The sequence below is a fragment of the Bos grunniens genome, chromosome 9 (assembly GCF_055505025.1).
Source record: "Bos grunniens cultivar Pamir isolate PY7600 chromosome 9, Bosgru_T2T1.0, whole genome shotgun sequence".
Lineage (NCBI taxonomy): Eukaryota > Metazoa > Chordata > Mammalia > Artiodactyla > Bovidae > Bos > Bos grunniens.
This window is the reverse complement of record NC_141173.1, coordinates 32,833,348-33,121,705: the sequence shown is the minus strand read 5'-3', so window position 1 is coordinate 33,121,705 and position 288,358 is coordinate 32,833,348. Positions and strand designations below refer to the sequence as shown.

Genomic DNA, 288,358 nt, shown 5'->3' with positions numbered 1-288,358 from the left:
TCTCCGACTATTAGAAAGATTGGAGGTTTTCTAAGCTCACAGTTCCTCAGCTTTGACATAGATCTGTGTGCACGGCAGCCACCTGTGCCCACATCAGCATCACTCCCATGGGTCTTGGGGCTCCAGAGGAAGCCATAAGAAGGTGAAGCTCAACGCTGCCTGCTGTGCTGTAACAATGTCCTCTGTCTCTGAAAAAGGGCTCTGTGTCTCCCACCTGGATCCCTGAAGCTGTGACCGGCAAACTTGTTAGCCAACAAGCAGGGTAAAAATTTCAGCCTCCTCACAATTATTGACATTATTTTGTCATCTCTTTGGGTCATCATTTCATTTGAAGTTGGGGGAAATGCTGTGAGGATGTGATAAGGACAAGAAAGGTAAATCGAGTAGCTAGTGTGAGTGTACTGATGCTCTCACCAGGGGCCTGTCAGCTCCCCGGCTCTCTTTACTCTTTCCTTGTCCCCATCAAAGCTAGCAACAGGCCAGGGTATGGTGCGGCACACCCTGAGTTCTGCAGGGCAGTGACTGCCTTTGTATACTAATCACTCTGCAATCCATGAATCTCTGTTTCTTACAATAGTTTTGAAAGTTAGGAACTATTCCTGAACTGAAGCTGAGAAGGGTTAAGAAACTTGCCCAGGTGGCATTAGTGGTAAAGAACCCGCCTGCCAGTGCAAGAAATGCAGGAGATGCATGTTCAAGCCCTGGGTTGGAAAGATCCCCTGGAGGAGGAAATGGCAGCCCACTCCAGAATTCTTGCCTGGAGAATCCCATGGATAGAGGAGCCTGGCGGGCTAAAGTCCAGATCAGATCAGATCAGTCGCTCAGTCATGTCCGACTCTTTGCGACCCCATGAATCACAGCACGCCAGGCCCCCCTGTCCATCACCAACTCCCGGAGTTCACTCAGACTCACGTCCGTCGAGTCAGTGATGCCATCCAGCCATCTCATCCTCTGTCATCCCCTTCTCCTCCTGCTCACAATCCCTCCAGCATCAGAGTCTTTTCCAATGAGTCAACTCTTCGCGTGAGGTGACCAAAGTACTGGAGTTTCAGCTTCAGCATCATTCCTTCCAAAGAAATCCCAGGGCTGATCTCCTTCAGAACGGACTGGTTGGATCTCCTTGTAGTCCAAGGGACTCTCAAGAGTCTTCTCCAACACCACAGTTCAAAAGCATCAATTCTTCAGTGCTCAGCCTTTTTCACAGTCCAACTCTCACATCCATACATGACCACAGGAAAAACCATAGCCTTGACTAGACGAATCTTTGTTGGCAAAGTAATGTCTCTACTTTTCAATATGCTATCTAGGTTGGGCATAATCTTCTTTCCAAGGAGAAAGCGTCTTTTAATTTCATGGCTGCAGTCACCATCTGTAGTGATTTTGGAGCCCAGAAAAATAAAGTCTGACACTGTTTCCACTGTTTTCCCATCTATTTCCCATGAAGTGGTGGGACCAGATGCCATGATCTTCATTTTCTGAATGTTGAGCTTTAAGCCAACTTTTACACTCTCCACTTTCACCTTCATCAAGAGGCTTTTGAGTTCCTCTTCACTTTCTGCCATAAGGGTGGTGTCATCTGCATATCTGAGGTTATTGATATTTCTCCCGGCAATCTTGATTCCAGCTTGTGTTTCTTCCAGTCCAGCGTTTCTCATGATGTACTCTGCATATAAGTTAAATAAACAGGGTGACAATATCCAGCCTTGACGTACTCCTTTTCCTATTTGGAACCAGTCTGTTGTTCCATGTCCAGTTCTAACTGTTGCTTCCTGACCTGCATACAAATTTCTCAAGAGGCAGATCAGGTGGTCTGGTATTCCCATCTCTTTCAGAATTTTCCACAGTTTATTGTGATCCACACAGTCAAAGGCTTTAGCATAGTCAATAAAGCAGAAATAGATGTTTTTCTGGAACTTTCTTGCCTTTTCCATGATCCAGCAGATGTTGGCAATTTGATCTCTGGTTCCTCTGCCTTTTCTAAAACCAGCTTGAACATCAGGAAGTTCACGGTTCACATATTGCTGAAGCCTGGTTTGGAGAATTTTGAGCATTACTTTACTAGCGTGTGAGATGAGTGCAATTGTGCAGTAGTTTGAGCATTCTTTGGCATTGCCTTTCTTTGGGATTGGAATGAAAATTGACCTTTTCCAGTCCTGTGGCCACTGCTGAGTTTTCCAAATTTGCTGGCATATTGAGTGCAGCACTTTCACAGCATCATCTTTCAGGATTTGGAATAGCTCAGCTGGAATTCCATCACCTCCACTAGCTTTGTTCGCAGTGATGCTTTCTAAGGCCCACTTGACTTCACATTCCAGGATGTCTGGCTCTATGTCAGTGATCACACCATTGTGATTATCTGGGTCGTGAAGATCTTTTTTGTACAGTTCTTCTGTGTATTCTTGCCATCTCTTCTTATTATCTTCTGCTTCTGTTAGGTCCATACCATTTCTGTCCTTTATCGAGCTCATCTTTGCATGAAATGTTCCTTTGGTATCTCTGATTTTCTTGAAGAGATCCCTAGTCTTTCCCATTCTGTTGTTTTCCTCTATTTCTTTGCATTGATCGCTGAAGAAGGCTTTCTTATCTCTTCTTGCTATTCTTTGGAACTCTGCATTCAGATGTTTATATCTTTCCTTTTCTCCTTTGCTTTTTGCTTCTCTTCTTTTCACAGCTATTTGTAAGCCCTCCCCAGACAGCCATTTTGCTTTTCTGCATTTCTTTTCCATGGGGATGGTCTTGATCCCTGTCTCCTGTACAATGTCACAAACCTCGTTCCATAGCTCATCAGGCACTCTATCTATCAGATCTAGGCCCTTAAATCTATTTCTCACTTCCACTGTATAATCATAAGGGATTTGATTTAGGTCATACCTGAATGGTCTAATGGTTTTCCCTACTTTCTTCAATTTAAGTCTGAATTTGGCAATAAGGAGTTCATGGTCTGAGCCACAGTCAGCTCCTGGTCTTGTTTTTGCTGACTGTATAGAGCTTCTCCATCTTTGGCTGCAAAGAATATAATCAATCTGATTTTGGTGTTGCCCATCTGATGATGTCCATGTATAGAGTCTTCTCTTGTGTTGTTGGAAGAGGGTGTTTGTTATGACCAGTGCGTTTTCTCGGCAAAACTCTATTAGTCTTTGCCCTGCTTCATTCTGTATTCCAAGGCCAAATTTGCCTATCACTCCAGGTGTTTCTTGACTTCCTACTTTTGCATTCCAGGGGGAGCCTGGTGGGCTGCTGTCTATGGGGTCACACAGAGTCAGACACGACTAAAGTGACTTAGCAGCAGCAGCAGCCCCTATAATGAAAAGGACATCTTTTTTGGGTGTTAGTTCTGAAAGGTCTTGTAGGTCTTCATAGAACTGTTCAACTTCAGCTTCTTCAGTGTTACTGGTTGGGGCATAGACTTGGATTACTGTGGTATTTGAATGGTTTGCCTTGGAAACGAACAGAGATCATTCTGTCATTTTTGAGATTGCATCCAAGTACTGCATTTCAGACTCTTTTGTTGACCATGATGCTTACTCCATTTCTTCTGAGAGATTCCTGCCCGCAGTAGTAGATATAATGGTCATCTGAGTTAAATTCACCCATTCCAGTCCATTTGAGTTCACTGATTCCTAGAATGTCAACATTCACTCTTGCCATCTCTTGTTTGACCACTTCCAATTTGCCTTGATTCATGGACCTGACATTTCAAGTTCCTATGCAATATTGCTCTTTACAGCATTGGACCTTGCTTCTATCACCAGTCACATCCACAGCTGGGTATTCTTTTTGCTTTGGCTCCATCCCTTCATTCTTTCTGGAGTTATGTCTCCACTGATCTCCAGTAGCATATTGGGCACCTAGTGACCTGGGGAGTTCCTCTTTCAGTATCCTATCATTTTGCCTTTTCATACTGTTCATGGGGTTCTCAAGGCAAGTATACTCAAGTGGTTTGCCATTCCCTTCTCCAGTGCACCACATTCTGTCAGATCTCTCCACCATGACCCGCCCGTCTTGGGTTGCCCCACGGGCATGGCTTAGTTTCATTGAGTTAGACAAGGCTGTGGTCCTAGTGTGATTAGATTGACTAGTTTTCTGTGAGTATGGTTTCAGTGTGCCTGCCCTCTGATGCCCTCTTGCAACACCTACCGTCTTACTTGGGTTTCTCTTACCTTGGACTTGAGGTATCTCTTCACGACTGCTCCAGCAAAGTGCAGCCATTGCTCCTTACCTTGGCTACAGTCCATGGGGTTACAAAGAGTTGGGCATGACTGAAGTGACTTAGCACAGCCCAGTGATAGAGGCAGGATGCTCACCTGTATTCCTACCCTTATATTCCTGATGCTGTGATGGACTCTCTGAGTGTAGGATATTACAGATGATAATTATCTTCCAACAGGTGTTTTTAGTCTACTTAGAGAGAAGAGATTATGTAAGTTGAAAGGTAAAGGGACCCTCTCAGAGTAAGAATTAAACAGCAGCAGAGCCAGGCAGGGAAGTTGCCCACTGCTAGGTGCAGTGAACCATGCTGTGAGAGGCACGTGGACAGAGGGGTTTAGGCTGGAGGAGCCCCGTGTGAGCTGGGACTGGAGTCTGTGGCTTCCAGTACCTCACACAGGTACTGAATGATATCTCCACATCACCACCTCCACTCACTTCCTCTTGACATTCCCCCTCCTTCTGTTGTCACTTTGTTGTCTTCAGCAAGGCTGGTAGCAAAGTTCACGTCCTCCCACCACAACACCTGCTGCCTCCGTTATGCAAATGAAATTTCCAGGGAAAACAGAAAATGTTGCAGCTGTGCTGTCGGCCAGTCTGCTTAACTTCCTCTCAAGTGACTGCTGCTACCCCATTTCCTGATTTGCTGCCCTATTTTATTTGACCTGTATTACTGCCAATCCACGGGCTTCCCGGATGGTGCAATGGTAAAGAATTTGCCTGCCAATGCAGGAGACACAGGAGATGCAGGTTTGATCCCTGGGTCAAGAATCCCCTGGAGTAGGACATGGCAACCCACTCCAGTATCCTTGCCTGGGAAAATCCACAGACAGAGGAGCCTGGTGGGCTACAGTCCATGGGGTCAAAAAGAGTTGGACACGAGTTAGCGCGCTGTGCGCGCGCGTGCGCGCGCACACACACACACACACATTGCCAATCCACAGCAGTTCCCTCACCTTTTCCCATTAGCATCTCTTCTTGAATGTAGAGTTATTGACAGTATTTCTTTACGACTGACTTAGAAATCTCTGCATGGAAATGGGCTGAGAAGGACTGAGTCATGCATGATCTAAGACAACAATGACAGGAAGTATAAGTTGAGCTGACCTTTGACAGCAATGAGAAAGTAATCCATGACCTCAGCTTTCAGTCCAAGGTGTTTAATACGCATCCACCGGAAGCCCCAGCTCACGTCTCCAAGTCTTCTCCATGGGGGCTCATTTGAGGGATGGCTGCAGTCCAGTCCTGCGTTTCCAGGAAATGAGACTTCAGTTCCTTATGGTGTTAATTTAAAAGAAAGGCATGTTGATGGTTCTTGAAAGGGGAAGAGCATTTGAAAACAAGATGCTGAATGAAAAGATAGAAAAATCCATAACCCATTTTCATTTTTAGTCCTCTGGTACCCGCCACTGCAAAACTGAAGCTGTGAAATTGTATTCTTTGAGTAGGTGGCAGAACATCTATATTTCCAAGCTCCTCTGTTTTTCTTGAGTTCACCAAACTCTTTGGCTCTGGGAATGCCTTCAGGGCACAGATTTGAAAACAAAAGTGTGTTTACAAATTCACCCTCACCACCAGTTGTAATATTACTATATTTTCCCAGGAGAATTTTTATTTATCGCTGCCTTTGGGATAGTGCCAGGGACAAACACACTCTAAAATATATCAGGGTTCAGTAGTTTCCTGTTAATTTGAACTATCATCAGAGTAGAGTTGGAGAAAATTATATAGTTAAGAAGCCATCTGGAGAGACAAGAGATGCAAAAGACCAAAGAATATAAAAGGAATAGAGAGATGGTTCTGAACGTTAGGAGAATGACCAGCATTGCTACCTGGGAATAACTGGATTGATTCTAAGCATGGAGGCTAACCGGGAAGTCCCAGTGCTGGACAAGAAACTTGAAAATTCTTTTCTTTCTGCTCAGATGTTTCTTTCAGCTGTCCTCCTTCTGTTCAGGCCGTGTAGCCTGGGTCTTTTGAACAGTGAAGGAGTAAAACAAAGAGCAATGATGAGACGAAAGACAGGGGACAGGCTTGGCCAGGGAGGGGGCACCTGCAGCCAGCTCCTAAAACGAGAGAAGGAAAGTCAAGAATGAAGACATCTTTGAGTCTGTTTACCAACAGCCTTTGACTAATTCTACAAACAGTCAAACCAACCACAGTGTGCAGCTGGTCAGCCCAGCCCGCTGCTGGCCATGGTTTGGACTGATGTTAATCACTACGACTGCACACCTCCTCTCTCTGAGTGACTCGTCTGAGTTGTACCCTTGGCACAGTAGGAGATGCTTTCAATATCCAAAATCATCAGGTTTGTGGCATGTGTGTATGTGTGTGTATATGTGTGTGTGCACATGCACAGGCTCACAGGGGCCACAAATTGTAGGAGAGAGAAATTTTCAGCCCAGTCAGATTTGGCCTTCGGTATTATTCTATTTTGGCTTGTGGAACAAGCTTTATTTCTAGTTTATGTTTTAAATTCTTAAAAAATTTTTTTTCTTCCATTTTAATGTGAAAAATGTGACACACTCTTAAAGTAATAGAATCTTAAGATGAAGGAGGAGATGTCATGAAAGTTGCGTATGACTCCAGTGGGATTCTGTGTAGTAAGTAGTAGTCGTGTTAGTCGCTCAGTTCTGTCTGACTCTTTGCAATCCCAGGGACTGTAGCCTGCCAGGCTCCTCTATCCATGGGATTCTTCAGGCAACAATACTGGAGTGGGTAGCCATTTCCTTCTCCAGGGGCTCTTCCTGACCCAGGGACTGAACCTAGGTCTCCAGCACTGTAGGCAGATTCTTTATGTCTGAGTCACCAGGGAAGCCCATGACTCTATGTATTAACCCTAGTATGTGTATTTCTGCCTGTGTCTCGGGCCCGGGCACAACTTTGTCTGCTTTTGTCCCTACATCACTTCTTTTAAACTGTCTATTTGTCTATTTCCATGTCTCCTCCGTTTTTGCCTGCTTTCCCCACACTTTCCTCTTTTCCCATTTTTTTTTTCAAAGTTAGACTGAACATCAACCACTGTATTGTATTGTTTCTAAGAATTATAAAATTCTTCCTTCTCCCTGAATCCAGTAGTTTTTCATGCAGGCACTTCAGTTGAACTTTGAAATTTCAGTGCCCTTGAGAAAAAAAAAATTTTTGGCTTGAATATTTCCCTGATCCAGATGAGTTTCCCAGAAATGTCCATCAGGTCACCCCTCCATTCATCTACAGAAAATATTGATGCCTTTCAATGTTCAAGGCTAGAAAGAAAAAGTCAGTAAAAGGAGACTCTAGACTCTCAGGTACATAGAGAAATGAGACAATACTTAACATAAAAATGAAACATTTCATTAAACTACTTGATTTTAAACTTTTCAAAACAAGAAAAATATGGCTCTATAAAGTATGAATGGCTCAGCTGGCAAAGAATCTGCCTGCAGTGTGGGAGACCTGCGTTCAATCCATGGGGTGGGAAGATCCCCTGGAGAAGGGAAAGGCTACCCGCTCCAGTATTCTGGCCTGGAGAATTCCATGGACTGTGTAGTCCATGGGGTCGCAAAGAGTCAGACACTACTGAGCGACTTTCACTTACTTACATGAAGTAGCAATGGGAAATGTGACAACTTGGTCAAAGTTTGAAAATTTTTCGAATCTACAAACAGAGTTTTTCAGTCTTAAAACAATTTGGACCTATGACTAGATGCTCCCTAATTTATTTCTCAGAAAACAGACCTTCGAAGAGCCTCAGGCTATACATTTTCCGGAATCCTGGACACAGTGAAACCACCAGAGCCGCTGGCACCAGCTCACAGGTAGTCAGTACTAAAAACATGTGGGTTGAAATTCATTAGAGAAAAAGTAAGTATGCTGGAAATTAGTTTTCCCCTGGAATGTACTATTACACTTTCTAAGAATCTCTCAATTGCCTATAATTGCTGGAAGGCCTCATGTTTCACACCAATAATTCCGGTATTAGTGGGAAACTCAGAAGACATGAGGAAAGACGGAATTCATTATTAATGAAGTACTGTCGCCCTCTAAGGAAATGCTGTGCACTTAACGCCCCGCTTACCTCATCGTCCATCAATAAATCCATGCTCTCTAATTGTTTATGGCTCCCCTCGGTAGGCTCACTGGAGGGGATGACAGCCAATTAGCAAGCATGCTTTGGCCTTAATTACGCTGCCCTTTCCTGTCTATGACACTACCTAATACGAATGGAGGCTGTGGCTGCTTTATTTTACTCCCATTATGAGAATGCCCACTTATTAACTTAATAAAATTAATTACTTTAAAACATGATCCAATTAAAGCTTTTCTTATCTAATAAAATGCATATTTTTTTTAAAGGATGAGGGGAATTCACTTAGAAGATTTCTATTTTGCCTCCCCCTTCTCTCACTTCTTTTTTAAAAAAAATATAATTTTATTTACTTATTTTTGGCTGGGATGGGTCTTTGTTGCTGCTCACGGGCTTTTCTCTAGCTGTGGTGAGCGGGGACTACTCCTTGTCTCAGTGTGTGAGCTTCTCCATGTGGTGGCTGCTCTAGTTGGAAGCATGAGCTCCAGGGCACGCGGGCTTCAGTGGCTGTGGCTCCCGGGCCCCAGAGCACAGGCTCAATAGTTGTGGTGCACGGGCTCGCTTGCTCTGTGGAGTGTGGGATCTTCCTGGATCAGGGGTCGAATTCATGTCTCCTGCATTGGCAGGCCAATTCTTTACCACTGAGCCACCAGGGAAGCCCCTGAGCGTCTTCTCACTCATGGGTCTATGAGGGTATTATTTTGCCAGGGCTGCTGTAAAGAAGTGCCACCGACTGGGTGGCTGAAACCACAGAAATGCATTTTCTTGAAATTCTGGAGACTAGAAATTTGAGATCAAAGTGCTGGTAGGATTGGTTTCTTCTAAGGGCTCTGTGACCTGTGACCTCCGCATTGGTGTCAGATTGCCCCCTTCTTAGGAGGACACCTGTCAGACTGGATTAGGGCCCACCCTAATGGACTCCTCTGAGCATAATCACCTCTTATAAGGCCCTTTTCCCAAATACAGTCACATTCCGAGGTACTCGGGGTTAGGACTTCGACATATAAAATTTGAGGGGATGCAATTCAGTCCCTGACTATGAGGATGTTGTGACATTTGTGGGGAGAGGCATTGAGTGTATGGCTAAAGACTGCTTCCAGAGCCAGACCATCTGGGTTCAGATTTCAGCTTTTCCACTTTCCTCTGTGTGACTTTGGGCAAGTCACTGAAATTCTCTGGCCTTTAGTTCCTCTGTCTATAAAATGGACTAATAATGATACCTACCTCAGGGGGCTTTCTGTGAAGAGTAAATAAGTACTTTATAAATAAAAACCCTTTATAAATGTTTGTTACAATTATTTCAAGCCTTTTCCTTAAAATGCTTAAAGACTGCTTATACATTTTCCTCATAAGGGAAATGAATGCTGGATAAACGTATATAAAGATGTGAAGAACATCTTGATCCCCTCGGTGTCATGAATGGAGATGATTTTTTTTTTAAAAAAATCACTCCTTGCTTCCAAGGTAGCCCAGCTTGGAGATGGAAGAGGCCAGGAATCCCTCCACAGGGGGACCAGGAGAGTGATGAGCGAGCACCTGGCTATCCCAGCTGTGCTGGATGCTGCTAAAGAAACAATCTCTCCAGAGCAGCACCCTGAGTCCTGAAGCAAGAGTGCCATGATCGGGGGTGGAGGGGGGAAGACTGGGAAAGAGACAGATAAGAATATCAGAGGGCGTTAAAGGGGCACAGTTCCTACTATGTTCTAGACTCTAGTAGGAAGCCTGCTCATGAGCTACCTTACCAGAGGACCCCCCAACTGGTCTGCAAGCACTCCTAATACCCTGAGTGCTAAACCCATACCAACGTAAAACTCCTACAAGAAAAGATTGGGCTTGGGCTTCCCAGGTGGCTCAGTGGTAAAGGATATCCCTACTAATACAGGAGATGCAAGAGATGCAAGTTCGATCCCTGGGTGGGGAAGATCCCCTGGAGGAGGAAATGGCAACCCATTCCAGTATTTTTGCTTGCAGAATTCCATGGACAGAAGAAACTGATGGGCTAGTCTGTGGGGTCACAAAGAGTTGGACATGACTGAGTGAGCAAGTTTCTTGACTTAGGCCTCTGCAATGATTATTTTTGGATTTGACACCAAAAGCAATAGCAACAAAAGCAAAAATAAGCAAGCAGGACCACATCAAACTAAAGAGCTTCCACACAGCAAAAGAAACCATCAACAAAATGAAAAGGCCACCTACCAAATGGGTAAAAATATTTGTAAATCATATTCCTGATAAGGGATTAATATCCAAAATATATAAAGAATTCATACAACTCAGTAGAAAAAAACAAACAATCTGATTTAAAAATCGAGAAGCTGACCAAACATTTCTCCAAAGAAGACACACAGATGGCCAGTAGGTACATGAACAGGTGCTCAACATCACTACTCATTAGGAAAATGCAAATCAAAACCACAATGAGAGATCACTTCACATCTATTCGAATGGTTATCATAAATTAAAACAAGAGATTAACAAGTGTTAATAGGGATTGGGAGAAAAAGGAACCAACTGCTGTGCACCATTGGTGGGAATGTAAATTGGTGCTGTAACAATGGAAAACAGAGGAGGTTCCTCAAAACACTAAAAATGGAACTACTGTATGACCCAGCAATTCCATTTCTGGGTATATATTCAAGGGAAATAAAAATAGGACCTGTACCACCATGTTCAAAACAGCACTATTCACAGTGACTAAGATATGGAAGTAACTAACATTTATCAATGGAAGAATAAAGATGTACACATATACAATGGAATATTATTCATCCAAGAGAAAAGACATCCTGCTGTTTTTGATTAACATGGATGAAACTCAAGGGCCTTATGCTAAGTGAAATAAGCCAGAACGAGAAAGACGAACATTGTAATGATATCACTTACATGTGGAATCTAAAAAAGCTGAACTCATAAAAACAAAGAGTAGAAAGGTGGTTACCAGGGGCTGGGGAGTGCAGGAAATGGGGAGAGATTGGAGAAAGGCTACAGACTTACAGATAGAAGATGAATAAGTTCTGGAGAAGGCACAGCATGGTGACTACAATCAATAATATTATAGTATGATCTACACAATGCCATACTGAGTGAAGTAAGACAAAGAAAGACAAATATCATATGATATCACTTATATGAGAGATCTAAAAACAGGGTATGAAGGAACTTATCTATAGAACAGAGTTACAGATGTAGAAAACAAACTTATGGTTACAGGGGATAAGTTGAGGGAGGGAGAAATTGGGAGACTGGAATTGACATATACGTACTATTGTATATAAAATAGATAACTAATAACGACCTACTATATAGTGCAGGGAACTCTACTCAGTACTCTGTAATGACCTATATGGGAAAAGAATCTAAAAAAAAAAAGCAGATGTATGTTTCACTTCGCTGCACACTTGAAACTAACACAACACTGTAAATCGATACTCCAATAAAAATATAGTTTTATATACTTGACAGTTGCTAAGAGATTAGATTTTAATTGTTCTCACCACAAAAATAAAATGATAATTATGTGGCCAGCGTAATGGTGGTAATCACACACTACATAAATGTATCAAGGCAACATGCTATACACCTTAAACTTACCAGTATGCTATATGTTAATTATACCTCAACAACAACAAAAAAATAATGCAGACGATTGCTTGGGAGATTCTAGGCATTTTTTTTTTAAAGCTTCTGATTAACAAAAATCTGAGAACCTCTTGGATTAGAATCTGCCTGCCTGTCCCCATCTCCCAAAGGAAGCATATTACCAAACGTATATTCTTTCAGAGTATGTACTTCTATAACATGAGCTCTGACCTCATGGCTCAGAGGGTTTCAAAGGCCTGCTGCACCTCTTCAGGTTCACATTTTCAGAAGATGGAGCCTGTTCCATATGATTGAATGGGGTGCCCCCTGAAGCGCCCCCGTCCACTCTGGCCCACCTTTCAGCTGGGCTGTGTGTCGGCTGGAAGTGCCCGAGAAGGCTGATTTTGGAAGAAACGTTTTCATCATGAGAGTGAAATGCAGGCAGGTATCTGGCTTCTGCAGTTGAATTTAGGATTCCAGCCTTTTTAGTTCCTCCGTCAGAGATCCTTCATGCCCCCTAGTGGTGTGAGCAGGAGAGAGAACCAACTTTCCAGGGGACGAGCCCTTGTCAGGGGCTTCCCTCTTCGCTCAGTGAGAGCTAAGAGGGAAGCTAAAGAAGTGGGAGCTAAAGAATCTGCCTGAAATGCAGGAGACCTGGGTTCGATCCCTGGGTCAGAAAGATCCCATGGAGAAGGGAATGGCAATCCACTCCAGTATTCTTGCCTGGAGAAGCCCATGGACAGAGGAGCCTGGTGGGCTACAGTCCATGGGATCGCAAGAGTTGGACACAAGTTAGCAACTAAATCATCATCATCATCGGGCCTTGTCAGGGAACTAGGGCTTCCCTGGTGGTAAAGATGGTAAACAACCTGCATACAATGCAGGAAGATCCCCTGGAGAAGGAAATGGCAACCCACTCCAGTATTCTTGCCTGGAGAATTCCAAGGACAGAGGAGCCCGGCAGGCTACAGGTAGCAAAGAGTCAGACATGGCTGAAGTCACTAACACACAGCGCTTGTCACCTTTGTTCAAAGCAAATAAGCACAGGAAACAGACAAACAGTAACCCCTTGTGGAAGGTTATCTAGGGTTGGGTGACTGGATTTGATGGAAAACGAAAAGGGACCTGTGGCCAGGCTGCACCTAACTGTCCTTCATGGCAGCCTTCTCGGTGCGTTCTACGCGGCCCAGAGCCCAGCAAGTGATGGCCCCCTGGCTGTGCAGCTGCCTGCAGTGTTCCTGCACTGACTTAGGTGCTGAACCGGGGTTGAGGCATGGAGGAGTCCCCTGCCTTGGACATGGAGCAGCTGCCCAGGTCTGCTGGTTGAGGAAAGGGACCTGCCCTCAGCCCAGCACTGCAGCCCTGGATCACCGCCCATTTAGAACAGGGCTGCTGCTGCTGCTAAGTCACTTTGGTTGTGTCCAACTCTGTTCGACCCCACAGATAGCAGCCCATCAGGCTCCCCCGTCCCTGGGATTCTCCAGGCAAGAACACTGGAGTGGGTTGCCATTTCCTTCTCCAGTGCATGAAAGTGAAAAGTAAAAGTGAAGTCGCTTAGTCCTGTCCGACTCCCAGTGACCCCATGGACTGCAGCCCGCCAGGCTCCTCCGTCCATGGGATTTTCCAGGCAAGAGTACTGGAGTGGGGTGCCATTGCCTTCTCCAAGAAGAGGGCTGCCCACACTCTTTTTTCTGAAAGCACGCGATGACTAAATGGGAAATGAACTAGACCCTTATGACTTTGGCCTTGCCCTGACACAGTCACATTTCTTTTGGGAGCAGTCATGATACAGTTGATGCGGCACAGATTTTGAAATCCAACAGTTACTCCTCCAGAAGCCATTTGTTGGCTGTGTGACCCTGAAAAATTAACACAGTCCCTCTGATCGTGCCCATCTATAAACAGGGTTAATGATAGGGTCTACCCTCATTGGAATGTAAGCTGCATGAAGGCAGGGGTTTGTGTTTGTTTTACTTACTGATGTACCCTCAGTTCCTAGAAGAGTTCCTGGCACATAGTTGATGCTCAATAAATATTTGTTGAATGAGACACTTAAGACATCTGAGGGAAGGATGGCCATTTGTCTATACTCCCCCATCTCTCTCTCTCTTCCTTTCCCAGCGCTTCTCAGTTACTGTTGACCAAACACAAAAGGCTACTTCTCCTCCGAGCCAAGAGACTTGGAGGGAGCTATGTGCCATGTGGGGAAAGCCCAGAACTCCTGGCAGCATTGACTACATCCTGTTTCAGCATCATGTGCAAACACACTGCCATCTGGGCCACACCTGGAAGGCGGTCCCTCCATGTGCTAACATCAACCTTAGCGCTCCCCTCGGGATAATCATCCGTCTCAAGGACACAAAAAAAAAGGGGAGGAGAGCAGCCTGCTGACCTTTACACTCTCCACTTGGCATCAAGGTTTGCCATTTCCCTTTTGGCCCTGGAATAATTGAAATAGATAATACTTGGAAGTTGCCAGAATATCCACATATCCATGTTGGTTCCTTGGCCTGTGAATAAAAAGTGGGGAAGAGGGCTTCCCTGGAGGTCTAGTGGTGAAGAATCCCTCTTGCAATGCAGGGGCCACAGGTTTGATCCCTGATCAGGGAAGATCTCACGTGCCACAGAGCAACTAAGCCTGCGTGCCACAACTACTGAGCCTCCAGAGCCCATGCTGCTGCTGCTGCTGCTGCTGCTGCTGCTGCTGCTGCTGCTGCTGCTGCGTCGCTTCAGTCGTGTCCGACTCTGTGCGACCCCAGAGACGGCAGCCCACCAGGCTCCCCCGCCCCTGGGATTCTCCAGGCAAGAACTCTGGAGTGGGTTGCCATTTCCTTCTCCAATGCATGAAAGTGAAAAGTCAAAGGGAAGTCGCTCACTCGTGTCCGACTCTTAGCGACCCCATGGACTGCAGCCTACCAGGCTCCTCCGTTCATGGGATTTTCCAGGCAAGAGTACTGGAGTGGAGTGCCATTGCCTTCTCCGCCAGAGCTCATAAACCACAGCTATTTAAGCCCGGGTGCCTAGAGCCAGTGCTCTGCAACAAGAGAAGCCACCACATCGAGAGAGTAGCCCCCGTTCACTGCAACTAGAGAAAAGCCTGCACGCGGCAACAAAGACTCAGCACGGCCAAAAATAAAAAATATTTTTTTTAGAAGTGGGGAAGGGTAAGTGCGAGTCTCTGGCGCTGCACCTCTACTTTCCCTCTAAGCCAGACTGCAAATTACAACCATCCTGAGGCAACAGCAGAAACTAGAAGGAAATGGCAACCCACTCCAGTGTTCTTGCCTGGAGAATCCCAGGGACGGGGGAGCCTGGTGGGCTGCCATCTATGGGGTCGCACAGAGTCAGACACGACTGAAGCGACTTAGCAGCAGCAGCAGCAACAACCCTGAAGACCTAAAGGAAGCAGAGTGGCGATCCCTATTAATTTCCATCTCATTCATCAGTCTGGCCTCTACAAAAAATGAGGTCTGGGAAGATGTCAGCAGAGTCCCCCAAGTCCATCAACCTTGGGGTAGCTGTTGTGCCAGCTGTAGTACAAGCCACAGACGCCCCCCGACTCCCCACCCGCCCAACAGCTGGTCTGGAGGTAACAAATGATACTCACGGTCTTTCTCCTCTACTCTCCACTCTTGATTTCCCTCCCCTGAGGTTAGCACCTGTGGACAGTAAACGAAATGAGTAAATGTTACGCTGTGTTAGAGGATAAAAATGCTATGGAAAAATTAAGGGGAAGAATGTTTTTGCCATGTGAACAGGTAGGCTTCACTGAAGTGGCATTTGAGCAGAATCCTGAACGAAGTGAGGAGTTCCTTCAGAAAAAAGCACTCTACAGATAGAGGAGCAAGTGAAAAAGCCCCGGGGCCGCTTCAGGTCTGGAAAATTATAGGAACCAGCAAGGTCAATGTTTGCATGTCAAAAAGGCAGCAAGTCGCCAGGTGTGCAGGGCCTTAGAGATTATTATTCTATTATAAAGAGTTTGGCTTTTATTCGGGATGAAATGGGAGCTGCTGGAGGGTTTGAGGTAAGAAATAATAGTATCTGACAGGTTCAGTCTGGTTGCTGCGCTGAGAATAGCCTGTAGGGAGGCACAGCAGCAGAGAAAGTGACTTGGACTGGTGTGACAGCAGCAATGTGGTGAGAAGTGTAGATTTTGATATATATATTTTCAGTAGATTGCATAGGATTTGCTAACAGATGAGGCATGAGGTGCAAGAGAAAGTAAATTGTCAAGGATGACTCAAGTTTTTGGCTTAAGCAACTGGAAGGATGGAATCTCTAGTTTACCAAGATGGATAAATCTGGGAAATGACCAAATATGACGGGGACAAGATCAGCAGTATTATTTGAACTATGTTGAGGTGGAGATACACTGACCAGGAGCTGGATAGAGGAGTCTGGAGTTCAGGGAAGGAATCACTGGCTAATCGATAGGCTTGGGGAGCCCTAAGATTCAATGAGGATAACAAGGGGTGGGGTGCAGATAGAAAAGAGCATTAAAAGTCTGAGTGAGAAGGAGAAACTAGGTAAGGAGCAGAAATCTGAGGAGACCGGAAGAGGTTAGCAAGGAAAACCACAGGCATGTGATGTCCTGGAGGCCAAGGGACAAAGGATTTCATGGAGGGGAGAGTCAGCTATGCCAAATCAAGTGAGATACTTCTGCTTAGTGACCATTCAGTCCAAGAACCCAGTTCACCAGATTCCCAATTTTGCTGTGCAACCAGTCTCCTTGATGTATCAGCGGGCACTGAAAAGTTAGATCTGAAATACTAAGCAGGCTTTCAACACAGGTTTATTACGGAAGTCTTAAAACAAGTTTGTCCTCATACAAAAGTGTGCCTGATGCAAATACTTGCTTTCTGGTGGTTCAATTCAGTTGACTTAAGGTGCCAACCAAACATAAAGTTGTTGTTGTTCAGTAGCTCAGTTGCGTACAATTCTTTGCAACCCAATGGGCCACAGACCTCCAGGCTCCTCTGTCCATGGGATTCTCCAGGCGAGGATATTGGAGTGGTAATATTGCCCAATATTGCTAGGATATTGGAGTGGGATATTGCTATGCTCTCCTCCAGGGGATCTTCCCGACCCAGGGATTGAACCTGCAACTCTTATGTCTCCTGCATTGGCAGATGGGTTCTTCATGATTAGCACCATCAGGTAAGAACAACACATTAAAAAGAGTGGCCTAAAAAGCGTTCACATTCACAAGATAAATGACTTACACCCTACTCCTTGTGAGATCAGGCCGAGTATGTATATCCTATTTTTCTTCTTGGTGGATATCGTGCATCTGGGTATTCACATAGACACATGAACTATTTATTAATACTTGAGTTTTTCTGTCAAGTTCACTTTTACAAACATTACTTTTAGATGCATTTTTAAGCCTTTAAGAGGGAAGAACGACAGTGGAACTGATGTAAGAACAAGAGAAGAATGTGTCATGGGGGACAGTTATCACAGTTTCCTGTGTGTGTCCCCCGAGCACAGTGAAGGGAATGAATTGGGGTAATGCTCCCCAGTACACCTGGTGGGGGGGGTCTTCACCACTTGCAAGATGGGACCTAGACAGTGAGACCTCTACCAGAGAGACAGCACCAATGTGAGCCAGTGGTCATCTTTCACCCTTCTTGAATGTTAACAATATGGAAAGCAGACACAGAAAACGTAATTTCAACTCTGAGGAGTACGCACTGGCCTTGCCTTCCACATTTGGAGTTTTTTACATTTGAAAGGAGGGTGTCTGACAGGCTGCATCTGACAGGTCAGCCTGGTCCCAGGTAGTCCCTATAGACTTAGACCTCTGGGGTCGGTAGGTTTTGAACACCCGAATGCTGTGTGTGGATTGGCTAAAAGTGAGCTCTAGGGATCTTCCTTGCGGCTGACCTGACTTTTCTCTAGAATTGGTCTTCCAGAAATTCCACCTGCAGCTTGGCACTAGAAGGCAGAGAAATCAAATACAGTAAACACAAAGATGTGTGTGTGGCTCAATTGCTCCAGTAGTGTCTGACTCTTTGTGACCCTACGGACTGTAGCCTTCCAGGCTCCTCTGTCCATGGGATTTCCCAGGCAAGAAATACTGGAGTGGGTTGCCATGTCTTTCTCCAGATCATCCCAATCCAGGGAATGAACTGGTGTCTCTTGCATCTCCTGTACTGCAGGCAGGTTCTTTACCTCTGAGCCACCTGAGAAGACCCAAAGAATATGTAGGTTTGTCAGAATTAACATTTGACAATCAAGAGTACATCTCTATTATTAAAGTTTTGCTATGTCTTCAAAAAAGTGTAATGTTTGGTTGAATTAAGCCAAAGAATTAAAGATATCAGAATAATATGCTTGTTTTGTCTGTATTTCTAAGAAATGCTAAAAATTATAATAATGAAGTCCCTGTTATAAATCTTAGAATACCACATATACACTGAAAAGTGAATCTTTAATATGTCAGAAAACTCATTCCTTTTATATAGTTATAATAGAATTAAGATTCTGGGTTAGTCCTCTGATAAAGAAAATTAGGTACAACTTTTATTATGTTTAAATAATTTTATATTATTAAAAATCTTTCTAAAGAGTCCACTGGCCTGAAAAAAAAATACAGCCTGACATGCTGATCAGAAATAAAGGTTATTTTTACACTTTCCTTTATTTCCTTTATTGAATACAAATATGATTTTTGAGACTGTACATATTTCCCCGGAGACACCTGTTTTTCCTTGGTACACACATTAAATACCATATAAGAAAAAATACCATAGTTGTCGTGAAATCATACAGTATAAAAGAAGGAGGACACAGCAGGATAAAACACGGCCCCGGGACGCTAAACATTTTTAGCTCTGAAACTAAAGGACCGCAGAGCAGGGGTAGTGCTGACCTCCCCACGCAGCCCTGAAGCCCGGGGTTCCGCATTTAATATCACTGGTCTCTAAGGAACAGTGCCTCGGGGCAACGGATTCTATGAGCTGAGGTAGGAAAAGAACTCAAATGGGTCTGGAACATGCTGTTCTTTTCAAATAGCATAGATGCTTTTAGGAAAGTCAGAGTCCTAAAAGGACCTCAGTGTCAACATACAGGGACTTCCCACTGACCAAGCTGTGAAGGTCATAACACAAAAGTCAGCTGTGACAGAGGCCGATTTTTTAATAAGTAGGGGAGCATTCATATTGAGTAGTTTATTCTTTAATAATTGTATCGGTTTGTAATATTTACATACATAGTTCCTACTTGCTGCCTAAGCACTGAAGAATAAACAATGGAACTTGTAACTTGAGCAAATGATCCCGGCAGAGGAAGGTGCTGAAAAGAAGTAGGGTGGATTTATTAGCACAATTAGAGGACATATGGTGAGTACAGATAATAATCAGCAGAAGATGGCATAGATGGTCATGTACAGTAGCTAAGGAAGACAGACAATTCCACACTGCCTTTTAAAATAAGAATTACTGTGTCCTGAAGAGACAAGTTAACTATATGAAACTAAGTGCTCTAGAATCAAGACAGAAATGAAGGCTTTAGCATACAACCACATTAAATGACAAAAACAGATCAAAATACCCTAACGGCAAATCAATAGGTTAGGTACTATCAGTCATGTCCAGCTTAATACATCATTACTGCAAGAGATACCTAGTCTCAAAGACAAAAATTTATAAGAAAGGGACTTAAAAGTCTACCAAGAAAAAAACAAGTCAGCTCATCAGTCTGGCTCGGGTTTGAATTGCCCTGTTTTCACAATCAGACCATGTCCTGGCTAATCAACCGCTTAACAACCCAGATCCTTTCTTTTTCCTTTAGTTCTAGTAAGAATGCTAAAGCCCACAGAAGTACTAATAGAGAGAGATGAGGAAGATATCACATTAAGAATCATACTACACTAGGAAGTCAATAAAAGTACAGAAATAAGAAATTACCTAAACGATAGTCTTGATGTTTTAGGATAGGTTTAAGTGAATGTACAACAACAACTTTTATAATTACTGCTTAGGTATGTCTTTAAGCTGCTTAACTTGTCTGATGATCTCAAAAGACTCACCCATACTAAATTTGTAGTCATTGTTTAAAATCTTTCAGAAAATTTAATTAGTCTATTGTGGAATTAATATTTAAATGCTCAAGAAAAATTGAGATTCTTAAATTTTTTTCTGTAGGAATTCAATGAAATGATCATTAAACTAAGTACATACAGCTTTCAGTATTCCTCATGCCGAAAGTCCCTCAGACAATGAAAAGAATCTATTACCATTTTCCAAATTCAAACTCCAGGACAGAAAGTTTGTAATTATGGAATCCTTGCTAGAATCTAAAGGAAGAAGTTATTCTAAAAGCATTTAAGACAAAGCTTGAGTTGTCTGTTCCTACCAGTCGTTGTTTGGGTTTAAAGACAAATGAATCATAACTTAGTAGGAATCACATTTCCATATTAACCACTTGGATGGGTGCCATGATATATGACTGAGATTACCATACACCCTCTTCTTCCAACCACAGGATTTAAATTGTATTGAAGGTAAGTCCCCAAGACATAAAAAAGAATCTGAAGCATAAATTATTGGCTCAAGAGAGAAAGGAAAACTCAGGTCAATATCCCAAGAAAGCATCTCTTTGACCAGCTGCCAGATCTTTAAGTCTACCATGGAATTGTGAGAAGGCCTCTTGGAGAAACAAAAGCTTCAATAATATTTAATATGACACATGAGAATAAACATAAAAAAATTCAGAAAAATCACATGATTCTGGCAAATCATAATAATATTTACCATACTCAGCACATCTTGGGTGAAAAACAAAAAAAACAACAGAAAAAGAGTTCATCTGACTTGTTAGCTTTATGAGCGTTACCTTCGTGGCCTTTGTTCCTGAGGGAATGAAAGAAGGGGTCTCAGGAAAACCCACCCCCTTAAAAAATACATCAAACCCAAACAAAACACAACGAAACATTTTAGGAATACAAGTACAATGTTTGCAAAATCAAGGCACAGTTGTTAATTAATGCAATTCATGTGCTGGTGTCACAGTGACCTACAACGACTGTACAGCTTTTCACGACATGAGGATAAACCTGAATTTACAAAACCTGATGGCAGGGGCTGGGTGGGGGCATTCAGAATGGTGCCCCCATCTGTAAATGGCACACTGATGTCCTGGAGGGGGTGGCTTTGGTGGGGGAGGGTGAAACTTGACCAGAAAGCTTTTCATGATTATGGCTTTTTTCTCATTTCCTCATCCCAATCAAAATCTAATGGTTCATCATCTAGTTCTGGTAAAGTGAAGAGAGATGTTTTGGAAAGACTTAGTTTCTCGGTGGATGTGTCCAGCTGAAAAGTCTTCCTCTTCCTGCCAAGCGCTGTAGCTGTGGCCACACAGCTGGGGCCACCCTCACTCGGGTTCTTACTTTGAGGAGGAGGAGGGGATTCTGATTTGGATTCAGAGGGGGAAGTAAAGGAGAAGTTTGCCAATTTGGCTAACGTGCAAGCATGAACCTTGCTGCTTTTATTACTGCACGAAACCTCTTCCTTTCTGACTCTTTCACTAGCAAGACAGAAACGCCCCGTGTCGTTACCAAGCTCTAACTCAGGCTGGACAGTTCCCTTTGCAGGGGCGCGTTCCCTCTTCTCTTCTGGTCTGTCTTTGTAGGGTGGCTGCGGTGATACCCCCCTTGTCTCATCCTGCTGCTGAGCCGAGCTTCTAATTCTGGAGGCCAGCTTTTCTGGGCCCTTCCCAGGCAGAGCTGCTCCTCTTTTTGCTCTGCGCTGGGGATTTTCAGGACTCTGAACTACTGGTTTACTGGTGCCAGGAGATACAGGGCCACAGTCTTCAGGGGAATGGGTCAGTTTTGACTTTTGTTTGAAAGTGAATTTTGCCAGTTTGGCCACAGGGGCACCCAGACTCTCAACACTTTCCTGGTGGGGCTCTTGTGCCTGAGCGTGTGACTTCTGTCTCTTTCTTTTGGGAGTTTCCAGCACTCTCTCCGGGCTCTGGATAGGAGTGGGCTGAGGATGAGAAGGGCTTGTGGGTTGCAAGGGCGGCCTGGTGGTATTCCTGCACAACTCCTGGGCCCTAGCCTTGTGCAGCTTGTGCAGTTTCCTGGGGACGTGATGAGTCAGCACCGAGTCGGGTTCATCAGCAGATACGGCCGCTTCAGAAACCGTGGCGGCCTTTCTTGGCCTTTCACCCTCACGGTTGCCTGGCCTCAGTGGAGTTTCTGTCTCTCCTGCTGCTGGAAGTGGTTCAGTCTCCAATTTGCTCCTTTGGCCTGCCTCCCTATCCTCCTTACCCTGAGATCTGTTGTTGCAGATTTTCAAAGCCATTGCCCCCCTACTTGTTTTGGGACTAGGAGACACAGGAGCAGTGTTTTTAGGTTCAATCGGATGAGTTGCCACGGAATCAAACCAGTCCAAACTGCCATCCTGGCTATTTCTGTGCTCCTCTGAATGCTTTCCACTTGTTGGTCCTTTAGGCCCCAGATGGGAAGAGGGACCGAGAAGTGGGCTTCCCCCGAAACTGCCTCCAATAGAGAACTGATGCGCGCTACAGTTTACTTCCTGCTGCGTCGATGTTCTGAAGTTTGATTCTTTCCGGGCATCACCTCCCAGGGATCCTGGAATCGTCTCTGCTTCCACGGCCTGCGGCTGAGATTGGTCCACACTCCAATTCTGTAACCTGAAGCATACAAGGAAAATATGTATTGCTTTAATCTTTTCCTTTCTTTATTCTCTGAGATGCCATCTAAGGGTTTAAGTCCAACATAATTCCAGGCTAATACCACACACCATCTCTTAGAGCAGCAGGAGGAAATTATCCTTTTTCACCAGGATAGAATACAAGGGTTCTGATAATCATACTAATTTAACCTACAAGTGTAGTAAAATAAAGAAAATCAAAGGGCAGGTTTGTCTATATTTTCAGATCTCTCTGAAAGTCTGTTTCATTCATCAGATTGTTGGAAGGTCAGTCTTTTCTCCTGTGTTAAATGTTCACCTACAAGACAACCTGGTGGCTATGTGCACAGTAGCTGACTACTGACCAAGAGAAGTGGCTCGAGCTATTTTGCAGCCAGTCTGCAGAGCTGAACCAAAGGGAAAGACTAGAGATTATGACCGCCTCAAACCTCTTTAATTAAATGAGGTACTGAATTTTAGTGCATCTAAAAAATGACCTTCCTCAAGAGTAAAGAGACTATGATTCCTCTGTGCTTGGCACCCCCTGCCCCCTCCAGCAGTCACCCTCGTGGCAGGCCTCCCCCAGGCAGCCATGACCTCTTTCCTGCCAAGCCCACACGTTTCAGCATCTGTTCTGGGCAGCCACTCTTCATCAGATTGATACAGAGTTGAAACCTACTGACCTGCTGAGAATGACGGAGTTGACCTTGTGACATTCGTCTTAAACCTTGGGCACATTAGAAACTGAAATAGTACCAGAGGACCAATTTTTAACAGGGATTACAGCAGCTTTTCAAAGAGAGGTCCCTTAGAAAGCCCTTCCTAACAACCTAGAAACGCCTTTTCAGTATAAGGAGCAATGTGACTCTGCTTCCATGCACTAAATCTGAAAAGAAACTACACCAAAAAGCTGATAAGTAAATTTTTCTAAAAATCATGGGTTATCATAGAAAAAGGAACAGAAGACATCAAAATTAAATGGATTTAAATTTCAATGTATTTAAATACATTAACACATTAATGATAGCTCTCTCTGGGAAATAAGATTGTGTGTGATTTTTTTACCTTATTAATTCATTATTGTTACTTTCAAAACATTTTATAAAGAATGTGTATTGGAACTTCCCTGGTGGTCCAGTGGCTAAGACTCTGTGCTCCCAAAGCAGGGAAGCTGGGTTCAATCCTTGGTCAGGGAACTAGATCTAATATGTCACAAGCAACTAAAAATCCTATATGCGGCAACTAAGACCTGGCACAGCCAAAAAAAAAAAAAAAAACATTAAAAAAAGAAAAAAAGAATGTATTATTGTTTACAGCCAGGAAAAAAAACACTAAAAAATTATTTTTTAAATTTGGGTTACAGTCACTCATAGTAGACTTGGGAACAACAATACAGAAAATCTGAATTCACTGTAATCACAGTCAGACCAAAAAAGATAAAAACAAAAACAAACCCAAATAGCTTTCAAAATTACTACTATCTAGTATACTTTCAGTATCAAATTGAGGTCAGGGATGCTCATAATTATTAACACTCCACAACTTGAATAATTTATGGGAATTTTAAAGGTACTGCTACTTAAACTCTATACTTTACTATACCACCTAAAAGACATCTCCACACTCTGTTTTAAGATGGGTAAGGCAGCTGTCATTTGCGGCTGGCTGTCACTAGCAGAGGGGCTTCCCCAGTGGCTTGGTGGTAAAGAATCTGCCTGCAACGCAGGAGGCACAGGAGATGCCCCTCTTTGCAGGCCACCTGGTTTTATTGCTGTGAGGATCAGCTCAGGAATTCTTGCATTACAAGGAAATATCAGAAGGGAAAAAAAAATTTTTTTAAGGCAGAATCCTATCTTTCAGACCATCACTTACTCTTTCTGTTTTCCTTCCTTCCCTCCAGGAGGGTCATCTTGAATCTGATAAGTCTAACTGCCCTTTTTCTATCATACAACACTGCTCTGAGACTCACAGTCCTTCCTTTCCTGAATCTGACATGTGTCAGGGGTACTCAAATGAGTTTTTGCTCACTCAAAATGTAAGAATCCTCTCCAAATGCAAAGCCAGGCCCAGGACAGGACTGAAAAGGATCGGCTACCTCAAACCATAAAAGAAGCAAAGGAGGAGTACTGACCTTAACACTACGCTCTGGATCATGAAAAGGCCAGGAGACCAGAAGATAAAGAGGCTGATTTTAGACAAAGTGCAAGTTTACTGGGTATCAGCAGGACAAAACCATCTCCCATTTTTCCCCAGAAAGCTGTGCTGGGGTTTTATAAATAGAGAATACTGCTGGATGAAGGGAGTGAGCAAAATAGGAGAGAAGTGCCAGGAAAAGAGTTCTCAAGGTTTTGCTTCAACAGCTAATCATCCCAATGTGCTCCCCAAATTCTCCCTGTGTAGCCGCTAGGCTCTCACATGCTCTCTATTCCCCAGTGCCCAGCTTTGAGATCAACACTGGTATGATTAACCCACTGGCTCGGGTCAATGATTAACCCACTCAGGTCAATGATTAACCCACTTGCACCAGCAGGAAGAGGCCTGATGGACACACTTGCCATCCTTCACTCCCTCGACACAGGCACAGACTCAAAGTCAAGCTCTGTAATAGAAGCTCACGTATTTAGGGAGCACGCAGGGCTCAGATGATAAAGAATCTGCCCGCAATGCGGGAGACCTGGGTTCCATCCCTGGCTCGGGAAGATCCCCTGGAGGAGGGCATGGCAACCCACTTCAGTATTCTTGCCTGGAGAATCCCAGGGACAGAGGAGCCTGGCGGGTTGCAAAGAATTGGACATGACTGAGCGGCTCTTTCTTTCAAGCGTAAAAGTTCAGGCAAAAATTCTTGAGGTGATGCATGTGACATGTTCCTTCCCACATGTCCACAGTAACAAGTCACTAGAAAAGGGGGTTTTGAAACACTGCTCCTGTCATTCCTGCGTTGTTCCCCTGTAGGATGAAAAACAGATTTACCTCTTTAACATAAAATGTCATTCTTACTGAGGAATTTTTTCAGTCTGGCTGTTGAATTGTAAATTTTTAAAAGTCACAGATTTGGGAGTGTAGTAGGGAAGGAATCATGATGCTGAGGGAGGGTCAGAGCAGCTGCTAACAGACCAGAAGGGCCTTTTCTGGGTGAAGCCAGTGCTGTACTCTTATCTCCACTTCCGGAACCTTCCCGGCATTCTGGCACAGGCTGGCCTGAAAGCAATTTGTGCCTCGGTCTCTACCTGCAATTTTCTTTCACCTGGGTTATATAAAGACTGTGTGTGTTCTTAGTCACTTAGTTCTCAGCCTGTGGAATTCTCCAGGCAAGAATATTGGAGTGGGTTGCCATTCCCTTCTCTAGGGGATCTTCCTGACCCATTGTAGGCAAATTGTTTACCATCTAAGCTACTAGGGAAGCTGCCATATAAAGACTAATGATCAAATTTTTATTATGCTTGCAGAAAAGCTTTAGACAATAAGTGAATTAAAATATTAATAAGCATGAAGACTCTTTATGCAAATACCCTTGCACATGTCCTCCCCTGGTGAGGACACATGATACAGCCAGCTTATAAAGTACTTTGTGTCTGGGTCTGGCCTGGGATGAGAGAGACCACTCTCCTGGCGGCCAATTTCCTCTTCCTCAACATTAGTCCCAGCCACCTCTGGACAGCACTACCTCTTACACTGAGCCAAAGAAACAGAAGAGGGGAAAAGCGGTGGTAGTAAACAGGATGCAGCCATTCACCAAGGTTTCTCGATGGAAACTGCATCATATTGGGTGCAAACTGTAGGTGGCATACCTTGGTCCTTCTCGTTAATCAGGACCCAGTTGATTATACACAGTAAAGGACCAGTCCATGTTCTCCATAAGGCTCACTAGACCAGCCAGCCAAGGAAACACAGCTGTGGAAGGTGGTCCCCATAGAGGCTGCCATCAGTCCCCTCCTTTCCATATGTCTACACCACTTCTCCCATCAAGAGGTGGTGTCATGTCCCTTCACCTGGTATGCGGGCTGACCCTGTGACTTGCTCTGACCTGTAAAATGTGGCAGAAGTGATGCCATGTCCGCTCTGGCCCAGCTCATGAAAGGCTAGCGGCTTCCACTTTTGCTCAGCTACTTGTGTCCTAAGCTACCATCTCAGAATTCCTACTACCTTACAGTAGAGAGCTCCTGGCCAAGTAAGCCGCCCCAGCAAAGGCACCACATACGTGACAGAAGCTCCCTTCGAAGTTCCGATCCCAGCTGAGCTCCCAGCTAAATGCAGGTGTACGAGTGACCCCAGCTGGTACTATGTGGACCAGAAATAAACATCCCCTCTAAACGCCCCTGAATTTCTGACTCTCAGAAAGTAAGCACTAAAAGGGTACGGTGGGGTTTTTTTTTTTTTAAGCCACTGAGCTTTGATGGAGTAGATTATGTAGCACCAAGTAACTGAAATCTCCTACATAGATTTTCCACTTACTTTACACTTCTTTCATTTCACTAAATGCCAAACAAGCATGTTCCATTACATGCCTTTCTTGGTTTTCTTTTCTCACCTTTCAAGTCTTCTCAGTTCTTCACTCAAGAGGTTGGGCAGCTCCAGCTTTTCCAGAATGAGTTCACACTGCGTCTGGTACTGCTGCAGAGGGTTTTCGGGAAAGGAAGTGTGGAGTGCATTCACACCTCCTAGCAGCGCACCTCCCTGACAGGATGAGAAAATGGAAAATACCAGGGAGAGTCACCAGGCCTCCACGCTAGGGACCACTGATCCCAGGTGCTTAAGACCAACCCCTATACCCCTGTCACGGCTCTCAGAGTCATCTGGGAGCCTGATTCAAATTTCAGTAGTCCTCTTCCCCAATTTCCAGTGGCATGCATTGCTCTGGGAAGCCACACTGTCTTGAGTGGAACCATGAGCATCTCTCAGGTGTGTTGAGGAGAAGAAGGATTAAGACCCACTACTTTACACCAGTGGGTAAAACAATGCAGACTGTTTCCATGACAATTTTTTTCGCTTCTTTTAAATGGGTCCCTTTGGATAAATTTCCAGGAATGAATAGGTCTAAAATATGGCCATTTTTATAACTCCAGATATGTTATAAATTGTCTTTTTTAAACAATGTTTGCAATTACGGTTCAAATGTTAGGTACAAGCTATGCTCACCTGCATGGAGGACTCCATTACCGACACCACTGTAACAGCATCTTCCAGAGTCACTGTATCACGAAACATCAGGCGAGCATGAGCTATGAAAGGTGCGTTTGAAATGATGAGGAAATTATTTTTATGAATATCTGAGGTGACAAATGTCATTGGTGCCCCCTACTCCAAAACTGTATATTATTAATGTGCTTCTAATAACAAATACATTTTACTAGAACAAGCACAGATGTCTAAGTTCAATAGCTTTAAGGTTCTTTCTCTAATAAAGGGCCTAATTCTTCTGCACAGCCCATGACAATTCTGTGTATTCACATGAAAAAGTACTCTGGGCTCCAGCAAACAAAGGGGCTATATAAGCATATAATTGATATTCAGTAACTGTTAATTCTTACTCTCTAATTAATTCTTAATTCTTCTTAATTCTAATCTATTATAATCTAAACAAGACTAAAATTGATTTCTCATCTCTGGTACATCTCTTTATCTGTCAGCTTTTCAAAAGTATCAAACTTGCAAGCCTAAATCTTAGGTATTTCTTGCCTTAATATTAATTATAAATCCTTGAAAAAGTGAAGCAGTTTTGTTTTATGGAACTTTTTAGTTAAGCATATATCACATCATTATATCATACAGTTAACTCATGTGAAAAAAATTTTTAGGATTATTTAAGTAAGTGCTAAATGTAAAAGCCAGTATTAAGGGAAAAAAAGTCTGAGGGTGCATATTAGCTGCGAGTATGCACGCAAGTCTCACACGTTAGGGATGGGACAGAGGACGGCATTGCTAATTCAACGTTACTGTGTTAGTGGCGGCTGTGAGTAGCAACTGGTGAGAAATCACCCAGGATGCCATACAGAAAACAGTTCCCAACAAAGGCATATTCAGATAGAGGCCATCGAGAAGGAAAACATACAGCAAGCAAGACTTTTTAAATGGATGATGTCTGAAGTTACAGGAAGTTATGAAATGTCACAAAGATTCCTTTTCCTTAATGCCACTACATTCCACTCAACATCTATAATCCGTGTAGGTTTCATAGCTTCAAGCTTTTACTTTTTAACCAACTGTGAGCAAGCATCTCAGAGATCATCCTTACTCATTGCCAAGTCCCAAGCCTTCCTCACTTTGTGTGTTTAGTCTTAGTCGTGTGAGACTCTGTGACTCCGTGGACCGTAGACCGCCAGGCTCCTCTGTCCATGGAATTCTCCAGGCAAGAATACTGGAGTGAGTTTTCATTCCCTTCTCCAGGGGATTTTCCCAACCCAGGAATCGAACCCAGGTTTCCTGCATTGCAGGCGGATTCTTTACAGTTGGAGCCACCAGGAAAGCCCTAGCTCACAGTGAGCACCCAATAAAAGTATATGTGGAGTGAAATTAACCTTCTGCTAATCGTATCAAGCTCTCCAGCAGGCGGATGGTGGTCCGGGCAGCGTTCCGGGAGTCACTCTGCCTTTGCATCTGGTAGTACCGGAGCAGAACTTGATTACCCTCATCAGACAGTGTGGGCTGTAGTTTCCTAATGAGGCAGAAGTAGGATTTCATCTTTTCCATGCTCCAGAGCTTCTCTGATTTGCTTGGGTAACCTGTATATATCAAGTATTGGGTCAGTAATTTCTAAGAACAGGCAAATATCTCATTTTGAGGGTTTTGACAAAGTTCCTGTACTCATTTTTAAAAGGATAACCTTCTGGTTTTCTGGCCACTGAAATCTAGACCTATCTCTGCATATAGCTCTATAATAAATAGTCTTAGGCTCTAAGCTTAATAAAGGTAAGCTTCCTACAAAGGTTTAAATTATTCAGAATAATTCTGTTCTGCCATATACAATAATAAATAGTACTTGGTAAGCCTAATTTTTTGACAAAAGATCCACATTTAGGATTCTGCTTTATAAATTCAGTCCAGTTTTCTTTGTGTATAGGACGTGAACCACGTGGTCATTATATATCATAAAGTTGCCCTTTTCACCACAAAGGACATACGGTAAGCAAAGGAAGACCCTTTTCCTTCTGTGCATTGTTCTAGGCTCGCTAACTAGGTTCACTGCTTTCTGTCTAAGCATCTCTCTATAGACTCGTAGTTGGGTATTTATTTGATTTTCCTCAAGGAAAATTTCATTTATGTCTACTCTGTCAATTTGAATGATTTGATCGCTTCCACATACCTTTGTTTTCTAAGATAAAAGAGGAAATGATACGGTCCCAGTCTTCATTCTTGGTATCAAGCAAAACGAGGATCAGGTCGAATCGACTTAAGAGTGGGCTGCTAAGGGCAATGTTCACTGATACAGACTCACGGGGGTCGTACTGGCCTTTGGGGTTAGTTGCTGCAAGGATGGTGGTCCTTGTGTTCAGTTTGCACACGAGGCTACCAAAAGAGAAGGTATAGTTCACTGACTGTTGAGATTCAAATGAAAAACAAGATTAAACTTATTAATAGAAAGGGGCTGCTCCGGTACCTTAAAAATTTAGAGACGAACATGTCAAAGAGAACGTGGAATGATACAAACACCAAGTTAAAATGAAGGACATATTTATACGAGCCTATCTTGAAAAGAAGTAAGTGCTCAACACACATTTCTTATGCCCTGACTCTGAGTAGACCCCTCTAAGAGGTACACAAAGTTAAACCGTACATGGATACTGGTCTTAAGGAGCTTGCAATCCATTTTCTATAATGGTGAGACACGGCAGAATACAGTAAGTTCTAGAAGCATAAACTTCCCAGGGGAAATAAAGATGACGTGTATTCATCTATGTATATGGAAGAGACACTCAGAGAAACATTATGAAGTGGTTTCTGGGCAAGGCCTTTTGTGACACACGGACTTGTTCTGTGTGTTCACTTACTTGTTTTGGTTCTTCTAAAAGTGAAAGAAACAGGCAGAAGGGAAAGGAAAGGAAGGAGCAAGGGATGGAGGGGAGGAGGGATAGAAAAAGAAGAAATCAGGAAAACTGAAGGTTGATTAGCGTAGTGTTTTTGAGGAGCAACAGTGAAGGGAAGGCTAAAAAGGTTGGGGCATGGTGGGCTGGTTAGACAGGGAAGGACCACAGATGGGACACGCTGGGGAGACAAGGCAGTGGCCGAGGAAGACGCACGCAAGTCAGGGCAGTGGCGGGGCAGATATGGAGATGACATAACTCAGATGTTGTTTTTAAACTTGTTTATGATGGGCACGTCCTCAAAATAATAGGGCACATTCACTGACAGTAACAAGTATAGAATTCCTGCTCTGTAAACGTTGTCTGCTCTCTAGCGATGGTGGTTTTCAGTTGCAGCGCATAGCCTTGGGACTTCGGCAAACATGTGCTACATGTGTTAATCCTTGATCTATTTCCAGTTGGCTCCAGCAATGACCTCATGCCTGAGGACTGAAAAGTCTGAGAATCTGTATTTGTGGTAAGTGGCACAAGCAGACACGGAGGAGAACAACAAACAAGGCACTTCACTGAAAACTAACTCCTCTTTTAAAAAAATCACTGATAGGGGAAAATTCTGAACATAGAGTCTACATCTTATTCATATACCAAAATGACTTTGTAAAGGCAGCTGTTTAGAACTCAGAATCAGTTTGCCATAAAACCAATGTAGTAAATGGTTCCTAACTAATCCCACAAAAAGCACATTTAATCTAATACCGAAGAGGCTATTTGCACTTATCAGAAAAAAAGGAACACTGCTTCAATACTTCAATACAATACCAAACAAAATACAACTGTTTATGAAATAATTGCTTACAAATGATTTTCTGAGAGATAAACTTGGCTGTTCTTCCTCTCTCTGATCAAGAGCTATTTACAAGTCATTTCCTGTGGGCAAAGGGCTGTACTGAGAATTGAGAAAGGTACAGAGCTGGTCCCCGCCTTCGATTAGTTCACAACAGAACTGCTAGAGGACAGGGAGGCTCAACACGGTGCCCACCAGACAGGACATGTGCAACGGACGCTGGTGGCAGTTACCTGCGTTCGTGTCTGCAAAGACAGAAGGACAATGGACAAGCAGAGACAGAAAGAAGGGGGTGAGTTATTCCCGAGGTAACTGGGAAAACATGCAAAGCAGCAGCTTTGGGAAGAAAGCTAAGGAAGATTTATATGTGAAGGAACAGTCTTCCTGGGGGGTGAGCAGCTTGTGGAGATTCGAGCAATGAAGGTAGAGGAGCAGGCAGGGGAAGAGGAGATGGTGTGGGACAGTAAGTCAGGCTGTGACCAGCAGCAAAGAGGAAGGTGGGGCAGCGCCAGGAGGGACAGAGTGGCCTTGGTCACTTGAAAGAGGGGAAGACAGCATGTAAGCCTGGTGGCTGCAAACCTGTGATACAAACGTGACCCACATTACCACCTGAATGGGGCTTTAGAGAATAAAGATACTCACACAGCCTCATCCTAAGTGTCACGTGCACAGCAGCAGCTCACTACATTCTACTGAACGAGGACGCATGAATGAGTGTAAGGTAAGGTCATTTCACCAACCCAGTATGAGCTCTACTCTCCTAGTAACAAAAAGATAACTATCATATATGTAATGCAAAGCCCTGTGCCAGGCTTTATGTATACATGTTACCCCTGATCTTCACAACCACCTGAAAGGTAGATATTATCACCAACTTGGAAATAAGGAAACTAGATGGTTTCAGACGGTAATAACGACGGTTAAGGTCACAAGCAGAGCAACAGGACTGCGATTCAAACCCAGGTCAGCTTCACTTCAAAACCCAAACTCCTGTACCTCCAAACTGTTACCCTGATGCTGAAATGTTTTAAGCACTTCCTGTGGTTTAAAGATTGGGCCTGAGGTTTTAGGTATGCATTTCCTTGCCTTACTTCTTTCCTACTTAATTTGATTCCCCTTGAGGGCCCATGACCACTGTTACAGTGCTCATGCTGCCGGTCACATATTTAAATGCTCAATGAACATGTGCTGAATAAGGGATAAATCAAAAATCTTTATTTAGTTCAGTATTTCTCAAACTCAGAGTCATTTTATACTTGCAGGCTTCACCAGATATAAAATAGTCATGCTAAAGATTTTTTTTTCCTGCACTAACTTCAAAGAGTGACAACATTCCAGTTTCTGAAAAACCTGCCTTTCCATTGTTTAATCCACATGCTTAAACTTTCCTACATAAATTACATAAGTGATTTTTACCCTGGCAGGCCCTCCAGAAAGCACCCTTGTTTTGTGGCGGTCTTAATAGTCTCATCACATCTGTATGGTGATCCCCATCTTTGCTGACGGCTTTAATCACTACCTACAGGCTGGCACTTCCAAATTTAGCTCTGGCCGGTGGCAGTGGCTGCTCTGTGTGCAAACGTGGTTTTCCTTTCTCCCTGGGGGCAGGGCAAGACTAAATTTCCCATCTTCCTTTACAGTTAAGTAGGGCTTCCCTGGTAGCTCAGTTGGTAAAGAACCTGCCTGCAATGCGGGAGACCTGGGTTCAGTCCCTGGGCTGGGAAGACCTCCTGGAGGAGGTCATGGCAACCCACTCCAGTATTCTTGACTGGAGAATCCCCATGGACAGAGGAGCCTGGTGAGCTACAGTCCATGGGGTCACTAAGAGTCATGACTAAGCACAGCACAGCAGAGCAGCACAGAGCTGTAAAAATAAGTCCTGCCGGTGGAGTGGGGAGACAGCATATCTACTTCCAGGTCAGGCGCCTAAGAACCTTCCTGGACAACCTTCCCTGCTTTTCTCCCTCTCTGCTGGTACAGGTGAGGATAAAAGGCCCTGGAGTCAGACAGCCACCCGAGGGACTACACGGAGCAGAGCACCCCACCTTTCACTCACATCACACTGTGACTAAAATAAGAAACACTCCCTCTGGCGAAACACTGCAGGAAAGACATGAGCACAGGACAGAAGTGACCAGTTTTCAAGGAGTGATGAAAGAGAGCAGACGGCTCAGAAATCTGAGGCTTTGAAGGGCTGGAGAAAACAACTGCCTCTAGACCTCAGAGAGTAAAGGGGAAGACTGAAACAGGCTCTGAATGACAAAGGCCCAGTCAACTTTCTCAGCTGTAAAATGTGACCCAGATGAAGGGTGACGCCTTCAGCTTAGATGGCCTTTCTATCAAGTTGAATAAAAGTGGTACGGACACCCTCCAATGTTCACAGCATGCTATTCATAACAGCCAAGAGGAGGAAGCAATACAAGTGTCCACGGGTGACTAAATGGATGAAGAATACACACACTCATACAATGAAATATTATTTAGCCTAAAATAAAGGAAATCAAGGGCTTCCCTTGCGGCTCAGCTAGTAAAGAATCTGCCTGCAATGCGGGAGACCTGGGTTCGATCCCTGGGTTCGATCCCTGGGTTCGATCCCTGGGTTGGGAAGATGCCCTGGAGAAGGGAAAGGCTACCCACACCAGTATTCCAGCCTGGTTTATACACCAGACTGTATAGTCCATGGTGTCGCAAAGAGTTGGACACAACTGAGCAACTTTCACTTCACTTTACTCCAAAGGAAATCCTGCCACATAATACAATATGGATGAACCTTGAGGACATTATGCTAATTAATGTCACAAAAGACAGGTGTGGAGCAGTCTTATCCTGGAGATGTGGTTCCCAAGCCTGGCTAGTCAGTGAGAATGCAGGTGGGTTCTAATAATACAGATTCCCAGGTCCAACCTCTGAGATTCTGACTGAGGACAGATATGGGCTAGAAGACTGAAAATTAGCTCAGTGTGGACTGCTGCCATGGCTCTTCTATGACTGTTAGAATCACAGTGTACAATAAATGTCTACTTGTCTGTCTTGCTGCAAGGCTGTGAGCATCTTGAGAACAAAAGCCTTGTCTTTTCCTTTTCCTGGTATTAGTAGCAATCAGAGACCATATAACGCTCCTGAGCGGTCAAGACATGTTTACTGAGCAGAACAGTAAACTGTCATCTTGTTTTTAAATTTCAGACTGCACTTCTACCCAGGTATGTGAGTATAATTTAGTAGCAGCAAATATATAATTGCAATGTCAAATTTTTTCCCAAAATGTGTCCTCAGCCAATAGTGAGGGCATCTTCTATTATTTAAGAATCAGATACCCTGCCCTTGAGGAGACTGAAAAGAACCTAGAAGATACATGAAATGCTATCTTTATCAAGTAATTATTTCGTTTAGCATCTACAGACTTAAAGACCATCGCATGTGAAGCGCTCGCATGCCTTCACCCCGCCGTACGGCCCTCTACCGCCATTTGCAGGTGCAGAGCCGACGGGCACATTCCAAAGGGCGGATTAAAGTCCTGACGCCCCTTTATCTCACACTGCACCCTCTTCTTCCTGGTCTCCTCTTCGACTTCATTTAGCAGCCAGGACAAAATGTAAGATGTTAAACTCCCAGACTTTAACAATGTTCTCAGATTTAAGTAACATAAGCAGAGCACAATAAAGCGACTGGTCTTTTCAACCACATATGGATTCAATCAAACTGATATTTTGGTTACTGACGCTGTAAGTTACATCCTTAGTAGACATCCTGAGGGCCTGAGCATTTTTTTTCTATTCTGACTGCCCCTAACAAGCTTTTGTACTGAAAAATCATACTGACTGGTTCTCTCCCAGCCCCCTGTGCAGATGAATAGTGGGTGAGTGGCTTATGATACACCTTTGTAGGTATATGCCCACCACATGGAGAAACGTCAACCTCAACTCAAAAAACAGTTTGTGGAATTGGCACAGTTACATGGAACAATTAAGAATGTGATTCTTATTTTTTAGAAGAACTCTCCACCTCTGTGCAGTGTATATAAAGTCACACACACACACACACACACAACACATACATTTGCGAGATTCCCTGTAGCCTTGGCAGGGAGCTAGACATTCTGATTCTGAGGTTCAAAATACCCTTAAGAGAGATTAAAATTTGAATAGAAATTCCTTCACAAGTCAATCAGACTTTAGTCACTTAAGACATGAGAGAGACAATGACAGAGAGAAAACAAAAGCAGACCCATCCAAGAGTTCCCAAAAAGGATGTAGCAAAGTATCAAATATCTCAGAGAACATCTTGGCCTGGTCCCAGAGAATGGGCCCAGAACATCTGGATGATGATGGCTCAGTGAGGACTCCTACACTAGGGGACAAAAACCAGAGGATGAAAAGTCTTTGAGCTGGAGAGTAGTAAGGTGTTTCAAGAGTAATATTCAGAGTATTCTTATTTTATTTTAGTTGAATACATGATTAAGTACTTCCTTTTCATACTTAACTCATCTTACCTGCTTACTGATGAATAACTGGACATGCTTTATGTGTGTAGACACATTTTCTGAAAAGGTTCACACTTGGCAATTAACTGTATACCTTCTATCAGGAAGATTAATGGGCTTCTGATGAGGGAGAGTGAACTTAAGGCTCTGAAAACTTCTGGCCAAAAAATTAGATGAGCTACTATTGGAGGATGATCCAACTTTTTTTTTTTTAGTGTCAGTTTTTATTTATTTATTTGTCATCTTGATTTTATTTTTTAACTTTACAATATTGTATTGGTTTTGCCATATATCAAAATGAATCTGCCACAGGTATACATGTGTTCCCCATCCTGAACCCCCCTCCCTCCTCCCTCCCCATACCCTCCCTCTGGGTTGTCCCAGTGCACCAGCCTCAAGCATCCAGTATCGTGCATCAAACCTGGACTGGCGACTCATTTCATATATGATATTATACATACTTCAATGCTATTCTCCCAAATCATCCTACCCTCTCCCTCTCCCACAGAGTCCAAAAGACTGTTCTATACATCAGTGTCTCTTTTGCTGTCTCGTATACAGGGTTATTGTTACCATCTTTCTAAATTCCATATATATGCATTAGTATACTGTCTTGGTGTTTTTCTTTCTGGCTTACTTCACTCTGTATAATAGGCTCCAGTTTCATCCACCTCATTAGAACTGATTCAAATGTATTCTTTTTAATGGCTGAGTAATACTCCATTGTATATATGTACCACAGCTTTCTTATCCATTCATCTGCTGATGGACATCTAGGTTGCTTTCATGTCCTGGCTATTGCAAACAGTGCTGCGATGAACACTGGGGTACACGTGTCTCTTTCAGTTCTGGTTTCCTCAGTGTGGATGCCCAGCAGTGGGATTGCTGGATCATAAGGCAGTTCTATTTCCAGTTTTTTAAGGAATCTCCAACTTTTTCATAAGTCATTGAGTGACCCAGAGCCAGTGCTATGAAAAATGAACACAAATGCTAAAGTGGAACTTGAAGAGTGTTTTCCTTTATTCCTACCACCAAGGAGATGACAGATGGACCGTGGTGACAGAGGGCACACTTAACCACCAGCCCAAGAGCAAAGCCAACATGTGGCATATTCTTACACTTGTCCGTTAAGTGATATAACAGCTATTACAGTGATGTCAAAATAAAAGTTGAAAAAAAAAAAAAACAACTACAAGGACAACTTGAATAAGGAAGAAAGATCACATAATTGGTGGTAACTATGATCTGGGGAGAAATTGTAAGAACTTCTACAAAATACATCCGGGCTTCCCTGGTGGCCCAGAGGTTAAAGCGTCTGCCTCCAATGCAGGAGACCTGGGTTCAATCCCTGGGTCGGGAAGATCCCCTGGAGAAGGAAACGGTAACCCACTCCAGAATTCTTGCCTGGAGAATCCCATGGATGGAGAAGCCTGGTAGGCTACAGTCCACAGAGTCGCAAAGAGTTGGACAAAACTGAGTGACTTCACTCACTCACTCTACAAAATACAGAGTTTGACCAAGAGTTTACAACTCACTAGGTACTTGTGACTAAGTAATGTCTTTTAAAACCCTGCTATTCTTTTTGTCCATCTCTTTGAAATCCTCTGAGTTCAAGACTTTTCTCAAGAAAAGCCACCTCCTATTTAGATCTATACAAAAAAGATGACCTGGATAACCATAATGGTGTGATCACCCAGACATCCTGGAGTGCAAAGTCAAATGGGTCTTAGGAAGCATCACTATGAACAAAGCTAGTAGAGATGATAGAATTCCAGGTGAGTTATTTCAAACCCTAAAAGATGAAGCTGTGAAAGTGCTGCACTTAATATGCCAGCAAATTTAGAAAACTCAGCAGTGGCCACAGGACTTGAAAAGGTCAGTTTTCATTCCAATCCCAAAGAAGGGCAATGCCAAAGAATGTTCAAACTACTGTACAACTGTACTCATTTCACATGCTAGAAGGTAACACTCAAAATCCTTCAGGCTAGGCTTAAACAGTACATGAACCAAGAACTTCCAGATGTATAAGCTGGATTTAGAAAAGGCAGAGGAACCAGAGATCAAATTGCCAACATCCACTGAATCACAGAAAAAAACAAGAGAATTCCAGAAAAACATCTACTTCTGCTTCATTGACTACACTAAAGCCTTTGACTTTGTGGATCACAACAAACTGTGGAAAATTCTGAAAGAGATGGGAATATCAGACCACCTTACCTGCCTCCTGAGAGACCAGTATGCAGGTCAAAAAGCAACAGAACCAGGCATGGAACGAGAGACTTATTCAAAATTGGGAAAGGAATACGTCAAGGGTGTATATTGTCACCCTGCTTATTTAACTTGTTTACAGAATACATCATGTGAAATGCCAGGTTGGATGAAGCACAAATCAGGACTGGAATCAAGATTGCCAGGAGACATATCAATAACCTCAGATATGCAGATGACACCACCTTTGTGGCAGAAAACAAAAAGGAACTAAAAAGTTCTTGATGAAGGTGAAAGAGGAGAGTAAAAAAGCTCACATAAAACTCAGCATTCAAAAACCTAAGATTGTGGCATCTGGTCCCATCACTTCATGGCAAATAGATGGGGAAACAATGGAAACAGTGAGAGATTATTTTCTTGGGCTCCATAATCACCGCAGACGGTGACTGCAGCCATGAAATTAAAAGATCCTTGCTCCTTGGAAGAAAAGCTATGACAAACTTATACAGTGTATTAAAAAGCAGAGACATTACTTTGCCAAAATAAACTTTGGTCCATATAGTCAAAACTATGGTCTTTCCAGTAGTCATGTACAGATGTGAGAGCTGGACCATAAAGAAGGCTGAGTGCCTAAGAATTGATGCTTAAAACTGTGGTGTTGGAGAAGACTCTTGAGACTCCCTGAAATCAAACCAGTCCGTCCTAAAGGAAATCAGTCCTGAATATTCAATGGAAGGACTGATGCTGAAGCTGAAGCTCCAATATTTGGGCCACCTGATGTGAAGAGCCAACTCATTGAAAAAGACTCTGATGGTAGGAAAGATTGAAGGCAGGAGAAGTGGATGACAGTGGATGAGATGGTTGAATGGCATCAGTGACTCAATGGACATGTGTTTGAGCAAACTCTGGGAGATGGTGAAAGACAGGGAAACCTGGTGTGCTACACTCCATGGGGTCACAAAGAGTTGGACACAACTGAACAGCTGAGCGACAACCTATTTAGATTGATTCACCAGGCTACTCTGGCTGCCTGTCTAAGCTATTGTTTCCTAGCACCACCAAATCTACTAGTACTTACAACTGATGCATGACTTGTTTTTTGGTATCTTTCTTAAGTGATTCTTCTGTCCTCATTACAGTCCTGGACAGGCTAAGCACTGGAATGCCCACCAAGCACATAACTCCACAATCCCTTCTACAGAAATGGCCATACATGGACCACTGGCTGGACCAGATATTGAGACCTGACCCAACAGTAGTCAAGCAATAAACTGGCCAGAGGCCTCTGAGCTGGTCTTGCCCAAAGCTTCTGATAGGGATGATAACTGAGCCTAACTGAGCCTCTCTTGAGGTCCGTTTGAAATGGACATAAGAGGGAAAGCCAAACTACTAGAGAGGTGGAGAAGCCTAAAAAATGCACAAACACACAAATAAATCAAAGACAGAGAAAGTAGACCTTATTGATAAATAATTAGCAAATAAGATACACAAAACCCAAAAGCCCTGAAAGCTACCTAAGGGAGAGAATACTACAAACTTCAAGCTCCACGTACACGGACATTATTTATGAATTTATGAAGTCGCTCAGTCATGTCCAACTCTTTGCGACCCCATGGACTGTAGCCTACCAGGCTCTTCCATCCATGGGATTTTCCAGGCAAGAATACTGGAGTGGGTAGCCATTTCGTTCTCCAGGGGAACTTCTTGACCCAGGGATCGAACCCGGGTTTCCCACATTGTAGGCAGATGCTTTACCGTCTGAGCCACAAGGGAGGCCCGAACAGACGTTAGAAACCAGCAAAGCTAATCCAGAGCCCACAATGAAGTAGGAAGATCAGTGGAGACTGAATGAAAAGGGGGAGAGGGCAGTGGGTTCCTCATGATGGACGAACACAGATAAAACCATCCTCACAAAAAGGGAGCCCCATGAGTGGGGAATACTGAGAACAGGGCTTCAGGCGTCATCAAAGCAGTGGCTCCTAGGGAACAGACAGAGGACCCTGAAAGTTCCTGGGACCAGAGGAAGCAGGCCTGGAGGAGATGTGAGGGACAGGAATCCCTTGGAGTCTTGAAGGAGACAAGCTATAGATATTAAAGATCCTACAACACAAATGAGAAACAAAATCAGAAGACACATCAACCTACACATATCGCCCCTTGTAAACCTTAGGGAAAAAACTCCATTAAGTAAAATGGACTGAACTGAGGTTACTCTGAACTAAAAACTAGTATACCATCCAAATCTCTGACTACCACCTTAATAGAGTAACTACTACAAATGATTCAGGAAAAGATGAGACATTTTTTAGTGAATTGGAGTAATATTTATATCAGATTAGATCAGATCAGTTGCTCAGTCGTGTCTAACTCTTTGCAACCCCATGAATCGCAGCACGCCAGGACTCCCTGTCCATCACCATCTCCCGGAGTTCACCCAGACCCACATCCATTGAGTCCGTGATGCCATCCAGCCATCTCATCCTCTGTCGTCCCCTTCTCCTCCTGCCCCCAATCCCTCCCAGCATCAGAGTCTTTTCCAATGAGTCAACTCTTCGCATGAGGTGGCCAAGGTACTGGAGTTTCAGCTTTAGCATCATTCCTTCCAAAGAAATCCCAGGGCTGATCTCCTTCAGAATGGACTGGTTGGATCTCCTTGCAGAAGTCTCAAGAGTCTTCTCCAACACCACAGTTCAAAAGCATCAATTCTTCGGCACTCAGCCTTCTTCACAGTCCAACTCTCACATCCATACATGACCACAGGAAAAACCATAGCCTTGACTAGACGAACCTTTGTTGGCAAAGTAATGTCTCTGCTTTTCAATATGCTATCTAGGTTGGTCATAACTTTCCTTCCAAGGAGTAAGCGTCTTTTAATTTCATGGCTGCAGTCACCATCTGCAGTGATTTTGGAGCCCAGAAAAATAATGTCTGACACTGTTTCCACCGTTAACCCATCTATTTCCCATGAAGTGGTGGGACCGGATGCCATGATCTTCGTTTTCTGAATGTTGAGCTTTAAGCCAACTTTTTCACTCTCCACTTTCACTTTCATCAAGAGGCTTTTGAGTTCCTCTTCACTTGCTGCCATAAGGGTGGTGTCATCTGCATATCTGAGGTTATTGATATTTCTCCTGGCAATCTTGATTCCAGCTTGTGTTTCTTCCAGTCCAGCGTTTCTCACGATGTGCTCTGCATATAGGTTAAATAAGCAGGGTAACAATATACAGCCTTGACGAACTCCTTTTCCTATTTGGAACCACTCTGTTGTTCCATGTCCAGTTCTAACTGTTGCTTCCTGACTTGCATACAAATTTCTCAAGAGGCAGATCAGGTGGTCTAGTATTCCCATCTCTTTCAGAATTTTCCACAGTTGATTGTGATCCACACAGTCAAAGGCTTTGGCATAGTCAATAAAGCAGAAATAGATGTTTTTCTGGAACTCTCTTGCTTTTTCCATGATCCAGCAGATGTTGGCAATTTGGTCTCTGGTTCCTCTGCCTTTTCTAAAACCAACTTGAACATCAGGAAGTTCACGGTTCACATATTGCTGAAGCCTGGCTTGGAGAATTTTAAGCATTACTTTACTAGCGTGTGAGATGAGTGCAACTGTGCGGTAGTTTGAGCATTCTTTGGCATTGCCTTTCTTTGGGATTGGAATGAAAACTGACCTTTTCCAGTCCTGTGGCCACTGCTGAGTTTTCCAAATTTGCTGGCATTTTGAGTGCAGCACTTTTACAGCATCATCTTTCAGGATTTGGAATAGCTCAACTGGAATTCCATCACCTCCACTAGCTTTGTTCATAGTGATGCTTTCTAAGGCCCATTTGACTTCACATTCCAGGATGTCTGGCTCTAGGTTAGTGATCACACCCTCGTGATTATCTGGGTCGTGAAGATCTTTTTTGTACAGCTCTTCTGTGTATTCTTGCCATCTCTTCTTAATATCTTCTGCTTCTGTTAGGTCCATACCATTTCTGTCCTTTATCGAGCTCATCTTTGCATGAAATGTTCCTTTGGTATCTCTGATTTTCTTGAAGAGATCCCTAGTCTTTCCCATTCTGTTGTTTTCCTCTATTTCTTTGCATTGATCGCTGAAGAAGGCTTTCTTATCTCTTCTTGCTATTCTTTGGAACTCTGCATTCAGATGTTTATATCTTTCCTTTTCTCCTTTGCTTTTCACTTCTTTTCTTTTCACAGCTATATGTAAGGCCTCCCCAGACAGCCATTTTGCTTTTTTGCATTTCTTTTCTATGGGAATGGTCTTGATCCCTGTCTCCTGCACAATGTCACGAACCTCATTCCACAGTTCATCAGGCACTCTATCAGATCTAGGCCCTTAAATCTATTTCTCACTTCCACTGTATAATCATAAGGGATTTGATTTAGGTCATACCTGAATGCTCTAGTGGTTTTCCCTACTTTCTTCAATTTAAGTCTGAATTTGGCAATAAGGAGTTCATGGTCTGAGCCACAGTCAGCTCCTGGTCTTGTTTTTGCTGACTGTATAGAGCTTCTCCATCTTTGGCTGCAAAGAATATAATCAATCTGATTTTGGTGTTGACCATCTGGTGATGTCCATGTATAGAGTCTTCTCTTGTGTTGTTGGAAAAGGGTGTTTGCTATGACCAGTGTGTTTTCTTGGCAAAAGTCTATCAGTCTTTGCCCTGCTTCATTCTGTATTCCAAGGCCAAATTTGCCTGTTACTCCAGGTGTTTCTTGACTTCCTACTTTTGCATTCCACTCCCCTATAATGAAAAGGACATCTTTTTTGGGTGTTAGTTCTGAAAGGTCTTGTAGGTCTTCATAGAACCATTCAACTTCAGCTTCTTCAGCATTACTGGTTGGGGCATAGACTTGGATTACTGTGATACTGAATGGTTTGCCTTGGAAATGAACAGAGATCATTCTGTTGTTTTTGAGATTGCATCCAAGTCCTGCATTTCGGACTCTTTTGTTGACCATGATGGCCACTCCATTTCTTCTGAGGGATTCCTGCCCGCAGTAGTAGATATAATGGTCATCTGAGTTAAATTCACCCATTCCGGTCCATTTCAGTTCGCTGATTCCTAGAATGTCGACATTCACTCTTGCTATCTCTTGTTTGACCACTTCCAATTTGCCTTGATTCATGGACCTGACATTCCAGATTCCTATGCAATATTGCTCTTTATAGCATCGGACCTTGCTTCTATCACCAGTCACATCCACAGCTGGGTACTGTTTTTGCTTTGGCTCCATCCCTTCATTCTTTCTGGAGTTATGTCTCCACTGATCTCCAGTAGCATATTGGGCACCTACTGACCTGGGGAGTTTCTCTTTCAGTATCCTATCATTTTGCCTTTTCATACTGTTCATGGGGTTCTCAAGGCAAGAATACTGAAGTGGTTTGGCATTCCCTTCTCCAGTGGACCACATTCTGTCAAATCTCTCCACCATGACCCACCTGTCTTGGGTTGCCCCACGGGCATGGCTTAGTTTCATTGAGTTAGACAAGGCTGTGGTCCTAGTGTTATTTATATAAGAGTATCACAAAAATCAAAATACCTTAGTTGATAAAAGTCCATCCCACCATTCCCTTGAAAAATCCACAGAACAGAAATCTGTATTTAATATCCTCACTTAAACGTTCCTAAACAAACATTTGTACATATGAAAAATCATTCCAAATCAGAAATCAAAAACTCAGAACAGAAAAATATAAGAAAGAGGAAGATGACTATCCAGAGTGACTCAGGGAAGAAAATGGGTGAAGAGAGGGAGACAGTAATTTTAGAAACAAACATTTAAATCTAGGGTGCCAAAGAGAGGACAGACAGGAATGAAAGTATAAAAACGGGTGCTAAGGGGAGGAATAAAAATGCCAAGGCAATAAAAATGAAATACAAAAGAGCTAAAAAGTCTAAGAAAAACACTGGTTGCTATAGAATCTAGGCAAAAAAGACCTAACACACGTAATTAAGATTTCTGAAAAATAAAAAACAAAGAACAGAATATGTGAGACCTTAATTCAAGAAAAATTTCCAAAAAGAAATGAAGCCTTTTACATTTCAAAGAGCCTTTACATTTCACTAACATCTAAAAAAAATGACCAAGAATAATCAACTGAGATATAGCCTAGTAAAAGTATTATGCTTAAACCACAAAGACGAAAAATCCTTCTGGGCCTTCAGGCAAGAATATCAAATTGCCTACAAAGTAAAGGATATCAGAATGGCACTCGACTTGTCAATACAACATGCAAAGCAAGACTATAGGAAAGAAAGTGTAAGGCTACATTTTTATATCCAGTCATGTTGTTTTTCAAGTATCAAACCTATGAAAAATAGTTTTAAATATGCACAAAGTCAGTATAGAACTCAGGAACTCTTCCCAAGGAATCTGTTTGAGGAGAGCTTCATTTAACCAAGAGACGATGGTGCTACTCTGGCAAAAGGACTGATGGTGAGTCTTCAATATATTTAATTTTAGGTCTAAGAGAAAAATGAAGGCATAAAAATAGAAGAGTATATAAATACAAGTGTTATTTGTCCTGACAAAGTATAAAGAATATAATCATTTTGTAATAGTAAAGAGAAGGGGGAAAAGGGATAGTAGAACACACTCAGTGGTTATCACATGGGTAATGAAGTACAGTTACAGGATATTATTTAAAGCTCCCAAGGGAAGACAAAGGGGATGCAGGTATTATGAAAAGTATTTAAGGTAAGTCCTACAATAGGTGTTGTCAACTACACGTGGTGTCAAATTACAGCGAGCAGGTCAAATCTAGGTCTCCATTTATTTTTGTAAGTAAAATTTCACTGGAAAACAGCTATTCCCATTCATATACATACTGTCTATGGCTTCTTTATTCTGTACACATTATAGACATATTGATGCAGTCATATTGTCTGCATTAGCAGAGGTGAGTAAGAGAGACCAGAGACAATATAGCCCACAAAAGCCTAAAATAGGTATCTGGACCTTTACACAAAAAATTTGCCAACCCCTAATGTATAACAAAATACAAACCTTCCTAAATGTCAAACAAATAAAAAAAGAGAAACATAGCAAGTTTTTTAAAAAAATGAAGTACTTGACATCAAGAATATTGCTAATACCAATAAATGTAAATGTACTTAACTCATATATTAAAAGAAAAAGACTTCCAGGTTACTTGTAAAACAAAGCAAAACAAAATAAAGTGAAACCAACTTTATGGTGTATACAAGAGAACAAATTACAATCAAAAGGCTAAACATAAAGGAAGAAGCAAAGATATATTAGGCAAATGTAAATAATATGAAATCAGGAGTTGCGATCTTGATATAAAGCAAGGTAAAATTCAGACCACATAGTATTAACACAAAGTGCAAAGCTAAAGCAACTACCTTGATAAAGCAGAATGTTATTCAAAGTTTCTGATGTGAGAAATGCAAAGAGAAAACAACAGACATACAGTTATAGCAAGAGACTTTAACAAACCACTTTCAGCCTAAGACACATCAAGCAGACAAAAGATTAAGTAAAGATATAGGAGATCTTATAAGGTACAGTTTAAATGTGTGTTTCTGTGTATTATATCCTGATAATAGAGAATACAACTTCTCAAGCACAGATGGGCCAGTCATGAAACTCTCCTAGTGTCAGGCCACACAGAGAAAAGCCTCAGGAAGTTCCTTAAAGTTGAAATAACACAAATAGCACTCTCTGACCAGAATGCAATGAAACCAGAAATTAATAGCACCATCAAAACACCAGTAATTTTCCAAAGATCCTTCTACCTGGAGGTTAAAAACTGTTTAAAACAAATCTTGCGAGAAAGGGGATGTATAAAATAAAATTGCAGAATTTCTTAAAAAATATGAAAGAGATAATAAGGACACTACATGTAATAATTATCACTAAAGCAGTGCCAAAGAGCATTTATATTATGACATGTTTTGCATAAGAAGAAGGGAGATGTGCATGTGTACAGAGACATGTCTTTGCTTAGTTTTGCAAAAAAAAAAATATGTTAAATCAGAAATCAGTGAAAAAGGTTTATTGCCAGGAGAAATATCAATAACCTCAGATATGCAGATGACACCACCCTTATGGCAGAAAGTGAAGAGGAACTCAAAAGCCTCTTGATGAAAGTGAAAGAGGAGAGTGAAAAAGTTGGCTTAAAGCTCAACATTCAGAAAACGAAGATCATGGCATCAGGTCCCACCACTTCATGGGAAATAGATGGGGAAACAGTGTCAGACTTTATTTTTCTGGGCTCCAAAATCACTACAGATGGTGACTGCAGCTATGAAATTAAAAGACGCTTACTCCTTGGAAGGAAAGTTATGACCAATCTAGATAGCATATTGAAAAGCAGAGACATTACTTTGCCAACAAAGGTTCGTCTAGTCAAGGCTATGGTTTTTCCTGTGGTCATGTATGGATGTGAGAGTTGGACTGTGAAGAAGGCTGAGCGCCAAAGAATTGATGCTTTTGAACTGTGGTGTTGGAGAAGACTCTTGAGACTTCTGCAAGGAGATCCAACCAGTCCATTCTGAAGGAGATCAGCCCTGGGATTTCTTTGGAAGGAGTGATGCTAAAGCTGAAACTCCAGTACTTTGGCCACCTCATGCGAAGAGTTGACTCATTGGAAAAGACTCTGATGCTGGGAGGGATTGGGGGCAGGAGGAGAAGGGGACGACAGAGGATGAGATGGCTGGATGGCATCACTGACTCAATGGACATGAGTCTCAGTGAACTCCGGGAGTTTGTGATGGACAGGGAGTCCTGGCGTGCTGCGATTCATGGGGTTGCAAAGAGTCAGACACGACTGAGCGACTGATCTGATCTGATCTGAAGGGACAGGAGAAAACAGAATGGAAGAGGTAGGGATATGAGTGTAACCTCTTTGATATAAAAGTTTTGCTTTTGACTGCATCTCAAGGCATGTTGGGTCTTAGTTCCCTGACCAGGGATTGAATCCATTCCTCATGTTATGGAAGCGCCGAGTTCTAGCCACTGGACCACCAGGGAGTTCCCTGATATAATAGTTTTGATTTTTGAAATATATTTTACAAATTCAGAAAACAAAATTAAACCGAAAAGAATGACAGGCAAACTCTAAAAGTGAACGCAAACATAGGTTTAAAAACATGTTTCCTAACTGTATATCAAATCAGTAATATGACCACACAAAGAAAAGAACTCTGCTAACTTTTGAACATGTACCCTGATCATATATAACTATAGTGGAATATATTCTAAACTCAAAAAGACCACAAAGAAGGCCTGAATATTACTTACTTTCTTTGTGGTTGGTGTTATTGACAATGGAGTTGGTGTAATAATTCTGAAACTATTTTGGAGACTCAACTGAGCTCATAAACACAAGGTGCTCTGTGAGCACCTTTATATACAAACGAAGGAAAGTAATTTTGGACAGTTTCAGGTGTCTTCTCACCCTGACCTTGACGATATTGGCTAGAAAACTCTTTTTTAAAAGTACATAAAGGGTAGTATAACAATGTGAATGGGTTACGCTTTTTCAAATTTGTATATTACATTTTATTGTGGTAAAAAATGCATATCATAAAATTCACCATCTTAACCATTTCTAAGAGTACATTCAATAGTGTTAAATACATTCACACTGTTGTGTGACCAGTCTCTGGAATTTTACCTTGCAAAATTGAAAATGAATCACAAAACCATTTTCCATAGTAGCTACACCATTCTGTATTTCATATTTCCATAATCTACAAGGGTTCCAATTGCTCCCCACCCTCACTAACACTTGCTCTTTCTGTGTTTTTGTGTTTTTATGATCACCATGCGAACATTTGTACAGTGATATTTCATTGTGTTTGACTTGCATTTTCCTAATGATTAGTGGTGCTGAGCATCTTTTCATGTGCTTGCTGGCCATGTATAAATCATCTTTGGATAAATGTGTATTCAAGTCCTTTGTCCAGTTTTTAACTTGATTGGTTTGTGCTGCTGAGTTGTAGGAATTCTTTATATATTCTGGTTATTAACTCCTTTTCAGATTTGCAAATATTTTCTCCAACTCAACATGTTAACTTTTCACTCTGTTGCATCCTTTCATACTCAGAAGTTAAAAATTTTGGTGCAATCCAAGTAAACAAATAAATAAATCTATCATCTTGCTAATTCACTTTGTCTCATCTATTCTTGGTTCCCTTTTTCTTCTCCCCCTGTCTTCTGTTGAATTATTTATGTCATTTCATCTCTACAACTCACTTACTAGTTTTAGTTTTTATCTCTTTTACTTTCTAGTGGTTGCTCCAGTGTTTATGTCTTTAATTGATTATGGTCCACGCTTGAATAATACCACACCACTTCATGTATAGTGTAAGGCTGGCACAGCTGGTCTGAGCACTGGCACTGCAGTTACGATCTTTACCCTCAGTGCACCACAGACTTTCAATTCTTTTGGTGTTGAATTACTGCAGTAATTACTCCGCTTACTGTGGAGGTTGTGGTGCAAAGCTGGAAGATTATTCTCTGAGTTTCTGCTCTGCTTTCAGCTTCCAGGAGTCACTGCACATCTGCACCAGAGGGGTCTCTTTCCTCACTTCCTCACTGAGGACGAGCACCTTCCCAGTGGCAGACTGCTATTGCTCGTTACTGGTGTTAGACTTATTTGGAGACCAGGCTGCTTCTTGGCCTCCTGGTCTTTGGCAGGCGCTGTGTACCTGCTCTCGGAGGAGACAGGCGGAAGAGTGGTAAGGCCTCCTGCCTGTCCCACCGGTGGCAGCTGAACCCTGACCTGTATCTGTGATGCTTCTTGGGTAGAAGGGGTCTTTCTCTCCTTTCCCAGTGGTCAGACCTCTCTGCTTTGTACTGGGTGAGAATCCTCCAGGTGGCGCAGACCTCTCTGCTTTGTACCGGGTGAGAATCCTCCGAGTGGTACACACCTCTGCTTTGTACCGGGTAAGAATCCTGGACCCAAGAGATCTGCCTGCCCTCCCCTTAGGAGAAGATGGCTTATGCTTCTGCCCTTCTCCCCAAAGCAGCATCTTTTTGCCTGGTTCTTTTGAGAGCAAAGGAAGGAAGACTCTCTAAACTCCTCCTGAGGCAGAAGGAGTTTCTGCTTCTAGCCCTCCTCCAGGGGCCCTGGCGATGAGGGTTTGTTGCCCTAGCCTCAGTGAGTTAAAGGCTTTGGTTTGTATGAGAGGTGTGCCTGGGTAAGCAGCAGGACTTCGTGCCTAGTCCCCAGGAACAAGCAGGCCTGCATGAGTGATGAGCAAAGCAGGGGGTCTCTCCAGTCTCCGCCCTGTTCAGTTTTTCCTGTGAGCATCTGTGGAGTCCTGCGGAGAAGAGCTTACATGTGAGAACTCCCCTTGGGCTTGGGGTCCAGAGTTATTCTAAACTGATACGTTATCCCACACCTGGACTTCAGGAAATTTAAAATTTTGTAGCTATTTCTTATTTGCTTCTACGGCCGCCACCGGTTTCTCTCATGCTCTGTCAAAGGTGAACAGTCTGCGTGCCTCAGCTCTCCTAGGAGGGGCTTGTCCCATTTTGGAATTGAATTCCTGTGATTTCCTTATAAATCAGCTTTCAGATATGGTTGGAAAGTCACGAGTTTTGTGGGCTATCTGGATTTTTCTCATTAGGAGCAGAGAGGTACAGCTTTCTATAGGCCAAGTGCAAGAAGAATTTAGGCTTACGTTTTATATGTCTCTGCTTTTTCATTTCATTAAAAAATAATTTTATTGATTTTATAAAAATATTGCTCTGTGACAGACTGAAATATAAACAATAAAACCAGTCTATCACCACAAATAGTGTGACAAGCACTCTTCTGGTACATGAAGTAGTTCTGCTTATGACAATACTGTCCAATCTGTGGGGGCACTGTTGAGTTATAAGAACTTACAACATACTTGTGGAGACAGCACAAAAAGTTCATACTAATTCACACTTGGTAGAGGGTAAGGCAGTAGCAGTTAATAAAGCATTTTCTCTTCCACAGATTTTTTTCTGTGGCTTATCCTAGAGCACTGCTAATTTTCTCCCTTTCAAAAACATGTTCATAGCACTTGTTCCAATTTTCCCTGATGGTTAAGGGTTAATTGGGGCTTCCCTGGTGGCTCAGATGGTAAAGAATCTGCCTGTTATGCACGACACCTGGGTTCAAACCCTGAGTTGGGAAGATCCCCTGGAGAAGGGAATGGCCACCCACTCCAGTATTCTTGCCTGAAGAATTCCATGAACAGAGGAGCCTGGCAGGCCACAGGAATCTTTCAAAATGTCCCAGACTGCCTCTGGAAAAGGCATATCAAAACAAACCACAGATTCTATCAACCAGCAAACATGCTAACTAAAGAGAGACATAATGAGAAGAGAAAGTAGACTTGAAGACACTTAGTAAACTGTATCTCTAATTTCTCTGATAAAGAGTTTAGAAACAATAATTCTTCTAAAGTATCTTCTAACACTTTCATTATGGACTTATCCCTTTGCTGCTCTTCCATCTTTTCCAACAAAACAGTGAACACCTCAAGGATGGTGTTGTATTCATCTCTGTACTTCTCAGTGTCTAGCCCAGTTCCTGGCAAATGGCAGGCTCTGAATGATCATTCACTGAATGAAGCGAATAGATCCGATAACGGTTCTGCCTAGCTTTTTCTTGCGGAGAAGGCAATGGCAACCCACTCCAGTACTCTTGCCTGGAAAACTCGATGGGTGGAGGAGCCTGGCAGGCTGCAGTCCATGGGGTCATGAAGAGTCAGACACGACTGAGCGACTTCACTTTCATGCATTGGAGAAGGAAATGGCAACCCACTCCAGTGTTCTTGCCTGGAGAATCCCACGGATGGGGGAGCCTGGTGGGCTGCCGTCTCTGGGGTCGCACAGAGTCGGACACAACTAAAGCGACTTAGTGGCAGGAGCAGCAGCAGCTTTTTCTTGAATCTTTTTCTTCTGGGCATATCTTTCTCTTACCATCCTTCCCCTTTCCTTTTTTGTGAGTGTATATGAATCAGTTCCTGGAGAAGGCAATGGCACCCCACTCCAGTACTCTCGCTTGGAAAATCCCATGGACGGAGGAGCCTGGTAGGCTGTAGTCCATGGGGTCGCTAAGAGTCGGACACGACTGAGCAACTTCACTTTCACCTTTCACTTTCATGCATTGGAGAAGGAAATGGCAACCCACTCCAGTGTTCTTGCCTGGAGAATCCCAGGGACGGGGGAGCCTGGTGGGCTGCCCTCTATGGGGTCACACAGAGTCGGACACAACTGAAGCGACGCAGCAGCAGCAGCAGCAGCATGAATCAGTTCCACAGAATCCCTACCCACCAGCGTCTGCTCGACTCCCAAGTAGTCACTACTGTTTGAAGACTGTTCCGCCAGCCCTATCTGCCTGGTCAGTTGGCCTCACATTTCTAACAGGGCTGAGATGGTTCTGGCTCTGTTCTTTGCTTGGATGACCTGGCAGTCTGCTTGATGGTCAGCCTTTGTAGCCAGATGTGTTTCTTACAACAACCTCAGGGCCTGGGCAAATGGATTCCTATCTGAACCTACCTATTTTCCTCCTCATTGGTCACGTGCAGTCAGGGGCTTACATACCTCAGCCTCTGAGCCTCCTTGAGTCACAGTAGGTATTTCATCTTATGCTAATATACATTATTAGTTTTCCATACACTGTGATAAATCTTCCATTTGGATATATAAGGAGAATGCCATCAAAAGCAGAAATTACAGTTTCTTCCCCTTCTTTTGAACCTTTCAAAATTCCTAACATAGTATGTGCCCAGAGTAGACAGATACACAATTATTGAATGAGAGAATGAGTTGAATGCTGCATTGAAAGTTCTTCATAGGTTCCCTCCAAGAATTAAGTCAATTTACATTTATAGTGGTCCTTTTCTTTTTGTCAACAGCTCGTCTTTACTTCTTCACATATCTCCATGGGAAAACTAAAGTGGCAGTTAACTGATAAATCTCTTAGAGGACCAAACAAACATCTTGCAGTTCAATGTGGTTCACGTTTCCCCATAATCATATATGAACGAATCTCACTATTCCCATAAATTCTAGAGAAAAGAAACACTTACCCAGCCTTAGCAACACTGATGGTTTGCTGCTCCATTGCTTCGTGGATACTAGTTCTGTCATGCTCTTTGAGGCTATTAAATTCATCGATACAGCAGAGGCCAGCATCTGCGAGGACTAATGCTCCCGCCTCCAAATTCCATTCTCCTGAGTCTTTTACAGCAGTTACCGTCAGACCTAAGGAAATGAGCAAGCTGTGTTAGCTTTTATTTGGAAAGCATGTCTTATAACTATGAAGCTTATATCCTATAAACTTTTTCATGATTATTACATTTCTTATAGTAATGTGTGATCAGTGATCTTTGCTGTTACTATTGTAACTGAAGATGTGGTAGAAATAGTAAGAAAACTAGAACTAGAAGTGGAGCCTGGAGATGTGCCTGAATTGCTACAATCTCATGATAAAACTTTATGAAGAGTTGCTTCTTATGATGAGCATAAGGGATGGAATCTACTGCTGAAGATGCTATGAAGATGCTATGAAGATTACTGAAAGAACAACAAAGGATTTAGAATATTACATAGATTTAGTTGATAAAACAGCAGCAGGATTTGAGAGATTGACTCCAATTTAAACAAAGCTCTACTGTGGGCAGATATTATTGCCTGCTACAGAAAAATCACTGGTGAAAGGAAGAGCCAACTGGTGTGGCAAACTTCGTTACTGTCTTATTTAAGACATTGGCACAGCTGCCCCAGCCTTCAGCAACCATCAATCTGATCAGTCAGCAGCTATCAACATCAAGACAAGAACCTCCACCAGCAAAAAGATCATGACTTACTCAAGATTATGACTTTCTCAGATGACGATTTGCATGTTTTAGCAATAAAGTACTTTTTAATTAAATATGTATGGGTTTTTTAGATGTAATGCTACTGTATATCTAATAGACTACATTATAGTATAAATATAACTTTTATATGAATTGGGAACCCAAAAAACTTCCTGTAGACTTGCTTTACTGCAGTGGTCTAGAACTTGCAGTATCTCTGAGGTCTCAGTTTACTTATCTACAAAAAAAAAAAGGATATATTATTTATCCAGGCCTCAGTTTACTTATCAATAAAAAAAAGGATAATGACAGAAAATTTTACTTAAAGATTCTTGGATATTCAAATAGAATATAAATAAAGATTTTTAAAAGGTGTAAGATACACAGTGAGTGAGTAATTATAATAATTATTGTTGATAAAAATTGATAAACCTCTGGCTAGACTGATGGAGGAAAAAGAAGAAAAGTTATAAATAGAAGACACAGTTAAAAATATCAGAAATGAAAGAGGGGACATCACTATAGACTAAGGACATTAATAATAAGAAAATACAATGAACAACTCTATGTTCTAACTTAGAGAAAATAGTCACATTCTCTAAAATATATAAAATGACAAAGTTTATCTAAAAAGGAATAGATATCTTGCAAAATCCTGTATCTACTTTGAAAATTGACTCTGTAGTTAAAAATGATGCAACATACAGGCTGAGATGACTTCAGGGTGAATCCTACCAGACATTTATGGAAGAAATAATACCGATTCTACACAAAACTTTCAAAAATATAGAGAAACAAGGAACACTTCCTAACTCGTTTAATGAAGCCAGTATTATTGTGATTACTAAAAGCAGATCAAGATACACTAAAACTATGCATCAGTATCCCTCATTAACACAGATACAAAAAACCCTTAAAAAATAAAAGCAAATAAAAGGATATATAAAATGATAACAAATCATAACTAAGTGAAGTTTATCTAGAGAATGCAAGGCTAACTCAACATTCAACTATTAATCACTGCAATTTACTGACAAACTAAGGAAGAAAAAGCAAACAACCACCTCAATGATACAGAAAAAAAAATTTGATAAAACTCAACAATCGTTCATGATTTAAAAAAAAAAAAGAAGTGTTCAGAAGCAAAGGAACAGAGGCAATTTCTTCAGTCTGATAAAGAGTATTTATAAAAAATCTTACAGCTAACATACTGAATGTTTACCTCCAGCCCAACCCTTGCCCCCAAGATCAGAACGTGGCATGGATATCCACTCTCATCACTTATTTAAAATCATACTGGAGGTTCTTGCCAGTGAAGTAAAGCAAATGTCCCCTCCCTCCTGAACCTCCCTTCCACCCCAAATATGGTTTTCTCAGGGTGTATGCCCAGTAGTGGGTTGTTGGGTGTTATGGTAGTTTTAGTTCTAGTTTTTTAAAGAAATCTCCATACTGTTCTTTACGGTGGCTATATCAATTTACATTCCCACCAACAGTGCAAGAGGGTTCCCTTTTCTCCTCATCCTAGCCAGCATTTATTGTTTGTAGATTTTTTGATGATGGCCATTCTGACCGGTGTGAGGTGATACCTCATTGTAGTTTTTATTTGCATTTCTCTAATAAGTGATGTTGTGCATTTTTTCAAGTGTTTGTTGGCCATCTGTATGTCTTCTTTGGAGAAATGCCTGTTTAAGTCTTCTGTCCAGCATTTGATTGGGTTGTTTGTTTTTCTGATATTGAGCTGCATGAGCTGCTTATATATTTTGGAGATTAAGCCTTTGTCAGTTGCTTCATTTGCAATTCATTTCTCCCATTCTGAGAGCTGTCTTTTCATCTTGTTTATGATTTCCTTTGCCGTGCAAAAGCTTTTAATTTTAATTAGGTCCCATTTATTTTTGTTTTTGTTTCCACTACTCTAGGAGATGGGTCATAAATCTTGCTGTGATTTATGTCAGTGTTCTGCCTATGCTTTCCTCTAAAAGGAGTTTTGCAGTTTCTGGTCTTACACTTAGGTCTTTAATCCATTTTGAGGTTATCTTTATGTTGGTGTTAGCAAGTGTTTTTAATTTCACTCTTTTACATGGAGCTGTCCAGTTTTTCCAGCACTACTTATTGAAGAGGCTGTCTTTCTCCATTGTATATCGTTGGCTCCTTTTTCAAAGATAAGGTGCCCATAGGTGTGTAGGTTTATCTCTGGGCTTTCTATCTTGTTCCATTGGTCAATATTTCTGTTTTTGTGCCAGTACTATTACTGTCTTAATGACTGTGGTTTTGTGGTGTAGTCTGAGCTCAGGAAGGTTGATTCCTCTAGCTCCATTCTTCTTTCTCAAGTTCTTTGGCTATTTGGGGTCTTTTGTGTTTCCATAGAAATTTTTTGTACTAGTTCTGTGAAAAATGCCACTGATAATTTGATAGGGGTTGCACTGAATCTATAAATGGCTTTGGGTAGTGGTGTGACTCCAATATGGAATCATTTTCACAACACTGATTCTTCTGATCCAAGAACATGGTATAATCTATCTGTTTATATTGTTTTTGGTTTCTTTCACCAGCATCTTATAGTTTTCTTACAGTGTCTTACAGTTTTTTGTATATATCTCTCATTTCTTTTTTGTATATAGTTCTCTTTTGTCTCCTTTAGATTTATTCCTAGGTATTTTACTCTTTTTGTTGCAATGGTGAATGTGATTAATTTCTTAATTTCTCTTTGTGATTTTTCATTGTTAATGCATATGAATGCAAGGGATTTCTGTGTATTTATTTTGTATCCTCTGTCTTTACTAAACTCACTGATTAGCTCTAGTAACTTTCTGATAGAATCTTTAGGGCTTTTTTCTGTATAGTATCATGTAAGTTACAAACAGTGAGAGTTTTACTTCTTTTCCAATATGGGTTCCTTTCATTTCTTTTTCTTCTCTAATTGCCGTGGCTAGAACTTCCAAAACTATGTTGAACAATAGTGCCAAGAGTCGGCACTCTTGTTTCTGATCTTACAGGAAATGCTTTCAATTTTTCACCGTTGAGAATAATGTTTGCTGTGGGTTTACCATATATGGGCTTTATTATGTTGAGGTAGGTTCCTTCTATGCCAATTTTCTGGAGAGTTTGTATCATAAATGGGTCTTGAATTTTGTCTAAAGTTTTTTCTACATCTATTGAGTTTATCATGATATTTATTTTTTGTTAATATGGTGTATCACATTGATTAATTTGCATATATTGAAGAATCTTTGCATTCCTTAGATAAACCTGACTTGATCATGGTGTATGATCCTTTCAATGTGTTGTTGGATTCCATTTGTTAGAATTTTGTTGAGGATTTTTGTGTCTATATTCATCAGTAACACTGGCCCATAATTTTCTTTTTATGTGATGTCTTGGCCTGGCTTTGGAATCAGGGTGATGACGGCCCTGTAGAATGAAAAACTCAATACTTCTAAGATGTTTCTCCAAACTGCTCTATAGATTCAATGCAAGTCCAAACAAAATTTCAGTGGGATTTTTCTTGTTATGGACATTGAAAAGGTGATTCTAAAATTTATATAGAGAAGAAAATAGAAGACTCAAACAAGAAACTAAGTAGGAAGTCTCACATGACTCAATTTCCAGATTTATTACAAAGCTGCAGTAATCAATTCTGTGTGGTACTGGACAAAAGATATAAACAGACAGAACAATGGAATAGAGTCCAAAAATAGTCCCACAAATGTATGGTCAAGTAATTTTTGATAAAAATGCAAAAGCAATTCTATGGAGGAAGGATAATCTGATATCCTTGTGTTATAGCAAAACAGAAAAACACTAAATGAAACTCCCTGGTGGCCCAGACAGTAAAGAATCTGCCTGCAATGCAGTTCAATCTCTGGGCTGGGAAGATCCCCTGGAGGAGGAAATGGCAACCCACTCCAGTATTCTTGCCTGGAGAATACCATGAACAGAGGAGCCTGGTGGGCTACAGTCCATGGGATTGCAAAGAGTCAGACACAACTAAGCTACTAACACTTTGTGCTACAGAAAAGCAGGAAAACACTAAATGAACCTATACCCAGGCATACAATTTAAACTTTAGAAAATCAAAAGTAAAGAAAAAAAAATCTTGAAAAAAGCCATAGGTGAAATAAACCACCTTACCTACAGTGCTGTAACAACTGGATATCCACATGAAAAAAGAAAAAAAAAATCAGTATTTCTCCATACTTCATATTTAATACAAAAATTAACTCACAATGAATGAAAGACCTAAATGAAAAATATAAAACTTATGGAAGAAAACATAGGGAAAAAAGCTATGTGAGCTCCTCTGATTTCTGGCCCAGCACTTAAGGGGCTTTGAAATTGCTAATCTACTCTAATAAGTGAAAATCTAAGCAACTGAAAAATCAACACCTGTTCTATGATCCATCAAAGGAATGAGGTCACAGGGCAAACTGCTGTCCCTGAAATTGGAAAGATGGAGAATTATAACTTACCAGAGCAGAGGCCTCCACAGGCACCAGTGCTGGAATAGAAAACCCTGAACTCTAACTGGCAAACTTCTGGAGGCTCAATGAGGACAATTCTGAAAATTAAAAATTCCTTAGGAACCCAGTTACGGAGGGCATGGGTACACATACTTTTGTGAATTTTACCTCCAGGAGCTCTACCAGGCTCTCACACTGAACATCAAGTTTGTCTCTGACATTGTAAACAGAAAGGTTAAAAGTCTAAGAAAAAATGAAAGAGAAATTTTAGAGATCAAAATCACTACAGATGATGAATGCCTTTGATGGGCTCATTTGTAGAAGGGACATGGCTAAGGAAAGAATCTCTGAGAACAAGGAGGACCTTATGTATGTGTGTGTGTGTGTGTGTGTGTGTGTGCGCGCGCGTGCGCACGCTCAGTCGTGTCTGACTCTTTGCAACCTCATGGACTGTAGCCTGCCAGGCTCCTATGTTCATGAAAACTGGAGTGGGTTGCCATTTCCTACTTCAGGGGATCTTCTTGACCCAGAGATAGTCAACAGAAATTTCTAAAACTGAAAAGTAAAGGAAAAAATTTGGAAAATAACAAAACAGAATATCCAAGAAGTATGGAACAACTACAGAATGTGTAACATACATATAATGGGTATAATGGGAATACTAGAAGAAATAGAGAAATTACAGAAGCAACATTTGAAGCAATAATGAAAATTCTCTAAATTAATGTCAGACACCAAACCATGGATCCAAAAAACTTAGCAACTATAAAGCAGGAAAAACACAAAACAAAACTATACCTAGGCATATGACTTAAACTTTAGAAAATCAAAGGTAAAGAAAAAAACTGGTGAAAAAAGTAGAGGAAACAAACCACCTTACCTATGTGTGTGTGCGCATGTGCTAAGTCACTTCAGTTGTGTCCGACTCTCTGCCACCCCACGGACTGTAGCCAACCAGGTTCCTCTGTCCATAGAAATCTCCAGGCAAAAATACTGGAGTGGGTTGCCATTCCCTTCTCCAGGGGATCTTCCCAACCCAGGGATCAAACTCAGGTCTCCCGCATTGTGGACAGATTCTTTACTATCTGAGCTACTAGAGAAGTCCTCACCTTACCTTAGAGGAGCATAAATGAAGATTATATCCAACTTTCCCTCAGAATATTTCAATATGGTCTAAAACATGCATTAAGGCAAGACTAGCATTCAAAAGGAGAAGGCAATGGCACCCCACTCCAGTACCTTGTCTGGAAAATCCCATGGACGGAGGACCCTGGTGGGCCGCAGTCCGTGGGGTCGCTAAGAGTCGGACACGAGTGAGCGACTTCACTTTCACTTTTCACTTTTATGCACTGAAGAAGGCAATGGCAACCCACTCCAGTGTTCTTGCCTGGAGAATCCCAGGGACGGGGGAGCCTGGTGGGCTGCCGTCTCTGGGGTCGCACAGAGTCGGACACGACTGAAGCGACTTAGCAGCAGTAGCAGCAGCAGCATTCAAAAATGAAGATAAAATCACACCAAGTTCTGCACTGGTTAGATAATATCCAGAGAGGGGTCAGCAAACTATGATCTGTGGGCAAGATTTGGCCCAACCACCTGTTTTTGCAAAAATAGTTTTTTGGAACACAGTCACGTTCATCATTTACATACTGTCTATGGCTGTTTTCACACTACAATGGCAGAGTCAAGTAATTATGACAGACACGGAAAGGCCTTCAAAAATCTAAAATATTTATACCTAGTCCTTTAGAGAAAAAAAGTTGCTGACTCCTGAGTATTAATATCTACTTTGAGATATCAAATCTTAAAAGAAATACTAATAAAAAAAAGTAAAATAATGAAGGACATGGAAAATAATGCCACTGAAAGAATAGTTTATAGCATGGGTTTGTTGGTTAGCCAGAAACAAAGATTTAGAGAAGAGAAAGCAATTATTAAGTATTTAAAGAACTATCCTATGGAAGATCAATTAGACTAATTTAGGGTGGCTTCAAAAGAATTAACAGACCAATATGTAGAATTTTACAGGGAAGTGCTGGAAATCTCAAGGTGTTTAAAAAGGAATGTGCTACCTTGTGAAGTAAGAAATCAAAGTAATCTTTAAGCAAAAGTGGAAAGTCCACTTGTCACAAATAACATAGAAAGGTATTCATGCAACAAATAGGTGGCTGGACAACAGGAAATCAGAAAAAACTGAGATGAAGGAAAATGAAGACACAACATACCATAATTAATGGGATGCAGCTAAAGCAGTGTTTACAAAGTAACTTACAGATATAAATGTCTATATTAAAAAAGAAGAAAGATCTCAAGTCAAAAATCTATGCTGCCACCTTAAGACACTGGAAAAAAGGAAGAGCAAACTAAACCCAAATTAGCAGAAGGAAGGAGGTAATGTATACTGTAACAGAAATCACTGACACAGAACATAAAAACGGAGAAAATTCATGAATCCAAAAGTTGATACATTTTAGCTACACTGACCAAGCCAAAACCAGAGGAATAAAATTACACTAAAATCAGGAATCAAAGACGGGACATTATCAATGACTTTACAGAAACAAAAAGGATTACAAAGGGAAACAACAAATAACTTTATGTTAACCAATTAGATAATTCAGGTGAAATTAACAAATTTCTAAATAGACACTACCAAAACTGACTCAAGAAGAAAAAGAAAATCTGAACAGATGTATAGTAAGTTGGGACTGAATTAGTAATTTAAAAACTACCCACAAAGAAAAACCCACACACAGATGGCTTCAACACTAGAAGAATTGAGTATGAATTCTTCACAAACTCTTTACAAGTAGAAAAGGAGGAAACACTTCCTAACTTGTTCTATGAGAACAGTATTACCTATACACCAAAAATCAAAGGCATCACAAGACTACTAAAGACCAATATTTCTTATGAATACATATATATGAAAATCCTCAATACTACTGAACCGAATCCAGCAATATATAAAAAGGACTATATAACCATGATCCAGTGAGATAAATCTCTGGAATTCAAGATTGGTGGTATAACATCTAGAAATCAATTAATGTAATATCCTCACATTAACAGAATAAGGGACAAAAAGCATATGATCACGTCAATAGAGACAGAAAAAGTGTTTGACAAAATTCAACAACACTTCATGAAAAAATGCTCAAACCAGGAACAGAAGAGAACTTCATTCTGATAAGGACGTCTACAAAAAACCCAGAACTATCATCATTCTTGATGTAAGACTGAACGTATTCGTGTTAAGATCAGAAACAAGACAGGGATGTTCACTCTCATTACTTCTGTATAGCAGAGTACTGGAGGTTTTAGGAAGGGCAATGAAACAAAAAATGAAATAACAGGCATCTAGAAGGGAAAGGAAACAGTAAAAATATCCCTGCATGCAGATAGCATGATCTTACAGATAGAAAATCCAAAGAATTACAATTAAATCACAGCTAACAAATGAGTTCATCAAGGTTGAAGGATACAAAATCAATTTTTAAAATTAAATTGTGTCTATATACTTGCAAGGTGAAGAATATGAAAATATAACTAATAAAGTAATTCCATTTATAATAGCATTAAAAAGAATAAATACTTAGAAATGAATTTAACAAAAGAAGTATATAAAACTTATACTGTGAAAAGTACAGAATGTTGTTAAAAGAAATTAAAGATGTCTTAAATATATGAAAAAATACCTCACATACATCCACTGACTTTTTCTGCTTGTATTTTTTTTATCATTTCTCAAAAAACACTGCCTAATTATAGGCCTGAAGATTGATGCCTTTGATGTGTTTTCTTCTAAGAGTTTTATACTTTCAGCACCTTACATTTGAGTCTTTGATTCAGTTTAAATTATTTTTTGCATATTGTGTGAATAGGGGTCCAAACTTGTATTTTTGCATTTGGATGTCCAATTTCCTAGCAGTGAGTTTTGAAAAGACAATTTCTTTCCCCAGTGAATTGTTCTGGAACCCTTATCAAAAATGGATTGACCGGAGAAGGAAATGGCAACCCACTCCAGTATTCTTGCTTGGAGAATCCCATGGACGGAGGAGACTGGTGGGCTACAGTCCATGGGGTTGCAAAGAGTTGGACACGACTGAGTGACTTCACTCACTCACTCACTTTCTGCCATAAAGTTGAGCTATTTCAAATCCTGAAAGATGATGCTGTGAAAGTGCTGCACTCAATATGCCAGCAAATTTGGGAAACTCAGCAGTGGCCACAGGACTGGAAAAGGTTAGTTTTCATTCCAATCCCAAAGAAAGGCAATGCCAAAGAATGCTCAAACTACCACACAATTGCACTCATCTCACACGCTAGTAAAGTAATGCTCAAAATGCTCCAAGCCAGGCTTCAGCAATATGTGAACTGTGAACTTCCTGATGTTCAAGCTGGTTTTAGAAAAGGCAGAGGAACCAGAGATCAAATTGCCAACATCTGCTGGATCATGGAAAAAGCAAGAGAGTTCCAGAAAAACATCCATTTCTGCTTTATTGACTATGCCAAAGCCTTTGACTATGTGGATCACAATAAACTGGAAAATTCTTCAAGAGATGGGAATACCAGACCACCTGACCTGCCTCTTGAGAAATCTGTATGCAGGTAAGCAACAGTTAGAACTGGACATGGAACAACAGACTGGTTCCAAATAGGAAAAGGAGTATGTCAAGGCTATATATTCTCACCCTGCTTATTTAACTTCTATGCAGAGTACATCATGAGAAACGCTGGGCTGGAAGAAGCACAAGCTGGAATCAAGATTTCTGGGAGAAATATCGATAACCTCAGAGTTAGATTAAGCTACAACAAAAACTTTAGAGATTTTAGAGACTATATAATGCAGATTTTAGAGACTGTATAGTATGAAGTGGATTTGCTTTCCAGAAGACTGCTACATTGATAATTTGGATTCAACAGGACATTTGACCAGGAAAATGTTAAGATGGTTGGAAGTAAAGCTAAATCAAAAAGAACAGGTTTGGTGAAGAAACAAAAAATACATAGTCTCTTACCTATGGCTGATTCATGTTGATGTTTGGTAGTAACTAACAAAATTCTGTAAACCAATTATTCTTCAATTAAAAATAAATTGAAAAAAAAATGGATTGACCATAAATGTATGGATTTATTTCTGGACAATCAATTCTGTTCTATTGGATTATATCTTTATGCCATTACCACATTGGACTTTATCAAAAAGCTTTTGTGGTGCAAAAGACACCCACAAGAAAATGGGTGTCTTGTGAAAAGAAGAAAATGAAAAGATAATCCACACTATGGGAAAAAATTTTTCCAAACCTGGTGAGTACAAGTCTCTGATAAGTCTCAGATAAGAGACTTGTATTTAGAATATACAAAGAACTCACAACCCAATAATAAAGACAATCCAATTTTTTTAATGGCCAAAAGAGCTGAACAGACATTTCTCTTCAGCAGATATACAAATGGCCAACAAGCAAATGAAAAATGTTCAACTCTTCTTTAGCCATCAGAGAAATGTAAATCAAAACCACAATGAGATACCACTTCGCACACCACCCACAGCTATAATCAGAAAGACATAACAGAAAAAAAAAAAAAGATAGACAGACATGATAATAAGTGTTAGTGGGGATGTGGAGAAATTGGGAAGCTTATACATTGCTGGTGGGAACATAAAACAGTGCAGATACTTTGGAAAACAGTCTAGTAGTCCCTCATAAGGAGTTACCACATGACTCAACAACTTCATAGACCCAGAAAAATGAAAATTTGTATATAAATGTTGATAGCAATATAGTTGTTATTAAAACAATCACTGGGGCTACCCTGGTGGTCCGGTGGAAGGACTGTGTTGTCAATGTAGGGGGTGGGGGTAGTGAATGGGGGCAGTGAGGGCAGAAATTCGATCCTCGGTCAGAGAACTGGATCTCACGTATCACAAACAAAGATTCCGCGTGCTGCAATGAAGACCCGGTGCAGCAAAATAAATACGTAAATAGTTTTTAAAAAGTCACCGTATAATCATACTGGGGCTGCATGGAGATACATTCTATGTATGCTGGATGCAAGGTCTTAACAAGCACAAATTCTCCCAACAAAATGTACCAATTAATCACCTATTAGTTCATTTGGGAAACCTTTCCCCTTCCTATCCTTTTTAGTCTTCTGCCTTTTCTAAGCAACCCTGTGTATAAGATCTCCCTCCAATCTCAGGAAGATTACTTGCCTAGCTTCTGTCAAGCGTTGACTCCATCTTATGTCATTTGTCTCTATAGTAACCAACTAAAAAAGCTGCTATGCTGAGCGGTGGCTTTGTGCAAACAGTGGTCTAGTGTGAAGATGTTTTAAAGATTTGAGTCCTCTCTTTACTTATCACTGAATTCTTTCTGGTACCAGGAAAAGGAGAAAGCCTCTAACAAACGGGACAGGTGGAGAGTGAAAGAGAAAAGGATGGAATGTAAAACATGAAGGACAGTGGACTCCAAGTAGAGACTAAGTTTAGAAGGAAATGAGTTAAGAGCTTCATTTACAAGAAGACTAAGAACACAAGGTTAAAAACTAGATACAAGAAACAAGATAATTATCAAGCATTTCCATCCCTATTCTTCTGGTCAGAAATAATACCATGATGTTAACATCAACAGATTGCCCACAAGAAACGTAACCATGGTGCTTCAGAAAGCTGACTAATATGGATGAGATCCAAAAGGTATTTAACGGTTTAGTCCAGCTTGGTTAAGGGGCCAGACACAGCTTCTCTCTTCAACAAACTTGTAACCTAATGGTGGGTAGCACCGAAATCAAAACAGGGAAACTGTTGTTAATGAGGTGGGGCAGAGAATGGAGGAGGGGAATGTACTTTAGGTAACGAACATGAAAACCTTATTAAAAGCATAAGGATGCGTTCCGGGATCCATCGTCCCCCACCTCCCAGTCACTCCTGCAACAGGAAGCCTGGCGTCTGCAGCTTCAATGGGGAGCTCCCACAGCTTTGCCTTGGCCGCAGCCTCCTCTCACTCCCAGTATCTACCTGGGCAAACCTCATTCATGGAGCTTTGTTCCTCAAGAGTTCATTAATCAAGTCATTACTACAGTGTCAGCCAGCCTGTGGGTTCTTCCAGGAAATTATACCAATTGCTTTTCTACCCATAAAGTCCACTTTAAATATTATCTGACACAGTAGAGAGAAAATAGAGAAACACTAAGTCAGCAATTAAGGGAGCAGGATCCTGAGCAGCAGTGTCCTCATTTGTTATATGGGGCTAATCTTACCTTGCTACCATACCAAAGTGTTGCATGAATCAAAAACAGGTTATTTAAAAGCTTTTTATAAATAGTAAAGAAAACATCATACCATATGTATATGCATAGGTACCATGTATCTATATACATACCACACACACGGCCTTTCTTGTGACATCAAAATTTGGTTCTCATAGTTTTCATTCCATCCTCAAAGAAAGGCAATGCCAAACAATGCTCAAACTACTGCACAACTGCACTCATCTCACACGCTAGTAAAGTGATGCTTAAAATTCTAGAAGCAAGGCTTCAGCAATACGTGAACCGTCAATTTCCAGATGTTCAAGCTGGTTTTAGAAAAGGTAGAGGAACCAGGGATCAAATTGCCAACATCCACTGGATCATGGAAAAAGCAAGAGAGTTCCAGAAAAACATCTATTTCTGCTTTATTGACTATGCCAAAGCCTTTGACTGTGTGGATCACAATAAACTGTGGAAAATTCTGAAAGAGATGGGAACACCAGACCACCTGACCTGTCTCCTGAGAAATCTATATACAGGTCAGGAAGCAACAGTTAGAACTGGACATGGAACAACAGACTGATTCCAAATAGGAAAAGGAGTATGTCAAGGCTGTATATTGTCACCCTGCTTATTTAACTTATATGCAGAGTACATCATGAGAAATGCTGGGCTGGAGGAAACACAAGCTGGAATCAAGATTGCTAGGAGAAATATCAATAACCTCAAACACGCAGATGACACCACCCTTATGGCAGAAAGTGAAGAGGAATGAAAAAGCCTCTTGATGAAAGTGTAAGAGGAGAGTGAAAAAGTTGGCTTAAAGCTCAACATTCAGAAAACGAAGATCATGGCATTTGGTCCTATGGCAAATAGATGGGGAAACAGTGGAAACAGTGGCTGACTTTATTTTTTTGGGCTCCAAAATCACTGCAGATGGTGACTGCAGCCATGAAATTAAAATATGCTTACTCCTTGGAAGAAAAGTTATAACCAACCTAGACAGCATATTAAAAAGCAGAGACATTACTTTGTCAACAAAGGTCCATCTAGTCAAGGCTATGGTTTTTCCAGTAGTCGTGTATGGATGTGAGAGTTGGAGTATAAAGAAAGCTGAGCACCGAAGAATTGATGCTTTTGAACTGTGGTGTTGGAGAAGACTCTTGAGAGTCCCTTGGACTGCAAGGAGATCCAACCAGTCCTTCCTAAAGGAGATCAGTCCTGGATATTCATTGGAAGGACTGATTTTGAAGCTGAAACTCCAATACTTTGGCTACCTGATGCAAAGAGCTGACTCTTTGGAAAAGACCCTGATGCTGGGAAAGATTGAGGGCAGGAGAAGGGGATGACAGAGGTTGAGATGGTTGGATGGCATGACCGACTCAATGGACATGGGTTTGGGTAGACTCCGGGAGTTGGTGATGGACAGGGAGGCCTGGCGTGCTGCGGTTCATGGGGTCGCAAAGAGTCGGACATGACTGAACTGAACTGATACAACTTTAACCATTACTGTTCAAGGTGCATCTAACACTTTCTATTCTGTACCATACTGATGTGATTACATAGTCACCTTTCCTACTGGACCAAACGATCTTTGAGGATAATATCCACGTATATTTTTGTCTTTGAATATTCCACAGAGTCTAGCACAACAATTTCACATAATAAATGGTCTCTCTCTCTACATGTATAATGAGTTACTATTATTAAAATCATTACTGTAGGAGCTATTCCTTCTAGAAACATCTGTAAACTACAGAAAATCTCTACATTCTACATTCATAGAGAAATTTTTCTTTAAAACTATCATTAGGGCTTCCTTGGTGGCCTAGGATTCTTAAGGTGACACGGTTTTGATCCCTGGTCCAGAAGATCCCACATGTCTCAGAGCAACTAAGTCAGTGAGCCATAACTACTAAGTCAGCACTCTAGAGTCCGATAGCCACAACTACTGAAGCCCGTGCGCCCAAGAGGCCATGTTCCACAACACGAGAAGGCACTACAGTGAGAAACCTGTGTGCCACAGCTGGAGAGGAGCCCCACTGACCGCAACTAGAGAAAGCCTGCACATAGCAATGATGACCCAGTGCTGCCAAAGTGAATAAACCTTAAAAAAAACTATCATTAAATTCTGACATCCTATAACTAATAATAGGGAGCTCCTTTAACTAAAGATCATATTACAACCAGCCTTACATGAGAATTTTTTTTTTAAAGATGGGGACAATAACATAAATGTGTTCTGAAAGAGAATTCAGTATAGTGACAAATAATTACCATTTATATTAATTGGTATTACTATACCAATATATAGAGAAAAACCATTTATTATGACAAATCATTGTGCCAGGTAAAATTTAGGAATTAAACAAAGGCAAGAGGTCAACATTTCCACACCTATGATAACTTCTGCAGCAGGCAGCGTCTGAGATTTGACTTAATTCTCAGTTGCAATACATTTTAATTCAGTGTATTTTAACTTTGTGGATCATAACAAACTGTGGAAAGCTGTTAAAGAGATGGGAATACCAGACCACCTTATCTGTCTCCTGGGAATCCAGTATGCAGGTCAAGAAGTAACAGTTACAACCCTGGTTGACTGGTTCAAGATTGAGAAACGAGTGTGACAGGGCTGTCTGCTGTCACGTTGTTTGTTTAGTCTATACTCTGAGCACATCATGAGAAATGCTGGGCTGGATGAGTTACAAGCTGGAATCAAGACAGGCAGAAGAAACACCAACAACTGAGATATGTGGATGATCCCACTCTAATGGCAGAAAGCAAACAGAAACTAAAGAGCCTCTTGATGAGGGTGAAGGAGGAGAGTGAAAGAGCTGGCTTAAAGCTAAATATTAAAAAAATTTAAGATGATGGCATCCAGCCCCATTACCGCATGGCAAATAGAAGAGAAAAGGTGGAAGTAGTGACAGATTTCCTCTTCTTGGGCTTCAAAATCACTATAGATGGTGCCTGCAGCCATGAAATCAGATGTTTGCTTCTTCACAGGAAAGCTATGACAAACCTAGACAGTGTGTTGAAAAGCAAAGACATGACTCTGGCAACAAAGGTCCACATTGTCAAGGCTATGGTCTTCCCAGTGGTCACATATGGTTGTGAGAGCTGGACCATAAAGAAGGCAGAACACCGAAGAATTGGTGTCTTTAAACTGTGGTGCTGGAGAAGACTCCTGAAAGTCCCTTGGACAGCAAGGAGATCAAATCAGTCAATCTTAAGGGAGATCAACCCTGAATACCTTTTGGAAGGACTGATGCTGAAGCTCCAGTATTTTGGTCATCTGATGTGAACAGCCAATTCACTGGAAAAATCCCTGATGCTGGGAAAGATTGAGGGCAGAAGGAGAAGAGGGCATCAGAGGATGAGATGGCTGAATGGCATCACCGATGCAAGGTACATGAACTTGGCAAACTTCAGGAGATAGTGAGGGACAGGGAGTCCTGGTATGTTGCAATCCATGGGGTCTCAAGAGTTGGACGCGACTGAGTGAACAACAATCGTAATTTAGTTTAATTCTAGTACATTTAACTCACTCTTTCATCTAGCTTTGTGTGTGACCTCAATTTAACTTCAACTTTAAGATTCTGAAAAGCCCTCTGTAGATGAGCTTTGGAACTCACAAGCAAGCTGCATCTAGTCTGTTCAGAATTTAAGGTGTGTATGCACAATAGCAGGTACTTCCTCTGAGAAATGTCTGCAGCACACGACCCCACACTACAACCTACAACTTATATGACCACATCGTTTCACTCCATAGAACACCCTTGATAAATGAACAACAAGTGGATTATATACATAGATTGCTAGGGCTGCCATAACAAAATGCAAGACTGGGTGGCTTAAACAATAGAAACCTGTTTTTTCACAGTTCTGTTCTGAAGGTTCAAAGATCAGATGTCAGCAAAGTTGGTTTCATTTGACCTACAAATGGCTACTTTCTTGTGTCCTCAAGCGGTCTTTCTTCTGTGCATGAGTACCCTTAGTGTCTCTTTTTATGTCCAAACTTCCTCCTCATATAAAGAAGCCAGTTAGAATGGATTAGGGCCCACTCTAAGAGGCTCACTTTAACTTAAAACCTCTTTTAAGGCCCTGTCAGCAACTACAGTCAGTCTGAAATACTGGGGGCATATATATGAATTTGGGGGCAGGGAGAACAGCACAATTCAGCCCATAACAATAGCTAACTAGGTTCATTTATCTCTGTCCTAGGCATTAACTTAGTCTTTGTTTGTTTCAGAGCCAAAGCAACCTTTTTCAGCCACACTTCCCCCAAGCAGGCTACACAGAGAAAAGTTATTTGAGGATTATATTCCACGTAGCCCTCTAAGCTGGAGAACGCAATGGCACCCCACTCCAGTACTTTTGCCTAGAAAATCCCATGGATGGAAGAGCCTGGTAGGCTGCAGTCCATGGGGTCGATAGAGTCGGACACGACTAAGCAACTTCACTTTGACTTTTCACTTTCATGCATTGGAGAAAGAAATGGCAACCCACTCCAGTGTTCTTGCCTGGAGAATCCCAGGGATGCGGAAGCCTGGTGGGCTGCCGTCTATGGGGTCGCACAGAGTCGGACATGACTGAAGCGACACAGCAGTAGCAGCAGCAGCCCTCTAAGCAGTCCATGGGGTCGCTAAGAGTCGGACACGACTGAGCAACTTCACTTTCACTTTTCACTTTCACGCATTGGAGAATGAAATGGCAACCCACTCCAGTGTTCTTGCCTGGAGAATCCTAGGGACGGGGAAACCTGGTGGGCTGCTGTCTATGGGGTTGCACAGAGTTGGACACAACTGAAGCGACACAGCAGCAGCCCTCTAAGTGTCATGTGGGTCCCCTTGGGTACTTCACATATGACAACATTCATGGCAACCCATCTGCTGCAATGTGGTTAACTGAGAGTCACCAAGAAGTTGTTCAGCAACAAATCTTACAGACTGTCTCTGAAACCAGAATAATGCTTTTACAATCTTTCCCCCTTAAGGCATGCCATTTAATTAGAAGTACACAAGGGCACATCTGGAAATCCCTGTGGTCTTCTGGAAGGTATTATCGTTGGTGAGGAACCTACTGGAGCGAATACCCAAAGGTTCTTTAATACTTTTGAGGAGGAGTAACAATAAGAGTTAAGACAGGAAGTTCAGTTCAGTTCAGCCGCTCAGTCGTGTCCGACTCTTTGCGACCCCATGAATCACAGCACGCCAGGCCTCCCTGTCCATCACCAACTCCCGGAGTTCACTCAGACTCACGTCCATCGAGTCAGTGATGCCATCCAGCCATCTCATCCTCTGTCGTCCCCTTCTCCTCCTGCCCCCAATCCCTCCCAGCATCAGAGTCTTTTCCAATGAGTCAACTCTTCGAATGAGGTGGCCAAAGTACTTGAGTTTCAGTTTTAGCATCATTCCTTCCAAAGAACACCCAGGGCTGATCTCCTTCAGAATGGACTGGTTGGATCTCCTTGCAGTCCAAGGGACTCTCAAGAGTCTTCTCCAACACCACAGTTCAAAAGCATCAATTCTTCGGCACTCAGCCTTCTTCACAGTCCAACTCTCACATCCATACATGACCACAGGAAAAACCATAGCCTTGACTAGACGAACCTTTGTTGGCAAAGTAATGTCTCTGCTTTTCAATATGCTATCTAGGTTGGTCATAACTTTCCTTCCAAGGAGTAAGCGTCTTTTAATTTCATGGCTGCAGTCACCATCTGTAGTGATTTTGGAGCCCAGAAAAATAAAGTCTGACACTGTTTCCACTGTTTCCCCACCTATTTCCCATGAAGTGATGGGACCAGATGCCATGATCTTTGTTTTCTGAATGTTGAGCTTTAAGCCAACTTTTTCACTCTCCACTTTCACTTTCATCAAGAGGCTTTTGAGTTCCTCTTCACTTTCTGCCATAAGGGTGGTGTCATCTGCATATCTGAGATTATTGATATTTCTCCCGGCAATCTTGATTCCACCTTGTGTTTCTTCCAGTCCAGCATTTCTCATGATGTACTCTGCATAGAGTTAAATAAACAGGGTGACAATATACAGCCTTGACATACTCCTTTTCCTATTTGGAACCAGTCTGTTGTTCCATGTCCAGTTCTAACTGTTGCTTCCTGACCTGCATACAAATTTCTCAAGAGTTAGATCAGGTGGTCTGGTATTCCCATGTCTTTCAGAATTTTCCACAGTTTATTGTGATCCACACAGTCAAAGGCTTTGGCATAGTCAATAAAGCAGAAATGGATGTTTTTCTGGAACTCCCTTGCTTTTTCCATGATCCAGCGGATGTTGGCAATTTGATCTCTGGTTCCTCTGCCTTTTCTAAAAACCAGCTTGAACATCAGGAAGTTCACGGTTCACATATTGCTGAAGCCTGGCTTGGAGAATTTTGAGCATTACTTTACTAGTGTGTGAGATGAGTGCAATTGTGTGGTAGTTTGAGCATTCTTTGGCATTGCCTTTCTTTGGGATTGGAATGAAAACTGACCTTTTCCAGTCCTGTGGCCACTGCTGAGTTTTCCAAATTTGCTGGCATATTGAGTGCAGCACTTTCACAGCATCAAAGGCAACAGTAAAGGCCTGGAGCCAATTCTTGAGGCTTCCAGTGAGCTATTAGGGAGGGCTTCCCCCGCCCCTTAAATACTCATATATGACATGTTAAATAAAAGAGTTTAAAGAAAATAAGCCAAAAATATTGGGTTGGCCAAAAGGTTTTTGGGTTTTTCCATAACACTTTACAGAAAAACTCCAACAAACTTCTCGGCCAACCCAGTAGTAATATCCAGGTAAATCTCATTCTTGATGCTGAGAACAAATCTTACACACTTTATAATGACACACCTATGAGCAGTGGACATAGGAGCCTGGCAGGCTACAATCCATAGGGTCCAAAGAGTCAGACATGATGAAAGTGACTTAGAACATGAGCAGATTAAAAATGCACTTGATTTTTACCAAACTTATAAAGTCATTTTTATAAAGCAAATGGATTTCAATCTCCTCATAACAATGCCTGCAATAATGAGGAAACTGCATATATACCAGTCTCAAGAGAATCTTGTTTTATACTTCAAATGGTTATCTTCTATGTCCTGTGTGTCTTACAATTTACATTTCATCTGAGGTAGCCTCAGGCCCAGCACTAATAACAATGAACAGAGAATACAGTTTATCAGTCAATGTAATTTGCACCTGTCACCACAGTATGACTCTTATACTCTAATTTGTACAAATAACTGGGCTTGAGGAAACCCTTTCCAGTAGATCGTGGTATTTGCTAATCCATCGATGATAAAATGTGATCCTCACTCTAAGTAGTTTCCCTAAGTGTGGGAGGCCTGGGATTAACTGTTCCGTTGTTGTTCTACGGCTAAATTGTGTCTGACTGTTTGTGACTTCATGGACTGCAGCATGCCAGGCCTCCCTAGCTGTCTCTTATTAACTTTCAAAACACCATCAAATGCAGAAGTCTCATTAAATGCAACCTGCAATGAACAGTGTCCAAAGAATGTTAACTGAAAAATTCTCAGCACCATACTAAGAGAAAACTTTCAGCATAGATGACACTTAAATCATTTTCTCTCTGAATTAGCCAAGTTTAGTGGTTTCATTCAAAATACTTCAAAAATGATGGTTTATGCACCAGGAAAAAAAAATCCCTTTATATTGCTCTTATTTAGAAAATAGAAACAGCTCAACAACCTTACACAAATGTGTTACAAGCTCTCCCTTTCCTACAAAGGTAGTCAAGAACAAATAAATTGACGCTGAATGTGCAATAATCAAGTAAAGATTCCTCTGAACTTGTTCGTGGTGCCATACATTTTTACTTACTAACGGTTCAGGTCATGAATTTTTGGAAAATTGCACGTCTTGGTAAGCTTTCGTGGTCTCTACTCGCTTTTTCCCTTCTCTGCTTGTTATCTGTTGCCTTTCGGTCTTCTGATACTTCCATTTCCTCCTTTTTATGTTCCTGCTGTGTCCACCGAACAGGAGAAACCTGGTGTAAGTGATCCAACCTCAAGTCATCTTTTTATTCTAGACTTTCCAGATTGGAACGTGAGAAAGACGACCCGGGTGCAGCCCAAATATTACCTATTCCACAAAGTGTGGGTGGAAAAATGTGTCCTTGCCCTTCATTTTGTATCTATTTAACTAACGGCACTGTCGTGCCCAAACGTAGATATTGGCCAAGAACTAGATTTCCAAAATGGCTTTGCTCCTTTTGAGCTGACATCAGTCTATAAAATGCAATTTACTTCCACTGCAACCAATCCTTCCTTCTAACCCAAATATTACCCAATATACAGACAACTGAACCTAACCTAGTGCAGACAACAGATTCGCATCTCCTAAATTCAGTAAAGAGCCGACACAGCCGTCGACTGATGTGAAGGAAAGAGTCAGAAGGGAAAAAAAAAAAAAGACACAAACCCACTACACAAACCCCAGAGGCGGGTGTCGCCAGGATCGCGCCCTCCCGCCGCCGTGCCCACAGCGAGCACGCCTTCCCGCCGTGGCCACGCCTCCTGCCGCCTCGCCGTGGCCACGCCTCCCTCGACCCCGCCCCGTTGCGGCCACGCCCGACGTGAGGCGCGGGAGCCGCCGGGCCGGGGGCGGGGCCTGCGCCGCCCCTCCCCCCGCCGCCGCCGCCGCCGCCGCCGGCGGCCTCCGCGCGGGCCTCCCAGCCCGTATTCCACTCACTTTGTTCTCCGCCTTTGTCCTAATCCACACCAGCAGGTGGAGCCGCAGTTAAAGTTTCCGAGTCCATTCCGGGAGCGGGAGCCCATCTTGCTCGCCGCGGAGGCCCTCGCTGGAGGAGGAGGGTCAGAGCTCGGGTACAGCCAATCGCGGGCAACGCTGCTAGTTATCAGAGCAGAATGGGCTGTAGTTTAGTGAAATAGGAAAGCTGCAAAACACTGTGGAGTGTTCCCGTGTAAATAAAAAGAGGAAAAAAAAGTTTCTCAAGTCGCCGCTGCACGACGTCGGGCCGGCGCCGGGGCGGGGGTCTGCGCTCTCCCGAGCGGCCGCGCGCTGGACTTTATTGTGCCGCAACGAGCCCCCCGTCCCCATTGTTTGTGTTTTTTTCAAAATATGGCAAAGGTTCAGGTGAACAATGTAGTGGTGCTGGATAACCCTTCTCCTTTCTACAACCCATTCCAGTTCGAGATCACCTTCGAGTGCATCGAGGACCTGTCTGAAGGTGAGTCGGGCGCCCGCCCGCCGCCGGGCTGTCAGTTGCGGGCTGCAGACGTTGAAAGTTTCCCGGGCCCGGCCTCGCGCGGGCGGCCGGGGCTCGGCGCCGAGCGGGCTGCGGGCTCGGCTCTGCGGAGGGAAACTTGAAGTTGATGGACGACGGCCGGCCAGGCGCGCGCAGCGTTCGGCCGCCGCTGGGGCGCCTGCCGCGGCTCAACTTGCGAGGAACTTGTTCGAGCGGAGGTAGCCATGTTGTCAGCTTTGTCTGGCGGGCGGGCGCTTCGCGAGACCCGCACTAGCGCCCGCGGCGCCGGCCGGGGGTCGCGCCGGGCTGGCCCCGAGCACCCAACGGCCTCCGCGGCCCCGGCGAGGAGGTGGGAAGGCAGAGGCATGTGTGTGGTCGGCGCCGGCGAGTTCGCAGCGGAGCCATCTTACCGAGAGTAGAGAATTGGGCCACCGACCCCGGCGTCACGACGCCTCCTCTCCGCGGGTGACGAGCGCGGCGCCCCGCCTGCCCACCTTCCTGCCCCCCAGCAAGAGGCACATCCATTTTTAGCGCTCACGCTGGAGTTACCGGACTCTCCGGGGTGGCCATGCCCGGCCGCTTCGGGGAGGGGAGCGAGGCTGTCCTCGCGCTGATTTCTGGCTCCCTGGACCAACCAGTGGGGGAGGCGGGCGCAGGCTCGCCCCTCGGCGCCACGGGCCGGCGCTCTCCGGGGGCCGCGGGTGCTCCCGGGCCGGCGCTCCCCAGCCGGCACCCAGGATGCTCGGGGCGCCCGGGGATGCTGGCGCGCAGGCTCGCCCCGAGCAACGTGGGCTCCTCATCCTTAGTGACTGAAATCTTCTCTCCTCTCTCTCAGGAAGAAACGTATTGCTAAGCTAGCAAGTTACATTTAACGTGAGAGCAGAAATACGTAAAATATTTAAATAATTTCCAGGACTTAATCACTGGCTTCTAGGTAGTTTGAAAGACTTCCTTCAAGAACGTGTTGAAATCTAATTACAGCAACTCCACATCCAAATACCCTGAACATAACACACAAAAGTGGGCTAGGAAATAAAGTCCTGATGGCAATGCAAAATTTAGTATTTTTTTCTAAGTTCGTTTTAAGGTCCTCAGAAAGACATATAGCATGTGCAGTAAGAAATTTAGAAAGCTAAAATTTGCCAAGATCTTTCCGATTTTATTAAAACCATCCAGTGCTCCATTTTCAAAATTTCAAGGGGAAAAAAAAGTTTAACTTCATCGATGATAATTTTACAGCTAAATAGGGGACAGACTTTGTTTGAACTTACAATTATGTTTAGCAAAATGCATTTTAAATTATATGCTAATCAAGGCATGTAAAGCATTTTCACTTAAAAAATTATCCTTTAATCCCTGTATAATGTATTTTAGGTAGCGTGTAAACTATTTCAATTACGAAAACCAACATATGCTCACTGTAATAAACTTTTTAAAAGTTGTTCATACATATATAAAGTAACAGTCCTCTGTACCTTCCGCCTCCCTGTCACTCAAAAGTAACCATAATTACCACTTTAGTGTGTGCTGTTCCGTACATTGTAGTTCTACTACAAATATAAAGCACATATGCACATACAATAGTAGGCACATTTTGAAAGACAATTCATTTATTAAACTAATTCTTAAATGGGCCGTTGCTAATAAAAATTAAAGGGGATTTTCCTTATTACCAACTTTGAAGCTATTTGGTTACTAAAGAACTGCCATAAGCATTTCGGCCACTAGGCCCATTTTCATGCCCACTAGACTAATTTTTTTGGTTTTACAATCAATCGCATATAAAAGTTGACAAATGCAAGAGAAATACAATAAATGAGTCCCTCCCAATTTATAGTACAGTGTTTTAGGCATTAGAACTTCTTGAAATTACTGGTATTTCTCAAGTGATATCTTCCATTTTAGGAGCCAGTTCTCAACAAGGAAGTTAGATGATTCAGGATGTTGTTACAGGGTTTTGACAATGGATGGTTGAAACCTGCCATTGATGTGTTCCATTTGTAATGGGATCTTTTCAGAACCAAGCTGAATCCTATCAGAATTTTTACAGTACTGATGTCAGGAATACACCTTACTTTGACTTGTCTACCTCACTTCCCAGGCATTTATACTGGGCATTTATTTAGTACTTTTTAAGAGTTCAAGCTGAGTCATACCGAAGCTGCAAAGGAATCTTTCAAAAAGGTGCCATGCTTATGTTCGCCACCTAGAGGCTGTGTGGATTAAGGAAATAGAGTTTACTTAGCAAAGACTTCTTATAGTCCCATCTTTTATGCTACAGTTTTTTAAAATATTTGTTCTTGAAAGTGAACTATAGAATAGTCCAATGAGAAATTTTTACTGTATAATTTTGTTTCAAGTTCCAAAGCTTGGCCGCCATTTTTCATACTTTAAATTGTCAATAGCCCTCACGTATTTTTACTTTCCTTTAAAAGCTGCCCTGTAGCTTTGTTTCAGAAAGTCTTTGAGTACTTTGCTTCAGAAAAAGTCTGAGTACTTAAGAGAATTTAGTTGAAATCTACTATAAGACCTCTACAGGGGTAGGACAGCAATCCACAGATACAAGGAGAGGCTCTCCTGTAAAGTCCGGGAGATAGGAGACCTTGGGTGTGTTTGATCTGATGGTCACCAAGCCTGTACACATTTTCATTGACTTTACTGCTGACTTTCTTATACCTTCTGTGGATTGCTGATTTCTCTTCTTTACTGAATGGAGCCTTTTTAAAAAATGTTGACCAATATCAATACTTTGAGCTGTCAGTTGAATACATACTTAAAACATAACTGAATGAAGCTTCATACTTTAAAACCTCAGGTTTGTACTAATTCACAAAGACTACATATGTCCCCCTATATCACAGGTGTTCCCAAATAGAGTAATTAGTTTGAAATTTACATGGTGACTTCCCTCACTCCCACCTCAAATGGAGACACTTGGGAGACTGACATTACCATGATTAAATGAAACAGTTAACTTTTTAAATAAGTGAGTAAACTCCTTCAAACTATCACCTGTGTAAAGCATTTCATCCTGTCCCTTCTTGTTTCAAATACAGGGGGCAAGGGAATGAAGCTAGGTTCAAAGAAAAGATTAAGAACAAAACAACGGATGCTAATTTATAAATTAAGTATTGTGCGTTTTAAACTCGGTAGCTATAGCAAGCATCCATAGCATAAAAGTTAAGGTACCCTGAGTTACAGCCTATACTCCTTAAGGCTAGATTATCTATCCCCCTGGCCTCTGCCCTCAGCCATGCCTTCCCACCTCCCGCAGTTAAATTCCTTTATTTCACTGTTGATTTGAGAGCTAAAAAGGGAAGAATCTATCTTCCTTAGATTTTTGGAAAGAGTCCAGGCTTTGGAGTCACAGAGACATAGCTTGGATTCTGATTCTTCCATTTACTAGCTGTGTGAATTTGGGTATATTACTTAACCTATCAAGAGTCTCAACTTTGTGTAACAGGTATAACTAAACCCATGTGATACCTACAAAGCTGTTGAGGTTTTGAATAACAGGTGTGAGGTGGCAAAGCCAATGCCCAGGTATTTTATAAAGGGAGGTTTTTAAGTCATAACCACGTTCTTGCACCAGACCACAAATGCCAGCTTATAACAATTAAGGCAAGAGCACGATCCATAGTAGTACAAATACTTATGGAATGAACAAAGAATTATGGAAACCTCTGTGTGACAATTCCCAGTCTTTTTACTTAGCTAGTTGAGTAGTTTCCATACCCCTTTCTTCTTAAAACCATTTCTCCACTTGACTTTTGGGTTACCTGCTTCACTGGCCACTAATTGGGTAACTTTAATTGATCCTATCTCCCTGACTTCTTAACTTTGGAGAGCCCCCTGGGCTCACTCCCTTGGAATCCCACCTATTTTCAAGGTTTCACATATGGACAGTTTCTAAATTTTTACCAGATATATGATCTCCACTTATTCATTACCTTCTTTATCCCTGGAACTCCTGATGGTTTCCCTTCCCTGCCCCCAGAAAAATAAGTGGCTCTTGCTGGCTCCACCTTCAGGATATATCCACAATGTTACTACTTCTCCCCTCTATGGCTACATGTGGTCCAAGACACCATAATTTCTTGCCTCAATTGAACTATCCTCCTGTTTTGTCCCTTGCCATCTTACAGTCTCTACTAAACACAGCAACTAAAATGATCCTCCTAAGATGAAAGTCACCCACTCCAGTATTCTTGCCTGGAAAATTCCATGGACAGAGGAGCCTGGTGGGCTACAGTCCATGGGGTCAAAAAAAAGTTAGACATGACTGAGCGACTAATGCAAACACACAAAATGAAAATCAGACCATGTCGCTCCTCTCAACATTCAACATTCCAGTGGCTTCCCATGCCACTTCATGAAAAAGCCAAAAATCCTTACGATGACTTCCAAACCCTGCATCCTCTAGCTACACCTTTCACCTCCAGATCTCACAGTCAGCTGCTTTCTCTCCTGCTCATTCTGCTCTTGCCCCCGTGGCTTTGCTTTTTCTCAAGCCTGTGCCTGCTGTCTCGCCTTAGTACTTGCTGTTCCTTCTGACTAGACACTCATACTGCTTGTTCCCTCTCTTAATCTTCATCAGCAAATAGATAATCTCACGAGATGTCAGACGTAGGACCCTGCATCTAGAAATGTACTAGAAATTGAAGATAAAGTGGCCGAGGTCTGGGACAGAACCGTGACACAGTAAGAGAAAGAAGAAACCTAAAGGATCTCTTACTTCAATAAACTGCAGTTTATGATACATTATGAATAAGTAATGCCTAGCCTATTCCTGGTACCTATTTAAGGAACAAAAAGAGCTACAACGTTATACAAGAATGACAACACATGAAGGCATTAGATTCTCCATAGGTGACCCAGAAACATCACCGCCCCCATCCCCGAGTGCTGGTGTAGACTTTGTGGAGTGGATCCAAGAGGCAGGCCACACAGTGCCAAACATCCTCAGAGGACCAGGAGGTCTGAGAGAGAATTTGTATTTGTGGAATGGTGTCCCTCCCCCTACTAATGAGGAGGCTGCTTGCAAAGAGCAGTCATTGTACTCATCTCTGGGTTCTTCTCGCAGAGCACACTGTCAAGGGTGCTCAGTAAAGACTGAATTACATATAATGACTGAACTACATGGAGTGACTTGGCTTGTACTTTATTCTTTCTTGTTCTCATGCCTGTTCCCACAGTGTATACTCTGACACATCAAGTGGTATAAGAAACCTTTGTTTCCTCTTCCCAATGTAAAGAATGGATGACAGGAAGGGGTGCCATGAGGGAGAAACCCACTGTGAACCTTTAACAGTTGAGTTGAAGCCCTAAGGGGCTTCTGAGCCATAGGAGCAGTTGGCAAATAGTGATTTTTCCACTTTGGAGCTCTTTGATCTGGATCTATGCATAATATGGGGTAGCCCTTCCAAAGTGGGTTTAGCAGGTTAAATGATGACATACAGAAAAGGCAGAGGGATTCCTTAGCCAAATAAATTTAGGAAACACCGGATTAATAGTACTGGTATTCTTTACTGAAGGATTTCTCAGACCCCTTGTTCTGCCAGTGTGCTTTATAAATCCTCAAGAGCATTTCCCAAGCTTTTGGCCATGTTGTTTCATTCGCGAGATGCCCTGACCAGGAACCAGTATTTCACATAACAGCACTGTGAGAAACTGGTATGAAATGTACAAATTTTATAAGGAGCACTTACGTGTGTTTCTGGATTTTCTGCTATGAAAAGCCAATTTTAGCAGCCAATAAATGGTGTAAGTGGACATTCAAAGGGTCTTTGATGTCATCTTGTAATTACTGAATATGAAATAATATTTTGGTTTTTAACCCTAGACCTGGAATGGAAAATTATCTATGTGGGCTCTGCAGAAAGTGAAGAATACGATCAAGTTTTAGACTCTGTTTTAGTGGGCCCTGTTCCTGCAGGACGGCATATGTTTGTATTTCAGGTAAGATTATTCTTGGTATATCTGTATGCCAAATACATTTCTAAATGGTCCTCAGCCCTTTCCTTTTGGGCTACATCATTCTGGTTCTACTGCATTCACTTTTTATCTGCTTCTTTCATGTTTTAATAAGTTTATGTGTCATGAAGGAATGCCACCTCCTGGTTACACGTGCTGAGAGTGTTCCTGTGATTTTTACTTCGGGGTTTGAACAGCACGCAGTTAACCTTTCACTGTGGCAGCACACATGTGATGGTTAATTTTGCACTCTTCCTGTGAATAGCCTCTAAGTATGAAACCTTTAGGGTGGCTGGCTGTCCAGCAGCCCAAAACAGGGGTTCAAAATGCTTACTACTAACTGGGATCATCAGTAATATGCATTTTCAGATTATAGTTTCAGACACTAGGAATGATATAACAAAACAACTTTATTTTAGCATTACTGAATCAGTAATTCAGCTAGGTTACCAGGTATGTTAGAAGATAAGAGATCTGTGAGATCTGAGGTCACTGGAAGTCCAGTGGTCTACTAAAGCATCTCCCCTACACTTCTTATAGAGGGTTACTATTACAAATCCACAGCTCTGTCATTTATAAGGAGAAACTCTACTAATAGATAATTATGTTCTCCGATCCCACTGACAGTATTTAGGTCTGTGCCAAGGCTTCAGACATTGTCTTCTGTGTTGAAAAATACTACTCCTTTCAGTGCACATCAAATTGTTGTATACAACTATCCAGTCACTTCTCAGTTATCCATGTTTATTAGAGGAAGATGTTTATAATAGTCCAAAGAGTAACTAGCCATAGTTTTTTAAAAAACTATTATTAATTTTTTTTTTTTTACAAGTTTTGCCACCCAACAGAATTCCATTATTTAAGTAGAACCCACTGAGAAGACTTAACCAGAAAAAAAAAGCTAAATCTTCTATCCCTGAGCACTCACTTGGTTCACTTCACAGATGAGGCCAATTTAAATGAATACTGTTGGTTAAATAATCCCAGAAGATATGGGCTAAGAATCACTCAAACCTATCTCTCAAGCTACCACTGCTCCCTCCTCTTTCCTAAATTTGAATTCAAAATCTTAGTCTCCTAGCCTTAGTGCTTTTTATTAAAAAGCAACAAGTATTATATGTAAATAAATGGTTAAGGAAAGCTTACATATACTGACTGAAAGGCTCAAATATATTAGTTACAAGTTCTGTTAGAGACTTCCCTGGTGGTCCCGTGGTTAGGACTCTGCCTTCCAATGCAGGGAGTACAAGTTCGATCCCTGGTCGGGGAACTACATGCCCACAAGCCTCCTGGCCAAAAAAAAAACCAAAACATAAAACAAGCAGTTTTATAACAAATTCACTAAAGACTTTAAAAATGGTCCACATTAAAAAAAACAAAAAAAACCTTTTAAAAAAGATAAGTGCTGTTAAGCTGAGTTGTGTGACTGACTGACATCTTAGCGGAGGACGAGGGTATCAGAGATGCCTGTATAGGGAAGCCCTGCACTTGAAAACTAGGTTTAGTCCCACTCTGCTGCTTAGAGACATGTGACTTCAGTCAGGCTCCTAGCCACGCCAGTCATCTCTGAACTGTGAATAATAGCCTACCTCATAAGAATGTCATGAGGAATAAAGCAGTTAAGTATAATCAGTGACAGACAGCTCCCTATTTCTATAATGAGAACTAAGTTTTTATTCTCTTAGCTTCTTGAAATTGTTATATAAAGAAGCACTATTTGCTCTGATCCACAAGCCTAGAGAACCTATACTTCAGATGTGTGCTGTGCTTAGTCATGTCTGACTCTTTTGTGACCCCATGGACTGTAGCCTGCCAGGCCCTCTGTCCATGGAATTTCTCAGGCCAGAATACTGGAGTGGGTTGCCATGACCTTCTCCAGGGGATCTTCCCAACCCAGGGATCGAACCCAGGTCTTGTTCATTGCAGGCAGATTCTTTACCATCTGAGCCACCAGGGAGGCCCACTTCAAAGATGATAATTCGTAATTCAAATCAAGAAACTTGAGGTGTAGTGATATACCTTTCAATGCTGATTTAAAAAAAAACTTGCAAATACATGCCGTATTTTTTAAACAAACTTTTAAAAATTTATCTTTTCTATGTGTTTATGTTGGTTAAGAATATTCCTCAACTTTGGGCTTTAAGTGCTATGGGAAAAGTTCTTAAAAAGTATTTCCCTGTAGTGATTTTCACTTTGGTATGTGTGCACATGTTGCCACAAGTACAGAGGAAGTACAATGTGACCTAGATCACGTGTTCAGCCTATGCGTTTTTTTGAATTCACTCTTATCAGCAGAAAGGTACTAAAATAGTTTTGTGTTTTATGTTTGAAACAAATTACCATAGTGTTCTCCTGGTCTGCCATGATTTTGCCTCTCCAAATAAAATGCCTTCCTCTTAATTAAGTGTGTCAAAGGCTAGCAGGAAGGTGCCCAGACATCTACCTCGTATTGCTTGTTGGAGTCAAAGATCTCTGCTTATCACTTCTCCATCCTAAATCATCTGAGAGGCCTGCAGGCTTCTCTCCTTGATTTCGCTCAGGCTGAATCCTTTAGCAAACAAATTTTAAAACACAAACATGCTTAGAACCAATCTGCTGAGGGGATGGGAAGCAATAGTGGGAGAGGTTCCCATAGCACTAAACCACCTGTTTCCCATCTCTACCCAAAGGCAAACAGCATATTCTCAGGCCCCCTGTTCTATTCTGGTATTTCTCCAAAGAGATCATAAACCACGTAAGGGCAGGAACTGAGTTATGAATAAATTTCAAAATACTCAGTATATACTGTGCCTAGAACCATGCCAGACTTGAGATCACAGAGTTGGATGGGACTCCTGCCCAAGATAAAGCTTAGAATTTTAGGGAAGCTTGAAGGGTAAACATATTTAGATTGTTGGAATACATTAATAGAGACATTGTGTCAAATAATATGAGTGCATAAAGAGTGCTATTAATTATATGTTTGGATTAGAAAGTGCCTTACTAAGAAGGATACATTTGACACAAGCTTCAAAGATGAATTTTTCAGCAAGTTAGGGAAGGAATATATGCAAGACACAAAGGCATGAAGAATTATTACTACTTTTTAAAGAACTTACATTTCTAGACCAAGAGGTGGAGTTAAAGAGACTGTAATGTTGATTGAGACCAAATGTGAAGGGCCTTATAAATGAAGCTAAAAACTGAGGGTTTTTATGTCAGAAATTAGGGTAATCACCTGAGGTTTTTAAAACCCAGTGAAGGGATAGGAATAGATTTGCACTTAGATAGCATTAGCATGTTGGCCATGGTGCAATTAGGCTAACACTGGGGGAGACCAGCAGGGAAGTTTTAGCAATATTCCAGATGAGAGATGAAGACCTGAATTCTGCTTTCAGAGATGGTGGACACTGAGACCCACTAGATGTGGGAGGTAGGGAAGCTGAGGTGACAGGCTTCTAGTCTAGGTGACTAGGTGGGTGTCCGGTGCCTTTCTGTGTCACCTCCCTGTGGTAGGTAGATAGTAATCACGAGTCTTTAATGATAATGGCCTGAGAACACCAGTCAGAAGTGCTCCCAAGCTGAGGCATGAGCTGAAGCGCTCACCCAGGCCCAAGGATGGCCCTTCGTGTCGCAGCAAGAGTAGCCAGTCTGTGGGACTTCATATGCTTCGTGCCATCAGAGTGGCTGCTCTCGGCCATGCTCAGTGCTACCACTGCCTGTCCCCAGCCTGTGACGCCTTCCAACTAAGTCCTTCCTGTCTTCCACGTGGCTGTGGACAGGGCCTGAGCTCTCAGCCACCTCTAGCTCACCTGCCTTAAGTTTCAGCTTAGAGCAGTTTGATTCAAAACAAGATCTGCCTCAAACAATCTCTACCTTCACTGAATTTCCATAGTATGTGGGACTATTTGTATTTTTTGAAATTCTGCTATAAAACTATTTCCACTCCACTTTGAGTTTTATATTAATTTCCTATTAGAATATCTGTGAGGGGTGGGGGGTGTTGACTGGATATGAGAATATGGGTCCTAGGAAACTGGATAATAAACATGTGCTGCCAAAAGGCTGTATGGGATAATTAAATGTTTACTAATTTTTAAGGTCTGAAATTATGACTGGGAAGGTTGGACTCAATAAGACTATTGATTTGTTTACTATATTTTATAAAAGGTTTTATAATTGAATATTGCATAATCCGTCATGAACCAGCACACACAGTAGCCGCACACACGGTAGCCACATGTATTTTCCTCTAGACATGGTGATGTTTTCAGGTACTTAGGCATATTGTGGAGAAATGTATGAGCTATATTTTCTAGCTATAAGTCAGTTTCAAAAATGAGCATTTGCCTTCCCAGTATGATTTCCAAGTTTTGGTTGCTGTGCCCTTGACTGAAGGTGCTCAGTGTAACCAAAACTCCAGTTTTGCTTATGGTTAACAACACTTTGTGCCGTGTGTTTTTTTTTTTTTTACATGATTCTAGGCTGACGCACCTAACCCGGGACTCATTCCAGATGCAGATGCTGTAGGTGTAACAGTTGTGCTAATAACGTGCACCTATCGAGGTCAAGAGTTTATTAGAGTTGGTTATTATGTAAATAATGAATATACCGAGACAGAATTAAGGGAAAATCCGCCAGTAAAACCAGACTTTTCTAAGGTAATACTCCTTTTCATTATTCCTTTTTCATTCATTTTACTGTACAGTTTTTTAAGCAGTTGCCATTTCATAGTACACTATGAAAGTGGCTTTGAGACAAAATAAATTTGAGGTCCTTGTGCCAACTAAGCAAGCCAATCATTGTTCCCTTACCATGGATGACTTCAAAGCTACCTCCAGGTTAGCTATTAGCAGTTAATGTTGGTCAGGCACCTTGAGAGTCTGATGATTTAGAAAACGGAAAGTGCCTCCAGCAGGTCTCTGTTAATGGCTCCCTGTATGGCATTCCCCATACATCATGATTCTATCTATTTCCGTCTTTAGGATGTTCAAATTCCTGTGTGTTGTACTGATTATTCCATAATATTTTGGTCTGTAACATCTCAAAATTGTAGGGGGACGTTTTGTTTTTCATAGGAACATTGTTATCTCAAAACTCCCATATGCCTTGCTTCATCAGCTATTCTCAAAGGTTAAACTACAGGTCTTAAATATTATCTGGTGGTGAAAACAGCTAAGTTTCTGAGTGTGAACCTGAAGTCTGTGACTTGATATTCTCAGAAATACCAAGTACTTTATGATTTTCCATTGGGAACTATAATATTTAGTAACTGGTGATTTTTGTGATATTGAACATAACACTATCTACCAGACCATGTAAGAAACATTACATGGGAGTGGAATGGAATGTTCTTCTTTCTGATAATAAGGCGAGAATGTTTTTTATTCTGATGTGGAACCTTCCCTTTCTAATTTATTAGTTACCTGTATGGCTACTTGTATAGCAAAATGAGAAGGAACTAGAATATTCTGTCTAAGAATGAGCAATAATAATTAAAAGATAGGAAACCATTAATAATGAAAGGTCCTATTTGGGGATACTTTGCATTTTACTTGAAAATATTACTGAAGAAGGACCACATCAAAATCTAGAAAGCACGTTAATTTGTTAAATGAAGCATCCTCTGATGCATTCAAGAGATTCTCTCCCTTTTAAGAAATAAGGATAGAGTTAGATGTTTTGTTGGATAGTAAAAGATCTGAATGATTCCTTCAGGGTCCCCACATCTTGTTTCCATTAGGCTAAAATAATTTCTTTACTGCAGCCCTGTCATTTATTAGTTATGTTTAGTGTATTTTATTTGACTTATACCTTTGTATATGAAGACTTCCCTGGTGGCTCAGATGGTAAAGTGTCTGCTTGCAATGTAGGAGGACCTGGGTTCGACCCCTGGGTTGGGAAGATCCCCTGGAGAAGGAAATGGCAACCCATTCTAGTACTCGCACCTGGAAAATCCCATGGACAGAGGAGCCTGGTAGGCTATAGTCCATGGGGTCGCAAACAGTCAGACACGACTGAGCGACTTCACTCACTCAGTTTGTATATGAATTAGTGCTTTAGGAGTACAAATATAAAGAACCATTCTATTAAGGTCTATCTGTATACAGTGATCTAACTTTCTTAGTGTTTACCATTTATATATTTCCTTTATCCTCTAGCTTCAAAGGAATATTTTGGCATCCAATCCCAGAGTCACAAGATTCCACATTAATTGGGAAGATAACACAGAAAAACTGGAAGATGCAGAGAGCAGTAATCCAAATCTACCGTCACTTCTTTCAACAGATGCATTACCTTCGGCATCAAAGGGATGGTCCACATCAGAAAACTCACTAAATGTCATGTTAGAATCCCACATGGACTGCATGTGACCACCTGCCATCCCTTTAGTACAAATTAAGCTATAAAAACACACAGAACTATTTCCCTGAAATTCCGTAAGTACATAGTCAAGATGCAATGTGAAGAATTTGTTTAAAAAACATCCTGTAGAAAGTTTATAAGAAAACCAGTATTTGAGCAAATTGTGGAATATAAATACAACTATTTTTAAGTAAGTTTTTCTCTAATGTGTTATTTTATTTGTTCTGAAACTAATCTGATTAAAACATATATATTATTTTCTTCTCCTCTATATGTAATTAAAGCACTTAAAAAGAAAAATGAATCATTAGACCAGGTTGTAAAGATGTCTTAGCCTCTTGGATAATAATCTTTGGGCCACTATCTTAACTAACCTTTGAAAGAACAAAGTGCACTTCAACTAAATGTGTCTTCCTGTGATAACACATAATTTGGTTTGATTTAAGGGGCAAATTTCCGTTCTTTTCCCGGCATACCCTTAAAGAAGGGATTTGAAGTAAACTATATGTGACCAAGAACTTCAAGATCTAGTTTTCCAGGCCACTTTGAAGCCTCTTATGTCTACTATTCATATAATGTTAGACAGCATTCAGTTTGGTTCTAAGGTAACAAATGTGGTTAATTGTTTATAAGGTCCTCTGCCTATGATTTTTGTTTTTATAACAGTTTAGGACATCACAACAGTTCTTGAATCATACATCATCATTACCCAGTGAATTCAACATGTCAGAAGCAGATACAAACTCCCTAACTTTAAGAATAGAAGAGTATAATGACTTTGGTTCATTAGATTTATAAAAAATACTATGAACATAACCCTTTAAAACTGTTTTGACAAGTCATCTGTTGTTGGCAGCATTTATATAAAAACAGTAGATTTGGAAATATATATTTAGCTTTATCATATGAAACTATATATATTTCCACATAAAGTACTTTTCTCCGAATCTCCCGACACTCATGTACAATATTTGTGGTAGACAATTTCTAGATAGCTTTTTCAGATGAGGTTTTTTAAAAGCAATCTTGAAAAGGAATGCATTAACTAAACGGGACAAAAGGTTCTTTTTCTTTGATGAGAGCTAAGTCCTTCCTCAAAAAGTTTCTTATGTTCCAGTAAATTAAGTGTAGAATATTCTCATCACTCTTGCTGCTAATCAAGACATTAGCCATATAATACAGAATTATGCAGTGCCTTCATAGCTAAAACTTTTATACTGCACTTTTTAAAAGCATTTATTTTGAGGAAGGGAAAGGGGCATATGTCTGAATATGGATTTGAAGCTGTATATATTTCCTGTCATTCTACAAAGTGACTTTGTGAAGCAAAATTTTGCTAAATGTTAAACTCTGAAGTTTAGTATACCAGATAATTAAAATACTGTCCACTAACTAGTTCATAGACTTTAAAAGTAAAATACGTACGACTGTTAAAACAACATGAAGAAAATTTCATTTTTGTCTAATTGCAATTAAAAGAAAATGTTAAAATATTAAAATGAAAATAAAACTAATACTTTCCAACCAAGAGCTCAGTGATTAATATAACAGGAACACAATACATGCTTATTAGAAATAAAGCATATATAAGCCAAATTACCAAATCAGTTCACAGCTGAGTTTTTATCCTGATTAATTATGATTGATTTGTACTGACATCAAACAGTTAGGTTTTTAAATCAATTTGTAAACTGACAGCCAATTTTCACAGAAGTTTGAAGCTTAAAAACTATTCTCTCTTATTTAACATTTTGATGGTTCTATAATTTTAAAAAATAAAGAGTATTCAAACATTAGGAACTAAGAAACTAGAATGCATAGGTTGTTTTTTATTTTTTCTTTTTAGCTAGACACTGCCTGAAATAACAGCTAGAAAGTTTGGAAATGTTTTTTCCCTTTCTGATCATAGTGAATAGCTGTGTCCTGAGAAGATAAACATGAACAAGTTACTTATGCCACAAAGGAAATAGGCGAGTAGGCCAGAGGGAATGTGGCTATCATTGGAGCTGAGAGAACAAGCTGAAGTCTGAGAAACATGCGTGCATTCGTTCATTTATAATCTTATATAGCCTTAGGCTTTCATGTGGTCTTAACCCTCAGGTTTGAGGTTTTCTAGTTAACAAGAAAGTCAATGGCAACAGTTTTCAAAACATTTTACTGTAATCTATGGTAAAAAAAGAAGTTTAAGTATGACCCCCATAACACAAGTATGTATATTAACAATTTGCACATAATACACCCGTAATAGTGCACCTTCTCTGTGCACTAGTATACTGTAGTATCTGTTACTGTATTTTGTTTTGAAAGTGCTGGTTCTGACCGATGAATAGACCCTCTAATGGGTTGTGATACAGTTTAAATAAAGGGTAGTCTGGCCCTTTGGGTGGATTAGAAGTAGCAATAACTTATCTCCAGTTCTAAAATTTATATTCCTTCTACCTGCCATTTCTTTCATATTTGGATTATAACCTTGGCAATAAGACAGAAAGTGCTAATTCAGTGAATTCAGCAGCCATTCAGTTTAAAACTGTCCAAATACTCTGAAATACTAGTAGTCCACAAATTAGCCTGGTCTTATTTCTTGACACTCCATATAATAATTAGGAAACATTCCATGTCATTACTGGGGAAACTCTTTTATTCGTTCATTGTTAATATCATTTAATACAGAACTCTAAAATACTGAGTCATAAAATTTTGAAATGCACATGAAGTCTTCTTCATATATTCCTGTCTTTTCCCCTTCCAGTACCCTAAAGCTTGTCTACTCTTCTCAGTCCACAAATCCCTTCCTGTCAGTGCTTAATATACTGTTTAGTTATATTTCAAAGCTGAGACCCCTTAAAACAGAGATCTTATTACTAAGGACCATAATGGAGCACTTCCTGCTTTATAAGTTTTCAAATATAAGCTTCTCATAAGAAATCTGAGTACAGGCCATGGACAGTAGACATCCCTAACCAGTAACATTTGTAAAATGTATGAAACCAAAGGCCTACTATAGGAGAACAGGAGAAATATTTTCCCAGTCAAAACAGTGTAGAAATTTTAAATGGCATCAAAACATGTCCTTTAAAATAATTTTTTCCTAAAGTCACTTTATAATCAAATCTTAACATTCTATCAGCAAAGGCTTTAAATATACTGTACTTGTTGAAGAATCATTACAGTGTATGAATGAAGCTCCATGTTGCAGTGATAAAAGTACACTTTCCACATCTAAGACACATTTTCTACCTAAGAATTTTTAGCAGGAATCACTGTTGTCTGTGAGATCCACGAGTATGAAAATGCCTTAAGCTTTATGCCATCTATTTGTAAAGTGAGATCTTACCCCTATTTAGTTAGTTTCAGCACTGTTTGCTGGGTCTTCACAGAATTACAGATGCTGCTTAAGCATGTACAAAAGTAATCACTAGAGAATGAGAACGTTGAACACAATCATTCAAAACTAAGATACAAAAAAGACACATGGAAAAAGCTTTTGAAAAATAAGTGAAGGTGGAGCTTTTGAAATATTTTCTTAGAGCGACAAAAGTAATGCTGAATATTAGGTTTTTGGCAGTAACACAAAAATCTTGAAATATATCCTATTACAGGTACTTTTTCACAAGAAAATAACCATTGTGTTAGCTTCTGAAGTAACATTAAATAACTGAAATCATCACATAAAATACCTGCACTAGTAGATCCAATTCCTGTGGTGAGCACAGATCTTGGTGTAATCTTTGCTGCATATTTGAGGAATTGAGATTTCCCTGTGCCAGGATCCCCAACCAATAAAAGATGAGATTCACCTAGAAAAGCATAAATAAAGTTTCTAACTGCTATGAAAAGACTCATAATTAGTCAAAAATGGTCCATTTGGAATGCTCACACAATTTTTATTTTATATAGTATTTTAGTTTAAGGTCATTCAAGGAAGACTTTATCCAGAATGTCCTTAGAAAAGTTAACTTTCAAAATAAATAATAGTCTTTGGATTTCTGAGTGCAGCATTTAAAATTAAAAACTTTTAAGAGATTTTTGTTCTAGTTCCAGATGTTTAGGGACTGTGTTTAACATTTAAAAAACTTCTGGCTTATAAAGTTTCTGATTTTATTTAATTTATTTTAAATATCAAACTACTGTGATTAATTCTTTCCATCCATCCATACAAGTATACTTATAAGTGTTTGCGACTTTGTACGTGCTTTATAAACACCAAATCACTTATGATTCTAACAGTTAAGTGAAAACCTTTTCATTCTATGAAAATTTTAGTAGTTTCATGAAACATCTCTCTTATAAGTTCTTACTTTTTGAATGTAACATAGAAAAACATGTGAATATCCTGTGGCAGATGTTATCTCACTGACCAAGCAAATTTATTCAGTCATATTCAAGTATTTTCTGAAAATATTAATAGGGAAATACTATTAAAGTTCAACATTTAGCAGAATGCCTTGTAACAGTAGGTAATCAAGAAATACAATATGCATAAACCTTATTATACTTAGTATTCTATACTGTACAGTATGGTTTTTGAGTCCTTACCAACACCTGGTTTACAATAATGTCCTTTTAGTCTTTTGGTTAAGCCTTTGGTTATTATGGCCCTTATACTACCTATATGAGGGCCATAATAAACCTAATTTATGCCCTTCAGGTCAGTTAAGTGTTTTAACCACACAAGAGCTCCCTGCCATTTGGAAATGACTTAAGAGTCATTTTGGCTTGAATGCGTGACCTACAGTAGCACCTCTCAGCAGATGGCATATTTGCTGCCCACCAGCAGAAGGCGAACCAGCAGGCAGTGACTGAGAGCAACAGTCTAAGAGACACACACTGACAGGCACAGATGGAGAGACACTGACTTGGAGACAGGAGAAAGACTGGAAATCCAATGAAAAACACAGACAGTAAAAGAAACAAAGATTTTATATTGTGGCTCCCTTATAGGCAAAAGTCTTTGGAAAGACTGGAATTCTACAAAGTAGTTCCTGATGTTGGACTGAGTGTTAGACAGTGAACAACTGTCAGTTTTTAAAAGACTGCATTTGGAAAATAAAGCTCAACAAGCAATTTTTCATTCAGCAAAGGGAAATCGTAGCTTCTCTTCTTACTGTATGTGTTAGTATTTCTCAGAAATCTTAATGGGTACCAACCTCTGACCCGTGTTCCTGTAGCATCGGTTCTTTGAATCCCACCAGCCAGCACCATGGCCACAGCAAGCTTTACTAGGTACATTCCAAAAACTTGAGGGCACAAGCTGGCCAATATTTCATTCCTTCCTAGGAAAAGCAGAAAGATGAGTTATCATAATTTTTCAAGAAATACTAACTGAAATTTCCCTTTCTGTCCTATCTTCTTATAAACACTCTAAAATGATCTGACTAAAAGGAGTGAATAATGTTGTTTTGTTCCTAAAAGTCCTTTTCTTATCAATGCCTTGAGATGAAAAGTTCTGGCTGCCACCTGTTTTAAGTTTCTATAAATTTAGCATATTTATAAGGGACAGAAAGAAATCTCTTTTCTCCCTCATCAGGCTAGCATTATCCCTTAATACCAGCTGCACTTCCTGTGCAATAATTTCAGTAAAATTACTCCACTCCTAAATAAAAGGAAGGTGTTCTCAGAAACAATGAGTCAGACTGTAGAAAACTATGTAAGGTACTTGGAGGTTCTTCAGAGGTATAAAGGAGGTAAAATCAACCCATCCTGTGAGTCAATTCAGCATTTGCTCTGAGCAGTTTGGTAAATTCTGTTTTATCTAGACTCAGTATCTGTGTTATCAGGATATTCAGAAGATCATTATAAACAACTCTAGGAGTCCAAGCTGGAGTTCTTAAGATTCTTCTGATCACATGCTTTAAGTAAGAGGTTATCATTGTCTTAGGTTCTGTTTCTAGAAATGTCAGACACTAAATCCAAAAATCTGCCTATCCCATCCATGAATAATTTAGATATTTCGTTCTGTCATTGACCAGTCAACCAATGAGGTCATAGATTCTAACCAGCCTTTCCTGAGTTTGTCTTATTTGGAACTCACTACTGTGATGGCACTCTGTGTGTCTACATTCACGTTACCAGAAATTAATGTCTTTATGTTGTGTGTCTAGTCGCTCAGTCATGTCCGACTTTTTGTGACCCCATGGACTGCAGCCTGCCAGGCTCCTCTGTTCGTGGGATTCTCCAGGCAAGAATACTGGAGTGGGTTGCCATGCCCTCTTCCAGGGTATCCTTTCAACCCAGGGATTGAACCCAGGTCTCCGGCATTGCAGGCAGATTCTTTATCATCTGAGCCACCAGGGAAACCCAATGTCCTCATGCTGGTAACTAATTTGCACATCTGAGGGCTTTTATATTTAACTTTGAGTTTGTACGTTTCAGTGATAGCTCTTTTGAGGAGGAAGATAATCATACAAGTACTACTTTAGTTGATGACACCAGTTCCAGAAGTTTTTTCACCAAGATAAAGGAAAGGGGTTCCTCCATAATTTATGGCCCTATGCACAAAGGCTACTTTTGTAATGAATCAAAATTGACTCAGTGGCAATTAAGCTCTGGTGATGTAACCTGGGATGGCAGAAGTAGTGAAGAGAGAAAACATTCTAGTGTAAATAAAACAGGAACCAAAAAAAGAATTAGTCAACCCTGGAAGGAATTTCATTAACTGCTAAAGGGATTCCTTCCCTTTTCCAAGGTAGAAAGCCCAGAGAAAAAGACGAAATGTCTGAGATCTACATAGTTAAGACCTGACAGCAGGTACATAAATTCTGACCAGAATCTAGAAATTACACATAGAAAGAAACGATAGCTTCAGTAAGCAGGGGACAAGTGGACAGACTGGCCTGGGAGACACTCAAGCCAAAGCTGTCAGAGAGCCAGCTTTCTGAGTAAAGGTGGATTCCCTGACTAATGTGCTGACAGGAAGCACTTCCTATGGGCTTTCAGGTCAGAGCCCAGTGTTACTTACTAGCTGCCTGACCTCGGGCAAGGTTCTGACTCTCTCCGCCTCCATCTCCTTATCTGTGAGATGGAGATGATAATGGTATTGCAGATAGAGCTGTTCAGGAGTTAATTATTGCACAGCACACAGAATAGTGCCTGGCACATAGGAGCTACTGAAACTATTATACCTGTATTACTTGTACCTATTTCTTATCTCACCATTTCCTCACACTGTGGTCATCATAAAAGAGAAACTGAAGTCAGATATGAGGTACCAGAGAAAGGCAAAGGGGAAGGTCCATTCCCTAAATTTGTTATCTAAAGTTGAAGAACTTAATTCCTTGGGTCATGGCAATAGAAGCTCTCATGACTCTATCACGGAAGATAATTCATTAGGGGGAATGATACACCAACACTTTCCTTCCTCTCCTCCTCGGGGCAAATTTCTGGTTCTAGACTGTGTTAATAGTGTGCCCATGTAATCCACTCTTGTGGCATGGCCATTATTTACCCCAATGAAGAGAACTTAGGTCTAAGATGATAAGTCACCCTGGAGTGGGTTCAGATGGCCCAACAGAACCCAACCCCTTTGGGTTTCTAGCCGTCCTCTAAGCATCAGGGTCAGGGGATCCCTGAGATCACAAGAAAATCTTCAGCTCCTTGTCGGCACTCACAGTATCAGATCTTAATGAAGCAAGCCAACCTCCCAGAGCTGAGCAATGTAGTAATGTCTGTCTTTAGACAAGCAAAATGAAGACACACTTTGGATACAGCTCCCCACCTTCACCACCCTCCCTCCGCCCCCAACACACACACACACACACACACACACACTTTGAAATGCTAAGATATGGCTGATAATAGGTACTCAGGAAACTAACAAAGCAGAATCTTCATACTAAAAAGAAAAATGTTGCCTCATTTTCTCCCTGTCTTCCTACTTATATTTCCCACAGGTTATTATATTTATTTCTTCCTTTCATCTGGTAAATAAGATGTATAGCTATAGCCTTCTAATTAAACAAGATAGACTCTTTGATCAACAGCACAAAGCACTTCTGATAGCCCTGTATGATGCCCTTCCTAACACTGTTACAGATTTTTGTAGGGAACTGATTGGGAGAAACAATGTTTTTTTGTTTTTTTTTTTTTTACTTATTATTTAATTAGTATACATGTGTTCCCCATCCTGAACCCTCCAAGTAAAAAAACTTATTTAAAAATACATATGGTTCATAGAGTCAAAGCACTGAAGAATTGATGCTTTCTAATTGTGCTGGACAAGACTCTTGAATGTCCCCTGGACAGCAAGAAGATCAAATCAGTCAATCCTAAAGGAAATCAACCCTGAATATTCACTGGAAGGACTGATGTTGAAGCTCCAATACTTTGGCCACCTGATGCAAAGAGCCGACTCACTGGAAAAGACCCTGATGCTGGGAAAGATGGAGGGAAGGAGGAGAAGGGGGCAACAGTGGATGAGATGGTTGGATGGCATCACTGACTTAATGGACATGACTTTGAGCAAACTCTGGGAGATGGTGAAGGACAGGGAAGCCAGGTGTACTGCAGTCCATGGGGTCGTAAAATCAGAGACGACTTAGGCGAATGAACAACATGATTTGTAAAAGATTTGCTTAATGAAGCTATAATACAGAGACCTTTGGTTCTTTCTGTATGGATCAGATAAAAGAATGATTGATAACCACTGTATATGTGTTACACACATAAGCAAAAGAAAAAAAAAATCCCACAAAATAAAAGCCAACTGCTTGTATTTAAAGCAAATGAAAGTCTTATTTTATGGAATGATACCTGTCCAATTCAATACATGATTTAAGATACATAATCACTGTGTATTAGATCTGAGGTGAAGCTTCTCAGAAATAGTCTATTATTGGCTTCCATTTATTTTTCTCAGAAGATGCCTCCAAGAAAGAATGAAAACAGACACTTGAAGATTTAATTGGTGTTTTATATAGTTGGGATTTTTTAATAAAAAATACTCTAGAAACCCAAAGGCTATAATGTTTTCATCTGTGTAATTACATCTTAAGTGTAATTTCTGACTATGAAGTCAGAAATTTTTGCTGTGATGACAAAGATTTTTTGCATCTCTCTTATCATCTTTTTTACCATTCCATATTTTTAAATCTTTTAGGTAAAAGAGTGAAGCTGTCTTAATGATACAAGATGAATCGGAAGAGAAATGATTTTAACAGAATAAAGTTTCAGAACAGAATGAGTTTTGCCTGTTTAAGGAGGAACTATAATTGGTAAAGAAGGTAGAAAACTCTGAAACTATTTTGGCCAGATAAGAGATATTAAAATAATAGTTGGAAATGGAAAATCTCTTGGGATTTCCAGTAAGATCACTAAACAGAGAGGATTATGCCAGAAAAGGGCTTTAAAGGGAGATTATAGCTAGAGGCACTGGTAAAGCTACTCCCTCAGAACACAGCCACTGATGCACAGCATGTAAATCACCAACATCATGAATGAAATGCCATTAATAAATATCAGCTCCATACCCTTAATCACAAACCTGCAAAAGGATCGCTCTTATAGTGTTCCCAAAAGTCTTCAAATTCCTTTCGGACCTCCTCATCCATGTTGACCCCTGCAGACTCTTCGTTATTTACTTGGATATAATTGGCCTTCAGGACTATCTCCACTTCACAGCGCACATCTTGCTTAAAGGGCTTCCACCGCTGCATTACAACTCCATAAATAGTGATGTCATCACCTGGAAAAAAGCACTGAGTGAATCCAGCAGTAGCATCCTGCCTGCTTGGGCACAAACTCGACAAAGGACCAGAACCAAGAAATCAACCACTACCCCACCAGGGTTTTAGAGTGGTGCACATTCCTCTAGAAACCATTTGGGGCAAAAGAACACAGTGTCCTGATTTATTTATTTATTTTTAATCAGGCACTTGTATTTGCACAGCTAAAAGCTAAAGCCAGCATTTTAATTTTTCTTAATCTGCCATATGACAATCACACCAAATTCTAACCTGTCCTTGGGAGAATACTGGATGATATATTCACTGTGATTCTATTGTGTGAAATGTTCATCTTCTCAGAACAGTAACCATGTCGTTCTCATTTAATCAAGAGGTGGGGACTGAGCCAGAAGGATAAAGTGCAGTCTGTCCTTCAATATTCCCAGGGGATTGGTTCCAGAATCAACCTCAGATATCAAAATCCGGGGATGCTCAAGTCCAAATCTGCTGTTCCACATCCATGGATTCAACCAACCGTGCATCATGTAGTACTCTAGTATATTTACTGTTGAAAAAAACCTGTGTATATGTGGACCCATGCTGTTCAAAGCACTGTTGTTCAAGGGTCAACTGCACAATCAACCGGTGTCAGGAAAGCAGACAATATTGTGATGATGGGTACAATGATACTACTTCTAGTTCCCAGTGTATTCATTTTTACTCAAGTACACTTATTAACGTTCACTCACCTTTTTTGTTTTTTAAAGGACAAAAGAATGAGTGCACCAAGAAATGAATGAATACTTATTCTATTTCAAAGCTCCTCTCCACAAGCTATGAAAGCAAAAATCCCACTTGATTCTTCTTGATTGGTTCCTTCCCACTTATGGACACTCTCCCATTCTTTTTGTTTTTTTTAATATATATTTATTTTAATTGGAGGCTTATTACTTTACAATATTGTAGTGGTTTTGCCATATATCAACATGAATCCACCATGGGTGTACATGTGTTCCCCATCCTAAACCCCCCTCCCACCTCCCTCCCTCCCTATACCATGCCTCTGGGTCATCCCAGTGCACTAGCTCCGAGCACCCTGTCTCATGCAACGAACCTGGACTGGCGATTCGTTTCACATATGATAATATACATGTTTCAATGTGATTCCCCCAAATCATCCCACCCTCGCCCTCTCCCACAGAGTCCAAAAGACTGTTCTATACATCTGTGTCTCTTTTCTGTCTCGCATATAGGGTCATCATTACCATCTTTCTAAATTCCATATATATGCGTTAGTATACTATATTGGTGTTTTTCTTCCTGGCTTACTTCATTCTGTATAATAGGCTCCAGTTTCATCCACCTCATTAGAACTGATTCAAATGAATTCTTTTTAATGGCTGAGTAATATTCCATTGTGTATACGTACCACATTTTCTTATCCATTTGTCTGCTGATGGACATCTAGGTTGCTTCCATGTCCTGGCTATTATAAACAGTGCTCCGATGAACATTGGGGTACACGTGTCTCTTTCAATTCTGGTTTCCTCGGTGTGTATGCCCAGCAGTGGGATTGCTGGGTCATATGGCAGTTCTATTTCCAGTTTTTTAAGGAATCTCCACACTGTTCTCCATAGTGGCTGTACTAGTTTGCATTCCCACCAACAGTGTAAGAGGGTTCCCTTTTCTCCACACCCTCTCCAGCACTTATTGTTTGTAGACTTTTGGATCGCAGCCATTCTAACTGGTGTGAAATGGTACCTCACTGTGGTTTTGATTTGCATTTCTCTGACAGTGATGTTGAGCATCTTTTCATCTGTATGTTAGCCATCTGTATGTCTTCTTTAGAGAAATGTCTGTTTAGTTCTTTGGCCCATTTTTTGATTGCGTTGTTCATTTTTCTGGAATTGATCTGCAGGAGTTGCTTATATATTTTTGAGATTAATTATTTGTCATTTGCTTCATTTGCTATTACTTTCTCCCATTCTGAAGGCTGTCTTTTCACCTTGTTTATAGTTTCCTTTGTTGTGCAAAAGCTTTTAAGTTTAATTAGGTCCCATTTTTGCTTTAATTTCCAATACTCTGGGAGGTGGGTCATAGAGGATCCTGCTGTGATTTATGTCGGAGAGTGTTTTGCCTATGTTCTCCTCTAGGAGTTTTATAGTTTCTGGTCTTACGTTTAGATCTTTAATCCATTTTGAGTTTGTTTTTGTGCATGGTGTTAGAAAGTGTTCTAGTTTCATTCTTTTACAAGTGGTTGACCAGTTTTCCCAGCACCATTTGTTAAAGAGATTTTCTTTTCTCCACTGTATATTCTTGTCTCCTTTGTCGAAGACAAGGTGTCCATAGGTGCGTGGATTTATCTCTGGGCTTTCTAATTTGTTCCATTGATATATATTTCTGTCTTTGTGCCAGTACCATACTGTCTTGATGACTGTGGCTTTGTAGTACAGCCTGAAGTCAGGCAGGTTGATTCCACCAGTTCCATTCTTCTTTCTCAAGATAGCTTTGGCTATTTGAGGTTTTTTGTATTTCCATACAAGTTGTGAAATTATTTGTTCCAGTTCTGTGAAAAATACCATTGGTAGCTTGATAGGGATTGCACTGAATCGATAGACTGCTTTGGGTAGTATACTCATTTTCACTATATTGATTCTTCCAATCCATGAACATGGTATATTTCTCCATCTATTAGTATCCTCTTTGATTTCTTTCATCAGTGTTTTATAGTTTTCTATATATAGGTCTTTTGTTTCTTTAGGTAGATATATTCCTAAGTATTTAATTATTTTCGTTGCAATGGTGAATGGAATTGTTTCCTTAATTTCTCTTTCTGTTTTCTCATTATTAGTGTATAGGAATGCAAGGGATTTCTGTGTGTTAAATTTTATATCCTGCAACTTTACTATATTCATTGATTAGCTCTAGTCATTTTCTGGTGGAGTCTTTAGGGTTTTCTATGTAGAGGATCATGTCATCTGCAAACAGTGAGAGTTTTACTTCCTCTTTTCCAATCTGGATTCCTTTTATTTCTTTTTCTGCTCTGATTGCTATGTTGAATAGCAGTGGTGAGAGTGGGCACTGTTGTCTTGTTCCTGACTTTAGGGGAAATGCTTTCAGTTTTTCACCATTGAGGATAATGTTTGCTGTGGGTTTGTCATATATAGCTTTTACTATGTTGAGGTATGTTCCTTCTATTCCTGCTTTCTGTAGGGTTTTTATCATAAATGGATGTTGAATTTTGCCAAAGGCTTTCTCTGCATCTATTGAGATAATCATATGGTTTTTATCTTTCAATTTGTTAATGTGGTGTATTACGTTGATTGATTTGCAGATATTGAAGAATCCTTGCATCCCTGGGATAAAGCCCACTTGGTCATGATGTATGATCTTTTTAATATGTTGTTGGATTCTGTTTGCTAGAATTTTGTTAAGGATTTTTGCATCTATGTTCATCAGTGATATTGGCCTGTAGTTTTCTTTTTCTGTGGCATCTTTGTCAGGTTTTGGTATTAGGGTGATGGTGGCCTCATAGAATGAGTTTGGAAGTTTACCTTCCTCTGCAATTTTCTGGAAGAGTTTGAGTAGGACAGGTGTTAGCTCTTCTCTAAATTTTTGGTAGAATTCAGCTGTGAAGCCGTCTGGACCTGGGCTTTTTTTTGCTGGAAGATTTGATTACAGTTTCAATTTCCGTGCTTGTGCCTGGTCTGCTAAGATTTTCTGTTTCTTCCTGGTTCAGTTTTGGAAAGTTGTACTTTTCTAAGAATTTGTCCATTTCTTCCAGGTTGTCCATTTTATTGGCATATAATTGCTGATAATAGTCTCTTATGATCCTTTGTATTTCTGTGTTGTCTGTTGTGGTCTCTCCATTTTCATTTCTAATTTTGTTGATCTGATTCTTCTCCCTTTGTTTCTTGATGAGTCTGGCTAATGGTTTGTCAATTTTATTTATCTTCTCAAAGAACCAGCTTTTGGCTTTGTTGATTTTTGCTATGGTCTCTTTTGTTTCTTTTGCATTTATTTCTGCCCTGATTTTTAAGATTTCTCCCCTATTAACCCTGGGGTTCTTCATTTCTTCCTTTTCTAGTTGCTTTAGGTGTAGAGTTGGGTTATTTATTTGACTTTTTTCTTGTTTCTTGAGGTAAGCCTGTATTGCTATGAACCTTCCCCTTAGCACTGCTTTTACAGTGTCCCAGACATGGAACAACAGACTGGTTCCAAATAGGAAAAGGAGTAGGTCAAGGCTGTATATTGTCACCCTGCTTATTGAACTTATATGCAGAGTACATCATGAGAAACACTGGGCTGGAGGAAGCACAGGCTGGAATCAAGATTGCCAGGAGAAAGATCAATAACCTCAGATACGCAGATGACACTACCCTTATGGCAGAAAGTGAAGAACTAGAGAGCCTCTTGATGAAAGTGAAAGAGGAGAGTAAAAAAGTTGACTTAAAACTCAATATTCAGAAAACTAAGATCATGGCATCTGGTCCCATCACTTCATGGCAAATAGATGGGGAAACAGTGGAAACAGTAGCTGATTTTAATTTTCTGGGCTCCAAAATCACTGCAGATGGTGACTGCAGCCATGAAATTAAAAGACGCTTATTCCTTGGAAGGAAAGTTATGACCAACCTAGACAGCATATTCAAAAGCAGAGACATTACTTTGCCAACAAAGGTCCGTCTAGTCAAGGCTATGGTTTTTCCAGTGTCATGTATGGATGTGAGAGTTGGACTATAAAGAAAGCTGAGCGCTGAAGAATTGATTATTTTGAACTGTGGGGTTGGAGAAGACTCTTGAGAGTCCCTTGGACTGTAAGGGGATCCAACCAGTCCATCCTAAAGGAGATCAGTCCTGGGAATTCATTGGAAGGACTGATGTTGAAGCTGAAACTCCAATACTTTGGCCACCTGATGCGGAGAGCTGACTCATTTGAAATGACCCTGATGCTGGGAAAGATTGAGGGCAGGAGGAGAAGGGGACGATGGAGGATGAGATGGTTGGATGGCATCACAGACTCAATGGATATGGGTTTGGGTGAACTCCAGGAGTTGGTGACGGACAGGGAGGCCTGGTGTGCTGTGGTTCATGGGGTCTCAAAGAGTTGGACACGACTGAGCAACTGAACTGAATAGGTTTTGGGTTGTTGTGTTTTCATTTTCATTCATTTCTACGCATATTTTGATTTCTTTTTTGATTTCTTCTGTGATTTGTTGGTTATTCAGCAGTGTGTTGTTCACCCATTCTTGATTAATGAGTAGAATATTAAACTTTTACAGGTTTTTCCTAAGAGGCCTTGGATAGTTTATAGGAATATTCTCCAAATACCGACATATTTTTTATCATTACATACAATTCAGTAAACCAATTAAGAAGTATAGGTGATTGTTTGGCATTCAATATTTTGGTGCTAGAGAAAAGGGGGCCAAAAGAAAAAAAAAGATATAATCCTAGTCCCCAAGATTTCAATCTTGTTGCACATAGGATGCTGGAAATACCTTAAACCAATACTGGAATTTATACTTTGCACTATAAACTTAACTGGCAAGTCTTCATTTCCAAGCCTGTATCAAACATTAATTTTTGATACTTGTTGATGCAAAATGCCTTTCACTCTCTAAACATAAATGTGTGATGTGTAACCTGGAATGCTTTGCTTTCTTAAGGAGAAGTCTTCTGTGAATGCTGTTAATGGAACTGGTGGTAGCAATTCACCGAATAGAAGGCATATTTCTAGCCTCAGGCAACTTGATAGTAAATGGTGACAAAGACATTAAATAAGTTCTTCATACACTTTCAAGATCCTTCCTAAACCACTGCTGGATGGTTTTCAAATCCCATCAGGAAGAGTGATCATTTCCTATATTGACTGTGCCCAATTTTTTTTTAGATGAACATAACCAGGGCAACATTATATGAACACTTTGATGAGTTCTCTACTATGGTCATTTAAATGGGTCATTTTATAGATGCTGTTTCTCTATTAAGTTAAATGAGAAACTTATGTTTCAGATATTGTACCCACTAGAAATACCATGACTCCACTAAGCGGCAACAATGTGTAAAATGTGGAGTACTCCAACTGTGAGGTTTATGAGATAGTCCAAGGCAATAAATACTCATTTGAAACTTATGTGATTTTCTACAGTAAATGTTATTGGAAACAATAATACTTTCAGGAAACTACAATTCTCGCTTTACACAATCCCATCTGTCTGTGCCCCTCTCTCTTCTGCAGCATATTTAGCACTGCAACCACCCATGGTCAGACCTATCTGATCTGCCTCACTGACAGTTATCAGTATATAACCTCCAACTTCACGACTCTGCAATGTCAGACTGGGGTTCCTAACTAGACTGTGAATTCCCAAAGGGCAACGATTATGCTACTTATGTCTTCTGATTCTCAAAAAGGTTTGTAGCAGTGGATAAATGAAAAAATAGCTGTTGACAGACTGCTGCCAGCCATTCTTTATTGTAAGTGACATGTGAAAGAAAAATACCTTAAGATTTTTTTTTTAAGTGCAGAAAGAATTCAGTTCAGACCAACTGGATGAAAACATCTTAATCTCTATCAAAGGACATTTTCATGTTCTAGCTAAGCTCATACAAGCACTGCTTTGCTGATCCAGATATTAAAAATTCTGGTTAAAATCAAGAGTCTTCTTTGAACAAGGTACTCTGACATAGCCTTGTCCATTTAGTAGGCAATCCCTGATCAAACCTATTATTTACTTAAAATATTGTTTGGAGAACTATAAATTGTTACTATATTTGATATAAATATCAAAGTATGAGTTGGTGATTCTTGGTGGAAGGGGAAAGCCTTTTGACAAGGAATTATTCTTCACTGTAGATACTAAACTCTTTGTTTTCATAGAGCCTTTGCCTCATCATTTTAATGAAATGCCAGCTCAGTAAATATTTTTTAAATAAGGCATTTGGAGAAGTCAAGGGTTAATAAAAGGGAAATGATGGAATTTAGAGGAATGAAACATTCTTGATTTGTCCAAGTAGGGGAGCACTGGGATACGAAATAAGAGATCAAACATACCTGTTACGCCTCAGGGGACACACAGGTACTATTTGTCTTTTATAGAGATTAAGGTCTTTTATGTGAGGGCAGGAATATTTAAAGCAGGACATGTTGAAATAAATTGAAAGGCAGTCATCAATAATAATCATTTCCATTTTCTGACCCAACTTCAATTCAAATTAAATGTTAAGTGAAAATTAACTAGTGAAAATAGCCAGTGAAAATCAGTAAGCAAACATATAGAACCAAGTTTTTAAGGTTTTTGGAATAAGAAAAACAGAAAGGTTAAGCTCTCATGGGCAAGTCGGGTTCTTCATCTATTAAACAAACAGCTAGACTAGATCGCTGAGCTCCAGCCCAGCTTCTTCCCTCTATCACCTCCCACCTCATGCCAGTATCTGTTCTCAAGTTCCCCACACTCACTTGCAGTTGATCTCAGGAAAATGAAATGTGGTTTTTCCTAATCAATACTTTTGTTGTTTTTGTTTAGTCACTAAGTCATGTCTTGACCCTTTTGGAACCCCATGGACTGTAGCATGTAAGGCTCATCTGTCCATGGGATTTCCCAGGCAAGAATACAGGAGTGGGTTGCCATTTCCGTCTCCAGGGGATCTGCCTGACCCAGGGATCGAACACACATCTCCTGATTGGCAGGTGGATTCTTTACAACTGTGCCACCTGGGAAGCCCAATCAATACTTTCAGTTCAGTCGCTCAGTTGTGTCCGACTCTTTGTGACCCCATGAATCGCAGCACCGCAGGCCTCCCTGTCCATCAGCAACTCCCGGAGTTTACTCAGACTCATGTCCTTTGAGTCGGTGATGCCATCCAGCCATCTCATCCTCTGTCGTCCCCTTCTCCTCCTGCCCCCAGTCCCTCCCAGCATCAGGGTCTTTTCCAATGAGTCAACTCTTCGCATGAAGTGGCCAAAGTATTGGAATTTCAGCCTTAGCCTCAGTCTTTCCAGTGAACACTCAGGACTGATCTCCTGTAGAATGGACTGGTTGGATCTCCTTGCAGTCCAAGGGACTCTCAAGAGTCTTCTCCAACACCACAGTTCAAAAGCATGAAATATCAATAACCTCAGATATGCAGATGACACCACCCTTATGGCAGAAAGTGAAGAGGAACTAAAGAGCCTTTTGATGAAAGTGAAAGTGGAGAGTGAAAAAGTTGGCCTAAAGCTCAACATTCAGAAAACTAAGGTCATGGCATCTGGTCCCATCACTTCATGGCAAACAGACGGGGAAACAGTGGAAACAGTGTCAGACTTTATTTTGGGGGGCTCCAAAATCACTGCAGATGGTGACTGTAGCCATGAAATTAAAAGACGCTCACTCCTTGGAAGGAAGGTTATGACCAACCTCGATAGCATATTGAAAAGCAGAGACATTACTTTGCCAACAAAGGTCCGTCTAGTCAAGGCTATGGTTTTTCTAATGGTCGTGTATGGATGTGAGAGTTGGACTGTGAAGAAAGCTGAGACCTACTATATAAGTTAACAAAAGTTCATTCTTACCAGATTTGCAACTGTCTACTAAATCATCTTCCAGGATAACCTGCATCGATCGTGGAATACTTCCAACAGATAGCCTTTGAACCTAGCAAGGAAAAGAAAGCGGATACTGAGTACATGTAGATATATACTAAATATTCAGAAGCCTAGCAGTTCTTGACATTACTGTCTGTTTCTCTGGTATTATCATGCAATTTAATTATGATGGGGATTTAGGGAATTTTCTTGAAACTTGTGCCTACTATCAGTTGAAGAATTTACTAAAACTAAACTAAAATAAAAACATCCAGATAGAAATAGCTCAAAGTATAATCAACCTGGTGGGTGGTCAAAATAAAACATGCTCCAGCTACTAAACACAATAATAAAGTTACTTAACCAGAAAAGAGAGGCAGTTCTACCCTGATCTCTATTCATAAGACCTGGGACAAATCACTCAGTTCCTTTGATTATTCGTTAGTAAGAGAACTCTAGCTTTATTCTTATTATATGTGTGCCTCATTACTTCCTTTATAGAAGACTAATCTCTCAGGTTCCCTTGCAGCTAAGTGTGGTCATATGACTAAGTTCTGACCAATGAGACACAAGCAAACTTGTTGCAGAAGACTTTGAGGGAGACAGCTTAAATGGATATTTGGTTTAGATGACAGGTGCTTTTGCTTCCTTTTTCCTATTCCTTGACTGGGATACAGATGTTACAGAATTGTAGCCACCATCCTGAACCACTGACCACCATAAGAATAGAAGCCATTTATTAAGAATGGTGTAGAAAGACAGAAGGGGTCTGAGTCTTTGACACTGAATAAAGCCTTTGTGTTTAAGTTGCAAGTAAAGGAAACTAAGGCTCATGCACACATGTTTAAAATGTTTATGTATACCTCATTTGGCACAGCATGTAAATTGTACCTAAACCCTAAATCCTGCCCACTCCGGTGTTTAACCACCAACTAAATCCATTTAATTTTTTCCTATCACTTAGGTAAACTTCTTAAAAATTCACTTTTTCAATTTAAAATAATTATTAAGTCACTTCATAACCTTCCTGCCAATGCTCACTATAAAAAGATGACCATTTTATGTCTCTAAATTCTATACCCTATGAGAAAAAAATGTCATGCTTGATCTTATACTAGGTGATGACGCAAGTTCCACATATAATCTGTTACATGTTCCCGAGTCCTGGCAGTTTACTCAAAGCTGAAAAACACTTCTTCAAATTTATTTTTCTCATGTATTTGATCATTTACCTGTTCCTGAATTTTGATTTCCTGATAATCTCTACACCTGGTTGGAGATGACAAGTCTGAGAGGCAAGTGAATTTTGAAGAATCACAGTTCTCCAAGCTGGGACATGAGGATGGCCGGAAGAAAGTATAATACTGCTCAAAGTCAGCCTGGACCACAAATACATGCTTGCACTTGTTACACATGTAATCCCGCTCAAACTCCAGGATCTTCACCAGACTTGTTCGAATTACTGTCCCCGTGACAGACAAGAAGTGTCCCACATCCTTGGTTTTAGGGATGTGCTCCCTCACCAGCTCAGGACAAACAGGCAATCCTGATGGAGAAACAAAACAAAAACACATCAACTTATATCTTGAGATATGATTCCATGCAATATATTTTTCTCGTATTTCCTAAAGGAGTATAATTTCAGGAAAAAAGAAAAAACTTCTGTGTTTTACTTAAGAAAAAGGTCAAATCAACTCAATTAAGAAAACAGAAAAGACACAACAGTCAGAATGGCCATCATCAAAAAGTCTACAAATGATAAATGCTGGAGAGGGTACGGAGAGAAGAAAACCCTCCTACACTATTGATGGTGACGTAAATTGGCAGAGTCACTATGGAGAACAGTATGGAGATTCCTTAAAAAACTAAAAATACAACTTCCATATGTTCCAGAAATCCCATTCCTGGGAGAAAAACATGGTTGGCAAGAATACATGCATCCCAATGTAAACTGCAGTGCTGTTTACAACAGCCAAGACATGGAAGCAACCTAAATATCCATCGACAGAGGAATGGATAAAAAAGATGTAGTACATATATACAATGGGATATTACTCAGCCATTAAAAAGAATGAAATAATGCCATTTGCAGCAATATGAATGGACCTAGAGACTGTCATACGGAGTGAAGGAAGTCAGACAGGAGGAGAAATATCATATGATATCCCTTATATGTGAAATCTAAAAAGAAATGATACAAATGAATTTACTTACAGAAGAGTAAGAAAGTAAGAAAGAGACTCACAGACTCAGAGAACAAACCTATAGTTGCCATGGGAGTACAGGGAAGGATGAGAGGAAGGGTTAGGGAGTTTGGGATAGACAGATACACAGTGCCATATTTAAAATAGATAATCAACAAAGACCTACTGTATAGCACATGGAAATTTGCTCAATGTTATGTGGCAACCTGGTTGAAAGCGGAGTTTGAGGGAGAGTGGATACATGTATATGTATGGCTGAGTCCCTTTGTTGATAGTTTCCCTGAAACTATCACAACATTGTTAATTGGCTATACCTCAGTATAAAAAAAAAAGAATAAGATGCAGCACATATACTTTAATACAATGGAATATTACTCAGCCATTAAATGAAATAAAGCCATTTACAACAACATGGATGAACCTGGAGATTATCATAGTAAGTGAAATAAGTCAGATAGAGGAAGACAAATATCATATGATACTGCTTACATGTGAAATCGAAAAACCAACAAAATGATGCACACACTACTGTATTTAAAATAGATAACCAGTAAGGACCCACTGCATAGCACAGGGAACTCTGCTCAATATTCTGTAATAACCTAAATGGGAAAAGAACTAGAAAAAGAACAGATAATGTGTATGTGTAATTGAATCGCTCTGTTGTATGGCTGAAACTAACACAACATTGTTAATCAACTATGCTCCAATATATAATAAAATTTTTTTAAAAAATAGAAAAGAATTATTCCAAATAACAATTGTCAGTGGACTCTCTTTAAAAGTATGGATGATAAAATAACCTGGATTTTAAAAAGAACTGATCCTCTTAAGAGGGCTATCTGTTAAGTAGAATGTAAATACAGTATATTACATTCTATCTCAGTAAAAATGTAAATAGAGTATATAAATTTAACCTTACTCAATGACAAATACACTGCCACACACCACACATAAAATCAATTGATGACTCTGATAACAATTGTGGTTCTGATAACCACAAAGCTAAGTGATAAAGAAATGGCAGTGGAATGACCAAAGGCTAGTGCTTTCTCTAGTTAGGTTTAGGATTTATTAATACATAAATCTGACAGTGTTTTCAAGCCTTGTAACTTGCCCTCTCTAGTCTTGCCTTTCTCATGACTTCCAATCTCCTAGTCCAGACAAAAAGCGTGAATATCTGCAAATCATGGTACCTCTGCAGCTTTCCTACGCTACTTTGGAGAACTCTCCCCAGTTCACTCAGCAAGTTAGAGTACATTCAGATTTACCCTTCTGCAAGAAAACCTAAGTCGAGGCTAGCACCCTCACACGTACAAAAATAGAAGCGCTAAACAAAATGGTAAAATGAATGCACTAATGCATAGAAGATGTCCTTTATATCTGGAGGAAACTTCTGCCAGGAAGAGTGTAAAAGAAGGTACTCCTGGAGTCCAGAGACACCTTCCTTTCCTTGCAAGTGATGATCTAGCCCTGGGCATGCTGGGTCATGACAAGACTATGCAATACTGGTTTTACTTCGATCAGCATGAGGAATTGTGCTAGAGAGATATTCCACACTCAGGAAGAAAGCAGGTGGGAGGTGAAGAGTTTTAGCCTCAACCACAAGGGTCCCTCCCTCTTATGCTCACCAACCCTCTCTGTGTTCCTCCTGCAGTGCCAGGGTGAGTGAATTCCCTGCTGTCCAGACCGCCAAGGGGCCTGTGGCTAAATGCAATTATAGCATCTCTAATGAAAAAAACTAAGTAAACAATTACAACCGACTTTTCTAAGAAAATCAGCTTTTCATAATCTTCTACACTTTAACAATACAGGACAATATGACATCTTAATGTTATCTCACTGAATGGAATCATGTATGTGATACATGTGAAAATAAACTTTTTTTTTTAGAATCAAACAAATTAGTCTGGAACATGATATTACCATTAAGTGATTTATTTTTTATTCTAAAGTAACTGCATTATTTTAAGAAAAGGGTAGTAGAGGTGAGTATATTTTTGGATCTTCACACTGTTTCATATTATTGCAATTTTTAAGCAAATTTATAATATGAAGATAGAGCTAAAAGTAACAGCAAAACTGACCACAAAAATCAAAACCTTAGAACTAAAAAAGAGTAAGGGATGATAGAAATGTCAATTTATTTTAATCTTTTTGTCTTACTATATGTTACTAAGTGTATTCTTCAACTTGTCCCAGTAAAGCAGCAGGTACATCAGAAATTAAGCCATCATTAACACTAAACAACAAAAACTCTATCATTCTCTGACTCATTTAACGAGAGAAATTAAATTATTACTTAAAACAGAGACACATCCAGATCTGTGTTAGAGGTTATGTCCAGATCAATTACTTCAGGAGAAGGCAATGGCATCCCACTCCAGTACTCTTGCCTGGAAAATGGAGGAGCCTGGGGGGCTGCAGTCCATGGGGTCGCCAAGAGTCGGACACTACTGAGCGACTTCACTTTCACTTTCATGCATTGGAGAAGGAAATGGCAACCCACTCCAGTGTTCTTGCCTGGAGAATCCCAGGGACGGGGGAGCCTGGTGGCTGCCGTCTATGGGGTTGCACAGAGTCAGACACAACTGAAGCGACTTAGCAGCAGCAACTTAGCAGCAATTACTTCAAGCCCGTGGTTGCCGGCAGGCAGTCCCTGGAAATCAGCATCAGCCTCAGAGCTTTCGAGAAATGCAGATTCTTGGACAAGAGGTCAGATCTCTTCCATGAATAACTCTGGGGGTGGGGCCCAGCAATCAGCACTTTAACAAGTCCTACAGGTGATTCTGATGCCCATTAATGTTTGAGAAACACTACTTGAAATAACATGTGAGGGGCTTCCCTGAGGGCTCACTGGTAAGGAATCTGCCTGCCAATGCAGGAGACATGAGTTCGATCCCTGATCCTAGAGGATACCACCTGCCAGGGAGCAACTTAAGCCTACGCGCCACAACTACTGAGCCTGTGTTCTAGAGCCCGTGCTCCACAAGAGAAGCCACTGCAGTGGGAAGCCTGCGCAACACAGCTGCAGAGTCGCAGCCACTCTCTGCAACTAGAGAAAAGCCTGCACAGCTTCGAAGACCCAGGACAGCCAAAAATAAATAAATAAAGAATGTTTTAAAAAAACCCATGTGAGTGCTATTTTTTTTCTCACTTACTTTGATGCTGTTTATTTGAATACCTTTCATCAAAACCACTGCGAATAGCAAGTAAATTTTCTGTGTCTATGCTCAGTCACTCAGTCGTGTCTGACTGTTTGTGACCCCATGGACTGCAGCCTGCCAGGCTCCTCTGCCCATGGAGTTTTCCAGGCAAGGATACTGGAGTAGGTTGCCATTTCCTACTCTAGGGGATGTTCCCGATCCAGGAATCAAGCTTGCGTCTCTTGCACTGGCAGGCGATTCTTTACCACTGCACCACCTGGGAAGCCCAAGTAAACTTCAGACCAATAACAATCCCAGAAGACAAAGAGCAATGCATATTCTAGAAAAACAAGCCAGAAAAACGTGTTATGTTCCTAAGGAGACAGAGCCACAGAGACATCCTGTGTGTGTGTGTTCAGTCACTCAGTCGTATCCAACTCTATGAGACCCCGTGGATGGTAGCCCACCAGACTCCTCTGTCCCTGGGATTTACACCTGGTGAGAATACTAGAGTGGGTTGCCATTTCCTCCTCCAGGGAATCTTCCAGACCCAGAGATCGAACCCATGTTTCCCACATCTCCTGCATTGGCAGGTGGATTCTCTACCACTGAGCCACTGGGGAAGCCCACAGAGGCATCCTGGGTTTTACTAATTCAATGCCCTGCCTGAGTCCAAAATGGAGGTGCAATATACCTAAAACCAGACCATTCCCACTCCTGGTTCATTCTGCCTGGGACACCCGCATCCCTCCCTGATCTCATCTTCTAGTCTAGAATCCTTGGGTGAATCATCTAGGACAATTCACTCCCTGCTCAGCGAGCTAATATATCTTCTAAATATCTTCAGTGACACATGTGTCACATAAGTAAAAGATGCCAGTGAGTGCCTTTACAATTATGTTCAATACGTACATATGCATGGATCTGTGGGCATACATACATAAATTGGGAAATAAATTTGACTATACAGCTGTCTCCCTTATAGCCTTGAAGCTCTTTAGATGAGGGACTATACCATGTGCATTTTGGTTTCCCAAGGGTCTAGCAAATCCCCACATGGGATATGTTTGTAGAATGATGTTATTTTGGTAGTAATATAATTCGCAAGTCACTTTCTCAGAGGATAATGAAGAAACGGGCTAAATTCACCTGAAACCAATAGGATCACTTAGGCAGACAGAATTTTAGTATTTAAACTGAGCATTGAAAAGTGTCTAAACATAAAGACAGCCTAAAGTCATTTCTTAAATACCATTTCAATAACATCAACTAAAGTCCCTTTTAACAACCATTCTGAAACCTCATAAGAACAGAACATTTTTTCTTGATCCTAGCAAGATATTACCTAGTATCTGATACATAAAGATTAATAATATTCATAATTTTATTCCAGTAAGTGTAACTGCAGATACTATTTTTTCACCTAAATCAAGTATCTGGTATTTTTTTGAATTTTAATTTATCTCCAAGGAATTCTATAGGGACTCCTAATCTTTCTGAAATCACAGCATTCATTTTTGGGTTTTTTTTTTTTTCCTTTTTTTTTGGCCAGGCAGCATTTGGGATCTTAGTTCCCTGACCAGGGATCGAACCTGCATCCCCTGTATTGGAAGCACAGAGTCTTAACCACTGGACCACTCGGGAAGTCCCACAGCAATCGATTTTGTTATTTATAAATCCCCATCTTTCTGAAATGTAGTAAATACTTATTTTCAAACAAAATGGCACATCTGTTCTCTAATCCTAGATTGCAGGAATTCAAAGACATAGCTTTAACACTACAAGTTGCTAATTGCTCCACTGCAATTTCTTTAAACTTAAGAGGCTTTGTCTGTTATTCATTCCAAAAAAGTTACTGAGGGCCTGATAGGTGCCCAGCACAATGCTAATCTTGATATATAAAAATAATGAATTTTATCACTGGGTAGCATCTACCAAATTTTCTTATTCTTTGAATTACCTATACTTTTATTGTCAGTAGTCACCAAAGCTCAGAAAGCTGTATTAGTTTTATACACACATACATATGTGTATACATGCACACAAATATTCTCCCTCCTCTCAGTTGGTATGGCTAGTAGCCAGCCTAGCCTTCCAAATATCCAGAGAAACAGTATAGAATCATGATTCTTCTCCAAAAGTGACCATCAATTACACAATGGATATGTTTTTAAGTATGGTGGCTTAGTTGCTAAATTGTGTCTGACTCTTGTGACCCCGTAGACAGGAGCCCTCCAGGCTTCTCTATCCATGGGATTTTCCCAAGCAGGAATACTGGAGTGAGTTGCCATTTCCTTCTCTAGGGGAATCTTTCTGACCTGGAGATGAAACCTGGGTCTTCTGCATTGCAGGTTGATTCTTTACTATCTGAGTCACCTGGAAAGCCCATTTTAAGTATAAAAATCTATTATTAGTGCTTGAACTAAATATATGTTGGGATTTCTCAAAATCTTCTTAAAAAACAATATGGCAGTAAAATTCACCTGATATCCTGGCATGAAGATTCTGCTTCATGGAGAGACCTTCAGGTTGAGAAAGGGACTGGAGAATCGTCAAGGCTGATCTTCTCAGTGCATTATCAAAAATAGTTAGCACTTCATTAGGGAAGGCATTGAAATATTCCCCAATTTCCATGTTGGTCTCAAAAAGGGTCATGGCATTAACCACAACTGGGTAATGAGCATCTTCATCTCTTTCCTTCAAGATGAGAAGTATGTCGTTCTTATGGTACTCCGAAACATAGGACTCAAACGCTTGACCAACCAATGTAACTTGATCGCTATTCATCTTGATCTAGGTAACTAAAGAAAGAGAAAGGACTGTGTTATACCTTTGCTTTTCTAGACTTATATACTAGTTTACAAAAAAGACTGTTTGGCTGTAAATCATTCTGACTTTGCGCCAGACTCTAATTTGATCTGAATTATCTGTTATAGTCACTTGCCTGGAAAATTCCATGGACAGAGGATCCTGGTGGACTACAGTCCGTGGTGTCACAAAGAGTTGGACATGACTTAGCGACTGAGCACGATTATTAAGCACATAAAATCTTAAATGCCAGTCTTTTGGTTTAAGTTCCTCCTAGTAGAGTTCTTTGCAAGCATCCTGGTTCCAGGTTTTATTCACATAAAAAACATTTTTCTCTCTCTCCCTGGCAAACCTAGTCTCACACACACACACACACACACACACACACACACTCATTTGTATTCTGCTACATACTACTATTCAGACCGGTAGCAATTCTGACTTAAGGAGTTAATAAATTGGCTTTAGAAATTTACATTTGGAGGTGAAAGTGTTCCTCTTTTCTTTTTCTAACCTCGGAAAACTATTGTTGTTTTAGTCTTTAAGTCATGTCTGACTTTTTGAGACTCCATGGACTGTAGCCCATCAGGCTCCTCTGTCCCTGGGATTTTCCAAGCAAGAATACTGGAGTGGGTTGCCATTTCCTTCTCCAAGGGATCTTCCCAACCTAGGGATCAAACCCAAGTTTTCCATGTCTCCTGCATTGGCAGGTGGATTCTTAACCACTGAGCCTCCTAGGAAGCTCCACACTAGAAATCAGCTGGAAAAAATGGCTTCTTAAAAATAATTTTACTTCTTAGCCACTTTGTTCTTTCAGTGCTTATGACTGGAAGGGGTTCAGCTGGCTTCAGCAAAAATAGTTGTGAAAAGTATAAAAAAAAAAACTAGGAAATTAAATTGAGGAAAGGAAACTGTCTCTAAATAGAAATCACTATGATTAAAAGTAAATATATTACATTTTAATTTATATCTACAGATTAAAAAGGGCCTGCTGCTATTCTATTTTCATGAATATATGTAGATAACATGTACAAGGCACTATTCTGGGAAATGAAAAAAGCACAATAAAAGGTCCTCTATGCCTCAGATAACCAAAGAACAGATCAAATGAAGTGATGTTCTAACAGTGGTAAAAATGCAATACAAATGGGAGCACAAAAGAGACAAGAATTAAATATAAATGGAGTGACAACCCCAGACGTGCCAAAGGACAGTTACAAATAAACTGCCTAAATTGATCATTTAAGAAATTCACATTTGGTTTGGAAACAGACCACTGGAGGACAAATGTCCTTTGACTTATTTCATTCAATCAACATCTGTTGTTCTAGAAATAGATGAAAGAAGACTGTTATGACATTCACGGTTTAGCATCCTAAATATGTGTTACACGTGCTACTAGCAATATTTTGCTTTCTCTGGGAAGCTACTCGAAGGTATGAAAGGAGTAAGGGGTAGTATACCACAGTTATGTCAAGAATCCTGACACTTACAGGATGCCAATGTGAGATTAAGAGATGTATAGGCCACTACACTGATAAGTATTTTGTGTGGGTTAGGTACACATTCAGCTAAGGGTAAAGAAGAAGAAAAAGCACTTGGGAAAGAACAACTAATCATACAGTATTTTCATCATTTGGCCTTTGCTGGAAAAACAAAACAAAACAAAACTGGGACTCTTAGAGTGGCTATAAGATAAGGTCTCAGTTCAGTTCAGTCTCTCAGTCGTGTCCAGACTCTTTGCAACCCCACAGACTGCAGCATGCCAGGCTTCCCTGTCCATCACCAACTCCAGGAGCTTGCTCAAACTCATGTCCATCGAATCAGTGATGCCATCCAACCATCTCATCCTCTGTTGTCCCTTTAGATAACCTCTAAGATTCTATAAATGCATATTAAATTTGGAGCCAAAAACTTAGCAACTTAAAAGGCAGTTCCACATAAGGCTGGAAGGGGGTAGTCTCAGAATTCATGGTTCATATTAAGATCAGTTTAAATTTCGCCTAGTCTTTTTGAAACAGCATCACTAAAAAAAAAGCATTCACTTTCAATATCTGGGCACAACTGACTGAGCAGCTTGCTAACCCTAGAAACATGCTCACCCATACTTGAGCAGCGTTTTACAACTTTCAAGTTCCTTTTCCTTTTTCTTATGGAATATTTGAAGACAAATAAAGCCAGGTTGTGCTACTTTATTCTCTTAAGTAAATCGCCAACAAGAAAAACCCAGGAGGATGCATAAGCTGTAACTTCCAGCTGGGTCCCTGGGAATCACAGCCCGCACACCCGCCGCACCGCCCCTCCGGGGGCCACGCCCCTGCACCCTAAGATCCGCCCTCTTTGGCACCGCCCCCTTCCCGCCCCCCAGCTTCAGCTCTCCGCCTCCTCCCCGCGGGCGCTCCGCAAACGTGGAGCCAACTTGTGCCCGGAGAACAGCTTTCCACACTTCCGTCTCTGGACACTGCCCGTGCCCGACAACAACACTTCCTAGGCTCGGCTGCGGGCAGCCGCGTCGCCGGCCCAGGCCCGAAGTTGAATAGTTTTGGAATTAACCAGGTGTGGGCAAGACTTGGGACGCACTGCGGGAGAAATAAAGAATGGTGAAACGAAGCTGCGGCTTTCACTTACTGGCGGTTACGCGGTGTCAGAAGTCACCGGGGGCTGCTCCCGACGCTGAGGGACACGAAGGGCTCAGGCCAGGCGGCGGGGTAGTGCGCGGGGCCCGCGAGGCGGGAGGAGGCCCCGGGTGGAGGCGGGGCGGGTGGCGCGCGCGGGGCCGCTGGAGGCGCCGTCGGCCCCGGGGACGCGCAGGCACCCGCGGGTCCGCCTGGCGCCCGGGCGAGATAGGCGCCACGCGGGCGGCTTGATCGGGCCCGCGCTCCCGAGGGACGCCGGGCCGCGCACTGCCTCAAGTTGGCGGTTCAGGTGCCTCTTCCGGGTGGAGGAGCGGGCGAGCGGGCGCGCGCCCCGCGGAGCGCTGCCGGACGAGAGAGGCGGGGCGGGGCGGGGCTGGATGGGAGGAGCGAGGCGGGTCCCGGCCAGGGCGCCAGGAGCCCCGGGGCGGGCTAGACTGAGCGGTAGGCGGTGGCTCTTAGGTTTTGCACGCGCTGGGCTTTCCTTCTTGTCTTAAGACCTCTGCCAGACCCAAAGCCGCCAAGATTTTTCTGTTTTCTTCCACAAGTTTTAGAATGAAGGTTTTAAGTTTAGGTTTATGATTAATTTTGAGCTGATTTTTGGATATGCTGCAAAATACGGATTTTTTTTTTTGCGAAATATGGATCTTGGGATAACTTTATTAATAGAAATCTACTACTATTAAAAGAGCTATATTTTTTCCACTGAATAGCCTTTGGACTTACCTCCAATGTCAGTTGTCCTTATATGCGGGTCTAAGACTTAATATTCTGTTCCCCGATGTATTTGTCTAGCTTTATAAAAATACGGTCATAAACAGGGTCATTTGAAAAGACCCTGATGTTGGGACAGATTGAAGGCGGGAGAAGGGGACGACAGAAGATATGATGGTTGGATGGCATCACCAAATCAATGGATGTGAGTTTGCGTAAACTCCGGGAGCTGGCGTAAACTCAGGGAGCTGGCGATGGACAAGGGAGGCCTGGCGTGCTGCAGTGCATGGGGTCTCAAACAGCTGGACACGACTGAGCAACTGAACTGAACTGATAAAAACACGAGGTTGTCTTAATTACTGTAACTATAATGAGTCGTGAAATCGGGTAGATCGTTTGGCCTCTAGTTTTGTTCTTTTTCAAAGTTGTTAGGGCTCTTCTGTTCCAAATGAATTTTAAAGCCAGCCTGTTGTTTTCTGTGAAAAAGCTGCAATTTTTATTGGGGTTGCATAGAATCTGTCGGAGAAGGCAACGGCACCCCACTCCATAACTTTTGCCTAGAAAATCCCATGGATAGAGGAGCCTGGTAGGCTGCAGTCCATGGGGTTTCGAAGAGTCGGACACGACTGAGCAACTTCACTTTCACTTTTCACTTTCATGCATTGGAGAAGGAAATGGCAACCCACTCCAGTGTTCTTGCCTGGAGAATCCCAGGGACGGGGAAGCCTGGTGGGCTGCCGTCTCTGGGGTCGCACAGAGTTGGACACGACTGAAGCGACTTAGCAGCAGCAGCAGAATCTGTAGGTCAGTTTGGGAAGAATCTATTTGTTATTAGTATTTTATGACCCTTGAATAAAGTAAACCTCCCGCTCTATGTAGGGGTTCAGTTCAGTTCAGTTGCTCAGTCATGTCCGACTCTTTGCGACCCCATGAATCGCAGCACGCCAGGCCTCCCTGTCCATCACCAACTCCCAGAGTTCACTCAAACTCCCACCATCTCATCCTCTGTAGTCCCCTTTTCCTCCTGCCCCCAATCCCTCCCAGCGTCAGAGTCTTTTCCAATGAGTTAGCTCTTCGCATGAGGTGGCCAAAGTTCTGGAGTTTCAGCTTTTTGTCCTTCCAAAGAACACCCAGGGCTGATCTCCTTTAGAATGGACTGGTTGGATATCCTTGCAGACCAAGGGACTCACAAGAGTCTTCTCCAACACCACAGTTCAAAAGCGTCAATTCTTCGGCACTCAGCTTTCTTCACAGTCCAACTCTCACATCCATACATGACCACTGGAAAAACCATAGCCTTGACTAGATGGACCTTTGTTGGCAAAGTAATGTCTCTGCTTTTCAATATGCTCTCTAGGTTAGTCATAATCTTCCTTCCAAGGAGTAAGCATCTTTTAATTTCATGGCTGCAGTCACCATCTGCAGTGATTTTGGAGCCCAAGAAAATAAAGTCTGACACTGTTTCCATTGTTTCCCCATCTATTTCCCATGAAGTGATGGGACCAGATGCCATGATCTCCGTTTTCTGAATATTGAGCTTTAAGCCAACTTTTTCACTCTCCACTTTCACTGTGATCAAGAAGCTTTTTAGTTCCTCTTCACTTTCTGCCATAAGGGTGGTGTCATCTGCATATCTGAGGTTATTGATATTTCTCCTAGCAATCTTGATTCCAGCTTGTGCTTCTTCCAGTCCAGCGTTTCTCATGATGTACTCTGCATATAAGTTAAATAAGCAGGGTGACAATATACAGCCTTGACGTACTCCTTTTCCTGTTTGGAACCAGTCTGTTGTTCCATGTCCAGTTCTAACTGTTGCTTCCTGACCTGCACATAGGTTTCTCAAGAGGCAGGTCAAGTGGTCTGGTATTCCCATCTCAGAACTTTCCACAGTTGATTGTGATCCACACAGTCAAATGTTTTGGCATACTCAATAAAGCAGAAATACATGTTTTTCTGGTACTCTCTTGCTTTTTTGATGATCCAGTGGATGTTGGCAATTTGATTTCTGGTTCCTCTGCCTTTTCTAAAACCAGCTTGAATATCTGGAAGTTCATGGTTCACATATTGCTGAAGCCTGGCTTGGAGAATTTTGAGCATTATTGTGCAGTAGTTTGAGCATTCTTTGACATTGCCTTTCTATGGGATTGGAATGAAAACTGACCTTTTCTAGTCCTGTGGCCACTGCTGAGTTTTCCAAATTTGCTGGGATATTGACTGCAGCACTTTCACAGCATCATCTTTCAGGATTTGAAATAGCTCAACTGGAATTCCATTACCTCCACTAGCTTTGTTCATAGTGATGCTTATGTAATCTCGAAGTTTTTTGCTGTTATGTCAAATTCATCTGTCAGATTTATCCCTAAAATCATGGGAAAGAAGGGACCATACTTTTTGATAAATGTTACCAGTTTCAATTTCTGGTTGTTCTTTGCATACAATTGATTTTTAACATTTTATTATTAAAAATTTTAAAGCAGTTTTAGGTTCATAGCAAAATTGAATAGGAAGTACAAAAATTGCCCATATAATCCTTGTCTCCACACAGCTGCAACCTCCCTGTTAGTATCCTTTTACCAGAGTGGTGGATTGGTTAAAATTGATGAACTGACATTAACACATCATCATCACTCAAAGTCCATGGCTTATAGTAGGGTTCACTCTCGGTGTACATTCTGTTTTGACAGAGGTATAATAAAAGGCATCCACCACTGCATGTTACACAGAACAGTTTCACTGGCCTAAAAATCTAAAAATCATCCTTCCAACCCCACTAACTCCTAGCAGTAACTGATCGTTATACTCTCTCTGTAGTTTTCCAGGATATCGTGTAGTTGAAATTATACAGTATGTTGTCTTTTCAGATCAGCTTTTTCACTTAGTAATATACATTTAAATTTCTTTCATGCCTGTTCATGGCTTGGGCAGCTCATTTCTTTTTGGTGCTGAATGATACTGCATTATCTGCACATACCACACTATCCACTCACCTACAGAAGGACCAATTTTGGTTGCTTCCAAGTTCAGCCAATTATGGATAAAGCTGCCATAAACAACCACATGCAGATTTTGTGTGAACATAGTTTTCAGCTCCTTTGGGTAAATACAAAGGAGCATGACTGCTGCATAATATGGTTAAGAGTAGTTTTGTAGGAAACAACCAAATGTCTTCCAAAGTAGCTGTACCATTTTATTCCCATCCACCATGAATGAAAGTTGCTTTTGCTCCACATCCTCTCCAGCATTTTGTGTTTTTAGTGTTTTGAATTTTAGCCATTCTAATAGGTATGTAGTATCTCATTGTTATTTTGCTTTGCATTTCCCTGTTGACATATGATGTTGAATATCTTTTCATACACTTAACTTTTATCTGTATATATTGGGCGTCTTCCGGTCTTTTGCCCATTTTTTAGTAACAGTGCTTGTTTTCTTATTGTTGTTTATTTTTCTCAGAAAATGCCTCCAAGGAAGAATGAAAACAGATATTTGAAGATTTGTTACTTTATACATTTGGCATTTTTTAGATAAAAAACACTCTACAAATCCAAAGGCTATAATGTTTTAATATATATAATTACATTTTATATGCTTCCATTTTCTCTCCATTCTTAGCATTGTTATGCTTTTTAAAAAAATCAGTTGACTAATAAAATTTGCAATATACCTTATAATTAAGTCCACTTTCAAGTAACACTATACTACTCCAAGTATTTTATAGTAGCAAAGTAATCCTCAATCTTTCCTCCCATCCCTTGCATCATGGCACTCATCCACTTTACTTATATAAGCTTGTAAGACTTAGCTCTGCATAATGAATATACTACTGCTATTATTATGTGGAGCACACTCTTCTGTTAGATCAATAAGTTTTTATTTTCATTTAGTTTTTCTTCAGTACTCTTCCTTAGTTTATGTAGATCTGAATTTCTGACATATTATATCCTTTCTCTTCAAAGAACTTTTAACTTTTCTTGCAAGGTAGACTTGCAGGCAACAAACTCCCTACATTTTTGTCTGAGAAAAATATTTTTACTTCACTTTTGAAGGATAATTTTGCAGGTACGAATGATAGGTTGGTGGGATTTTTCTCTCAACACAAAATATTTCACTCTGCTTTCTTGTTGCTTGCATAGTTTCTAGGGGAAGTTGAATATAATATAATCTTTTTTTTTTTCCCTCACAAATGTTTCCCCCACCCCTGACTTCTTTCAGGATTTTTCTTTAACGTTCAGTTCAGTGGCTCAGTCATATCCAACTCTTTGTGACCCCATGACCACAGCACACCAGGCCTCCCTGTCCATCACCAACTCCCAGAGCTCACTCAAACCCATGTCCATTGAGTCGGTCATCCTCTGTCGTCCCCTTCTCCTCCTGCCCTCAATCTTTGCCAGCATCAGGGTCTTTTCCAAAGAGTCAGCTCTTCGCATCAGGTGGCCAAAGTATTGGAGTTTCAGCTTCAACATCAGTCCTTCCAATGAACACCCAGGACTGATCTCCTTTAGGATGGACTGGTTGGATCTCCTTGCAGTCCAAGGGACTCTCAAGAGTCTTCTCCAACACCACAGTTCAAAAGCATCAATTCTTTGGCACTCAGCTTTCTTTATAGTCCAACTCTCACATCCATACCTGACCACTGGAAAAACCGTAGCCTTGACTAGATGGACCTTTGTTGGCAAAGTAATATCTCTGCTTTTTAATATGCTATCTGCTGCTGCTGCTGCTGCTAAGTCACTTCAGTCGTGTCCGACTCTGTGCGACCCCATAGATGACAGCCCACCAGGCTCCGCCGTCCCTGGGATTCTCCAGGCAAGAACACTGCAGTGGGTTGCCATTTCCTTCTCCAATGCATGAAAGTGAAAAGTGAAAGTGAAGTTGCTCAGTCGTGTCTGACTCTTAGCGACCCCATGGTCTGAAGCCCACCAGGCTCCTCTGTCCCTGGGATTTTCCAGGCAAGAGTACTGGAGTGGGGTGCGATTGCCTTCTCCGAATATGCTGTCTAGGTTGGTCATAACTTTCCAAGGAGTAGGCGTCTTTTAATTTCATGGCTGCAATCACATCTGCAGTGATTTTGGAGCTCAGAAAAATAAAGTCAGCCACTGTGTCCCCATCTATTTGCCATGAAGTGATGGGACCAGATGCCATGACCTTCGTTTTCTGAATGTTGAGCTATAAACCAACTTTTCCACTCTCCACTTTCACTTTCATCAAGAGGCTCTTTAGTTCTTCACTTTCTGCCATAAGGGTGGTGTCATCTGCATATCTGAGGTTATTGATCTTTTCCCCAGTAATCTTGATTCCAGCTTGTGCTTCCTCCAGCCCAGCGTTTCTCATGATGTACTCTGCATATAAGTTAAATAAGCAGGGTGACAATATACAGCCTTGACGTACTCCTTTTCCTATTTGGAACCAGCCTGTTTGTTCCATGTCCAGTTCTAACTGTTGCTTCCTGACCTGCATATAGGTTTCTCAAGAGGCAGGTCAGCTGGTCTGGTATTCCCATCTCTTGCAGAATTTTCCCCATTTTATTGTGATCCACATAGTCAAAGGCTTTGGCATAGTAAATAAAGCAGGAATAGATGTTTTTCTGGAACTCTCTTGCTTTTTCCATGATTCAGCAGATGTTGGCAATTTGATCTCTGGTTCGTCTGCCTTTCCTAAAACCAGCTTGAACACCTGGAAATTCATGGGTCATGTATTGCTGAAGCCTGGCTTGGAGAATTTTAAGCATTACTTTACTAGCGTGTGAGATGAGTGCAATTGTGCGGTAGTTTGAGCATTCTTTGGCATTGCCTTTCTTGGGGATTGGAATGAAAACTGACCTTTTACATTAATTTGACATTAATTTGTTGCAAGTCCTCACTCATTATTGCTTTAAAGATTTCTTCTGTTCCTTTTTCTTACTCCTTTGGGAATTCCCATTATGTGTATGTTTTGTAATTGTATATGTTTTGACATTTGTACTTGTCTTGGATATTCCAGTGGGTTTTGCTTCCCAGTTTTGGAGGTTTCTACTGACATATCCTAAAGCTTAGAGATTCTGTTTTCAGCTGTATGCAGTCCACTGAGCCCATCAAAGGCATTCCTTATTTTGGTTACAGAGTTTTCAATCTCTAGTATTTCTTTTTGCTTCTTTCTTAGAATTTCTATCTCTCTGCATACATTGCCCATCTGTTCTTGTATTCTATTTTATCCATTATCCTTTACCTATTAATCATAGTTGTTTTAAATATTCAGTCTGATTATTCCAATATCCCTGCCATATGAAAGCCTGGTTCTGATGCTTGCTCTGTTGCTTCAAACTGTGTTGGTGTGGTTTTTTTTCATGTATCTTATAAATTTTTTGTTGAAAGATGATGTGCTAGGTTACAGTGCTATAAATAGGCCTTTAGTAACGTAGAGATAAGGTATGGAGTGGGGAGAAGTCTGTAGTCTTATGATTAGGTCTCAATCTTGTAGTTAGGTTTTGTCTCTGGATTATGAATTTTGCATGTTCTTCTCAGTCCCTTCCCTGCTTAGGTGGTACAGGATGGTTAGAATGGGCTGGAACTGATATTTTCCTTAACCCAGGCAGAAGGCTAAAGGAGATTGAAGTTGTGTATTTCCCTTCCTTCTTGTGGAAGGCTGGAGCCAGGTGGAAATAGTTATTTCTCTTCCCCCAAGGTCAGTTAGTGTCTGGTAGACCCTAGGAGGTTAGGCTCTGGTTAAATAGTTTTCAGCTGAGAGCAGAGCTTACTATGAACAGAACACTCTGGTGTATTTTAAAATGGTTCCCTTTCTGCAGCTCCTGCCAGAGCAGGAAGGGATTTTTCTCCAGTATTTACTGTGAGGAATTGATGAACTCCTGAAGGTAAAACCCATAAAAGTGTGAGTGGGTCCCTCTGGAGTTTTTAATTTCTCTGACCTGCCCACAATTGGCCTCCAGTGATTTGTCAATTACAGATAAAGTTTCCATACACCAGCACTGGTTCCTGTAGAGGATCTCAGCTCCTGAGTTTCTACTCTGGTAAGTTGTGATTCTCCATTGTCTCTTCAGTTTTGGGGGGCAACAGTTTGGCCTGTGACCTCACTCTGACGGATTTAAGAAGAGAGATTGATTTTTCAGTGTTTCTGGTTTTTACTTGTTGTTAGAATTGAGTGGTGATTTTCTGGTTTCTTATATGCTGGATAATCTCAATCATCTTTTAGAGAAATTTAAACAAGAAAATAGTTGAGTATATTTATACATATAGTCATAAATTCTGAACTGTGAGATAGTTGGATGGCATCACCGACTCAATAGACATGAATGTGAGTAAACTCCTGGAATTGGTGATGGAAAGGGAGGCCCAGTGTGCTGCAGTCCATGGGGTTGCAAAGGGTCAGACATGACTGAGCTGCTGCTGCTGCTGCTGCTGCTGCTAAGTTGCTTCAGTCATGTCCGACTCTGTGCGACCCCAGAGACGGCAGCCCATCAGGCTCCCCTATCCCTGGGATTCTCCAGGCAAGAACACTGGAGTGGGTTGCCATTTCCTTCTCCAATGCATGAAAGTGAAAAGTCAAAGTGATGTCGCTCAGTCATGCCCGACTCTTAGCGACCCCATGGACTGCAGCCTACCAGGCTCCTCCGTCCATGGGATTTTCCAGGCAAGAGGACTGGAGTGGGGTGCCATTGCCTTCTCCGCATGACTGAGCTACTGAACTGAACTGAGTCTTAATTTCCAGGGCCCTTCCCGTGGTTTCTTCAAGTATTTTACTTACCTCTTCCTTTTGGCTCCTTTGCAAATTTATTTATCACTGGGTTCAGTAGTTTGTGATTTGCCTTATTTTTTCCTTCAATTTCTTGTTAAAAATGAAAAAACTCAGCTTTTTCCTGTGCTCTTTTTCTGGGTAGGAAAAAGTTGTTTCTTCCTACTGTGTGTTTCTTCTCTGTGTCTCCTTTAATCTTCACAAAAAACACTTCACTTCTGACACTTCTGAATACCAGAAGTGCGTCGTTTAAAAAGTATTTTCTCATGTCTCTAACATGATCCCCTACCACTTATCTTCCACATTAATTATGTAGTTTTGAGTCATTTATCTCGTTTTCTGTAATTTTTAGTTGTGTACTTTAAAATTATTATACTGCATTACAAGAATTCTTCGTTTCTGTTTTTGTTCTACTATATTGTATTTTCTTTTATTCTACTTTCTCACAGTTTACATTCTGCTAAAATGTGAGCAGGATGAAGGCCCTACAACAGAGCCTTTCACATAGTCGATTCTGAATACCCTTTGTTGAGTTCTTGTCATACTACTGGAATATTTTTATGACTCATTTCTCGTCTTTGAATATGTTTTTAAGTTTTTAAAATTTTCATCAGTTTATTGCATATCCACTACTGTCTTCCTCCGTTCACTCCAATACAGCATCAATGCTGTTGCTCAAACATTCCTACTTCTCCTAACACTTTACATTTCCTGTTATTCTCACTTGGTATGCTCGCCCCCCAGTTACCTACCTGGTTCAGTTCCCTCATAACCTACTCCACATCCCCACTCTCTGCCTCACACTGCTTGTTTTCTCTTCCTTGTTTTTCTCCATTTTACTTATCATTACCAACTGGGAATACCCACAACAGTATAAGCCCCACTGAGCACACAAATGGGATTTCTGCATTTTTCCCTCACTGGTATATCCCCAGACCTAAACAGTCCTTGGCATATCGAAGGTATGCAACAAATGTTGGAAATACTATTTTTACGTGACTTTGATTTTTTTAAAAATTTGCTTCAACCTTTGAACAGTTTTGTTTTTGATGAGACTAGTTTGCAAAGTTCACAGGATGTCTTTTTCATTGTTTCCTGCTCTGTGAATTCAAACCATGCTCCCTTGTTGTGGAATCTGGAGTTACAAAACACACCTCGAAGGACAGTCAAGATATTGGAGTACAGTTTATTATGCCAGCGGGTCCAAGGGGAATCAGTTCCCAACAAGGACCCTGATGTTTCTGAGAGGCCCAGTTTTATACTGCACTCCGGCCCCCCTCCCGCCCCCCCCCCCCCCGCCCCCACTACGTGACTGGTTACATATTAGCAACCTCTTTGTTGTATGTGATTGAGTTTTACAAGTAGGTTAGGAGAACACACAGTGAAGGTTAAAGTGGGGGAACAATGATTATACATCAAGGGGGGATGTCTCCATGGTTATTCTGACAGGGGCAGCCTGACCTCAACTATAATCTCTGTTTGTCACCTGTAGGGAGGGAAGTCTCCAGGAAACCTGGTTTTCACTAGCAACAGTTTTGTCACTCTTGGGCAAGGTTCAGGCCCAGTTCACATCCTGTCTTTAAGATGGATGATAGGCTTCAAGATGGAGTCTCTCCTGCTTTCCTCACACTGGCCCCAACACCCTAACAGATTCCTCCTTAGAAAAGGAAAGGCCTCTTTAAACTCAGTTTGAACTCATAGATTCATTCTGTCTAGATGTGGCTTCCTTACAAAGATACTGAATAGGCTTTTTCTTTTTTTACACCCCTCGTTTGAGAGGGTACGTTTATCATTTTGCTGCCTGCTCTCAACCAATGAAATACATTCTTGTCTCTGACCATTTCAGTGCCGCTGTAGGTGATTTGTATTGCTTAATCCTTCATGGAGAGAATATAGATTGGAAGAATATTTTCCTGTGGATCTCTTCTCAATGAATCAAAGAGAAAATTTCAGGCTCCAATAATTTATAATGTATTATTTGGAAGGCAAGTTGTAGGAGAATGTTTTCCTAAAGAAACATTTATTTGTGCTCTGAGGAAGCAATATTCAGCCCCAAGGGGTGTGCAAGATGAACTACTGTGATGCAGAGACATTTACAGGAACTTCTATTTATATGTTTTCTGACTCTAAAAATAAGATTTAATTATTTACTGTAAAAATTGCAACTGGACCCTTGTTAAGTTTATATCAGATGGTTTTCAGGTAAAGTTATTGAGTTCTGAGGGCCAAGGCAGGAGTGTGCATTTGTAGGGTTGGACAGTAACACTAACTGAATTTCTTTGTCTGTTGTGACTATTGCAGTTTGTGTATACCCCTACAGATTCTATATTGTTCATATTATATATTTAATATATAGAATTAATATGACATTCATGTACTATAAGTATTATTTGTATACATTATCACCCTACAAATTATATTTCTCTAAATTTCACTAAATTAACTTTGGAAAAACTTATCCATATCATCTATTATCATTAGCCATGGGTGCTTGGGCTGCATGTGTGATGTTTGTTTCATTGCAGGCCGAGCAGTGTATCGAGGGTCCATCCACTATGTGCTGTGTGTGGCTCAGAAAGCCCGTTTTGTGACCCCTGTGTTCTGAACCATGAGAGCAGGGAGGCAGCTGTTCCATCCAGGGTGGGAGGACTCAATGGCCCTCTTGGAAATGGAATTCTGCCTCTTCGAGAGTGCAGTGGGACATTCCCACCATGTATTGGTAATACAAGGATTTGGTAGGGTTTTTTTTTTAGTAAGATAGCATATGTATGTAAGTTTTTAGAATTTGTACTAGAAGTCAAAGGGCTTCTCACTTTTAGCTAGTGGTAAAGAATCTACCTGCCAATGCAGGAGATACAAGAGATGCAGGTATGATCCCTGGATCAGGAAGATCCCCTGGAGGAGGAAATGGCAATCCACTCCAGTATTCTTGCCTGGAAAATACAATGGACAGAGGAGTCTGGTGGGCTACAATCCAAGGGGTAGCGAAGAGTCGGACATGACTTAGCGACTGAGTACACACACATATGCCTGAAGGGACCTTGAAATATAAATGCCATCACCATAGTGATGGGTTTTTTAAAAAATATATAATGTATATATTAATACAATAATATGTTCATTACATGAATTAGTTACTTCTTTGGAGTTATGTGTTCACACACATTTTACTATTGGTGACAAACATTGCTTTAGGGTTATGGTGAAGGTTTATGAAAAAGTTAGCCTCTCCTTTCCTGTTTACCATCTTTGTAGCCTACCATGTGAATCAAATTCTCCTTATTAAAGCCTGACTCCTTTGCTACCTTGAGACTTACACACTAAGAATTTCTGGAAATGGACACCGAAGTCAGTATTTTAAGCAAGTAACTGAGGTGACTCATACACACCAAAATGTAAGAACCACCGTGTTAGATGATGATTAAATATTTTTCTTCAATCTTAATTTTCAAAACAACTAGGCCCATTAGTACCTGTACTGTTGAAATTAGACTATTATAAAAAATAAAATTAAGATAGTTAACTGAAGATCTTTTTGAACACTCCCTAATTTCCTTCCTGAAAAAGTTGCCTTAAAACTTTCTTGGGTGCAATCTCAAAAACAGCAGAATGATCTCTCTTCGTTTCCAAGGCAAACCATTCAAGGTCACAGAAATCCAAGTCTATGCCCCGACCAGTAATGCTGAAGCAGCTGAAGTTGAACGCTTCTATGAAGACCTACAAGACCTTCTAGAACTAACACCCAAAAAAGATGTCCTTTTCATTATAGGGGACTGGAATGCAAAAGTAGGAAGTCAAGAGATACCTGCAGTTAACAGGCAAATTTGGCCTTGGAGTACAAAATGAAGCAGGGCAAAGGCTAACGAGTTTTTGCTAAGAGAACACACTGGCCATAGCACACTCTTCCAACAACACAAGAGAAGACTCTACACGTGGACATCACCACATGGTCAATACCGAAATCAGACTGATTATATTCTTTGCAGCCAAAGACGGAGAAGCTCTATACAGTCAGCAAAAACAAGGCCAGGAGCTGACTGTGGCTCAGATCATGAACTCCTCACTGCCAAATTCAGACTTAAATTGAAGAAAGTGGGGAAAACCACTAGAGCATTCAGATATGACCTAAATCAAATCCCTTATGATTATACAGTGGAAGTGAGAAATAGATTTAAGGGACTATATCTGATAGACTCTACAGAGTGCCTGATGAACTATGGATGGAGGTTCATGACATTGTACAGGAGATAGGAAGCAAGACCATCCCCAAAAAATAGAAATGCAAAAAAGCAAAATGGCTGTCTGACGAGGCCTTACAAATAGCTGTGCAAAGAGAAGCAAAAAGCAAAGGAGAAAAGGAAAGATATACCCATTTGAATGCAGAATTCCAAAGAATAGCAAGGAGAGATAAGAAAGCCTTCCTAGGTGATCAATGCAAAGAAATAGAGGAAAACAATAGAATGGGAAAGACTAGAGATCTCTTGAAGAAAATTAGAGATACCAAAGGAACATTTCATGCAAAGACAGGCTCGATAAAGGACAGAAATGGTATGTACTGAACAGAAGCAGAAGATACTAAGAAGAGGTGGCAAGAATACACAGAACTATATACAAAAAAAAGATCTTCAAGACCCAGATAATCACGATGATGTGAACACTCATCTAGAGCCAGACATCCTGAAATTCGAAGTCAAGTGGGCCTTATGAAGCATCACTACAAACAAAGCTAGTGGAGGTGATGGAATTCCAGTTGAGCTATTTCAGATCCTAAAAGATGATGCTGTGAAAATGCTGTACTCAATATGCCAGCAAATTCAGAAAACTCAGCAGTGGCCACAGGACTGGAAAAGATCAGTTTTCATTCCAATCCCAAAGAAAGGCAATGCCAAAGAATATTCAAACTACCACATAATTGTACTCATCTCACACACTAGCAAAATAATGCTCAAAATTCTCCAAGCCAGTCTTCAACAGTATGTGAACCATGAACTTCCAGATGTTCAAGCTGGATTTAGGAAAAAGAAGGCAGAGGAACCAGAGATCAAATTGCCAACATTCATTGGATCATCGAGAAATCAAGTGTTCCAGAAAAACATCTACTTCTGCATTATTGACTATGCCAAAGCCTTTGACTGTGTGGATCACAACAAACTGGAAAATTCTTAAAGAGATGTGAATACTAGACAACCTGACCTGCCACCTGAGAAATCTGTATGCAGGTCAGGAAGTAACAGTTAGAATTGGACATGGAACAACAGATTGGTTCCAAATTGGAAAAGGAGTATGTCAAGGATGTATATTGTCCCCCTGCTTATTTAACTTATATGCAGAGTACGTCATGCAAAATGCTGGGCTGGATGAAGCACAAGCTGGAATCAAGATTGCTGGGAGAAATATCAATAACCTCAGATATGCAGATGACACCACCATTATGGCATAAAGCAAAGAAATAAAGAGCCTCTGATGAAAGTGAAAGAGGAGAGTGGAAAAGTTGGCTTAAAACTCAACATTCAGAAAACTAAGATCCTGGCATCCAGTCTAAACACTTTATGGCGATTGATGGGGAAACAATGGAAAGTAAGAGGTTATATTTTGGGGGGCTCCAAAATCACTGCAGATGGTGACTGCAGCCATGAAATTAAAAGACAATTGCTCCTTGGAAGAAAAGCTATGACCAACCTAAACAGCATATTAAAAAGCAGAGGCATGTCTTTGCCAGCAAAGATCCATCTAGTCAAAGCTATGGTTTTTCCAGTAGTCATGGATGGATGTGAGAGTTGGACTATAAAGAAAGCTGAGCATCAAAGAATTGATGCTTTTGAACTGTGGTGTTGGAGAAGACTCTTGAGAGTCCCTTGGACTGCAAGGAGATCCAACCAGTCCATCCTAGAGGAGATCAGTCCTGAATATTCATTGGAAGGACTGATGCTGAAGTTGAAACTCCAACTGATGTGAAGAACTGACTCATTGGAAAAGACTCTGATGTTGGGAAAGATTGAAGGCAGGAGGAGAAGGGAATGACAGAGGATGAGATGGTTGGATGGCATCACCAAGTTGATGGAGATGAGTTTGAGCAAGCTCCAGGTGTTGGTGAAGGACAGGGAAGCCTGGCGTGCTGCAGTCCATGGGGAGTCAGACAACACTGAGTGACTGAACTGAACTGGAATTTCCTTCCTGTACCTTGTCTGATTACAACCTCTTTCTACTATCCAAGAGTCAAGGTAAGAGAAATGATATTTAAGGAAGCCTGTCAAGGGACTTCACCTTTTTTCACTGTTCTGTCCTAGGATCCAGTTAGACATGAGACAGCTAGTACTTAGTAGTCTGTTGTTGTTTTTTATTGAATTTCTTAAATTGAGTTATTTTTAAATGCTATCATTTCCCCTTTTATCAAAGGTTATAGCTTTAAAATTCACATGATTTTTTGTAAAAATAGTTGAGGACACCATTCAATATCAATTGAGCACTGTCTCCTGTAATGAAGTTCTATGAGGAATTACTTCTAGAATTCGACATTAGGAGAAATTTTTATTCTCATTTAAACCTATCCTCTTTTCTAAGAATCATATAACCGTACATGTAGCTCAAAGGCATATCAGGCAAACGCTGAGGTTTAAGTCCAGTTATGTTACCCTTCAATGCTGTTTGTATTCTTTCATTAGTCCTGACTTCCTACACCATTTAATTAGTTGCTTGATAAAGATTTTTTCATTGCGTATCTTTTATGTAGTCACTTCTAATCCTTTTTGAATGGAACAGTATCTATATTTTTAATGTATATCTGCATATGTAAATTAAACATGAAATGACAGTGAATTTAGAATATAAAAGAATTTGTGTATATGTACAACCACACATGTATGTACATGAACACATGGACACACACCTAGTCCTTTTCTCTTGAAGATACATTTTTTATTCTGTTCTTCTAGCAACCTACTAAGTGTTGGGCACTGTACTAGAAGGGAAAGCCAAAAGATAATTGACTGACTATTTTGGGAGGCATGAAACAAGTTGTTGCTCCTATATCACTTTTTGATAAGGCTAACCTGGACCATTCTATTTAATACGGCATCATGCCCATTCCTTCTCACCCCCTGCACCCTTACTCATCCTTCCCTTTTGTCCATAGCCCTTACCACTTTCTAATGTTAAATGTATTTATGTTTATTGTCTACATCCCCTACTTCGAAGTTCTGTGAGAACAGGATTTATCGGACTTTTTCCATGATTTATCCATCCCAACCACCTTGAGTAATACCTGGCATATAGTAGGTGCTTCATATTTGTTGAATGATTGAATAATTTTAATATAATTGCTGTAGGTACACCTACAAAGGAATGTTTAATTCACTGTGAGGGTGTGGAAAAGGCTTTCATAGAGGAGGTTACAAGAGAGCACAAGGTGGTAACAGAAAGATAATTCAGACACAAGATCAGATGACTCAGAAATAAGAAGGGTAAATTCTATTATTGTGAGAGTATATAATACATAAATTGGTCTAAAACAAGACTGTAGAAAAAGCATTTTAGTGATGTGACAAAAATTCAATTCAACAAACATTATCCAGCAGCTACTGTTAAAAGACACTAATTTAGGAGCTTCAAAACCAACAAAAATTCTTGCTCACATTTTATCAGATGAAGATTGTGAAATACAATAGAATAAAAGAATACAAAATAGCAGGACAAAAATAGAAATTAAGAATTCTTGTAACAGTATAATAACTTTAAACTACACAACTAAACTTTTCTAAAAATAAAACATGTTTTAAAAATACATAATTAACAACACGAAAGATTAAGTAGTAGAGGAACATGTTAGAGACATGATAAAATTTTTTAAAGACCCAAGTTTTGTTTTTGGAAATGAAACTACAGTGGCTGAGAAGTTTAGCACACATTGAATAGGATTAACAGCAGATTTGACAGTGTAGAAGAAAAGATCACTGAATTTATAGACATAGCAATGGAAACTATCCAAAATGAACAAGAGAAAAAAGCTCCCCAAATTCAGCAGCATATTGATGAATTTTTTTGGACAATGTTAAGTAGCATAATATATGTATAATTAATTGGAGTCCCCAAAGGCCAGGAGCAAGGGAAGTAGAAAAAAATATAAGAAATAATAAAAGCCAAAATATTTTCAAAATTTGATAAAACCTATAAACCCACAGATCCAAAGAATTCAGCAAATCCAAAGCATATGTGTAGGAGAAAAAAAAAAGTGTTGGTTTCTGTCATCAGTTTCTGGCACAGAGCTTGAAATCCTTTCCTAAATGATAAAAAATTCTCTTGTTCTAATATCTGCCTTTAATTGTTTCTGACACAGTGCTCCAAAAGCCCTTGTAAATTCCTAAGTGGTAAGAGCACTAAAGAGCATCCTTTGTTCTATTTAAATGACTCCGAGTGGGCTTCTGGATGGAGCTGGTCACCAGAAAAACTAAACCTTGATTAGAAGCTTAGAATTTTTCAGCACTGGCTCCTCCATTTCTCCAGAGTGGGGAGAAGGGCTGGAACAGTTAATTGACCGTGCCTATGTGAGGAATCTTCGTAAAACCTCTAGTATGGCATTGAGAGAACTGCCAGGTTGGCGAACACACATCCACCTGGAGGGTGACACACCCCAGCTCCATGGGGACAGAAGCTGCTGCCCTCAGGCCACTCTCAGACTTCACCCTGTTTCTCTTCATCTGGCTGTTCATCTGGATCCTTTATCATATCCTTTAATAAACTGGTAAATGTGTTTCCCTGAGTTTGGTGAGCCACTCTAGTAAATTAATCAAATCTAAGAGGGGGTCATTAGAATCTCTAGTTGGTTGGAAGCACAAGTGACCACCTGGGCTTGGGACGGACATCCGAAGCATGTGTGTGTGGCCTGGAGTTACACTCTAGGACACCCAGCTGGTGGCATGTTGTGGAAAAAATGTACACATTTGGTGACCTGAAATAGTGTTTTGTGTACGGAGTAAAAAAGACCCACAGGAGATTGAACTAAAGATATTCCCTACAACAGGAGGGAAAGGCTGTATTTAGTTATCCACTCATCTGTTAATGGACACTTGGATTACTTCAATTTTTTGGCTATTGTGAATAATGCTGCTATGGCCACTGGTACGCAGGTATATGTGTGAGTTCCTGCTTTCAATTCTGCTTTTGGGAATATACTTAGTAATGGAATTGTTGGATCATGTGATAATTTTATGTTTAAATTTTTGAAGAACTGGTGGACTATTTTCCACAGCAACTGTACCATTTTACATTCCCACTAGCAGTGCTAAAGGGTCTCAATTTTTCCATTCTTTTCTCCCTTAAAAAAAATTAATAAAAAGCCATCCTAATGGGCATGAAGTAGTATCTCATTGTGGTTTTGACTTACCTTTTTCTAATGGCTAGTGATGTTGAACATCAAGTACTTATTGGCCATTTGTATATCTTCTGTGGAGAAATGTCTATGTCTGTCACCCACTTTTGTTTTTTGGTTTAGTTTTAGTAATTCTTTATATAGTCTGGGTATTAATCCCTTATAGGTATATGCTTTATAATTATTCTCCCCTATTTTGGGGGCTGTCTTTTTCAGTTAGTAGTGTCCTTTGGTGCACAAATGTTCATTTTGATGAAGTCCAATTTATCTTTGTGCTTTGGTTATCTGAACTTTTGGTGTCATATCAAATAAATCATTCCCAAATCCAAGGTCATGAAGGTTTACCCTACCTGTTTTCTTCTAAGAGATTTATTTTTCATTTGGGTCTTTGATCCACTTAAGGTGTAATCAGGTCTAAGAGTTCATGTTCACTCTTTATGTGGATATCCAGTTTTTCTAGTACCATTTACTGAAAGACTGTCCTTTCTCAATCATTTGACCACAAATGTGAGAGTTTGCCTCTGGGTATCAATTCTATTTCAAAGAGATTTTTGACCAGGCTCAGAGAGCTTCCAGGTTGGGGAACCAGAACGCTTTCGTGGGCCACCATGCTGGGCCCCTAACTCCACTGGGACAGAAGCTCCTTTGGGACCTCACACTATATATATATATAATTTTTTTTAATCTGGCAGTTGATTTATATCCTTTAATATCCTTTGTAATAAATCAGTAATCTAGTGAGTAAACAGGTTTCCTAAGTTCTGTGAGCCTCTCTAGCAAATTAATCAAACCCAAGGAAGGGATCATGAAACGTCTGGTTTATAGCCAGTAATAACCTGGGCTTATGATTAGGAAGTGAAGTGGAGGGTAATTTTATAGGATTGAACCCTTAACACGTGGAATCTGATGTCATCCCTGGGTAATTAGTGTCAGAATTGAGTTGAAAAATAGGACACCCAGCTGGTGTCAGAGAATTGCTTGGATGTGCAGGTAAATGCCCCCGACACACATTGAAAACTGGTGACCAGACCCTTTAGTAAGGCAATTGATAGTATTTGTCCACTGTGGTTTTACTTCTAAAATTCTAGCATAATAACAGTCTTGTTCCTCTTTCTTCCTTCTGTTGTACTTACCAAACAAAATCCTAATCCTGGTTATGTATAACTATCCATTCCTGTAAACCTGTATCCAAGTAGCTGGTCAAAGAACATAATCATGCTGCTGGGTGTCAATGTAAACATATAGTCTCTGAGCTCAACCACTGCCTGACAATCCTTTTCCACTTCTCTAGTATACATGCTCTACTCCAAGACAACTGATGACTCACCCATGGTAATTTATACCTTTCTCAAACTCTCATTATATTTGTAGGTTCAGGAAGCAACAGTTAGAAAAGGACATGGAACAACAGACTGGTTCCAAATAGGAAAAGGAGTACATCAAGGCTGTATATTGTCACCCTGCTTATTTAACTCATATGCAGAGTACATCAAGAGAAACGCTGGGCTGAAGAAGCACAAGCTGGAATCAAGATTGCCCGGAGAAATATCAATAACCTCAGATATGCAGATGACATCACCCTTATGGCAGAAAGTGAAGAGGAACTAAAAAGTCTCTTGATGAAAGTGAAAGAAGAGAGTGAAAAAGTTGGCTTAAAGCTCAACATTCAGAAAACTAAGATCATGGCATCTGGTCCCATCACTTCATGGGAAACAGATGGGAAACAGTGGAAACAGTGTCAGACTTATTTTTGGGGGCTCCAAAATCACTGCAGATGGTGACTGCAGCCATGAAATTAAAAGACGCTTACTCCTTGGAAGGAAGGTTATGACCAAACTAGATAGCATATTGAAAAGCAGAGACATTACTTTGCCAACAAAGGTCCATCTAGTCAAGGCTATGGTTTTTCCAGTGGTCATGTATGGATATGAGAGTTGGACTGTGAAGAAAGCTGAGCACCGAAGAATTGATGCTTTTGAACTGTGGTGTTGGAGAAGACTCTTGAGTCCCTTGGACTGCAAGGAGATTCAACCAGTCCATTCTAAAGGAGATCAGCCCTGGGTATTCTTTGGAAGGAATGATGCTAAAGCTGAAACTCCAGTACTTTGGCCACCTCATGCGAAGAGTTGACTCATTGGAAAAGACTCTGATGCTGGGAGGGATTGGGGGCAAGAGGAGAAGGGGACGACAGAGGATGAGATGGCTGGATGGCATCACCGACTCGATGGACGTGAGTTTGAGTGAACTCCGGGAGCTGGTGATGGACAGGGAGGCCTGGCGTGCTGCGATTCATGGGGTCACAAAGAGTGGGACACGATTGAGCGACTGAACTGAACTGAAAGAGTATCCATCTTACTACATAGCCCAGGAGACTGAGTCACAGACATATTTGACACTTGTTGGTGGCAGAGCCAGTGGGGAGGGAGGGAGCCTCAGAGGTGAGCCTCCGATCACTGAAGTAGGCAAGTTCACTCAGGGATGTTACAGGGGAGATTCAAGCATTCTCTGGGACAGCAGCAGAGAATGGGCATGGAAATGAGGGACTAAAGAGTGAAAATGTAGAACTTCTACATCCTTCTAACTGCAGGATTCTAGGATTCCATGTTGCTTCTTATATTCTATCAAAATGTCTTGCTGAAACTTCTCTTCCATCACAGTGTTAACAATGTTATGAGACTTCTCTGGCCATCTCTTTAATGTTATGACATGTAACCCAGTGACACAGTTGAAGGTTCTTACAAAACTGCTGCTTGTCTCTTCTCTCCCCTCCCTCCCCAGTACCAAAATATGACAAAACACGTCTGACCCCACATTCCCTTTTCCTTATCACCTTCTCCTGACCTGTAGAGCCAAATTTCTTCAAAGAGGGGTTTTCACGCACTCTCTAAATTTCCTTTCACCTCAGTTCTCGGGAATTTAGCTTCTGTTGCCACCACTTACCCTATCTTTGCTGAGACCATTTCGTAGTTGTTGGAGCCAGTGGGCACTTCTCATTATTTCCCTTTCCTGATCTCTACAGCACTAGGCACTGTTGGTTGGCGGCTCTCTCTTTGAACATCCTTCTTCCACAACATCACGCTTTTTGGGATCCGTAACTCTACTTCTCGTTCTGCCCTCTAAGTGTTGGTGTCCCCCTAAGTTCTGTGCCCAACTCTGTTCCTTGTTGTTTTCATCCACATACCTCTGGCTTTCTCGAGCTCAGACTTGCCATACTCGAGACCCTTGTGTTTAACTGCTTTTATTATTCCAGAGAAACTTTAATTTCAATACACCTGAAATCATACTGCATCTTTTGCCCACACTTCATTTTCTTTCATGTGCCACAAACATTTATCACCAATTCCCACCAGTTCTACATTTTCACTCTTTAGTCCCTTATTTCCATGCCCATTAACAATTCTTCCTTTCAGTCTTCATCTGAACCAATTCAATGAATTTTGGATCAGTCGTACTGTTAGTCAGGGCCCCATCTTTTCTGAACAAATTGCAGCCAATATGTTTTTGGCTGATTTTGAAATGATTTTCAACAATTAAAAGCCTAAACCTGCTATTTATTACCTGCTTAAAATCTAGAGGATCAAGTTGAATTTCTTACTAAGCATTCCAGAACATCTGTAGCAGAGGGTCAAGGTTTCAAGCTTTCCTAGTTCTCTGTGTGTAAGGTGTGGGGAGGGCGCAAAGAGAGGGAGTTCAGGTTCTTCATCTGGGTGGCTGAAGGGTTAAAAATGTTACAGTTATACTGCCTAATACAAGGTAGATGCTCAAGAAATGGCTACTCTTATTATGCTCCATGGTCCTATAGGATTACGCTGAGTTCTCTGGATGCAGCTGGCCTGCTCTTTCCTGTTTCAGCTTGTACGTTAAACAGCCTCACCTTTGGTCTATCTGGTTAATTGCTACTCATTCTTAAATATTATACTGGGGTACCACTCCCATATCCAGCTTAGTCAGCTTGACATCACCGGCAAGTAGTCACCACTTAGGTAGAACTCACTTCCTCCTTTCTGCTCCCATTGTACACTGATTTGTGTCTCTTCTGATACTGCTATTAAAAAAAGAAAGGTTTGGTTTTAGATTATTTCAGCAGGTGTATGATTAGCTCCTTGCAGACAGGTGTTCATCATCTTTGTATGTCCATATCTAGCAGACAGACGCTTTACCGTCTGAGCCACCAGAGAAGCCAAGTCACCTGCAGGAATTCTAATAATCAAATCCTTGATAAGTAAATATCCAAATTATGAGATATGCATAAACAAGGGGCAAGAAAATGAGCTTATAACTATTTTCTAAAATAAGCATTAACCATTTTTTGTTGGAAAATTCAGTCTCTTAGTTGAAGAAAAAATTAAAGCATTTGGTAAAAGCTTTTTTTCAGGATAACTTAAACAACACACTACCAGCTCTGCATATTCAAATGCAATGGTTTATTCCTTAAAGATTTTGTGAAGATAAAATGATAATCTTTCTTCTGGCCTCTCAGCACAGTGTCTGCCATGTGGTAGTCATTTAAAAAGTTGGTCTTTAACATTATTATATTTATTCATAGATATTTATATGAATGTTCACCCAGGCTCTCCTAAAATCTACATTACTGAATCAGCTAAATTTAGCACCCTTAGAAATGGATGCACTCTTTTAGGCCACAGGATACAATGTAGTAGCCTGCCAAGGTGTACTGAAAACTTTAAAAAGGTGTCATTAACATGTGATAGTGGTTACTTGTCCATGTTCATGTGTCAATACTAAACTGCCTATTTAGAAAACTGACAAGCTGGCTTCTTAATACTGAGCACAGATGCTGTACTACAAAGTCTAGGTCTTTAACTATCAGAATAATTCCAAAAACATAAGTTGGCAGTATTTTATATACTTGGAAGTCCATAATTCCCACAAGTGTTTTCATTCTAGCCTTCTAAATTTAGAGAACACACTTTAGTTATACATGGCAAGGCAACAAATGAATAGGTTATAACATTTATTTCTCTATCCCGACTTTGCTATTATCGAAGTAAAATAATTGATATTTTATGATTATTATTCAGCGAAACTTTTTCTGGCAAGTCTTACCTGGAATTTAAAAGTATTTAAAAATTACCAACAAACTTACTAGAAAAAAGAAAAACATTGTTTGTTCTAACAAAATTTATTATGCAGTAATTACAAAGATTAAAGATTCTTCCATCTCAAATAAAAATAACTGTTATAATTACACACATAATATAGTACCTTAGAGTGAGTCCAATAAATATCACAGGAAGTACAGGGCATTTTCAACTGCAGAGACACATACTTTCTCACAGTGTGTGACACAGGAGAGCCTGCTCACATAATGATCTGTATAAGGTCATGCTCTTAGTAACAGTCCACACAGAACTGTGCCAAAGCAGTTCTTTCAGAACGTGAAGTACCGGGCAAACCACTCCTGGCGCTGGGGATCTGGAGAAGCCACCGGGGAAGCTTCACTCTGAGGAGGACTGGATTCATAAAGAGAGAGACATGTAACCCAGCGTTAAGCTGTTTTGCAAAATGAAGGGAAAAGCACATAAAACATCAGGGCAGACGACCACAACTAGTTCCCTATGTCAGGAGATGCATTTTAAAGCTTGGCTGTTTCCTCTACACTAGATGGGGTCTCCCCTCCAGGAGAGTGCAGAAGCAGCTCAGATGAAGTCCGTTAAGGAGAAGCCATGTTACACAACAATTACAAAAAAAAACACAAAAACCAAAAATCAGACAGTTGAGAAAAGTAATGTGACCCTCTTTGAACAAAAAAGTTCAGGAGGAACTGCGGGATATAAGAACAAGATAACATTCTTCTCGTTCAGCACCTTTTTGCTTTTCATTAAAATTTTTTTAGAATCTGACACAAGTATTTCTTACAGATGTGTCCTTAAATATAACTAATTTAAGTGACTAAACCATGGTATAATATTTTTCTGTATGTGTATTTAAACTTTCATAATTCCACAAGCAGATACTCTAGGGGAAAGGAATGTATTAAAAAGCCAATTTCCCCTCCATCTTCGAAGTTATATACTTTATACTTATCTTAACTCTAACTAAAGATTCTTTGGGCTAGTTAAGAAAATAAAAGCATCCCTACCGTCTTTGGGGGCAATTACAAGGCACGCAACAATGTGTAATGGAAACTCCAGTAGCCATGTTCCTTGAGCCCATGCACATGCATCTTAATGATACCTGAACGCACCCATGCATGAGGGAAAATAAGCAACACACAGTATTTAGCAGGAGACACATTCAAACGTGTATTTGACTACTTTTCATTCTTGCTATCTTCTTTTCTATTTGAAATAATATCATTAACTAGTCATTAATCAGTTTAGAAAAAAAAGTAGTTTACCTGTAAGATTATTACTAGTGACACGGAGATTTAATAAGAACAAGTCAAAAAATTTTAAAACAGCACAAAATCAGTAAGCATAAAATAACAGTACTTTCTGACTTTAATTATTTCATGAGTAAACAAATAATTTCATTCTAATTTTACGTGTTAATACATTTGAGAACTCTGAGATAAAATTGGAATGTTAATTACAAAACTTTTCTTCTAAATTTCCTACTTTTATCATTAAGTTCCCAGAGCTTATGTATTTTTTTATTTTGGCAAGAAGCATATATGTTTATAAATAAGCAAGGGGAAAATAAACAAATAATAAACAAAAGCCACTTACTAAAAAATATTTTGAATTTCTGTAATAAGGATGGGTTGTTAATGAAAAATTGGTGATAATTCTTACATATTAAAATTCTAAGCATATAATTACATTAGCACCTCTTTAAGCATTTAGAAAATTGACCGACAACAAAATAGAAAAAATCTTTTTAACAGTCAAAAAGGAGTTCTCTAGAGAGGTGATAAATATATTTTGAAGATATTTCACAGTAAAATTTCTTTTGCTAGGCTGTTCTTAAAGTAGTAGATTTCTGCAATGTAAGAAGTAAATTTCTCAAGTTAAAAAAGAAAAAACTGCACTGGTGAGACAGGGCTCACCTCAGAAATGTCTTGGGCTCTTTGGGTGGCACAGGCTGAGGAAGTGGCTTGCTGCTGTTGAACTCAATATCATGGACGGGAGAGTTAGGAATGGGATCCAGGCGGTTAGGATGTCCATTGCCCACTCCACCAGATTCCAGAGCACTTAGATTGGGAACACTCACAAACCTGTTTGTTGGTGACTTATCGTTCTTCTTCTTTTGCTGCATTAAAAATAATACATGTGAGGACAGTGCCTGCATGAGGACGAATGAGAAAACAGGAAGAGCAGAAGAAATAAATTTGGCATGGGAAAATTTTGGAAGCTGGATGTTAAAATGAACCAGTGTTACCCAAAATGTGGTCTGGGGATCTTTGGAGGTGTTCTTTATCTACATGGAACCCTCACAGACAGACATACTGCTTGGATAGAAAGAATGAGGAAAAAATGTTTAGGAATGGTTCATGGGGAGGAGGGTGGGTGGAGAGAAGGCCAAGGGGTAAAGACTACCGGGAGGGAAAGAGGGAAAGAGTACATCTCATGGATCTCATGAGGTTGCATGGGTTTAGGCTAAAATAAGGAAAAGATGAAAAGTTAACATAATTTTAAAAGAGAGGTCCGTGAACTTTAGCCATCTGTCAAAGGGAGGCAGTCCTTGCCTGGAAAATAAAAGGAATGAGAAAATGCTTGGCAAAGTTAGTTTGAAACAAATCTCACATTTCTACCTAGGACTTAGAGCTGACCTAGAGAAATAATTTGGTTTTAAATTCACTATACCATCTCTCTGAAAAGGGAAAATGAAATCTGTATACTTAAGTCTCATTTACCAATTCATTAGTAGTATCATAATTAGCTCACAATCTTTTAAGACATTTAAAAGTTATAAAACAAAAGTGATCAATGTAATCTTTTAACTGGTCTTTAAAATTGACAGATGAAAACAGCAATACAACTGCGGATTGTTAATATCTATTGGCTTTCAAATCATTAGCTTTAAGCTCTATTCATTTGTAGAATCAATGAACATCATCTTGCTATGTGGAATAAAAATTAATATGTATGATATTTTGAATATTCCCATCTTTTACTGACTACAAGCGTGCTAATTAAATGTATGAAATAATTTTTTTGTAAGATGACTCCAGAATTTTAAAGAAAGACAATAGACAAGATGGTCCTTTTCCTTATGTGTAATGACCTCATTATCTAGACATTGTCCTCTATGTCGTTTTCTGTGAATCATAAAGTCCCAGGAAAGAAGCCTATTTTAGCATAACTGCAAAAATAAAGGGTGATACCGTCTTCAGAATTATTTGTGAAAACTGAATCACTATTAGGAGTCAAAATTTATGAAGATGTATCTTTGGCATTTCTAGTCATAAGAAGGCATAATCAAAACTACTTAAGTTTTTATTTTAAGAAATCAAAAGTATCATTGACAACATTCTACAATAATGATCTTGTGACTAAAAATGTAATTCTAATAAAATAAGTAAAAAGAAAATATTTCTAATCTTGTTTTAACAAGTCTCATAACCTAGCTTTTTAATTAAAAGCTTCAGTTCAGTTCAGTTTAGTCGCTCAGTCGTGTCCGACTCTTTGCGACCCCATGAATTGCAGCATGCCAGGCCTCCCTGTCCACCACCAACTCCCGGAGTTCACTCAAACTCTTATGTCACCCTAAATAATGAATTTAAAAACTGAAACTAACTATATTCATTCATTCACCAATAATTTTTTTTGCAAAGGCTCTATATGCCATTCCATTTTACAAATCATTTAAGTCATTTTAGAAAACAGTTTACAGTTTGAAGCAGTTTAACTTGTAAAGGAAGGATAGATCCCATCTTCTTAACAGAAGTTTTATGAGCTTGGAAAGCAGAAGTTTTTCTGGCTAAAGGCCTAAGAGAAATTAGGTATGACGTGAAAATTAATGAAATATGAATTGGAAAAAAAAACCAGCTTCAGCACTGGCATTTTTATTTCTACTACTGATTTATGCTAAAAGATATGTAATCCCTATAAAGCCAACATACATAACTATTTTTTATTACTTGCTTTATTCACTAGAGTGATTTGTTCTAGCTTATAAGAAAATATGACCTTTTGCTACTGAACAAATATTTACTAAGTCTCCATTATACCTATAGCACCACAACAGGAGCCAGAGTAGTCTGGGGCACCAAGAGGTACAAGGCTTAGCCATGTCCATTTCATTTGTCTATAAGGCTCTTCTATCTGTCCTAAGACAGCAACAGAATGTTAGAATAGGTCATTTTCAATTTTAATTATCAAAAAAAGGTGAGAAGGCCATGAGAAATAAGGCCATTCTCTGAAGACGAGTAGGTAACAAAATGCATGTCCAACCCAAGGCCCATTATGATGGCAGGGAGAGCTGTTGGGGATACACTGCTTGGAGTACTTTTCAAGATTCCCCAGAGGATACTGAACACTAAGGAAATGATGGAAATTATCTTGAAAAGACTCAGAAGTTAGCTTTTTAAAAAAAAAAAGATATGAAAAATGAAATGGTATAACCAAGGTTTTACAATGTTAATAAAACATTGTTTCAAGGAATATGAATTCTCAGCAAATAAATGAATGTTATTAGCATCTAATTCTGAAAATTAGTACACAAAGAATTCATAGATTTAGTCCTAGATTATTAAATTTAAGGAAACACTTTTTGGAAGCTTTATCCTATGCTGCTCTAAATATTTTATAAAAATTTTAATCACGTTTAAAACCACATTCCTATTTTACAATGTTTATAGCACATACCTTCATCAGTGGATTAATAACACCAACCGTAGGACTTGAGTTAAACACTTTGTTGAAGTTAGTTTCTCGATTGACTAATTCCAGCTGATAAAATTTATTATCCTCCTATGCAAAAGGATTACAAACATTTCTTAAACATTTTCTACTGACTATTTAAATCTTAACTATATAAATGCCATTTCATTCAAAATTTAATACAAAACCTGAATGAAAATTTATATACATCATTCAAAGAGTTCTAGACCTAATTGCCAGGGTCTTAAAGTTGGCTGGTTGGTAAGTTCTCAACACCTTTAAAACCTTATGCTCTGGGACTCCTCTCTACCCTTTCATACCTCTTCCCTCCAAGGCTAGAACTAAACTCTCTATTTGGCCCATCTCTTTTCCAGAGGGCTGATGTGTGTTTTGATTAGGCTTAACTTGTTTTCATGGAGCTGTGTGCGTGGCTGAGTTGTTTCCGTCTAGGAAGATGACACTATGGTGTATCATTATTTGTGAGTCCTAATCTGCTCTCTGAGACATCAATATATTTCAGCAGTGGTAACCACAGAATAGAGAAAAAGTGAATGGTCCATACAGAGATAAGCCCTTTGCCTTTGGTTTCACCAAGTGCTTCCTACAATCAGACTGTAGGAAGTAAACACATAAGTAAATGGATCACTGTGTTGTGAAAGGCAGGGCTATGCTCTAGTAGAACTTGATTATTCAGCCCCCTTCTAGTTACCACTGACTATAATTTGCATTGTTAATCTTAGCCCATGTGCCTCACAGTTCATAGAATCAGGGAGTAGTGAAAAGACTCTACACTACCCTGTGGCTAGAACTGGAAAATCAATAGCGATTTCTACCAAAGATTAAAAAATAGTAATACATTTGCTGATTTCATGGAGGGAATATAAGGTAATTTTTCTGAATCTACTGCTATTAGAGCAAGCTATGATGCATGTGCTCATGTTCACAAAGCTTGGGAAAATGGGTATTTAGTAGGATGAAGTATCTCATACTCTGTCTTTCCAATGCCTGCTTCTGGGTTTCATCTATGAACCCCTAGTCAACTACCTCTTGCTTTTGGCAGGAACTTCTAATGCCAGGAAATAGGATGGCTTTCCTACATGCTTCAAGAAACATTTTAAGGAACAAGGACTTCAAATATAAATGCTCTTAGACTCTCTTTGCACGCTAATATCCAAAGCTGTTATGAAGAAATCAATTAGCAAATACAATGGTTAGCATTCCATTTCTAGTTTTACTATGATTTTTATTTGTCAGTAGCAGTAAAAAGCAGTATTTTACTTACTGATCAGGTCATATAATTTTAGAAGATTCTGAAATGTTTTATGAATTTTAAAACATTTGTGTATTTTTATTCTTGAAGAATAATGACTCTAATGAAGGCAGTATATTTATTGTTAAATCTGTATTTTCTTCCCTGATGGACTTCTCAGAGCCCCTAACACCTCAGTGTGCACTGAGACTCTCAACAGAGAGCTGGTAGCTTTTCTTAGGGAAACCCTAAGACAATGGAATCCTTTTTCCATGAAGTATGTCTTTGGATCAGGTTTTGGTGGAATACACTTTAGGAAGTTAACATGACTAATTGGAAGTATACACTGCAGGCTAATGCATGTATGTGCTGAATGTTCTTTCCCATCCAATTCTAATTCTACATGTATAGTACACACACACACACACACACTTCAACAGTTTATTAACTGTACACTGGCAATGACATATTACTGAACATTCAATATGTATTAAAAAGCATTTTTAAAAAAAATTACTGAAAAAAATCTCCTTACACTAATACCAAGTTTAAATTTTAAAACTGTATTTATCCTTGTAAAACATTTTAACAAATGTTCAATCATAATACATATTTTGTACTTTTTCAACTTTTGTTTAGCATTACTTAAAAATATTTTCCCATTCAACAGCCTATTAATTATTAACATAGTTACACCATAACCTCCCACTTTGCAAAACCGAAACAATTTACCATTAGCTTCTTTATGACCTGGTCTCTTTCTGTAAGCATGGCTTTTAATTCTGCAATCATCTGTATATCTTCTGGTTTTGATTCTCTCATTAGATATTTTTCTTCCATCTCTTCTAGTCTAAAAACAAGAAAACCTTTAGTTCATTGATATGATGCAGACATTATTTTGTAATGCCTATATTTTTCAAATTAGTCCAGCTGAACACACAAAATTTACACAGTTGAACGTTTTTGCTAAAACTTGTAAGCATCATGACATGACTACCTCAAGAGTTAGTGTTATTTCCTGGAACTCTGCTCAATGTTATGTGACAGCCTAGATGGGGAGGAGAGTTTAGGGGAGAATGAATACATGAATAAGTGTGGCTGAGTCCCTTTGCTGTTCTCCTGAAACTGTCACAACATTGTTAATTGGCTATACCCCAATACAAATAAAAAGTTAAAAAAAGGGGAGGCAGTATTATTTAAGGCTCTTTAAGGGTAAATGGTGTTATTAGAGGCTTTGCAGATCACTATTGGAAGAATTCACTCGTTTTTAAGTTATTTAAGTATACACGGGAATAAGGTGGGGTATGTGCTGTAGAAGAAATAATATACTAACCTAGCAATGCTGGCTCGATGCTGGACATGTAGGCTTACTACTGAGAGAATTTACCACACATACAATATTGTGTGATGATAGAAGGTTTGGTAACATACATAAAAAGGACAAAAGATACAGAGGAAAGGGGAACAAAGCACACACACAAATGACCTCATTCTTTCCTGGTTTATGGGAAATGCAGCTTACAAATTCCATGTATCAGCTGGTACATATAAACTGGAAAAAAAAATGGTTCACTGGATAATAAGAAGAATTATATTTCCTTCTGGGCCTGTTCATCTGCCCTGGAGGAAGTGAGAAGGTAACAGAACTAAATGTCACTGAAGATTCTAGAACAGAGGCCACTTTTATGAGCAGAGGTGCCACAGACCCTGCAGAGTCTAAGGATAGGACAGGGCTCAGTGAAGAGGATGCAAATAGAAACCGCTAGCTTAGTCTGAAAAAAAAAAAAGCACTCTGAATTGTAGAATATTCAAATAACTAGAATACTTTTAAAACTTGTTTTCAAAATACAAAGAATAAACTTAAGCTCAATAAAACTTACAGTTAATGAAGATTCACAGAAAAATTTATTTACTCAATATTGAGAAACTTCTAGATGATCTATTCTCTAGGATTTGATAAGCCATTCCCACCCACCACTACCTCCCCCCACACAATACCAGAGGGGTACCAGAATCTCTGCATTTTTTGTACTTTAACTCCACTAACTCAGCTCAAGCCAAAGACTTGGAGATAACATTTTTGGCTCCCTATCCAGGCCCGTGGCTAAAGTTCTACTCTGGGAAGTAGGGAAGTAAGAGGGGGAGAAGTGTGGAGCGAGGCAGCAGCTGTCTCAGGATCCGCTGGGACTTTGTCAGTCCAGTGTGAGGCTCGTTTCACTAACATCAGTTGTCTTCTGCTGTGACAAGTCAATGAGCTCATATACAGTAACCTTGCATTTTATCATGACGTGGCACTGTACTGGCAAAGGTTTATATGTTTTATGGGCAGTGGTTTTGAGAAGCTTGAGAAACAGGGAAAAGGGCATTTGTGTTTCACACCACAGCAGCCACAAGGGGTCACTGGAGCACTTTATCAGTTAAAAATAAGGTATAAGATTTTTGAGCTGTTTCCTGAGACTGTACAAAAATACCTGGTAATAAATGGTCGTTAAAAAAACAAAAATCTTAATTTAAAGCCTTATTTTAAACCATTATGTTGATCTTTTTGTACCAGTACAATGAGAAGTCAAGGTAAAGTGAGTCTAAAACAGTTAGTTAAGATCCCTGAACCACCTTTCTGCATAATAAAGGTCTCTACTTAAATTCCAGTGTATGTTTTTGTTTTAACATTCTTTACCTACAGAATTATCAGTTAATCTTCTCCACAAAATATCTTTACAGCACCAAGATTTTTTTTAAAGATACCTGGATATTAAATGGAAAAAATAAATGATTAAATTGAAGAAACATCCATATAAACACAAATGAGAAAGCATTAAAGGAGAGAACAAGTAATATGATGAAGATTTAATTTGCAAACGTATTTCAAGAATTACCAGTCTTTCAAACTCCTGATGGGGGGAGTACACTTGGTACTCTTCTGATATCCACTCAAGTCAACACCCATCAATCTTTCTTCAATTGCCCCACATAGTTCTCTAAGCCAGCTGCTTACCAAAGACTAGGTGTGAACAACTAGTAATACAGGAGATGGTTTTTAGTTTGTTCTCCTTTAATCATTTGGATTATGAAGAGAAAAGTCTGTTTGGTTCTGTGTATCTTGAATGGTCTTCATAACATATATGCTTATTACACTGTTCCACAACTCTCAAGCAGGCCTTGGGCGTCAGTGCTGCTGCTGCTGCTAAGTTGCTTCAGTCGTGTCTGACTCTGTACGACCCCATAGACGGCAGCCCACCAGGCTCCCCCATCCCTGGGATTCTCCAGGCAAGAACACTGGAGTGGGTTGCCATTTCCTTCTCCAATGCATGAAAGTGAAAAGTGAAAGGAAGTTGCTCAGTCATGTCCGACTCTTAGTGACCCCATGGACTGCAGCCCACCAGGCTCCTCCGTCCATGGGATTTTTCAGGCAAGAGTACTGGAGTCGGGTGCCATTGCCTTCTCCTGGGCATCAGTGCTAGCCAGGATCTAATAACATTGTTGTATTTTCAAGAAACTATATAATTATAGCTTTGCTTCTATTTAGAATAATGAAAAATGTTTTTTAGTAGTAATAATGGTTTAACTGCAGAGTTAAAAATTTAACAGGAAAAGCTGATTAAAATGAGTCAATTAAAAATATTAAGAAAATAGTATCATAGGTGGACAGAAATTACCAATTTCCCAAAGACTTTATAGGAAAGATTAAAGCCTGGCAAACACTGCCTTGAGGGAACCATGCAAGTACATACAGCCTTTTACTCTAATGGGAATACAGATTCCCATTAGAAGTAACACAAAGAGTGAACAGACAGAAGTAGAGCATATAAAATTATTAATTAGGGTTACCAGGCATACATGCCCCACCCCACCCCTTTTTTTTTTCACTCTGAAAGTATATAGGTCAGTGTCTGTGGTTCCTGGACAACACTAACCAAAACTATGAATGCTTAAAAAGCTGCATAAGAATTTTCCAAGTTGATAGTCCTTCTACGTTTTTAAAATAACTGACCAAAAAAAAAATTTCAGTAAGTTGAGCTTTTAGAGCCAAACAACAATAGTCACATATCTATTTTAGAATTTTAATCGTATAAGATGAAAGAACTCTAATATACCACCTTTCTCCTATAGCCTTAAGGAAAGGAAATAAAGTAATTCAAGCAGTATAACATTAAACTTTTCTTTTCACATAAATTATAGGCACAGACTCAACCTTGTGACAATAGAACCACCTACATACATCCTGACCTCACAAAGATTATGAAAATAACTTTATGGCAATTTAAAAATCAAACAACAATGAACTACTAGGGTACTATATTAAAAACTCAAACAACTTTTAAAGAGTAAGTAATTCTAATGCTGTGGAGAACTTCTTTTTAATTAGGGATTATTGACACAGTGGTAAAGAATCCGTCTGTCCATGCAGGAGAAGCAAGAAACAGGTTCGATCCCTGGGTCGGGAAGATCCCTGGAAGACGAAATGGCAACCCACTCCAGTATTTTTGCCTGGAGAATCCCATGGACAGAAGAGCCTAGCAGGCTACAGTCCAAGGGGTCTCAAAGAGTCAGACGCAACTGAGCAACTGAGCATAAAAACACAGCACATTAAAAAAAAAAAAAACACACAGCACAAACCTACTTAAAGTCCAAGTACAGAAACAGTGACAGACTATTTTCTGGGCTCCAAAATCACTGCAGATGGTGCCTGCAGCCATGAAATTAAAAGACGCTTACTCCTTGGAAGCAAAGTTATGACCAACCCAGACAGCATATTCAAAAGCAGAGACATTACTTTGCCAACAAAGATCCGTCTAGTCAAGGCTATGGTTTTTCCAGTTGTCATGTATGGATGTGAGAGTTGGACTGTGAAGAAGGCTGAGCGCCCAAGAATCGATGCTTTTGAACTGTGGTGTTGGAGAAGACTCTTGAGAGTCCCTTGGACTACAAGGAGATCCAACCAGTTCATCCTAAAGGATATCAGTCCTGAATATTCATTGGAAGAACTAATGCTGAAGCTGAGACTCCAATACTTTGGCTACCTGATGGGAAGAACTGACTCACTGGAAAAGACCCTGATGCTGGGGAAGACTGAAGGCAGGAGGAGAAGGGGACGAAAGAGGATGAGATGGTTGGATGGCATGATCGACTCAATGGACATGAGTTTGAGTAAACTCCGGGGGTTGGTGATGGACAGAGAGGCCTGGTGTGCTGCAGTCCATGAGGTCGCTAAGAGTGGGACACAACTGAGCAACTGAACTGAACAGAAACTCAGTGTTTCCCCCAAGAGGAAATTATCTTTTGGCTTCAGTACAGTGCTACAGTGCTAAGTTGCTTCAGTTGTGTCCAACTCTTTGTGACCCCATGGACTGTAGCCCACCCGGCTCCTCTGTCCATGGGATTTTTCAGGCAAGAATACTGGAAAGCTTTGCCATGCCCTCCTCCAAGGGATTTTCCCAACCACAGATAGGACCTGTGTCTGTCTCCCGCACTGGCAGGTGGGTTCGTTACGACTAGCGCCACCTGGGAAGCCCTCAGTACAGTGAGAAAGTGGAAGTCACTCAGTCGTGTCCAACTCTTTGCAACCCCATGGACTATACAGTCCATGAAATTCTCCAGGCCAGAATACTGGAGTGGGTAGCCTTTCCCTTCTCCAGGGGATGTTCCCAACCCAGGGATCAAACCCAGGTCTCCTGCATTACAGGCAGATTCTTTACCAGCTGAGCCACAAGGGAAGCCCAGTACAGTGAGAAGTTAAGGTAAAATAAGGTAAAATAACCTAAACAATAATCATCTCTGAGGCAAATCACCTTTTTTTTTGCATAATATAGTCTGCCATGACTCCAAGTTCTGTGTATATTTACATTTAGCTCAAACACAATTCTTTAAAAAACAGCCCATTCTCTCATTTGTTTCTAAAACAAAAACCATGACATATTTCTTAGATACAATGTTTTTACTAAGATACTATACCATTCAAAAAAAATAAAATGATTTCTATAGAATATCTAAAAACCTAAGTAGGCTTTAACACCCAGCACTAGAGAAGATTGCTGGTAATCATTCTGTAACAGATACAGAAGTCTTATCACTATTTCTACAATGTTCTCTAGGTTCTCTCCTTTAGATTTCTGTCCCCATTTCATTTCCCTGGAGTCCAAACAAGGGCTTGGGACAGGAACAGAAACAAGAAATGTCCAGTTGCTTCAGAGGCCCCTCAGCTCCTGATTTCAACCTTGCAGGTAGACCCACGTTCCTCTGGTCCCTCCAACACACCCACTGCCGAGGACCCACAGGAGGTTCCTGATTTTGAAGCTTCAAAGTCAGTGTGCAGTTGACTAGGAACTTTAATAGGGTGCCCTTAGTTCTTTGAAACAGGCTGAAAATAGTCCAAAAGTTGTTCTTCCCAGTTCCTTAAACCAAGATGGACCCTCCCTGCATTCCACCTATGTCTCAATCCATTCAACAGATCCTAGCAGGCTGCATTTGAGGATACGGGTCAGAAATATCCAACTGTCTAAAATTCTTCTTTTCAATATGGAAGCCACTAGCCCATATGTGGCTATTAACATTTATATTAGTTAAAATTAAATGAAGTTGAAAATTCAGTTCCTTGGTTTCACCAGCCACTGTCTGAAGTGCTCAATAGTCTTTGTGGCTAGCAGTTACTATACTGGACATTTTTGCTGTTACAGAAAAATCTGTTAGACGTTGCTGGTCTAAATACATTTGTATGTGTGTTTGTTTTTAACTAAGTGAGTAGATACCTAAAACTAGAGGCTAATTTCATGATGATAGCAGGTGAAAAAAGAAATATGGTGGGTTTAGCATAGAAAATGCTTCTAGTTGAAGCAGAAAAAAATGGTAGATCTAGAAAATCAGATAAAATACTTGACTTATGATAATACCAATTCTTTGATTAAAACTGAATAGTAAACTATTTACTATCTACTGAAAATTTATAATGTTCAAAACCATAAAAAACAGAAAGAAGTAAAAACGATATAACCTTTACTCTTTGTAAATTAACATTCCTAAGGAGACAGGACACATGGACAGACAGAGGTTATTATTACTGTGAGCATGGTTTTTCAGAGTATGAAGTGGGAGATTTTGCAGCCTCTGCCTGATAAATAACACAGAGGTCAGAGGAAGGGAAAGCCCAGCCCTGGGGTTTATTGTAACTCATTTCTGCAAAATGTGTGAGGATATGAGCTCTTCTACACAGCAGGTATCTGAGCTCCTAACTGCAGCTCAAAAGGATTTAAAAAGTACCTCCAGTAACCACAAACACCAAAACCCACTATGACTGAGGAAATTATCTCATGAGTCTCTACCATTTCAATGGTAACTTTATGAATTAGTAAATATTATAGGGAATCCTCAAAATTTTTACTTGTAAAATATTCCCTGAGTGCCAACTGATGGGAAAATTCTGTGTAGGTCCATCAGAAAGAGCACCTCACCTCAGAGGCCACTGAAGTAAATGCCAATGACCGGGGTAGGGGGTCAGGTGTGGGGGGGGGCTGTTTTCTATTTCAGCTGTAATAAAGTGGGCATATATGATACATATGTAACAATATTTACTATGAGACTTGGCTGGTTAAATGCAGGAAATGAGAGATGACTGGAAGAAGGTAATAGGAATGACACAGAAGGTTATTCTAGACTGTAGAGGACAACACAGGAGACTCTCAGAAGGAAACTCATGTGTCGGTGTGGCTGACAGCCAAGTAGCAGACAGGGAACACGGACGGCTGTGCGAAGAGGCAGAGAAGGCACACCCGAGCCAAAAGTTTGACTTTGAGGGTAATGGAATTAAGTCACTATTTTGACTTTATCAAACTCTGTGGAAATACTTACATTTTTTAATGAAGTCTTTTTAATTGATTGGAAAAAGAGAGATTGAAGGTGAATAAACCATATGATGCAGCTCAGAGTAAATTATTTCTGAGATAACTTAAATTGGACCACAGTTTAGGCCACAGAGATGGAGTGAATGCCAGGTGCATTGGCTATTGAAGTTTATAAATCAATATAAAAAAGAGAGGGGCAAGTAAGTTAAAAAAAAATACACAACAAAAACATAAACCAGTAATTAGAACTTTGGGTTTTAACTATATAGGAGCCACTATGTATAAGCATAATTTTGTGATATTTTACCTTTATTGATTTCTAAAATCATAAATCAATCAAATGCTTGTTGTAGGAATTCAAACAATGTGTAAATAGAGTAATACAAAATAAGAAGGAAGTTTTTGCTCTTCTCCATTCCCAATATCTCCTAATCTAGTTCTTACAAGGAATTACTACCATTAAGAGGCATATTTGTTTCTTTAACATATTTTGGTATTTTGGCAAAATATGTATTATTAATATATATAGGATCATAATAATCCCACTGGTCACAATATGGATATCTTTTGAGTTTTCACCATGCTGTGATAGGTCATGATCCCTGAGGGACACTTTGGACAAATATTGTCCTAGTACAATTGTAGCAGCAGCAGCTGATTAAACATATTCATTCAACTGCCTTCTTCTAATTAAATAATATATTACATTGTAATTACCATCTGTAATATGGCATTAAGTTTTCTTTTTAAAATATCACTTAATTCGATTCAAGGCTAGCTAACCTGAGGTGAGACACAGTGCTTCTCAATTTATTTATTCTCCACATGTGAATTTTCTTTAACATAAGGTGACTTACGACACTTGTAAAGCTGCATTTACTTCCTTGAGTAGCTCGTTAGTCTTATTAAAATCTGCCCGCATGATATTTTTCTCTCTGAGGTGGTCTGCTGTCATGACATCCAGCTCTTTTTCAAGTCTCTTGTTTAAATCTTGTTCATGCAACCTGTTTAATTTATTTTTAGTTAAGAGAATGTTATTCTGAAGTCAAGCTTTCAAAACTTTCTATATTCTACCAGATTTGAAATGGTTTTTAGGTATAATATATAGAAAATTACAAAATCATTGGAAACAGTCTAAAGTACTTACTTTGCTCTAATCTTCTAGCTTGTTAAAGTTGTCTCCTTTAATGCTTTTTTAAATAACATTTTTAAAAGATTTTACTTATATATAATTTGAAAAGTTAGTAAATGAATATACATCATTCAGAATATAAACATTTCTTTTACAGTCAAATGATAACATAGTCAACAAAGTAAAAATTGGTCTTCAGTATCTTACTGGAAGGCTATCTAGTCATGAAAATAGGCATGTATTGTTAAATACCATTGCAATAGTCTTTCAGGTAACACTGAAAATTCCTTCTGTAGTAATTAATGGCATACCTCATCTGTTGGTTGGATTCACTTCGTATTCTGAGAATTTCTTTTCCCTTAAATTCCAATTCTTTGGTCAGGGCATTTATATTTTCATGAAGGTGCTGCACCTCCTTATCCAAGTCTGAGATGTGATGCTCTCTGTGTCTTACTTCATCCTGTAGATCTGTTATTCTGCACATGTGCTCCTTACTCTGGAAAATAAATAGTTCTGAAAAGTTTTCTACCTATTCACTTTCTCTGTTTAAGGGGAAGAAAATGACATACTGGAATGTCAAATGTAATAAATCTGACATTGCTTCAAAAGCAAACTGCTGAAACCAGGAAACCTCTATTCTCATATATATAAGGAAGTGTTTATATAGATTCAGTTTCAGTAATTTCAGGGCCACAGGGGACTCGAAAGACCATATAAACACATCTCCCTCATTTTACTGATTAAGAAAAGAATACCAAAGAGAGGATTTGTCCAAGAATGACTTATAATCAGTGGCATAGCTGAGATTAGAACACAGGGCTCTTATGTACTCAGAAAGTTATGTGGTCTTGATGTAAAATGCTGGTACCATTGTCCTTTCATTTAAAAAGGACCAGCCTCTAATGAAGGCCATCCCCAAACACATACATCCTGTTGCTTAGAAGACTTCATTTGCTTCATGCTGGTCAAGCAGTTATCTTGTCTGACAGATAAGCTCCCTTCCATCTTCCTAGAAGTCACTGCTTTCGGCAAATTCTGCAGACCTAGACATTGTCAATTCCAGCAGCAGTCTAGCTGAAGAGAAAAGAACTTACCTCCATGGTTATAAGGTAGTTCATTTAAAGCTTTCTAGTAATGAAGGAAAATTTGAGCTGATCATTTAACATATTTGAAGAACAAAGTGAAAGCCATTAGTAATAAACTGATAAAGAATGGCCTTCATTGTACTTTGCCTAGAAATCCATTTCATCCAGACATATATTCAGGATACAAACTATCTAATTAAAGACAGTACTTATGAGAAAAATGTAAAGTGTGAACAGTAGCTGTGCTAGTGATATGGAAATACAAATTATCTTTATTCTTCCTGAGGACCTGCTTCTTCTATGGCTGTGCTATTTGATATGGCTATTTATAGTCAAGTTTAAATTAACTGAAATCAATTAAATAAATTAATAAAAACTAATTAAAAAATCAGGTCCTTGGTTACACTAGACATGTCTGGCTAGTGACTACCTTAGGACAGATATATTAAAACAACAGGTCCCTCATCATGGCAAGTTCCACTGGACACTGCTGTTTTATAGTATTCTGTTTTTACTCTTTGTATTATTCACACTTCATTGCTTCACTCAAAATGCAAATAAAATTCAAAATATTCAATTGAAAGGTCATAAACTGACCATTATACTAAAGTCAAATTACCTATTTCTATTTAAAAATAACTCTTTAATATAGACAGTAAATAATTACTAGGGAAATATTAGTCATTACAAAATAATTTTCATAAAATTGTGAACATTTTCAAATCTGTTCACATTTAAGAAGTCATCACAGAACCCAATGCTCTTTTACCTGTCTTCTGCTGATGTCTATGCTTCGCTCTAATTCCATTTTAGCAGCTGCCAATTCTTGATGATGATTATGCCTTAACAAATCAATTGCAGCTGCATGTTGCTGGTTTAGTTCAGAGCGTAAGGAAGCTGGAATCCAAGGGAAAAAAGGGATTTAGTGTATTCTAAAAATATTAGTATTTTAGATAAAATTTACAAAAATTACAAAGTATTTACAAAGTATTATTTTTTAAAATTAGGACATATATATTTCCATTAAAATATCATAGAATTGTGTATACCTCTTAGACTACTACAGACTATCATAAAGTATCAATTTAGAGGTTTATCTAGCTTTGATGAGGATAAGAAAATTTTCAGCTGCTCAAATGAATCAAGGTATTTCTGTATAAGCTTTCAGTTTGCAAGCAAGGTGCTAACAGAAAGGAAATTTTTAAAACTTTTCTCACTCACTAGTAGAATATAACATATATTTAGGAGGAAACTTCCCACCCAGGTAAGACTTCTTCCACAATATCCCTCAATGATGTTAAGCACTATCTGGTAAATGTTCCTGGTGATTTGGAAGTCATCATTTTAATCTGAATTTTAGATTATTTCATAAAATCCACACATACCGAATGCCAGGTACTATACTAGGGGAGAATAAAATATAACCTTGTTTTTATAACTGCACAGGCTAGAGGGAAAAACATCATGTCAAGGAGTTAAGTGGGGTATCAGAGATGAACACAGGTTATAATGAGAGTAGGGGGGATGTTAAGAACCCAGATTTCCTAGGAGAAGGAAACTGGGGATAGGATCACAAAGGAATTGTCACAGTAACACAGGCTAACATATGCAAAAGCAGAAAGAACCTGGTCTATCAGACAAACTATAAAAAGTTTGGTGTGGCAAGCGCCCAGAGAGCAAGTAGTCATATTGGAAAGACAATGGAGCCCAGTTCTGAGAAAGCTTTTTTTAATACAAATGCTTTCCATTGCATGTTTTGATTCACGGTCCTCAAACTAAGATATTGAAAATGTGTGGACCTATGCCATCTTCTGAAACATGATATTGACCTGAATATTTCTGGAAAAGTCACTGTTTTTATATTAATACTGAAGATATGAGTAAAATACAAATTAAAAATTTCAAAGCTAAAACATGAGATTTCAAAGAAATGCTATGCTTCTTAGAGAACAAATTTATGGTTACCAGAGGGAGGGATAGTTAGGGAGTTTGCGATGGACACGTACACACTGCTATATTTAAAATGAACAATGAATAAGGACCTACTGTATAGCACAGGAAACTCTGCTCAATATTATGTGGCAGCCTGGATGGGAAGGGGAGTTTGGGGGAGAATGGATACTTGTATATGTATGGCTGAATCCCTTTGTTCTCCACTTGAAACTATCACAATATTGTTATTTGGCTATACCCCAATATAAAATAAAAAGTTTGTTAAAAAAAAAAAAGAAATGCTGTACTTGTAGCAAATCAATTTAGGCTCTTCCCAAGAGCCTCCTAAGTTTTTTCCCCTGGTGCTGGGCTGCTTCAGAACTTAAGGAAGGACACAAGAAATCAATGAAGGATTAAAGTCACATGGTGAGACTTGAGTTAAGCAAAAATTAACCCAACTGGAGTCTGGAGAATGGACCGTAGAAGAGAGATTAGCAAGAAGGCTGCGGCAATAATTCAGGTGAGAAATGGTACAACCATGAATCAAGTGTGGCAGAAGGATGAAAGAAGAGGAAACAGATACAGAGAATATTTAAGAGGAGGAACTAACAGGATGTGGAGTGAAGAAAAAAGGTTGAAGGCACCTCCTAGATTCATAGTTTTAGCAACTCAGTAAACAGTGATACCATAAATTCAAGTGGAAACTTTAGAAATGGAAACATATTTTAGAAGTGAGGGAGATGGTGAGCTAATATTTTAAAACATAGACTGTGAGTTAGAATATCTAACAGTCTAAAAAGTTGTAAAAGGTATAAATCTAATTCACAAGGCAAGTAGTTTGGTCTGCTAAATCACTTCAGTCGTGTCCGACTCTGTGCGACCCCATAGACGGCAGCCCACCAGGCTCCCCTGTCCCTGGGATTCTCCAGGCAAGAACACTGCAGTGGGCTGCCATTTCCTTCTCCATAGACCTTCTTGGTCTAGAAATACATATTTGGAGTCACAGCACAATAGATGGTCACTGAAGCCACAGATGGGTGTAAAAACAGAAATAATCAAATTGGAAAAGAAGATACACAAATGGTAAATGAGCATGTGGAAAAATCCTCAATACTATTAGCCATTAGGGAAATGCAAAGTAAAATTCACAATGAGATATCACTACACTCCTACCAGAATGGCTAAAATACAAAATAACACATCGAATGCTGGTGAGGATGTGAAGAAACTCGGTCACTCGTACCTTGCTGGTGGGGATGTTTAACAAACTAAACATATGATTATCGTATAACCAACTCCTGCCTAAATTTGCACAAAAACTCCTGCAACTCAACTCCTGCCTGAATTTGCACAAAACAAATGGATGTCCTTCAGTGGGTGAAGACAACAAATAAGAGAGGTCAATACTACGGGGACAACTACTGATACATGTAACAACCTGAATGAACCTGCAGAGAATTATGCTGAGTGGAAAAAAGCCAATATCAAAAGGTTATATATTTTACAATTCCATTTACAATGTTCTTAAAATGCCAACATTAAAGAAATGCAGAAGAGATGAATGGTTGCCAGAAGTTAAAGATGGGTGGGGGAGTAAAGTACATGTGGCTATATACAGGCAGTAGGGATTGCATGGTGATGGGAATGTTCTGTGTCTTCTGGGTCTGCATCAATGTCAACATCCTGGCTGTGACATGCACTTTAGTTTTGCAAATGTTACCTTTGGGGCAACTGGGTAAAGCATTCAGAGGATCTCTCCGTACTATTTCTTATGAAAGTGAAAGTGTTAGTCGCTCAGTTGTGTCCGACTCTTTGAAACCCAATGGACTATAGCACACCAGGATCATCTGTCCATGGGATTCTCCAGGCAGGAATACTGGAGCAGGTTGCCATTTCCTTCTCGAGGGTATCCTCCCAACCCAGGGGTCAAACCCAGGTCTCCTGCACTGCAGGCAGATTCTTTACCATCTGAGCCATCAGGGAAGCCCACGTGTGAATATACAGCCTCATGTGAATCATCTCAGAAGAAAAGGTTTATGTGCGTGCTAAGATACTTCTGCTGTGTTTGACCCTTTGTGACCCTATGGACTGTGGCGTGCCAGGCTCCTCTGTCCATGGGATTCTTCAGGCAAGAATACTGGAGGGGGTTGTCCTGCTCTTCTCCAGGAGATCTTCCTGACCCAGGGATCAAACCTGTGGCTCCTATGGCTCCTGCCTTACAGCCAGATTCTTTACCACCGAGCCACTAGGGATGCCCACATGTGATTCTACAATTATCTCAAAATAAAAAGTTTAAGAAATCACAAGAAGTCCTTTGTCAACAAAGACATATTTAAATCATGTTTCAGTGGACAAGGGTTCCAACACTTGGCCCATGTTTACCTCTCCTCAGGAAGAGGAGGGCGCTCTAACGACCTGGCCTACAAGTCCCAGCAGCAGCAGAGATGATGAATGGGTCAACGGGTTTTCCATTTGAGGCCCCAAATAGTCACAACTTTGGTCTTCTTTTTTCTCAATTCTTACTTTGAAAAGAAAATTTCACTGAAGCGTGACAAAGACACAAAAAACATTAGGAGAATTTGGTTTAAAAAAAAAACAAGGAAAATAAAAAGTTATTGAATGACATTCAGATCAGATCAGATCAGTCGCTTAGTCGTGTCCGACCCTTTGTGACCCCATGAATCGCAGCACGCCAGGCCTCCCTGTCCATCACCAACTCCCGGAGTTCTGAGACTCACGTCCATCAAGTCAGTGATGCCATCCAGCCATCTCATCCTCTGTCGTCCCCTTCTCCTCCTGCCCCCAATCCCTCCCAGCATCACAGTCTTTTCCAATGAGTCAACTCTTCGCGTGAGGTGGCCAAAGTACTGGAGTTTCAGCTTTAGCATCAGTCCTTCCAAAGAAATCCCAGGGCCGATCTCCTTCAGAATGGACTGGTTGGATCTCCTTGCAGTCCAAGGGACTCTCAAGAGTCTTCTCCAACACCACAGTTCAAAAGCATCAATTCTTCAGCGCTCAGCCTTCTTTACCGTCCAACTCTCACATCCATACATGACCACAGGAAAAACCATAGCCTTGACTAGACGAACCTTTGTTGGCAAAGTAATGTCTCTGCTTTTCAATATGCTATCTAGGTTGGTCATAACTTTCCTTCCAAGGAGTAAGCGTCTTTTAATTTCATGGCTGCAGTCACCATCTGTAGTGATTTTGGAGCCCAGAAAAATAAAGTCTGACACTGTTTCCACTGTTTCCCCATCTATTTCCCATGAAGTGGTGGGACTGGATGCCATGATCTTCGATTTCTGAATGTTGAGCTTTAAGCCAACTTTTTCACTCTCCTCTTTCACTTTCATCAAGAGGCTTTTGAGTTCTTCTTCACTTTCTGCCATAAGAGTGGTGTCATTAAAAACAAACAAAAAACCCTTTAAATACATTTCAGTTTTTTTCCAAACTCAATTATCTTCTATAGAAAAGGTAATGATTTTAACACCTCAAAGATAAAAATCCTATTTAATATAACCTCTATAAATACCCATATAAAAAGTCAGACCAAAATATGACTTTCCCCATTGAAACAAAATCCTAAAGTGGGGGAAAAAAAAACCCAATATGATGATACAGCCTAAAGACATGTGGTTCCATGCTTTCTATTCCTTTCAGTCACTTGATAGTGGGGAAGTATGAATGTCACGGACTAACGCGTTAGTCCCTTAATGACAAATGGAAGCCCCACTTTGTGTCGCTTACACAGCCAAAGTACAGAGAACGTTGAGGGAACCTCACTTTACCATGTGTGTTCTATCCATTCTACTCCACCAACACTTGCTCCTTCATCCAGTAACTTCAAATATAATAGGAACAACACTCAGATAGTCATTCTGAGGTTTCAAAGATTAAGAGTACAGTTTTGTAATTTCTTACTGAATTTCAAGTTAGAAGGATGTAAAAATAAATATGATAGGAGTATAATCATTTCAAAATACCAAGCATAGCCTTTCCTTCATCTTCTAATTCAAACCGAAGTGTCTGAAGTTCCTGTTCCATTTCTATCCTGAAGCCCTCCATCGATTCTCTGTGTGCATCTTTTAATGATTGAAGCTCTGCAGAATGTTTCTGTTGTAAATGACTTTCAAGAGCCTAGAATGAGAGAAACATACTCAAATTATTATGCCAGACTACAGGAAGGGAAATGCAAACAAAATAGAAAAAATACTAAAACTCATTATTTAAGGAAAACAGATCTCTAATTCATTTCAAGAAAACTAGATATAAGATCATCACCAGAAAATAAACTAGTAGGTTCACTTCAGCAGCATAATCATCATGAATCAGAGTCAATATATAGTGTTTGTATTGAGATACAGACCCTTTACCTAGGGCAGTTTCCAAATGAAGCTATTTTCTTAAACAGCTAAGGAGATGTAAACCACCAAAAATTAACAAATAATTCTTCTGTGTGCATAGACTTAGACTCAGCAAAGAGGTGGAGGAGGGCAGATCAGGAAAGATCTCCTGATTAGGAAGAGAGGAGGGCTTTTACAGCTCCAACCTTAAAAAGTGTTTGTAGCTTTTTCCTACAGTCATCCTTTCTTTGCTCCTGCATTTGTGAACAGAAGCAAAAGCTCTGAGAGGATGTAACTGGAAAACTGAAGACTTTCACGTGGTTAGTTTTAAAAGCCTAGCCAGAGGAACAGACTACGTACATGTGGCCAAGATAAGGAGAAAATATATGGCCACAAAGCTCAGGGTACTTCAAGTGTAGAGACAGAACTGTGCCAGGAAGGGTTTTTCTTACTGTAATCTATAAAGGTTTCCGAGAAAGCGACCACATTATAAGTAGGGCTGTGTGTCTTCAATCACTACTCTAAAATGCTTTTAAAAATTATTATTTGGCTACTTATATTCTTTCTGAAACATAAAGTATAGGTTCCTTTGAATATAGGTAAAATAAAGGACTTTGAGTACAGGCAACATGACTTAGGGTTAGCTTGGCTACCTAATGACAGACAATAAAATTGCCAGTTTTGATTTCTTCTGAAAAATGATTATAGTTCTGAAAAGACTGTTTGTATAAAATTAAAGTATGATATGTAAGCTTATGTGTTATCATAATTCACAAATGGAATCCAATGAATAGAGTATTTAGCAATGCTAAGGTTGAATTATTAACCAAAGGAACCCCCTTGATTTTTTTGGACAATATCAATAGACTAAACTTACTGTACAAGCAAATTAGTTGTTTTTAAGAGTATGACATTTTTCTTTTAACAATTTTTAAATAACACACCATTTCTTAAAATAGTGTCTATACCCAAATAAAGAATTAAAATGTGTATATGTAGTAACAGTATGGATGGTAAACATTATTATTAGTAACTTTTTCTATCACATCTTTATCTTAATTATCCATAAGGTCCTTAAATTGAGAAATACAGTGTTAAGAAATGAACTACACTAAAATTAATCACACTAAGGCTAAGTCCAACTAACATTTTAACACAGAACTAAATAATGGATATGGGGAGATTCTGGCATATAATGAAACCAATAATGTATCTTTTCTGAGTGATCACCATATAGTGATACAAACAGTATACAGGGAATTGTACTATTTTTAAATGTCTCCAATTTCATTTCATTGTGAGTTCTGTGCATAAGAAAAAGCATGAGGGGAAAAAATGGAGATAAAAACTTTAAATGCTTTAGGCACATGTATCTTTTGTAGATCTAGACTAAAAGAAAAAAATTAAAAGTTGGATGAAAGGCTAAGTTCAAGACCAGTATTAAGAGATTACAGTGATAACAGTAATGACTAAATTTATGTAATCACTGCTAACACACGACAAACCAGAGCTTTAGTCACATCATGACCTTGGCCTTTTCATGGGAAACAGAAATAACATATGTCTGCTACAGTGTACAGTTAAAGTGAAACTGAAAGTCCTTCAGTCCTGTCTGACTCTTTGCAACCCCATGGAATACTCCAGGCCCAGGATACTGGAGTGGGTAGCCTGTCCCTTTTCCAGGGGATCTTCCCAACCCAGGGATCGAACCTAGGTCTCCCACACTGCAGGTGGATTCTTTACCAGCTGAGCCACAAGGGAAGCCCAGGAATACTGGAGCGGGTAGCCTATCCCTTCTCCGGCAGATCTTCCCTACCCAGGAATCAAACCAGGGTCTCCTGAATTGCAGGCAGATTCTTTACCAACTGAGCTATCAGGGAAGCCCTACAGTGTACAATTAGTGTATGTGTTTAATCACTGTGACCCCTACAAGAAGTCATAGCCTAGAAAACACATTGAAATAAAGCAATACATACTTTTTTGGAGCAAAAAATAAATTCTTTAGAATCGTAAGGTTAACAGTGATCAGGCTGTTGGGTTACATTTGAACGTATGTCACCTAAAACTTACTCTTTGTTCCTTTTCCTTTTCTTCTTCCATGGTTTGAAATGCAAGGACGTGTGCTTCTTTTAAAGATTTATGTCTCTGTTGATGCTGCTCCTCTAATTCTTCGAGCTCTTGTGTCAGTCGCTGTCGCTCCTGTGTAAACTGGGCTTGCAGTTGCTGCAGAGAGGTCTGAGACTGGGAAAGCTGCATCTCCAGATTCTGTTTCAGGAGGGAAATCTGCCACAGGAGGGCACACAAAGAGGAATAAATACAAGGACTATTTCACACAGTGCCTATTTAGGGGGAAAAGGCATTTTGAAGATATTAACAACTGCAAAATAACTGCCTTAAAGTGCCCACTTAAAATGTCTTATAGTATATCCTAGATGGCTAATCTTAAGGTATTACCACTTTTATTCTGTTTTCAGTGCATGTGTGCTCAGTCGCTTTGGGTCGTGTCCGACTCTGCAACCTCACAGACTGTAGCCCTTCAGGCTCCTCTGTCCGTGGGACTCTCTAGGCAAGAATACTGGAGTGGGATGCCATGCCCTCCTTCAGGGGATCTTCCAGACCCAGGGATTGAACCCGCATTTCCTGTGACTCCTGCATTGCAGGCAGATTCTTTACTGCTGAGCCACAGGACTGTTTAAGGCTGTGGGCTCTGAGTTAAAATCTTAGCTCTGCCACTTGCTTCAGTCAACACCTCACCAGGCCACGTGACAGAAAAGAGCATTTCTACACACAGTTTACTCGGAATAGTTCCTGCCATGTACAAAGATTAACTGCTCAATGAAAGCCAGCTAAAACTATTTGAGCATTAAAGAAGTACTCTTTAAACAGTTTATCAATTTAGAATTTAGAATTCTTGTGTAAAAAACATTTTTATTTTTGAATTTTGATTTAATTCGAAAGGATCTGCAGAACTTCAAGCTTTTTAAAAAACCACAGACCTCTCACAATCTTCTAGTTACAGCCTTGTAATAATGACAGGTACTTTTCTTTCACTATGGAGAACTTATTTGTTCCTTCTATTGAAAACATCACCCTTAATACATCCGCACTGCCTCTGCATGTTTTAAAATACATGCAGAAGTACATTAACCAAAAGAAGCACAAAATATGTATAAGCATCTGTATATATGTGTGTGTGTTCACATATACATTTGTTGAAACCATTTTATTTGATCTGTTTCTCTTCTCATATAACAAAACTATAAACTTGAAACTAGATGACTCAATCATATTCTACAAGTCTGAGGCTAACGGGAACTTAAAAAAAACAGATAAAAAGTTGTCAAATATGTCCCATTAAATAATAAGATGCTGTGTTTATATGTAGATAAAACTGTTTCTGTGGCCAAGAAAGCTAATGGAAAGAAAAGACTTTAAAGTGACTTTCTGTAAATAAGAAAAAACTTTCTTTTGGTTGATGGAAGGTAGACATAGGCTGCCTCACATGTCTTACCATGAAGGTACGTGAGAAAGTAAATGATAGGCTGAAGAATCACCAGCAATGTAAACTGAGAAAGAAAAACGAGAAAGAATGAACTGGAAGACAGGAGAGGGCAGAGGCCAGCAGCAGGAAACAGGCACAGACTATACCGAGCTTCAGGTAAGTGACAGCTGTCTGGAAGGGTTTGCGACAAGGGCAGGGTTATACATCAGGATTAGTAGAAAAGGTTAGCACATGCCTTTGTGGAGAGGGTCAAGTACTGATGAGAAATGATACTACTGACACATGTTCAATCTGTTTTAACATATTTCCAAAGAAGTGACTTTACCTATTGAAAGTTACATGAATTCTACTCACTAACTTCCAAATAAGCTTAAGATTTCAGAGGTTATTTCCATGTTTAGAGTCATGGTGAACTGCAACACTGTGACCCCAGGCAACGCAACTCCATACACCTCTAAATGGCAGTAGCACTGACGATTTACAGCTCAAATAAACCCCGCGAACGTAAAAACTGCAGGAGAAAGGCACAGCAACAGCTAAGCCTTCCTTGTGGAAGCTGGAGGGCCAAAACAAACCATGTCATGTGATATCTCACCATTTTGTGCAAAGAAAATCAGGATGAAATGAATACTAAAGACAACCTCCAAAGAAAAAAGAATCAAAAAAGGGTAAAAGGTAATCAAATGTGTGTTTGTGAACCCCAATGTGTAAAGTAGTAGAGTTAGCTGGTTCTTGAAATAGACAAGGCTCCTACCCACTCTCTTCCCAAGTTCAAGCCTAGTCCCAGACCCAGAATAGGGACCCATGTGACTGCCTTGTCCCTGGTGACAACCTACTAGAACATATATGAGAACATTAGGGAAAGACTACGTTACATAAAGAATAATGACTGATCCTATCAAAGCTATTATTAGGCCCCTGGCCAAGTGAGGACGAATTTACCCAGTGAACAAGCTCCTCACCAAGCCATCTGCCCTGGGATGCATCCAAGTCCACTCAAAGAAAAGTGGCATAGCGTTCTGATTTGTACACAGGCACCACACGGGCTAGTGGTGGCCCTGGATCCTGTCCTCCAATTAAGGGTGCATTTAGGTTAGTAAGAAGCCAATCAGTTCACAGCAGTGTAGCTTTTTTTTCCTGAACTATTTCAAAAGGTCACTGTATCAAAAAGAGCTCCCATATGTTAATTTGACTATAATTTGACTCACACTTGAACCAGTTAAAGATGAAATTTATAAAGAAGTACAACATTTAAAATTAATGAATACCACAGTTTTGTTAACAGTTATACATTTAAAATCTAAGCACACTTTTTAAACCTCTCCAGCTTAAATACTTTAAATATAATATACTTTACCTTGAAAGAACTCCAAAGTAATATTTTTAATTTTAGAATATATGATTAATCTTTATATTTAAGCAAATATAAAGAATATTCAAAAAGACATTATCATGCAATTTAGTCCTCAAGTATACTTAGTTTAGACACTTTATATTCTTAATTTTGAAAACATATGAAAATAATATTAAGGCTATCTAAAAATCTTTGGATTCATGCTCAAAACAGTAACATTATTCGTAAGCAGGAAGCCTTTATCATGCAATGCAGCATCAAAACTTATTTTGCTCTTTTAAAAATTAAATTAGTAGATGGCATTAAATTGTCAGCCTTTATTCAGCATGAAAATTACATGGCACTTTAAAGACAGAAATAATGAGCAAAGCAATGTAAAACGAACTGTTTTATAGCTATAACTTAAACAGCAGAGTTTAGTACACTTTATGGAAATACATATTAATATAAAACTTCATTAATTTAAAATAAAACAAAGATAGACTTTGCATTAAATAGTCTGGGTAACTTACATCAATACTCTCATTACAGTATTACAGAAAGGCATTTGTTGAATAAATGAGAAGCAGTACTAGTTGCTTCAAATTATTTTCAAATTATGAAATATATGGTGTAAGTTTCTACACATTTGTTGTAATTTTAAACCTTAAAGCTTTTTATTTTGCTGATTTTAAATGAACCAAAGAGAATATTTTAGAAAAAATTTTCATCCTAATTAAAAAATTCCCACCACAGCAGTTTATATATGAATTAAATAATATGTTCTACTAATCAAGAGGTAGTTTGCAAATACTTTGCAGATACTTTGCAAATAATTTTAAAAGCCAAACTTCACTGACAGTAATTGCTACCTTCTGATCTCTACCACTTAAAATACTATCTTTTTGAAAATAAGGCTGTACAAATTTCAAAAAGACAAAATTAAAGACATATAGATACATTTTTCTGAGAAAGAAGGGAAAGCTTTACCTCTTTCCAACAGGGCGGTTTCACAAAGATTCTGTATCTCTGCAATGGTGTTTGTGGAAATCCCTCAAAATAGAAACTGAAATATCAAATCTGAGGTACTGGATACGATAGGATGTCAACATGAGATATGTCATTCACTATGTACGTCCTACTTACAACCTTTGTTTTTTATGCACTCTAGTTTTCTTTACCCCTAACAGAAATCTTACTATAGAAATGAAAGAATACAGAAAATATACAAATAGCTTATCCTCAGAACAAAGAATATCCTGAGATAGCAAATGTAATCTGTGGTTCTCAAACCTGGCTATATATCGGAATCATCTCTGTAGATTCTAATAAATGTACTTGCCCAGCCACTGACCCTTGGCTATTCTGATTAAATAGGTCTGGAATTGAGCAAAGACCACCTAACATAATTTCTAACTACCAAAGTAATGTGTTCATTGTGAAAAAAAAAAAAACAAACTTCTTTAATAAAGGAGTTTATAAAATGAAAGGGGAAGTATGCTTCCTTCCCTTTCCTCACCAAATCCCAATCCCTACGAGTAATCAGTTCTAACATTTTGGTATCTCCCAAGACTTTTTTTTTTTTTTTTTGCATTTGCATGTGTCTATATTTATTTATAAATGACAAATAACAGTCTGGAAGAAAGTGCACCAAATTGTTAACAGTGTTTTATTTTAGGCATGTGTCTCCCAAGACTCTTATGACTTCTCTCTCTCTTAATTTCCTGATTTCTTTTGCTTTTTTTAAACTATGTTATGTGTAAACAGGTGGATGGATGACTTTCACTGTGTAGAGTGTACATCTGGCATGATATGACAAAAATTACTTGGGGGCCCCAGGGCACACCTCAAGAGACCAGAGCTTAATGTCCAAAGTAGTTGAAACAGAGACCCATGGGGCTGCTGTTGGAACAAACATTCCCTATTGTCTTAAACAGAGAAATAAACATCAACTTCCTTCATGAAACCATGAGGGTGTCAAGATCATTAGGTGTCGCTATGGTTTTTCAAACACTCAACAATATGTACCTCCCTTCAAGCTGAGTATACTCATGGATTTACATAATGATGGTTAATGATTTCTCTACTAGGGAGACCAACAAGTTTGGTTTTAGAGGTTTGCTTTTCCTTTCATGGGGTCATTTCTAGGGTATACAATCCATGATGTGTAGGAATGCCCCCATTCTTTTCAATGACTACAGATAATGCAAATGGCAGGCACCGTTTCTTCCTTCCCAAATGCCCATCTCCCCCTTTTTCTTTCTTCACAACGAGTTGAACTCATGAGTTTGTTCAGGAAGTGAATGAAAATCCTGATCTTCAAGAAGGCAGGCCCCTCTCCCAGCACCAAGGAGTGAATTACGACTGGGATAAGAAAGTCACAGTAACCTAACTCTAAGGTTGTATCATCCCGTCTTAGTTAATAAGCTAAAAGGAAGTAAGTGGAGAATTTGGAGGAGGGGGAGAGATTTTATTTCCTGATTAAAAAACTGCTTAACGGAGAGTCTCCTGTGTTAGCACAGTTGTTCAAGAACATGAAAGGTGGAGCTGTAGCAGCCGAGTTGCAACCATGACATGACAAACTGGAGGTCCAAAGGCTAACATATTGAACATGGCAAAGGAGAAGAACACAAAGCACCTGGGCACCTCATTAAGTATCCTGACAGCATGAGCCACTGTTAACTGGGTGTTCTGCTGCTTAAAGCCAAATGCATCCTAGTAGACACCATTCAGAGTATAAATACACTATAATTACTTTAATCCTTCTTGATGAAAATTCAGATCATCTCACCTGATTTTGTTATTACAAATGTTGTACCAAAACACCCCAAAATAAATGGTCTAAACACATACTCATGTGAGTCTATCAGAAGGCTGAATCACTCTTTTTGAAGTTTCACAGATGACTTTAATGCAGTCATAGCTGAGAACCACTGCTCTGGAGTTCATAAAACTAAGACTCTGGCTGCTTCTTTAATGAGAATCGTAAGGCAACGACCAGATAAGTCTTTGAAGCCCTGGTCTTTTACTTGTGCTCTGCTATCAGTTCATTTTATGAGATCAAGGAGGAAAACAAACTATCTTCTTCAAGTAATATTACCTACGGCCTTTTCTCCTATAGTTTTGGTCAATTTATCACGATACTGGTGAACAATTTATCTAGTGATTCTGTGTGTTTTTGAAAAAGGCTGTCATATAAATTATGATTTTTTAAAAATGACTTGCTTTCCAGGGTAGAGGCTTCATGTGAGAGGGTTCATTCATTTTTGTGAAAACAAGAAAAATGAGTAAGAAAAAGCAATTTGAAAAATAGGATGTTTAAGTACAATTTAATTTTTCAATAAATTACAGGTATGGAGTTGTGGATTGTGTTGAGCCAGAATACTTGTTAATTTTGACAAGAAAGGTCAACATACTACTACGACTACGACTACGACGACATCACTTCAGTCGTGTCCGACTCTGTGCGACCCCAGAGACGGCAGCCCACCAGGCTCCCCCGTCCCTGGGATTCTCCAGGCAAGAACACTGGAGTGGGGTGCCATTTCCTTCTCCAGTGCATGAAAGTGAAAAGTGAAAGTGAAGTCGCGCAGTCATGTCGGACTCTTCGCGAACCCATGGACTGAAGCCTACCAGGCTCCTCCGTCCATGAGATTTTCCAGGCAAGAGTACTGGAGTGGGGTGCCATTGCCTTCTCCGAAGGTCAATATAAATTATTAGAAAGTCTAAACCACATGATATTAATATTCAGTTCAATACTTTCAAATATATAAAGCAACATTAAAAACCTCTATAGGCCTAGTAGAGGACAGTAGAATAATTTATTACTATGTCAACAATTTATATAAATGCTCAAGTAAAATGTTTGAAACTGAATATTTTAATTCTTTCTATCGTTTTCCTTTTTAACCTCTAATTTGCTATTTTTGAAGGGCCTGGCTAAGAAAAGTCAACTTAAGCTTCTGAAATTATGACCATTCAGGAAAATACTGAATCATCCATAATTTTCTGGTATTTTCCAAGAAGACCTGTAAACTGAGTTTATTGATTGAGAACCACAGTAATGCCTACTTAATGCCCTTAAGATATTTTTGGAATATTTCCAGTCATCCGCTCATTCTTAGTTGAAAAATAAAGAACAGAGGCATCAACGATTACTTGTTCTCTTAGAACAAGACAGCATATAGTGGAAACTTCTTGATGGAAGGCTGGCTAAACAGTGTGTGGAGGGGGTGGGTAGCTCTCACTTGGCTGAATGATACTGACAAGGTCACATCTTGTTTGGGAGATGTCTGAGTGAACAGTTCATCCTTAGTGACTATGATGTTACAAAAGAGAACTAATTAATGGGGATTTCATTGTGTTACTGACCTCTTTTGCTTATTTTGTAGGAGATAAATCAAGGCATTCTCATTCAATTACTAATACATTTAAATTAAATAAAATTGTTTTTATTTTAATGAACACCTTTTCATTTATAACTGTTTAGGGGAAAGTGACTATGTTGTCACACATATTTTGAAGTACAACTCAAACAATTTTTGACAATAATCAATCATATCTTATTTGGGGTTCTTATTTCTATCCCAATTAGTATGCATGTCAGAAAGTCTGGATTGATACAGCAACCATGCCCAAATTCTTACTATGCTCTATGTGATTATTAAAAAAAATTCTAAATGTAGCCTTAGTTCGCCAACATTGAGTACCACTTTAAAACACATTAAAGAAAATGGCATTAAATGTATTCATGTATTTCTAATTTTCATATAGACAGTAAAGTTGAACATAAAGAACAGATAAAAATTTTCTTGTACAGTAGAAAGAAATTAAGGAGGTAGGAGGACACAGTTTTGAAATATAAAAATTTCGCAGGACCACTCTAGACTCAAGATTTGATTCCTCTAGGTCAGGAACTGGCACACTGGAGTCTGTTTCTATTGCCCATGGGCACTTCCATATGACAGAGGCCAGTGGGTGTCACAGACACTGCATGACCCACAAAGCTAGAAATATTTATTGTCTGGTCTTTTGCAGAAAAAGCTTGCTGACCTCTGCCCTAGGAGATCAAGAAAAATATTCAAAGATGCTTACCTCTCTGCTAACTTATTTTAAAGAACAAGTTGGGCACGAGTTCGATGTGAAAATAAATCTCATTTTTCTCTTCACGTGAAAAGAAAAAAATTTTAATTATCATTTAAACGCAATATTACTTTGAAGCTTAGTATCTGAATTTTTGAGTATGTATAAGTAAAAGAATAGCATTGCCAATTCTTTGGAAAGGGATTTACTCCATTTTGCTTTAAATCTTTTAATAATTGTAACATTAAAATGTAAAATACATTCTGAATCTATGAACCTGCACAACTATCTGATACTCTTAAGAAGTCAACTGATTTTACTCTTTTAAAAAACAAACTACTTTAACAAAAGAAGAAATACATTTACATTTATTTCCATTTCTTATTAGAGTCAACAAGTTGACAGTTTTTCAAAATATTACTATAGCTATCAATGCAAATATTAAAATAATGAATTTTATATCTGAGAAGTAAAATCTTGCTTGGCTTTAAAATAAAACGCATGCTTATCAATACCGTGTGTGATAGGCGTGTGCATACACGCAAACGAAAGGCTGAAGGCTAGAAGCTTTGCCACCCATACACAACATATCTTACCCAGGCCAAAAAGTGTATTTTTTAATATCACAAGTCAAAGCTTTCAAGCGGTGATGATGTTGATGCAAAACCAAAAGTGCAACATGCCCTGTGTACAAAGTGTAAGTGCCGCTCACTTACATTGTTGATAGATTTATGCAAAGCTTCCCCCAGAGAGTGCCGCTATGAAAAGATCACAGGAATAAAGGGAAACATTCAGAAATCGACTAAGTGAAAGAAAGAGGGACAAAAGGGGAGAGTAAGACATAGAACGTTAATTATAATATGCTCGAGAAACAAGTAAGTTGAAAACAGTTCTGAAAAAGAAATCAGACAAAAAGAACTTTTTATGACACGCAGTCTACATTATCTGTAGTCCTTTAAAACAGTGTCTGAGGCTTACGGGCTTGCAGACTTACCTCTGGAAGACACCAAAGGACAGTACAGGTAAACCAGAGGTCAGTTTAAAAGACCGTGGTTACTGAAGCGCCTGGAAGGAATATTACCGTTCTAAATTCCTTCCAGAAATCTATAATATAATGCCTCAAAGCATTCCACTCAGCACTGGAGTAGGTCCTAGAAGGATTTCTCTTGTGAGAAATGAGCAGATGAGAACTGAAACACTCACTTCACTGACTACATAATTTGAGGGCTAAAAATAAATATGAGATAATCACTGAAAATGTAAAGATTGAATAATAATCTGGTTTAGTGTAAAAGTTCAGGGGAAAGGAAGAAATGATGCCTTTTTATCTTTTCAACCCTATTTCCTAGACTGTATTTGATAAAATTATATATGACCTGCGTTCATTTTTTAGCTCACTGAAATGCTGAGTGATAAACCACTGGAAAAACATGCTCTCCCTCCCCTAAATATGGGGAAAATGTGATTTAATTTTCAATTGCCTCATTTTTTGCCTTCCAAGGATACAAAGTAGTTATTTTAAATTTATATTACTAATATAGGAAAGTTCCTGCAAAGTGGCTTTTACTGTGGACATTAATCAAATTTTCAGATGGAATATAATTATCTTTTCCCCCATAATGTGAATATTCCTTAATGTTTACAAACTAAAGATAGCTTTTATTTGGTAAAAAATTATTTACTAATACCCTAAGACTAATTTAGGTTATAGTTCACAGAGCTGAAAAAAATAAGAAAAATTATTAACTTTCTGTTTGATCATTCTATAACTTTGCAGTTTAAACTCTCAAACTTTGAATTTTATTTTATTCTTTCTTCTACTCATAATATTCTTTATATACTAATGAGATAGTTCTCCAGAGTTCACAAAGTTTATGAAAATCCAAGGGTTTTTTTAGTTTTTTTTTTTTAACCTCTTTATATTTCACTGAACTGATATCCTCGTACTAGAAGTTAATCTAAAATGAACGTCATTTACTTATGAAATAATTTTTTCATTCTTTAAAGTATCATCAGACAAAAAAAGTATGTATGTTATTTAGGATTCCTGAACTAACTGATAAATTAGACCAATATTACAGATCAGAGGTTCTTCAATAGGAATTCTAGATCTTCTGTGAGAGAAGTATATTTGAACATCTGGAATCTAAACTCATATGGTCACTACCTCTGTCCTCATATTGCTGAGGGCCATGGAAATATCTAAACCAAAAGTCCTGGTCCACAAGCTGTGAGCTGGGGTGACTTACAGCACAGACCTGGCAACAGCAATTAGAAGAGGCACGGCAGTGGTGATGGGTCACAATACCCTTACTGGTGAGTACATAAATGAAGTAACATTGTTTAAAGAATTATTAGAGTACTGTTATATTCTAGGAAGTACAGAGTGATATAGAGAACTGAACAGCATACTGAACAAACATACATAAATTAAAAAGTAAGAAAAAGTTCATGATAAATAGGATTTTAAAAGGTTGATGTGATAAGGAAGTGACTAGAGGTGATATTGCGTTGATGGTAAAAAAAAGATCTTTGGAAAAAAGTGTCATTTAAACTTAGTGAAGAAGTCAGCCACAAAATGAGATAATTGGGGGGAAAGAGTGAACAGGCAGAAGGATTAGCTTAAAGACCCTAAGGTGTCAGTGAGCTGGAATGACTGGGTGTGTGGGGCGGGGTGTGTCAGGCTGAAGTGAAATAGGACATATCTGTTGTTTAGTTGCTAAGTCATATCTGACACTTTACGACTTCATGGACTGTAACCCACCAGGCTCCTCTGTCCATGGGATTTCCCAGGCAAGAATACTGGAGTGGGTTGCCATTGCCTTCTCCTGGGGATCTTCCCAAGCCAGGGATCGAACCTGAGTCTCCTGCATTGTAGGCAGATTCTTTACTGCTGCGCCACCAGGGACTAAAGAGCCTTAATTCACTGGGGACCCCTGAAAGAATTTTAAGCAGGAAGACGGCACGATCTGATTTACATCATAAAAGATTACTTCAAGTTTGTGAGGGGAAAAGTGAAATTGTGGGAGCTAAACAGAAGGCTATTATATGGTGGCTTGGATTAGTATTTGCTAAGAGAGACAGAAGCAGGTGGAACTGGGATTTGTTTCGGAGATAGAATAAACAGGATTGAGATTACATGAGAGATCAGAAAAGAGAGAAAGCAAGGATGACTCTTCAGTTTTTGTTCTGAGCAAAAAGTGCAAGGAAGTGAAGACGACGGGATAGGGATTGAGAATCAATACTTTTGAGCCATACATGCTAAGTCTGAGATGTCTATTAGATAATCAAATGACTGAGTTTGGGTGAAGACAACGGCTGGAGATTTAACTTGGATTTAACTGGAAGTCACTGAACTATACAGACTGGGCTTCCTTGGAGGCTGAGGGCAAAGAATCCGCCTGCCAATGCAGCAGACACAGGAGACCTGGGTTAGATCCTCGGGAAGATACTCTGGCGGAGGAAATGGCTACCCACTCCAGTAGTCTTGCCTGATGAATCCCCATGGAGAGAGGAGCCTGGAGGGCTGCAGTCCATGGGGTCACAAAGAGTTAGACACGACTGAGCAACTGAGCATGCATGACCTATAGATGGTATTTAAAACACAAAATGGGCTGAGATTCCCCCCAGTAAAAGTTTGACAGAATACTGGATGAACTAAAAATCTATATGCAAATGTATTGTTTGGCAAGTATTCTACAAGTATTCTACATACCATTCAGGTATGACCTAAATCAAATCCCTTATGATTATACAGTGGAAGTGAGAAATAGATTTAAGGGCCTAGATCTGATAGATAGAGTGCCTGATGAACTATGGAATGAGGTTTGTGACACTGTACAGGAGACAGGGATCAAGACCATTCCCATAGAAAAGAAATGCAAAAAAGCAAAATGACTGTCTGGGGAGGCCTTACAAATAGCTGTGAAAAGAAGAGAAGCAAAAAGCAAAGGAGAAAAGGAAATATATAAACATCTGAATGCAGAGTTCCCAAGAATAGCAAGGAGAGATAAGAAAGCCTTCCTCAATGATCAATGCAAAGAAATAGAGGAAAACAACAGAATGGGAAAGACTAGGGATCTCTTCAAGAAAATCAGAGATACCAAAGGAACATTTCATGCAAAGATGAGCTCGATAAAGGACAGAAATGGTATGGACCTAACAGAAGCAGAAGATATTAAGAAGAGATGGCAAGAATACACAGAAGAGCTGTACAAAAAAGATCTTCACGACCCAGATAATCATGATGGTATGATCACTGACCTAGAGCCACACATCCTGGAATGTGAAGTCAAGTGGGCCTTAGAAAGCATCACTACAAAGCTAGTGGAGGTGATGGAATTCCAGTTGAGCTATTCCAAATCCTGAAAGATGATGCTGTGAAAGTGCTGCACTCAATATGCCAGCAAATTTGGAAAACTCAGCAGTGGCCACAGGGCCAGAAAAGGTCAGTTTTCATTCCAATCCCAAAGAAAGGCAATGCCAAAGAATGCTCAAACTACCACACAATTGCACTCATCTCACATGCTAGTAAAGTAATGCTCAAAATTCTCCAAGCCAGGCTTCAGCAATATGTGAACCATGAACTTCCTGATGTTCAAGCTGGTTTTAGAAAAGGCAGAGGAACCAGAGATCAAATTGCCAACATCCGCTGGATCATGGAAAAAGCAAGAGAGTTCCAGAAAAACATCTATTTAGGCTTCATTGACTATGCCAAAGCCTTTGAGTGTGTGGATCACAATCAACTGTGGAAAATTCTTCAAGAGATGGGAATACCAGACCACCTGATCTGCCTCTTGAGAAATTTGTATACAGGTCAGGAAGCAACAGTTAGAACAGGACATGGAACAACAGATTGGTTCCAAATAGGAAAAGGAGTTCGTCAAGGCTGTATATTGTCACCCTGTTTATTTAACTTATATGCAGAGTACATCATGAGGAATGCTGGACTGGAAGAAACACAAACTGGAATCAAGATTGCCGGGAGAAATATCAATAACCTCAGATATGCAGATGACACCACCCTTATGGCAGAAAGTGAAGAGGAACTCAAAAGGCTCTTGATGAAAGTGAAAGTGGAGAGTGAAAAAGTTGGCTTAAAGCTCAACATTCAGAAAACGAAGATCATGGCATCCGGTCCCACCACTTCATGGGAAATAGATGGGGAAACAGTGGAAACAGTGTCAGACTTTATTTTTCTGGGCTCCAAAATCACTGCAGATGGTGACTGCAGCCATGAAATTAAAAGACGCTTACTCCTTGGAAGGAAAGTTATGACCAACCTAGATAGCATATTCAAAAGCAGAGACATTACTTTGCCAACAAAGGTTCGTCTAGTCAAGGCTATGGTTTTTCCTGTGGTCATGTATGGATGTGAGAGTTGGACTGTGAAGAAGGCTGAGCGCCCAAGAATTGATGCTTTTGAATTGTGGTGTTGGAGAAGACTCTTGAGAGTCCCTTGGACTGCAAGGAGATCCAACCAGTCCATTATGAAGGAGATTGGCCCTGGGATTTCTTTGGAAGGACTGATGCTAAAGCTGAAACTCCAGTACTTTGGCCACCTCATGGGAAGAGTTGACTCATTGGAAAAGACTCTGATGCTGGGAGGGATTGGGGGCAGGAGGAGAAGGGGACGACAGAGGATGAGATGGCTGGATGGCATCACTGACTCGATGAACTTGAGTCTGAGTGAACTCCGGGAGTTGGTGATGGACAGGGAGGCCTGGAGTGCTGCAGTTCATGGGGTCGCAAAGAGTTGGACATGACTGAGCGACTTATCTGATCTGATCTACATGAGCAAGATCCATGTTAAGAAACATTAATGCTATATTAAGTCAATTTCCTTTAAAGCATCTTAAGCTACTTGTTAGTTTTTGAGATGACTGAAAAGGGCCTTAAGAGGTCCTCTTCAGCTCATTAGAGCACTTGGATATTTCAGCACAGAAGGCTTACTAAGGTCTTTCAGGATTTCTGGTCTTAATGGATGAATATAATCAGACTTTCAGCCATTATAAGTAAGGAAGAAAAACTGAAAATAACTGAAAAAGTTGCTGCACTTAATGAGAAGTTTACAGCTTTGTACATAAGAAAACTATGCTCTTAGGAGTAATCTCATTGTTCTAATCCTCAGTTCATTCATTTAGAAAATAGCACAAGGTTTTTATTGATAGATGTTTGCAGTTTACAAACGTACTGGTATATAAATATTGAAATCCACTGAATTCCAGGGCTTCCCAGGTGGTACTAGTGGTAAAGAACCTGCCTACTAATGCAGGAGACATAAGAGATGGGTAGGGTAGATCAATCCCTGGGTAGGGAAGATCCCCTGGAGGAGGGTATGGGAATCCACACCAGTATTCTTGCCTGGAGAATCGCCATGGACAGAGAAGCCTGGTGGGGTATGGTCCACAGGATGGAAGAGACTTAGCATGCACACACTGAATGACCAGATTTTAGAGGACAAGGGCTTGTTCACATTTTGCATCCAAAGTGCCAAACTTAGCACCTGGCAAAGAGTTAAATGGTCAATAAATGTTTACTAAAAGACTAAATGAATGACATGGACTTTTATTACTGAGTTAGTTTTTACTACTCTCTACCTTTTCCCCTTCCCCACAGAAGCATAAGAAGTCATGAGAAACTCTTAGATAACAAAAAGAAGTTATTTAGAAAAAACAGATATCTTGCAGAAATCCTGTTGACAGAAGCCAGCAGAATCTAAGACTGAGAAATGTACTCCCTCAGAGAAGTGAACTAATGAGTATACTAAATATCTGTATTAATCTGAACAAAGGCTGCCAAGAGGGAAGCAATATACACTGCACGGCACCTATCTTGTCCTTCGCTGGTCTATTCTCTGTACTGCAGTCAGAGTTTTCAAACTTTAATGTTTGAATGTGTTAGATTCATCAAACCTTGCTTAAAATCTTTCAGTGGCTTGTCATGGCACTTTAGATAAAATCTCCACAAGACAAACAAGAACCCATGTTATCTGACCCTGCTACCTACCTCCCCCCTCTTCCTAGCTCTCTATTCCCCAGAATATAGATATTTGGGGGCTGCCTGAGGACCTTTGCACATACTTCCCCCTCTGCCCAGAATGCTGTTCTCCTTCTCCTCTTGGCCTGATTCCACTTCTCTTCCAGGTAAAAGATCCTGCACTTAGAGAAGCCTTCCCCATACAACATTACGGTTGTAATGAATTAATGTGCCATTTCTGTTTGCCTTCTTTTCTAGATTATAAACAAAGGGAAGTAAGACAGCCCTGTTACTGGTCTGTCACAGTGCCTAGCGTATCAGAAATACTGAATTTTTAACATATGTCAACATTTTTTATTCTGACAATAGAATTTTCTTTACTAACAGAAGAAATGTCACTTGTTAAATTTCTAAATTCCTTGAAACAATATCTACATTAATTTTACATTGCATTCAAGTAAAATATGTTAAATCTTAATAAAATATTCTAAAATTAAGTATTTAACATATAACACTGTACTTTCTTAAATTATGGAAAGTTTTCTCCAATATTATTTTCAAGTATACTAACATCTAGAGAAAAGCAACCAATAAACCTAAGATTAGAAGTGGGAATCACAACTTTAATAATTCTCCTGAAACAAAAAATAAGAAAAGTCATGAACAATTATTTCATATTTAAACTAAATCAGTAATAACAGGCTTTTCAATGAAATTAAGGTGAAGAGAAGCTAATGTTAGATAATTTTAACACTTCTCAGAGGCTAGGTCTTTAACTTTATAATCATATATCTACTGACTCTCTTCAAATCCAAAGTATTGTAATTATTTTTAGTATCCTGCCATGGGAAATGGAAATAAATGTATTTATTATTACAGTGATATCTAGAAGTTCTTAATATTTTTCAAGTGTCTTCTGGGCCCTAGTGCCTGTGAAGGCATAGACTGTTCGGCATTTCATCACAGTCCCACCGCAGTATTTTGCAGAACACACATACACACACACACTCAGTACACATTAAAACTACTCAGGGGGCAGGTGGGAACTTCCCTGGTAGTCCAGTGGTTAAGAATACACACTCCCAGTGTCGGTAAGGGTTCAATCCTTGGTCAGTGAACTAAGATCCTGCATGCTGAGTTCAGTGCAGTTCAGTCCAGTCGCTCATTCGTGTCCGACTCTTTGCGACCCCGTGAACCGCAGCAGGCCAGGCCTTCCTGTCCATCACCAACTCCCGGAGTCCACCCAAACCCATCTCCATTGAGTCGGTGATGCCATCCAACCATCTTATCCTCTGTCATCCCCCTCTCCTCTTGCCCTCAATCTTTCCCAGCATCAGGGTCTTTTCCAATGAGTCAGCTCTTCGCATCAGGTGGCCAAAGTATTGGAGTTTCAGCTTCAACATCAGTCCTTCCAATGAACACTCAGGACTGATCTCCTTTAGGATGGACTGGTTGGATCTCCTTACAGTCCAAGAGACTCTCAAGAGTCTTCTCCAACACCACAGTTCAAAAGCATCAATTCTTCAGCGCTCAGCTTTCTTTATAGTCCACCTCTCACCCTTACATGACTACTGGAAAAACCATAGCCTTGACTAGACGGACCTTTGTTGGCAAAGTAATGTCTCCGCTTTTGAATATGCTATCTAGGTTGGTCCTAACTTTCCTTCCAAGGAGTAAGCGTCTTTTAATTTTATGGCTGCAGTCACCATCTGCAGTGATTTTGGAGCCCAGAAAAATAAAGTCTGACACTGTTTCCACTGTTTCCCCATCGATTTGCCATGAAGTGATGGGACCGGATGCCATGATCTTCGATTTCTGAATGTTGAGCTTTAAGCCAACTTTTTCACTCTCCTCTCACTTTCATCAAAAGGCTCTCTAGTTCTTCTTCACTTTCTGCCATAAGGGTGGTGTCATCGGCATGCTGAGTGGTAAGGCCAAAAAAAAAAAAAAAAAAAACCTACAAACAGCCTATAGCTAAAACTACCCAATACTTTACACATCCTTTTTAAGGTAGGTATAGATAGCACAGTTCCATCTCTTCGTTCTCTTTCCCCAGGGTCCAGGCTAAGTCCCTGAGGTTTCTTTCACATAGTTCCCTGGTCTCCTAATTTCTCAGGAGAGGATTCTGAACCTTCAAGGTCAGCTTCACTTGTCTCCTGTCACTGCTTAGGGCTTCTGTCAAGGTCATGGTCTAAGTTAGCTCAGAAGAGGTGATAACTCTGGGTCCTTTTCTATCCCCTCTACCTCAGTATCTGCTTGCAGCCATTCTTCTATTAAAAGGTAGTATTGTTACTCATTTAACATGGGCAGAAAACTGATTAAAATATAATCTCTTTTCAAAAGACAGAAATACAATTTCTAAAGAGAGAATTTCTTTCTTCCTAACAAAACTTAAGAGCCAGCAGAACAAGTACTGAGCTTACAGAACCAAACTGATTCAAAATTTTGTGTTTCAAATAGTCTAGACCAGTGCTAACAAGAGTTATAATTGAGACCCATGTGTCACTTTAATATTTTAATAGCCATATTAAAAAAGGTAAAATTATTTTTAGGCATATATTTAACCCAATATATCCCAAGTACTAGCATCTCAACATGCAACTAAATAAAAAGTACTAGTGAGACATTCCATATTCTTTTTTTATATTAAATTTTAAAAACCCAGTATATATTTTACATTGACATCTCAAATTGGATAAAGCTCACTTCATGTACTCAGCAGTCATAGGTGGCCTGTTGCTACCATATTAGACAACACTCATCTAGCAATCAGAAAGCATTCTGCAATGGCCTTAAACTGGCTTTTCTGTCACTCTTGATCAACAGCATTGATTTTGATGCTCCATTTCTTATTCATGTCATTGGTCTTTCCTATTGAGCGTGAAAAATGCCCAAGTATCCTGTGATTGTAGAATCAATAAGTCTAAAATCAAACTCACCACCTCATCCCCTTTCAGTGAAGTAGTCTGTCATGACCTTCCATGATCATATTCTTTCCATTATCTTTGTTTCAAATCCTGGGCCAGCTTTAACATGTCCTTCTCCTTTACCAAAGTATTCCATCAAATTTGTTCCTTTATGATTTCTCTTGTAATTCTCAGTGAAATAAACTTAATTCAGGTCCTATTTGGGTGGAATTATTTGTATTTCATATAATTGACAACCTCCTCTTTGGATGCCCTGCCTCAGGTTTTCTTTATTCAGCAACACCTGAGAGCTGACTATATGCCAGGCACAGCTTAAGCTGCTGGGATGCAGCATGAGCAACACAGGTAAAGAACCAGCACTCACGGAACTACATTCTAACAGGAAAGAGAATCAATATGCTGCTATATGGTAACAAATGTTTCGAAGAAATACAAGGCAGAATAAAAGAGTGACAAAGGGAGGCTATTTTAGGGGAAGTGGTCAAGGAAGATCTTTTTTGAAGATTAAGATCTGTGCATAGGGCTTCCCTGGAGGCTCAAGGGTAAAGAAACAACCAGCCAATTCAAGAGACATGAGTTAGATCCCTGGTCCAGGAAGATCCCAAATACCATGGAACAACTAAGACCATGAACCACAACTACAGAGCCTGTGCTCTAGAGCCTGGGACTGCAACTACTGAGTCCATGAACCCTAGAGCTTGAGCTCTGCAACAAGAGAAGCCACTGCAATGAGGAGCCTGTGTGCTGCGGCAGAGTAGCCCCTGCTCACCTCAACTAGAGAAAAGCCTGCTCGGAAATGAAGACCCAGCAGAGTCAAAAATAACTATTTTTTTGAAAAAAAGATTTGAGCAGAGAATTGAACAAATTGAGGAACAAGCCATGTAGATCTGGGGAAGGTGAATTCCATAAGCATTGGAAGATGCAGAGGCCCTGAGATGGACTAAGCTTGGTGCGTGTGGTCCAGAAACTCCACTCCAAGGAGTCCAGTATGGCTGTAAAAAAAGAAGGGAGACAGTGGCAGCAGATGACATGCAGACAGAGGCCAAATCATGAGGCTCCTGCAGGCCACAGTAAGAGTGTGGAGTGCACTCTAAGAAGGTGATGGGAAGCCACTGGTGGATTTGGAGATTACAGTACCATCATCCAATTAATATTTTAAAAGTACCACTTTGGTTGGATGGAAAACAATTTGTAGGTAGATAAGAGAAGAAGCAACGAAACCAAATATAGGTTCCAGGTGCGGCGCAGAAGGGTAGCGGAGGAAGTGGTAAGATATGAGCAGATCTGGATGTACCTGGAAGGCAGAACAGTAGAAAACGCTGGTGGTTGGCTGCACAGCATGTGAGAGAGGAGGCAGTCATTCCTTACTGCTTAGATGGCTAGGCAGTAAGGAACGACAGTGTCTAGCAGGAGCAGTGCGGCTTAGGCTATGGTGATGGAGGGATGCATGGTATGTATTCAAGAGCTCTGTTTCACACATTTTAATTTAGTTATTTATAGTGAGATGTCTCCATTTAGTCCTCACTTCAATATTAAGCTTTCTTTAAAATAAAAAAAAAAATTCAGCATGTTACTCTGCTATCCACAAACCTTTGAGAGAATCTCATGGCTTATTGAGTAAATTTTGACCTCCTAAGACGAGAAGTCAAAGTTTTTCACAATGATCTCCTTCCCCAACTGTCCTGTTATTTGTCAGTATTCCTTACAGTGTCTGGGAAATTTGAGTATATTTTGTCTGATAATATATTGAGTATACATTGAGTATAAATGTCTGATAAATGAGTAAAAATATTTGTGTTCCCCCTTCACCTTATTCAAAAGCCACACTACAGCTGACCTCCTCAATGAAATCCTACCCAATCACATTGGCTGTATTACTTTTCTCTAACTCAGTACTCCTACCCAGTAGTATGCTGATAAATGTTTTAACAGCTCTCTGAAAAATGAAGCCCTCATCTGTAGCATTTGTTATACCTAGGATGTAAACACTCTCGCCATGGATGACTGCAAGCCATGATGACCCTGATGACCCTGAATGTGGAGTAGAGAAGGTACTGGCAAACCAGCTCAGTGAGCTGGTGGCACCCCAACACCACTGCTTCCACAGTACTAACAGTCCAGACCATTTATAAAGTCACTTACAGCAAAGTGACTTTTACTGAGGTGTCTGTACACAAGTCTTTCCCCTATTAGACTGTAAATATGTGGAGGGTAAAAACTCTGTCATATGCATTGCTACAACCAGCTAAATGACCTTGGGGCCTCAGAGTTCAAAATGGAGAGTCAGACCTAAACAACAGAATTCCATAATTCTATGCCTGAATGATCCATGTGTCTCTCAAATTTCTGAGTTCACTGATCTGAATGGGGGCGCTGGAATACAAAGTCATACTTCCTTATAATTCCAAAATAAAATCTTCCTTGAAAAAGATGAAATAGAAAAATAAATGAGGACAGTTTAGGCTCACAAATAGAAAATATGATCAATGAGGAATCTATATAATCATTTTTCAACTAAAGAAAAATAAGACTGTATTTCTTCTACTTTAAAGGAATTCAAATGTGCACACCCATTAGCCCAGGAAGCAAAATTAGTTTTGGACTAAAGTATAATCATTGAATAGAAAAAATAGAACACAATGAAATAATAACAGAAGACTAAAAGATATAAAGTTAGGCTCTGACTGGAGCACAGAATGAAAATAAAAGCTTCTGGAAATTTTCATAACATAAAAAACATCAAACTAAAGAAAAATAAAATTCTCATACTTGTCTATGCCCATTTTTTCTGATATATAGGCCATGAGGGTGAGTTTAAATTAAACCCATGTGAAAGACAAATTCTTTTACTTCTTTGGTCTAAGCAGGATGAAATACATGTAAGCTAAGGCACAAAAATTAGACTTGTGTTCAGCTTACTCAGAAATGATTTAAATACATGAAAATACAGATCCTCTGACACCCTTTCGAAACAGATGCTTCTGCCCAGGCCCTAACTGTTTCCTGTTTTATCTGCCACTTTGTACTCCCTTAATTTCACAAAGCTCAAGCCAGGTCTGCTCTCCCCAAGTGTGGAAGGGTGCAGGCAGTACCGCCGTGCCAGAGTGAAAGCGCTGGAGGGGGCGGGGCAGGGGAGGTAGCTTTGAGGAGAAGGCATGAGCAGCAGGCAGGCAACCGGAGAACGGTGGAGCAGGCGGCAGAGCACAGCCTCTAGGAAACCATCCAAAATAACCTGCAGAACAAGATCCAAAGGGCCAGGAAGGGTCTTCTGTCCAAAACAAAGTTCCATAAAAAAGACTGCTGGTCCTGCTAGAATGTGTCCCATCTCATATATCTACAAACACTGAACCCTCTAATATAATACTGACTTCTACTTTAATGTGAAATCCTTTGTTTAGTTTTCTCTTAACTTCCTTCAGGTAGACAATCCTGAATGTAACAGCTATTTGCCAGCTTATCTACGGTAATGTGTGTGCCCTACACATTTTAGAAGCGGGAAAAAGGAAGATGTTGTAATTTTGGAAATGGTCTCATGGCCTGAAGCAGTACAGAACAGCTTCACCTTTGGAGGCAATTAATTCTTGGTTACCTTGATATTTATGGTTAATCTGCTTTGAAAACGGATTTAAAATTTTTTTCTGTAAAGTTGGCAAACATTGCAGCCACATGTAATAAAATATATTATAATACATAGAACTAGAACCAGATGCAAAGCATTATATCCCCTTGGGAATGAACAATGTAGACTAGATGTCCAAAAAAAAAAAAAAAAGACATGACAAGGATACCAGAATATCAGAGAGGCATGGAGGAAATCTGAGTAAATGGACAATGAATAAAATAACTTGATAGAAAACAGGTGGGAGAGGTGGTGTGCCCTCTTTACAGTGCCAAATCCAGCTAGAAAATGTCTAGCTCAATAGATCCTGATTGATTGAAAAACAAGGCAGACTTTTAAGGATGTTTTTCTTTTTTACTGTAAATTGAATTATGTGGTATAATTAAACCTTCCTAGGTACAGAACATCATACAGGAGTATTACCACTCTACCCAGTAAAACATGTCCTTCTAGATCCCTAAGGAGGGATGTAAAATAACTACAGAGAAGGTAACTAATAAGCAATGCTAACATGGGGACCAGCTGTTAGTGAGAGTTGTTTTCTTATTTTTGTGTGAGTTTCAAAGGTTTCAAATTTATTCACAAAAGCTCATAAATATTCCTGGAGGTATACTCCCTTTCCAGAGTAACATTGTAAATTACTATGAAATACCAGTCACAAATGGGCAGGCTCAAAGTACTCTAGAAAGATATTGCATGTATGTACCTATGTAATAAATAATCCTACAAAAAAGCCTATCCTGTTTATTTTGAAATTCATCGTGATCACAAATAGAAAGATAATAGTGGATTTCTGGCACTAAATTGCTGAGCTGCTTCTTGTCAAGTTCTGCACTTGCTTATCAACTGGTGACTCATGCAGTCAGTCCTATTTAATTATTGGCTTTGCAGGAGACTGTTAAGAATTCATAAATTTAGAAGTTGTGTAAATGAGTGAAAATGTGCAAATTCGCTTAATTATAGGTGCTCTGGAAATAAGCGAGCCTGACATAAGAAGATAGATTTAGAAAAACCACACCTTACATTTATGTCATTTTGAAGCATAGCATGCAAGTTCCTGCTGGTGAGAAAGAAGAAAATTGCTCACTTCTAGTAAGTGGTTTTAGGAAATCGGGATAACTTTTAATAAATTTTACCCTCCATTGCCCAAATGCTATCTAATGGCTTGGAAAAAAATGTTATACTTTCAAACTAAAACTTTTCCATTTAAAACCCTTAATTTGTTCAGTTCAAATATTAAACCAAACAACTGTAAGTGCTTCTCAATATTTAGGACTGTATATATAATTATTAAGCACACTATTTCCTAAGTTTAAGAACATTTCCTTGATTTCATACAATCTAAAAAATTTAAGTTAGTCCTATAAAAAATAACAAAATACAGTGAATTAATACATAATGTTTTATACCTCTTTAGCTAGTAAATGTCAAGGAAAATGATCTTCCCTAATCCACAGACTATAATTACCTGGTTTAAGAGATCTTCTACTTTCTTCTGCCATGAATCCCTGGCTGCATTTTTCTCTCGCTCTTTTAACTGCAAAAGTTGAGACATTGCTGACTTTTTATCCTCTTCATGTTGAAGCCTTAACTCTTCACGAAGTTTGGAACACTCCTGTCTAAAACAGAATAAATGTGTTTAATTTGTAAAGAGAATTTTTCCTCTCAATAACTACAGTATAGTTTGTTCGCAGGTTTTCTAAGCATTTAACTAATCTGCCTCAAAAGCTGGCTCAGAGTAAGAGGTACTTATGTTATCAATAAGTTAAGGGCCATAAGGTAAACTGGTAACTTACCAAGATCACTGATTAATCAAATTACCAAAGGTAGAATAAGTTCTAGAACAATAAGTCCTCTGACTTCAGATTAGTTCTCCACCTATATTATAGTCAGGAGAAGGAAATGGCAACCCACTCCAGTATTCTTGCCTGGAGAATCCCATGGACAGAGGAGCCTGGTGGGCTGTAGTCCATGGAGTCGCAAAGAGTGGGACACAACTTAGTGACTCACTTCACTTATAGTGAAGGCAATGAAATAAAAAATTATCTGTATTTAAGCAGAAAAACAGAACTCCAATTTCTCTGCATTTAACCATGGGAAAAATTAATTTAAAATGCTGCTACTATGGACTTCCCCGGTGGTCCAGTGGCTAAGACTCTGTGCTCCTGATACAGAGGGCCTGGGTTCGATCCCTGGTCAGGGAACTGGATCCCACATGCCACATTTAAGAGTTCACCTGCTGCAGCTAAGACCCAGCACACCCAAATAAACAGATCTTTTTTAAAAAAGGCTGCTACTACATCTTTAACAATGAGACAATGTAAGCCATAGAAATAGAAAACCATTTCTTTTTGCATATGTGTATAGTAAGATGACATTAGAGAGTAAAGCATGTACCTAAGGTTTTCAGTCCATTTCATCTCTAAGTCATGGGCCATTCTGTCCACTTGTAGTTTCTCCTCTTCTTTCATGGCAGCCAGTGTTTCTTCATGCTGTCGCCTCTCTTGCTCTAGCTTACTCTGAAGAATAAAAGCTATCAATAAAGACTAGTCTTCAAAGTCACTGCTGCTTATGTCAAGTAAGGAGAGCACTTGCAGTATAACTTTTAAATTCTTACAGCACAATAATCTATAGCGCTATCTATAACAATTATTTGCAATTTTCTGACAATAAAATGATGGTACCCATTTTATCTTTTAAATGTCCTTGTGCAAGACATATTAAGGCTCATACATTGACAAGTTATTTTTAAAAGCTTAAAATCAGCATTAAATTAATAACCTAAGCTTTCCATATCATAGGTATCTAAGAATTCAATTATCTTTACCTGAACACACACTACATAGGCAAATATATTATTAAAATTCATTCCCATTCATATCAAAAGTATGCTATCTATTCAAAGTTTAGGCATTATAACTGTACCTCACTGACCTGATTAAAATAATCATGAGAAGTTTAGGCTTCTATTTTTATCATGTAACTTCAAACCAGTGGTCCATTGGTTTATGTTACAGTAATAGACTATGAAATATGTGACATCTCCGTAGAGGAGCATAAATCAAGTGGTTTTCTGGAGTGTGGGGCTGGACATGACCTGTCTGGACAACACTGGCAACCACTGACCCCTGCCAGCAGTGCACCCGCTCTCAGGGCACAACAGAAAAGGAAGAGATGCTGGTTATCACAGTGACCCTTTCTGGATCACCCACTTGCTGTGGCATTGTTGAGGAGCATATCCAGATTTATGGGAAAGCAGGAAGTCAGTGCTGAAATTGTTGACCTGGCTGCTGCTGCTGCTAAGTTGCTTCAGTCGTGTCTGACTCTGTGCGACCCCACAGATGGCAGCCCACCAGGCTCCCCCGTCCCTGGGATTCTCCAGGCAAGAACACTGGAGTGGGTTGCCATTTCCTTCTCCAATGCATGAAAGTGAAAAGTGAAAGTGAAGTCGCTCAGTCGTGTCCGACTCTTAGCGACCCCATGGACTGTAGCCCACCAGGCTCCTCCATCCATGGGATTTTCCAGGCAAGAGTACTAGAGTGGGGTGCCATCGCTTTCTCCGGTTGACCTGGATAGTAAGCAGTAAATGGTGAAACCTGAATTTAGCAATCTTAGCCAACTGTCATTTTCACTAAGTACTCTGCTTAGAGGAATTATTTTTTCCACCAAAGACAATGTTGAATGGAATAGAATTACTCAAAGTAAGAAATCTCTAGCTACTGACCTCCTAGTTGTATGGTTCATTTCTCTATCTTCTAAGGCAGTCTAAATATTTGCTCTGCTTCATGAGACTTGAAGGGAAAAGACAAACCTTTCCCAATATCTGTAGGTCATGGAGAATCACTTAGTTGCTATAGACCAGAGTTCAAATTCTTACCAGTTAAGAGAACTGTGCATACTATTAATATTATGGGTTGAATATTATTATGGGTTGAATTGTGTTTCCAAAGAGATATGTGGAAGTCCTAGCACCCCAGTTTCTCAGAATGTGATGTTATTTGGAAATAGAGTCAGTGAAGATATAATTAGGTAAGATGGAGTCAGGCTGGAGTCGGTGATGCCCTTTGTCCAATACAACAGGTATCCTTACAAGATATAAGGACACAGGAAGGATGCCATGAGAATACAGAGAAGACTGAAGTTGTGCTGCCACCAGCCAAGGAACACCTGACTACCAGGAGCTGGAAAAGGCAAGAAAGATCCTCCCTTAGAGGTCTAAAAGGGAGAATGGCCCTGGGAACACCTTGATTTTGAACTTTCAACCTTCAGAACCGTGAGAGAATAAATTCCTGTTGTTTTAAGCCACCGTGTTTATAGTCTAACTTAGCTATGTCAGCCCTAGGAAACGAATACACTATATAATGTGATGTTTAAAACAAACTTTAAGCAAAGTAACTAAATCATACTTTTACCTCGCTGATATTTAGATTATAGTAGGATAAAGACATTACCTCAACATTTAACAGAGCATCCTTGGTCTCCTTCAGCCTCCCTTTAGTCAGATCAAGCTCATTCTGAAGTCTTTCCTGGGAGTCCTGAAGGCTGGCAATGAGTCCTTCGGCAGAGCCAAGACCTTGTTCGCTTTTGCTTACCATTTCTTGGAGGCGGCCAATCTGCAAGTAAATACAGTACTTTCAATACATCCCAGTGTAATTGACTAGCAAACAGTCACGTTTCTTAAAGACTTTTCTTTAGATGTAATTTTACTGATGGATCTTTCTTGATGAATTTGGAAGAAGCACTCAATCATGACAGTCTTCATCTGTTGTTTTTTGAAAAGACCTCTATATTTGTGATTTCCCTTTGTCATGGCAACCATGTAAATAAATGGATACCTCAAGCTCCTGGGAATTCCTGCTTATATCATATAATCAAATACCTATAACAAAGAATTGAAGTAAGATAAAGATTATGCCCAAGACTGAGGGGGAAAATATTTTTTTAAATACAAATATTTTAAAAATTGCTCTTTAAAACGGAATCACATATTTCATTTGAGCCCTGTTCTCCATCTATTTATAAAAGTGACAGATTTTGATCAATATTGATAAACTGATAATGAAGCTTAAATTAGCGTATGCTGTGATTTCTGTGTTTCCATAAAAAAAAAAAAAACTGTGTCATGAAATTGTTGAGTTAAATTTATACACTCTTGAAATTAGCTAATAGACAATGTGTTAATTAAGCAGATTCATACCCGCAAGTGATGAGAACTAAAATCAATAAATGAAAATACTTTAAATTACTTCACAGGAAAAGGCTATGACAAAAACATCTCATTTATATAAAACAGTCAAGCCTATCAAAACCCTACAGAAATGACAACTGGTAATTTAAAAATAATACCTGAATATTTCTCACTGTAAATACATACATTACAAAGAAAACTGGAAATCCTTCAACCCCTCTCTAACCTGAAATTCCCTGTCCCCAACTTCCTGTCTCCTTTCCATGCAGATGTATGTTCATGCTGAGCAATTGTGGTGATGGGAGCACTTTATCTTGTTAGTATCTCTAAAGGAATGCCAACCTCATAAAATGAGCTGGGCACTTTCAGTTTTTCTGGGCTCTGAAATATTTTCATAGCTAAGATTTACTTGCTTTTTGAAGATTTAGTAAAAGTCATTCACTAAAATCCTCTGGATCTAGTACCTCTTTAGTATATGTGGGACTGATCAGTTTCTTTCATGGCTATATAGTTGGTCTGGCCAGGCTGTTTAACTACTTTGAGTCATTTTAGAAATTTAAATTTTCATAAAAAGACATCAGTTTTCCCTAAGTTTTAAAATTTACCAGCATATTATATTTGGCAAAACTAATACAATATTGTAAAGTTTAAAAATAAAATTAAAAAAATAAAATAAAATGGAAAAAAAATAATAAAATAAAATTTACTAGCATATTTGTACATAATATTCATATATAGTGTTTTAAAATTTTTCTGTCATTGTATTTATGTCACGTTTCCCTAGTCTATATAGTTTGTTTCTTCTCTACTTTTTGTATTGATCTGGCTTGCCATGAAAGTGTTTTGCAGCAGAGAATGAATGAATGTAAGAAAAGTGACTATTAACAGAGTTAAAGAGTACTGAACTTAGCAAAAAATCTAGTTTCAAGTTCTGGGTCTGTCAATACAAAATAGCAGTATAAACACCTACCTTATAGAGTTATTATAATAATTAAATTCTAGAATACGTGGGAAAAGATTTTTTAACTAGAAAGCAACATACAAATATTAGGTACCAATCAATAAGGAAGGGACAATTAAAGCTATCAACGAGAAGAATAATTTTCTTCCATAATCCAGAAAGTTTTCAGATAAATAAGGGTTATATACACAGAAGGAATACATAAAAAAAAAAACTTGTAAATAACAGTATTCATGTAGTTACACAAGGAATTAAAGAGTGTTCAAGAAATAAGAATCTAATTATAGACAGAATGAATATGTTTAAATAGGAAAAAACTTTAAAATTCTGTACAATAAGCAAACTTTCAAAGAACATAACTGATTAAAGTTTGTTTTCCAAATATAATAAAACTGGTTATGTACGGAACACATCTGTTGCCCTTCATTATCAGAACCTCCTTTTGTCACTAGGGGAATCTATCCTCCCTAAGGGGCCAGGAGGTCTCAGCAGGGCTTCAACCCAACTCCAAGACTGAAACATTCACTAAAGCATACACAAATAAGGTCATCTCATTCTGTTGACCATGGGGACTGGTCAGGGGCAGGCACATGATTAAAGAGACCTCAGGACTTTTAAAGGAGCTCCTAAAAAAGGCCATTTCCAGTTGCACACATACCTAAGAGGATGCATTACTGAAGAATTACCACACAAACAGAGAAAACCCAACTCAACAGAAAAAGAGAAACTGAGCTCCAGTGTCAACAAGTTGCGTTCCCAATCTGGTCGTGACTGATGCTAACATTCTCCTGGGACTTTTCAGCCACATGACTCAAGAAATTTCCTTAGGCCAGTTTGAGCTGGGATTTCTGTCACGTGTAACAGAGATCAATACTCAAGATTCTTCTTGTCAACGTGCACACCGAAGGAATTACAGTGATAGAAGCCTCCTCCCTGGAATATCTACCCACACTTATTCTTCTCTCTAATCCATTCTTTATGAATATTTCAGATTCAACTTATTAAAATTACAAATAAAAAAAATAAAAATAAAAAAATAAAAGAAAGATACACACTTCAAAAAAATAATAATAAAATAAAATACAATAAAATTACAAATATGAATATGAGTATCAGCTCTACCCCCATGCAACCGTCCACATATTTGTACCCAGCATCTTCCAAATGCTTTCTGTTTCCTTCAGGATAACTTCTAAAATCTTTCAAGGGGCTTACAAGGCACCTCGGCATAGCTCCTGCCTAACTCCCTGGTCTTGGTTCGGCAACATTCCTCCACGGCTTTTATATTCATTGGGGGGAAGAGAGGCACTGTGGTTAAGCATTAATTGAGTTCTGAAATTTCACTGCTAGGACTGCAATTCTGGCTTTACCCAATTACCATGTGACTTGGGCAAGTCACGTAACTTTTTGTGATTTAGTAACTAGTATTTACTGCATGGGATTATTTTGAGACTTAAGTGTATAAAGGAGAGAATATACTGAAACAATGCATGGGTCATAGTAAGAACTAAATAAGTATTATTATACTATAGTTACTTTTGTATTTCATCTATAATACTGACATCCCTCCAATTCCTAGAAACTGCTCATGTCTCAGGGCCTTTGTGGGAGCTTTCCTCAGTTTATTTTTGTAGCAAACTCCTGTTAATCACTTACCACCATTCTGTAATTTTTGCTGAATTTCTACTGTAAATTTTGTCAATAATCTTTAAGCATTTCCTTAGCTTCAATACACTGGAATGTATATTCTCCTCTTTATGGCTTTTACACATGCTGCTAAATTCCTTTCCAGGAAAATCATTTTATATTCCCATCAGCAGCTTTTGGTGTTTATTTCTTTACCCTTATCAATGCTGCATGGTCTTATGTTTTTCTTAATCATTGTTCATTTTATGGTAATGAAATGACATCTTACTGATTTCATTTCCAGTTTTCAAATGATAGTGATATTAAAATTGTTTTCCATGCATTTTCTTTAGCCCATTTTAAAAAAACTACACTGCATTTTTCTTACTGTTTTGTAAATACTCTTCTGCTGTTAAAGATTTAAATTCTGTTACTCATATAGTTTGCCAATCATTTACTCCACCCTCCCAGTTTTTCCTCTCTCATAGTTTTGTTGGTGGCTCCACAGTAAAGAATCCACCTGCAATGCAGGAGATGCAGGAGACACAAGTTCAGTCCTTGGGTTGGGAAGACCCCTGGAGAAGGAAATGGCAACCCACTCAGTATTCTTGCCTGGGAAATCCCATGGGCAGAGAAGCCCGGTGGGTCGCACTCCATAGGGTCGCAAAGAGTAGGATGCGACTGAGCATGTACACACAATTTGATATACAGAAGTTTTAGTTTTAACTACAAATATTTTGTTTTTATTTATTTATTTTTCTTTTTTTTCCGTTTTTTTTTAAATTTTATTTTATTTTTAAACTTTACATAATTGTATTAGTTTTGCCAAATATCAAAATGAATCTGCCACAGGTATACATGACACTGACATGGTATTTCAAAAGGCCTTCTCTGTCCTTTTATTTTTGTCCCTGGTATTTTCATATTTTATTTATATTCATGATTTAATATTACATTTCAATGCTTAGCCCATCTGGGATTTTTTTGGTACCAGGTTGAAGAAGGCATCTAACTTTATTTTCCTCTTCTCTTCCATTGATATGTAGTCTTACAAAAGTACTGTCATCCACTATGATTCCGATTACACCTGTTAACTCTAGCTTCTATCCCACTGTTCTGACATGACAGAAAAGTCCTCAGAGCACTCTTGACTGAATGACCTTTTCAGGCCTCACAGTCTGCCTCTAATCACTGTGTGACACTGTGAGGCACTTCCAACCCTCTTTAAGTATTTGCTTTCGCGGTTTTCTAATATCCATTCATCCTTATTCTCATGCTTTGATTCCTCCTTTTCAGTTTTGTTCCCTGGCTCCGTTAACTCAATATTGGTACTCCACTTGTTATCAGCAATCTTCTCATCAGCTATCCTTGGGTGAACTCTTCTTAAATGGCTTCAAGAACTGCCTGATCTTTAGCTCCAAATCCACACCCTAAATTAAGTTCCAACAGAGATATCTTACAATCACCTCAAAGTCAGTATATCTGAACAACTCAATGTCTTGCCATTCAATGTGTTTTCCCCTGTAATTCCTGTCTTGCAACAGTGGCATCATTACCTGTCCCAAACACCCAAGGAGACACCTGAGTCACTTTCTCCCACTCACCACACCAAACCCTATAAATTCTATTTTAAAGCTTTTTAATTTTTATATTGTATTGACATACAGTGGATTTCCAGCAATATATTAGCTTCAAGTATACAAAATAGTCAGAGAAGGCTATGGCACCCGACTCCAGCACTCTTGCCTGGAAAATCCCATGGATGGAGGAGCCTGCTAGGCTGCAGTCCATGGGGTCTCTAGGAGTCGGACACGACTGAGCGACTTCACTTTCACTTTTCACTTTCATGCATTGGAGAAGGAAATGGCAACCCACTCCAGTGTTCTTGCCTGGAGAATCCCAGGGACGGGGGAGCCTGGTGGGCTGCCCTCTATGGGGTCGCACAGAGTCGGACATGACTGAAGCGACTTAGCAGCAGCAGCAGCATAAATTAAAATTTTATAGGTTGTACTCCTTTTTAAAGTTATTACAAAAATAATGGCTATATTTCTCCATGCTATACCATATATCCCTGTAGCTTATTTATGTTATACATAGTAGATTGTACCTCTTAACCTCATACCCCCGTCTTGCCCCTGCCACCCCTCTCCCTACTGGTAACCATTAGTTTGTTCTCTATATCTGTGAGTCTGCTTCTGTTTTCTTTTATACATTTGTTTGTTTTCTTCTTTTAGATTTCACATGTAAGTGATAACTGGGCATATTTGTCTTTTTTCTGTCTGACTTATTTCACTAAGCACAATTCTTTGTGTCCATCCACATTGCTGCTAATGATAACATTTCATTCTTTTTTATTGCTAAGTAATAACTGAATTTTATATACACACACATCTTCTTTACCCATTCATCTGTTGATGGCCACTTAGGCTGCTTCCATATGGTGGCTATTATAAATAATGCTTCTATGAGCACTGGAGTGCATGTATCTTTCTGAATTAATGCCTTTTATTTTCTTTGGATATTTACCCAAGAGTGGAATTGCTGAATCATGGTAGTTCTATTTTTAGTTTTTTGATGAACCTCCATGCTGTTCTCTACACTGACTGCACCAATGTCCATTTCCACCAACAGTGTACAGGATTCCCTTTTCTCTACATCCTGGCCAACATTTGTTATTTATAGACTTTTTCATAGTAACCATTCTGCCAGGTAAGGAGTGGTATCTTGTTGTTTTTGACTAGCATTCTCTAATAATTAGCAATGTTGAGCATCTTTTCAGGTGCCTGTTAGACCTTTTTCCAAAGAATACATGTGGATGGCTGTCTAGGTCTTCTGCTCATTTTGTTTTGATCTATTCACTTAATTTTTTTCTATATATACTCAGTATATTTTATTGCATGCCGTGTGTGTATGCTCACTCGGTTCAGTTGTGTCTGACTCTAGGACCCCATGGACTGTAGCTCACCAGTCTCCCCTGTCCATGGGATTCTCCAGGCAAAGATACTGCAGTGAGTTGCCATCCCCTCTTCCAGGGCATCTTTCCGACCCAAGGATTGAACCCATGCCTCCTACCATCTCCTGCACTGCAGGTGGATTCTTTACCACTGAGCCACTGAGAAGCCCATTCTGCTCATTTTTTGACTGGGCCGTTTTTCTATATTGAGTTCTATGAGCTGATTATATATTTTGGATATTAACCCCTTCTCTGTCATATCATTTGCAAATATTTTCTCTCATTCAGTAAGTTGTTTTTTCTTTTTGTCAATAGTTTTCTTTGCTGTGCAAAAGCTTTTAAGTTTAATTAGGTCCTGTTTGTTTATTTTTGCTTTTATTTCTTTTACCTCAGGAGACAGATTCAAAAAATATGGCTACTAATTATGTCAAGTATTTACTGATCTACTACCATTTGTTAGGCAGCATAACAACTGTGATAGACCACTATAGAGCAAACAAATCCAAATGATTTTCACTTTAACAAAATACTGAAAAAATATATATAGACTTCAAAAGTTATTTTCAGAAGAAAATCAACAGCTTAAAGTTTTTTTTAGTGTATTTCTTTATTTGCCTGAACCACATCTTGGTTGTAGCCTGCAGGATCTTTAGTTGAGACAAAGAAGATATCTTAGTTGTGGCAATGTGGGGTGGAACCCGGGTCCCCTGCATTGGGAGTGAGGAGTCTTAGCCACTGGACTATCAGGAAACTCCCCAAAATCAACAACTTAAATATTATAAGAACACTTTAAAAGATCATAATGGTCAGATTGATTGATGATTCAGCTTACGTTTTGCCTTCGGGGGTGATCCCAAAGTACCATTTCATAGGATTAAATGGTTATCTTCCACCTGAGATTTTAAATTCACTAGCTTCCCTTAATATTCTGTTATGATTCTGGAATTCATGAATTTATCATCTAAATACATAGTTGAACTATTTATGTTTTTAGGCTATTTCACTTGTAAGGGTATCAAGATACATCAACTTACAAAAATAGGACATTCTCTAATTTTTTTCTAAAACAATCACTTTCAGTCTTTACAAACTACCTCCCTAAGTCTTTCTTCCTGTCTTTCCATAAATGTTCCTATTTTCCATCCAAAAAATGTAAGTGGGATAAAATCTTTATTTAAAAGGCAAAATTTTCTGACTTGGTATTTTTTAAAATGCAGCTATATGTGATTGGCAAGAAGCACATGTAAACATTAGGATGCAGAAAAGCAAAGTCAGTAGATGAAAAAATATATATCAGTCAACTTATACAATATCAAATAACAAAGACTAAGCCAAAAAGAATGATTCATTAAGTAGCTAAAGCAATTTTATATTTGTATGCATATAACAAAAGCCTCTAAATATACAAAGAAAAAAATGATATAGAATGTAAGAAGAAATAAGCAAACCCATCATCATAGTATCAGTTTTTAGAAGCTGATAAATCAAGAAGATAAACCAAAAAGAATACAAAATATTTGAAGAAAACAGCTTAAAATTCTAATGAACGGGAATATAGACTACATTGCATTAAACAAGTGGATGCACTCAGAATATTAAACTTCTCTCATATGAGAGGTTACTATGCTTGCCTTAAAAAGTCTCACAAATTATTTTCATATGAACCACAACATCATTAAGGTTAAAGGCATTTTGATCTCACACAGCTCTTAGAGAACAGAAAGGGCACAAGTCCTGCTTCATTTTATAAGGCTAATATAACTTTGACTCCAAAACCAGAAAAGGATGGTATGAAAAAGGAAAAGCACAAAGCAATCTCACTCAAGTCTAGACTTCAAAATCTGAGAATATAAAGAAATACTATGTTTAAAAAAAAAGAACAGGAAATTAACATGTAATACAGTTTTATTAACTAAAGTACAGATTTTGTTTAAACTTCACGTTTTATGCTAGTGTCCACTATTTGTTTTCACACCTTATTTAAGATTTTGCATTGTATTTAGCTGCATTGAGCAGCTTCAGCTACATGCAATGAATCCTGATAAATTTTCTTTTCATTTTTATTGTTACAAATATTTTCCTTTCTACAACTTCTTAGATATACCCATCACTTAAAAGTGGACATTTAATCTCCAAATACATGGGATTTTTAAAGTATCTTCAATTAATTTCTCATTTTGATATTATTTTCTCATTTAAGTGCTTTCTTCTCTGCAATCACTTTCTGTGTTTTTTCAGTCTTTTAACTTTATTGATAGTTTCAATGGTTAAGTCAAAGACCTCTCTTGATAAATGTCACATTGCATTTGAAAATATGTGGGTTATTTTCAGGTATCTTTTGATACTGATTTCTAACCTAAGTCCACAGTGATAAAAGAACACACTGTATGATGTCAATAGACTATGAAATATTTGTACATTGTTTTATGACCCTGGATATGCTTCAGTGTCTCCTGGTGTATAGTCTATGGGAACTTGAACAGAATTTGTATCCTGCTGTTGTATGAAATTATATAAATCTTAATTATGTTGAATTGTTTCTAGTGCTTTTCAGGTCTACTATATCCTTCTACTTTTCTGTCTATTCATTCTATTATTTTTGAGAGTTTGATATTGAAACTCCAACTAAAAATATTAAATTTATCTACTTAAAATTAATTGTAATGTACAGTGAAGTAGTCAAAGTCACTCAGTTGTGTCCGACTCTGCGACCCCATGGACTATATACAGTCCATGGAATTCTCTAGGCCAGAATACTGGAGTGGGTAGTCTTTTCCTTCTCCAGGTGATCTTCCCCACCCAGGGATCAAACCCAGGTCTCCTGCATTGCAGGCGGATTCTTTACCAGCTGAGCCACAGGGAAGCCCAAGAATACTGGGGTGGGTAGCCTATCCCTTCTCCAGGAGATCTTCCCAGCCCAGGAATCGAACCAGGGGCTTCTGCACTGCAGGCAGATTCTTTACCAACTGAGCTATCAGGGAAGCAAAAATCTTAATTTATCTATTTAAAAATAATTGTAATGTATAGTGGAACTATAAAGAAAATAAAAAATGTATAATCTGGCATGGATAACTAGGACTTCTTCTAGAACTTCAAGGTTGATTTAAAATTATAAAACTGATTAATGTAAGCTGCAGTCCATTGGGTCACAAAGAGTTGAACACAACTTAGCTACTGAACAACAACAAAGGTACCACATTAAGTTAAACAAAAAGGAGTTAGATCCCAAGAGATGCAGAAAAATCAACATCAATTTGTGATGGTTTTTTAAATTAGGAAACTTAGAGAACATTTACAAAATAAAACTTCAAAGAAGCATCATAATTAACTGTGAAATATTGACACCCTTCATTTTAAGAGCTGGGAATAAAACAAGAATGCTTATTATCTCTGGAGATCTTAGCCAGCAAAGTAAGGCAGGAAAAAAATGCCCCAGGGTGAAGGGAAGGTAGAGGCAGACTAGGGATGAGTCAGGCATATTCTTGGGGAGCCGTTCTAAAATGGCACTACAATATTATCAGGGTGCTAAAACATAATTGAGAATGTATCCAGAAGGAAAATCAATTATGTATTTATCAGAACTCTTCTCAGTGAAGTAACAGTAAGTAGGTTGGAGGACTACTTAAACCACTTGGGAGTAAGGAGGAGAACTCCAGGGCACTTGCATGAGAAACACAGATGGTCACTAAACCACCTTTTAATGAGAGAAACCACAAGGATCACAGACCCTGAGGGAGGTGTGAAGGGGTTGATCCTGAACAATCAGCGACAGACTGAGCTAATATCAGTAACAATCTAATTCTCTACTGTACCCTAAAGCCATGCTTGGTACCTTTCTCTGAATAAATGTTTAAAGATAATTAAATAATACCAGTTGCAAACCATTAACCTGCCTGGGGCACTCGGGTTTTGGCATGCTTTCTGTGAGCAGAAGAGTGATGAGAAAGTAGGACATAAAGACTGTTTGGCAAGATGAGGCTAGTGAGGTACAACGGCTGTCAAGACGAGATGCGTCAAGAAAAGGACTTGCTTTAGGAACACCAGTCTAGGAGCCCCATGAAAGATGAGCTGGAACGGAAAGAAAAGAGGACTGTTCCAGCTGGGCTGTTGGGGGACACAAGTGAATGTGGACAAAAGAGAAAAAGTGCAGGAACAAACAATATTCTAGCCTTTCAACGGTCTTTGCATTTATTTTATGCACAACTTTTTGGATTTATAACACTTTATTACAGCCTATTCCTTATCTTTTCTTTTCCAGGCTAAACAATACTATTTTCATACAGAATTTAAAAGTGCAAAGATTTGGCATAGAGAATACGAAGTCAATGTTTTGCAAAACAGTAGGAAAAAACCTCTTGTTTTCTTTCCTATAAGGGGATACTGTCTTCTGTTTTGCTTTCCCCCGCAAAAGCACCTTGCTCCAAATTGTTTTTTTGTTGTTGTTGTTTTTGCAGTAAATTTTTACCTTGTGAGATATCATCAATGTATTATGAAAAATTCAACATCAAAGTAAGTTTTTGATTATTTTTACTCTACATATGTGACCTTCCACACAGGCTCATCTACTTACACGATGTTAGCAAATAAAGTACTTGCCTCTTGATTGGCTGAGTGCAGTTTGTCTTCCAGTTCTTCCTTCAGGTTTTCTAGCTCCTGTTGAAGCTGATCTTTATCCTCTTCCAGGTTTAGTTTTTCCTTTTTATATTGTTCCTCCAATTCCTTACAAAAAGAAATTTTAAAAAATTAACAAAACTGCAAATATCGTACACCTCAAAGACTCCAAGAAAAAGATTATTCTGTTTTAAATTGATGCTGTGCTCTTCAAATTAGTGTTATACTTAAATATTAATATCAGAGTTAACAATGAATCTAATTAATCCTAGGGGCTTTGAGTCTATCATTCTAAATCACTTATGATGTAGCAATTAAGTCATTTTTTAAAAATTGTAAAAATACCTGCCTAATTTAGATTAAGCTGAAGTCCAAAAAAACAGAAATGTGTGCTATAAATGATAATCTTGTGAGATTAGAAAAATTCTAACTCTTGAGTTCATGATATACTCTTAAGTTCTTTTATACTGACATAAAAATACAAAAAGTATTAATACTTCTGGAACTCAGTGCTCTAGCACTGGAATTTAGTCAAGGATTAACAAGTTAAAAATTAAAGTATCTAAAGAGCAATACTACTAACATTGATACTGAAGAAGACCAACTCTTTGGCAGGCATGCTACTCACTACTTGGCATATAAAAGGAATAAGACACAGTGCCTGCCCTTAATAAGCTCATTAAAGAATATATGATTAAAATGAGTTGCAATGGGGGTTGAATGGGGAACTAATAAGTTGTGGCTTGGTGTGAAACTTGTACAGAGAGAGTTTCCTAAGCACAGTTTGAAGGAGTGGACCAGTAAGAAAAGGTAGTGAAGAGGGAGCTACAACAGACTAGGCAGAAGAAAATGCACGTGCAACAACCATGGAGGAGCAAAGAGCGAGAACAAAGTGTATTACAAGTGCGTCTACAGTGTAAGGGGAGAAGACTAATATTAATAAGCAGTGTCCTGTGCTGGCAGTCCCCAGGACAAACCCCAGGTTGACGGTTTAAGGGGATGCCTCTCAGGACTCAGCATGTAGCTGTACTCACAGCTATGATGTATTATAGCAAAAGGATACAAGGACAATCAGCAAAGAGAAAAGGCACTGCAGGCAAAGTCTGCAGAAAACCAGACTCAAGCTTCTGAGTCCTTTCACACAGAACTCTCCAGCAAGTTGGGACAACGCATGTGAAATGCTGTCTACCAGGAAAGCTCATGAGGGACCCAGGGCTGGGTTTCTTAGTGGGCGCCGGCCACACAGGTACCCCCTTGATTAGTATGTTCCACAATTTCAGACTCCAAGAATGAGAGCATGTGTTCCACATAAACCATATTGTCTAGTTAAACAGTTTAGGCACAGCAAGCCGCTCTTATCAGGAAATGGCGAGAATTCTCATGAAAATCAACTTCCAGACACCAGGCAATGGCCAATTTTGTACCACTTTTTCTAAGAATGACACTTTCAAGGCTACTGCCTCATCTCTTTTCTGCGTGGATTTTCTGTATATTCATACCCTTTCTGGTAACTAAGTCATGAGGGATGGTGAAGTCACTTTTAGCTAAGTGTTCTTTAAAAGATAAAAGGATGCTGGAGAAAGATTATTTGGAAGGAGGATGGTTTTAGCTTAGGCTCAGACATAAACTAGCTGTGCAAGAACTAGAAAGCTTTTAGGAAACTGTCAAGTGCTATTATATAAAACATGTAACAACTATCATTAATACATGCCGACATGAGGTGGTGGCTAAGTGCCTTAGGGTCTGATATCTGAGACCTGAATTCAGGCCTGACTGACTCCTTCTAGCTGCATGTGCTTAAGCAAGTATTAACCCCTCTGGGTCTCCACCCCTCTTCAGGAAAATGGGTACAGAAATCAAACCAATAGCAACACTGCAGGAACTAAATGAAAAAACAAGTGTAAAATACCACTGCAGTGTCAGGTAAACACGGTAAGAAATGCTAACACTTATTTATCACTATATGCTCAGATGCGTCTCGGTTCCTAACACTTTATCGCACTTAATCCTCAGGGATATTACAAGATGGATCTTATTAGGTTGGTACAAAAGTAACTGTGGTTTTGGACCGTGAATTTTAAATCGTTATAACTAGGCTCCAACCTATCTTTATTAATCAAAATAGAAACTATTATAATCAACACACTTTTTCCAATAAAAAACAATTTTGTTTATTCCTGTAGCATAAAAATCCATGTTTCAGAATTCAACAAACTCTTGGAAAGTATTTTCTGCCTCCTGCTGGTTATGGGAGCATTCTCCCTATAAAAAGTTGTTGAGATGCTTGAAGAAGTGGTAGTCAGTTGGTGAGAGGTCAGGGGAATATAGCAGATGAGACGAAACTTCATAGCCCAACTCATTCAACTTTTGAAATATTGGTTGTATGATGTGAGGTTGGGCGTTGTTGTGCATAAGAACTGGGCCCTTTCTGTTGACAATGCCAGCTGTAGGCGTTGTGGGGCATCTCATTGATTTGCTGAGCGTACTCCTCAGACATAAGGGCTTGCCGGGATTCAGAAAGCTATAGTGGGTCCGATGGGCAGCAGGCCACCAAACGGTGACCATGACCTTTTCTGGTGCAAGTTTGGCTTTAGGAAGTGCTTTGGAACTTCTTCTCTGTCCAACCACTGAGCTGGTCGATGCTAGTTGTCATATAAAATCCACTTTTCATAACACATCACAATCCAATTAAGAAATGGTTCACTGTTGTTGCATAGAATAAGAGAAAACAACACTTCAAAGCAATGATTTCTTTTGGTTTTTGGTCATCTCATGAGGCACCCACTTATCGAGATTTTTCACCTTTCCAATTTGCTTCAAATGCCAAATGATCACAGAATGGTCAACTTTGATTTCTTCGGCAACTTCTTGTTGTAAGAAGATCAGCTTCATTAATCCTCTCAGTCGGTCCCTGTCAACTTCTGATGGCCTGCCACTGCACTCCTCATCTTCTTTGCAAAACTTCTCAAACCACCACTGCACTGTACATTCATTAGAAGTTTCTGGGCCAAATGCGTTGCTGATGTTGCGAGTTGTCTCCACTGCTTTACGACCCATTTTGAACTCAAATAAGAAAATTGCTTGAATTTGCTGTCTAATATCATTTCTATAGTCTAAAATAAACAGCAAGTAATAAATCATTAACAAAAAACAAAGCAAGAAATGCGCATTACAATGATGTACAACATAACCACATTTATTTAAGAATGTATTCCAATATCAAAGTTCAACAACGTAAAACCACAATTACTTTTGCACCAACCTAATACCTTCATCTTCAAGTGAGCGGCCTCAGGTATAGCCTTTGGGACCTAAGAAAAAGCAGCTAGTAAGCAAAGGGCTCAGTGTTAAGGCCCCATCTGTCAGGTACCTTGCTTTTTCTACTATATAATTACTGTCTGTCGTGTATTACAATTAGCAAGCTTATTACTTAATTAAGGGCAATAATAAAACAAAAAACAGATCATTTTCCCAGGGAAGGAAACTGTCTCCAGGAGAATAAGCGCTCCAACTAATGAGGCTTCCTGAGGAGAAACCGATGTTGTTGTCTGATGAAGAGACAGCTCAAGATCAAGGGAGTGTTTCCATGATGGCTATACAAAGTAGAAATGCCTCATATCAATTTAATAAACTACAGCCCCTGTAGAAACTTTTATGTATGTTACTCTGTGAACTGAGATTTTCAGAGTGATTAGGAGATAGCAACTAGGTCATTATAGAAAGTCCACCAATTTATAATACAATGCGAAGCTGAAGTTTTACTCACCATCTGCAGTTTTTTCTTATCCCTAATCGCATTACTGTGGACAGCCTCAATTGCCATGTGGTGCTTCCAAGCTAATTCTTCCAAAGTCTTAGAATGGGCCTCATTCAGCTGAGCCACCTCCCCTTCCAGTCTACTTTGCAGGTTTTTTAGCTCCATCTCATAATATTCTTGCTGAGTTTTCTTTGCCTCATTTACTTTCTAAAATTGAACAGAAATAAAAGGTCAATCTGCTTTTTTCATTACTGCTATTTAGTATCTTAAATATTCAGTAAGTAGATAAGCTTGGATGAACTGAATGCCACAGGATTAGACCATGGTACCTGAGAATACATCACTGGGTGTTCTACAAGGTGGCACAGCCAAAATGAGTGATTTTAAAGACAATGATAAAACACACTATTATTAGGTTAGAACCAAGTGTGAGTCAGCACTTCTGCAGGCTTAAGAGAAAAAAGCTTCCTCCATGTCGAAGTGGTACACAAAACGGCTTACCAACACCGACTCAAGTTATATTAGTTGATACAACTGTGTCAACAGCCAAAGAAAGAAAGAAAGAAAGTTAAGTCAGTCGTGTCTGACTCTGCGACCCCGTGGACTGTAGCCCACCAGGCTCCTCCATCCATGGGATTCTTCAGGCAAGAATACTGGAGTGGGTTGCCATTTCCTTCTCCAGGGATCTTCCCGACCCAGGGATCGAACCCAGGTCTCCTTCACTGCAAGCAGACGCTTTAACCTCCGAGCCACCAGGGAAGCCCATCAACAGCCAAGTATAGCCCTTTTAAGCATTAGCAGTCCAATGATGAAAAAAGTCAAAAGACTGTGGCAATCAAATTTTTTAAGTTCTATGGAAGGAGCATACATCACGTGTTGTGAGAGTATACAGGAAAGGAGCTTAACCTGGACGGGGTGGGAGACGATGTGGAGGTGGTGTGAGAGACACAGAGAGGGAAAGAGGTCAGCAAAGGCATTCCAGAAGGGAACACAGCTGAGCTGATGATGATGACACATTCTCTCATTTAATTCTTACAAGCCCATCAGGAAACAAGAGGTGAGAAAATGTCAAATCTAGATCTGATGTCTAAAGCCTGCATTTGTAATCATGTCCAGCATTCTGAAAGCTGAGAAGCAGCTCACCAGGTAGTGAAGTCAGGGAGCTAGATGGCTATGCAGCTGAGCAGTGTGGCGAGAACACAGGATTCAAGGCTGGGAGTGGAGAGGGAGGGAGGCTCAGAAGCAGGCAGGGTCAAATGATGACCAGACATCTTTTATGCTAAGGACTCTAGACTGTGTTCTGATGGGAATGAGAAATCACTGTGATTTAAGTGAGTGATATTTAAAATTTTTTTTTCTTAATTTTTATTCATTGATTTTTAACGTTTGTTGTTTAAGCCACCCAGGCTATGGCATTTTGTGACAGCAGCCCCAGCAAACTAAGACAACTTGTGAAGGGGAAGGAGCAGAAAGGAAACAAGGACAGAAAGAACTCTGGGGAGTACCCGAAATCAGGGAGCAGGAGGAGAACGAGGAGCCAGTGAGTGAGACGTGAGTGACCGGGGGAGGAGGAGAGCCAGGAGGGGTCAGCATCGCAGAGACAAGCGCTGGGCCAAGAGTGGTGAGTGCTGCCGAGAAAATGGGTACGGCTTCTGGGTGTGGTGGTGGTGTTCCCACTGATGCCTTAGGATCCAGTTCAATAGAGCAGAGGTGGGGTTGGGGGGATCCAGACAAAAAGCAGGAAATGGATGTATTAGGTGAAGGCTATTCTTTCAACAAATTATGGGATGTTATGGAATAGGAAGGTGAGAAAGTAAAACTTGAAGACAATGAGGTTGAAAGATGTTTGAATTCTCGCTAGGGGCTGCTTCAGAACCCCTCCTTGCTGCTCTGTAAGACTCTTGGAAGACAGACACACCTCCTCTGGGTCACTGATGCCTCCAGGGTGGGCAGAGCCATCCTGCTATCTGGCCTCTATGGCAGCTGCCATCTACCTGCCTCCTGGCCCAATCTGCGGGTCTCTGGAACTACCCAGGAGGAATACAAGGTCCTCATGTCACAGAAAGCAACATAACATAGAGGTGGAGACGTGGGTTTTGGAGTCTCACAGCCCTGGGTTCAGGTTCCAGCTCTGCCACTTAGTCATGTGACCGTGGGAACCATGAATGCATAATGTCTGTAAGCCTCGGTTTTTCCATCTGTGAAGTGGGAGTGATAAGGTAGAAGCTATGTTACAGGGTTGCTAAAGATGAGATAATATGCCCCCAAATATTTAGTGAATATTCCTAGCCCACTGTAAATATTTTATAGTTGTTAGCAATTATTTTACATCATAAGAGATTATAATTATTCCCAAGGCCCAATAAAGGGGGAAAGCCCTAGGAAGATTCTTGAATGTAAGGCACTGGACGTTCTTTCCTGTCAAAGCCAGAAGATATAGACAGAGGAAACAGAAATTCCCAGCCTCCTCCTTTCCGGCTTGGGCCAGCCTGGGCCTTATCCCTTCCCTTCCAGCCTCCCCTACAAGGATGGTGTATGAGGGGCTCAGGGCTCAGAGCAATATTCTAGGACTGGATCCCTCTTCAGCTCTCCCTGACTTGGGGTGCCCAGAAACCAGAGCCCCTACTTGAATACTTGGATGCAACATTTTAAGGGTCTTTTTAGCACCATCACCCCCAGGGTCTTTTCATTTCGCAGCTCAGACATGAAGTGCCCCTCATCAGAGATCATAGTATCTCCCTATAGGACTGTACCAGTCAGGGTCCAACCAGAGAAGTGGGGAGGGAGGAAGAAGGGGCCGATCTGGCCTAGATGGATGGTTTGGGGAGCTACCACTGAACAAGTTACTGGAATGGATGAGCTTGTGGAATGAGTTGAGAATGCGAGAGGAACACAGACGGAGGAGGGAAGCTCCCAGACAAGTCTGCAGGGCCAGGGAGAGAGGAGGAAAGTGTGAGAGAACCGAAGAGACGCTTGTGAATCAGACACAAGTCAGTACCACAGGAAGACAAGATCCCCCAAGTCCAGCAACCAGTACGTCACTGGAGGCTAAGGCCGAGTCTATGGACTAGTAACAAGAGAAGCCAGTCTGGACCGGGTGAGGAGTGAGCAGGAAGTGAGCAAGGGGCACAGACATTTTTCAATACACCTGGTGGTTGAAAGAAGGAGAAAAAGTGTTTCAAGCTCCCACCTGGTATTGCAGATATGTGAAAAACTGGAACAAATATTCAAGCAACTACTCTACATATGATTTGTTTAATTTAGAAATTCAGTATGTTGGCATATGTATTTTCAGGGCATGGTTCTTGTCATCCTTTTCAGTTTTACAGACATTTCCTAGGTGTATACACAATATGTTTCATGAATAGAAAAGTAAGTGTGATTAACTGTAATGTGCCTTTCATTTAGGGGCTTCCCAGGTCGTGTGGTGGTAAAAGTACCCACCTGACAATGCAGGAGACATAAGAGACATGGGTTTGATCCCTGGGTCGGGAAGATCCCCTGGAGGAGGGCAAGGCAGCCCACTCCAGTATTCCTGCCTGCAGAATCCCATGGACAGAGGAGCCTAGTGGGCCACAGTCCACAGGGTAGCAAAGAATCAGACACGACTGAAGTGACTTAGCACGCACGGATTCAGTTTCTAGCCTGAAACAGGGTGAAATGTCTTAAGTTTTTTACATTACAAATTGTTATCAAAAATATTTTGAACATATACCCAATATGGGATAATCCACCTTTATACCTTTTCTCAAAATAAAAATGAAAAATTACTATAGTTAAGAAATAGACTGTTACTATGAAACAGAAGTAAACACTCTAAATCAAATTTGAAAAAGAATAAAACTGGATTTTTCTTCTTTTCCTTTCATGGGTGGTGCAAAGGAGAGGGGGTTCCTCCAAGACTCTACCTTCTCCAGTTCCAAAATCTGCTGCTTCTGCTCTTCATCCAGACTCTGAGTTTTGCTTTGCAGAAAAGCTCTTTCTTCTTCAAGCTGAGATAATCTTTCATTGGCCCTTGATTTTTCTGATTCTAGATCTTTAATTGTAACCTCCTGGGTCATTTGAGTTGCTTGAAGCATTCCAATATGACCTAACACCCCAAAAGAAAGCCCCAAATTCAAATCTGTTACCTTGTGGTACAAAATAGTTTATAGTTAATGACACAATGTACTTAATACCTAAGTAAAACAAATGGTCTGCATGTACAACTAGTTCTTTGGTTTCAACAGAAATATTGACCTTGGGAATACTTATTATCCAAGTACTCATTACAATATGTATTACATCACTGATGCTGCTCCCTGCACCCAGGACCATTCCAATCATTTCTGAAGATTTCAAGCTGTTTTAAGTTGAAGTAGAAACAACTCCTCAGGGTACATATAAAAGTCTTGGGAGTAAAACAAAGTAAGAGAAGAGGCACTGAGTAGCACTGTGGCACTAAAATGAGTAACTTATTCTTTTCCAATCTTTTTTTTCCAAATTCTAACATAAAAAGGAAGAAATTTGCATGCAGCAAATAAAGATGGCAGGCAGCAGTCTGGTTGAAACTAAATTTGTTTTAGACTACAGACCTGATAAAGAAGTAAGGCAGAGTAAGAGACAGATAAGAAGAGCAAGGTTATGAAAAACTGAAATAAATGACAACAGCAAAAAAAAAAGTGGTGGGGCAGGGGGAGGATCTAAGCAGAGCTACAGAGGTGAAAAGTGAACACGAGAAAAATTCTCAAGGAAGTGTTAGAACAGAGGCTCTCAAAGTGCCCTGCACCAACAACACAGGCAGTATCTGGGACCACCCGTCAGAAATGAAGCCCACCCCAGACCTACGCATCAGAAACTCTGGGGCTGGGGCCCAGCACCTGCGGTTGTACAAGCTGTCCAGGTGATTCTCATACACATAAAAGTTCAAAAGTTGCTACTTCAGAGGCAGGGTAATTTGGGATTCAGTGATGAGCCAATCAGATGACATCCTCATGGAACTTGTTCAGAGGCCTCCCTGGGCTTACCAAAATGTCACTTCAGACTGAGATGGGTCACCCTCCTCCTCTGGGCACGTGAGTCACATCAGGTGGGGCAGCCCAGCTTCAATGTATGCAATGATCCTTATTAATAAACCAAATGAAACGAGGCTGCTATAACGAAATACAGTTTACTAATTTAAGCACTTTAAAATATTTATGTTTTAAAAGGACATGTTTTTAAAGGACTAAGAAGCCTCTTGGAGTGTTTTTCTTTTAGTGAATGCCTTATTGGTGCTAAAACCTATAACTCTTGGGACTTCTCTCAATGTCCAGTGGTTAAGACTTTGTCTTCCAATTCAGGGGGTACAGGTTTGATCCCTGGTCGGGGAACTATGATCCCACATGCCTCATGGCCAAAAAACCAAAACATACGGTAGAAATTATACTATAAATTCAATAAATTCAAAAATTCAATGAAGACTTAAAAAAATAATAAAAACCTATAAATCTTAACTTTTTATAGAAATATATTCCTAAAAGTTATCATTTGCTTCTCTTATGATTAATCAATAACATAACAGAACCCTTTAACATATTTAAAACCTAAATAATTTTAAAATAAGAGAAAATAAAAAAGGCTAGTTTTGTCTTGAATTAACATTTAAGTGCTGGTCTTAGCTGAGGAATACACTAAGAACCGTGGTTGGACATACTAGCTTTGAGGACAAGATCTGAGGCTTGCTGTTGTAAACGTTCTCTGGCTGCTGCCAGCTCACTTTCCACCTCCTTGTGCCTGCTTAATAAGGCCATTTCTCCCTCCTTGGCATCATCAAGCTGTTTTTGAAGAACCTAAGAAAGATCAAATAGCCATTGTCAATATGTAAGAATGATACTAGGCTAAATAATTCATATAAACTTCCAGCAGCAACTATCTCCTATTCAAAAGTCAAACTTAACAATACCTAGAGTTTTCTATCTGTATTAGTGACACATATCTTGTGATCTTCATGTTGGCTATGCAATCCTTTCTAATATATTTAAATGCTGCACAGATATTAAAAACACACCTATGAAATTTTCTATGCCAATAAAACTAAGAGACTTTCCATAGAGACTCTTTGGCTTTTTTTTTTTTTTTCCAGAAATTGTTCCATACCCCTATTTAATTCAGGTTTACAAAGCAATGTTAATTTTTTGTTCAGTGTCTGGATATCAAAGAATGTACAGACCATCACTAGTGAAGGGAAAGGAAAAAACACAACTAAAGACCAGTGTTTTTAAACTTCCCAAATCACTAGAAAAATATTAATATATTATTTAAATAAAATCCTCCTGTAAACAATCAACAAGGTTTTAAGCTTATCTTTTTGGGCCTTTAATATCTGAAATTGTTATAGGAAATAACAGCTACAGGGTAATAAAGACTGTGTGTGTGTTAGTCACTCAGTCGTGTCTGACTCTTTGCGACCCCATGGACTGCAGCCCACCAGGCTTCTCTGTCCATGGAATTCTCTGGGCAAGAATACTGGAGCAGATTGACACTCCCTTTTCCAGAGGAACTTCCCAACCCAGGGATCGAACCCTGGTCTCCTGTATCGCAGGCAGATTCTTAACTGTTTGAGCTATAGAGAAGTCTTAGTAAAAATAAATAAAGTCCTAATAAAGATTATCCTTCCACTGATTTTCTCACAAAAGTAGGAAAAAATGCCAAATTTAAAAAAAAAAAAGTGGTCTAATCAAAAAGAAAAAGACAAAACTGGGGGAAAAAAAAATCCACGTGTTGAATGTACTATTCTTTACTCACCTGAACATCGTTCTCCGCTGTAACCAGCGCTATTTGAAGCTTTTGGCATTTGTCACGGAGACTTCCGGCTTCATCCTGTACCATCTGTAACTCTGTCTTTAATTTTCCTATGGTTTTTCGCAAAATTGCTTCTTGTCCCTGAAATTCTTTTCTAAGATCTGCTTCCTTTTCTTTGCTAGCCTGGAGGCTTTCTGCTGTAAAAAGCTGTGACCTTTTCAAAGTATCCAGCTCATGTTCATAAAAGGACTGAGCTTTATGCAGCTTGCCTTCATAATCCTCAACGAGCTTCTTGCGCTCGAGCCTGAGCTCCTCCAGGGTCTTATTTAAGGCCTCCACCTCCATCCGGTGCAGCTCCTCTGCTTTCTCCTGCCCCTTGTTGACTGAGGCACTGTGATCCTGCTGGCACTTCAGCAGCTCTTGGATCTCCCGTCTGTGAGCGGTTCTCAAATCTTCCAACGCCAACCGTTTGTCTTTTTCAAACTGTACCTGGAGTTGTCCAAAACTCCGTAATCTTTCCTCAAATTTCCTTCTAATCTCCTCAACTTCTCTAGACATGGTTACTATGCGCTGGACATGCTGGGCTTCTGCACAAAGCTGCATGTCCTCCACTCTGTGCTTATAAGCCTCAAATTCTGTCAAAGCCTGCTGCTTCATTTTTATGTGATCTTCTAAGGATGCTTCTAAAACTTGAATCTTTCTCCTAAGGTCTAACTCCTCGGTTACTCTGCTTTTATACTGCAATATTTTCTCTCTTGTTTCTGCAAGAATTTGTTGGATTTCTTCTTCATGAGCATCCTTGAGGGCTTGAATTGCAGATTCGTGTTCATCATTTTTAGTGTTCAAAGCATATATTACCTGCATGGTTTTGAAGAAAAAGGAATAAGAATCCAGTAGTAAACCATATTATTTTCTAATTGTTCATTCATTCATTTGGGTCGGTATTTTTTTCTATGTACATAATATTAGCTCTGATAAATATTAAATATTGAAACTTCATGTATAGTTTTTGTACTCACAGATTTACTTGGCAAATTTACTTAGCCCAATCTTAAACTCTGTATTTGAAGACTTTTTAATCAGAATTTTAAAGCATTCAAAATTAAGGATTTATTTTTTTCCTAGAAATGAACAGTAAGGATGAAAGTGACAAAGAAGGCTACCTGGTCTATGAGAATGGAGTTTTCCTGTGGCCCCATCCACCTTGGGTAACCCCACATGGCATGGCTCATAGTTTCATTAAGTTACACAAAGCTGTGATCCACCTGATCATTTTGGTTAGTTTTCTGTGACTGTGGTTTTCATTCTGTCTGCACTCTGATGGATGTGCAAGCTTCCTGATGGGAGGGGCTGGCTGTGGGGAAAATTGGGTCTTGCTCTGGTGGGCAAGGCCAACCTCAGTAAATCTTTAACCCAATTTTCTGCTGATGGGTGGGGCTTTGTTCCCTCCCAGTAGTTTGACCTCTACCCCTATGACCTCTTCCAAAAGGATTTATACCAGCCCACCGAGCCTCCCAGGATTGCTGCTGTCAGGGTCAAGCCTGGCGGGCTGCAATCCATGGGGTCACAGAGTCGGACACGACTGAGTGACTAAGTACAGTGCATGAGGGGATGCTTTAGGTCTTCCCAAAGGTCTCTTTCAACTGCTTAAAGTCTGGTATATTTTAAATGTAGAAACTTCCTTTTCTAATTCCCTATGCTCTGTTTTTAAATCCGATCCTTTTCACTCCTAAGTGGTCTCACAAAATTCAATTAGCACTTTTGTGTTCACCTCTCAAATGCTGTGGTTTTATTCACTGCCTAATTTTCCTTCTGCTTCCAAGCAAGCCAAATTCCTAGAGCCAGAGTGTTCTGAGTACAGGTCTTTCTTTACATTTTCATCCTTGGGTTTTAATGATTCCACTGAGATTTCCTCACCTAATTCCAATGACAACATGTTCCCTTTATAGCAACACTCCCACTCTTTATGTTCCTTGATGTCTTTCGTTACAGCACTGTGGTCCAACAGATACAGCCACAGCTGTTACTTAAGACTTTTTAGAAATGTGCCTACTTTTTTATGAAGTAAAAAGACATAAACATAAAAACTATACACTCCAACAATCCAGAAGCTAAATATCAGTGTCCTGGAACTTTGTTCATTTTAATGTGATCTTACTCTGGATTTAGAAATGAAATCCAACACCAAATACGTTTGCAATTATACAGGGGCTTCCCTGGTGGCTCAGATGGTAACGAATATGCCTGCAATACAGGAGACCCAGGTTCAATCCCTGGGTCGGGAAGATCCCCTGGAGAAGGGAATGGCAACCCACTCCAGTATTCTTGCCTGGAGAATTCCACGGACAGAGGAGCCTGGCAGACTACAGTCCATAGGGTAGCAAAGAGTTAGACACGACTGAGCGACTAACACACATAAGGATAAAATACACACCAAGTTTCAAAGCTTAATACAAAATAAGAATGTAAAATTATGGTGCAGAAGTGGCACTTTTTGTAGAGAACTTGTTTATGCAGCCGGAGGCAACTGAGAGCACCTGGCTCTCCACAGGTCCTGGGAATTGCAGATCCTGCTGCTAAATCTAGGCTGGCACCTGCTAGGCCTGCAGCTACACTGGCAGAAGGAAGAATTCACCCTGGAACTACCCCACTGCAAGGACTTCACTCTCTCTGCACAGGGCTCTGTCTTAGACACCCAGTCTCCTGACCATACTTCACTAGGTCTGCTATATCTATTTTCTTACAGCATGAATGACATGTAATTATACCAAAGGAAAACAGATTGAGATGGCAAGATACCTTCTGTCTGGCCACAACTACCCTTTGTCCTACAAGGACCACAGGAAGCTATGTGCACAGAAGGGAAATAAAAGCTTATTCACAGTGTCTCTCTTTTTTTGAATAAACCTAATTCCAAATTCCAAGTTGTGTTCCTAATGAGCTAACACAGATCCCCATGGAAGCCTCCTTTACTTTACACATTTAATCTTAAAAGTAGCCTACAACCAAGAAAGCTGGGTGGTTTCCTATTCCCTTCCCTCAAGGTGATACCTGTCTACCACACAGATACAAAAAAGACTGGAGGGGGCACTATGGGAGAAGACACCAACTAGCCAGAGAGAAGTCCATCTGCCAGAGGGCCTAAATCAGAGCTGGTCTAGGTCACAGGTTGCAGGCCTTCCCAGGGCATGTCTGCATGCATTCCCTCTTCATCTTACTAAGCATGTGGAAGAAAAGAGATCATCCAAAGAGATGCCATTCCCAAAGAAAACAAGTCACACTGTCATCACTATGCTCCAGGAAATGATCTTGAAAAGGACCAGACTAAGGAATATAAGGAATATATAAGGAATCCTATATAACTGGGGATTAAAAGGGAGAGGGCAGCAATATGTGAGCTTCCCCTCGTCAACTATTGAAATACCCTTCTCTTTTTTTTTCTAATTTAATTTCCCTCTGATCTTTGAGAGTCAGCTCAAGTTCTAACCTCTTTTAGTAAGTCTTCCAAGACCACGCACATTCATGAGATTCTATTTTTTTTCTTTATACCCAATGTCACCATTTCCTTACTACCACTCGTTCCTGAAACTTGGTAAATGTTATATGGGTTAGATTTGGGGGTCCCTGACCAGAAGGCTGGACAGTTGGGTAACAATGTTAGAGAGCCCAGAAAGTAGCTGAACATTACAAAAGCTCAGGAACACATAAAAATGTGAATAAAAAGGTGAAATTAAAGAGGATAGAGGTTATGAATTAAAGCATTAAATTAAAACAGAATTTAAGAAAAGTAAACAAAACATCTGATAAGTAATAGGGAAATATTATGGTGAGGCTTTCTATTTCTTCTTATATTCTAATCCAGGGATCAGCAAACTAGAGCCTGAAATCCAGATATGGCTGCTGCTTGTCTTTTGTAAACAAAGTTTTATTGGAGCAAAGCTATGCCCATTCCATCATGCGTGCCTACAACCGCCTTCCCGCTGTAACGGTAGAGTTGAGTAGACGTGGAAAAGACTTTATTACCAACTCTTCTTCTAAACTATACATAGCTATCTTACCAGTCAAAACTGGCAGCCAAAATTTTTTTTTTAGTGATTTTGCACTGGCTTTGTTTACTCTCTACTAAACAGTCCAGGCTTTGTACCATACATAGAGAATACCAATTATGTGATTCTGAAAATACACAAAGTAATATAATATCATACTGAAGATACAAGATATATTTGTATCTTCCAGGAAAAGCAATGTTAAAATAAATTTCTAAAAATTTTAAAATGAACAATAAAAAGATGCCAAGTACAATAACAATTAACAGTACCAATAACAGTTGTACTTATGCCAAGTACAATTAGCAGTGCTGTCATAAATAATTTAAAATATACTATTTAATTATATTATTTTTAAATGAGTTAAGTACCTTAACTATACAGAGTGTTTTCCAATTGCTCACTTTTCTACATAATTACAATTACTAGGTAACTATTTATTAGTATGTTTATCTGATTAAATACTAATTCTCAGATAAAGGTAATACAGATGGTTCCATGTTCTTTGAACACATAGAAGATACATGACTTGAAGTAACAGAATGGACTCAAATGGAAATTTTGACCCTAGGTAAAATAATTTCTCCAAGCTTCAAGTTTCTCAGTTAAATGGGGATCATACTTATTCTACAAGTGACGTTGTTATAAGGTCAACTTATCATTGACATTTTAAAATGATGTTATATAAAGCTGTTTTTAAAAAATATAAAGCACTATAAGATATAGAGGCCTCCTTATTAGTTACATCATTTATTTTTCAGAGAGAACGAGACCAATTTTAAAAGAAACTACAGTAAGTGATCATAATCATCCATAAAATTGGCTATCATTTTCCACATAGGAAAAGGAAATTTTCTAATGTCTCTTTTCATAAACTATTTTAAAAGACATTAAGAGCCATTTGCAATTTTCCTGGAACTATGAACATTCATGGAATGGGACAGTACAATCATTTCCACAATTTCATGCAATTTCACAGTTCCATTTTATGCCAATAATGCATAATTTAACTATACATCACATGATGAATAAGCAATTTTGAGTAATTTTTATTTTTTCTATGAAGATTTTCAGATAATCTTGCCTGCAGATAAAATGAGAACAATTCTACATCCTAGTTTTTAAAATGCTACTCCAGCTCAGTAGCTCAGTCATGTCCTACTCTTTGTTACCCCATGGACTGCAGCACGCCAGGCTTCCCTGTCCATCACCAACTCCCGAAGCTTATTCAAACTCACGCCCACTGAGTCCGTGATGCCATCCAACCATCTCATCCTCTTCCTTGTCCCCTTCTCCTCCTGCCTTCAATCTTTCCCAGCATCAAGGTCTTTTCAAATGAGTCAGTTCTTTGCATCAGGTGGCCAGAGTATTGGAGTTTCAGCTTCAGCATCAGTTGTTCCAATGAATATTTAGGACTGATTTCCTTTAGGATTGACTGGTTAGATCTCCATGCAGTCCAAGGGACTGTCAAGAGTCTTCTCCAGCACCACAGTTCAAAAGCATCAATTCTTCAGCGCTCAGCTTTCTTTATGGTCCAACTCTCACATCCATAAATGACTACTGGAAAAACCATAGCCTTGACAAGTGGACCTTTGTTGGCAAAGTAATGTCTCTGCTTTTTCATATGCTGTCTAGGTTGGTCATAATTTTTCTTCCAAGGAGCAAGCGTCTTTTAAATTCATGGCTGCAGGCACCATCTGCAGTGATTTTGGAGCCCCCCAAAATAAAGTCTCTCACTGTTTCCCCATCTATTTGCAATGAAGTGATGGGACCAGATGCCATGATCTTAGTTTTCTGAGTGTTGAGTTTTAAACCAACTTTTCATGCTCTTAGGTAAAAATAAATCTCTAGTTAGGTAAAATGATACTTAGGTAAAAAAAATCGCGTCTGAATAGTTCTCACTGTTGACTGCTGTGAATTGAACTGTCTCCTCTCCAACCCCACAAAAGCCACGTGGTGAAATCCCTCACTCCCGGTATGATGTTGCATGGAGATAACGGGACGTAATGAAATGCAGATGAGGTCATGAGGATGGGGTCCTCACAATGGGACTTACAGCCTTTATAAGAGACACAAGAACACTTGCTTCCTTGCTCTGAGTCTGCTACATGAGGACACAGCAAGAAGGTCTACGGTACTTTGTTATGGTTGATGGAGCAAATACATTGGCAATATAAACATGTTCTCATTAACAGCTAACTCATTAGTAATAAAGTATGCTCACTGGAAAGTATATTACCTTAAAATATTTTAAGTGAACCTCAATTGCTGCACATTATACAACAGGTTTAACACTGCTAAGGTGAGGGAATTGCTGAATAAAGGATGATACATTCACACAATGTAATACCAGGAAAGCACGGAAGAGCACATCTCATTTAGGAGGATATTTCAAAGAAAAAGCTTTGCGTATAAGGCAAATGCACCTGTTACTATATACAGTTAGAGCCAATTTTATACAGAGAAAACAATGAGTGTGCATGTGTGCAGATACATATTTCAACTATTTTTAATATTTTTAAAGATTTATTTATGGATTTGTTTATTTTTGGCCATGCTGGGTCTTCGCTGCTGTGTGGTGCTTTCTGTAGCTGCTGAGAGCAGGGGTGGGAGGGCTACTTGCTAGCTGCGGTTCTCGGGTTTCTCATTGCGGGTGGCTTCTCCTGTTGCAGAGTACAGGTTCTAGGGCATGGGGGCTTCAGCAGTTGTGGCTCAGGGGCTTAGCTGCTCAGTGGCACGTGGGATCATCCAGAAACAAGGATCAAACCCATGTCTCCTGCATTGGCAGGCAGAGCTTCAACCACTGGGCCACCAGGGAATCCCCAGATACATATTTAAAAGTGTACCACAGCTTTCTTACATAAGAAATGTAAGATATACGTATATACAATGGAATATTACTCAGCCATTAAAAAGAATACATTTGAATCAGTTCTAATGAGGTGGGAGAAACTGGAGCCTATTATACAGAGTGAAGTAAGTCAGAAAGAAAAACACCAATACAGTATACTAATGCATATATATGGAATTTAGAAAGACGGTAACAATAACCCTGTATGCAAGACAGCAAAAGAGATATATAGAACTGTCTTTTGGACTCTGTGGGAGAAGGTGAGGGTGGGATGATCTGAGAGAGTACCACTGAAACATATATATTATCATATGTGAAATAGATCGCCAGTCCAGACTTGATGCATGAGACAGGGTGTTCAGGGCTGGTGCCCTGGGATGACCCCGAGGGATGGGATGGGGAGGGAGGGGGAAGGGGGGGTCAGGATGGGGAACATATGTACACCCATGGCGGATTCATGTCAATGTATGGCAAAAACCACCACAATATTATAAGGTAATTAGCCTTCAATTAAAATAAATTAATTTAAAATAAAATAAAATGTTAAAAAAAATTTTTTTTAAATGTGTAAGTAAATTAACCAAATTTTAACTGAGGATATTAAGTATGACTAAACCTTCTGTAATGAATGTATTTTACTATGATAATCAGAAAACAAACCATTTAAAAAGATTAACACTAACAGTGCTAAAAGGATGAATCAATACTCGAAATGCCTTAGCTGCAGATAAACATAACACTGAAAACGAAAACAGAAAATTAAAGGAACATTAATTACGAACAGATACCCTTCAAATTTCCTTAAAAATCACTAACATAAAACTGATTTATAAAAATTATCCTTAAACTTTTCCAAGAATATTGAACACACATCCTTACCGCAATACTTTTAAAAAAACAAATAAACAGATATTTTGAAGAAAATGTAAAAAACTCAATTACCTAAAGTTTAACGGCTCATTAGCAAATCTTTAATGGTCAATTCCTACTTTGTTCATTCTTCCCTTCAACAAAAAGTTACTGCACACCTGCTACACGCCAAGACCTGTAACTGGCACAGAAAGCATAGCAGTGAACTGGATTCGTATGTGCAGTGTCTACTCTTGCAGCTTCGTGGAGACTGACCTTAAAGAAATATTAACCCAGTGAGTCAAAGTGAAGTTTTGTTAAGTGTTACAAAGGAGGAGAAATAAAAAATGGGTCTTTGCTGGGGTGCTAGTCAGTTCAGTTCAGTCCAGTCACTCAGTCGTGTCCGACTCTTTGCGACCCCATGCATCACAGCACGCCAGGCCTCCCTGTCCATCACCAACTCCCGGAGTTCACCCAGACTCAGGTCCATCGAGTCAGTGATGCCAGCCAGCCATCTCATCCTCTGTCGTCCCCTTCTCCTCCTGCCCCCAATCCCTTCCAGCATCAGAGTCTTTTCCAATGAGTCAACTCTTCGCATGAGGTGGCCAAAGTACTGGAGTTTCAGCTTTAGCATCATTCCTTCCAAAGAAATCCCAGGGCTGATCTCCTTCAGAATGGACTGGTTGGATCTCCTTGCACTCCTAGGGACTCTCAAGAGTCTTCTTCAACACCACACACCACAGTTCAAAATCATCAATTCTTCAGCACTCAGCCTTATTCACAGTCCAACTCACATCCATACATGACCACTGGAAAAACCATAGCCTTGACTAGACGAACCTTTGTTGGCAAAGTAATGTCTCTGCTTTTGAATATGCTATCTAGGTTGGTCATAACTTTCCTTCCAAGGAGTAAGCGTCTTTTAATTTCATGGCTGCTGTCACCATCTGCAGTGATTTTGGAGCCCCCAAAAATAAAGTCTGACACTGTTTCCACCGTTTCCCCATCTATTTCCCATGAAGTGATGGGACCGGATGCGATGATCTTTGTTTTCTGAATGTTGAGCTTTAAGCCAACTTTTTCACTCTCCTCTTTCACTCTCATCAAGAGGCTTTTTAGTTCCTCTTCACTTTCTGCCATATGGGTGGTGTCATCTGCATATCTGAGGTTATTGGTATTTCTCCTGGCAATCTTGATTCCAGCTTGTAAGAGAGGGTGGTAATGTATGAGTTTCCCCTTATTCTGAGTAAAACGCTTACTTTATATTAATCAGAATCTTTAAAAAATTTTTTATTGATGTACAGTTGATTACAATGTTGTATTAATTTCTGCTGTATAGCAAAGTGATTCAGTTATACACACACACACTTAAGTGTATGTGTGTGTATTCTTTTTCATATTCTTTTCCATTACGGTTTATCACAGGACATTTAACCAGAATCTTAGTCAAAATGTTAAGAACATTTTTACCAGAATGTGTTTTAGTCTAAATGTTAAGGGGAGAGCTATAGCAATAGAAGGGTCACGAAGAGTCGGACACGACTGAGGGCCTCACACACACACACAGAGATACAGTAACAGGGTGAAGGAACCTAAAGTGACAGACACATCGATGGGCTGGCACAGGACTCCACGAAGACAACGACGCGCTCTGGCCTTAGGAAGGTTAGACACTGTCCATACTGCAGAGACACTCAGAGTTGCTGAGCTGGACAAGATCCAGGGGGAGAAACTACTGAGGAAGAATGAAGGGGACCAAGGCCTGGGTCTTGGGTGGGGTTCAGAGGAGGCTGAGGACACGCAGACAGAGGCAACCTGCTGAGAGAGACGGGCTAGAGTGGAAGCCGGGCATCACAGTTCTAGGTGCAAGGGAAGGGCAGGGGATCTGGTCAAAGCCTGCAAAAAAATCAAGAAAATGAAGACTTGAAGCCCCTGCATTCAGAATGCGTATCTCAGAAATAATCTTTGAGCCAGCACATTCGGTAGAGTGGTAAGGGTGGAGCAAGTGGACAAGTGGAGAAAGTGGATGAGTGGACAGTGAGTGAATGGAGGCAATTTAGCTGGAGAGCGAAAAAAATAAAAACCTCCAAGAAACAGTTGATAAAAAAAAAGAAATACAGAGGGACAACTAGAATGATGGATTTGGAGGGAGCAGAGTCCAGTCAAGGGAGAGGTTCTTTTTTGTTTTTTAAAGAAGAACTGAAAATGTAACCTAGGGAAGGGCTAATTACTGCATGAAAGTCATGGAGAAAGTTTGAGGCAAGGATTTCCTGACACGGGTGGAGAGACTGGCATTGACTGAAAAATAGGGAAGATGTCCTTCCAAGAGAGCAAGGGTCAAGACTGGGATTTGAGCTGGAATGGGAAGATGGGCAACTCCTGTCTGATGGTTGCATACTCTTCTGTAATAGACAGATGAGATCCTGTTTCTAGAATGCAGAAGCCATCAGCAGCTTTTCTCCACTGACCATAAATGATGCTCCTAACGTTGGTGAGCAGCTCATTCCACCTTCCCAGTATGTCTGCCTCAGGACAAACTCAACCTCACAAGGACCATGAGCAGACCCTGTCATCACTGCTTCTCCAGGTAACGTTTTTCCTTTTTTATTGCTTATTCAGAAATTCTGGGTATTTGTGCACTTTCCTTTTCTGATCAATGCCAGAGACAGACAGACCAATAGATGGAGAGAGAGGAGGGGAGAAAGAGACAGAGAGAGCAAGAGAAAGGGAGGGAGCTCACCCTCAGAGTATATAAGCACTACATGAGGCACAAGAGAACTTACAAAGTGAAAAGGAGAAATCTCAGATTCTCCTTTCTGAGAAAAGCTGCTGATGGTGTCTGCACTCTAGGAACAGGTTCTCATCTGCTACTGCTGCTGCTGCTAACTCACTTCAGTCGTGTCCGACTCTGTGTGACCCCACAGACGGCAGCCCACCAGGCTCCGCCGTCCCTGGGATTCTCCAGGCAAGAACACTGGAGTGGGTTGCCATTTCCTTCTCCAATGCATGAAAGGGAAAAGTGGAAGTGAAGTCGCTCAGTCGTGTCCGACTCTTTTCGACCCCATGGATTGTAGCCTACCAGGCTCCTCCATCCATGGGATTTTCCAGGCAAGAGTACTGGAGTGGGGTGCCATCGTTCTCACCTAAATTTTTTTAAATGTCTGATACAATTAACCTATGACAAAGAATATATAATGGGGAAAAGAGCACCTCCTCAATAAATAGTGTTGGGAAAACTGGACAACTACATGCAAAAGAATCAAACCAGACCACTTTTTCACACCATATATGAAAATAAAATCAAAACGTATTGAAGACTTAAATGTAAGATCTGAAACCATAAAACTCCTAGAATAAAATGTAGGCAGTATGCTTCCTGAGAGCAGTTTTAAGCAGTATTTTTTTGGCTATGTCTCTTCAGGAAAGGGAAATAAAAGTGAAAATAAACAATCGGTACTACATCAAACTAAAAAGCTTTTGCACAGTGAAGGATACTCAACCAGAAAAAAAAAAAGGCAGACTACTGAATGGAAAGATATTTTCAAACAATATATCTGATAAGGAGTTAATATCCAAAATGTATGAATAACTCATACAACTCAACATCAAACAGATAACACGATTAAAAATGGGCAGAAGATCTGAATAAACATTCTTCCAAAGAAGACATATAGATGGCCATGAAAAGATGCTCAACATCACTAATCATCAGGATATGCAAATAAAAACCACAATGAGTTATCACCTCACATCTGTCAGAATGGCTATTATCAAAAGACAACAAATAATAAGGACTGGTGAGAATGTGGAGAAAAAGGAACCCCTGAGCACTACTGGTGGGAATGTAATCTGATGCAGTCACTATGCACCAATGCACAGTGACAACTTTATGAAGGTTCCTCAAGGATTTAAAAATTGAACTACCATGCAATGCAACAATTTTACTTCTGAGTATTTTTCCAGGAAAAAAAAACACTAATTCAGAAAGATATATGGACCCATATGTTCACTGCAGCTTTGTTTACAACAGCCAAGTTATGGAAGCGACCTAAACACCCATCAACAGATGAATGATAAAGAAAATGTGATATACATACATACCGCCCACACACACACTATGGAGTGTTAGCCATGAAAAATGAAATCTTTAAAAAAAGTTTTACTTTATATTGGAGTAAACCCCTTATGATTATACAGTGGAAGTGAGAAATAGATTTAAGGGACTAGATCTGATAGATAGAGTGCCTGATGAACTATGGACGGAGGTTCGTGACATTGTACAGGAGACAGGGATCAAGACCATCCCCATGGAAAAGAAAGGCAAAAAAGCAAAATGGCTGTCTGGGGAGGCCTTACAAATAGCTGTGAAAAGAAGAGAAGTGAAAAGCAAAGGAGAAAAGGAAAGATATAAGCATCTGAATGCAGAGTTCCAAAGAATAGCAAGGAGAGATGAGAAAGCCTTCCTCAGTGATCGATGCAAAGAAATAGAGGAAAACAACAGAATGGGAAAGACTAGGGATTTCTTCAAGAAAATTGGAGATACCAAGGGAACATTTCATGCAAAGATGGGCGCAATAAAGGACAGAAATGGTATGGACCTAACAGAAGCAGAAGATATTAAGAAGAGGTGGCAAGAATACACAGAAGAACTGTACAAAAAAGATCTCCATGACCAAGATAATCACGATGGTGTGATCACTCACCTAGAGCCAGACATCCTGGAATGTGAAGTCAAGTGGGCCTTAGAAAGCATCACTATGAACAAAGCTAGTGGAGGTGATGGAATTCCAGTTGAGCTATTCCAAATGCTGAAAGATGATGCTGTGAAAGTGCTGCACTCAATACGCCAGCAAATTTGGAAAACTCAGCAGTGGCCACAGGGCCAGAAAAGGTCAGTTTTCATTCCAATCCCAAAGAAAGGCAATGCCAAAGAATGCTCAAACTACCACACAATTGCACTCATCTCACATGCTAGTAAAGTAATGCTCAAAATTCTCCAAGCCAGGCTTCAGCAATATGTGAACCGTGAACTTCCTGATGTTCAAGCTGGTTTTAGAAAAGGCAGAGGAACCAGAGATCAAATTGCCAACATCCGCTGGATCACAGAAAAAGCAAGAGAGTTCCAGAAAAACATCTATTTCTGCTTTATTGACTATGCCAAAGCCTTTGACTGTGTGGATCACAATAAACAATAAACTGTGGAAAATTCTGAAAGAGATGGGAATACCAGACCCTCTGACCTGCCTCCTGAGAAACCTGTATGCAGGTCAGGAAGCAACAGTTAGAACTGGACATGGAACAACAGACTGGTTCCAAAAAGGAAAAGGAGTATGTCAAGGCTGTATATTGTCACCCTGTTTATTTAACTTATATGCAGAGTACATCATGAGAAACGCTAGGCTGGAAGAACCACAAGCTGGAATCAAGATTGCCAGGAGAAATATCAATAACCTCAGATATGCAGATGACACCACCCTTATGGCAGAAAGTGAAGAGGAACTCAAAAGCCTCTTGATGAAAGTGAAAGTGGAGAGTAAAAAAGTTGGCTTAAATCTCAACATTCAGAAAATGAAGATCATGGCATCCAGTTCCACCACTTCATGGGAAATAGATGGGGAAACAGTGGAAACAGTGTCAGACTTTATTTTTCTGGGCTCTAAAATCACTACAGATGGTTACTGCCGCCATGAAATTAAAAGACGCTTGCTCCTTGGAAGGAAAGTTATGACCAACCTAGATAGCATATTCAAAAGCAGAGACATTACTTTGCCAACAAATGTCCGTCTAGTCAAGGCTATGGTTTTTCCAGTGGTCATGTATGGATGTGACAGTTGGACTGTGAAGAAGGCTGAGCGCCGAAGAATTGATGCTTTTGAACTGTGGTGTTGGAGAAGACTCTTGAGAGTCCCTTGGACTGCAAGGAGATCCAACTAGTCCATTCTGAAGGAGATCAGCCCTGGGATTTCTTTGGAAGGAATGATGCTGAAGCTGAAGCTGAAACTCCAGTACTTTGGCCACCTCATGCAAAGAGTTGACTCATTGGAAAAGACTCTGATGCTGGGAGGGATTGGGGGCAGGAGGAGAAGGGGACGACAGAGGATGAGATGGCTGGATGGCATCACTGACTCGATGGACGTGAGTCTGAGTGAACTCCGGGAGTTGGTGATGGACAGGGAGGCCTGGCGTGCTGCGATTCATGGGGTTGCAAAGAGTCGGACACGACTTAGAGACTGATCTGACCTGTCTGATCCCTTTTCAAATTCTTTTCTCATTTAGGTTATTACAGAATATTGAGCTGAGTTCCTTGTTCTATACAAGAGCTCCTTGTTGGTCATCTATTTTAAATATAGCAGTGTGTACACGTCAGTCCCAAACTGCCAATCTATCCCTCTAGCCCTGGTAGTCATAAGTTCCTTCTCTATGTTTTCATTTCTCTTTTATAAATAAGTTATTTAAAACTCATTTACAAAATGAAATCTTGCCATTGAGACAACATGGATGGATATAAAAGGATATCATACTAAGTAAATTAGTCAGACAAAGAGAAAAACCATTATAACTTCAATTATATGTAGAATCTAAAAAAACAGAACAATGAACAAATAACAAAATAGCAACAGGCTCTCACAGAGAACAACCAAGTGATTGCCAGAGGGGAGATGACGGGGAGCGGAGTGAAATAGGTGAGGGAGATCAAGAGGGTTAACTTCCAGTTACAAAATAAACGAGTCATGGGTATGAAATGTACAGCATGGGGAATACAGGAAATAATATTGTAATAACTTTGTATTATGTCAGATAGTAACAGACTTAACATTTTGTGATATACAGGAATACCGAATCACTGTGTTGTGTACCTGGAACTAATGCAGTGTTGTAGGTCAGTTATACCTCAATTAACTAATGCAGTGTTGTAGGTCAGTTATACTTCAATTAAAAAAAAAGAGATCTCGTACACTTTAAATAAAGGAAGAATACATTCCTATAATTCTGTTTTTATTATTAAACTCTCAGATATAATTACGAAAAGGTTCCTTGGTCCTTAAGGTTCCAAAGTTAAATATTGAAAAGAGTTTCTCAAACTTATCCAAAACAGTGGGTTATTGACCTCAGCCTGTTCTAAAGCAAAGACACAGACCGGAGAGCGCTGTACCTCAGTTCACACTCAGTAGTACTCTCAGACCACACATTATTAAACGTAACTGATGAGCTCTAAGTAGCTTATTTAGAGAATCTAATGTTTCTATAGATGGATCACCGCTTGGTGTCTGAATATTATTAACATCCTTAAAGGCATGTCAATAAAATGTGTTTAAATGTGTTTTAGAGATGATGAGACTGCACAAATCCATCCATATTTTCTTACTTATTCTGCTACTGCTGCTGCTAAGTCACTTCAGTCGTGTCCGACTCTGTGTGACCCTATAGACGGCAGCCCACCAGGCTCCCCTGTCCCTGGGATTCTCCAGGCAAGAACACTGGAGTGAGTTGCCATTTCCTTCTCCAATGCATGAAAGTGAAAAGTGAAAGTGAAGTCGCTCAGTCGTGACCGACTCTTAGCGACCCCATGGACTACAGCCTACCAGGCTCCTCCGTCCATGGGATTTTCCAGGCAAGAGTACTGGAGTGGGGTGCCATTGCCTTCCCCATTACTTATTCTACTGATGATCAATAATAGCATATATTTATGCTACCTAGAGTACAGGATTAATCACTGCAATGTAAAATGAATTGAGCCAAGAACTAGTCTCAAGCAGCTTCATGATAGAAAATGAGGTGGACAAAAGGAAACAAATCAAATGAGAAGGTCTCAAAGGACCGACCACTCATCCAAGAGAAAAAAAGTAGCAAAACCCAGAGAACATCATTTCGTGTAAAATGAGTGTCAGAAAGAAAAAAACAAACTCATTCATCACCAAGCATGTTACATGCACACACATGTGCGCACACACACATACACACCTCTCTTTTTTCAAAACTACCTGAAGATAAGCTCCAGGTATTTGTCACCCCTAACTACATTAGTATATATTTCCTAAGATCAAAGACAACAACACTATTACACCTAAGAAGTTAAACCTAGAATAATAGCTAATATACAGACTGCATTCAAGTTCATCAAACTATTCCAATAGTATAAAATTTATAGCAGTTCTTCTCTATAAATGCAGATCTAATCAAGGATCCCACATTGAGACTTCAGTCTCCTTTAATCAGAACACTGACATTTCTGAAGAGACCAGGATGGTTATCTTGCAGAATACGTATGACAAAGACTCATAGAATTATGTCAAGTTCCTCTTTGTGGAAATTTTATGTGTTTTCTCAATCCATCTTATTGATGACTAGAGTACTTGATGACTAGACCGGTACAGTATAACAGCACGTTCATCAGTCTGCTTGTCAAATATTACTCTTCCCCTACCTTCTTCCAACCCACTGTTCCTCTTTTATGACGTCCTACTCAGTTTAAAGATATGAGAAAAAAATGACAAAACAAATTTAATTTTGTCCAAAAAGGTTTAGTCCCTATGAAAACCTATCCTACCTGTATGTGACACACCCTCCATGTGGGCCGGCATGCATCATAAGAGCTGCCCCTGTGGGCCACTTGCCCAAAGACCAGGCTTGAACTGCTTATAACTTTGAAGGGACTTTTTAAAGAGGTTGTAAAGAAGGCAACTGGCAGGCTAGGTATTTAAAGAGAGTGTTTATGATATGAGATGTAAACCTTTTAACCCATATTCTCACAAAATATTAAGCCACATATTCATCTGCCATTAGTAACTATGGAACTAGATTACCAAGAAGATGCACTGAAGACCTGTAGTTCAAGGTTGGCGGAAGGGAAACAGATGCTACCCATATAGAGCAGTTAAATCCTGGTGAAGAATTACTTAATTTTTTTTCTTTTCTTGGTCCAGTTTCTTTTGTTATAAGTTTGAAAAAAATAAAGGCTGTTCTCCATTCATTATGTAATCAAATTAACCCCAACAATAGACTTATGTCCAGATACAACATTTACAAGGCAGTTTAAAAAAAAAAAAAGCTCATTTGGATTTATTTAAGCCAAGGGTACTGTAAAACCCTAATTTTAAAAGAGCTTTAAAATCCAATTGCTTTGGGAAAGAACTACCTTTAAAGATATGCTTGCTCTCTATGCATTTCTATAATAACTGTTAGAAAAGTCTTTTTAAAAATATAAAGTCTAATAACATGGAGGTATTTTCCTTGATGGCAACAGAGAATATATCTGTTTCCCCAAGAAGATTTAACTTGACTTTTGAAATAGCAAACAGAAGTCTTATTAATATTGTAAGGCTTATTACTTAGGGTCCATGCAATGAGATCTGTGCTATCACATCTTATCCAAAAGAAAAAAAAAAAAAATCAAACAAACTTTGAATGCCTTACCATGTTCTCGGTACTTTTTTATACACACTATGATTTTTTTTAAAAGGCAGAAATGTTCTTACTTAATCTTGCTTAAATAGAACTGCTTAACATATACGAAATAATGGCAGACAATTTTAGATAATATATGTAAAGTGTCAAGCTGTTGAGTAACAGAATACTGTATATATAGCACAAGAGGTTTTCAGTAGAGAAACTAGGCAAAGACTTCAGTAAACGGAAAGGCTAGAAAGGGCAATGGCGGGTGGAGAGAACTGTGAAGAAAGCAACCTGAGTTAGGTTGTCTTCCTGCACGAGACAGGAATGCTTCTGGTGGTGCCTGATATAGTCAGATCATCCTGAAGAGAAAGATGGGTTGGTGCCAGGGAAAGCCAGTTAGGGTCAAAAACATGCCTGGTGATGAGTTTCATCCCTGCAATTTAACTGGGAAATGAGTCTAAGAATTTTAGAAGATTTAGAATCTATACATATATTTCTGTTTTTATACTCAGAATGGGGCTGGACAATGATTTTAAGACATCTCTTTCTTCCCCCACCCCACATTTAAACAACTCATGAGTTGGGAAGAATTATACTGCCAAAACTTGGAAGCAACCAACTTACCCTTCAGTGCGTGAATGGATAAATAAACTGTGGTACCTCCAGACAATGGGATATTATTCAACACTAAAAGGAAATGAGCTAGCAAATGATGAGAGGACATGGATGAACTTTAAATGCATAGTATTAAGTAAAAGAAACCAATCTGAAAAGGATATTTGTACATTTTGGATATTAACTACAAGGAAGGCGCAAGAACAAGTTTAAATTGAGTCCTTACAGAACGTGAGCAGTTCAAGCCAGAGAGACCAGAGGATAGAAAGCAAATGCAAAAATAGTAAATGATTTGTTGGAATACATTCTTATAACAAACCCCTGGCAGCAGACTAAAGAATCTTTTGGAGAAAGTGAACCACTCAAAGGAAAACCTAGTCATAATGAAAATAGGGGTATATGCGCTATTAAAATAAATGGTCTGATGGGCTTCTATGCAGGATCTGGAAAAATGTAAAAAGAGCAGTGCTTAAAAAAAAAAAAAAAAAAAAAAGAGCAGTGCTCCCAGTAACAACAAAAAATACCAAACAACCTACAAAATCATAAGCTTTCTTGAACCTATCAGAGAGCTGAACTCCAACACATCCTCCCAGCTTTAACTCTAATACACAGGATACAAACTCTGGCTCACCTACGGCACAGCCCAGAAAAGATGAGGACCTCCAACAACTGGGTAAGAAGAATGAGGCTAAAATTTATAACAATCTCTTAAAGGTAAAGCATGGGTTTTGCTAACCTATGCCACAATACTGCTGCCTCAGCATCCATGTGTGTGGCCAAGTGGCCTGCAGGGCTTGGCTTGAACTGATACCAACCTCTCCATCAAGTGTGCACATCCTAGAAAACAGCCCACAGACTCACCAGTGAGCAAGTTCCCGATATGATCCCCCCACAGCTGCCCTTTGGATCATCAGTCTCCCTCACCTCCCAGGGTCTTCCCCTGGTGCCCCTGGATAAAAACAGATTTCTGAGGCCACCCCAACCACCTCTCCCTCTTTTTGGTTTGAACTGACCAATCTGATCTTAGCCTGGGAAACCCAAAATACTCCTCCAGGATCCACCCCAATCTCTGCCTACACCCTGTCTTGACTGCCCTCTTGGCCTCTTAAGGTGTGCTGTGTACCTCCTCCACGACCTGTAATAAACTCAATTTCAATTCTCTTGTGGTCTTTTACTGAACCATCCATCACCCCAGGGCTCTACTTAACAAACGTTAATTTAGCAAAGTTACAAACAGTGGGCAAGGGTGAGACAGAGAACCCAAAATGCCACAGACACAGAAGGGACTGGCCCTGGTCCCAAGCTCCCCCCGTCCCCACCTTGTCAGCCCGTGACCAGCCCTTACATCCTCCAAGTCACCCATTCCCTTCCTAACTCAAGCCGAAGCCAAGGATTTAATACTCATTATCTGTTTGGGGTATAGCAACTATACTATATTTTTCCTCATTTCCCCCTTTTACACCTAAATATGCTATTTAAAGGGCTTCCCTGGAGGCTCAACAGTAAAGAATCCCCCTGCGATGCAGGAGCCGCAGGAGACATGAGTTCGATCCCTGGGTCAGGAAGATCCCCCGGAGGATTAAGTGACAACCCACTCTAGTATTCTTTCCTGGAAAATCCCAGGGACAGAGGAGCCTGGTGGGCTACAGTCCGTGGGGTCACAAAAGAGTTGGACATGACTGAGTGACTTAACAGCAGCAGCATGCTATTTAGAGTGAAAATATACAAACTTTGTCATCTAAGAGTTCTTCCTTCTCTTTTCCCCACCGCCCACATGCAGCCATGATTAGGTCTATCAGTTATACTTCTAAAATATACCATGGGTCTCTGCACTGTTCTCCATCTCCAGTGCAAACACCCTAGTGCAGGTGACTCTGGCTCCAGCGCAAGGATCACTGCAGCGGTTTACTCAATGACCTCCCGGCTCCCAGTTACACCATGCTACAATCCATTCCTCACTAACAGCCAAATGGTCCTCTCAAAGTATAAATCTGCTATTTGTATTTCAGTAACTAGTAACTAACCCTTGCTTTCAACCTCTAATAGTTTTCTACCATATATATCAGGAGGGGAAAGCCAGCATCCTTTACTGTGGCCTTCAAAGTTGCACTTGATCTGGTCCCCACTCCTGACCGAAGCCTAAAGCCATTTTCACCAAAGGAATCAACAAACATCCCCAGAGACAGGTCAGGAAGCAGTAGCAACTTAGAGACAAGCAGGCTGTGCTAAGAGAGGCTTAGAGCAAAACTCATGGGGCATCTGCATTTCTATATACTGAGTTTTCTTAAAGGAAGTACCCCAATATAATGAAATCAATCAAAGGTCAAGGTACCAACACATTTTTATGGAATTCGATAAACATGTCTTTCTTTGTAGGTAACAGAGAACTAGTGAAGGGTTTTAAGCAGAGAAATAACCTGATCTGACTTGTATTTTAGACCCTGAAATGCTGATAGCATTGTGGAGGATGTATCAGGTAAGAGGAAACTGAAGAATAGTCAAAATGCATCAAAATAACTCAGGAAACAGCCTGAGGTTTCCAACACAAACCTTGGAGCGGAGGGATGAGACCCGACTGAAGAGCTATTTAGGAAGTCATACAAAGCAAGAGAGGTTTCTCTGGTGACTCAGACAGAAACGAATCCTCCTGCAATGCAGGAGACTGGGGTTCGATTCCTGGGTTGGGAAGACCCCTGGAGAAGGGAATGGCTACCCACTCCAGTATTTCTGCCTAGAGAATCCCATGGACAAAGGAGCCTGGGATCACAAAGAGTCAGACATGACTGAGCAAATCACACACACACACACTCACAGGTGGTTGATTCCAAGTGGGAGGAGAGACACTCTCTCCCAGCTGTTCAGTCTGTCAGAGAGGTTATGAACCTCTACAAATTTTATTCTATCTTCAGTCAGGGCTCATATGAGTCACAGGGTGAACTTGTAAACAGCACCTACTAACTGAGGTTACTCACACGCTGCCCATCCCCAAAAGTGATCTCCTGTTTCACAGACCTGGGCTGGAATGGGGTACAACTCAGGAACCTGTAACTCCAGGTCAACAGTTCTGAGCTCTCATCTTTGCAGTAGAACAGGCACTTCTAAAATTACATCACCCCAAATTTCTCCAGCCTTCCCTAAGGCTAACCATGCTTAATCATTTTCAACCCAACAAGCAAAAGGAGATTACAATCCTATTAATTACTTTTTTTCCAGTAGTAACTTTTGATCACTATGGTAGTCATTCTCAATTTGATGCAGGGGTAAGATGTGCCCTTTACAAAACTACACACTCATTCCCCTCCCCTTTCGGGTGGCTATCCACACATCCACCAAGGGGAGCAACTGACTGGAAAAAAGACTGAGAACCACCTACTGCTTTACTAAATGCACAGATAAGGGCCTATAAAGTTAATTCAGTAATTAAAAAGAAGAAATACTATGCCAACCTACTTTACAAGAATAAGAATTCTAAAACAAAACAGCACCCTAAACTGAATTCTAAGGGAAGCTACTCTGTGTTTTTGCAATATTTTTCTCTGGTGCTTTTTATGGTGATAAACATTTTCAGGTCTCAATTTACTTCTCAGCAGGAACTACATATAGTTTAATGAAACGAATATTATGATACTCTTCCTACTGAGAAAACCTCACTGCCATTCTGAAAGGATCTGAAGAAAGGTAATGAAATTCTAGAAAAGAGCTTCAAAGTTGTTAACATTCAAATTCTTTAGAGAATAAATTTATATTAATAACGAAAACACCCCCCCACATATTCCTCTTTTCACAACCTTGTCTCTGCTTTTTTAAAAAGCAAATTTTAAAGAAAATACTGTATGTAAACCTGAAAGGAAAGCTAACATAAATGAGTGAATCACAAAATTAAAGCAGGCTGGTTTGGTAATTGGATACAATAATCCAAATTTTCCCAAAGTATGGCATAGGAGATGACTTTAAGTAATCAATGTATTTATATTAATGGTCCCTAGAAACAACACAAGTAGCACATCAAATCTGTAAAGTCATATATAATTGCCTAAGATGAGATTAAAATAGCCAGAGGAATTAACACAGATATCTTGTCTTATAGGTCCTATACTCAGGAATGCTCTTGTTCTAAGCCTTGAGTAATTTAACACTGCAACAATTCCTTTTTAAAAAAAAAAAAGATATAACGGACATACCATAAGATGCAACCTTTTAAAGTGTACAATTCAGTGGTTTCGAGTATATTCACAAGGTTGTATAATCAATATCAATACCTAATTCCAGAGATGACATTGTTGTCTGACTCCTTTTGCAACCCCATGGACTGTAGACCACCAGCCTTCTGTCCTTGGGATGTTTCAGGCAAGAATACCAGAGTGGGTTGCCATTTCCTTCTCCAAGAGATCTTCCCAACCCAGGGATCAAACCCACATCTCCTGCATTGGCAGGCAGTTCACTACCACTGAGCCACCTGGGAAGTCCAATTACAGAGTGAAGTGAAAGTCGCTCAGTCGTGTCTGACTCTTTGCAACCCAAAGGACTATACAGTCCATGGAATTCTCCAGGACAGAATACTGGAGTGGGTAGCCTTTCTCTTCTCCAGAGGATCTTCCCAATCCAGAGGTTGAACCCAGGTCTCCCACAGTGCAGGAGGATTCTTTACCAGCTGAGCCATAAGGGAAGCCCAAGAATACTGGAGTGGGTAGCCTATCCCTTCTCCAGCAGATTTTCCCAACATAGGAATCAAACCAGGGTCTCCTGCATTGCAGGCAGATTCTTTACCAACTGAGCTATCAGGGAAACCCATAGCCATTAGTAGCTACCCTACTCCTTCCTTACCGCCCCGCCCAACCCCTTCCCCATCAGTTCAGTTCAGTTGCTCAGTCGTGTCCGACTCTGTCACCCCATGAACCACAGCACGCCAGGCCTCCCTGTCCATCACCAACTCCCGGAGTCCACCCAAACATAGCCCTGAGCTAAACATCTACCCTGTCTCAATGGATTGGCCTATTCTGGACATTTCAAAGGAATGGAATCACACAATATGTGGCTTTCTGTGTCAAGTTTCTTTCACTTTCAATGTTTTCAAGGTTCATCTATATTTAGCATGTATCAGTACTTCACTCCCAATTTTTTTAATGGCCAAATAAAATTCAAATTGCTCCTTGGAAGAAAAGTTATGATCAACCTAGACAGCATATTAAACAGCAGAGACATTACTTTGCCAACAAAGGTCCGTCTCGTCAAGGTTATGGTTTTTCCAATAGTCATGTATGGATGTGAGAGTTTGACTGTGAAGAAAGCTGAGTGCCGAAGAATTGATGCTTTTGAACTGTGTTGTTAGAGAAGACTCTTGAGAGTCCCTTGGACTGCAAGGAGATCCAACCAGTCCATCCTAAAGAAAATCAGTCCGGAATCCATTGGAAGGACTGATGCTGAAGCTGAAACTCCAATACTTTGGCCACCTGATGAGAAGCACTGATGAGAAGACTCTTCTGAAAAGACCCTGATGCTGGGAAAGAATGAAGACGGGAGAAGGGGACGATAGAGGATGAGATGGTTGGATGGCATCACCAATTCAATGGACATGAGTCTGAGTAAGCTCCGGGAGTTGGTGATGGACAGGGAGGCCTGGTGTACTGCAGTCCATGGGGTCACAAAGAGTTGGACACAACTGAGAGACTGAACTGAAAATTCTATTATATGCCACATTCTGTTACCCATTCGTCAGTTGACGGACATTTGGCTACAAGCCCTACAGACCTAGTCCTTCACTGACCCTCTCTCCTGCTGCTAAGTCACTTCAGTCGTGTCCGACTCTGTGTGACCCCATAGACAGCAGCCCACAGGCTTCCCCGTCCCTGGGATTCTCCAGGCAAGAACACTGGAGTGGGTTGCCATTTCCTTCTCCAATGCATGAAAGTGAAAAGTGAAAGTGAAGTTGCTCAGTCGTGTCTGACTCTTCGTGACCCCATGGACGGTAGCCTACCAGGCTCCTCCATCCATGGGATTTTCCAAGCAAGAGTACTGGAGTGGGGTGCCATCTACCTTATTCTACAAATAGGCAAATAAGCAAAAAACATGCAGAGGAGTTTAGATTTGCTCTAGTGAACAACAAAGAGAAAATGAACACTCGGGCAGAGGTTACATTTATTAATAGTACCATAGCACTAAGAAGCAAGGTGAATTGAAACAGGGAAAATATGAAAGTCAGGAGAATACAAAATACAAGGTCTACATTGATTCCTACCTGGGGGAATGCATATAAAAAGGAAAATCTAAAAGAAATTCCAAAGAAAGAAAAAAAAATAGTTAAGAAAAAATTTTAATTTTAAAATTCTACTCTCAAAGGAGGGTAGAATCAGACAGAAATGGTAGAGTTGAGAAAGGAAACTAGGTTTTTTGGCCTATTTCTTTGTTCTTTGGCATGTGGGAGATGTCTGATGGAGAAGATGATTAATTCAATTTTGGGACATGTGGTGTTTGAGGTGATGGCAGACAGCCAGGTACAGATGACAGGCTTAAAAATTAAATGGACAGAAGCTTCCTAAAATTAATTTAGGGTTCTACCATCCCACAACAACATTTTATGCTCATCAGAATGTATCTCTCACCTTATTCGAGGGCATCACTTTACATTGAGCATCAAAGTAACTGGCTATTGAATCACAGTTCTACCACGCACTTAGTTTATCAGCTATGTCTGATAAATCTTCAAATATCTCCCAAACTAAAGCAATTCATATAATACACTAAGTACTTTCATTCTCTCCAAAGTGATGTAAATTTGGGCACTCAAACATGCTGAGCATTTACACTGTGATAAAATGAAGCCAAGATCAAAGTGCTTATTCATTAATATTCAGGATTCAAACCACAGTATCGCTAACCTTAAAGCCCCCTGTGGCTAAGTCACTTCAGTCGTGGCTGACTCGTTGCAACCCCATGGACTGTAGCCTGCCATACTCTGTCTGTCCATGGGATTCTCCAGGCAAGAATACTCGACTGGGTTGCCATGCCCTTCTCCAGCTAGAAGAGAATATGTCCTGGAAAAGCCTGGCTTGGGGGGAATGCAAGAGTAAGTCAAAGATTGGGTTTTCTTCCTTCCTGACACAACACTACTTATGTAAATAGTACCATCTGCCCCTTTTTCGAAGAGGATAGAAATAAGAGCTTAACCAGATTGAAAAATTTCTTCCACAGTACGGTTAAAAATTAATGTAGTGTAACTTGAAACCAGTAAAGGCTGCTGCCCAAATACACACATAAACACTAATACCAAAGACCCACAATCTTGGAAGCAACCTCAAAAGCCCCGAAATAATGGTCTTCTTGCTTATTGTCCCCACAAGATAGACAAGTGGCTAAGCAATCACAATATCCAAAGTGTACACTAGTATGTTTTCTAACTTTCTGCTACACTTACAATAAAAGCTTTCTTATTACCATGTTGCTGTTCTTATTCAGTGGCCAAGTCGTGTCCAACTCTTCATGACCTCATGGACTCAGCATGCCAGGCTTGGCTATCCCTCACCATCTGCCAGGGTTTGCCCAAGTTTATGTCCACTGAATCAGTGATGCCATCCAACCATCTCATCCTGTTTTGCCCTCTTCTCCTGCCCTCAATCTTTTCCAGCATCAGGGTCTTTTCCAATGAGTCAGCTGTTCGCATCACGTGGCCAAAGTACTGTAGCTTCAGCTTCAGCATCAGTCCTTATTACCATATATGACCATATAGCCAGTAAGTCTTTATTAAATGTTGAGGAAACGGTGTCTCTGCTAATCTGGAGATTCAATATTCGTGTTTAAAATGGCAGTGAGAGCTATTTCCTAATACGTAAATACATCACTCTACCATGTCTCTGTTTTTAATCCCTTTAAAGTGTGTGGCTAACTGAAAAGCCTGTAAATGTGGTTTAAATTTTCCCCTCTACTCCCAGAAAGTGCAGGTTTTGGCAGACTATATTTTCCAAAACGGTCACAACATTTCCCATTCCACATGCTCTTCTGCAGTGTGACCGCGCCACTCCCCTCTCAAGAAGTAGAGTTCAACTCTTCTCTCAAATCTACGACGGCCTGAGTGAGTGACTGGCTTGTAACCAACAGAATGTGGCAAAAGTGAGACTGAGACTTCCGAGCCCAGCTCAGTAGAAGCCTGTCAGCTCTCTCTATGTGTCTGGAGCACTCAGTCTCCAGAAACTGCCATCCTGTGAAAGCCCCAGCTCTGTGGAGAGGACATATGTGTCAAGTCCTCTAGTCAACTGCCCCAGGGGAGCCAGGCCTTCAAGTCATTCCAGGCTAGTTATCACATGAGTAAGGGAGTTATCCTGAAAGTGGATTCTCCACCCCACTTGTTTCAACTCCCCCTGGTCAAGTCACACCCAGCCATTCTAGTTCTCCCATCTGAAAATCCAGATATTATCGAGCAGACACATCATCCCCACTGTCTTGTCTCTGAATTCCTAACACAAAGTTGTAAGAGAATAAAATGGCAGTGGTTTTATACATGGTTTTGGATGGTATGAAAGGCAGCGATAGGTAACTGGAATGTATATTAGGTAACATGGCCATCTCCTTACTTTAATGACCATATTCCACATTTTTATTGACCTTTACTGAAACTTTCATTTCCACACTTTTGCAAATAAAAATGTCCCCTGTTAATTTCCCCAATTTATTTTGACAGTTCAGCTTGAGAAATCATCATATCCAATAAAGATATTACCTAGGCTCTGGTCTCCAGTTTGTTTTAAAAGCTTCTTTCTAGCATCCTCTTTACTTACTGAAATTATTTCAGCTTTTTTTCACCATTTTATTCCAATCTGTGTTGGAATTAGGTCATGACTGAAGACATAATTACTTGAAGCAAATGCTGTGCACCCAACTAAACCATCACAAGTAAATGTTCTGTCAGGCATAAAAATTATTCAGCATTTATCATAAACAAAACACTATACAGTACTTCAGATGTTTATCATTATAAATGCTTTATTAATGACAATTGGCCATACTGAATTTTACACATTTACTCTCATCCTCGAGTATTATATTGGCAGAAAAGCACTTTTTACTATCTTCAACAAAAAGACACTTTTTATTTGATATACAATCTTAATATAAACTCTTCAAACCATTGCATTTTTATAAATAGAGCCTTTAGATATATAACTTACTACTATATTTAATAAGTATAAACTGGTCATTCATAAATTACAGCATAAAAAGTCAAGCTCTTCATTTTCCTGATGGAACTTTGTTTTCTTGAGGAGTACGCGGTTGATGAGACATGTGAAAATGAGCAGTAGTTACCTGCAAATGCAGCAAGGAAGGCAGTGTCCTCGGGAGGGAGCCAGGTTTTCAACTGAAGTAAGGAGGTGGGATATTTTATGAGATGTGGCTGCAGAGAAGTTTGCTGAGAATGGAGTGAGAGTTCCAGAGAGCAAGAATAAAAACCCAACAAGTGTCCAGGAAAAGAAAATACAACTGCCTGAGGATAAGCCCGATGACCAGGAGGCTGTATTTGGAGCCAGGTCCAGGGACAAAGACATGATGTAAGACAGAAAGAGCTGGCTTGGAGCTTCCAAGGCTCTGGTCTTACCACTTTGAACATAGCAGACTGTGGACTTTACACAAGATTCCAAGTATGTTAGAGAAAAGTGACCAGGGTTAGCCTTCTTAATTCTGAGGCAGGAGACCAGATGAGCTCCACATTAGGCATTTACAATCAGCTTCCTGTTTGCACTTCGAAACAGAAATAACAACAGAAACGGGGTAAAGAGCCAGGCTTTGTCTCCTGCCAATGGTGATGGCAGGAACAGTCATGGCAGGAACCCAGAGGGGCTAACCTGTGTTTGAGTAAAAGATCAACAGGTCATATATTTCCCATCCTTGGGGCAATGGAGATACACTGCACATGCGCAGAAAGGCTCCTTGGGGGATCAGAAAGGAGTGCACACCACTCCAGAACAGGTGATGCCAAGGCACCCAACAGGCCTATGGCCTCAAATACACCTTGGAAAAAAGTTGTGCATGGATGTTGGGGACAGTCCTAGAGAAGGTCACGTGTGGGAAAAGAAACCAGATAATTGGCCGAAGGTAACCAAAGCCTGGAAAGAACTGCCCCATGTAAATGATTTAACCACCTCTTTACTGGGCTCCTCCCCACTGGGGGCATGCCCACATCCTTTCTCTCCCTGTGTGTATCTCTGGCCTTGCTTCTGTCTTAACTCACAAACTATTACTCTGCCTGCTCTCCCACTTCTTATGTCTCTAGTAATAAACTTCGTGTCTGTTTTTACAGTTTTTGCCTCCTTGAGGAATGCAGTTTTCAATGGGGGCAAGAGCCAGGGGAGTTTTGCCTCTAGCTTCTAGCTCCTGGTGGACTAGCAGCTAGGACTGCTGGTTTTCATCCAGGCAGCCCAGGTTCAATTCCAGGGCAGGAAACTAAGATCTCGCTTCAAGCTACTGTCCACTGCTGCCTCTCCAAGATCACTTGCATGTACAACTGCGAGAGAAAGTTACTTCAAACATCTCTAAGCCTCAGGTATTTTTCTGTAAAGTGAAGAGAATAATGCCTACTTCATAAAGTCATGATGATGAAACGACATAAACTGCTCAACACAGTGCCTGCTACACAGCAGGGTACAAGAGGCTTTTTGGTTGAATGGTTTTGTTATTGACAGGGGCCTCCCGAGAAACTGCAACGAGCTGGGGGACATGGCTGGTCAGTACCCTGCTTCCTGTGTTGCAGTGAAGGCAGCTGTGCTCAGTGGAGGGAATGAAAGGGCTCACAATGTTCTTGCTGATCTGGCCGGAGTCCCACCCAGGTCACACTAAACATTAAGAGGTTTACTTAATACAAATACAGCTTTGCCACAGGTAATTTCTGTCTTGTACCCCTGCTAGGCTGCAGGCTCTTGGAGGACGTTATTCATGTTCCCCACTGTGTCTAGTACTTATCAGACACTCTAAATGGCTGCTGAAAAAAGTAAACATAGGCAAGGTTCCACACCTCAGAGATGTAATTTCTGAGGCTACATTTGGCATGGTATCTCTTCTTTTGTTAAATAACTTCTATGCTAGTTTCCTAAAGGACATTTCAGTTCAGTTCAGTCGCTCAGTCGTGTCCAACTCTTTGCGACCCCATGACTTGCAGCACGCCAGGCCTCCCTGTCCATCACCAACTCCTGGAGTTTACCCAAATCCATGTCCGTCAAGTGGCTGATGCCATCCAGCCATCTCATCTTCTGTTGTTCCCTTCTCTTCCTGCCCTTAATCTTTCCCAGCATCAGGGTCTTTTAAAATGAGTCAGCTCTTCACATCAGGTGGCCAAAGTATTGGAGTTTCAACTTCAACATCAGTCCCTCCAATGAACACCCAGGACTGATCTCCTTTAGAATGGACTGGTTGGATTTCCTTGCAATCCAAGGGACTCTCAAGAGTCTTCTCCAACACCACAGTTCAAAAGCATCAATTCTTCGGCACTCAGCTTTCTTTATAGTCCAAGTCTCATATCCATACATGACCACTGGAAAAACCACAGCCTTGACTAGATGGACCTTTGTTGGCAAAGTAATGTCTCTGCTTTTTAATATGCTGTCTAGGTTGGTCATAACTTTCCTTCCAAGGAGCAAGCGTCTTTTAATTTCATGGCTGCAATCACCATCTGCAGTGATTCTGGAGCCCAGAAAAATAAAGTCAGCCACTGTATCCACTGTTTCCCCATCTATTTGCCATGAAGAAAGGACATTCAGATGTTATAAAACATCATTTTCAGGTTTAAGATCAAGTATCAATCAATAAAAAGATGATAACCTAAAAACTTCCATACGTTTAGTAAACATATTTTTATGGATGTTATTCACTATTTTTAGGATGGCAAACTATCTAGAAATTTTGTATAAATAAAGTAATAATCAAGTTAAAAAGACAATTTGATCAAATAATTCACTTAAAAGCATAACATTTTTCTTAAAAATTCTAGCCTTGTAATATTTGTTGAATATCTTTAATTTTCTAGCTGATACTAAACACACACACACACAAGCATAATAAGTCTGCACTGTAAGACCATATTCCACCTTATTTAGACATAAGACTGCAGAAAGGCTGTAAGCCCAGTATCCATCTTCATTCCTTGGTCCCTTCTCTACTAACCCCTGCTCCCTTACTGTATTCTCTACCATCTTTGAGCAGGTATTTAAATAATAAACAACACACAAACACACACCCCTAATTCCCTACATCCTCAGAACACCATTTCTGCCCCTCTCAGCCACAGATTCTCTTCTAACAGAAGCCAGGCTTTATGTCACACCTAATACATCATGGGACCCAGAATTGATGTGGGCATTCACCTAGCAGCCTAATACTGCTGTCTAAAAAGGGCAACATGTCAGAGTCAGAAAACCAAGGTTCAAATCCCAGCTCTTCCGGCAGCATGGCCCAGGGCAACTCAGTTAACCTCTCTAATGCTCAACTTCCTCATACCAATCTCACAGTGTACAGTGAGAGCTGAACCAAATATCATAAGAAAATAGTATGTAATGGCTGCTTAAAAGTGGTATTTACTGTTAAGCACTTCAAATCATTCCAAATGACAGATTTCATTTTCTTGGGCTCCAAAATCACTGTGGACAGTACTGCAGCCATGAAATTAAAAGATGCTTGCTCCCTGGAAGTAAAGCTAAGACAAACCTAGACAGTGTATTCAAAAGCAGAGATATCACTTTGCCAACAAAGGTCCACATAGTCAAAGCTATGATTTTTCCAGTATACATGTATGGATGTGACAGCTGAACCATAAAGAAGGCTGGGCACTGAAGAACGGATGCTTTCAAACTGTGGTGCTGGAGAAGACTCTTGAGAGTCCCCTTGGACTGCAAGGAGATCAAATCAATCAGTCCTAAAGGAAATTAACCCTCAATATTCTTTGGTAGAACTGATGCTAAAGCTGAAGCTCTAATATTCTGGCCACCTGATGTGAAGAGTCGATTTACTGTAAAAGACCCTGATGCTGGGAAAGATTGAAGGCAAAAGGAGAGGGGGCGGCAGAGGATGAGATGGTCAGATAGTGTCACCGACTCAATGGACATGGATTTGAGCAAACTCTGGGAGATACTGGAGGACAGTGGAGCCTGGCGTGCTGCAGTCCATGGGGTTGCAAAGAGTAGGACATGTCTTAGTGACTGAACAACAACAACAAAAATTACCTCTTGATTTATAACTCATCCTGTTATTTAGTTTTATCACTCCACCTACCTTATCACAGTAAGTCACTGCCCACATTCAGAATTTAGCCATGGGACTCACAAATTCCTATTATTTAGCTTTATCACTCCACCTACCTTATCATAGTAAGTCACTGCCCACATTCAGAATTTAGCCATGGGACTCACAAATTCTCCTCCTAGTCTAACTCCACCATTATCTTCGAAGATTTCAAAAATGCATGTAGAATCCAAAAGACCAGATTTAAAGTTCTTTGGAATTCCTAACTCTCAGAAGCTCACTTCCCTATCAACATTTTCAAGACTGTGCCCTGGTTCTAAATTATAAATAATTCCATCTCAGAAGTCTTAATATGGCCCCCTCTTCTTGTGGTATCCCTCAACCACTGGGCATTATCTACATTACACACTGATGGTCCTTTCATCCTTCAGTTTTCCTTTTTTAATCCATACTCGCCTCACTTCCCTCCCTATGCAACACACAGTAAAGGGTAGATTAACTGAACTACTCTCTACTGAAGCTCTTTAATTCTCTTAAACCCCAATTCTGCTACATCTCTCAGGCAAAACTCACACTCTGAATTAATCCTTGAATAACATGCCTTATCTCCCACATTTTGTGACCAATGGTCCTCTCCACATGGTGGCAGCTCTTTGCAGAAAACGCAAAGCAGACTGATGCAAAGCATCAAACTGATACCAAATATCACATCTAATTTCCTCTTGGGACAACCACACACCTCACTGATTCTTTCACTTGAATCTGGTCAAGTATTATTTCCTCCTTCCCACCACAGCTATTCCAAATGTTTTCTATTCTGCTTAAGACCCGAATCACTCATGATTTTAATAATCACCTATATGTGTCAGTGTGTGCTAAGTTGCTTAACAAAGTCCTACTCTTTGTGACCTTATGAACTTAGCCCACCAGGCTCCTCTGTCCAAGGGATTCTCCGGGCAAGAACACTGGGGTGGGTTGCCATGACCTCCTCCAGGGGATCTTCCCAATCCAGGGATCAAACCCAAAAATCCCCTGCAGCTCCTGAATGCAGGCAGATTCTTTACCGCTGAGCCACCAGGGAAGCCCAACCCAACTCCCTCAGATCACCTGGTATGGAGAGTCTCACTTGGTGAAGCACTGAAGTCCTGCACTTAGAGCCACACAAGTCAACTCAAGAATGGAGACTCCAGACCTGGTCAAGTCTTCAGCTTGACTGCAACCTCACAAGGAGCCCTGAGCCAGAACCACTCAGCTAAATGACAGCTGGATTTCTGAACCTCAGAAACTATGAGATAATGTTTGTTGTATTAGATGCTAAATTTGGGGGTAACTTGTCACACAACAATAGACGTCCTTCCTATAATTAATTTCTGTTGACATCAACATCTATGTAGTTGCTCATTCATTCATTCATTTAACCAATATATGAGTTCTTAGGATGTGACAGAGACTGGTTATCCTCTTTCTTCTGTACAATAAAATGTCACTAAATCTTGACAAGTTTATCTGCAAAATGTTTCTGCCTCTCAGATTTGAGATTTCTCAAATCACCTCTTTATCTCTCTACCAGTGTCCTAATTCAGGCACTCATAGCTCTCACCACAAGTATATTACAATAGACTCCCAATTGGTTTCCTTGATTCTCCTCTGTCCCTGTCAAGTGTGATCTATTTACGACACAGAGAAACGGCACATACACAAGAGCTGAGGTGGCAGGACCAGGAAAAAGTTCTCTCAAGGAATAAAAGACCCCATAATCTTTGTGGACACGTAACTTAAGCTTGCAAGTCCTAGTGAAAGAGAAAGCAGCTTACCTACCCAATGTGTACATAGAAAGAGGAGAGGATACAACTGTGGACAATTCAGAGACGGCAACACAACACAGTGCAGCCACTCTGAGTGATGAGAAAACACTGGGTTCCACGATGTTAATGGGTTCGAGCCCTGGGTCAGGAAGATCCCCTGGAGAAGGAAACAGCAAGCCACTCTAGTATTCTTGCCTGGAAAATCTGATGGACAGAGGAACCTGGCAGGCTACAGCCCATGGGGTCGCAGAGAGTCAGTCACAACTTAGCAACTAACCACCGCCACCACTACTTTTCTTTAGCATTGTTCCACAATCCAGAAACAGAAAGAGAGAAAACAAACAGCAAGGGTGACCCAGGACTGAAGGTTAAAGATACGCAGAGTCCTAAAATGCAGGAACAAAGGGACAGGCTTAGCTTCAGGTCAAACTCAAACTTTTCCTATAGCAATTAACTTTGTAATACATTCATAACCACAGAGTAGTCTTATCTGGGCTCCTTTCTCACTAGTGTTTTCTGATTATCACCAGGAGACTGGGACAAGAAGATGTGTGTTGACTGAACACACCTTACAATAAACAACATTGAAAGCGCATGTTGTTCTAGGTCATTTAAGGAAGGCATAGGTCAGAACAGAAACCAGAAAGACTGACTACCTGCCAAAGACAGCCTGTATTTGAATAAACAGTTTAGGAGTTTTCTGTGTGTTGCATAAAGTTAATCCAGAAACATCCAACCAAATGTGCTACAGTCTCACAGCATCAAAGATTTCTAGTTAACTTTAGGTACCTAGACAAAGGCTTTTAACAAAACCAACTCCCATGCTGACAGTTTGTGCTGGGAAGAAAGTAACTGTAACTGCAAACATTTTAAGCAAACGATGACTACAAAAAATAAGACTTTGTTTTACTTAAAATAAGTCAACATTATATTTTTTAAAGGGCTTACTCCAGGCCATGAAATAATTTTTACATATTATTTCTTCTTCTGACTTAGGGCAAAGTGGTGGATCCAAGTTCAGATTCTGTAAATTACAATTTACATACAAGGAGAGAATCTGATTGTAATTTTAGCCCATGTTCATGATTGCAGGGTGGCTGCTGGGTGATTGGCAACTCACACAAAAGATGAGTATTCCCACCCCTACCACCCCACCCATCTGAAGGGTATTTAGGGAAATAATAAGTTAAACTCACACTCCTGTGAGGGTGTTCAGGGCGTAATAAGAGTCACAGTCACGCAGGCCCATGACAACATCTGACAAACCAGAGCAGGGCTAAGTAAACAACAGATGCAAAGTTCTACATCCATTTTTAGATACAGTAGATCCTCGTTATTCATGGATTCTGTATTTCCAACTTTGCCTCCTTGCTAATATCTGTATGTAATCTCAAAACCTAACACTGACGGTGTGTTAGATAAGCTTCATTCAGGCCTGAGTTACCGTGTACTTACTGTTAATGAACCAATGATATGTATTAAATTAAAGTGTCATTAAACAGAAATACACCTAAAACAAGGTAATGTACTGAAGGCCTGTTGAGAATGGAACCAGAGGGTGTCACAAACATGACCCTATATTTCCCCTACACAACTTGGTAGAACACAGCTACCTCAACTAATGAAAATCAACTGTATTTTACTATCTGTTCAACCTGTACTTTTGATACCTGTGGCCCCTAATAATGTAGAATATATCTCCATCAGAGGAGAAAATATATACAAAAATATATTTGTTAAAGACAATGTCAGCAGAGGTTGACAAGGGGGAGGGGCCTGAGGAATGGGATTAATATTTATTGACCCCCTCTCCTATATAAGGGGATTCCCAGGCTGCACTAGTGGTAAAGAACCCGCCTGCCTATGCAGGAAACATAAGAGATGCAGGTTTGATCCCTGGGTCAGGAAGATCCCCTGGAGGAGGGCATGGCAACCCACTCCAGTATCCTTGTCTGGAGGATCCCATGGACAGAGGAGCCTGGTGGGCTAGAGTCCATAGAGTCACAAAGAGTCGGACACAAGACTGAAGCGACTTAGCATGCATTCCCTACACAAATTATCTTGTTTGATCTTTACAGTAATTCTAGAAGATAGACTTTATCATTCTTATCTTACAAACAAGGAGACTGAGGCTCTGAGAGGTTAAAACACTTACCAAGGGTCACAGCCTACTAAGAGGTGAAGCAGAAATTCAAACTGGGGTCTAAGCCACCGAACCACATGTCTGACTCATATGGCGGGCCTGGCTGCCTCTCTAGGCCCATCCACAAGAGACCGAAACCCAAAACATATCCATTAATTCCTGCGGTTCAAAAGACTGAAACTTCCCTCATTCCTTTTACCCCTGCTCACTACAGAGATTTGTAACCAGAGAATGTGTCAACATTATTCTTTAAACTATTTATCTAAAATTAATTATTTATCTTAAATTTTTATCTAAGAAAATCAGATATATATATATATATATATATCCTTCCCAAAACAAACAAATCAAACAGGAAAAGCTGCACATAATTAAACATTTGCTGCTGTTGCTGCTAAGTCGCTTCAGTCGTGTCCGACTCTGTGTGACCCCATACACAGCAGCCCACCAGGCTCCACCATCCCTGGGACTCTCTGGGCAAGAACACTGGAGTGGGTTGCCATTTCCTTCTCCAATGCGTGAAAGTGAAAAGTGAAAGTGAAGTCGCTCAGTTATGTCCGACTCTTCACTACCCCATGGACTGCAGCCTACCAGGCTCCTCCATCCATGGGATTTTCCAGGCAAGAGTACTGGAGTGGGTCGCCATTGCCTTCTCCAAATTAAACATTTAGAATCATCAAATTACTATAGTTTTTGATTAAAATGTTCACCTACTTTATTCTGGTCACATTTTCTCAAAACTCCATGGGAAAAAATGGGAAAAATATGTAGTCTAAAAACAGTCCTGTAAATTGACAGTATTAATAGTGCCCAGCATAGAATCTTTCATGGACTAGACATTCAACAAAAGTTTACCAAATTATGGATCTGCACATTCCACTTTAATCATATTTAAATAAGGTTATGCTCAAAATCTTTCAAGCTAGGCTTCAGCAGTATGTGAACTGAGAACTTCCAGATGTACAAGCTAGGTTTAGAAAAGGCAGGGGAACCAGAGATCAAATTACCAACATTCATTGCACTATAGAAACACAAGGGAATTCCAGAAAAATATCTGCTGCTGCTTCATCGACTATATGGAAGTCTCTGACTATGTGGATCACAAAATGTGGAAAATTCTTAGATGGGAACACCAGATCACCTTACCTATCTCCTGAGAAATTGCATTTGGGTCAAGAAGCAAAAGTTAGAACCCTACATGGAACAACTGATTGGTTCTAAATAGGGAAAAGAGTATGTCAAGGCTGTATATTATCAACCTGCTTATTTCACTTCTATGCAGAGTACATCATGAGAAATGCCAGGCTGGATGAAGCACAAGCTGGAATCAAGACTGCTGGGAGAAATATCAATAACCTTAGATATGCAGATGCTGCTGCTGCTGCTGCTAAGTCGCTTCAGTCGTGTCTGACTCTGTGTGACCCTATAGACGGCAGCCTACCAGGCTCTGCCATCCCTGGGATTCTCCAGGTAAGAACACTGGAGTGGGTTGCCATTTCCTTCTCCAATGCATGAAAGTAAAAAGTGAAAGTGAAGTCGCTCAGTCATGTCCGACTCTTCAAGACCCCATGGACTGCAGCCTACCAGGCTCCTCCCATGGGATTTTCCAGGCCAGAGTACTGGAGTGGGTTGCTATTGCCTTCTCTGATATGCAGATGATACCACTCTAATGGCAGAAAGTGAAGAAGATCTAAAGAGCCTCTTGATGAGGGTGAAGGAAGAGAGTGAAAAGGCTGGCTTAAAACTAAACATTCAAAAAACTAAGATCATGGCATCCAGTCCAAACACTTCATGGCAAGTAGAAGGGGAAAAAGTGGAAGCAGTGACAGATTTTATTTTCTTGGCTCCATAATCACTGTGGATGGTGACTGCAGTCATGAAATTAAAAGACACTTGGTCCTTGAAAGGAAAGCAATGACAAACCTGAACAGCATATTACAAAGCAAAGACATCACTGTGCCAACAAAGGTCCATCCAGTCAAAGCTATGGTTTTTTCAATAGTCATGTACGGATGTGAGAACTGGACCACAAAGATGGCTGAGCTCTGAAGAACTGGTTCTTTCAAATGGTGGTGCTGTAGAAGACTCTTGGAGAGTCCCTTGGACTGCAAGGAGATCAACCCACTCAATCCTAAAGAAAATCAACCCTGAATATTCATTGTAAGGATGGATGCTGAAGCTACAATACTTTGGCCACTAGATTCAAAGAACTGACTGACTGGAAAAGATCCTGATGCTGGGAAAGACTGAGGGCAGGAGAAGGGGGCCACGGAGGATGAGACAGTTCCACAGCATCACTGACTCAATGGACGTGACTGCGCAAACTCTGGGAGAGAGTGAAAGACAGGGAAGCGTAGCACGCTGCAGGACATGGGGTCCCAAAGAGTCAGACACAACTTAGCAAGTGAACAACATATCTTCCTTTGCTGCTCTGAGTAGGCCATTATATTAAACACACACAAACACATACGGTACTTCAATTACACAGTGTTTCACTAGATGAAAGATCTAAGAATAAAAATAGAATACTGTTTAGCATTTGGGTTATGAAATGTTTTCTGAAAGACATAAGATTCTGTTAAGACTGTGCTTAAGGAGAAATGAGATGAAAAATGCAAATACCTATGAACACACAGACACACACACTGACCAGAATAAGATAAATCTTTCCAACCAAAAAGCTCAATATCTAGAGTAGGCAAATATTCAAACTTTGCACTTCATTTTATAAGAGAGATATAGCAAATAAAAATGAAAGTAACAGAATTTATTCAGAAATAAAGTTTAAGCATTTGGCATAGCATTAGTATAGGTCTGACCTAATCTCCTATAAATGTACTGATTATCAAAAAGGATCTGGAGTGGAAACAGACTCCATATTATTTATGAATGGTATGATTTAAACGTAAGCATATTATTTTGGAAGGTAAAAAATCATTAATTCCCATGGCAGCATCTGGTTAACTAAAATAATTCATTCTCTCAACAATTTTGAACTGGGATTTATCCTAATATTTTACTGAAATTAGCAATTTTACTGATAATTTAAATATTAGCAATGTACTTTAGGGTTTCCCTGGTGCCTCAGTCAGTAAAGAATCTGCCGGCAGTGTGGGAGACCTGGGTTCGATCACTGGGTTGGGAAGATTCCCTGGAGGAGGGCATGGCAACCCACTCCAGTATTCTTACCTGGAGAATCCCCCATGGACAGAGGAGCCTGATTGGCTACAGTCCGTGGGTGGCAAAGAGTCGGACACGACTGAACGACTAGCACCTAATTTCCCTCTGGGATCTTCAACCTTGTTTGGGGCTTCCCTTGTGGCTCAGCTGATAAAGAATCCGCCTGCAATGCAGGAGACCTGGGTTCAATCCCTGGGTTGGGAAGATCCCCTGGAGAAAAGAAAGGCTACCCACTCCAGTATTGTGGTCTGGAGAATTCCATGGACTGTATAGTCCATAGGGTTGCAAAGAGTCAGACACAACCAAGCAACTTTCACTTACAAGCTTCCCTTGTGGCTCAGACAGTCGCGTCTGCCCGCAACACAGGAAACCTGGGTTCAGTCCCTGGGCTGGGGAGATCCCTTGGAGAAGGAAATGGCAACCCACTCCAGTACTCCTGCCTGGAAAATCCCATGGATGGAGTAGCCTGGCAGGCTACTGTCCATGGGGTCGCAAAGAGTTGGACATGACTGAGTGACTTCATTTTATAATGTACTTTAAGAACAAACTTTGTTTTCAAAGCTTCTGAAACCTCAAAACAGAGATGTACACGTAAAGAAATACAGAGTAGTAATTTTTAAGTCATTAAAATACTATCTCCCTTATAATAAATAAGGTGTTAATAGCTGAGTCTATTATCCAAATCCCAAGTGTTACTCTTAATCACTAGGTCTTGTTTTTCCACCACTATTGATCCTTTCCCTGGAGGAGGAGATGGTGACCCACTCCAGTATTCTTGCCTGGGAAATCCCACGGACAGAGGAGCCTGGTGGGCTACAGTCCATGAGGCTGCAATGGACATGACTGAGTACACACACACACAAAGGTCCTTTGGTGGTTTGAGCCTCCCTTGATATCTCAAATGCCAGTAGTAAAAGATACAGGCCAAAAAATATCTCAGATGCCAGTAGTAAAAGATACAGGACAAAAATTTTGTACATATTCAACTTCACTACTTTTAATGCAGTCTTGTTAAAGTTTTGTGAGAGAGAAAGATGTAATCATCAATGAAATAAGTATGAGGCCTACAAATGACAATACTCTGCATTGTCTGTAATTAAACTACACTGTTGTAATTTAATAGAAAGCTAAAAATAAAAGGTCTATTTTCTAAAACTTTTCTTCTGGTCTCAAATATTAAGTATACCAGATACTGACTATAACTGGTGATCCTCAACCTGCTAAGATTGCTGTTTCCAAAACTGATTTTTATATAGTAATTGATTGGCAGTCAGAGACTACTTTCCAAAATATTTTAAAGGATCATTAAGCTATGAGGTCAATCTAAAAAATATATATATACAGCAAAAAACCTTTATGGCTCACACCATACCCAAAAGTAGTATTTCCTCCACACATTTATAAAACTGTTTTTATTTACAAAATGAAAAAAAAAAATTGAATTCAGTTGGCAATTTTCTCTCTTCTCTCCTCAAAAGGACTGCTGCTGCTACTGCTAAGTTGCTTCAGTCGTGTCCGACTCTGTGCGACCCCATAGACGGCAGCCCACCAGGCTCCCCCGTCCCTGGGATTCTCCAGGCAAGAACACTGGAGTGGGTTGCCATTTCCTTCTCCAATGCATGAAAGTGAAAAGTGAAAGTGAAGTCGCTCAGTCGTGTCCGACCCTCAGCGACCCCATGGATTGCAGCCTACCAGGCTCCTCCGTCCATGGGATTTTCCGGGCAAGAGTACTGGAGTGGGGTGCCATTGCTCAAAAGGACTAGGGGACACCAATTCCAGTAGATTTATTGCTCTTTTCATTCAAAAGTAGCCTAAAGGATAGAAACTTCCGCTGGTGAAAAAACAGGTATGGCATTAAGAATTTCTATTTTTCCCATCAACCCCATTTTCACAGCATAATACTCAAGTTTAATTGCTTACAGATAAAAAAGATTTGTAATCTCATAAGATAAACTGAAGGGGCAGAGTAACAACAGTACTTTACCAGTTCACCCCACCTCTATCACTTTCTATTGTCATTTGGAAGTTAACTGGCTTTACAGAAATCCAGGCTACTCCATTCTCATCTCCTCGCTCCTTGAAGCTCCTGGGCGGCGGATTGGCCCGGGGTGGCCGGCGGCAGCAGAAAGGCCAGGAGCCCTCCACTCCTAGCCATCCGTCATCATCCATCAGCTCCAGCCAACAACTCCAGCAGGGCCTTTGCCCAGGCCCCCAGGTGCCGTGCTGACCGACACCCAGTGGCTGGTGAAGGTTCACACACTCAAGAGGACCAGCAGTGGGACAACCAGGGCGCCGGGCATGTCCTACAGCTACGTGGAGCAGCTGAAGGGCATGTCCCTGCTAGTCAGGGCCTCACAAACAGTGGTCCATTGGAGAAGGGAATCGCGAACCACTTCAGTATTCTTGCCTTGAGAACCCCATGAATAGTATGAAAAGGCAAAAAGATATGACACTGAAAGATGGTCTTTCAGGTCAGTCGGTGTCCAATATGCTACTAGGAGAGCAGAGAAACAGCTCCAGAAAGAATGAAGAGGCTGAGCCAAAGCGGAAAGGATGCCCAACTGTGGATGTGTCTGGCGGTGAAACTAAAGTCCGATGCTGTAAGAAAACAATATTGCATAGGAACCTGGAATGTTAGGTCCATGAATCATGATAAATTGGATGTGGTCAAACAGGAGATGGCAAGCATGAACATCGACATTTTAGGAATCAGGGACTTAAAATGGACCAGAATAGGTAAATTTAATGATCATACCTACTACTGTGAGCAAAAGTCCCTTAGAAGAAATAGAGTAGCCCTCAAAGTCAACAAGATAGTCTGAAATGCACTAGTTGGGTACAATCTCAAAAATGACAGAATGATCTTAGTTTGTTTCCAAGGCAAATCATTCAACATCACAGTAATCAAGTCTATACCCCCAATGACTGATGCCAAAGAAGCTAAAGTTGAACAATTCTATGAAGACCTACAAGACCTTCTAGAGTTAATACCAAAAAAAAGATGTCCTTTTCATCTTAAGGGGTTGAAATGCAACAGTAGGAAGTCAAGAGATACTTGGAGTAACAGGCAAGCTTAGCCTTGGAGTACAAAATGAAGCAGGACAAAGGCTAAAAGAGTTTTGCGAAGAGACTGCACTGGTCATATCAAACACACTCCTCCAACAACACAAGAGACAACTCTACACATGGACATCACCAGACGGTCAATACTGAAATCAGACTGATTATATTCTTTGCAGCTGAAGATGGAGAATCTCTATACAGTCAGCAAAAACAAGACTGGGAGCTGACTGTGGCTCAGACCATCAGCTCTTTATTGCAAAATTCAGGCTCATACTGAAGAAAGTAGGGAAAACCACTAGGCCGTTCAGATATGACCTAAATCAAATCCCTTATGATCATACAGTGGAAGTGATGAATAGATTCAAGGGATTAGATCTGGTAGACAGAATGCCTGAAGAACTATGGATGGAGATTTGTAACACTGTACAGGAGGTGGTGACCAAAACCATCCCCAAGAAAAAGAAATTCAAGAAGGCCAAGTGTTTGTCTGAGGATTCCTTACAAATAGCTAAGAAGAGAAGCCAAAGGCAAAGGAGAAAGGGAAAGATATACCCAACTGAATGCAGAGTTCCAGAGAATAGCAGGGAGAGATAAGAAAGCCTTAAGTGAACAGTGCAAAGAAATGGAGAAAACGCAACAGAATGGGAAAGACTAGACATCTCTTCCAAAAAATCAGAGGTTCCAAGGGAACATTTTATGCAAAGATGGGCACAATAAAGGACAGAAACAGCAAGGACCTAACAGAAGTAGAAGAGATTAAGAAGCGGTGGCAAGAATACACAGAAGAACTGTACAAAAAAGTTCCTAATGATCCAGATAACCATGATCATGTGGTCACTCACCTAGAGCCAGCCATCTTGGAATGTGAAGTCAAGTGGGTCTTAGCAAGCATTACTACAAAGCTAGTGGAGGTGATCGGAGAAGGCAATGGCACCCCACTCCAGTACTCTTGCCTGGAAAATCCCATGGATGGAGGAGCCTGGTGAGCTGCAATCCATGGGGTTGCTAAGAGTCAGACACGACTGAGCGACTTCACTTTCACTTTTCACTTTCACGCACTGGAGAAGGAAATGGCAACCCACTCCAGTGTTCTTGCCTGGAGAATCCTGGGGACGGGGGAGCCTGGTGGGCTGCTGTGTATGGGGTCGCACAGAGTCGGACACAACTGAAGTGACTTAGCAGCAGCAGCAGTGGAGGTGATGGAATTCCAGTTTAACTATTTCAAATTTTAAAAGAAGATGATGTTAAAATGCTGCACTCAACATGGCAGCACGTTTGAAGAAGTCAACAGAGGCCACAGGACTCGAAAGGGTCCGTTTTCATCCTAATCCCAAAGAAGGACAATGCCAAAAAATGTTCAAACTACCATACAATTGCATTCATTTCACCTGCTAGCAAGGTAACGCTCAAAATCCTTCAAGCTAGTTTTCAACAGTACATGAACCAAGAAATTCCAGATGTACAAGCTGGATTCAGAAAAGGCAGAGGAACCAGAATCAAATTGCCAACATCTGTTGGATCATAGAAAAAGCAAGAAAATTCCAGAAAAGCATCTACTTCTGCTTCATTGACTACACTAAAGTCTTTGACTGTGTGGACCACAACAAACTGTGGAAAATTCTTAAAGAGATGGGAATACCTAGACCATCTTACCTGCCTCCTGAGAAACCTGTACGCAGGTCAAGAAGTAACAGAACCGGACATGGAACAACGGACTGACTCAAAGTTGGGAAAGGAGTATGTCAAGGCTGTATATAGTCACCCTGCGTATTTAATTTCTATGCAGAATACATCATTCGAAATACCAGGCTGGATGAAGCACAAGCTGGAATTAAGATTGCAGGGAGAAATATCAATAACCTCAGATATGCAAATGACACCACCTTTATGGCAGAAAGCAAGGAGGAACTAAAGAGCCTCTTGATGAAAGTGAAGGAGGAGAGTGAAAAAGCTGGCTTAAAATTCAACATTGAAAAAACTAAGATCATGGCATCTGGTCCCATCACTTCATGGCAAATAGATGGGGAAACAATGGAAACAGTGACAGACTTTATCTTCTTGGGCTCCAAAATCACTGCAGATGGTGACTGCAGCCATGAAATTAAAAGACGCTTACTCCTTGAAAGAAAAGCTATGACAAATCTAGACATCATATTAAAAAGCAGAGACATCACTTTGTCAACAAAGGTCTGTCTAGTCAAGGCTATGGTTTTTCCAGTGGTCATGTATGGATGTGAGAGTTGGACCATAAAGAAGGCTGAGTGCTAAAGAATGGATGCTTTCGAACTGTAGTGTTGGAGAAGACTCTTGAGAGTCCCTTGGACTGCAAGGAGATCCAACCAGTCTATCCTAAAGGAGATCAGTCCTGAATATTCATTGGAAAGACTGATGCTGAAGCTGCAGCTCCAATACTTTGGCCACCTGATCAGATGAGCCGACTCATTGGAAAACACCCTGAGGCTGGGAAAGGTTTAGGGCAGGAGGAGAAGGGGGAGACAGAGGATGAGATGGTTAAATAACATCATCTACTCAATGGACATGCGTTTGAGCAAACTCTGGGAGACAATAAAGAACAGGGAAGCCTGGCGTGCTACAGTCCATGGGGTCACAAAGAGTCAGACACGACTGACTGACTGAACAACAACAATAAGAAATTACTTATTAATTAAAATAAATTGTTTCAGTCACATTTGCCAAACTCTTATCCTTCATACTACTTTTTAAGGGGTTGGAAATTAGACAGCAAAAGATTTTCATAAACAAAACAGGTGGGGGTGGGAGAAGAAAAACCGGAAAACTTTCAACTTATTGCCCTCAGAAATGGGACCACAGGCAATAATCCAGTTAAGAAAGCAAGCAGTCAGAGGATAAATATTTACAACAACAACAACATAGTAGTAACTTTGACACCAAGTATGACAGTATCTAAATCAACATAATTAAAATAGCTTTTAAGTCTGGAATGACTAAAGCTGTTAATAAAACATGAAAATATTATGACATTTATCTGGGAATACAAAAAAGGAAAAATAGCTGTTCCAAATTTACCAAAGCCGTGTTTACAAACTGTACAACCCACATGTCCAGAAACTGTGCACTGAAAGGGAGAGGCTCGTTGGCTTCACTCTCACCAGGGCTGTGATGCAAATGGTAAGCAAAACCTGGTTCCAAAGTGGGGAAAAACAGCTCCGTGGCTTCTGAGGAACTGAGTGGGTAACATCAGGTAGAAGGAAGGCATACACAATAGGAGCCCTGAGAGTGCGGCTGCCCATATCCTAGACCATTCCAGAGACCTGGGTTCCAATCCAAAATCTACCTATAACGAGCTGTATAATCTTCAAATGACTTGAGGCCCTCAACTTCCATATCTATAAAATGAGAGGGTTAGTCTGGTAAGAATCTATGGTTTCTTCTATAGAAGAAAAACCTTTTAACTCTAAAGGCAGTCCCTTTATAACTTTTTAGACAATCGATTAATGTTAATGGCATATCATGCTTTTGTGCCCATTAGTAATTAATTCAAACCACTCTGGTATGACTAAAAGATTACATCTAAGCTAATGCATAGTAGAATGGCAAAGCTGCAATGTAACAAACGAGGGGAAAAAAAGATGCTACATTTGGCATGTATCAAGCTGATCATGTGCAATGCCAGGGTAGACGAAGCATAAGCTGGAACCAAGATTGCTGGAAGAAATATCAATAACCTCAGATATACAGATGACACCACCCTTATGGCAGAAAGTGAAGAACTAAAGAGCCTCTTGATGAAGGTGAAAGAGGAGACTGAAAAAGCTGGCTTAAAATTCAACATTCAAAAAACTAAGATCATGGCATCTGGTCCCATCACTTCATGGCAAATAGATGGGGAAACAATGGAAACAGTGACAGACTTTATTTTCTTGGGCTCCAAAATCACTGCAGATGGTAACTGCAGCCATGAAATTAAAGGATGCTTGCTCCTTGGAAGAAAAGCTATAACCAACCTAGACAGCATATTAAAAAGCAGAGACGTGACTTTGCCAACAAAGGTCCATCTAGTCAAAGCTATGGTTTTTTCAGTAGTCATGTGCAGATGTGAGAGTTGGACCATAAAACTGAGAGCCAAAGAATTGACGCTTCTGAACTGTGGTGTTGGAGAAGACTCTTGAGAGTCCTTTCGAGCGCAGAGGGGTCAAACCAGTCTATCCTAAAGGAAATCAGTCCTGAATATTCACTGGAAGGACTGATGCTGAAGCTGCAGCTCCAATACTTTGGCCACCTGATGTGAAGAACTGATTCACTGGAGAAGACCCTGATGCTGGAAAAGACTGCAGGCAGGAGGAGAAGTGGGAGACAGAGGATGAGATGGTTGATGGTATCACCAACTTGATGCACATGAGTTTGAGCAAGCTCTGGGAGTTGGTGATGGACAGGGAGGCCTGGCGTGCTGCAGTCCACGGGGTCGCAAAGAGTCAGACTGAGCAACTGAACTGAACTGAAGCTGAAACAATCCAAGTCATAATCCAAACCAAAGACTATTATGAAACATGATCTAAGGTAATTCAAATAGACAAACTAGTGAGAAATAAGTATTTAACAAAGAAAACAGAATTGTTTGAAAATGTCACTGGTTTTGGTATTGTATGAACATATTCAGGTTGTGAATATAGTAAAAGCAGAGTTAGTATTAAATGATCAAAAGACTTTTTCCATATTTGCTAAGAATTTGATATATCAATCCTTGCTTTTGAAATGATAATATTTATATTTTAGATAGCATGCTTTACATTTTTATTCTTGCATCAAAAATAATAAAATTATATAGCTTTTAGAAGCAGTTTAAGGGGAAGCCAAATAAATAAATAGTTAAGAGAAATTTTAACTCTGCTGAAATGATCTAGCATTAATCCACAAGAGGAATAGATACAACTCAAAAATATTTACTGACTTTCCCTACTATATAACAACATTTCTTGGCACATCACTATCTTCAGTGAATATTTATTAAGCTTTTATATTATGTGCAAAGGATTCATATTAAGGTTACATGAGATGAACAGTCTCTACAGCTGAGGAGCTTACAGTCAAATAAGAGAAACAAAAATAAATTGTTTGCAAATTTGTATTATTAAGTATCGAATGAGAAGTAAGGAAAATAAATGTTAAGAGTAATTCAGAGCAAGGCAAACCTAAAAAGGTCCAGGTTGCTCAGGGCAGTTCTCAGGAGGAGAGACATAAGTTGAGTATTAAAAGAAGACTTTTAAGAAGGATTTGATGCTGAACACAGAAAACACAAAGTAACTGTTCCTGCTCTTTGGAACCTTATACCCAACCTTATACTAGGAGGTCTGTAACTGATAACTGAACTAAACTCCATCAAAAGTGCAATCAACCAAAAAAGTGCTGGATGGGCAGCTAAAACGACAGGATATTAAAAGGGAAGTTTCTGCTGAGAACCATAGACAACTGACATTCCAAAGCAGGTGCCAGAACCTTCTCAATATTTCCAAAGGAGGCAGTGTAAAGGGTTGAGATGTGCTCCCTCCTACCCTCAACACTAGTGAGAGAAGCTTCATGGGAAGTACGGGTGGGGGCTGGAGAAGAGTTCCTCCAGGGGAGCTAGGGACAGGAACAAGTGCCCTTGCCTGCACTTATGGAGAGGGGAGGAGATGGATGCCTGCCTCTCACCTAAAGCCTAGAGGAAAAGGCTTTGATGGGACTACTTGAAGAGCTTGATATGTGTCTTAAGCACTTTGAACAACATACTGAACTGGCACCTGATTCATCCCTGGAAATTCCAAAGGGTAAGAAGCTGGATGAAGAGGCACATGAGAACAAAAGAGAGACGGCTGAATTGGGACCACCTCCAGAGTCCCTCTGGACAAACAATGAATGATGCTTATGGACCAGTGTGGGTCCTATGAGACAGAGAGAGAGCAAGATGGGGTGATGTCATCTGGGTCCAACCCAGGGGGTGACCCGGAGCTTGAACTGATCTCAGCAAAATGAACATGATGGTCCTGCCAATCCAAGAAGCTGAGGACATAAAAAATCAGCCAGAATATAGATGCATTCTCACTGTCAAACAATGGGAGGCGAGCAGCTGCCATGGGAGGCAGAGGATCCACAGGCAAAAGAAAGAACTTTCAACACCCGCCAAGTCTACAACAGCACTGAAGTTAAATCACCAGGTACTACTCAAGCACGAGTGAGTGAGTTGCTGCTCCTCTTTCCTCTCTTCCCTTCTTCCTTGTCCAGCTTGGGAGGGATGAGAAACAAGGACTGGCAAGACAAAGGAGAAACAGAAAAGCCCAGTCAGAAGGAAAAAAAATCCTCGATTATTATCTTCCCCCTTGCAATGGGCAGAGCTAGGAAGTGGGCATGGGGGAGAAGCTTCACCTTTAATTCAGGTTCAGTTTGGGGCTTTAATTTGTTGGCACTAGACATTTTTTAATAACCAAATTGAGATTTTTGTGACTTAGTCACTGGAGGACAATTTGCATTATCTCAAAGCAACCAGAAAAGTCAAGTTTATCCATAAACTGAAAGGGACAGTGAATGACAAAAATAAAGCCATTTTAGAATTTCATCCCACAAGCCCTGCTTTTCAACCAAACGCACTAAAGAGTCGACAAGGGGGAGAGCAGAGAAGTACACAAATGTGATCTTATAAAACATAACTCAGCCCATCCAGCTTCTCTATCTTGAGATGGCTCAGTCATTAACAATTTCAGAAACCTGCCACAACAGGACTCAGGAATCTAATAGTACTGTTTAAAATTTGGCATGAGCAACCAAAATAGAATAGACTCACTTTAAAAAGCAGAGACTGTCTTGTTCCCTGATGCATCTCTAACACGTAGCGAAGTGCCCTTACATAAAAGATGCTTAAAGAACTGCTGTGTTCTTTCCATGTGATGGCGAGGTTAGGTTCTTAGAAAACAGAATCTGAAAAAATTCTGTTCAGATGTGTTTAGAGACTTTTTGGTTAGTTAAATGTATGTTACTATGTGTAGTGTTATAATGTAGATTACTTTCATCCTTCTTTTGTTGTCAGCCAAATCTCTGAAAAATGCATATTGTATTTTTAACACTGTACTACAAAAACAGAGAGCAAATGTGAATATTTTAAGCTCTGATATGCAAATACTAGAAAAATTACTATATACATTTAAAGAGCTGAGCAGAAAACCCACAAAGAAATATAGTATCACACAATGCCATTAATGCAGGATGATTTATTTTTAAAAGAAATAGCATTTAAAAAGTATATTAGCCAGTATTTTACTAATACTTTGTTTACTGGTATATTTGTCTTTTCAGTGACAGCCTGAATTAAGGGCCTACTATCTTAGTTACAGTATCATCATCTCTCTTTTAAAGATTAAAAAACTAAAGCCCAGAAGTTAATGACTTGCCCAAGGTCATACTGCTAGTAAATGGTAGAATAGGCATTTCAACTCAAGACAGTATGTCAGATTCCCAAGCCATGCTAACAATAAGGCTGAAGAGGTAAGTTCTGTTGACTCATTTCCAAAAGAAATGAAACCCTATTTTAATGGTTATCTTTATAATGTCTAATTCTGAAATATAAGCTATTGTCAGGTCAGTTCACCATAGTTCTATTAACATATACCTCTATTGATGTGATTGTCTTAGTAAACTTATAGCAGACACCAATAATATTTATGTATTTGATAGGAAGGTAAAACATACCTTGCATGCCATTTTGGGGATTTAATGAGTCATTCCTTATCCTGACAAAATGTCAAACAAGGCTTTTTAGATGAATTATGTATCTGCATTTAGTTAAATGGCTCAATCTATAAGTTTTCAAAGAGCAAATATGACCAAGGATTTGGCCAACTGTAGTTTAGAATCATCCTTTTCTGGTGAGCTTTTTCCTAGTTTAGTAAAAGTTGATGTATTACTCATCATTCTTATGGAATTTACAGTAAGTGTAAAAGAAAGAAAGTGAAGTCGCTCAGTCGTATCCGACTCTTTGTGGACTGTAGCCCACCAGGCTCCTCCGTTCATGGGATTCTCCAGGCAAGAATACTGGAGTGGGTTGCCCATTTCCTTCTTCAGGGGATCTTCCCGACCAGGGATCTCCTGCATTGCAAGTGGATTCTTTACCAACTGAGTTATCAGGGAAGCCCACAGTCATAAGATTTGGGCTCCTCTTTCCATGGAATTCTCTAGGTAAGAATACTGGAGTAGGTTGCCATTCTCTTCTCCAGGGGATCTTCCCAACCTAGGGATTGAACCTGGGTCTCCTGCATTGCAGGCAGATTCTTTACCATCTGAGCCACCAGGGAAGCCCACAATAAGTGTATTTGACTATAAAATCGACAGTTTCCAAACTGGTATATAAAGGCAGCAGGTCTTAAGTGTATGTTTCAGAAACTGAAGGGTGTTGACTGAAAGAGTCCTATAATCAGGCTGCTTCATTCTCCTGTCTTGTTTTAGAAATAGAGGTGAAGAGACCCAAGTGGGATATTTCAGTGTCAATCAGCGGTTCTCCACCCGGGATGATCCCTGCCCACCTCTCCCCCAGGAACATTTGGCAATGCTTAGACACAAGTTTATTGCCGCTATTGTGTGTGCATGTGGGGGGACTACACCTACCGGGTAGCACCAGGGACGGTATCTTCCTGTATAATACACAGTACAGCCCTGCCTACTCCCAGCAAGGAATTATTCAGTCTAAAGTGTCAGCAGTGCCAAGGCTGAGAAACTCTAGTAGAAGAGATTAAATGTCTCAGGCCCTGAGCACAGAGGGCGGCCCGAGTGTTTAGAGACTGTAAGTGTAAACACTAAATCAGACAGTCCCTGTGATACTCAGTAAAGATTAGATGTAGCACTCAAGCAGTGCTGTGAGCACTGGCAGCGGGCAGCCTCCTGCTTCGTTAGATCTGAGGTGGGGAGTGCAAAGAACTTCTATTAATACTCCCACCTTTCACAGTTGTGATTTTTTTTTCCTGATAAAAGAACAGGAAATTAAAAAAGCCTAAGTAAAAAGAAAAGTAGTTTGCTAGAGAGAAAAGAAACTACTTTTGTTAAACCGTACACAGTTCCACTACCAACTTCCTGAATGTTTCTATGACTTACAGCAGGGCCCCAGACAGTTACAATCTAAAATAAAAATAATGGCTATTTTGAACACACAATAAGAGAAAATCGGAATAAATATGTATGTATCTGGACCGGAAGTATTCTAAAGACCAAACATGATTTCAGGAAGCCTAGCTTTTAGCTCCCAAATGTGTAAATGCCCTGATGGAATACTACTTTTTCCTTCCTGGGTCTTTCCTTTTCTGAATCTGGGAATCCTCAGTTACAACAGAAAACAGTAAAAACTGGACACACAGCAACCTCTGAAATGGTGCTGACATAAAACAAAAACCAAATACCAACAAACAAAACTTCCCCAGATGTTGCCTTGCTCTTTTCATGGGTGAGTTTTACAATTAGGCAGTTGTACCTTTCTCTTTGCTCTTCCATTTGATCTCTCATGCTTTAGTCCTTCCCATTATTCTTCTTTCTACTCTCAATCACATTTCTTCACCAAAATATTTTTACCTTATTGTCATCCATTTTAATTTCCATTTCCTTCTTTCCTTTTCTTTCAACTGTCTTACTTCACCCTCTCAAAAGTGCCAACTAGTAATGGAATTATATAATGAGAATTTTGGAGTTGAATCAGACTTTAGAGATTTTCTAGCAGCAAACCCCACCATTTCCACCTCTCTTCACATATCAACGCTCCTAACAAGTGGTTAGCCAACTCCGCTTAAACACTAAACTGAGGTCCATCACTTCTACTAGCTTCCAGAAACCACGGATAGGGATCACTTCTCACCTGATGGACATTGAAAAACTTATCATGAGATCTAAACAGAGCAATGTAATTAATCTAAATTGCTTCTGCTCCACAGAAACCAACGTTTCTCATTAACAACCTTTACTCAACTAGGAAAAAACTCACCAGCCAAGGACGACCCCAAACTACAATTGGCCAAATCTACCGGTGTTATTTGCTTTTTGAAAACTATCTTCTGATAAACTGAACCATTTAACTCAATGCAGACACATGATGCATCTGAAAAGCTTTGACTTTCTATCGGTATAAGGAATGACTCATTAAATCCCGAAAATGACACGCAAGGTATGTTCCCCCCTTAACGACGTAACCAATAAAAGATACTGACGAATTTCGAAGACTCGAGGTCATGTTGGGTAAATACGGTACTGTGCTTCATACAGTACAGTAGTGTAAAGCCTCGTGGAGCCTTGGCACATGCACGAGAGCAAAAGTAAAGTGATTTCTCATTCTGCAGTTAAAGAAGGAGATCCTAATTTGTTCCGTGCTGGCTTATCCCAGGATAGCAGGGTGCAAAGCCCCATAAACCCAGCCGTGCCGTCGGGTTTAGTTTAGCTTTCATTAACATCACCGGCATTGCACCGAAGTTTGAACGGTTCTAGGAGCTAAGTCTCTGGCCGTGGTTTCCAGAACAGCCCCCTTACAACTCGCCCCAGGCGCGGGGCGCGCAGCCTCCCAGGCGGGCAGGTGGGCCCCGCGCTGCCGCGCACAGGGTCTCCGCCTTGTCCACCCGCGGCCGCGCCCATACCTTGGTGAGCTGGGCGATCTTCTTGCTCATTTTCAGGTGCATGTCCTGGCTGTAGTCCATGCAGTGCCCCGCCTGCTGCCCGGCGGCCGGCGAGGGGACGAATTTGGCCGCCGAGCCGCCGTAATAGTGCTGCTGCCAGCTCATGCCCGGGGTCGCCATCTTCCCGGCAGACCCCGGCCGGGGCGCGGGTGCCCGCACTCGGGGGGCGGCCCGCCGAGCCTCGGCTACTGGGACGCAGGAGCCCGGGCGGCCGCTTCCGGACCCGACACCCGGCCACGACCGCCGGCCGCGGCCGCCCGCACCCACCCGCCCGCGATCTCCTGGTCACCGCCGTCCAGGGACGGGGGCGGCCCCGCCGGCCCGAAGCCGCGGGCGACTCGGGCGCGGGGCAGATGCCCGGGTCCGGAGGCGGCCCGGCGGGGCCCGATCAGCTCTCGCCCGCTCTTCAGCTCGCTCCAGGCGGGAGCGACGCGGGCAGCGTGGCCCCGCAGGTTCCGCTCCCACTGGGACCCGGGACCCAGCGAGACGGCCGCCGCGGGGCTTGCGGAGGGAGGAGGAGCCAGGGCGGGCTCCTGCGGGGGGAGGCGGGGACACGGAGGAAGCCGCGGGAGCCGCGGAGCCGCCGTTACCAGGGCGCGCGGCCCGCGGAGCGCGCGGGGCGGCGACGTCATTTCCCCGCAGCCAAGCTCCGCCCCGCGCCGCCGCGGGCCCCGCAGCCTCGCAGCAGGTGCGGGCGCCTTTCGCCGCGCCGGCAGCCAGTGTTTCCCCCGCAGCTGGGGCCGATCTCCACCCCGCCCCAGCTGCCGCCCGCCTGAGGTAAGTCCCGTGTGCCGCGCGGGCCAGAGAAGACGGGGCCGTGGTGACCTTCGGTGTGCCGAACGCGTGCAGACTTACCCAGCCTTTCCACGTGCATCATCGCGTGCCCTGGGCCCAAGTGGCTCTTCCCCAAGAAGAGCGGCAAACTCACATCCAGCTCGCTCCTAACCATGGCCTCAGCACCAGAGACGTGCATGATGAAGTCGTGGGAAATCCAATACCCCCGACCCAGACCTGTGCTTCCGAACTCACACCAATATGATTGTTACAGGGTCTTAGGCTGACCTACTACGTGCCAGGCACTGGCCTTCATTCAACACCTAGTGTCTATGAGTGGAGAGGACACACCTCATCAATTGGTATAGCATTGCATCACCACACTTCCCCAGTCTAATGGAGCTCCAGACAATTATATATGAAATCTACTTGGCTGCAAGTAAAGAGAAAAACAAAAGCTGGAACAAGATGTCAGCTCCTTAAGGACTTGAGGCTGGGCCAAAATGTTCATTACTTGTGCATTTCACCTTACCAAATGTGTTGTTGTCCTTTAGTCACGCAGTCCTGACGGACACTTTTGCGACCCTATGGACTGTAATCCTCCTCTGTCCATGGGATTTCCCAAGCAAGAATACTGGAGTAGGTTGCCATTTCCTTCTCCAGGGGATCTTTGGAACCCAGGGATAGAACCCACCTCTCCTGCGTTGGCAGGTGGATTCTTTACCACTAAGCCACCAGAGAAGCCCACTAAATGTATTATTTCCTACTAATTATCTCCTAACATCTCTACTGCAGATCAAAACAAACCTTTTAAGTGTGTCCTGTGTTGAAGTAAATCAGTCGTTTTAGGGCATTCTTAACACAAGTTTTTAAAATACAGAATTCTACCTATTTAAAAAATCTGTTCTCATGCACTTTTGCCAGACTGAATCCCCTCCTGTTATAACATGTAATTTCTCTTTAGTATGAAACTTAGTATTTGTTGCTCAGTTCAGTTCAGTCGCTCAGTCATGTCCGACTCTTTGCAACCCCATGGGCTGCAGCAAGCCAGGCCTCCCTTGTCCATCACCAACTCCCGGAGTTTACCCAAACTCATGTCCATCGAGTCGGTGATGCCATCCAACCATCTCATCCTCTGTCGTCCCCTTCTCCTCCTGCCTTCAATCTTCCCCAGTATCAGGGTATTTTCCAATGAGTCAGTTCTTCGCATCAGGTAGTCAAAGTATTGGAGTTTCAGCTTCAATATCAGTCCTTCAATGAACACACAGGATTAATCTCCTTTAGGATGGACTGCTTGGATCTCCTTGCAGTCCACAGGACTCTCAAAAGTCTTATCCAATGTCACAATTCAAAAGCATCAATTCTTCGGCGCTCAGTTTTCTTTATAGTCCAGCTCTCACATCTATACATGACTACTGGAAAAACCATAGCCTTGACTAGATGGACCTTTGTTGGCAAAGTAATGTCTCTGCTTTTGAATATGCTGTCTAGGTTGGTCATAAGTTTCCTTCCAAGGAGTGTCTTTTAATTTCATGGCTGCAATCACCATCTGCAGTGATTTTGGAGCCCAAAAAAATAAAGTCTGACACTGTTTCCACTGTTTCCCCATCTATTTCCCATGAAGTGATGGGACCGGATGCCATGATCTTAGTTTTCTGAATATTGAGCTTTAAGCCAACTTTTTCACTCTCCTCTTTCACTTTCATCAAGAGGTTTTATTAGTTCCTCTTCACTTTCTGCCATAAGGGTGGTATAATCTGCACATCTGAGGTTATTGATATTTCTCCGGGCAATCTTGATTCTAGCTTGTGCTTCTTCCAGCCCAGTGTTTCTCATGATGTACTCTGCATATAAGTTAAATAAGCAGGGTGACAATATACAGCCTTGACGTACTCCTTTCCCAGTTTGGAACCAGTCTGTTGTTCCATGTCCAGTTCCAACTGTTGCTTCCTGACCTTCATACAGGTTTCTCAAGAGGCAGGTCAGGTGGTCTGGTATACCCATCTCTTGAAGAATTTTCCACAGTTTGTTGTGATCCACACAAAGGCTTTGGCATAGTCAATAAAGCAGAAATAGATGTTTTTCTGGAACTCTCTTGCTTTTTCCATGATCCAGCGGATATTGGCAATTTGATCTCTGGTTCCTCTGCCTTTTCTAAAACCAGCTTGAACATCTGGACACGGTTCACATATTGCTGAAGCCTGGCTTGGAGAATTTTAAGCATTACTTTACTAGCATGTGAGATGAGTGCAATTGTGCAGTAGTTTGAGCATTCTTTGGCATTGCCTTTCTTTGGGATTGGAATGAAAACTGACCATTTCCAGTCCTGTGGCCACTGCTGAGTTTTCCAAATTTGCTGGCATATTGAGTGTTCAGTCGTGTCCAACTCTTTGGGATCCCATGGACAGTAGCCTGCCAGGCTCCTCTGTCCATGGGATTCTCCAGGCAAGAATATTGCAGTGGGTAGCCATTCCTTTCTCCAGAGAATCTTCCCAACCCCTGGGAATTGAGCCCCGGGTCTCCTGCTTTGCAGGCAGATTCTTTACCATCTGAGCCACCAGGGAAACCCAGCGTGCAACTAAGGACCATTTAGATCTGAGATTGTTAACAAATCCAACTGGGGCCGTATTAACAAAGTATTTGTGACAAAATCGAAGCCTACAAGGTGAAGGTGGCTTAAGATCTTGAAATACTTCTGGAACTGTTAGAATTCCAGAAAAGAAGCTTGACATTGGCTTCCTTTTCCCCCAGATGCTAGGTACTCAGCCCTCCCCCTAATAGAACTTTCATAAAATAAGTTGTCTAGTTCCAAGGTTCTGAATGGAGCAGCTGGCCAGAAACAAATATTATGCAAATGTTGCTCCCTTCTTAAGCTCTAATGATTAAATGAAATTAAAGAGAATTAGGAGGTGGGTTATTTCATCAAATTCTAGGCATGGAAGATTCACAATCATTTAGAACCCTCATGTCCTTTACATTCTGTGCAGAAGTATGTGCTCCAAGTGCTCCCTAAGTTTTCCTAAATTTTTGTAGCTAAGTCTTGCTAGGGCAAAGAAGGTGCTTTTGTTTTTATTATATAATATAGTAGAAAGAACACAGGACTGGAAATAAGACCAAGGTGTAACCTTAGCTGAGTCAACAATCTTGTTCATCTGTCAAGTGCCTCCTCTGAAAAGATAGTTATCAACCTCTTCCTGGCCTAACTTGGAGTTAGTGGTTGCAACTTGGCTCACTGGTAATTTACTCTGAACCCCATCGCAAGAGTTCCCACCATCACTATACAATATAGCTAGCTCCATAGACACCCAGTGTCATTCTGTGAATTTAGTAGTTTTACCTGACCACAATAAAACAGGTCATCTAATATAGAATTCTATTTAATTATAAAGAATACATAGACACATAAAGACTAATATAACACACTCACAATCTCATCACCAGATTCACACTTTTTAAAAAATCTACTGAAGGAGTTGTGCATTAGGAGAGAAAACAGGAAAAGCTAGTTAGGCAACAAATCTTTTTTTGGTACACGTTTCTCTCGTGAGGTGATTTATGCAGAAATATTTCTCAAAAGCCTGTTGTGTGCTAGGTGCTGCTTTAGGTGCTGAGGCTGTAATGAGCACCAAGATCAGTCTCTGCTCTCAACAAGTTATCTGTCTAGTGGGAAAAACAGACAAGTAGTAAGGCGCAACACAGTGTGGCAAGTGCTGATTAAAGGAACTCACAAGAGGGGCACTTATCCCAGCTTTGGAGTGTCAGAGAAGGCTTCACACACATGAAAGGTCATGTCTGAATGGACCCCTGAAGGATGAGTTCTTCAGATAAAGAGAGATAGCAGATGTGGACTGCTGGCTCTGAGGACAGGAAGGGCAAAGCCCCAGGGGCGAGAGAGGGCATAACCCACTTAGGGAACAGCAAGCCGTGTGGCATGGATGAAGCAAAGAGTTTGATGGGATGTCAAAATATGAGGCGGAGTATATAGCAAGATTGTTCATGAAGGAGAACTTACTTGCCTTGTTGAGGAGGTTGGGACTTTATCCAAAAGGAAATGAAGAGCCACTGAAAGACTTTAAACAGGTGACTAAAATAATCAGATTTGCACTATATTAATGTAATTCTTTGACTGTGGAAAATGGGTTACATGGGCAACTTGGGAGACATGGAGGCTAGTTAGTGGGAGGCTATTGGACTTATTCAGGTGAGAGAATAAAAAAAATGGATGGACCTGAAACAACCATAAGGTAAAACAGGACACTGGGACTGAGCAGGAGAGAATAGTCAAGGGCTCCCCCTGGGACGGAGACCAAAGTAGAAAGGAGAGGTGGGGGAAGGTGATAAATTCAGGGTAGAAGATATTATCTTTGACATACCTATGGGACATCTAAGTGGAGATACTCAGTTGCAAGTGAATACAGAATAGGAGAGGTAATGAGAGTAATCAAATTTGAATACAACGAGAGAAGGTAAGTACTGCTTATAAGAGAAGACCAGAAAAGAAGCATCAGTGTAGGTGGGTTGTCATCTACAACATGATAGAACTTGTCCTTGAGGAGGAGTCATAACCCAAGGCTGCGAGCATCAGGCCCCAGGGAATGATACCTGAGAAGCGGACTCTTAGTAATGCAGAGCTTGGGCACAGCAGGGGTAGAGGCTGGTGCAGGCAACAGTCACTGAAAGCGCATAGAGGAATGAGCTGGAAGTAAAAAAATAGTGAGGACTAGAGCTGGAGAAGGCAATGGCACCCCACTCCAGTACTCTTGCCTGGAAAATCCCATGGACGGAGGAGCTTGGTGGGCTGCAGTCCATGGGGTCGCTAAGAGTTGGACACGACTGAGCGACTTCATTTTGACTTTTCACTTTCATGCATTGGAGAAGGAAATGACAACCCACTCCAGTGTTCTTGCCTGGAGAATCCCAGGGACGGGGGAGGCTGGTGGGCTGCCGTCTATGGGGTCGCACAGAGTTGGACACGACTGAAGCGACTTAGCAGCAGAAGCAGCAGAGCTGGGACAGAACTCCAAGTCCAAGGCTCTTGTTTCACACATATTGAACATCAGAAAGGTTGAGTTGCACAGATTTTAAAAGCCAGTTAAAGCTAGAATTATTACCTAGATGTTTTAAACCCCAGCTATCTCTGGTTTACAGTAATTTAAAGTTATTTATCAAAGAATCTCTGTTCTGATATTCTCTTAACTAGACATTTCTTATGCTAATATCCATACACTGATGTACCAATATGATTTGTATTTGCAATGATGTCTCAGAGGGTTGCAAATCCCCTCAACACTTTCTACACTGTTAGAAATGGTGGGAGAAAGAAGAAATAAGTGGTGGTGGTAGCTGTAAAGACCAATCGATGGTGAAGCTACTCAGGCTCAGATGATTCCATCCAGGAAGGGTTCTCATGAGTTACAACATGGTTATAAAATTTAGTAAACATTTATAATAACAATGGGGGGGGCAGTTTTTATTTTTCTCTAAAGTTTTCCAAATCATATATACCTCAGGCTCCAGAAAACCTAGATTAATCCCAGGCAGCAGTATGTAAAGTTAAGAATTTAATTGAGGGTTGGAGTGGGATATTACATACAGTGGAATATTACCTAGTCATGAAAAAGAATGAAATAATGCCATTTACAGCAACATGGATGAACCTGGAGATTATTGTATTACGTGAAGTAAGTCAAAGACAAATATCATATATCATATGTTAAATCTTAAAAAATGGTACAAATGAACTTATTTACATAAGTGTCCAACTCTTTGAGACCCCCTGGACTTTAGCCCACCAGGCTCCTTTATCCATGGAATTCTCCAGGCAAGAATACTAGAGAGCATAGCTATTCCCTCCTTCAGGGGATCTTCCCAACCCAGGGATCGAACCCAGGTCTCCTGCATTGCAGGCAGATCCTTTACCTTCTGAGCCACAAGGGAAGGCTTGTTTAATAAACAGTTCATAACTATTTCTGAATTTTATTTTACTTTTAAAAATTGTTGATTTGGCTGTGGCAGGTCTTAGTTGAGGCCCATGGGATCTTTAGCTGCAGTATGAGAACTCGTAGCATGTGGGATCTAGTTCCCCGACCAGGGATCAAACCACAGCCCCCTGCCTTGGGAGCACAGAGTCTTAGCCACTGGACCACCAGGGAAGTCCATATTTCTGAATTTTAATTGTCTTCACTTCAGCCACCAAAAATATCATTAGTTTTTCCTTTATTAACAAAGTCAACTTTTTCTATAAACATCATGATCAGCAGCTAACTGACTTATCAGTCTGCTTTGTTTGAGTTTCTCTGAAAACAGAGACTGAACCAGGTCGTTTACTTGGTAGGTGATTGTGGGAGCCAGAGAAACTGACAGTAAGAAGGAAAAGCATTAGAGGATACATCATTGATCCGACTACCATTCTGATCAGTTGGGACTCAATCCCACTAAGGACTCTGAGGAACCGTGTAGAAAGCATGTCAGAATTTTCCCTCCCAAGGACAAAAGGCTGACATTTATCCACTATTTCCCCTCACTCGTTGGTTGAGGGTGGCTCCCAGAGGAATTAACTGCTCAGTGTACCTGGTCATTCAGTATGAGTTTGGCTCCTGGGGCTTTGGAGAGAGCTGTTAGGAAGATGTGCAGCAGGCACTTGCCGGGTTCTAGGGGCTGTGGAGGAACTGTCCAGCACTTCTGCAGCTGAAATGAAATGGCATGGGACACCAAAAGTATATGCTGTAGTCTATGACTTACACCTTTCAGAGCTATTCTTTTTGCCCTATGTAACAACCATTTTCTCACCAATTCTTTAAGTCATGACCAACTGCTAATTAATTTTCAAAAGGAGTTAAGGCAAGAGAGTTAGCGTAGCAAACAGATGTCTCTTGCTGCAACCGGTCCAAAGGCCATAATACATTCATCGGGTCCCTTCTCCACCATTCATTTTAGATTTTTCTTACCCTTAGCAAGCACTTTTGCTGGTCTAAATTACTTGCTTGGTAGGGAGACCCAGGCCTTCATCCTTAAGGTGTTTAGCCTTGTTCATGTTGGGCTGAGGTTGTCATAATTTTGCAAATGACACCACTCTTATGGCAGAAAGCAAAGAGGAACTAAAGAACCTCTTGAGGAAGGTGAAAGAGGACAGTGAAAAACCTGGCTTAAAATTTAACATTAAAAAAACTAAGATCATGGCATCTGGTCCCATCGCTTCATGGCAAATGGATGGGGAAACAATGGAAACAGTGACAGACTTTATTTTCTTGGACTCCAAAATCACTGCAGATGGTGACTGCAGCCATGAAATTAAAAGACCATTTTCTCACCAAGTCTTGGAAGAAAACCTTTGACAAACCTAGACAGCACATTGAAAAGCAGAGACAGTACTTTATAGACAAAGGTCCCTCTAGTCAAGGCCATGGTTTTTCCAGTAGTCACATATGGATGAGAGAGTTGGACTATAAAGAAAGCTGAACGCTGAAGAATTGATGTTTTTGAAGTATGGTATTGGAGAAGACTCTTGAGAGTTCCTTGGACTGCAAGGAGATCAAACCAGTCAATCCTAAAGGAAATCAGTCCTGAACATTCATTGGAAGGACTGATGCTGAGGCTAAAGCTCTAATACTTTGGCCACCTAATGCGAAGAGCTGAATCTTTGGGGAAAAAAAAAAAAACCCTAATGTTGGGAAAGATTGAAGGCAGGAGGAGAAGGGAATGACAGAGGATGAGATGGTTAGATGGCATCACTGACTCAATGGACATGAGTTTGAGCAAGTTCCAGGAGGTGGTGAAGGACAGGGAGGCCTGGCGTGCTGCAGTCCACGCAGTCACAAAGAGTTGGACATGACTGAGTGACTGAACAACAAACAACAGCTTCACTGGGCTTGGAAGGATGAGAAGAATCCCAGTAAACCTGCTAGACCTAGAATTACTCCTCCTTACCTCCATTATTTAGCAAAAATCCTAGGTGCTCATCATAATTAGATCAATTACCCTGCCGGCAAAAAAAGTGCCTCTTTTTTTGGCTGTGCTTCTTGAGGGATCTTACTTCCCAGACCAGGCCCCTGGCAGTGGAAACACAGAGTCCTAACTACTAGACTGCTGGGGAATTCTAAAAAAAAAAAAACAACAAAAAAAGTGCCTTTATTTAACTGCTGAACTTAACGAAAGAAAGAGCCAAAGTGAGCAGATGGTAGTCATAGGTGGTTTTGAGAAACTCTTACTGTGTCCCCTGTGGTGGGGTTTAGTCACTAAGTTGTGTCCAACTCTTGTGACCCCGTGGATTGTAGCCCGCCAGCCTCCTCTATCCATGGGATTCTCCAGGCAAGAATACTAGAGTTGGTTGCCATTTCCTTCTCCAGGGGATCTTCCTGACTCAGGGATTGAACCTGGGTCTCATGTGTTGCAGGCAGGTTCTTTGTCAGCTGAGCTGCAAGGGAAGCCCCTAGTAGAAGTGATTTTCTTCCTCCCACCTTTAGCAATAACCAAGACCTATAATCTAATAGAACCTGAGGACATGGGAAGGAGAAGCACCAAGTCTGCAACATTTCTGTTACTGGGTATCTTGGTGAGAGAAACTGTTCCTACTTCCCCTTCTTGGGTTCCAGACCTCCTATATTTTAGCTGTTTGAGTACATAGCATCATATACTGGTCACTGACCAGTATATGCACTGACTCAATGCATGTGCCACATTCTATAAGATAACTCTCAACCATGCCAGATGTTGTCCTCAGACTAACCCTAGCTCTCAGATAATAATCCTGAAAGATACAGTGTGAGCAAGGAAGCCAAGTACATATCCAGAACAGGAGATGCTTCCTGTAACGATGAACAGTTTCCTCCTCTATGGCATGAGGTGTAGGGGGAGATCTGATGTAGTAAATGCCACAAAGTGCCTGGCTGTGTCCTTGAGGATTGATTCTCTTCCCAGTGCTTAATACTGGTCTTTGCTGCTGCTGAGTCAGAACCTCTGCAGAAGCAGAGGTTATGTCAATTTGGTGAGAAGGAGTCAATACTATTAGGGCCACATATGATTTTTAGTGGGGCTTCTTAGGTGGTGCAGTGGTAAAGAATCCACCTGCCAATGCAGGAGAAACAGGAGATATGGTTTTGATCACTGGATTGAGAAAATCCCCTGGAGGAGGAAATGGTAACCCATTCCAGTATTCTTGCCTGGGCAATCCCATGGCAGGCTTCAGCCCAGGGGGTTCCAAAGAGTGCATGACTGATCACACATGCACCAATTACCAATGGTCTCTATTCGTACCAACAAGGCTACTATATTTATGGGTTCATTGCACTAGCATTGAGGTGTCCAGAATAGAAGCTGGCTGACATTTGCCTGAGGAGAATCCTGTCTACCTGGTTTTAAGAGCCTCCTCAGTGATAGATGCTCTCTGACAGACATTAATGTGAAGCATAAAGATGTGCACATTTATTTCTACTCCTTTAGATATTTTCATTTGCCTTTTCCGCAAACATTAAATATATTCTTGCTCATTCTAGGCCTCTGATAAGTAATTCTCCAAGTAATTCTCCACTGCACAAACAAAGATCCTTATGTCAGGCTAGTTCTCCCTCCATAAACCAAGTACCTATGTGCTGCTCTGAGAACTGTGAGAGTTTCTCCTCACCACCGTCTCTCAAGGCTACTTGTGAATGGGATGTAGTGCAAAAAGCAGACCATTTGCACCTCTACCAACATACTGAGTCAAGATACCTTTAAAACAGACTCGGAATTTTTCCTCCTCTACCACTTGGTCACAGAGAACATCCCATGAGGCCGTGGGTGTGGACTGATACTCACCGAGGCAACAGAGGGTAGTGACATGGGAATCTGAACTCCTTTTATAAGATTTACTTGTGCCTTCTAGACTTTCTCAGGCCCCATCCTGTAAGTCTCATTTCTATCATACGATCCGTGGCTGCTGTGCAAGCTCACCCTGTCACTTAGATGACTTGACATTTCTAGTTGCAGTCACTTGATGTCACATGGTCATGTTTGCAGTCTCTATCAGGACCCTGGAGTATATCGGAAACTGTTTTTCCAATAATGGGCAGTTCCCTGTAGCAGAAGTCATGCCTTGACTCAGAATCTCAGAGCTCTCAGTTGCCACGCTCTTGTTAGACATCTCTAGCACCACTGAGTCTGTTGGGTCATATAGTCCTAGATACAAGGAAGCTTGCACCCCTGCCTGAACCTGCTGTAGAGCCTTCTCTTGCACTTGTACTTGTAATTTGGAAAATTTTCTGGGTCACTCAAAAATGGTTTGGAACAGGATATCCCTCATGGTTCCTGCTGCCTCCAAAATGAAGAGACCAAATTTTGCTGTACTTCATTCTCAGTGTTAGGAATGCAGAGTTCAGTGACTAAGTATGTCCACCCTAGTTATGCACTCAGGCATTGGGACAGCGACCACAACATGACCTGCAGGCCCACTGGAGATGTCTTGCAGCAGGACTCCATATATCCCCTGGCTTCCTTAAACTCCCACTTTACTGATGGGGTCATGATGGCATTTAGGTTCCCTGTTATCGGTGTCACCCTAGATTCTGTATCTAACAGCCTTTGAAAGATCTGAGTGAATGGTCATAGGTTTTTCGAGGGGGAGAATTGAAGAGTTAATATGTGCATAGATACAATGGAGTCGCAGGGACTTTCCTCAAGAAGGATGAGGCTTTCCCCTCAGGCAGTGGGCTCAAGGTCTGAGAACTCTCTCAGATATGGAAACTTAACAAAGGATTGTGATTTTTCTACTATGGCTGCTGATCCTAGCCTGCTGTTCACCTGCTTTTTTTTCTGAATATGAAAGTCAAGTAAAACTTTTGCAGGCTGCCTATCTATCTTATCCCTAGGAACACAAAGAGCATCCAGCAATTATTCCAAATCCCTGGGTCCAGGCACCCTGGGTACCCGTCTAATCTTATTGCCTATTACAATAATTATGCCTTTGATGTTTAAGTAAGCTACTTTGCCTCTAATATCAAGGAATTTTTTCATTCTCATTGACTCTAGAGAGTCCATTTCTGTGGCAGCATTTTATTCTAGGAACCCTGGTTCATAGACAACAATGACACTGAGCTTTAAAAAATACTAGTGCATTTCTTTTTGTCTTAGTAAAGGGAGTATTCTGGGAAACATAGTCAAATAGTGGGTCTCACACAAAAACCTTATTCTAATATGCCTATCTCCTTGAGCCTTCTGACCTTTTCCTTTATGCTCTGATGGCGGTTCTGGCATCTCTGCATTGTCTTATCCGGGCTTCAAACTATCATCTTAGCAGTGTTGGGACAAGCTCTGGGTACAATTAAAAGGATGTTAAGCCCCGTGTCATGCTGTATATTCCAATAAACTCTCCCCTATTCATCCTTCTATCCCTTTCAGTTTAACACACTTAAAAAAAAATTCTTTTTATTTATTTAATTTGTGTGGCTGCACCAGGTCTCAGTTGTGGCATGCGGGACCTAGTACCCTGACCAGGGATTGAACCCGGGCCCCCTGCACTGGAAGCATGGAGTCTCAGCCCCTGGACCACCAGGGAAGTCCCACTTAAACGCTTTCTCATCTATTCCCACAGATCTTTCCCTCATTCCCGTGAGTACCTACTAACCAGATACTGTAACACTTAGTTAGTTCTTCCCATAGCAGATACTGTACTTCCCTCTTAGGCTATTCTAGCTCCTGACTCACATTTTCAGTCTGAAAGCAACTGGAGGAGTCAGAGGAGGGTATCCCAAGGAGGACAGCGTCATCTTGCAAGGCGTTTTTCTCAGGGAGGTGTTTATCCTCTCTCGGCAAGAGGAGGACTGCTGTTCTAGCGAGGAGGAAGAGACTGGCTTCTACAGCCTCCATGACTCAAGGGCATCCAGGGTTCAAAATGCACATGCATTTTCTTACAGTTGCTTTCATTCCAAGTGTAGAGGTCCTGGGCTTTCTCCATCAAAGCTGTCACTTAAGCAGGGATCTTTAACATAGGAGGACCTCATGCGCAGACAGAAGTCTCCATTCTGTCACTCTAAAGATTAAACTCTGAACCTGGCTTTTATTGCTGTCTGCCCCTTTGCCGCAGGGTCTCTTAACTGTCTGTCATGGAGGACTCTGATTTTCATGAAATGCCATGAGTTCATGGTTGGCTGAAATGAACTTCTCTCTCTTCCTGCAAAGCATTCTTTATGGCTTCTGAAGCAGTTTGGATGGGCTTCCCAGGTGGCACAGGTGGTAAAGAATCCTCCTGCCAACGCAAGAGACTTAAGAGAGGCGGGTTTGATCCTTGGGTCGGGAAGATCCTGGGGAGGAGGAAATGGCAAGGCATTCCAGTATTCTTGCCTGGAGAATCCCATGGACAGAGAATCCTGGCAGGCTACAGTCCACAGGATCACAAAGAATAGGACACAACTGAAGAGCATTAGACGCACAAGGCAACGTGGGCTTCCCAGGTGGCTCTAGTCATAAAGGATCTACCCACCAACTCAGGAGACAAGAGACACAGGTCCAGCCCCTGAGGCAGGAAGATGCCCTGGAGGAGGAAATGGCAATCCACTCCAGTGTTCTTTCCTAGGAAATCCCAAGGACAGAGGAGCCTGGTGGGCTGTGGTTCACAGGGCCACAGAGTTGGACATGACTGGAGTGATTTAGCAGGGCAGTTTATGAAAGCCAGCCAATTTCACTCCATGTTTGATTGCCATTGCCCCTTTTCGTTCTAGTATTAGAGATCCTGGATGAGCAAAGCTCCCTATTCTGCATCCTACCCACCACCCTTGAGGGTCTGGTACTTATGCCAGAGGTATGGTGGTGGTGGTTTAGTCTCTAAGTTGTGTCCAACTCTTGCGACCCCATGGACTGTAGCCTGCCAGGCTCCTCTGTCCATGGGATTCTCCAGGCAAGAATACTGGAGTGGGTTGCCATTTCCTTCTCCAGGGGATCTTCCTGACCCAGGGATCGAACCCAGGTCTCCTGCATTCCAGGCAGACTCTGCCAACTGAGCTACAAGGGAAGATGATGCCAGAGGTATGGACGTTACAATTACCACCAGCAGTGGAGTTTTTGTTTCCATTTAACTGGTGAATAAATCATTTTCAGAATACTATCTTGAGGTCTGCTTTCTAGGGTTTTATCTGATGTTATTGTCAGCTTGGGGTCCCTCAAGAGCAGAGCCTGAAGTAAGGACTTGAGTTTAGGTAATTAATTTTCTGGATGACTCCAGAAAATAGGAGTGTGAACTGATTGAGAGAAGGAAGATGAAGAAATCAGTGAATGAGAGAAAATATTTACAAACCATCTATCTGATAAGAACTTAATATCCAAAATACTTAAAAACTCATTCGAGTCTAATAAAAAAAAAAAAGCAAAAACAGACCAATTCAATTTTAAACATGGCTGAGGCTGTGAACAGACATGTTTACAAATAAGACATATAGGTGGCCAACAGGCACATGAAGAATTACTCCACATCACTAATAATCAGGGAAATATAAATCGAAACCACAATGAGGTATCACCCTACACCTCAGGTTGGCTATTTTCAGAAAAACAGGAGATAACAGATGGTCCAGGATGTGGAGAAAAGGGAACCCTCCTGTACTGCTGGTAGGAACGTAAACTGGTGCAACCGCTGTGGAAAAGAGTACAGAGTTCCCTCAAAAAGTTAAATTCAGAACGACCGCGTTGCTGCTGTTTAGTCACTCAGTTGTGTCTGACTCTTGTGACCTCATGGACTGTAGCCCGCCAGGCTCCTCTGTCCATGGGATTCTCCAGGCAACAATACTGGAGTGGCTTGCCATCTCCTTCCCCAGAACTACCATATGATCCAGCAATTCTACTTCTGGGAATTTATCCAAATAAAACAAAAACACAAACTTCAAAAGCTACATGCACCCCCACATTCACTGCAGGGTTATTTACAAGAGCCAAGAAATGGAAGCAATCTAAGTGTCCATTAAAGGAGGAATAGATAAAGAAAATGTGACATTATACTATTCCATCTTAAAAAAGAAATGAAATCTTGCCATTTGTCACAGCATGGATGGACCTTGCTGCTTCTGCTGCTAAGTCGCTTCAGTCGTGTCCGACTCTGTGTGACCCCATAGACGGCAGCCCACCAGGCTCCCCCGTCCCTGGGATTCTCCAGGCAAGAACACTGGAGTGGGTTGCCATTTCCTTCTCCAATGCATGAAAGTGGAAAGTGAAAGTGCAGTCGCTTAGTCGTGTCTGACTCTTGGCGACCCCATGGACTGCAGCCTACCAGGCTCCTCCATCCATGGGATTTTTCCAGGCAAGAGTACTGGAGTGGGGTGCCATTCCCTTCTCTGGGATGGACCTTCAGGGCATTATATTAAGTAAAATAAGTGAGACATAGAAAGCCAAATATATGATCTTACTTACACTTAAATTCTAAAAAAAATAAAACAACCAAGCCAAAAAATACAGAGAACAGACTGGTAATTTCCAGAGGTGAGCAAAATGGGTGAAGGGGATGACAGGTACAAACTTCCAGTTATAAATAAGTCATGAAAATGTAATGTGCCACTTAGTGACTACCGTTAATAATACTATTTGTATTACACGTTTGAAAGTTGCTGAGAGAAATAAAATGGAATAAATTATTGATCCATGATACAACATGGGTGAATCACAAAATAATTATGCTGAGTGAAAGAAGCCAAACGGAGTGTGTTTTTTATGACTCCATTTACATAAAATTATAGCAGATGCACAGTAACAGAGACAGAAATAGATCCATGGTAGCCTTTGGAGAGGGTAGGGGGTGTGATACAGAGAAGCAGAAGGAGGGAGGGTATTGGGTAATGGTTATGTTCATTACCTTGACTGAGGTGATGGTTTCGTGCAAGGTTGGCCAAAGAGTTCGTTTGTATTTTTCTGTACCATCAGCGTGCATGCCTCTTCTGATTAAGTGTTCTTAGCAAATACAATTGGCTTCTCAAGTCCATATTTCTCTAAGACCTCTGACACGCTATAAGGTGAGAGAATTTTTTTAGGTCTTGTTACCAAACAAAAAACCTCTAAGAATCTTAAACATACTAGTAGCACTTAGGTGTTAAAAGGAACATAGAATAACTCAATTTTATATATTACATTAATTCTCAGCAGAAAAAGCTAGTATTATATATCAAATCTTATATCCCCTACTTTTATTGTAATATACTTGGAATAACTTAATATATTTTTTAAAAGCATAGCATGTTCTTTATCTCAAAGTCTTTTTTTACGATTTTCCTGTACTCTAAAATCAAGTCAGTAAAATAAGCCAAATGTATCATTTCATACTCAGCTTTAACTCTTAATAACCCCAGTGAGTACTTTGTCATAGGCAAAGATTCTAGAAAAGCAGTAAGAAATGAATGTGAATTGGAGGACTATAGAAAACATCATAAAGGTCAACCTCCCATTCTGTAAGCATACAAGACATGTCACAAGTTTCCTTGAATCATCTTAAGATATCCCATTCTATAATCAGCAGTACTGTATATGCACCTGGTCAGTTCAGTTCAGTTCAGTTGCTCAGTCATGTCTGACTATTTGCAACCCCATGAATCGCAGCACGCCAGGCCTCCCTGTCCATCACCAACTCCCGGAGTTCACCCAAACTCATGTGCATCGAGTCATTGATGCCATCCAGTCATCTCATCCTCTGTCGTCCCCTTCTCCTCCTGCCCCCGACTCCTCCCAGCATCAGGGTCTTTTCCAATGAGTCAAGTCTTTACATGAGGTGGCCAAAGTATTGGAGTTTCAGCCTCAACATCAGTCCTTCCAATGAACACCCAGGACTGGTCTCCTTTAGGATGGACTGGTTGGATCTCCTGGCAGTCCAAGGAACTTGAAAGAGTCTTTTCCAGAACCACAGTTCAAAAGCATCAATTCTTCGGCGCTCAGCTTCCTTCATAGTCCAACTCTCACATTCATACATGACCACTGGAAAAACCATAGCCTTGACTAGACGTACCTTTGTTGGCAAAGTAATATCTCTTTTTAATATGCTATCTAGGTTGGTCATAACGTTCCTTCCAAGGAGTAAGCATCTTTTAATTTCATGGCTGCAATCACCATCTGCAGTGATTTTGGAGCCCCCAAAAATAAAGTCTGACACTGTTTCCACTGTTTCCCCATCTATTTCCCATGAAGTGATGGGACCAGATACCATGATCTTTGTTTTCTGAATGTTGAGCTTTAAGCCAACTTTTTCACTCTCCTCTTTCACCTTCATCAAGAGGCTTTTTAGTTCCTCTTCACTTTCTGCCATAAGGGTGGTGTCATCTGCATATCTGAGGTTATTGATATTTCTCCTGGCAATCTTGATTCTAGCTTGTGCTTCCTCCAGCCCAGCATTTCTCATGATGTACTCTGCATATAAGTTAAATAAGCAGGGTGACAATATACAGCCTTGACATACTCCTTTTCCTATTTGGAACCAGTCTGTTGTTCCATGTCCAGTTCTAACTGTTGCTTCCTGACCTGCATACAGGTTTCTCAAGAGGCAGGTCAGGGGGTCTGGTATTCCTGTCTCTTAAAGAATTTTCCACAGTTTATTGTGATCCACACAGTCAAAGGCTTTGGCATAGTCAATAAAGCAGAAATAGATGTTTTTCTGGAACTCTCTTGCTTTTCCATGATCCAGTGGATGTTGGCAATTTGATCTCTGGTTCCTCTGCCTTTTCTAAAACCAGCTTGAACATCTGGAAGTTCACGGTTCACATATTACTGAAGTCTGTCTTGGAGAATTTTGAGCATTACTTTACTAGCGTGTGAGATGAGTGCGATTGTGCGGTAGTTTGAGCAGTCTTTGGCATTGCGTTTCTTTGAGATTGGAATGAAAACTGACCTTTTCCAGTCCTGTGGCCACTGCTGAGTTTTCCAAATTTGCTGGCATATCTAGTGCAGCACTTTCACAGCATCATCTTTCAGGATTGAAATAGCTCAACTGGAATTCCATCGCCTCCACTAGCTTTGTTCGTAGTGGTGCTTTCTAAGGCCCACTTGACTTCGCATTCCAGGATGTCTGGCTCTAGGTGAGTGATCACACCATCGTGATTATCTGGGCCGTGAAGATCTTTTTTGTACACTTCTTCTGTGTATTCTTGCCATCTCTTCTTAATATCTTCTGCTTCTGTTAGGTCCATACCCTTTCTGTCCTTTAGTGAGCCCATCTTTGCACGAAATGTTCCCTTGGTATCTCTAATTTTCTTGAAGAGATCTCTAGTCTTTCCCATTTTGTTGTTTTCCTCCATTTCTTTGTATTGATCACTGAGGAAGGCTTTCTTATCTCTCCTTGCTATTCTTTGGAACTCTGCATTCGAATGGGAATATCTTTCTTTTTCTCCTTTGCTTTTCACTTCTCTTCTTTCCACAGCTATTTGTAAGGCCTCCCCAGACAACCATTTTGCTTTTTTGCCTTTTTTTTTCATGGGGATGGTCTTGATCCCTGTCTCCTGTACAATGTCACGAACATCTGTCCATAATTCATCAGGCACTCTGTCTATCAGATCTAGTCCCTTAAATCTATTTCTCACTTCCACTGTATAATCATAAGGGATTTGATTTAGGTCATACCTGAATGGTCTAGTGGTTTTCCCTACTTTCTTCAATTTAAGTCTGAATTTGGCAATAAGGAGTTCATGATCTGAGCCACAGTCAGCTCTCGGTCTTGTTTATGCTGACTGTATAGAGCGTCTCCATCTTTGGCTGCAAAGAATATAATTAATCTGATTTCGCTGTTGACCATCTGGTGATGTCCATGTATAGAGTCTTCTCTTGGGTTGTTGGAAGAGGGTGTTTGCTATGACCAGTGTGTTCTCTTGGCAAAACTCTATTAACCTTTGCCCTGCTTCATTCCATATTCCAAGGCCAAATTTGCCTGTTACTCCAGGTGTTTCTTGACTTCCTACTTTTGCATTCCACTCCCCTATAATGAAAAGGACATCTTTTTTGGGTGTTAGTTCTAAAAGGTCTTGTAGGTCTTCATAGAACCGTTCAACTTCAGCTTCTTCAGCGTTACTGGTTGGGGCATAGACTTGGATTACTGTGATATTGAATGGTTTGCCTTGGAAACGAACAGAGATCATTCTGTTGTTTTTGAGATTGCACCCAAGTACTGCATTTTGGACTCTTTTGTTGACCATGATGGCCACTCCATTTCTTCTGAGGGATTCCTGCCCACAGTAGTAGATATAATGGTCATCTGAGTTAAATTCACCTATTCCAGTCCATTTCAGTTCGCTGATTCCTAGAATGTCGATGTTCACTCTTGCCATCTCCTGTTTGACCACTTCCAATTTGTGTTGATTCATGGACCTAACATTCCAGGTTCCTATTCAATATTGCTCTTTATAACATTGGACTTTACTTCCATCACCAGTCACACCCACAGCTGGGTATTGTTTTTGCTTTGGCTCCATCTCTTCATTCTTTCTGGAGTTATTTCTCCACTGATCTCCTGTAGCATATTGGGCACGTACCGATCTGGGGAGTTCCTCTTTCAGTATCCTACCGTTTTGGCTTTTCACACTGTTCATGGGGTTCTCAAGGCAAGAATACACCTCGTATATCTCAGCAAATATTACATTGGTGAATTAACTACTTCTGGGTTTAAAGAGAGACTAGGTAGAATTCAATAACTCTTTATAAGGATAAGTTTCATGGATCATATTACCTGACATTATGGACACTAAAAGATTTATCAAGTATTAAGGCAATGGCACCCCACTCCAGTACTCTTGCCTGGAAAATCCAATGGACGGAGGAGCCTGGTGGGCTGCAGTCCATGGGGTCGCTAGGAGTCGGACACGACTGAGCAACTTCACTTTGACTTTTCACTTTCATGCATTGGAGGAAATGGCAACCCACTCCAGTGTTCTTGCCTGGAGAATCCCATGGACAGAGGAGCCTGGTGGGCTGCTGTCTATGGGGTCGCACAGAGTCGGACACGACTGAAGCGACTTAGCAGCAGCAGCAGCAATGTCTATAAGGTGGAACAAGAGTAAAAAATTCTCATTGTAAAAGGTCAGTAAATTAAACAGTGAAAGGCCTGGGTATCATCCAGAAACCTACAGGGTGTTATTGTTTTCTAGTGGTGTTTAGAGCCTAATTCAACTATCAGGACAACGTGGTTTTACTCAGGAACATATGGTGAAATAAATGATGTTTATTTTGAAATAGTAATTCTTAATGAAATAAATTATGCTTATTACACTGTTTCCCAGGTGGTACTAGTGGTAAAGAATCTGCCTGCCAGTGCAGGAGGTATAAGAGACATAGGTTCTATCCGTGGGTCAGAAAGATCCCCTGGAAGAGGGCATGGCAACGCTGTGTATTCCAGAATACTCCAGTATTCTTGCCTAGACAATCCCATGGACAGAGGAGCCTGGCGGGCTATGGTCCACAGGGTCGCAAAGAGTCAGACATGACTGAGTGACTTAGCACAAGCACAACACTGTTTATAAAAAAAGAAAGAAAGTTGCTAAGAGAGTGATTCTTAGCAGTTCTCATTTCAAGAAAAAGAAAGTCTGAGAACAAGTGTTCACTAGACTTACTATGTTGATAATGTTACAGTATATACAAATAGGGAATCATTTTACACACCTGAAACTAATATAACTTATGTCAACTATACCTCAGTAGAAAGAAAGAGAGAGAGGGAGGGAGAAAGGAAGAAAGGATACGGGGCTGGGTAAAGTCAGGGAAAGGTATATTTCTGAGCTAATCACCACTGAGAGAAACAGAGCCCTAGTCTCTGAGGAGCCTCTAGTCAATGAGAGGTTGAAACACTTACCCCCAGGCTTCCATGCCCCATCGGTTGAAGTATGCCTAAGGCGCATTCCTTCCTTACATTTTGAGCTTATACAGCTTTGAGCAGGATAACAGCTCCTGCTTACAGCTGTATAAGCTCTTACTGCTTCAGAGAAAAGACTTGAAAAAGGAAGTCAGAGAGATAAAGAGGGCACTTGGGATGGGGCTCTGTCGGCACCTTGAGAACACCCACTACTCCTTCTGAAAATCACAGGTGCGCTGAGTGGAGGTGGCGCAGTTTACTAAAAGCTTCTGCTTCAGCACCAAAGCCAGTCCCATACACCAGTAAGTGGTCTCCTTGAATTAATATTTCCATTCTATGGGCCCTGTTTATTCTTATCAGAATAACCCTGTCTCCTCAAGGACACTGAATGAGAGAAGAAACGATCTATCTACATTTTATAAAGTTAGTGCTGAAGTTAGGAAAGATCCTTGCTCCTAGGAGTTGAGTGATTGTGTGACTTCTTGTCAAGTGTGTGTGTGTGTGTGTGTGTGTGTTAACCTGTATTAAGATATTGGGGGAAGTGAAAGTGATAGTCACTCAGTCGTGTCCAACTCTTTGTGAACCCATGGACTATACAGTCCATGGAATTCTCCAGGCCAGAATACTGGAGTGGGTAGCCTTTCCCTTCTCCAGGGGATTTTCCTAATCCAGGGATAGAACCTAGGTCCCTTTACCAGGTCCCCCTGGTAAAGAATGCTTTACCAGCTGAGCCACAAGGGAAGCCCAAGAATACTGGAGTGAGTAGCCTATCCCTTCTCCAGCACATCTTCCCAACCCAGGAATCAAACCTGGGTCTCCTGCATTGCAGGCAGATTCTTTACCAACTGAGCTATGAGGGAGAATTAAGCAAATTATCAGTTGTCCAATCTCTTGCTCCAAAATCCAGTGTCCAGAACATAGAACTTTGGTTCACCTTGCATGACAGTATCTGGGGTGGCCTCTTCCAGAGAAGATGCCAAAACACGTAGATGAGAAATAATACAGGTTTTTCTATTCTTTGGTGAACTTTTGGCCTATCTTCCATCCTTCCAGAGAATGGAAGAAAAGGAAGAAAAGGGTATCATTAGTATTGTGCCGAATCTAGGCTGAGAGTCAGTGTGAAGGAGAGAACACTTTGGGTAAATGTTTGGGTACATGTCCCTCCTCCCCACTTGCTCCTCTCGGGTCATGGCCTGTCCCCGGCGTTGGTAGATGTAGGCTGGTCTCCAGGCAGCCCATTCAAGTTCAGAACTTGAAGACAAAGCTGTACCTAATGGCACACACTGCTTGAAGCTCTTTTTTTTCCCCCCCTCATTTGAAGATTTGATGTGTCACCCTGAGGGGATGAGGAATGGGTTAAGAAGAAGGAACGAGGCGGGTACAAAGAGTAGGGGCCAGAAGAGACCGTAAGGAGAAGAGTCCAGATTTAGAAATTTTATATTTAAAGGAATATTTGGGTCAGAACACTGACATTATCTTCCATCCTTTCCAGCCAGTGGTTCACGCTGTTCGCTCTCACCTCTGCCTCATGACGGATTTTATTCACAACTTGGAATGTGCTACTTCCTTTTTCAAAAATGCTTATTCACTTAAGTAAAGGAGCTTAGTTTTCAGTGCTCCACCTCTTCTCCTCTTTCTTTTTCCTGTCCTACTCTCCAGTGTCTCAGACCAGCTTTATAAAAAGAGCAATTAAAAGCAAAGACGGGAACAAAACGAGAGGCATCACAAACGGATGCCTGTAAAACAAGTTTCACACGTCTACACCAAACTTAGAGAATGGAAAGCCGAGAGGTCTTCCTTTCAGTTTCACCCCAAAGCAGATTCTGCAATAAGGATTTGGGGACAAGGAGTTTATCTGGGGAGTGATCGCAGGCAGCAGGGTGAGGGACTGCTGCTGCTGCTAAGTCGCTTCTGTCGCGTCCGACTCTGTGCAATCCCATAGACAGCAGCCCACCAGGCTCCACTCTCCCTGGGATTCTCCAGGCAAGAACACTGGAGTGGGTTGCCATTTCCTTCTCCAATGCATGAAAGTGAAAAATGAAAGGGAAGTCACTCAGTCATGTCCGAGTCTTAGCAACCCCATGGACTGCAGCCCACCAGGCTCCTCCATCCATGGGATTTTCCAGGCAAGAGTACTGGAGTTGGGTGAGGGTGAGGGAAGGGGTCAGTGAAACAGCAAATGGAAGGAGATAGGGTAGAATGGTGGATTGTTTCCGCAAAGGTCACGGGGGTGAGCAAATGGCCCTCACTACCACTGCAGGCTCTCTGGGGGATTCTGTAAAACACAGCTGAAATAGTCCCACAGAGGATGAGGAAGTAGAAGTATTTTCCCCTCAAGATCCACTCAGTAATGGTTGAAGACCCGGGAGCCCTCAGGAATCGCTAGAGGTAAGCAAATTGTCTGCCTGAACACAGCTGGCCTCCTGGGTGGGCTGAGGGGATGTGAGCAGGACATTGGTGTCAGAGTTGTATATTTTTGTTTTTTGACTGAGTCTTTAGGGTTTTCTATACATAAGACCGTGTCATCTGAAGAAAGAAACAATTTTATATATTCTTTATCTCTGATTTGGATAATTTCATTTCTTTTCTCACCTGATTGCTGTGGTTAGAACATTCAGTATTATGTTGAATGGGAGTCATGAGAATAGGCAAAGTGAAGTGAAAGTGAATTCGCTCAGTCATGTCCGACTCTTTACCACCCCATGGATTGTAGCCTACGATGTTCCTCCATCCATGGAATTTTCCAGGCAAGAGTACTGGAGTGGGTTGCCATTTCCTTCTCCAGGGGATCTTCCCGACCCAGGGATTGAACCTGGGTCTCCAGCATTGCAAGCGGATGACTTTACCATCTGAACCACCAGGGAAGCTCGAGAATAGGTAAACTTCTTCTGAATTTTAGAGGTAGCTTTCAAGCTTTCACCATTTGGTATGATGTTAGCTGGGGGTGGGAGAAGGCAATGGCAACCCACTCCAGTACTCTTAACTGGAAAATCCCATGGACAGAGGAGCCTGGTAGGCTGCTGTCTATGGGGTCACATAGAGTCAGACACGACTGAGTGACTTCACTTTCACTTTTCACTTTCATGCATTGGAGAAGGAAATGGCAACCCACTCCATTGTTCTTGCCTGGAGAATCCCAGGGAGAGTGGAGCCTGGTGGGCTGCTGTCTATGGGGTCACACAGAGTCAGACTTGACTGAAGCGCCTTAGCAGCAGTAGCTGGGAGTGTAAGCATCATTAGTTTTAAAAGATTAATTTGAGTTAGCAAATATTCTAGATGCCATAGAAAGAGAAATGAGGAAAGGATTGGCTCTCTGGATATGGAATCTTTATGATAAGACTTAAACCTCTTGAGGGCAAGGATGATGTCTCAGATTTGTATTCCCAGAGTTCAGCATAGTTCCTGATAAACAAAAGGTTTTCAAATACATAATCTAAAAAACTGGAAACATTTAATAACACACAGTAAATATCCAAATGGTATCACACAGAGAGTATTCCTACAAAGATTCCAAGAATGGGATCTAAATTTTTCAAAGTTTCAAGATGCTAAAATTCACCAGGACTTTCATTATTTAAATGGTTCATACTTTCAAAATTATGAATTCCATTTTATTCACATGTAAAAAGTATATAGCTCTCCACTCAATTGTGAAGTGCACACTTCTTCCAAAAGAGCACTATGGAAAAAAGGGAAAAGAATAAGTTTAGGGTGCAGAAACTGACAAACACTACCTTAGCCAGACGATCAAGATGAACATCAATGGTGATAAATCATTTTAATAGCACACACCCTTGATTATAGGGCTTCCGTGGTGGCTTAGACGGTAAAGAATTTGCCTGCAATGCAGGAGACCCAGGTTCAATCCTTGGGTCTGGAAGATCCCCTGGAGAAGGGAATGGCAACCCACTCCAGTATTCTTGCCTGGAGAATTCCATGGACAAAGGAGTCCATGGGGTCACAAAGAGTCAGACATGACTGAGCAACTAACACACACTCTTGACATAATGTGATGAAGTGGCACTTTAGTTTTGTGATCTTTCTCCCTAAAATTTATAAACCTAGGCTGATTATAAGAAAAGCATAAGGTGAATCTCAGTAGAGAGATGTTCTTCAAAATATTTACAAGCATACCTCAAAACTGTCAAGGTCATAAAAAACAAGGGAAGTCTGAGAAATTGTCACAGCCAAGAGGAGCCTAAGGAGACACATCTATTAAATGTAACTTGGTATCCTGAATGAAATCCTGGAACAGAATACTGACAGTAGGTAAAAAAACTAAGGAAAACTGAATAAAGAATGGACTTTAGTTGCCAGTAACATAATTATGGATGTGCGTGTTCAGTCATGTCCGACTCTTTTCAACCCTATGGACTGTAGCCCACCAGGCTTCTCTCTCCATGGGATTGTCCAGGCAAGAATACTGGAGTGGGTTGTCATTTCCTTCTCCAGGGAATCTTCCCAACCCAGGGATCGAACTCTTGTCTCTTACGCATTAATTTAATGTTAATAACAGAGGAAACTGGGCGGGGAATATTGGGAACTCTGTACTGTCTTCAAAATTTTCATGTATATCTAAAATAGTTCAAAAACTAAAATTAACTTAAAAAATATATGGACTACATTTCAAATGGATAACCAGTAAGGACCTATTGTATATCACAGGGAACTCTAATCAATGTTGTGTGCCAGCCTGGATGGGAGGGAAGCTTGGGGGAGAATGGATACATGTGTATGTATGGCTGTGTCACTCTGCTGTCCACCTAAAACTACCAAAACATTGTTAATTGGCTATACTCCAACATACAATAAAAAGTTTAAAAATAATCTTTAAAATATATATATACCTATATATATATATGCTACAAATAGTCAAAACAGAAATATTAACTTTCTAGTTTCCTGTTTTTTACATCTCATACAAAACTGTTTTTGCCCTTCCAATAATAGAAATACACATAGAAACATATTCATATCACAGAAATTCATAATAATCTGTACTTTGACACTAAGTATCAAATACATTTACTGCCAAGATATAAAGTAAGTTAGTCTGCAAACATTAGTTTTAATTAACTATGTGTAAGGAGATACAGGTTCAATTCCTGGGTCGGGAAGACCCCCTGGAGAAGAAAATGTAACCCACTCCAGTATTCTTGCCTGGAGAATCCCATGGACAGAGGAGCCTGGAAGGCTACAATCTATGGGGTCACATGAGTTGGATACGACTTAGCGACTTAACTACTACTAACTAATCTAAAGACATCATAAACAGCCAAGTGTCAGTAGGTTACCAGTTCTATGTTTAAAGAAATTGTATCACTATCCACTGTTAGAGAATTGTCTTGGTACGCTTTTTATAAACTGTCATTTGTGAACTGGATATTACCAAAAGACAGAGGCTATTAAAAAAGTCAAACTGATTTATTTTATAAAAGAATATGTTACACAATAATTTCTATAGCAATTACCCAGAATGTTACCTTTTTCTCTCATCTGTTTTCAGTCTTATGGTTTTTAAAATAGGAAGCCAAGTACTGACAATGCTATTAGATTATTTTCTTATTTCAACTTTTATAATTAGAGGTCATATGAACTATTCAGAGTAAAGTCAGTATATCTACTTTATTGCTTGGCTCCCATCTTAGCTTTAAAACTAATTAACTGGATGAACTTTGGCAAATTATTTAAACTTTTTGTTTAAATATCAATCTCAGTTTCCTCATCTCAGTTTCCTGAGGAAATCTCAGTTTCCTCATCTCTAAAATTGTTGGCTAGTATTATTTCATATGACACAAAGTTGTCATGATAATAAGTAAAGTAATAGGCATGAAAAGTATACGGTAGGTAAGTTATCTTTCAGAGTACTAAAAGTTCTTTGTAAACACAAACATTCACTGGAAAAAAAAATCTCTGAAGTTATGGGAATGGGAAAGATTCTGTAAGAAGAAAGATTGGTAACTCGGAGTAACTTTTTCCAAAAATGGGGGAAAAGCCTCATATATATTTGTTATACTAATTTATTCAGGTTACTCACTTTATGAACTGTTTCTGTAGGCCATATATTCCTTTCACAGCTCTCAAGGGAATATCAAACTTTGTGGCTAAATCCATTATCTTAAACTTGTAATAAAAGATAATTAATAAAAATAATTAATTGAAAATACTACTTAACATATAGTAAACATTAAATGTATAAACTGCATATGAAAAAGAATTTCTGCATAATCTCAATTTGCTAAAGCCCTTAACTTCTCTCACAGATACTCATGTTCAAACTACTTTCCTAGGTTGTCATGGTTTATTAATATTAACCTGAATATGAACTCAAGGTTTCTGAAGCAGAACAGACTAATATTTGCTTATAGCAAAAAACTGTACCAGTTCCCTTTT

General features: G+C 40.4%; 3 protein-coding genes across 19 annotated transcripts; 1 reads left to right on the top strand and 2 right to left on the bottom strand.

The window, feature by feature from the left end:
• Positions 1–5,780: 5,780 nt before the first annotated feature.
• MCM9 (minichromosome maintenance 9 homologous recombination repair factor) lies at positions 5,781–115,455 on the bottom strand. Of its 7 annotated transcripts, XM_086317125.1 has the most exons (14): positions 115,144–115,455; positions 112,191–112,508; positions 105,590–105,903; positions 104,346–104,427; positions 95,608–95,808; positions 91,277–91,402; positions 89,807–89,926; positions 52,108–52,282; positions 29,810–30,012; positions 29,025–29,228; positions 27,646–27,728; positions 27,038–27,183; positions 15,459–15,510; positions 5,781–6,272 (listed from the first exon to the last, which is right to left on the bottom strand). In XM_086317125.1, exons 2-13 carry the CDS (start codon positions 112,492–112,494, stop codon positions 15,504–15,506), a joined length of 1,965 nt encoding a protein of 654 aa, XP_086173251.1. In that variant the 5' UTR covers positions 112,495–112,508; positions 115,144–115,455; the 3' UTR covers positions 5,781–6,272; positions 15,459–15,503. The 7 variants fall into 7 exon arrangements, with proteins under 7 accessions (XP_086173251.1, XP_086173245.1, XP_086173246.1 ...); XM_086317119.1 differs by lacking the exons at positions 5,781–6,272; positions 15,459–15,510 and adding an exon at positions 18,476–22,510; XM_086317124.1 differs by lacking the exons at positions 5,781–6,272; positions 15,459–15,510 and adding an exon at positions 25,235–25,455.
• On the top strand, positions 73,488–86,323 carry ASF1A (anti-silencing function 1A histone chaperone). The gene is made up of 4 exons (XM_086317127.1): positions 73,488–73,793; positions 79,654–79,769; positions 84,248–84,424; positions 85,925–86,323. Exons 1-4 carry the CDS (start codon positions 73,685–73,687, stop codon positions 86,135–86,137), a joined length of 615 nt encoding a protein of 204 aa, XP_086173253.1. The 5' UTR covers positions 73,488–73,684; the 3' UTR covers positions 86,138–86,323.
• A 22,620-nt stretch (positions 115,456–138,075) lies between the features above and the next one.
• FAM184A (family with sequence similarity 184 member A) lies at positions 138,076–262,061 on the bottom strand. Of its 11 annotated transcripts, none has more exons than XR_015132726.1 (19): positions 261,385–262,061; positions 209,615–210,469; positions 208,524–208,659; positions 206,758–206,939; positions 202,859–203,056; positions 199,078–199,200; positions 188,205–188,366; positions 186,151–186,272; positions 185,222–185,372; positions 162,383–162,595; positions 159,953–160,106; positions 154,807–154,934; positions 153,264–153,448; positions 152,678–152,824; positions 144,718–144,835; positions 142,722–142,826; positions 139,961–140,163; positions 139,052–139,146; positions 138,076–138,422 (listed from the first exon to the last, which is right to left on the bottom strand). XR_015132726.1 is itself a non-coding variant. In XM_086317109.1 (19 exons), exons 1-19 carry the CDS (start codon positions 261,541–261,543, stop codon positions 138,341–138,343), a joined length of 3,465 nt encoding a protein of 1,154 aa, XP_086173235.1. In that variant the 5' UTR covers positions 261,544–262,061; the 3' UTR covers positions 138,076–138,340. The 11 variants fall into 11 exon arrangements, 9 of the variants coding, with proteins under 9 accessions (XP_086173235.1, XP_086173238.1, XP_086173237.1 ...); XM_086317109.1 differs by lacking the exon at positions 139,052–139,146 and adding an exon at positions 170,946–170,987; XM_086317112.1 differs by lacking the exon at positions 139,052–139,146 and adding an exon at positions 170,946–170,987 and having other exon boundaries at positions 140,129–140,163.
• Between the last annotated feature and the right edge of the window lie 26,297 nt (positions 262,062–288,358).

Bases quoted from the DNA above. Each gene is read 5' to 3' on its own strand.
- ASF1A (XM_086317127.1), top strand. From the start codon at position 73,685: ATGGCAAAGGTTCAGGTGAACAATGTAGTGGTGCTGGATAACCCTTCT. The intron at 79,770-84,247 runs GTAAGATTATTC...ACATGATTCTAG, and splicing joins GGCATATGTTTGTATTTCAG to GCTGACGCACCTAACCCGGG. The intron at 84,425-85,924 runs GTAATACTCCTT...TTTATCCTCTAG, and splicing joins TAAAACCAGACTTTTCTAAG to CTTCAAAGGAATATTTTGGC.
- MCM9 (XM_086317119.1), bottom strand. From the start codon at position 112,494: ATGAATAGCGATCAAGTTACATTGGTTGGTCAAGCGTTTGAGTCCTAT. The intron at 104,428-105,589 runs GTAAATGATCAA...TTTCCTTGCTAG, and splicing joins AAATCAAAATTCAGGAACAG to GTTCAAAGGCTATCTGTTGG. The intron at 52,283-89,806 runs GTATTTTATGTG...TCATTTCCTTAG, and splicing joins AATTGGATCTACTAGTGCAG to GTCTGACGGTAACTGCTGTA.
- FAM184A (XM_086317109.1), bottom strand. From the start codon at position 261,543: ATGGCGACCCCGGGCATGAGCTGGCAGCAGCACTATTACGGCGGCTCG. The intron at 188,367-199,077 runs GCAAGTACTTTA...ATTTACTTGCAG, and splicing joins TGCACTCAGCCAATCAAGAG to ATTGGCCGCCTCCAAGAAAT. The intron at 186,273-188,204 runs GTAATGTCTTTA...TTTATTCTTCAG, and splicing joins ATGCTCTGTTAAATGTTGAG to AGTAAGCTAGAGCAAGAGAG.